The sequence below is a fragment of the Pyrgilauda ruficollis genome, unplaced genomic scaffold (assembly GCF_017590135.1).
Source record: "Pyrgilauda ruficollis isolate IOZ18807 unplaced genomic scaffold, ASM1759013v1 scaffold28, whole genome shotgun sequence".
Lineage (NCBI taxonomy): Eukaryota > Metazoa > Chordata > Aves > Passeriformes > Passeridae > Pyrgilauda > Pyrgilauda ruficollis.
The window spans coordinates 8,867,302-9,117,327 of NW_024524155.1; the positions used below are offsets into that span (position 1 = coordinate 8,867,302).

The 250,026-nt window shown below is 39.2% G+C and overlaps 5 protein-coding genes and 1 pseudogene across 10 annotated transcripts; 2 read left to right on the forward strand and 4 right to left on the reverse strand.

Annotated features, from left to right (window-relative positions):
- Positions 1 to 2,177: 2,177 nt before the first annotated feature.
- RPS6KA5 (ribosomal protein S6 kinase A5) lies at positions 2,178 to 70,763 on the reverse strand. 3 transcript variants are annotated; one of them, XM_041471902.1, is made up of 17 exons: positions 70,223 to 70,762; positions 59,370 to 59,441; positions 48,189 to 48,407; positions 44,556 to 44,671; positions 43,640 to 43,747; positions 32,861 to 32,944; positions 28,866 to 28,969; positions 20,186 to 20,336; positions 18,841 to 19,002; positions 17,500 to 17,625; positions 16,619 to 16,752; positions 13,452 to 13,545; positions 11,069 to 11,239; positions 7,529 to 7,720; positions 6,794 to 6,953; positions 5,622 to 5,785; positions 2,178 to 4,673 (listed from the first exon to the last, which is right to left on the reverse strand). In XM_041471902.1, the coding sequence occupies exons 1-17, from the start codon at positions 70,284 to 70,286 to the stop codon at positions 4,434 to 4,436; spliced, it is 2,361 nt and encodes a 786-aa protein (XP_041327836.1). In that variant the 5' UTR covers positions 70,287 to 70,762; the 3' UTR covers positions 2,178 to 4,433. The 3 variants fall into 3 exon arrangements, with proteins under 3 accessions (XP_041327836.1, XP_041327837.1, XP_041327838.1); XM_041471903.1 differs by lacking the exon at positions 18,841 to 19,002 and having other exon boundaries at positions 70,223 to 70,763; XM_041471904.1 differs by lacking the exons at positions 44,556 to 44,671; positions 48,189 to 48,407; positions 59,370 to 59,441; positions 70,223 to 70,762 and adding an exon at positions 33,622 to 33,749 and having other exon boundaries at positions 43,640 to 43,736.
- On the reverse strand, positions 30,343 to 30,874 carry LOC121355995 (annotated as a pseudogene).
- Positions 70,764 to 70,908: 145 nt separating the features above from the next.
- Positions 70,909 to 122,768, forward strand: DGLUCY (D-glutamate cyclase). Its single transcript, XM_041471985.1, is given in 17 exon segments — positions 70,909 to 70,995; positions 86,168 to 87,085; positions 90,363 to 90,436; positions 93,286 to 93,397; positions 96,178 to 96,331; positions 97,016 to 97,214; positions 98,835 to 98,985; positions 100,420 to 100,542; positions 102,710 to 102,901; positions 104,910 to 105,044; positions 105,047 to 105,175; positions 105,650 to 105,749; positions 107,368 to 107,516; positions 112,351 to 112,470; positions 117,763 to 119,052; positions 121,841 to 121,930; positions 122,632 to 122,768. Coding segments are annotated over 12 exon segments (1,671 nt in total). The 5' UTR covers positions 70,909 to 70,995; positions 86,168 to 87,085; positions 90,363 to 90,436; positions 93,286 to 93,294; the 3' UTR covers positions 117,879 to 119,052; positions 121,841 to 121,930; positions 122,632 to 122,768.
- LOC121355991 (translation initiation factor IF-2-like) lies at positions 71,139 to 73,727 on the forward strand. 2 transcript variants are annotated; one of them, XM_041471984.1, is made up of 2 exons: positions 71,139 to 71,616; positions 73,716 to 73,727. In XM_041471984.1, the coding sequence occupies exon 1, from the start codon at positions 71,146 to 71,148 to the stop codon at positions 71,497 to 71,499; it is 354 nt and encodes a 117-aa protein (XP_041327918.1). In that variant the 5' UTR covers positions 71,139 to 71,145; the 3' UTR covers positions 71,500 to 71,616; positions 73,716 to 73,727. The 2 variants fall into 2 exon arrangements, with proteins under 2 accessions (XP_041327918.1, XP_041327917.1); XM_041471983.1 differs by lacking the exon at positions 73,716 to 73,727 and adding an exon at positions 71,882 to 71,995.
- On the reverse strand, positions 121,947 to 143,617 carry GPR68 (G protein-coupled receptor 68). The gene is made up of 4 exons (XM_041471982.1): positions 143,538 to 143,617; positions 137,504 to 137,690; positions 136,618 to 136,721; positions 121,947 to 123,408 (listed from the first exon to the last, which is right to left on the reverse strand). The coding sequence occupies exon 4, from the start codon at positions 123,272 to 123,274 to the stop codon at positions 122,198 to 122,200; it is 1,077 nt and encodes a 358-aa protein (XP_041327916.1). The 5' UTR covers positions 123,275 to 123,408; positions 136,618 to 136,721; positions 137,504 to 137,690; positions 143,538 to 143,617; the 3' UTR covers positions 121,947 to 122,197.
- Positions 143,618 to 147,513: 3,896 nt separating this feature from the next.
- Positions 147,514 to 242,748, reverse strand: CCDC88C (coiled-coil domain containing 88C). 3 transcript variants are annotated; one of them, XM_041471881.1, is made up of 31 exons: positions 242,611 to 242,748; positions 242,408 to 242,508; positions 235,840 to 235,948; positions 205,478 to 205,547; positions 196,281 to 196,339; positions 194,578 to 194,661; positions 193,155 to 193,295; positions 192,266 to 192,450; positions 191,670 to 191,751; positions 191,065 to 191,223; positions 184,660 to 184,806; positions 182,144 to 182,288; positions 179,428 to 179,609; positions 176,256 to 176,393; positions 173,772 to 174,842; positions 171,410 to 171,537; positions 170,218 to 170,359; positions 169,421 to 169,609; positions 168,876 to 169,037; positions 167,448 to 167,725; positions 162,626 to 162,769; positions 161,106 to 161,292; positions 160,734 to 160,879; positions 159,453 to 159,542; positions 158,437 to 158,678; positions 154,382 to 154,564; positions 153,951 to 154,019; positions 153,115 to 153,183; positions 152,024 to 152,325; positions 150,976 to 151,191; positions 147,514 to 149,769 (listed from the first exon to the last, which is right to left on the reverse strand). In XM_041471881.1, the coding sequence occupies exons 1-31, from the start codon at positions 242,668 to 242,670 to the stop codon at positions 148,756 to 148,758; spliced, it is 6,294 nt and encodes a 2,097-aa protein (XP_041327815.1). In that variant the 5' UTR covers positions 242,671 to 242,748; the 3' UTR covers positions 147,514 to 148,755. The 3 variants fall into 3 exon arrangements, with proteins under 3 accessions (XP_041327815.1, XP_041327816.1, XP_041327817.1); XM_041471882.1 differs by lacking the exon at positions 193,155 to 193,295; XM_041471883.1 differs by lacking the exon at positions 150,976 to 151,191.
- Between the last annotated feature and the right edge of the window lie 7,278 nt (positions 242,749 to 250,026).

The window sequence follows — 250,026 nt, forward strand, 5'->3', positions numbered from 1 at the left end:
CACAGCTGAAATACCCATGTTATATTCTGCTCTCTCAATCCAGAATATTCAGTCAACTATCTCAGCTGAAGGAAGGCAATATTATGTTTTCCCATGTAAAAACTGGATTTTGAAAAAGACTGTCACTTATGGGGGAAGGAATAAAAACCACTAATTTAGTAAAAACACCTGGAATGATACCTGAGACTTAACAAATAATTTCAAAATGATGAATTAAATGTTATAAAGCTACACACATGCATACTCGGGGACCTGCAGAGGTAGAAATATGTTTATGTTGGACAACTGGCAAGAAAGCTTGCAATTCATTATCAGTGAATAATACATGCACATGGAGATAGGCAGGGGAAAAATTACCCCTGAAAATACCTGCCCAGAAGCTTCTCATCTCTGACTTCCTATAACCTTCTCCCTCTTCTGTGGCTGCCTTATCTAGTCCTCCAAATCTGTGTGAACCCAGAACCCATTTTTAAAATACAAGTTCTCTTCATCAAGGCCTATTACTTTAAATGGAGATCTAGGCATGCAATACAGCATGTACCTACATGCATGCAGACAACACATGCACAAATTATAGGATGCTTGTGCAACATTTCATTATAACCAATAAACACATTTTCTGCTGAGAATTAATCTGTTCTCAGATGACTGAGAAGGGATACATCTGTGTAGGAATTGTTATTTTGTTCAGAAAAGCAGCCATGGAAAAGGGCTGAGAAAATACACCCATCAACAGAGCCAATTTGAAGCCTCGACCCATTCTGTGACACAATACATGGTCCCCCTCAACCTCAGCTGCTTAGTGAAGTACTTAATAGGGTTGTTTTTCATAGCAGTAAACGATATATATGCCAAATGCACTGATTCTTTCCCTTAAAGTACAGAAATTTCACTAAGTCAGAGGAAATGTATGTTATGTTCTTTTCTTTGTACTTCTCTAAATCCTTTAGCAGAATTACCTGCTAATACTAGTATTTGTGTTTCTAAAAGTATTACAAAGAAATGGCTTTACCAGATGCTGAGTACTTTGAAGATTAGATTAAAATCCACACTAACTGAAATCTCTACTCATAAGAAACTTGACTTTTCACACTAATCTGCCTACAACATCACTGACAGCTCTGTATTTCTGACAGCAGACAGATATCGTTACTAGACATTAAAGCTAACTGAGGCATAGCAGCACTGTGAAGAAAACTTAATCCAAGCACACACACAAGTCACAGTGTAACATCCCTTCACCAAGACAATAAAAAGTATTTATAGTACTAACGAAGATTAACTTGTACACTTCAAATTTGAAACAGTGGTCTGAGTATGAAAAACATGGCCCACGGTCTTTATATGACCTTGAATTCCAGGCTGGTCAACAGATTAAAACACTGTTCTGCCAAGAGTAAATACTCTCCTGCAGGGACATCAGAACAAGAAGTAAAATTATTCTTGAGCTGCCTAGTTTGCAACTCAAGTTTCAATGTATCAATGTGTATGTACATCAACAGTTGCTTATGTCAAGATGCTAATCTAAAAATTCAGACAGCTTAGTGTCATATCCACTTCCTCAAGAGCTGTTACCTGGAGGCAGCAAGCAGTCATAAACTTTTCAGCTACCCTGGGTAACAGGTGCAAAGCAAATACAAGCTGACACCTAAATGCACTTAGCCCTGCCCAAAAGAAATACCCTGGGTTTAAATTTTTATTAAACAACTACTGTGAGAGCACAAAGAGGACACAGAAATATTCAGCTATAAAATTTGTCTTTGATACAATTGATGTATTCTAATAACTTTAGTCTCACAACAGTCTCTCAAAACCTGTGTAGAAAAAGAGATTGACAATACAGCCATTATCTCTAGCATTTAGTATCTTGTGCAAGCATTCTTGTTTCATCAATTTGTCAAGAAACAGTTTAAATTTTCCAACTGAGAAGCAGTATTTCCTAACATCCCGTGTTCCTAACATTTAAGTTCTTTCAGCTGGGTCACAATATTCCAAATCCACCTGGTATCCAAAAGTTTCTTACACTTACATGAAATCAGACTGAAATTGCTTTTTGATGTCCTCATCCTGAAGACAAGTTCCACGAACTCCTCAAAGTGCAAACTTCATAAGCAACCTGTTCTCCAATCTCCCAATTCACTTATACTGTCTGCATAACAAGTATTAATGGTGGATTGTTTGTATTTACAGCAAGTTTATTTGGGAGAGGAAAAGTATTCTTTTACAAATGAGCCATGTTCACTATTGAGATTACTTCCAAAGAGAGCATTCAGAAAGCAAACCTGAATATATTACACTGACAATTATTTTTCAATACTTTAACATAGGCCACTTAAAATTGGTTGTTATTAGCACATAGACTGATCTTTAAATATACTACTTCTACATAAACAGTGCAAATCTCAATATTCACATCAACCTGAAATTAATGCTGCAATTACTGTTGACATTCACATCAAGAAAGTAGTAAACTATTTCACATGAGCAATTCCAAAACCTCAGAATGCCATTATTAATATTAAAGAAACACAGAACAAACATGTTGGGCTTCAAAGCCTTGTTTTGATACACACAATCCCTGTAAACATGGATTTATTGTATTTGTCAATACTGATATCTGATATAATTCTATAAATAAAACCACTGATATAAACAATTTCTATAACCTTTTTTTTTTTTTTTTTTTGCATAGGGTTTGGATTAAGGTTACTTTAGGATAGAGACAGCTGTTAACAAAATCCTCTAATCAATTAGTCTTCCATCACACAAATTTAGGCATATGACAAGGAGCCTCTCTGACTTCAGTGGAAACTTACACATGTAAGCATTTGCAAAACTGGAGTCATTTTTAGCACTTAAATTACCCCTAGTCATTGAGAATACAAGCTATAAAAGAGCTCTCCATAAATTTATAAAATATACTGATTTAAAAGTTTATGCTGATGTTTCTCTAAGTCACATTTATGATTCCAAACAGTTATGTACATACTATACTATCACAGTAGGAAATACTTCACTGTAGAACACCACAGTGAACAAGTCGTGAAGCACAGTGTTCAATATCATTTCCCTTTAGTATTCCCAGTGCATAAGTTGTTAACATCTACACTACACAAGGTGCCCAGGTCTAGTATTTGTTATATACAATGTAAAAGCAAGATAGAAAGAACTTTGCATTTTACAGTAAGGAATGAAAACAGTGGGTAATATACAGGGATTCACTCCTGCAAAGTACAGAATTCTCCTTCACTAAGACCACAACCACCAAATACGGTGGATTTCAGGTAGGTCATTCAGCCCAGTAAAACAGTGCTCAGCACCTTGTAGGAAGAGAGATCTGAGTGCACTTTATTCTAAAACATCTCCTTTGGATGTTATAAAGTGCAAAAAATAAAACATATATTCTAATATTTTACAGTCACTATTAGACTGCCATATTTGCACAATTCAAATAACTTGGTATGCATTTTTATGGACCCTATAATAACAAATGTTGAAACTGGAGTTTTCTCATCTTTAAAAAAATCTTAGTATTTTATAATTATTGTGTTACTATAAAAAGAAAATATAAATTATAATTAAATCTTGAAATAGGTATTTTTAACATGTGGCCATTTTCCAAAGCATCAAATATGAAAATTAATTTTCTCTTATAGCATTACATTTTAGAATCTGTAAAATCTTTTAGAAGTTAATAACTTCAAAAAATAAAAATTATTGTATCACAGTATTAGACATCTCAGCTTATCAGATATCTTTTACCCTAGAAGTGTTTAAAAAAAATAAATAAATTTTTAAAAAATCTAAGACTTCTATTCTCAGTTGTTTAGAACAAGATACGTGGAGTTATTTTTTAAACAAAGTAAGAGTTCCATAGTGCTTCATTTTGATCTTAAAATTCAAATAAATGGGACAGAATATAACCATAAATTTAAAAGGCTTTAGAGTACTATACTGCTTTGGTGCATTGTACCAATGATTGTTTACATGCATGAAGAATCAAATTCTACAATATTCTTCACAGAGCTGGGTAAGAGCAGAAGATCCCGAAGTTCTACATATGTTACAGAGCTTTCCTTTCTTTGAGCAGTGGGGAAGGAAGATTGTGACACTGAGGAACAGTCTTCTTCCAAGCGGTACCATGAGCAGCACAGCTACTTACCTGGAGCTTGGCTGCACACCAGTAATTTAGCCCTCAGAGAATACAATGTTGGTTGTATAACAGTATTATACTATATCCAGTGATACCAAACAGCTACAAGGAAATGTATGGAAATACAGAGCTAAGAAGGTATGACTAAAATACATTTCTAAAGCAACAGAAGTCTTCCTGTAGCAGCCTGTAAGCCACAGGGAGGAAGGGCAGGAGAAGACAATACAGGTACTGCCAAGTCTATAACCACTGAACTCCTCGAGACAGGATATTCTGCTGCTCAGTCGGAGAACTGGAAGATGGTTTCTGGGTTATTGCTGTCTGTAGGGTTTGTGGGTTGCAATGTCTTTGTGGGTGTAGTTTTACCATGAGAATGAGAGGAAGAAGAATGGGAACTTTCACTGGAGCTGCTACGTGTCTCTGTGCTTGTGCTTGTTTTTTTCATTTTCCTTCTTTTTGCAAGAGGTGCCTTGTCCACATTCTGGAGACAAAATCCTTCCCTTTTGTACTTATTAAAGGCCTGTTTCAAAATAAAAGGTAATTCTAAGTTATCCAAGATATTTAACACGTTATCACTTATTGTGAATGGTCTATGGTACTTCACAAGATAAAATGTAATTTCTTGTCTAATTCCTATTGTAGCTGTAACAACGACTCTACCAGCCTTTACAGGTGCATAAGAGCCAATACATACCATTATTGATTGACATCTTCCTCTCCTTTTTAGTTTAGAAGTATTTTTTACTTAGCCTTAACCTATTTAATACTACATTTTCAGAGAGGACACTGCTAAATTACAGCTTTTCTTTCAGCCCAAATTATGTTGCATTGTCAGGATCTCTCCAAGAAACAATTACTTTGTTCTTCTCTCCTTCCTAAAAAGCACCCACAAGCATTTCAGCATAGATCAGCTCAATTTTGATTCTTTCTCTGTAGAGGGTATCATGAGAATCAACACTATGTTTGTAAAATACAGTTGAAGTTCAAATTATTTTAATAAATATACAATAGTAGACAAGCAAGTCCACTAAAAAAGCACCCATGATATAAAACACATGAACTATATATATTCCAGAAATTCTACTTCAGTTTAGTAACCATAAGGACAAAAAGTCAAACAGTTACTTAAGTTAAAGTTTTGGTTTTTTAAAATAAAAGTTTGAAGATCTTTTAATAGATTTCTCTAAGAAATAGAATACTTTTAATTGCTGTTTCCAGAACAGCACTCAATACCCAAATCCTCATGAAAATAAATATCTCCAAGAAATTTATGCTTGCTTCATCATTCATATTTTCATGTACTCCAACAGAGATGTTATGAGAAAATGTTATTGAGGATAAAAATCCAGATATAAGCATATACTAAATTATAAGGACAGATATGGGTAGCTTTTAAGAGAAAACATACACAAATCTAGATGACACATTACAAAACATAGCACATGACAAGAAAATTCTCAGAACTTACATGGAAAGTGGCTTTGACATATGTGTGCACTGCAGCTCCTGAAGAGCCTAAGTTATCAGGTGTCATTAGAGGGTTAGATGAGAGCTGGCTGCCGTCCTGAAGCCACTCGTTGTATCTCAGGCTGGACATTTTAATCCTTTTGTTTGGATCCACTGTGAGAAGTCCTAATAGAAACACATTACATTCTTTAAAACTGTCAGCTATTTATCTTTGGTCAACAGAAAATGCAAATATTTCTTAATAAAATCTCATGCATTGCTTTGATAAGTAACTAATGTCAATATTTATCCTAGGTATGCCAATATTTATCTTAGATAAGGCTCACAGAATGTTATACTATCATCCTCTCCAGAAGAATCTTAAAAGCAAAAAAATTTAACTGTTTGATAACTCACATCTCTCTTCACACAAACTCAGAACTATCAAATTATTTCTTCACTTAAAACCCGTCTAGGATACTAAAGTTCAAAAGAGTAAGCCTCAGATTCCCTGCACAATTCACTCAAGTCTGAATCTGGAACTCAAGTCTGAATCTGGAAATACCTATATTTTTGGCAGAAAAATTCCTTACAAATCTGCTTCTGCAGAAATTCAGAATTCCATCTAAGTAGCACAAAGGTAGGTGTCTAGCTCATGATGAAAACATAATTAGATGCTCAAAAGCTTAAGGGAACCAAAGCACAGCAAGTGTCAATGAAGTAGCTCAGAAATACAGTAAGTAGTCTTTGTACAGGAATTAAAAAATAGCCAATGGAAAAGAAATAGTAATAAATTCATTCTCTACAAAAGCTCATCCTTTAAGGCATTTATCTCATAAGCTGTTTTGGTTTTTTTAGAAAAGCAAAAATAACATAATAGAAAAACTCTGCTTTCAAATATGTTATATGAGTAAGTTCACTTTTTCTGAAGCTTTTCAGTTCCTTTTAACCCCACTAACCTTAACAGCATCTTACCACATTAGAAAATTCTGATAGGTGTACAACCAATTGGTAACTCATTCTGATGTGTCCATAGCTACTCATTGCTTGTATTAGAGGTCAGCACATAGCTCAAGCTGTGCATATTGCTCTGTCAGGTTAGACACTTTGGAGCATCCAGATATTGTATGATTCTCCAAATTCTATATTTTAAAATAAAAACATAATGTATATTAAATACTTATAAATACATACCTCGAATTAGCTCTTTAGCCTCTTCAGAAACATTTTTCCAAGCCTCTCCTTCAAAGGAAAATTCTCCCTTTTTTATTTTCTTCATAATTTCCAATGCACTGGTACATGTTAAACTTCTGTCTTGAGACTGAAATGGTACCTGTCCTGATAGCATCGTGTACTGTCACAAGAACAAAGGCAGCCTTAGGAAACACAGCGTATTTACAGACAACTCTGCTGTTAAATATGAAGGGCTGTTGTTTGCATCACCAATGCTATGCAATAAAACTTGGCCTAACATAACTTTAAGGCTATAGAATATTTATAATACAGAAGACTTTCTCTGGAGTCCTTGTTAGAAAAAACATTCATCTATTCCAGGAAGCTATGAACAAAATTTATTTCTACCCCATTTATGTCTAATGAAACTAATTTTCTGTAGAACAAAATATAGGTTGATTCCCTCTCTGAATTGAAACTGTCAAAAGATTATATGGATGCCTGTAAAATTCCCTAACAAGCATATATCTTTTTGAGAAGTTGACTGTATCAAGTAATTTTTGCATTCCCAAAAATGTTAAATTTTATTTCCTACTTGCTAAAAAAAAATTCTGCTCCTGGAACCTGTATTTGGAACATGTTATTTGTGCAGCAGTATGTACCCAATTTATGTCTGAAATCATCTCAAGTCCCTTGCATTTTAACAAAAAGTAAATACATGCAATAAAATTATAGTTAAAAACCTCAATCACTCACCAAAATGACCCCCAAACTCCACAGATCACAAGACTCATCATAACCATTGTGATTCAAGAGCTCTGGGGCAGCATAATGAAGAGTAAAACACGGAGTCTTAAGAGGCTGATTATCAGGTGGTTTTAAACGAGCAAAGCCAAAATCAATTATTTTTATTTCTGAATTATCAGTTTCATCTGTAAATAGTAAATTCTGAAAAACAAAGACAAAAATCAATATTTGCAGTGGGTACAAAATTGGTTATAATTACTTTGCTACATCTATCACTACAGAAAATTCTCCATTATCTAGAGGAAAGGTGAACTGCAAGACACTGAGGGAAGAGAAAAACAGAAATAACAATACTCTGGGTTGTAAGAAATGTGACATTTTTACCTGCCCCTGCATATCTGCAAGTCAGGACAGTTCTGAGATTACTAATGAAAATGAATACGTGGCACAGAACAGTAAAGAATTCTGGGAACTTTGACAAGAAGAAAACCTAAGACATCAGCATGTTTGGAGATGGCAGAATTGCCTTCTTCCTCAAACAAAATCAAATTTTCTTAAGCTTCCACTTCCTTCTGGCATGGTGTGAACAACAGCTTTCTTGTGTGGGGGATTCCCACTGCTCCTTCTGTCTTGTGACTGAATGGTCTTTGGCTGTTGAGTGGTACCACAGTACTGCCATGAGGACAATAATGCACAAGTCATTTGAAAGCAAAGGATGGTGATAAGAAGGTGCACCTTTGCATGACGTGGTGTTAAGAAGTGCACCAATAGCTCAGAGGTTTCACTGAGAGCTGTCTGGCATGGGTGGCAAAGCCAGCACTGATATGTGCTCTGAAAGAAACGTGGGACCAACAGCATTCAAGCACTGAAGGTCACATAACAGTCCCACCACAAACCTACTCCTTACACCAAGGCAGAGACATTGGTGCAGTAGTCCCTGAGAATTCCAGCTTTACACACTGGAATGTGGCACTTTGGACTTGAAGACAGACAAGTTGTTATCAGTTTGGAAAATATCAGGCAATCTGCTTCTTTTTTCTTCCCTGAGTATTTTTATTTCCAAGAAAGATACAAGAGGAAGGCTTGCCACAGAAAGCTTCTGTGTCACAGAAAAACTGTCTGAGGCCAAGATGAATTGTAAGCTAATTCTACTCTTCCCTTCAGCTTCTGAGAGAAGAGCATCATTTTACTACTGCCTTTACTGCTCAATTTATGAATGCTAGAAAAAAATCTCAATATCAGAAATCCTATAGCTCTATCTAACCTTGTAATACAAAAGGTGAATGACTCACACAAAGTAATTAATTTGAAATTCATTAACAAGGGTAAAAAATGATTGCTAGACTGCCATCAGATCAATAAGGAGAACCTGAGACCATTCATTATGGACAAAAGAAAATAGCTGCTACAAAGCAGTATTTTTGCTTTCTGTACTGCTGATATAGCTTAATGCACATTGAGAGAAGTCAGTTTTTAATTGTTGTGTAAATGGATCTACAGGAAGCCTAATTTCAGCAAAAATATTCATACAAGGATAAGTGATTAATATAATAGTCTTTTGTATGATGATGTTATATACTCCACAAGTAAATAAAGAATGAATAACATTCGTTTAAAAAGACCTTTCTTATGATAAAAATTAAATTGTTTATGCATGGATAGAAAGGTACAGTCCAAGTATCCTCCACCGGGTTCAGGTATTTCTGTTAATGAGGCAAATAAAGCGTGTTTCAGAACTCTCCCATCCCCCAAATATTTACAGCTATATTCCACATATTTTAGGATATATAAACAACATTCTCGCACACTTGTTATGTTTTGTTGTAATACCTTTAGAACCCAGTTCACAGATTAATGATCACAGAAACAGTCCTCAAATCCTCTACTGAGAAGCTCCAAATATGATCACATATGCTTCACAAACTCTTTATTCCTACAAATTCCCTATTTTCTATCCAGTACTTTTCCTCTGTTTTATAGAACAACATATGTGATCTAATTACTACTGATAAACAGAAGTCTTCCAGTCCATGAAATTCAGTCTCACTCTTAGTTACCTTTAACCAGCCAGACTTTTAAAAAAAATTATCAGTAGCACATTCGATTGCAAAGTTGAGCATCAAAAAAAATCTGACTGGAATTCTTAGAAAAGCAACAGAATTTCCTATATATCTTTTTACAGAGAAATGCACTAACCATATCTATATTGGGAACCCTGCATATCCTATACTAAGTTCATGTCAGAACCTAAAATAGTAACTTTCAAAACAAGCAGGAAGGAGACAAGCAGGTTAAGTCCAGCTTTGTGGAGGCAATGGATTCTGCAAGCTGTTTGCTAACCCTTCATTACTTGACTTCCCAGACTTCTGTTCTTGAACATAATGTAGAATTGAAGACTGCCTAATTTACCTTACAGATGAAGCTCTGCTTTACTGTGCCTTTACATTCAAAATGGCAGTAAGACTGAGATGGTAAGAAGAGAGAAAGAGGGGTTGGTTTAATCCTTTTAATAATTACTTGTTTCAAAAATGGTTTTCTTACCCTGATGATGCAACTCTTGGAAAAAGTTTCCCTGATGACTTTTTCAACTCACACACTAGAATTTCAAAATAGTCCCTCTATAACTGTTTACTTACAATAGGAGCCCAGGACAGAGATTCTTTCAAACTCATATTTTGGATTGGTTTTCAAAAACAACTAGCAACACCTAGAAGACTTCTTTACCAGTTGAATTTGAATTACTATAAAATACCAAGTCTTTCATATCACAGAAAGTATGTTACAATAAGATAAAACATCAGTAGGAATGATAGATTATTTTTTAACTCCAGCTACAAAAGGAACAGCTATTTCCTGGGGTATGATGGCTGTCATCACCCTGCAATAAACATCCTCACTGGATGAATCATTAATCTACACCATTTTCAGGCTTGAGAAAATGTACATCCCAACCCATTGCTGGCAAAAGCACCCATGAAAAAACTGGCTCTAGGAAGCAGAACAAAGCCAGTGGTCAATCTTATAATAGTAAACTGACTGGTCTAGAAGGCATGATGTTGCTGAACAACAAAAATATCAGAAAAGCAATTACTGAAAAACAGATATTAATTTGAAATTGTTTCTTTTGGGAAACTACTGAACTCACTGAACTCAAACCACACATCTCTTAGTGCTCACTTTGTACTTAACTGGAAAAGAAGTCCTACTAAAGAAATTATGATCAAACGAAAGATGGAAATGTACAGGCAAAATACCCAAGCAACCTAGCTCTGCTTATGAACTGTTTCACACTATAAATACATGCTAGTGAAAAATGTCCCCAAAGAGGCAAAGAACGTTTTTGAACAAGTTCAGAGTAGAGATTGCTTACAGTTACTTTTACCTATGAACAGAAAAATATCTACAGAATTTGCTAAGTAAAAGTGGTAACATCTAATTAAAAACACAGAAGCAGAAAACTCTGTAACAAAGGCTGGAGAAAGAGAGATACATCATATTCCAAACATTTAATAACTTATTGTCTAAACATATATATACAAGTCACTATACCTCAGGTTTCAGATCTCTGTGGACTACTCCTACATCATGCATATGGCTCACTGCCGAAACAAGTCTGCGCATAATGTGACTGGCTTCAGTCTCACTGAAATGTTTCTTTTTCTGAATACGTTCAAGCAATTCTCCTCCCTTCAGCAATTCCATGACTAGGAACGTGTGAAGCTGAAACAATAAAATAGCATGTCAGAAATTTAACATTACAAACCAACATTCACTCAGGAGTTAGGTGCTATTCTGACAGGTTCTCAATGCTTGAAGAAATAGCACTGCTGCTTGTAGTAATTTGGAAGACCAAAAAAAAGCACCAAATCTCAGATGGCATTTTTCCCATCAGTCTTGTTGAGACTGAAGAATAACATCTTCCTCATGTGCCCCCATATTTATTAACCAAAATGCAATGCCACCACCTAAATGTATAAATTTGTAGGAAGATGAAAAGGCTTTACTTAGGTTAAAAATTAAAGCTGGAAAAAGCGAAACTTTTGCTGCTTAAGCCTGCTCTGATATAAGGATATGTATCTATTAATATGCATAAGGACTTAACACTTAAATGTTACAAAATCCTTTAAAAGCACCCTGAAACTTAACCTCTGAAATTAAAAATTATCTAGAACTTGTGATTTTATTCCCTACAGAGTAGTAGCCAAAACTACTCCATCATTACAATTACAATATATGTATTCCCAAAAATTAAAGAGCATTTTTTAAAATTAAAACAGCAATGAGTTTTCAGAGGATTGCTCTCTTCAAGGCAATAAATAAAAAGCGGCTTAGACAGCATTGGCACACGGTCAACTGCAATTTGAATGTCTTGCCATTAAACAAACAGTAGACTTCTCAGAACAAGGAAGTAAATTCAGCATTCTCAAAAGGCAATGGACGTAGGCATGCCATGGCTTCTAGCCCTTCCCTTCCCTGAATGACAGAAACAAAAGGAGTATTTGCAAGCAGAGCAAAAAAGTTCTGGGAAGTGGCCAAAAAATGAACTTCAAAGCAATATTCAGAAGATGCACACTTTATATACCCATGAACAGAAGCAGAGCTATGTGGACAGAAAACAGTAACACTTCTTAGAACAACCAAGGTGTCTAGTAGTGTTTGAATGGTATCCTCTCCTGCTAATTTTCTTTATGCCTTGGGAATATCTGACAGGGTAGTTAAAAAGGGTAAAAAGATTTTTTTCCCTAGAAAACTTCTGACTCACCAAGAGACTGCAATGCAATATTGTATGGCTGGAATACTAATGTGGAATTTGAACAGACTGATATCAGAGCAAGTTAAAAACTGGAACTTCTTTTTATTAAGACAAACTGCAGAACGTTCAAAACTAGGAAATTCCCATCAGTTTCGGTCTTCAGAGTATTGTGTGCACGTAATCTGAAAGGTAACACCTGAGAGCTACCAGAAGTAGCTAAAAATACAGTGGGCTGATTGGCTGAGAGCAGCCTATTCAGTGGCACACCGGTCTGGAGAACCATTTTTTTAGATTTAGCATATTCATTTTACTCAAAGGAAAAAGAAATGTCCTGTTCCACACATGTGCATATATGTAAAAAAAGGGTTTTCTTGTCATTAAAAATTACAGTTCAGACACTGTATCCTCTCAGTGAAATTTGCTCTACATGAGCTCTCTGCTGGTCCCAGCACAAACAGCATGAGGGGGACAGACTGGGATATGTGCAGAGGTAAGAGACCCCTTGTTCCATTACAACATCTATAGACCAACACAGAACAACAAAGTAGTCTAGGCTGGAAGGCAGCTGTACAGGACATCCGGCCTAGCTCAAACCAGGGCCAACTTCCAATTCAGATCAAATTATTGTTCATTCCATGCTGTGGAGTCTGTATTACATTAAAGGAAAAAGACAGTTAAGGTATCTGAGCAAACTGATCTTAATAGATTTTCAAACAGACGCTCTACTTTCATGTTTGGTAAGCTATTTGGTTATCTCCATTAAGTTACTAATGTGTAGGAAAAGATACTAGTTATATAATCTTCATGTGCAACATTTCTAAATTAATTCACAAATATGTTTTAAGATCTATAATTATTCTGGGGGAAAGGTGATAACACAATTCAGTATCATAGATACTGAAATTGGGCCATGAACACATTGTATGATGGTAAACAAAGACAAAACAGAACAATGAACAGAATTCAAGCCTTAAATTTTTTTGCATACTGTTTTGATTTGCTAGAGTAACTGCAAGATTGCTAGAATGCACAATTTCTGCTTCATTTTCTACACTGACTAGACAAACGCCCTAGGAAAAAAATTGCCTCCACAGTTACAGAATGCTTAAGTCCAAAAAGTTCTTGGGAAAACACATGGCAATATGTTTGGTAGGTGCTGATTACAGTTTCTTCAAATACCTGGTCATGAAAAACTTCATGTAACTTCACTACATTTGGATGTCCTTCGCAGAGTCTCAGAGCTGTTATTTCTCTCTGGGTGTTGGCTTCCATTCTGGAAAAATTGAGCAGTCATTTTGTACCAATTTTACTGAGCAAATTGCACATTCCAAGTGTTATTTATTAACTGTTTGCAATCCATATTTTTTTACTATTACAACCACATGAACACAATTAAATGTATATTAAAATTAAGTGGAGAAAAACTCTCCTCATAACCCTGCAATTTAGTCCATTAAAAAACCCACACCCAATTCAAACAATGTTTTTAATGCAACTGCAACTTCCTAGAGCAAAAGCTGACGTGATACAGAATAGTTTCAACTTAAAACAAATCATGCCCTTAGTCCAGAGCAATTTGACTACACCTCTGTAACTACCAATATTTGTTAGTTCACCTCTATCTTCACCCAATCTTTTTCCATTCTTAATGGGGGCAAATATGTCCAAAATGATATGGAAACTATGAACCCTACTAGAAAAAGAGTAACATCATCTCTATATGAAATGTGTTATACAGATGAATCCCTAAACAGAGCATTGTAAAAATCTGAAATGGAAGAGATAAGATACTATTTCCAGAGAAAAAAATCACTGCATAAATTCTATCTCAAGTACTCAAATCTATAGTAATAAAAAGTGAAAATGGTGAGTGTTATAAAAACTACATGAATGGTGACAGAGCAGAACATTTTTTTTCCCACTAGTTAGATATACTGATTTACTTGTGGCAAATAATGCCTGAAAATTTCTGCCAAAACTCTCTCTGAGAAAGGCTAACCCTGTACTGATTTAGAGAATGGCTTTACAGGCAACAGATACAATCGCTCACCACACATTTTCTTAATTTTTGCTTGCTTTTTTTTTCTTAATTAGGATGAGAACCACAATGAGAATTCTGTGCAAGAGAATTCGGTCTTTCTGTAGGCTTCATAAAATCAACAAGTAAACTAAGCTGCTCTATCTGCATCTCTGCTGCTGCAATTTTTAAACTGACAGTGACTTCTGGTCCTTAAGGAATTAAAAAACCTGACTTACAGACTCTTTCCCCCTAAACTACTATCAGAAGGAAGCAGACCATGGAAACAGATGAAAAATGTTCAGTATCATGAGCACGAATCTTTGAAATTTTTATGGGGGCTTTTCTGAATATTTCCCATCAGTAAATAGTTACCATCTCAGATTTTAAGCAACCTTGAGAGAAACAAATGTGCTAAACAGTAACTCAAACAGGTTTACATTGTTTCAGTGGTTATCAGACATACAGAATAACCTAAAAATGTTGGCTGGGGGCAGGTCCAGCATTACTAAAAAAGCAATACCACGGAGGAACTTTCACCTCATGTATCACAAAAAGGTTTCCCTAGATGCAAGATTCCCTTTTTGGGCACATTTGCCTGGTAGCAGTGAAAGACTGACTTTGAGACAAAGAAGTTACTAGAAACTTATACTTTTCCTTTTAGCAAGATTTAGTGGTGTGATCCTCAGAGCAATATTACTTACAGATTCTAATTCAAGTTGGGTTTTGGCCAACTGCTCAGAGTGTGGGTTTACTGCTAACTCTAAATACTGTACAAACATGCTGAGTCTGCTCACACTCTGCAATCCTAAAAAAAAATTCAAAAATCTCTGTGTACAGATCACTTCTTACCTTCATTTAGCCTGAGCCACCAAGATGAAGGAGAAAGAGCAAAAGAACCCAAGAGTAATATAATTCAGGGACAATTTCTAGAAGTTAAGTTCTAGGGGAAAAAGTCAATACTGGTCTGCTCACTTATCCAGAAACGAAATGCACATTATGTTAAGATGAGGTGGGAGCACTAACCTACAGCTCTGCTGGTACCACAGAAAAAACTTCTGGGTTTTTGAAAGAGAAATGAAAGAGATCTCCACATTAAAAGACCCAATGTAGGTGTCTGTCACACACCACTTAAGGTCTCATTATAATGAGTGAAATTCCATGAATCTATCTTATAGGGTGAAGTAGCTCACTGTAACATACATACCTAGAGTAGGATTCAGTGGCCTAAGCATAGGAAGGAAGAGCCTGGAAGATGACATCAGCCATGAAGACATCTACAAAAAGGTAGCAGTCACAAGACTGATGGGAATCAGAGGACAGAGAAGACACCAACAGATGCTAAAATGGCCCTACGTAGATGTCTATGTTTAAGTTACTGAATCCCACTTCTAGTGCAAGACAGTTTTAGGCAGGCTTCCATTAATTTAGCAGACCTCAGAAAACTAACTCAGACACCTACACTTCAGCTTCTTGTTCTTGAGCCTGTCCTATTCAAAAAGCACATGACGAAATGACAGACACTTAGGTCTGGCAGACAGCTTCTTCTAGAATCTGGAAAAACAGAGGTACAGCCAAATGTCTTGGGCAAGAGATAACTGAACTATCATTCTGACAGCAGAACATTTCTACTCTCCTGCCAGCATTCTGCAACACACTAGGGGTGTAATGAACTCTGTAAAATGAAGGCAAAAATCCATCTGCTACTCAAAGAATCCCTTATCTTTACTCTTCCCTGAGCAGAAACTCACAGAGAAATCCATTCTGGAAGAGAACCAGATGGTACCCGTGTAGAAAGCAAGTCAGTTGCTTCCATTGTGGTGTTCTCTTCAGAACGTCCAGGAAGCAAGATACAACTTACAATTCCATAGTCTAATTCCATTTTATACACACACATACAGTTAGATCTGAGGCAACCCACACTGCAGACCATTCCTAAAAGCAGTATCCTAGGCAATCAATAGGGCTGCTTAAGAAAGGGAGCTAGCTTAAGCTTACATTCAGTTCACCAAAGTGTCAAGATGAAAGAACCTTATACCTTTACTTTGTTAGGAAAAAAACTAGGGGAAATAATGGTAAAATACAACTAGGAACCAAAAAGTACTCTTTAGGTTTCTCCTTGTGTCCCAACTAGAATAAAATTTTATTTCAAAAGACTCTCAGAATCTTTTAATGGTCATAAGGTTACAATAAGTTTATGTAGACTCATACAACAAGAAATAATTTTAAAGCTATTTTTCCACTTTCATAAATGTAGTGAACATTATTCTACTCCATGGGTGACAGTAAGCAAAGAAAATATTTTTATTGTCTTATAGAATATTTATACCTTTTGCTAATTATTTTTACTGCATACTCTTGGCTAGTTTTCTTGTGTAAGCACTTTCGACAAATGGAAAAACTTCCTTCTCCCAATGGTTTCTCTTTCAGATCCAGTTCATAATGATGATAAAATGGAGAGTCCTGTTAGGAAACTGTCTGTATTTAGTTTTGCAGAATACTTTTAGTATACACAGTCAAAGACAAAGAGTAAAATTTCATAAGAATTTTTCATCTACATTTAAAACTGTAAAAGAGCTCTCTTTTTATTAAAATATAATCTTAAATTTTACTGAATAAAATGCATAAACATTATTCTAGCAATCAAAGAGTAAAGCTTACATTACATTAAACAAACAATCACTAAATAAATCATTACTACTACAACAATTGAAGATACAAAATATTCAGACAAACAGGATCAAAGATGGTCATACATACATTTATCCACAAAACTATGTGCTCATTTGAGGACATCACAATAGCATGTGTTCTTATAAGGCTTCACACAACTATATGCTCTTTTGGGTAAATACAACATAGATGAAATTATTATATAATAAAGTAGCTTCAGAAATATCTACAGTGTTTGGCTGAATAAGAACTATCAGGAGTCTCATTATTAGAATTATTGCTACTATACTTCAGTCTTCTGGAAAACTAGACAATCATCTCATTTTTCAGATTAAACTTCAACCATTTCTTAATAGTATCACATGCAAGATGTGATGGATCATCAGATGCTTGAATCATCTGAGGAGCCATTACAGAGAATTGATAAATGAATGATAACTATTTTGTAATCCATAGCCTAGCTTATGATTGCTGCTTGGGAAGTTATACACAGTTTTAATTTAGCCAAATTAATTTAAGGCTTGATATTATTATTACCTTCAACATAGCACTTCTGGCAATAGTTGTCGTTCCAGGTCGCTCATCCCCCACATAAAACTGGAAAGGATCTACTGTAGCTGCATTACGTTTAAACAAAATGGAAGGTGCAACGAAAGAATAACCCTACAAAATTAAAACATCAGAAAAGTTTGATACTGTTGTACATAGACTACCATAATACATATGAAACAACAGAAGTTTCAGAAGAATTTTTCAATAAATCAGAATTTTTGTACCATAATAGAGAAATTGTAACTTGCTCTGTTCAATATGAATAGGTATCTCCTGGAATTAGTTATATGATCCTCCACAGTTAGAGACAAAGCAATAATACTACAAGAATTCTAATAAATGCTAATCTGGCTCAGCTACAATTGCTTTACAATAGTGATAAAGGCTTGTACTTCAAACTAGCCAGCTTCCCAGGACACCTTAAAGTTAAGGCATGAAATAGTTTGTATGTTGTGATGTAAGCATCAAACAATTTTAAATGGATAAACTTGATATCAATGTGTGTGGGCAACGATGTGTCCAGTTTGAGTATCATAACAGCTGTGACTACTGCTGCAGGCTGAATCAGATGTTATTAAGACACGCATAACCTGCTTGCTACAGTCACTGTGAATCTAACAAGTTCCAAAATATGACACTACATTCCTCTACCCTGAGGATTAAGCTGCTCAAAAACAGACAATAAAAAACAACAAAGCACAACAATGGAGGAAGAGAAAGCAATCCAAACTGCTGTTCACCTCTGCAGTTTTGGTACCAAGTTGGTTGCACATGAGCTGGTTTTGCCCATTTGACATCCAGACTCTGCAGTCTAAGAAGGGATTGTTTTTTAATAGCATGGAAGGAACAGTAAGGAAAGCTTTGTTACTCATCTGGAAACATCAGCTGAGTAACTAGAATGCTCCTACAAAAGGGGGAGTTTCAGCTCCCACTTTCCAAAGCATTACTTCAACTAGCACATAATGTGGAAATGGGTGAACTAAATTGCTCTTGTTGAAGCTGGCAGCCCAGGCTGATGGAGTCAAGATGACAAGACTCATAAGGTACAAAAAAAAAAAATCAATAAAGAACAGACTGACTTTAGTCCAACCAGTAGGACATTCAGCTGGGAATGGAGAAACAAGGAAGTTCATATTTGCAGTAGGACTGTTTCCACCTTTCTCATTTTGCAATTATTGAACAAAAAGCCCCAGGAACTGGGACTAGAAGATACACATTTAATTCCAAAAACTTAATAGGCAGGAGGTGAAAAAAAAAAGTTATCTATATATTAGGAACTGTTCAAAAATAATTTCTTTAAAAAATTAATTTGAGTTGTTAAAATACCTGAAATATTCTTTCGGAAGTCTGAGGGGTTGCTGCAGGAGAGTATGTTGGATCCATTTCTGTAAACTCTTCTGCAAAATTACTGACATCCAATTCATCTCTGATTACTGGTTTAAATGGAGCTGGTATTTTTTTGGCAGCTAAGTCCTCCCAATTCATATTCTAAACAAAAAATAGGAAAATAAATTGAATTAAATGAAAATTTTACAGAAAGATATGGGAAAGCGAGTCTTGTCCTGACACAGTCCTAACTCCCTTTGCCATTTTCCACAGGCAGATGAAAAATAATCAAATTATGCTCTACTAATTTCCTTAGTTAAAGCCAAGCAGTATCATACTTATTTGTATGTAGACAGAATCCAAAAAGAAATATAACATAATTTAACAGTGGAGATGTGCCAAACAATTAACTTGATGGTCCTTTAATTTCTTCCTCTATTTCAAAATAAGCAATATTTATATTTTTGTAATACATGCATGCACTGTGGCTTATCTTCAACTTTTCATTGCTAATTTCTATGCTTAATTACTGACGTCAGCTTTCAGAGCCCTGAGAGCATAAACCTCCAAATTCTTACTTGCAGGCATGACTAGAAAGAGGAAGCATAGAAATAGCAGATATGAGAAAACTGCCCTGTTACTGTAAAGGAGTGGAACTGAAATTAAGTGAAGAATAGAAAGTGTTATATGATGGCAAAATGCACCTCCCAAAACAAACAGTGAATTAAGGAAGCTTAACTCTGTTTAACTCTATTTAACTTCAGAAGCACCATAAATACATAATTTGTTTTTTCAAAGAAAGCACACAATTTTAACCACAGTGGACAGAACACTACAGATATTGTATGCAAATCTAATCTTCATCATCGTTTGAAAGCAAATGTTAATACACTGAAATCTGAACAAAATTAAAATTTACTGAACAAGACTAAAGATTTAATGAGGCCAAGGAAAATAAAGGAGTTTGGTGAATTTTATCAATATTCAAATTTTACTAATAATGCTAGTGGCAATCTTTAAAAAATCATTTCAAACAAAAACCCAACAGACAATACAACACAATTTCAGTGTTTTACATTTAACCTTCTGATTTAAGCATTGTGTCTTTTGGCTTCAAGTAATTGATAGATACAGACTGAAGATATTAAAAACCTAGCATGCCCTTCTAATACACACAAAACCCAAACAATACAAATACATGGATATTTTCACTAACTTCAATGCAATTATTCATGCAAGTAACAGGACTCTAAGTTAAGAAAACAACAGAATTTCCTTAAACTTTGATTTCACAGGCACTAATGCAGAATAAGTGGGATCTGGTGAGTTTTGTTGTTTGCTTTACCTGGAAAAAGGGATGCTGTTTGATTTCATCAGCATCAGTGGGACCACAACCTAGCCTCTTCTTAGGGTCTTTCATTAGAAGACGCTGAATTATATCCTTAGACAGAGCACTCATTTCTTGTGGATAAGGTGGCTCACTTTTTAATATTCTCCTTTAAAACAAACAAAATAACAATGTGGAAGTTACTTAAAATGTTGAGATTTAAAGAGTTACCATGCTAATGGAAGCATTAACATTTCATTTAAACTTCTATTGTACCCAAAAGCAGGAGGAAGACAAATATGAAACCAACCTTTTTTAAATAAAGGAAGGTTTAAGGAATTGCGGACATGAAACAGAACATGTGAAGAGATAAATTATATACCTCAATCCACAAAAGGAGCACAATCCTCGTTTCACATACTGAGTTTACTCTTTAAAAGAAATCTCATAGTTGAAACAGATAGCTCCACAAAGAAACCAACTTGATGCCTAAGAGCAGTCAAACCAAAAATAATTCCGACATTAAAATGTATTAGAAAATAAAAGGAAAAAAACCCCTTATATTTGGGGCACTGGAGGATTGCCTTCACCCTCTGTGTTGTGTTCAGTGCTCATGCCAGTGTCTCAAATAAAGGCACTATAACTGGAAAAGTTTTAGAGAACAGTACTAAGACTAATCAGACACAGAATGTGTTTGATAGAAAGTTTTATAAAAAGGCTAGGACTATCCAGCTTACTGAAAAGATGACTCAAGAGAGCTGGGCAGTGTTTCCCTCAAAACAGTAAAGAGAAAGTAAACACAGACCTCACCACTTTTTCAATATAAGAACTAGAAACCATCATGTTGTGCCAGTGGAAGTCAAAACCTTGGAAGCCTAAGTAGAATCACATTTCAATACCTATCTTTTATATCTGCAGTTCCCATAGCTCTATGTAAACAAGTAGGCAAGTTTTCCTTCAGTTACTCTAAATCTAAATACTGAAACTAAGGACTCTAAAGGAAAGTAACACATCCAAAGACACATGAACAGGTTTAAAACAGAGACACAATAAACCTGCCAGCATACAGAATCACAGAAGAGTTGTGGTTGGCATGGATCTCTGGAGGCCATCTGGTCCAACTCCCCCTGCTCAAACAGTTACCTAAAGCCAGTTGCTCACCACCATGTTCAGAAACCCTTTGAATACCCCCAAGGAGAGAGACTTCACCATCTCCTTTGGGAAGCCTGTGTCAGTACTCAGTCACACTTGCAGTAAAAAGATATTTCCTAGTGCTTGGAGGGAACCTCCTGTTTCAATTTGTGGCCCGTATCTCTGGTCCTGTTACCAAACACCACTGAAAGAGCCCGGTTCCTCCTTCTTTGCGCACTCTCTTCAGGCATTTATGCACATTGATGAGGTGTTCCTAAGCCTTTCCTTCTCCAGGTGCAAGAGTGACAGCCTTCTCAGCCTATCCTCATATTGTCATCAGCCCTTTGCTGGACTCTCTCCAATATACCATTTTCTGGCACTGGAGAGACCAGAAGTGGAACCAGTACTCCAGATGTGGCCTCTTTGGCAGTGCTGAGTAAAGAGGAAGAATCATATCCCTAACCTGATGATAATTTGTGTAATGCAGCCCAGGATACTATTTGCTGCCTTTGCCACAAGGCCACATTGCTGGCTCATGTACAGCTTGGTATCTACACAGCCTGATGCATACTCTCACTGTGGTGACTTCACAGTAGGGCTTACAGTGCCTCCACTAAACACAAACTGAAAGATTTGAAGCCATGAGAGACTGAGGCTGAAATGACATGAATTTGTGGCAATACTAAGATCTCAACTATTATATGTTTCTGCCAGAGCTTAAGTTGATCGCTGCAGGACATTCCTAAATTTTGTTCAGAGTTACTGCATGACACATCCTTAGAGTCAGTTATCCCATGAGAAAATTTTTATCTTGAAATCTCTAGCTTCTTGGATTAGTCCAAAAATAGATGCAAACAGATTGCTTCCTAAATAATCCTGTTCTGGCAGTGTGGAAGAACAAAACCAAGTTCAAAATGTGCACATCCCAGGGGTAGCTTCTACAGACATAGTATCCAATTTCAAGCAAACCAAAAGACAAAGCAAGCTAACCTCTTGGTTTAAGTAATGCTGAAAGGAGTTAGGAAAACACAGTCTGAGTTTTAAGATGGTGTAGAGTCCAGGATTATTTTTTTAATGATATATATCTGCCAGTAAGGCTATGATTTAGACCCTTTCTACCAGCAGAAGTAACAGCAACCATAAGAATTCTCTTCACCTTCTGGACACATTTCACATTACAGAACAGGAGAAGAAAGCACAATATTATCAAGTGATCTTTTAATTAAGTATGTTAATACCAAATTTAAACACCACTAAACAAGAGTATTCTTACACTGCAGGAGTGGTGGAGAAGAAAAGATTCAGTCTCTTCTGAAATGACCCAGTTTTAGAAAGGGGAAGCAGGTAACTCGTAAAGACAGAAGACAGGACACCTTGATAGAAAAATTACTTTATTTACGGGAGGGACAATGAAATCTACAATGTTTTCATAGCTTGAAAATCACTGCAGTTAGGTAAGTCTGAAGAAGCCTCTTTATCAACCTTTCTGATAAAAGAATCAGAAAGGTATGTAACAAAGATTTTGGAAAACAACAAGTTCTCTTTGGGCTCTCAGAAGAGAGGAAAACCCCTCCAATCAGTATTTTTTCAAAGTGATTTCTAAAGCAATGAGATTGAAACTCTGGGATGTCCTTAGTAATCAAAAGGGAAATTCTAGAGCAAGCTCTCTTCCACACACTCTAGGAACCTCCTAAACTGTTTCTTCTCTGCTGTACTGTATTTCCAGCAGATGTACAGTAAGATTTATATTGAGAAATATCTTCTATCTCTTGACCATCCTAGAACCCACTGCAGAAATGGCAGCATTTTGCCATGTTCCATTACAAGGAGATTCACATAAGTTGCCAGTGGCTTTAATTCAAAAATACTTCTGAGGTTGACTGATACTGGAAAACACTGATGATGCTCTGGATTGGTTCACAGAACCGTATTACAGAGGTAATGAAGACCAAAGCAACCTTCTTTAGAAGTTCCAGGAACCACATAAAATTATCTTGGAATTGAAGTATGTGAAGCTGCAATCACATTAATTAGGATGGAAATCAAGCTGTCAGAAAAGAAAGACCAGATTGGATCAACATGTGAGAGAGCAGAAATTTGTGAAGCAGCTTGATCAAGTGAAGAGAGTCTGGTTTCACTAGTTCAGCATTACTGAAGCGCTGTACTGAAGGTTACTCAAGGCTCTAACAGTAGCCCATACAGTGTTCAGAGGAAGGAAGCTTCATGTATCAAAATCCTTTTTGGGATGTGTGTGCTCCTGTAAAGAAGCTATGGTCTTTAGCATTAATAACCCTTTCCTTTTCTCAATCACCATCATCCTTAATACTCTTCATGTTTATGGGGCTGTCCACATTGGTTATGGCAGTGATCCAGTAACAGTGACAGACAAAAGCAGGAAGAATTAAGTATCCCAAGTGGCAATTGGGAAAACTGAAGGAATACTCTGCTGTATTTATTGCTTTTCCTGGCCTGCAATCTGAGATTACCCTGCTAATGAGAGAACTCTGGCTGTACTGAACACTCAGACAAACCACACCTTGCACATGTCAAAAAGTTTAACACTTTGCATGAATCATTTCCATCTTATCCTTCTCTATGGCAGACTGTGCAGAACTAGGAGCAGCCCCACTGGTATTGTTTTTCAGGAACATGGGCTCTGATGACTTTTCCCCACAAAAACTACAGACCAAGAATACATATGATAATGCAAAGGACACACGAATGGATGATAAGGAAGAAAAGGGGATGCCCAACCTAATTCTACAGTGCCTTGAGAATTGTGTGTCTTATGATGACAGTCGATTTCCTGACCCTCTGCTTTATGCCCAAAAATGGGTGCTGTATCTTTAAAGTAGGGGTCAGGGTGGGGGGTTGAACCTTAGGCTCCTTGGCAGATTTTTTTCAAAGCCTCACTCCCCAGGTGACCAGGGTGCCAAGGGGGTGTGGTTTTTTGGTTGGCTAGCTTGATTTTTTTGTTAGCCCAAGCAGGAAGTTTTTTTTCCTTTTCTTGGCCTTGCAGGAGCTGCAGCAGCAATCCTTTGGCAACTTTTCCGAGGTAAACTGGACAGTTTGTTTAATTCTGAGACAAGAGAAAAAGGGACCTGTGAGACAGGAGTTGGTCAGGACCAGCAGGAGTAGAGGGGCTGCATTGCCTTGGCCCCATGCCTCAGAAAAGCTGAGCTGGTGAGAGAAAGCACACCAGCCCCACCTGCTTCATCTGCTGTGAACAAGGGACCAACAGCACAGAGTCAGGTTCTCACCTATTTGCCCAAAATGCTGTTTGAATCTCCTTTCAGTTTTCTGGGGTTTTTCCCCTGAGAGAGGAGCCACTATCTTCTACCTACCATGTGGTGAGCTGGTGGGTTTTTGGTTTTGTTTTTTCTTTGCTTTCCCTGGCATTCTGGGTTTTTGCTCCATTGCATGGGGGAGAGGGGATAAGGCCTGACAGTTTAATCTCTAGCATTTATTTACCTTTTTCCTGTGCCTTGTGGGCATTCTGTTTGTCAATTAACCATTGGAAAAGGCTTTTTTGCTTTTATCCACCAGTAATCTTTTCCTACTGGTGGAAGGGGATTGTTGAAACTCTTTTTAGGGGATGCTACTCATTCCAAAGTATTTTCTCCTAAACTTGTCTCTAAACTGAGACATTGTGTTATAAGCACCATCAAAAACATACATATACATCTGGATGTACAGGGAATAAGAGAAAGCAACTCCAAGCTGTAACCCTGTTAAAGGGCAAATGTACAAGACTTCCAAAGCAGAGTTTTTACCCTCATACTTGAGAATGACCCTGTCACCTCTTGTTCTGAGCTGAACTCTCTTATTCTTTTGTTCCATCTTGGAGCAGTCAGGTACATATGCACACCCCTGGTTCTACACAGGTCAGAAACTGTGCTACAATACCTAAAACTTGCCTTAAACCATCTGCTTTAATGAATGGCTGAACAGATCTATAGGTAGACTCACTCACGCACTCTGATGTGCATCTAAACATAAAAATGCTGTATATTATAGATAGGCAGCTAAAAGCCCTAGGACAAAATACCTAGAAGAAATCATGCAAATTAGAAGTTGGATTTAATGACTGTTCCATCCTTTAAAAGATCTAGCAATCACTAGAGTAAGTCACTGATTTAAGAAGGAAATCAATAAAGAAGGGCATCCCAGTACACAGCTGTTATGCATCTTCCCAACAGCTCTGTGAAGAAAAGGTTTCTTGCAGGATCATAGATGAAGTATCTCCACAGCATCTAACAGACTGTCAGATTTCAGCTGTCCTCCATGAAGTTTAAATAAAGTCTAACCAATTATGTCAAATAAAGACCACTGGCTGCTACCAGAGTTAGTATGCTAATATGGCATCATATGCTTCTATAGATTATTTTATAGATGCATATATGCATTTTTTTAAAAGTTTCTATCTATTCATAACCCTAAAGCTGGTAAGACTTTTTAAACTGCTGCACAGTTGCAAACTAGTACTCAAAAACCTTCCTGCTCATTTTATATCCTATACATGACAGGGCCCTCAAAAGTCAGACCCCTAAAATGGATTTGTCAGTCTTTCAATTCAGCACTACAAATTACTCGTAGTCAAAGTGAAAATACTGGCTATGCAGTCGGTCCCAGCCTTGCCTATGCTTTTGCAGGATGGCTCTTATCCCTGGTTCTGCAGCAATAAAAGATCAGAATTCTCAAAAATGAAAGGAAAATCTGGAAACAAGGGAAAAGAAAGGGGAGAGGGCACACTAGAAAACGAGAGATATTGGAGTAGTTATGCGACTTTTTTTTATTTAATTGAGTTTAATAACCCATACACAAAGCATGTGAACGAGCTTTCAGAGACAGTGATAAAAGGCAACATTTGCACTTACTTAACTTGCATTTTCCATGAAAGAGGTCTACAGTGTTGCCAAAAAGATTATGATAGAAGAACAACATCACTTCTCACCAGAAAGAGAAAAAAAAATAGAAACTACACACTGTTTCCAACACAAGAATAGACCTCTCCCTTGGAGAGATATTTTAGAACAAAGTTTCATTCTCAAATTTAACACCAGACAACCATTATGCCACACAAGGGAGTAAAATTATCTAAAAATATCTAAGATTACTTCCTACCTAGGTAAAATAAAAGAAGGACCTGGATCCATTTAAAAGATGACTTTTTTTTCCCCTAAACTCAGAAAAATAAAACCCTGCCTTCAACAGCTTGTGAGCAAGTGAAAAAACTGCATTCTCTAAGTCTGCTGCAATTGGCAAGTTTAAGCACATTAAGTTAACCCATGTAATTTCTGGTTAGAACAACCTTGCTATTAAGAAAGAAGTTTGTACCAACTCATATCTCTGTGCCAGTAATTTCATTATCAGGGCAACTGTCACTCTTTTGTTTCTGTTTGCCTGCTCTATGCTACCCTCAGGAAAAGCTCCTGTTCTCCCAAAGGCAGCAGTCACCATTCCCCAGAAGGTTCCACACGACTCGGCGCAGCAGCCAGGGCAGCAGCAATGCTCTCCTATGTTCTTAAAAGGATCCTAACATTCATGACATAATCTTCAGACACATAACACTGAAACGATCCAACAAAGAAATTGCTATCTGTGGGAAGGATTTAGAAACCACTGGGTCTTATGAGTATAGGAGTAACACAAGAGAGATGAAATCTAATCTGAAATGCAATCATATAACTGGGAGTAAGAAGATTTCAGCTATATATAGCTGGGAGGAAGAACTACAAACCAGAGAGTCATCAGTTGAAAGTAACAGAAGAAGGAAAGGAATCAGATCTATCAGACCAGCACTGGCATCAACAAGAGGAATCCAAGAAAAAGGAAGAAGTATTTTTTTGTTCAGATGGTAAATTATTCCTTCCATTAACCAAGATCTTCTTGAAACATTAACAAGAATAAATTGTCCATATGTAAGAAAGAACAACAGAAGCTAAGTTAAGAAAAGGCTTTTTCAGGAAACAGGAAGACTGGGGAACATCTTCAATATAGGAAACTGTAAGAATTTAACTTCTAAATTTATCAAAATAAAAACTGAAATACCATAGGACTGCTGTCTATAAAATGCACAGCATTAACATCCACCACAATATAAACAGACTGAACAGCAACACAGTAAACTTGCCACAACTAAAGAAAGTTATTGGCTGTCAGAGCACAAATGTTAACAACCTTGTTGTTCAAATTATCAGAAATATTATCTTAAAAAAGCACCGAAGGGCCTACCAAAAGAATGTCAAGTCCTGTGGAATACAGAACTAAAAAGTTTCCCATTTTTTGGGAAACAAGATCTGTAAAGTTCAGTTCAAAGTTCTTTCTAAAAAAAAATAAAATAATAATTGTTACTCCTTCAGAGTCCCATCTAGTAAATCTCGGGAATCAAAATTACCAAATTCAGCCATGGCATAAGTAACCAGTCAACCAAACCTCTAACCTTAAATAGGGCAGAAAGAAATAACTGAATTTTCTAACTGCAATATTACAACCAAGCAGGTGAAGTCCTGATTTTTCTTTCATTAACAGACTCTCTCTCTCGTATGTTTTCCTGTTTGCTGTGGTAGAGAAGTAAAAACCAATAAACAGGCGTTAATATCCCAAGAAATTGCCTGAACTTATAAGTAAAATAAATTCTCTAAACAACAGTATATTCCACCATCCATTACAACCTTAAATATCAAGTGATTTCAGGTGAGGGTCAGAACCAAGACAATACCTTCCAACAGAAGCAAGACTATTCTTAGTTTGGGGACTGGACTTACAAGCTCATTTTGACACCAGTTAGTAATTTGAGCAATATAAGACCTCAACTTCCTGCTCCGAAAGAAATCCAGTAAAAGGAAATTTTTGTTTTGGGGGAGATTTCAGTAATGTGTTTTGGAGAAGCTTATTGCTTTGTCTTTTAAAAATGCTCCAGTGCTTTTACACAGGTACTGAAAACAAACCTTTAAAGTGTGGAGATTACTGAATGTAACAAAAAGTTTATATGTAAAAGATAAGAATGGGATAGTTTATTTCATTTCTGTAAGTATCATATTCATTTCTTCTCAGATATGCAAATGGGCTAGACAAAATCTTTGTTTCATGCTATACACTAATAAAATAAACATTATTTGTAAGAAAAAGGTGGGAGTAGGGTACATTCTGGCACTTTAAATCTTTAGTCTGACAACAACCTAGCAAGAGCTGATAAAAAAGTATCTCTAGCTAAAGATATCTCTAATGTATTAAGATTTGGAATGTGATAATTCTATTTACATATACTTTGGTATTTCATTTGAGTTCCTTTTCAACAGTAAACATGCAACAGAGCTTAGTATCTACAAGGCTGTGGCTCCACTGTAGTTTAAACAAAACAGGCCTTTTGTGAAGTCAGTTCTACTAGCTAATAAAAGCTATCTACTATCCAATATCATTCTATTGAACAGAACTGGAGCACATAAAATGTTACCATGGCAGCACTTTCTTCCTAAATTTTAAATTAACAAACTCTCACAAAACATATTATGGCATAAGGATCATCTGTTAGCAAGCACATATACTTCACTGCTTTGAATCTTACCTAGAAATCTCTGCTTGGGAATTCTTCTCTCCGTCGACTGTAAATGGTGATGCTCCAGTTAATAATTCATACATAAGAACACCAACACTCCACCAATCAACAGCCTACAGAACAACAGTAATTATGTATGTTATGATACACTGAAGTAAAATTGTTAACAAAAGAAGGAATAGAACAATCCACATAGAAAACAACTAGCATAGGAAGAACCTACCTATATACAAATACAAAGGCAGAATGGGATACAATGAAACATAAACAACTGTGGTACTGACTGAAGGTATTTTCTGTGATAAATTAATTTTAATCTGAAATCTCTCCATTTAGCTTCTTCAACTAATTTCTAAAGTTGAACTTTTTCTACAGACTACTAAATTTCCTTTTTTCTTTCCCAACAGAATTAATTTTGATTTTTACCATTGTGATGTGGTATGAATTCTAATACACACTCAAAATAACAGAGGAACCTAAGGCTTGCTAAGAAGTAGTGGAACTTGAAGTTTTATGAGCTTGAGAACAAAATTAAGGAATGTTCAAAAAGCAGAATTTAAGATCACAGCCCGCAGTTAATCCAGGTATCTGAAAATGCTATGAAACCATAGAACAGTTTGGATTGGAAAGGACCTAAAATACCATCTTGTTCCAACCCCCTGCCATGGAGGACAAGGACACCTTTCACTAGATAAGGTTGCTCAGAGCCCCATTCCACCTGGCCTTGGACATTTCCAGGTACAGAGCATTTACAACTTCTCTGGGCAACCTGTTCCAGTACCTCATCAGCCTCACAGTAAAGAATTTCATCCTAACACCTAATCTAAATCTCTCCTCTTTTAGTTTAAAGCCATTCCCCCTTGTCCTGTCACTACATGCCCTTGTGAAAAGTCTGTCTCCATCTTCTTGTAGGCTCCCTTCAGGTACTGGAAAGTCACAGTGAGGCCTCCTCCCGGCTGAACTCCATTCTCTCAGCCTTTCCTCACAGAAGAGGTGCCCCATCCCTCTAATCACCTTGGTGCCCCCTCTCCTTCAGACTTGTTCCAACAGGTCCCTGTCCTTCCTGTGCTGGGACCCCAGAGCTGGATGCAGCACTCCAGTGGGGTCTCAACAGAGCAGAATGGAAGGGCAGAATCCCCTCCCTCACCCCACTGCCCACATTGCTTTGGATGCAGCCCAGGACACATTGGCTCTGGGCTGTGAGTGCCCATGGCTGGATCATGTCCAGCCTCTCATCCACCAGCACCCCCAAGTCCTTCTCAGCAGGGCTGCCCTGACCTGTTCATGCCCACCCTGTGTTGACACTGGGGTTTGCCCTGACCCAGGTACAGCACCTTGCACTTGGTCTTCTTAAAACTCATGAGATGAGTTTGCATGCCCAGTTCTTGAACTTACCCAGATCCCTCTGGATGGCATCCCATCCTTCAGTTTTCGGTTGTTGTTGTTAATAACACCAATACCAACAACAACAACAACTTTTTAATGTTTAAATATTTGGATCACTAGTTGTCTATTTAAGTTCTTGAAATTTTTCACTTATGTAGTATCTGCTTCTGTCAGATACTCCAAACCTGACAGATTTTCAAGGAATCTGCTTAAAAGCACAGTTCCTTCCTTTTATTAGATCTATGACATTTCCAACCTTGAACACAAATTCAGCCAGTTCATGTTTCACCTGTTAGCTGTTTCACACAGGCAAAGCTTTCAGGAAAACCAAGTCTCCAACATCCTACTGCTGCAATAGATCATGGGTAGAACAGTGTTTTGCTTGTTAAAGAACTTTAGTAAGGATCTAGCACAAGCCTTGTTATGCCCACTTTGAGTGTTTACTGCATTTGGGTTCCTGTTACTTTGCCTGCTATCCATTTTGCACGGACAGCTCCACACGGCACAAGCACTGTTCAGTTATGGCCATCCAGTGCCACGGCTGCACCTCAGGGGCCTTAGAGAGATGGACTGTGGTAACACATGGGATACTTGGCTTCCCATATACTAATCATATTATTCATACCTCCCATAACTTCCAAAATACTTTTTTCTTTCTAAAGGAAGTATGCTACTATGAATAATAAAGGAAGCAGTTTAGTCCTTTCAACAAAACTAATTACAGGTGTTTGAACTTCTCAGGTTTACAGCCATGAAATCTGAAAATCAATGAAACTTCTGCTTTACTTATGTTGGCAATATTAACACAATACAGGAAGACAACTAGTGAAATCCCAACAACTTGTCCACATATTTTACTTAGATTTGCTTCAAAATACACAGAATCTGATGTCTCATATATTCACCCAAGAGTATCTAGAAGAACTACCTGATGAAGTCTCTGTACTGTTACTAATTATCTCTGCAAATAAATAATCCTCAGAGAAAATACCAAAGAATTTCTTCTTGGCATGTGTTTTTCCAAAAGAAAAGGAGGATCTGCAGAATCAGAAATCCAACTTTAAAAAAATAAATACTAAAATACTAGAGCAAGTCCTTAAGACAAACACTGCAATCATCTAGAAGAGATTATAGATGATAAATATTGACTAATGAGAGCACAGCATACTAAAGCAATCTTGTTTTCTCTTTTTGTAAGGTCTTTGAGTTGTTAGATAGGCACTAAGTATGAAATACATTAAAAATCTTCTAAAATTACCATACATGACATTGTCAATGGTAAGGTAGTGAGCATGTGGTGTAAACAACTTACATAACATACATAACTGCAAAATCTCCCCATTGATCAACTAACAGTCCCTATCAAACTGAAAAGTTACTCCTTATAGAATACTGTATGACTCTGCATGACATCTGATGAAAATATCAGACAGAACCAAAGAGCACAGAGATTCCTCTTTAAGTTAGCGATAAGGCTGAATTTTTAAGCTCTGAGAATCCAGAATCATAATTCAAGGTGACTGAGAAATTGGAAGGATGCTCTGGAGGTGGCATGACTAAACTAAGAGAGTGCAGGAAAGAGCTTCAATTCGTACGTTTTTTAAATTCCATTTTTAATAGCAACTGGGAAAGCAGTACAGTAGAAAAAGATGAAGAGGTTATAGTGGAATTCAAGGTAGGTGTGAGACAATGACTAAGTGAAAAGAAAAAGCACACACTATTTTATGTGTAGTAGAATAATCAGGGAGGTCATTCTGCTCTACTTCAAACTGCCATAACCCAGCTATACCCACTACAGTGCTCCCTAACTGAAGGTAAACTCAGACCAAAAGAGACACAGAATGCATAGAGAAGGAAAAGAAAGAACTTTCTCAGGTAAAAGTCAGACTCTTCCAGTTCTTACACAGGCTGCTATAAAAGGAACCACAATCAACTACATTCCATGATCCACAACAAAGACAATTCAACTCAGTCTACAGCAAAAAAATTACACAGATCAAATAGTCTCCAAAACTTCCAATTATAGTGAGCAATCAGAATAAGTTACCTAGGAGTACTGCAGAATTATTTTGGAGAGTAGGGTTTTTTGCTTATTTCAAAAATCATCTGTTAATTATTGTTGTCTTGATCATTTCTATCACTGACACTTTATAGTGCAATAAAACTTGAGTCACAAGTCAAACAATTTTACAATATGAGAACGCTTATAACATTAATGACCTATCCCATACCTCAATAAAGATAACTGATTTCTAGGATGTCCAGTTTAAAATGTATATCAGAATTAGCCACAAACCATTTTCTACTCTGAGCTAGTTTTTTATGCAAAGGCAAATAAGTGCTAACTAAGTTTATTGTTCCACAACATATTTAGAACAAATTTTGAACAGAACACAAATAAGCCTCAATACCTTTATAAATATGCCTTTTACTTCAGATCAGAAGAGGAAAATACATCAATATACAACTGAAGACACAAGAAACAATGTATCTTAGGACAACCTTAAAGAACACATACTTAAATAAGATAACATGTCATATTTTAAAAAAACCCCTCAAGATGAGCAATATGTTGACTGAAGAATTAGTTTATTTTCAGTAATAAACTTAGAACATACCTTATCATGTCCTGTGTCTCCCCCTCTAACAATATCTGGAGCCATATATTCTATTGTTCCACAGAAGGAATATGCTCTCTCATTCTAGGAAAAAAAGAATTACATCAAACAATTATATTATACAAATAATACGGGACAGGTATGGCTAACAGTTCCGAGACGCTGGCAGCAATTCTTCTCCAAATAGCTCAGAACTGCTAACTAAATAATATTCCATCATACGTAGTGACATATCACATAATGCTACAGAATATTTAGTCTTCTATGAAAAAATAAAATGTCATAAGTTCGTGTTGCAGTCTAAGATAAGCACACAAAAATTAATCTACTAATATTTAGAAAAACTCTCCCATAAGCCTAAATGATCTATATATTTCAGAACTTCGCAAGATTCCCCAGTTAACACAGACATACATTTTGAAGGCTGCAATACCAATACTCTAGATAACAAATGAAACTTTTCATTAAAAAGGGAATTACTTGTAAGATGTACAATTTGACTAAATTGGATATAAGATCCTTTGAGTTCCCCATATTTAGGAATCCATTATGACCTCTAGAAAAGTTGTTTTCTTTCGCAACAAACACATATATAAGAAACAACATTATCTCAAGAAGAGACTTGGAGAGGGACAAGACAGAGAAGGGGAAAGGCAGACAGTGTTGTAAATTTAATTTTATTCTACACACTGAATTATTCTCTTGTTCAAAACTAAGCTGCTTTCACAGGCATGTATAATTGTTCCCTGGTAGCGATTTACCTTTGAGGTCAACATGAGGTCATGCTGTACCTTGCTAATGACGAAAGCACATGTGTTTGGGCCATGCAACATTGTTCCTCCCTTATCCTTCATGCTTCTAGCATTTTGGGGAGAGATCCTGATAGGTCCTTTAAAGAAGAGTGTTCAAAAAAGCAAATATTTCAAAAGTCAGGTTTTACATTTGTAGATTCAGGTTTGGAGTTTAAAACAGGTGCTATATAAGAGACTACACTAATGAGAAGAAGCTTCAAAAAGTAGAAATAGTGCTCTGTGCTACCCTAAGGCATAAAAATTAAACAGTCCAGCAGCATATTATTAAACTGTATTTCTTAAAATACATATACTGTGACTGGTTTTTTGGGGTAAAATTCTGAGTTCAGAATAGTTAAAAGGCCTGATTTTGTTTAAATGTTAACTTGAAATATTAACTTCTGAGACAAAACCATATAATAATGAGCTTTTCATGATTCCACTTTCTTTTGACACAACTATTGTTTCTCTTTGATAATCTTTTCTAGAACCTGCTATATTAAAGAAATATAGTGTGATAGAAAGTACAAACAAAGAAAAATGTCAGAAACTCCTAGCCCTCCATCAGAGAATCTAAACCTTCAATCTCTAGTCTTTTTTCCTTCAGCTGGGAGGGTAGGAGGGAGAGAGGGATGAAAAAGGGTGAAAAGGAAAAGGAAGGGGAGTGGAAAACACAGAAACTGCTCTTCACTTGCTACCTCTCCAAAGAGTAAAGATAATGCAGCCAAAGTCAGATATCAAGACAACTGTCTGAAAGCAAAGCACTCTGACTTCAGCTACAGATTGACACAGACTTGCCTTCATAAGATGCTGTAGAATGTTCTGACTTCAAAACAGCTGAAGTAATAAAATCCAGATACTTCTTTGTTAGAAACCTTTGCTTATGCTGTGGTTTATTAAGTTACAAGCTTCACCAATTACATCTAGCTGTTACTTAAAAAACACAGGTTTCAGAGTACGAAGTTTCATTAGGAATACTTAGGTAAATTTGTCACTGTTAAATATGCCTCTTCCAGCAAGTCACAAATAGTTTCTGCTGTTATGCACTACATGTGGGTTTAAAACCATTTTCAAAGAAGGTTATCTCCAATAACAGTTTTATTTTCTGTTATTTTCTGGTCTCCTGGGTACGTGAGAGACATGGATATAGTGGAGAGCGTCCAGCAAAGAACCATAAATATGATTAAGGGAACCTGTGAGAAAAGGCTGATAAGGCTGGGACTGTTTCACCTAAAGAGGTGAACCTGACAGTTCAGGGAGATCGCATCAATGTACAAAAATGCCTGAAGCAAGCATGCAAAAAAAGAGGGAGCAGGGCTCTTTTCAGCGGTGCCCAGTGACAGGATCAGAGGAGGAAACACTTTTTTACTGTGAGGGTGACTGAGCACATGCACAGGCTTGCCATCAAGGTTGTGGAGTATCCCTCCTTGGAGATATTCAAAAGGCTTCTTGTGGGCAACCAGCCCTAGGTGACTGTATTTGTACAAAGTGTTGGGCAAGATGACATTCAGCAATCCCTTCCACTCTGTGATTCTGTCACAAAATGCCAACATAAGCTGTATTTCAACATTCATTTAGAAACCCCCTTATTTTGTACCCTCTCCAAATTTACATTTCATTTAACTGTATAACATAAATCCAAACTCCAAAAGCCACATTATTAACACTTCTATGTTATGAGATGTAAGACAAGAAAGGATGTTCTTAAAAAAAAAACTGAACTTGAATTAGCTACAGGTGAATGCTCACTGAACATGCACATCTTGCAAATACTTAAGCTTAACAGTTTTTTTGTCTTTGAAACTACCTGAAAATGTAGGAAGCATTTCTCCTCAAAGACAGAGAGGTCTTATGCTTTCAGAGTTATCTAATGATCTCCTTCAACAAATAAAAAAAAGCACATTCACAGCAACAAAAAAAGCAAAAGGATCAAACTCCATTTTGCTGCAGAGACTAGTCAACATTCATCACATCTACAGGAAAGACCTGACTGATAGAGAAACAGTCACTACTGCCATAGAAGGACGTGTCTTTAGAGCATACATCCTAGCCCACAATAATACAAATTCAGTTTCATGTTTTTTACAACATATACAAGGGTAGCTCTGGCAGATATTAAGTCTTGCAACTGCTCAAAGTCGCCTTTCTTCCTTTGTTAAAGGTACTTCAAATTCCAGGCTGCATCAATTAGACCCTCTCTGGGCTCTATCAGTAGTATTTCGAATAGCACCCATTAGAAATGAAAAGAGATACCAAAATTTCTAGAATACAGAAATCAGTATCATCATTGCTCCTATTTTGTACAGGTGTGAGTGTAAGTAATCAGAATCCTGAAAGTCATAACTTACAGCTTCGCTACAAGCATAAATAGTGAAAACTTTCCCAGGACACCAATGTCAGGGCCCTGAGCTTATCAACAGGCTCCATAACCTCTTTCACTAATCTTAGGAGTTAAGGCATCTCTGCTTAAGACCAATTCTGACAAAATGCAGCTGAGTAACCTGTGCAGAAGCTTGTCGAGGGCCTCCTCCACTTTGAGCTGGGAGCTGCAGTTCAGGCTCATGCTCCTGCACCAGCTGTGCTGTAGGTATGTCTGTACTTGACTGGGTATCTCGCTGATACTGATCCATCAAATTCAAATCCTGACTTGTCCTCAAGCCTCTCTCCTCACAACAAACTTTTCTGATAACCACTGGACTGTTGCCCAAGCCTCTTTTTCTGGCACTAGAGACTCTCTGATCTTCTTGCATCACTGGTCAGTGAGAACATAGATCCATACTTGCTGCGGTCATCCTTAGCTCACACTAATGCAGGGAGCAGTCTCCCATTTCCCCATCCCCCTGCTGCTTTCAGACAAACTAGCCCAGATCCACAGTTCCTCCAGGAACAGCTTAGAGGACCGAAGAATTTAGTAGTTATAGAGTTCAGCGGTATCACACAGAATATCTCATATATTAGCTAGCAACAAACTGGCTGCAAACTACTGATAAAGTATTAGAGTTCCCTTGGTAAGCTTAAAAAGAAAACCAGGACCATAGGATCAATCAAAAGCACGCTATCGTAACTGAAAATTTACTTGTAATATGTAAAGGCCACATAGCAGAGGTTGCTCTAACAAGCTGCCCTGCTGAATAGATTTTGCATTTCAGGAAAATCACAAGTAAAGACTGAAAAGCCTAAATTCTTGGCAGAAATAGGACCTGTACATTCAGCAAGCCTTAGGGGTCATCCTATCATAGATATTTACCTCAAAAATAAAAAGGCACCAAGGAAAATACCCATTTCCATAGAAATTATACCTCTGACATCCTTTGCTGTCGTTTTAATAACCCAGAATAACATTAATTACAATCTTAATTTAGGACGACATAGGAAAATTGACAGAAAGACCTGTCACAGTTCAAAGATGTGATATAGGTTTAAAATGGGAGGAAAAAATCTTGCTTTAACAAGGTCCTTGCTATACTGACTGGTTTCTTCTTTTTATTCACTTTTTTAAAGTTTCAATTATTTTGGGAAAATTATTGGTGATAATATCCAGACTTGACACTGAATAATTAAGCTGTCCATACCAGAAAGTATAAGTTCAACCAAAAGGTCTCTCAGCTGAAGAGGTCTCTGTAGCTGTAGACTTCTATTCACAACCAAACTATGACCTTTGCAGGAGACAAATGAGGAATAACAAAGACAGGCAAAAAAAAGTTCAGTGGTACACTAGTTAGATTGCTCTGCTGCATATGACAAAATCACAATGAAGACTGTAATATAAAAAAGAAAGTTTAGACTAGAGCAAGAACAGTTGTAATAGGGCAGATCAAGGTCCCCTAGCTTGCAATGTCATCATATGAAGAATTTTTTTAAAAGGATAGGATCATGTGAAATTAACTGAATATCCTATTCTAGTGGCTCTTCCAATGTGAAGCAGCCAGCTAAATCAAAATACCATATTGGTTACTATGCCTCTTGCCATAGCTAGACTAATGATTTCTGCTTCCAAAACACACATGGAACAATGCTACTGAATTTTTCAAGCAAGAATGAGATTTGCCTGCCAGCAGATGCCATCAGAACAGGCAATTAAAGGGGACAGCAAGGGCAGCTAAACGTTGAACTGCGTTAAGCAAGAAATCTGTGACCTCTACCTCTGTGACCCCAGAACAAAGCCAGTGGAAGGCCTCGGATCTAATGTCAAGTGCAGATTCAAGAACCCTTTTCACAGACTTTTACAATACCTGCGTTTGCTTTCATGGTGCAATGGAAGCAATTGCAAATTGCAATTCTACACGCCATTATTTAAACCAGTTCCTGATAATGGATTTTAAAGCAAACAACTAAGAGTAAAGAAAACAAAAGTTTCATTTCTGCAGACAAAAAAAAAATAAATCCAGAAACAACGTATTATTGTCTGGGAAGAATACAAGTATGTACTCTCTAAAACACTGTCTTTTTGAGAAGAGAGAGGCAGTAGTACCAAGAAAGAACAGCATACAACACAAAACATGAAAAACTCATATTTCTTCAAAAATAAGCAAAATTATAAGGCATGGATGACTACTAATTCTGGGAAGAATTCTGCTAGCTGTTATTACAAGCCTTCAACAGTTATCATTTCCTTCATCAAAAGAAAAAATATAGAACATGTCACATATTTATAGTTTCAGAGAGATCCAGAGATAAAAGGTAAAGAAGTAGGAGTGGACAATTCTGCTCAAATGCAATCCATCTGGTTCTAAATTAATTTACATTTGGTTGTGAATCTCTGGTCACTTAAGTTTTTCACCTGGCTGACCAAGTTTCATGGAAGCAAGGTATTCACAGTTATTCAAAAGAAGAAAAATCTGTGAGAAGAACGGATTAATGACAATGGGAGCATTTGCCCTCAAAGTTACTTGTTTTCCCTTCGAAATCAGAATTTTTCTGAGCTGTCTAGCAACCTAATATCCAACAGAAGATTGGATAATAGACTACTTAACACAGATTGGTGTTTCTCCTCAAAACAGCATTTTTAAAAATTGCATATTAAAACAGGAAAAGAGCGTCTTTAAACCAGTCATTGTAAGAAATTATGATCTGTCTTGCAAAAAATCTTAAACAGCACTTCAATATTTTGACATCAAAATCTGGAGAGAAACTATTTTATGATCTGGTCTTCTGCATTACTGGTCCATGCTGGAAAAGCACAATCTCCTTTGTGATAAGCACTGAAAAGGGAAACCTCTTGAGCAAAGGTTCACACAGTCAACTGATCACTGATGACCTGGTTTTGCAATTAAATTAGTCCAGCTCAGTGATGTGCCTTTAGAGTGTTTGGTATGTTCTTAATATTCAATTTCAGGACAGTTAAAACTGAGCCAACTGAAGTACATCAAACAAAGCAAAAAAAGTTTTTGCCATTGTTTCATTTCTTTTTCCAAAACTAATTATCCAGACAGGTCTATAAGAGATGTTAACTTCTGTGGACTAATTTCACTATTCAGTTTACTCTGACTTCTTTCTCTTTGAAGAAATGTAAATCTACTTCTCATAATTGTTTGTTATGTCTACATCACTGAACAATCCTTTAATTAAAACACAAGCATATGTAGCAAGTCATCTGAAGTATAGATAATTTTACTCATTTTTGCAAGAGAATGCTCAAGGTTGGAGGATGCACTGTCTAAATGCAATGATAAGACATTATCACTTTAATTGGACAATTACAAAGGGTCTTTTAAAGTTAAATGCATAGCTAATCTACTAGGTCACTCACGTTAGATGACTGTTCCTAAAGCACTAAATGAGTCAAGTTGTAGTCACTTCCTTCTGTTCTGGACTACCTTTAAACTGCACTAAGAATGTGTACAAATCTCTTCCCAGTTTACCTACCAAAACCCCTAGTGGACTAGCCTCCATTTAATCACTTTTCCTCCAACAGAATGTGCTTTAAAATATTTTAAAAATACATACCACTTTTCTTTCCAGAACAGAATGTTCACTCTATTATCAAATAAATGAAAACTAATAATTCAACAGTGAAAAGCATTTGAGCTATATCTAAATTTCCAGCTCTCATCAAGAGACTTTCAGATGAAGAAACAACAATGTATAGGAACTATTCATTCTACACATCAGATAGAAGTACACAGACATCCACCCAACTGTCTTAGGCTTCAATTCAATCATCCCTCATACTGAATACCCATTTTTATATTATTTATTACTAAGGCATTTGGATGCTCACAGACACACTGTGTGAAGACTGGCAACATTCAATATTTACTATCTAATTTTTTAAACTTCATTAAGCAAACACAAAAGGTTCAGAAAAAAACTTAAGCTAATGCAGAAGATGTGTACCAATGCAGAAGAACTGAGCACTTCGCTACACTCTGGAAGAAAGTGTACTTTATTGGATTTAATTAAGAAGAAAAATATTAATTATTATGCATGATCAAACAGACCATTTTTACAGTAATTCAATGCATGTGTTCATATTATTTTGCTTAAGAAAAAGATCTCCATGTATAGTAAAACAAGATTTTTTTGTCTAGTTATAGAACTAAAGGCAATATGAGGGGAAAGAAGGATTTTTAAAAATGAAGTAGCACTTTAGCAATACACATCAAAATTAAGACCAGACCTGATGACTAGGTTAAACTGACATTGACCAAATCAAAACAAGTCCAGTGTAGAAGTGGAGCTATTAATGAGTTAAAAAGATATAAGCTACAAGTCCACAAGATAACACACAAGAAGTATGATGGAAAAAGACCCCAAAACAGTAACTTAGGAGTTCTTGGGTTTTTAAAGATAAATGTATTACAAGACTTGAGAAAAAAACCAAAAAAAAAACCAAAAAACCAACCAAACAAAAAAATCCCACTGAAGTGATTTCACTTGTGCAATGAACAAAATAGTACGGCAGAAGTTTCAATTTCCACCAATTCTCTGTGTCCCCAATAACAACTTATATTAGTGTCATTGGCAAATGTACTTTGAAACCCAGTTACACAAACACTAGACTGAGATGCATGAAAACATCAGGACAAAATTGTCTTTTTTACCCCAATTTTGTTTGCAATTCAGTTGGGATGTAAAAATCATTTACACTAGCCTTAAATTCACCATGGAGTTAAGAATACAAATACCATAAAAAGCAATACTGAATCTCTTTCAATCTCTTAATCTCATACCTAATCCCATTATTTGGTCAGGCTAGTAAAACTGGAGGTCTTCATGAGCTTTTAAATAAAGTTTGCATCAAAAGTACTTTCATACTTAAATACCTTGTGATATTGACCTACCCTATGTGAAAATTCCTTTTTATTGAACTACTTTATTCCAGTCAGGTTATTTCTTCTTCTTGCATGTAAGTAAAAGCATATTGCTTCATTTTAAAGAAAACAAAGGCAACACCACTGTTGATTCAGTTGTAAAAGAGAAATTTCATGTTTTAGCAAAGCAATACCATAAAATACTTTAAAGCTCTTAAAGCTGCACTGCTTTAACTTGGATGTTTAATTCATGCATGCTATTTTCACCTCATAATTAGAACAGAGAGAATACTTGACAATGCACTCTTCACACATGCTTCAGTAGCTGCATGGCAGAAATCAACAGGTTTCTGTTTTCCTACAAGTCACAGGCATTTGCTTCCTTTCACTCAAGCAGTGCTTAAGGAAAAGCAGCTTCCCACCTCTTCACTGTAGAACAGTCAATCTGCTGTAATTATTGTAGTCCTGTTTGATTCATTACATGCCCAGGTACATGGAAATCTTTAACAGTCATCAGATTACAGCAGAGATAATGAAAATACTGAATCATTATGTTTTCTAGCAAGCATCACTAACTACAAAACTACCCAAAATTCATAAATACATGGTGAAGTATTTCTCCCTAATAAGAACTTTAAATATAGTACATATCTCTACTATGATAATTTTTATCCTTTTTGAATAACCTAAATAAAACTTGTTTCAGACAATCACTCCAAAGAGAGGGTTACTAGAATAAATTCCACTTGCTTAAGAACGCATTTCTAATGGGAAAACTCTTGCAAGAAGCAGGTGGACCACGAAAGACACATCAAGAAAGGGAGAGAAATGAAAGTACACTGCTCTGACTAAATTGCAAATACTACACCTTTATCTGACTTACACAGTTGTGCAATTTTATTTAAAAGTGTTACCCTAGTGAGCAGGAAAACACTATACAGGCAAATTCTACCTGCTGTAAGTACATTGGTTCAGAAGTGTAGGTATCTATTGTAAACAATTTTTAGTGCTCTAGTAGTAGCTTCATTATCTACAAAAAATAAGACAAATATGAAATGTCAATTTCTATGTGTAAATAGGTCATTTTAATAATGTTTAAATTCAGCAGCTAAATTACAATAGCACACATGAAAACTTAAGCCAAATGCAGACCATTTCTTAGATTTTGAAAGCAAACAACACAGTCGCAATTACTTTTCTTCTTAAAAGAAACATGAAAAACTGTTGAGATTTTTTACAGGGAAGACAAATATAAAATGTGAAAGAGAATAAAAGAAAAAATATAGTTAAATGAACACATTTATAAGGTATATACTGAAAACAGAACGGATTAGAGTCAGAAGAGCCAACATTAAATTTCCAAGGAGCAAGATGGCTTTATTTAATGACTGGAGAAAGAAGAATCCAATTCAGAATGTGGATAAAGCAAACAGATATCTCAGATGCCTATCCAAGTCCTCCCCTTTCCTTGCACTGCTTGTAAATGATGTGCCAAAGGTGAGCACAGATGAGATGTGCTTCTTAAAAAAAACCTGGTTTGAGACTTTAAGGTTCTGATTCATTATAACATTCTTAACACAGTGAAGATTTAGGCTTCATTCAGCTTTGGATCACAGGCTGGGGTACTGTTCCTTTTCTCACCCCTCAGGGCAGTAATGCCAGTACTTGGCTTTATCTCTTGTGCCTAGCACAGTTCTCACAGCTCTAACAGGTCCCACTCTCCCTAGCCACACCTTTCACTATCATTCCTTCCTGATGGAAACTGCATCTCCCTGCACTTACTCTCTGCCACTGGTGTGGCAATCTGCTGCTAATCCCTTCTCACACCAGTGGAATCTCCCCTTGGTTTCATGCTGTAACTTAGAAGGAATATACTGACATTATCTCTACTACTTCCCTACTTCAGAAAGTAAAATTTAATATCTTTTAAAATGGTCCCTCCAAAATCCTACCACACTCCATTTGAAATGCAAATATTCTAGAGGAAACTACCAGCTATCTATTTTTAGAAAATCCTTCTGCTGCTTCTAACAAAGACTTTTAGATCTGCAGTCCCAGATTACAATACCTAATGAAAGCCAAAAGACATCCATTTTAAAATTTTCTCAGAAGTAAAATCCTGCACACTTTTGACTCTCTAAAGTCTAAAAAGCCTATTTGGAGATAGAACTGTACCTCACAAATAATTAACAGCTAACATCAATAGTCAGAGATCGCTGTGTTAGGTACTATGTACTTACTTAGCAAGAGATAAGCTTTTATCCTAAAAGCTTGCAATTAAGCTTATTAAAAGTGACACAAAGACATGAGAAAAAGACAAGATAATAATACATTAATTATTATTAGCATAAAGAAGAGTCATAGCATACCATTTGCCTAGTCATTCCAATGAATTAGCACAGTCAAGCTTTTTTTTTTAAAAAGCATCTGAAAATGAAAACGAAAGCGACTTCTGAGACTTATGCAGGTCTTTCCCTTTTCATGTCAAGGGCAGCAGAAGAAAGTATGAAAGCTTTTCAGGGAAAACTAGAACAAAGATGTATGACAACAGCGGCAGGCCTAAACCCAATAAACTGAAAGCTCAAAACCAGTAACAGAGACAACTAGATTTTGTTCTATGCTGTAGGAGTCTGGAATGCAGGATTTCCATCCTTTTTAAAAGTGCTTGGTATTTCAATGAGACTTTGTCATGTTGCTCAATTCTGTCCACACTTACTGGAGAGCCAAATACTCACCTCATCAGTAAGAAACTCCTTACTTAGACCAAAGTCTGTCAGCACCACATGGCCATCAGAATCAAGGAGAATATTCTCAAGTTTTATATCCCGATATATAATTCCCAACTGCAAACAGAATATAAGAAAAAGTATTTCCAAACAGTGTAACCTCATCAAGAAACTGCTGCTGAATGCTTTTAAAAATAAAGCCACCGGAATTCACATTATTAAGGTATTTTGACAAATGAAAGTTGCACCTCAAAAGACAATTTTTTAAAGCCTTTGAAGAAATAACTAAAATTACATTAAAAAATCTTAGAAATTACACTGCACATTAATGTCTTAAAATTTCAAGGACATACTGTATATCTCTTGAATGTAAAAATGACCAAATACTTGCTGTTGAGTGCGAAACTCAGCTCTCCTTTCATTAAGAAAGAAAATGGATGCTTCTGTTATACAGTCTAGACATAGACCATACTCACATGCATGCTTCATAATAGTCTACAAATCTACTTATTACTTCTCAGAACTGTAACACTTGTCATGTCTACAGCTGTGCTAGAACCCTACTACTCAGTTGTGTAGAAACAAGGATAACTGAACATTGCAACCCAAAAATGTTCATGTTCACTAGAGATTAGTTTTAGTGACATACACCGGTTCACAAGAATTACTAAAAATGAACAAATCATTTGTCAATAACACTACTCTTCACCCTGCAGGCAAAAAATTGTGGCCTTAATCTGGTGCACAAGGAGGGACACTTCAGTGGGGGTTATTTCTAATTATACAATTAATGTCCCATTACTAGATAAAGTTACTTCCAATTTAAAACAATCTAAAACAATAGTTCGCCTTATTAACTTTATATGATACAAAAAGAACACAGCTGTAAATCCTCAAAATCAGCACCACAGTAAAGTTATTTTACCTTGTGGAGATGTTCAAGTGCCAAAACGATTTCTCCGATGTAAATTTGCACCTCATTTTCTGAGAATTTCTCTCTGTGTGAAAGATGAGTAAACAGTTCTCCTCCATTTATATAGTCTAAAAAATAGAACACAGAACCTTATAATTTCACTTTCTGACAATTTTATTTTCTTATTGGAATATTATTAGGTACTTTGTAAGCTATTTAGTAACACATTCTACTATCAGATGCTTTTCCTTAATTGTAATTCACTAATATTTCACCACAATATTCAATTTCTTTCTTAGAGAACTGAAGAAAGAACAAGACCCACTTCTGAATAACCATCAGAACCATAAAAAAGCCTCAACTATTCCTAAATTATAAATATGTTTTTATCATAAAATCAGTCTTTTAATTATTTAGGAATATGAAAAGAAAGAAGCACAAATCATACCTACTAACAGAACCCTTGTAGAATCTTATGAAATAATCTGATGAGCAACAAGGCAGACTAACACAAAGAAAAGCAATTCAAAAAACAGGTATTAGGGGAAACAATCAGCTATGGACAACTACAAAATTTTCCCTTCACAAGGGAAACCTTGATAGCAAAACTTACTGCAGGAGGTTATTTCCACATACACTCCCTCATGGAAACCACAGTTTCATTCTTTGCAGGCTATGACACAAGGATTTTCCCACAGTAAAGGAGAGGGAAAAAAAATATTACAACAGAGCTCCACTGTAACACAAACATATTTTAGAGGTAGAGCTGTTTATGATAGCAGTGTACATTACAGCCATTAATTTGCAATCTCACATACCCCATTATTGTATTTGACATCCACGTATACAGAGCAGGGAACGTGCACCAAAAAAATCTTACTCGGTATTTTCTTGAATATTGTTTCTATAGATTTGTTGGTATGAAACACAAATCCATAAAAGGGGTCTGATCCTATTTTAAATTAATAGTTTGAAGGACAAAGCACATAAACAAATTACACTTATTCTGATCTCTCTCTACTCTTCAGATCTCCAGTTCTCTCTTTGAAAAGGAATATTAGTGGAATCAAACAACGTGAGAAGCATTATTAATCTAGACCAGCAAGCAGATTAAAAAGATTTAATGGAGTATAAATAACCCACATTTTACAATTGTTTCCTTCTTTAAAAAAACTTTAACAGGTAGAAAAAGGTAACAGAAAAAATTTTTAAAATATTTCTAGCCAGAACGACTAATCTAGAAGGGAAGCACTGAATTGCCATGGAATCACTGAATTGTTCTAAGGACTGTGACAGACCCAAACCAAAGCTGCCACAAGGAGCAGCACAACAAGCTTAATTATATCCAGGTTGTAACACTAACCACAGCCCAACGAAACAAACAGCCTTCAAATTCTTGGTGCAAGATCAAATGCATCAATGGCACAATGGAAAAAAATGGTTACTTCAGGATAAACTCCACCTGACAGTTCAGATTATTTAGCTATTTTTTAAAGTATTAGACATTTAACCTTGTGTGCCAAGTTCTGTATAGAATTGATGGTACTCACATGGATACAACACTTGGTTTGTTCCATATAGTTCAAAGCCAACATAAAAATTGGAATCAAATCCCAACTCTGTTTTCTGGAAATGTGGCAGAAATGCAGCTGCATGTCTGTACTTGATTCAGTCTAAATTCATACAGCTATGCAATCTGACAGCATGAAGAACTGTACTAAATATTGCACTGAGGCTCCAATTCTAAGACCTCTAAAAACTAAAATGGCAGGTAGCTCACACACCAAATTCAGCCAAGTACAAAAACAAGACAAATACTGTTTTCCTCCCAAAATCCAGAAGCCTCTGAAACACTTAAATTCCAAAACTAAAGTGATTTACACAGACGTATATAATTAGACACGAAAAACTTGTAACAAACAGTTTGGACCTTTTCCCCTCGGGGAGGGTGTGAAGCCCAGTTGATTTATAAAGTAGCTTTACATAACGTTAAGGAGGAAAAAATTTCACTGTCACAGAAAGTTATTAAAAGATATTTTTAAACTAATTATTCCTACTTTCTGCTGAAAATGGAGGAAAAAAAATTACCTTTTTGGCCCAAACAGATATGCTGAGGATGGATGAAAAAGAAAAACCAAAACAAAAGGCTGTAATTTTATCTTAGCTATGAACTTCTTGCTTGAAACATCACCTCAACATTGCATTATGGTGGACACATGCCCTGTCTGCACTACCTGCTGCTACTCAGCATTCTTCAGAACTACTGGGCTTGCTCCTTTTTGACTCTTACGAGAATATAATATAAAGCTTTTAACTTTCTTTCATACAAGAGGCTTTTACAGCCTTCTAAGTATGCTTATCACCTAAACTTCCCCTCTACCATGTATTTATTTTTAGGCAACTACATCTGTCTCAGGATTTTTTTTGTTTGGGTTTCCCCACTGCCTTTTTTTTTTTTTTTAATGGGATTTAAGGTGCATTTTAGCAAGAAAATACCTAGACTTAAAGAATGGTTCCATAATATTTATAATAAATGTTCACATTTTCTCTCATTTAATATTTCGATTTTTTTCCCAAACTGTTAGTCAATAAGTTTAAATAAAGTATAAATTTCAAAACCTTAATTATTATAACAGATACCATCAAGGAATCACAAAGATATCAATATATTTCTAACTATTTGTTTGTGACAAACTTTTATGTATTTCTTTAATGTCCTAGACAGAGGAATATAGAAGAAATTATATTACAATTTTCAACTCTCATTTTTGAAAGGAGTTTAGTGAACACTCCACTTCAGTTCTACATATTTATTATTTCACTGTAATATATGAAACTAAGGTATGTGCATAGAAGACCTTCCTAAGAATTGACAGCTAGAGGTGCAGATTCATTTAACATGAATAAAATTTTGCTAATTTGATGTAAATCAGACTGTTAATAAAAGTTAAAAAAATTGAAGTTACAGATAAAAAGGAATACAAAACTTGCTCTTCAATTAGAAGACAGTTTACTTCCTCAAACATTTCACTAGAGAAGCATATTATGAAACCAAGCCTTAAATTAATAATTCATTTTACAATTCTTTTAAAATACTCTATGTAAGAAGGTTTTAAGAATTGCTGGCAATTTTCTTACAAATACATCTCATACCCCAAACACTAAAATTTGCTGCTAATCTGAAAGGTAGAAATATTTCTAAAATTAGCATAGTACCGAACCTTGTGAACAAGCTCCACTTTCAGCACAGAAATGTGTGATTTTTGACTGTCTCTTAGCACCCAAAAATTTAAACATGCAGGTATCTCAATATTCAAAGATCAAATTATCTCATAACAAAACGATTAACAAAGCAAATGCTTCCAGGTCATTGATGAATATAATATACTTTTTTTGCTGCACACAAGTCACAGATAACCACTATCCTCTCCAAGTCAAAGTAGCACACTCAAGCTCAAACAGGAAAACCACAAACACAGACACTGTTGAAGATTAACAGTATTTTACTTCCTATGCTTTCTCATGCAATCTCCAAACACACTAGACTTTAGACCACATTAAAAAACCCTTACAAAACATTGAGATAAAAGGGCCCCCTTTTTTTTTTTTTTTTTTTCATAGAACTTGATTCTGAAGAGTACTCACCTAAAATGAGATGAAGCTTTGTATCTGTCTGGAAGGCATAATGTAACGTGACCAAAAACGGTGATTGCCTAATGTGCTCCAAGACTTGTCGTTCTGTCCTTGTGTGCTCAGTTGTTTTGGCTTTTTGAACTATTGTTGCTTTCTTCAATACTTTCATGGCATACAGTTTTCCAGCATCGTGGCCGCTTACTTTCCTCACTAGGAATACTTTTCCGTAGGCTTAAAAATTGGGGAGAAAAAAAATCCCAAAAACAAAGAAAAGAAAGAAAAAAAGAGACAAAAACCACAAGTTACCTACTTGTACTACAGATCTGGCTGATGCCATTATTACTTTCAGTTACTCATTGTTATAGCGGACAGTAATCACTCAGGCTAAAAATCTACTAAAACACTTTTCCTCTTTCACATTGACCTCATCTGAGCAAAATTTCAAACAAATGAGCTTCATAAGTGAACACTGCAAGAGTGGTAAAAGCAATTAACTTCTTCAGTATTTAAAAACAATTTTAAAAGCTGATGATTTCATCCTTTGTAATAACTTAAAACATCCATACCTAGAATTAAGCAAGAGTTCTGAGTAAGAGATGCTATTTTTTGTTCTCAAAATAGTCTGCTCATATTTGCACAACTCATATACTTTCATTACTGGTTTTATAACACTGAAGTTACAAAAACCTGTAGAAAAACCAATGACTTCTTCCCATCAGCATTTCATACATAGGAGTTTTCTGAGGCTCTCATACTGGACTTAAAAGGACTCCTGAGAATGCTACATAAATAAATTTTTTATCTTTACCAGGCAAACCTGTAGAAACAGTAAAGGTTAGAATTAGTGTGCAGTTGCTGGGCCAAGATCTCACTGCAATTACAGAGATATGGTGGGGTATCTTGCATAACTGGAATACTGTCATGGATGGCTACATACTTTTTAGGAAAGAGGCCAGAAAGGCAAGGTGGTGGAGTTCTCTTTATGCAAGACAGCAACCAAAATGTATCAAGCTTTGCCTAGGGGTGGACGAAGGAGCCAAGAGCTTATGGATAACAATTCAGGGATAGGCTAAAATGGGTGTTACTGTTATGGGTGTTTACTACAGGCCAGCTGATTAGTAGGAAGTAGATGAGGCCTTCCACAGACAGCAGGAAGAAGCTGTCACCAGCACAGGCCCACAGTTCTCATAACCACCCCTACAGCTACTGGAAAGGCATCATAGCTTGGCACATCGGAGCCCAGGAGGTTCCTGCAGAGCACTGATAACTTTGACATAGATGGTGGGGAAGCCCACTAGGAGAGATGTATTGCTGGACCTTGTATTAAGAAAACAAAAAAGGACTGGTTGGGGATGTGATGGCTGGAGGCAGCTTTGACTGCAGTGTCCAGGAGATGGTGGAGTTCAGGATTCTGCATGGAAGAAGTACGGCAGTAAGTAGGATTATAGCCCTGGACTTCAGGAAAAATAACTCTGGCACCAATCTTCAAGGGCCTACTTGGAGGAATCTCATAGGTTAGGTGTCTAGAAGGTAGGATGGGTCCAGGAGAGATGGTGAATATTCAAGTAGCACTTCCCTCTATGCTTAGGATCAGGACATCCCTGTGAATAAGACATTAAGCAAAGGGGGGCTGGAAACCTGAAAGGATGGGCAAGGCACTTCTGGCAAAAATCAGACAGAATAAGGAAGTTTACAGAATGTGGAAAAAGGGTCAGGCCACTTAGGAAGAATACAGGAATATTGTCAGAGTATGGCAGCTACGTGTCAAGGAAAGCAAAGGTCCACTTGGAATTAAATCTGTCAAGGGATATCAAGGACAAGAGGGGCTTCTTCAAGGATGTCAGTAGCAAAAGGAAGACTTAGGCAAATGTGGGCTCACTGCCCAATGAAGTAGGTGCCCTGGTGACAAAAGGTACAGAGAAAGCTGAGTTACCAAACACCTTTTCTTCTTACTCACTGCTAAGGCTGGCCCTCAGGAATCCCAGGCCCTGGGGGCTTTCCCTTGGTTGAAGATAGGGTTAGACAAACCTGACACCCACAAATTCATGAGCCCTGGAGGGATTCACCCATGAGTGCTGAGGGATTTAGCAGATGTTAGTGCTAGACCACTCTCTATCGTCTTCGAAGGGTCATGGAGAACAGGAAAGGCTCCTGAGGACTGAAGAAAAGCCAATACCACACCAGTCTTCAAAAAGCGTAAGAAAGAAGACCCAGGAAACCATAGGCCAAGCAGCCTCACCTTCATCCTTGGAAAGGTGATGGAACACCTATATATGCATGTGGAGGAAAAGAAGGTTATCAGGAATAGCAAACATGGATGCACCAAGGGGAAATCATGCTTGAACAATCTGGCATCCTTCTATGAAGAATGAGATATAAACATGATTACAGAACTGCAGTACTTCTTCTGTGAAATAAGACGAAGCCTATTTCTTCTCCTCTTTAACATGGAGAAGACTGAGAGGGGATCTCATCAATGCATACAAATATTTTATAGACAGATGTCAAGAGGATGGGGTCACACTCCTTTCAATAGTGCTCAGCAACAGGGTAAGAGGCAACCCACACAAACTGGAAAACATGAAGTTCCATAAGAATATGAGGATAAACCTCTTTGAGTGTGACAGAACACTGGAACAGGCTACCTGGAAAGGCTGTGGAGTCTCCAACTCTGGAGCTATTCAAAACCCACTTGCACACAATTCCATGCAACATGTTCTGGGTTAACCTGCTTTAGCAGAGGGGTTGGACTAAGTGGCCTCCAGTGGTCCCTTCCAACCCCAACCATCCTGTGATTCTGTAGTAGACACAACAGGACATTATGTGAAGAAACAACTAGTGTTACTTTTGTAGATGGCAATAGTCATTGCTCAAAGAATCAGGAGAAAGGAACTATGAAATGGCTGACTGATTTAGATCAAGGTACTTAACAAGTTCTCTTACAGAAAAGGTCTTTAAAACACTAAAAGGTTACGAGTGCAAAGGGAGGGAATCCTCTCAAAAACTGAGAGCTATTAGAAGACAAAAAACTAAAAGGTTAAAAACAAACATTCAGACTTTTCAGAGACAGCAAGTCACCACAAGAATTCATCCTGCCTGATTCAGTCATATATGAACAAGTGAGGAAAAAAATTTGCTTGTTTTAATAAATTATCCAATGCAACAGAAATTGAAGCTGACTGCTAAAAACTCTACCACAGTATCAAAATGCTAAGTAGAAGAAAAAATGAAATGACAGAGAAAATTTAAAATAGTAAACATGTAATCCATGTGACGTACCATAATAGCACATAGTGTTAGAACTGAGGAGAGAAAAACACCTGAAGTTACAAAAGACCACCCCAAATAGAATGATAGAAACTTCAAGGAAAGTAACGAAGAAATGACACAAGTGTACCCACACCTTGAACACAAACCCAGAAAACCCTTAGGCTGTGGTAGAAATCTTTCTGTGCTCCTGTCTTGAATGAAGCACACTGTTTTGGTACCTTCTCTGTTCTGTCCCCAAGTACCCTGCTCCCATCAGAAAAAAGAAAGTATAAAACACTAGGAAAGTATAAAAGAACTCCTCTAAACATGAATGGTACTAAACATACTGCCATGTTTTATTTTGCCTGAGGAAGTAGAGTACTTAAGAAGATTCTTACAGAGAATTAAAGAAGAAAAAAATCAAAAACTCTAAGAAGGTCAGTAAAGAACAAATTTTCATTTTTTTCAGAAACAAAATAACTAAGACAACAAATTAAAACATTAGGTATCAGCATTAAAAACTATACAAAGCACACAAACAAATATGCATTTAAGCTGTGGAACTACTGTTACATGATACTGCAGCTGTCAAAAATGCAGATGAATTAGAAAAGATTACATAAATCCCTGAAGGAGAGGAAAGCACAGCAAGTGTTGCCAAACTTTAAAGAGAATCTCTGGCTCAGACAGACCCCAAAGTGTAGGCTGCTACAAGCTCACTAAGGAAACCATCATTGCAAGCCTCTCCTTAAGCCATCATGAGACAGAAAAACTAACCAGCTTATTGTTTTGTCCAACCCTTGTAATTACCTTCACACTACTTTCTCAAAGAGAAATATCTCAAAACTGAAAATACACTGGACAAGTGTATACAGTCCTGAGGTGAGACATTCAAATTTAGTTGGCCTTTAAGAAAGCTATAGCATACAGAGCTCCCAATAAGCATCACGTGTAACTGCAGATTTCTTTCTGGATTTTTTCCAGATGGGTAATTTAGAGTTTTTAACTACCAAATGAAATGTGAGCTTTTTTCCTAGATCTGAGTTCTACTTCAGTGAGTATACAGAACTGACACTGCTCATATACTGAACAATTCTTCCTAAGGAGTTCTTTACCTAACTCGTTGTACCCTAAGGAATCATGCTTCCCTTCTTTACAGAACTCATTATCTGCAAAAAGAGCTTTCATAAAATCTCTTCATAAAATATCTCTCAAGAATGTCAAATAGAGTCAGAAGAGGTGACATCTTTCCATTTTGTGAGATATGCAGGACAGTCTTTTTCAAGATTTTGCATTTTGTGTTGCATTCTCCAACTTTGCAGTTACGAGATCTCAAGCATACATAAGCCAGACTGAATGGTCATCAGCTACTCATCACCAGGGAACGAGAATTTTATCAGAAATGTGGGAGAACATGAAGTTCAATCAAAATGAACAAAAGCCTCATGACTGTAAGTCGGCTACCTGTATCTTTAATCACATTTTATAAAAACATAATAACGCATCTTAGGTGAGAGAATGCAGTACCTACTACAGCTTTTCATGTAGTATCAGAGAAAATTATCTGGTTAGAGTAACAGCTGCAAGAATCTCTAGAAACTATACTTCTGTTGCCATAAAAGACTTTGCAACACAAAACTTTGCCATGGTACAAATTGTTTCTTCAGGAATCTGAAAAGGACTGACAGAATGATGACGATTCTCAGCATTTTTATGAGAATAAATCTTAAGTAGCACTATTTTAATCAAATGACTCATAATATATCCAACACCAGAATCTCTGATAAAACCACAAGAAATTTACTTAAAAGACAACACTGCAAAAGCGATTTATTTGAGTGGCAGCAAGGAGAGAGTACATAAGCTAATTGCAACACTCTCACCTGAAAACTGTACTTTAGTAAAGCCTTTTTAATTTCTCAAAGAGCAACATTTTCATGTTCATTCTCATAAAATCTCATGTACATCTCATCTACTGCCCAGGCAGAAATATTCAGCCAGCAATATATGCCCCATAATGAAACAAACAATCACCAAATACTCACTCCCCAAATTAATTGAAAATACATTGAGTGATGATAGAAAAACTACATACACAGACACAAACTTTGTTAGACTGATCTGACAGCTTAAGAGAAATAAAATAAAAATTTAAAGAATGGTTATCAGCTGTTATGATGACTAAGAGATTTCACACCAGCAATTTATACCAAATTTGCACTCAATTAGTGAGATAGAAAAATATAATTGGGTGCCAAAACTTCCCTTTTACTACTGCCCTTTCCATGAATACAAATTCATAGTAATATATCATAAGTATATATAAGCATACATATAAGTATAGTTAAACATAATTATATATATATAAATATTTATATTCATAGTAATACATATCATTCTAAGTAACAATTCAGCAGGTCATCAGAACAGTCTAAAATACACACCTGCTGAAAGACAATGAGTTAAAACTATGAAGTGTTCTTTGCTTCTTTCTTCTTTCTGTACAAATGCAAGCACATTAAGGCATTGCATCACACCAGCTGATTCTTACAGAGAAAAAGGAGCACCATTCTATTGTTTATAGCACGCTGGATGGTTCCTGTGGACTCCTAAATTCATCAAAACTTTACACTTGCATCCATAATTTTTTAATTAATCTTTTCAAGTGCTTATATAAACAACACCTCTTTATTAAAACACTTTTTTTATTGTCAGTGTAAGAATAATCATGAGACTACAAAGGAAAAGGCTCAGAGGTACAAAATATTTAAGGATTTGAATAAATTTCATTGTATTTTTGCACGACATATACCTAATGACATCTTTGCTCTGCAACTTGGATTTAAGGAATTTGGAGGCAGAACTCTTACTAGTATCAGTCCATATGAATTAAAAATTGGGATATGACAAAGTTACAACAGCATATAGCTCTAGCAGATAAAAATGGGGGGTAAAGCAAACAGAAACCGTAACAAACCTCAAATAACAGCATTCTAAATATTTCCAATTTATTGTCTATGAGCAATCTGTTAAAAACAAGGCATTCTCTGTCATCTTTCCTTAGATCTCAGATAGGCAAGAATCATTAATGGAATTTTTTCAACATTATTATTTACTCCTAGAATAAATTCTCTCTCCCATTAAACAAGTGAGTGATGATTAATATGAAAGGCAAAAAGTGACAGGAGAGGGTAAGTTGCATCTTAAAATGTACTTTATGTCAGCATTTTACTTTTGGGGTTTTTTTTAAGGTAAATTTATTACAGTAAATAGTTAAGGTAGACAATACATGCCTAATTTTTTTTTGTTGTTAATTTTTAAAGGATGTCAGTTTTTAGAAGGGAGCTCTCAAATGCAAGACAATCTACCACTGGATATTGATACCCATTAGTTTTTAGTTATTAAAAAAATTAAGGTAATTCATTTTCTTCAAAAAATTTTTAAAGGTACTGCACACCACTAAAGTTTGATGAAGTCAGAACAACCAAGAACTGCCTGGGATCATGATCTTACTTTCTCCTTTCCTTCTTAAACGTAAGGCTTTTTTTGCTATTTTCTCTGGCATTAGTTCCAATAAGAATCTTTGCTATTGATCTCCAATTTAATGTACAGATTTTTTCAGAATTCTCTGGTGTGTGAAAGGGAAAAATTTGTCCAGGCTCTTGGATTGAACACAGCCCCCTCTTTTCAGTCTGTTCTTCATGCAGAAAACCAATTTTTTCATTTCCAAACCCTGTCTCCAATTAGCCATCCCACCTACCATTCAGTATACATTCTAGCTGTCCTCAGCAGAAACTGAAGTAAAATATTTAATTGCAGTTTGGAATTATTTTTAGACACTCACTAATTCTGTTTCACTCTGCTGAGCACAGTATCCCCATTTCTTTCTTTTTCCTCCTTTTATGAGAGAATATATTTTCTTCAATATGCTTTGAAGGAACTAACTTCATTTCACAGCCTTAACCTTCTCAAAATACTTTCTGACCTCTTAGATGAAACTTCCCTATATCTTCTTGTATAACAAGACTTTTGAGATGGTTATTTAAATCTGACATTCATCCCACTAATTTTGTTCCCTTCATACAAATAAATCCTTCAGCTACTAAGGATCTTCTACATATAAGGTGAATATCCTTCCCACATAAGCACTTAAATCCAGAAGAGCACATATAAAACATTCTCTCATATATGGTAGATAGATTCTTGTTTCTCATTATTGTTAGTCTTCATTAGTGGATTGTAGTTCCAAAGGTAGAATGGATTATAAGTGCACATGCTCAAGAACCAATTGTATTGTCTCTTTTTAACCACAGTTGAAAGAGTGAACTAAAGTGGCATTTATTAAAGTTCAGTATAAAAAAGGAATAATCCATTGGTAGGAAAATGTATGAACCAGAATGCACTCTACAGTGTTTTTCTTGTTTTAAAAACACATTTTCAAAGAATGAAGCAAATAAGCCAAGTGGTTAAAAAACATTTTCAAAGAATGAAGCAAATAAGCCAAGTGGGCGTGCATAAATCAACACAGCCACCTTCTCCTGTTGTTCCTTTCCTGGCTTTGGGAAGCAATTAGATTACTTTGCTGAAAAGTAACCTTCTTCTACAGAATAGACTCTAGTTTTCTTTGTCACAGGGAAAAAAGCTTTAACTAAGTAGGAGGGACAAGCTGGATGCACAAACATGGACAAGAAATCTGAAAATTCCTTATTAGCAAGGCTATAACAGTAACAGAAAGAGAAAAGGATTTACCCAATTTTCAATATACTACGCAGGATACTGACTAGAACATGGGCCAGTCAGAAGTCAAGCCAGTAACAGTTTGTTCCCAAAGCAACAAGTACACTATTGATACCTTCATTAACAGTGTCATGTCTTTCATTTTACTGATGTAAAGTGCTACTCATTTCTTCAATTAATGAGTTTATTCTATTACTACCCCCTTAATGCAACATAAAAGGACCCAACTCAGACTTTTGCTTTCTTGTCTTCGCACTGAGACTCAGGTCAAAAGAAGAAAGCATATAGTATGATATAATTTTATACCAAAAAGCAAAATATAACAAGCATGCTTCCAATTGAGTGTATATATTAGAAGAAAACAGACAAAAGAATGTAAGAAAGCAATTCAAATAAAGAAAATAGTAAGTATGAAATTATGCTTAGCCATAGCATGAAAAAAGTTATAACAAAAAATGGCTTCCACAGGAGAAAAATCAGCACACACAGATACTATTTCTAATAATCTTAAATGTTTGTATTTTTAAAACGTAAAGCATAAAAATGAAGATTTAAATAAACCTTCACTGCTGTTACCTGAAAAGAATCACCGCTGAGTCTGTAAGAAACTATCACAATTACATATCCTTAAGCAAGGTGTCATTTAATTTAACATGTTTTAAGTATCTTCTGTGGTTGTTCCAGTTGCTTCATTGTAGAATATTGTATTTAAAATATTGTAATTAGTTTCAACAGCATCTACAGTCATCACTTAATGTAACTGCGAGGTTTCAACACATTCTCCTTGCATTAGATCGATTAAGTATTGGTTTGAAAACACTGCATGCTGCGTAACTCCACAGTAAAGCATTTTAAAACAGCATCACATTCTTATTGAGCATTAGTTACAGCTCACACGAGGATAAAGCTTTCACTGCCAGAGTAAAGGTGGCTTTTCTCTATTTGCTTATAGCAATGACCAGAATGTTTCTCAAGTTAGGAAATTAAACTTCATCAGCAAGAACATCTTAGGAAGGTTGCAGAATCTCTGCTACTGGAGGCTTTTAAGAATGAATCACCACCAGGGGTGATGCATGTATAACTGACTGTGTCTTGGGCCAAGCAATTAAGGGACCTCTTTCAGGTCCAACCTCCTCAGAATCCTGTTTTCAGCAACTCTGCGTGGCAGCAAACATTGCCAGCGGACAGACGGTCACTTACCAAAGCAAAGAGAACTACTCCATTCTGATCAGGTCACTGGCATTTAATGCCATCTAGTAATTAGCAAGCAGCAACCTCTGACATATCTAGTGCATGAGTCTTAGCTATCATAGGCTTGAGACTGAACAAAGCTTCTTGACTGCCCTCATGGTCTAGATTTCTGAAGCAAAAACCGCAGGCTATGAGCAAAACTGCACATCAAAAAAAGTGGGAAAAAAACAAAAAACCAAACAACACAACAAATGCCAACTACTCCTCCTACAAATGCCATTCCAGGATACCCAAGGAATCCTTGGAATCCTAAAGCTTGAGGAATCTTTTATATTAGACAAAGAGTAGATTATCTTAGACAAAAGACATTTCTGGAGCAGCAAGACTACTAGAACAGGATGAAGTCAGACAGGCATGCTTACTCGACTTCTTTTTTTTACTTCACACACACAGGATCAACCCCACTGTCAACCCACTGAAGCAGCCTTTTCTGAAGGGGGTCCCTCAAAAATTATCCTGTTAACTTGAGTGAATAGAATAGCTTCGCACTGCAAGACTAACAAATACCTGCTATGGTTAAGAGTATTCCAGGCCAAGAAAAATTTGGCCAATCTGTTCATGAAGAAAAGAAGGCATGGGAAGTAGCAATGAATGACTGACAATAGCTAAACAGTAAGACAGGCTATTTCAGAGGTACTGCCTAAAGACAAGAGAAGGTCAGGCTACTACTAGTCTGAACTTGTGAACTCACCAATTTACTTTGTACCCCAAATGCAGTAGTTGTAATACTAGTGTGATCTCAGACCAATGGCAAAGGTAACAGAGACAAAATTCAAAAAATTTACAAATCCAGCCAATGTTTCCATCAGCAGGAGAGAAAGACACCCTCACATAAATGTATAATTGTTTATAATTTCATTTTTGTCAACCCCACTCAGATTCACACTGACTATTTCAGAAAATCATGATTGCTTCTACCTAGGAATATGCAACATTTATTTATGAATATTAAAGCTTCCTTGTATCTACCTCTAACTATTTAAATTTAACAGCAAGGTTTCAATTTTTTAGCATGTTAAATTTAAACTTCAAAAACCTTACTTCAGAAACAGAAAAATATCCTCTCAGGTGATTTAACAGCTTAATTAATTTCTAAAAGAATCTATATGAATTACAGCCTCACTGCCAGCTATTAAAGGCTGATAACACCCAAAATTTTAATATCATTTAACTAGCATAAAACTGCTGGAGACCTTGATGATAGTCCACACTCATGATTACCCCAATCTACTCAACAATGCATCTGACTTAGTACTGACCAAAGAATAAAAAAGCATAAACACCCTAAAAAGAATAAAAGTCATTACTTTTGTCTGCATATGGGGCTGTGTGTCCCTTTAGCAAAGGAGAAACAAAGGTTTCTTGTTCAAGACCATCAGTAATCCTACAACATGCTAAAAATCCCTAACATTGTACTGAAACCCACAATACAGCAATGAACATTATCAGTCTTAAAAAATACTGGGATCTGACTAGGACAGAGTTATGGAGCCAACGGCAACCCTAAAATGGATTAGTTAAAAAATGGAGCATCTTATTAAATAATGTATTAAAATTACTGTTTTTTTTCCCAAACACACTCTGAAAACTTAACATAATTATCAAGATGATGTCTTAACACAGACTAGGTTTTTCACAAACTATATTAAATTGTCACAAATTTTCAACCATATGTTTTCTTTTTTCCAAAAAAACTGCATCTTCAAAAGTGCTGTGCTACAACATGTGACCTCCATAACATGTGACCTCCATAACATAAAATTATATGGTCACATGCTACAACATGTGACCATATAATTTTGCATATCTATTAAAAAAATTGAAAAAAATATGCTATGCAATACGAAAGTGCTATCTTCCTAAAGAATGTTCCAATTACCAAAACCTCAGCAAGAAAACAAAATTATATATAAGACTAATGCTTCCAACATTTAACTTAAAATTAGTGCATCTTACCCCCTGTTCCAAGAACTTTCAGGAGCTCAAAGTTTTCAATGCCAACTTTCTCTGCATGGCCTGTCAGATTTGCTGAAAAGAAAAAAAAAATCACATCAGATATGTAGTACACCAAAACACCACTCTAACATCTTACTACCGCCCCAGTAAAACCAAGCTAGCAGTTGAATTAAATAAGCAGTGCTAAGAAGACATCCCAATTTCACACTGTATTCAACTTGAAAAGCAAGGGAAAGCAATTTTCTTGCTGCTGTCAGTGTACCCAAAGGTATAAAATCACACTAACTGAAGCCCATCTAGTCTGTATACACCATCTTCCAGTGTATCACTGGGCACCTCTGAAAAGAGTCCAGTTCCACCTTGTCTGTAATCTCCAATCACATAGTTACAGACAGCAATCAGGCCATCTCTTAGCCCTAGCACCCTGAATACTCTTTTTTTTTTTGGATTATATAGTGTGTGGGATGACAGAGCTCCAACAGTTGTTCATGCATTTAACACAGGATTGTAAAAGACTCTCCATTAGTACCAAGTAGAAATTACCTTAAGGCTGCGTAACTCACAAGTATGGAAAAATCTAAGCTGCTACAAAGTTGTGTCATTTGTTGCACAGTCTGGAAGCAGGAGATTCTATGTTTATACAAATCTATACCACTTTGGGTACTTATTTTGTCTAACACACATTTTTCTAAGCAGAGATGTAAAGACCTCTGCTTGAAAAAAAGGGACTATGCAGGGTTGGTTTACTGCCTTTTTTTTTTTTTTTTCCTTTCCTGAATTCCTATAAGAAAGCCTCAAGCAGTTGCCATTTTTTTTCCATCTTTGATTCCTGTCATACTATTATGCATCCATTTGCATCAACATGACTACAAACCATTCAGCAAAAGCCCCCACTGAAATGATCCAGGCTAAAAAGCAGCAAGACAAAAAAGTAACTAAGCTTGATAATTCACATAAAAGTTCAGTTCCCTGATCCACTTTACTGAGCAGCTTCATAAGCACCATTAAGGATGCAGCATCAAGTAGCAAGTGAGTCAATCTGCACCACAGGAGCTGAACTGAAGCTTGCTGTACTGCTTCTGATTGCAAACAGAACAAATACTCCTGCTAGAGCTACACCACCGTCACTGCTTAAGACAGCAGTAAGGAAGTCACACTCATGTGCTAATAAGGGAGTTATAGCAAGTAAGGCAAACCTAGACTGAGTTAGTGTCTATACAATTAGGGTATGTTCTGTCACAGAAAGTAAACTGTCTCCAAGCAATTTAATATTACATATTACTCTTCTTAACAAGTACTGAAAATGGTACTCAATATACACAGTTTTAAAACATTGTCTTTCCTGCCAGGGACATCAGAAGTCACAGACTATTCTAAAGAGACCAGGGCTAGAGTATCCATTTTTTAATGAAGGAGCGGACATCACTGAAGAAATTCAGGACACAGAACTTCTTTGGATACCAGCTAAGTGCTGAACCTGGGGTGGGAAGAAAGTTTTCACTTCAAAATCCACCAATTTGGATCTTCCACAATGGACTACTCCAGAAAGGTTTTACTACCTCATATCCTTTAAGAGGGTCACCAGGAGGCTTTTCAATTGAACACCCTTCTAGAAAGTAAAACAGTCACTTAATCCTACCATATTCTTGGAACTGAATAGGAAGAGTGGAACCCAGAGAAATGCTGCATCTCCAGTAACATGCTGAAGATTTGCAGTGCTGGCTGCAATCCTAAAAAGAGATCCAGTCTTAAAACTCAATCCATTAATCTAAACTGCACCATAAACTCACATTCAATAACATTAGTAAAACCTTCTCCACTTTCATGAAGCTACACAATAAAAAGCTGAGTGCTATCTAATTTGAATTATTATGTACTTGTTTCAATGTAAGCTGTAATTTTGCACTCTCCCCTTAATTTGATTTTTGCTTCCACTCAGGATGCTTAATGGCCTTATCCTAAAAAAAAAAAAAAAAGAAAAAAAAAAGTCTTGAAGGTTACTTTAATATTATTTTCATAATAAAAGGAGAAAATTACACCACAAATAAGCATATGATAACTGCAAAACAAAACCCACTTCATTCTTTTTACATTATACTGAGGAAAAAAGCCGTCCCACAAGACAGCTAAAGGATGCTGCATAACACACACAAGTATGACAGGACACTTGAGACAAACTTTCTCACAATTACTCCCTATAAAGCAAGAAGTAAAGTTATCCTTCATTAAAAAATAGGAATAACAAATCTTCAAAGCTGTAAGAAAAGATGAACAGTTCCCAGAAAGTGCTCCTCCCAATGTTGCCACATGGCAATGGTTTTGCTCCAAGAGGTTCAGTTGCAGTGCTCAGTCCATCTCTGAAGTCATACTGCAAGAAAAACAAGCTGAAGAGCCTGTTTCTGCCCTTTTCTACTAACACCCCTAGAGCAGGTCCTTTATCTGCTGAAAGCAGGTGTAGTGCTTTGACATTCTAGCAGAGATGAAGTGCAGTTTCTCCAGGATAAAAGTTGTCATTCCAACACTTCTTTCAAACTGCTTTCGGAAGCATGAATCTCAAAAGATCAATTATTCTACTGACCACTCACTCCCAGGAACCTAAATGACCGTTTCTTGAGGACCTTTCCAGGGATGCTCTCTGCAGTTATAAAACTGTTTCAAAAGTGAGGTTTTTTAAAGGATTGCAATGAGACCACTACTACTACTATGACTGACAGACCAGTGAAAGGCTTCTCACACCTCACCGAAATCACTGTGCTGGAAATGGTATCAGAACCCAACCCAGCAATTGCCTGTGCAGAATGCACAGCCTATCTGTAAAGACTGCAATGGGATGTACATTGGTGAACAGAAAGCAGTTTCAGAAACAGAAAATTTACTTCTCCGTGCACTTTTTCCTTCAAGTGTCTGGACACATCAGCTGAAGAAGTGCACCAAGGAATGGAAAAAAGTTTGGATAGCAAGAGAAGCAGTGCCCAAGTCAACAAGATGAGAGTTTCTCCACAAATAATATGAAGCTACACATGACACTAAAAGGGGATGGTTGTACATAATGGGGGAAAAAAAAGCTAACAAATCCCCTTGGAGATTAGCTCACTGCATACTGGCACAATTGTAAGAATCCTGCATTTACTAATATTCTACTGTAGTCTACATCAATCAGCATTGAACCAACATGGTTAAAGAGAGTATGCAGCTGAGGGCAACAGCAAGAGATAATACATCAAATCAGAAACAAATAGCAAGGCCAGGACATCACAGCATCCATAAAAATAAAGAGGAAACAGAGATACTAGTCACCATCATCACCTCTGAAGACAGGAAGAAAGGAAATATCCAGAAATACTACCACTGCAAAGACAAGCCTCCCTCTACACGCAGGAACACCAGTGCACAAAGACCAGTGCTGTCATTTTCAGTCCCCTGGAACAGGGCAGTCTGTCTATCCAGACTACCAGTTCTCCTTGATGGAAGATCTCCAGATGACGTAAGAGACATGACTGTCATCTGCACTACACCTGAACTTTGAGAAGGCCAAGACTGAACTAAGAACTGTGCAAACTGGTACTGTGCAATGATTCTGTAAGCTTTTAATTGCACTTCTATGATCTTGAGAAATAACATTTCAACAGCACTTGTTTTCAAGTTAACATGTGCTCTGTCCTCTGCTTCTGGACTCTACTGTATACAGGTCTTGAAGCAGACAAACAAAGCTAGAGCTTCAGCTACTGAGCTAGACTGAGCTCTGTCTGAAAGTCGAAACTTGTCTCTGCAACACAAGACAAATTCTTCAGTTTCATTGAGCAGAACAATGAACCCCAGGCAATTTTAAGAACAGAGAAAACAAGAAAGAAAACTAAACAGAAGATATTCTGCAATACTTCAAATATTAGGTTGCAATATCTAGTATCAGTATCAATTTGATCTTAAACATCTACTCCAGAGAATGGCCCATCCCACTCACCTAACAGATCTACTGGAGTCACAGCATCAAAGAACAGATGCTGTTTTATAACTTGTATGTTTATGCCTTACTCAGAGCAGAGAGGGTGCACAACTCCTTTTGGGCGGGAAAAAACCCCCAACACCATGCAACAGAAACTATGCAACTATTATTTAATAGACACTGAAGAAAATGCATATGTTATACTGTTTATCTGCTATATAGAGTTATTCTATGTTACTGGTTACAGCAACTAGAACTATTTCTGAAGGAAGTAAAAGTATCCTGAAGTCCTTGTAATCTGAGAGACCATTGCCACCGAGTAAGTGTCAGGTCATTGAACAAGAGCACCATTTAATCAGCTCAGGGTACTATCTTACAAGCTTAAAGTGGAATTTAAAAACCATAACTTCTTAAGAATATTTTTCTTAGGCAAAAGAAAGAACGTAAAGCAAAAGTAAAACACACACAGAGTTATCAAAGAAAAGAATACGCAGTTCATGTTGCTCTGAACTCCAGGGTATCAGCTGAGGTAACTGGGCTGGCAACTGCTGTTTCTCTAGAATATTAGATGCTTAAGCGTAAGACCAGCTAAGCTGAGAAAAAAAATTTTAAAACTTGAAAAAAATTTGGAAAAAATTCAAGCTCTCACAAAGCTGCTGATCCCATTCTAGAAGGCTTGGAAGCCAAACTTTACACAGCCAAAGATGACAAAGACCTCTGAAGTACTAGGTAACATAGTAGATATCCATGTATGTATGTACATGTATGTATAACAGCACACATGTGTACTGTTGGAATGTGGAATTTCAGAAGCATAAAATGCTGTGGAAATTCAGAAGCATAAAATGCTGTGGAAAACATAGTAAGAAACTGTCATTATCATCACGAAAATAGAAGATAGAAGACTATCCCACCAAAGATATTACTTGCATCTAGAAAGCTGAATTAAATATAAGTCCAAACATCTGAGATTAATGACCCAAGCTCGGTAGTCTGAACTGGAAAAAGCTCCATGTTAAGATCCATTTGCATTCATCAGCAGCCCTTTTTCTCTTACAGAGGTGACTTCATGAGGTTTATCATTACTGTGAGCTGAATCACTATGAGGTCACCAAGACTGAACCCTGAGGCACCTCCGTGGTCACCTAGAAACTTAATGTGTAGCAACACTCTACATCACCATAATTGCAAAAAAAAAAAAAAAAAAAAAAAAAAAAAAAAAAAAAACCCAAACAAAATGTAATTAGACAAGATGCTAATGAATACAATTGCTACAGATAATCTATCGCTGAACAGAGCTGAAAAAATCAGATATCTGAAGATTGCGCATATGTTCGCAAACAAAAAATTATATCTAAGTACAAGACATGAATCAACTTTACTTTTCTCTATCATTAGTAATGAATTAAATAGAATTAAATAATTTATAAAAATTCAGTCACAGGCACCTTGGACACAGCATGAAAAGTAACACAGAATACAAATTAATTTATCAACAAAAAAAGAGCAACTGATAACTTACATGTTGATGGAAGGTATTTACATATTTGGTTATGCAGACATTAACAAGGAAACTTAAGAATTATCCTCTCCTAAGTAAAGCTTTTATAACCATCTATCCAAGACAGTATAAAATATTTACAAGTGTCCAGAAAAATGAGAAGAGGAAACAGTCACAATAGAACCCAAAACAAAACAGAAACCTAAATAAACTGACTGCATGTAACGTGAGTCCTTCACAAACCAGTCTGCCTATCTACAGACTGAGTCAGAAGCAAAGAAATCTCAGTAGAACCTGCAACCTCATTGTTGGGATTCTGTAGGGGGGAGGAGAGCATGTTTACCGTAAGATACCAAATTATGCAATGATGGGGATACAACAGAAATATGTACATGAAAAATATATTGGGGAAACATCCTCAGATACCCAGGCCTTGTCATATGATTGAGGAATTCCAGCAAGAGTTCTTTGAACTGCCTTCTGAATAAAATTCTAAGATGCATTAACATGGCATGTAAGACTCCTAATTCTTTTGTGGAATCAAGCAGGAGCGTTTCAACCATCACATTTAGAATACACCGGATCAGAGCTAATAAACAGGATGACAATGAAGACTGCATCTATTAGTCCTCATTTGTATTAGATATTTTACAGAACAACACTGAAACAATGACAGCAAAATGATCAGTTGTACCAGACCCTTGTACAGATCATTTTAGCCAGGTTTGTTAGATTCCAAAGCCTGGAGGGAGAAAAGCAAACAAACAAAAAAACCAAAAAAACCACAACCCAAGAAAGATCAATAGCTGTCCTTCATAATCAAGGCTACCAGAAGATAAATAACAATGAATTCCTAGACTACAAAGAATTTTTAGAAAATATTGATTGTGTAAAGAGTAAAATCCAGAGATTTAAGTGGTATTGAAGATGATTAATAAACTTAAAATACTACTCTTTGTAGTTTCCACAACCCAAGAAAAACATATACATTAGTGCTCCAAGAGAAAAGTAGAAGCAAAAGCAATCCAAGCTTTGAAACAGCCAACTATTAGTACCTCTTGATCCCTAAACAATATACAAAATTATTGCTAATATTAACATATTAGATATTATTTTATTATATATAATATATTGTTTATTATGTAATATTATAATATATTAGCATATTATACCTGCATCTTGTAAGTAAATAAAAACAAAAAAAAATTGGTCTTAAAAAATACTTTTAAAATTAAATTTTCTGTAAGTCTCATAAAGTTTCCTTTTAAAAACAGGAAAAATAAAGTACTCTACAGGTGCCAGATGTACCTCCACAGTGAAGGCTGAATTCACTATTCAGTGCATGATCCACCATGTTTTTTAGTCACAGGAATTTTCACAGTTCCCCAGAACGTCACATGAACATTCTAACTGGAGATCCCATTCAAGAAGGTATTACTAAGAATTTGCAATATTAAACCCTATAGATAATCCACCTACGTATTTTCTGAAGCCTTTTATAGTTTCATACTGAATTATAAGTTTGACTCAAGTGGAAGTTCCAAATTCTTGTGCCTTTGGAGTTCTGCAGGCTATCGCTACATTAACTTCTGGGCTATACACACCTTTTCTGATACATGTCTGGCAAACCGCAAACTAAAGCAAGTTCTTTAACCCAAAGATTGTGGTAACATTAAAACAAATCCAGTATCCTCTTCAAAACAGACTTGCTAAAAGGAAAAGAACAACATTTTGCTTTTGTAAAGCAAAACAATGTATATAGAGCCCACTGCCCATACATTCACGGAATGTCGCAAGCTCCCTTCAAGATCCCAGATTTGGTAATCTCTGCCTCTCCCTGGGCAAAGCAGGGAGTTCACTTGCATGCCACAAGATGGGCAACCTCCTACCAGTCACTCATACACACTTAAGGATCCTTTGATCCTTTTTTCCAGAAAAAGGAGGAGGTGGGGAAGAAATCTCACTCTTAACAGTTCTGTTTCCTTCTTATCTTCTGACATCACAAACCTTTTCTTCTCTTTCCATATCCTTCTCTATCACGTAAAATGTTTCCTCTGATAGGCTTTATGTTTGCCATTGTTCAGCTCTGAAGCATTACCAAGCAACAGAAATGTTAAGATGCAGCAATGTTCTTTTTTCAGTGTAAACAATATGCATTTTCTAAGGTCTGCAAAAAGATTAAAAGTTGCATTAACTCTGAAAGTTAGCCTTCAAAAAATAAAACCTTTCCCTTTACAAGATTCCAGAAATAAATACTAAAGAAAACGTCATTTTCTTATTATTTTCACTGGAGAGTTTCAGTCAGAATCAGAGACAGCCAACACTTCCTACTATTTCAACTTTGGCATATTTTTGCTTCTACTTCCTGAAAAGAGATTCCACTTTCCCCAAAGACTCACTTTCCTTCCCAAAGAGAGAGAAGAAAGACAGTAACTATTCTGAAGTGGCTGAATTGTGAGCCTTCTATTAAGAACAAAAACGGTTTGGTGTTAGGAAAAGAAAAAAAACTTGATAAATACAATTAGAAGAATGTCATTATTAAATGACACGTGTCCTGAAAGTCACTGCTCTGTCTTATCCGCAAAACATCATATATATATACACACAGAGCAGTGCCCAGTATTTGTAACAGAGCACATCACATGCTATCACAGAGGCACTCAAGTGTTCCTTCCCTATCACAGACCCAATCTACATGCCTATCAAGTGATGTTTTTCCAGCAATTACTTTTTGGTTGTACAACAGAGGAACTTCAGGGCTCTAAGACTATGAGATATAAAGCTAAAATTAAACCTGACCCTACATATCAAAGCCAGCATTGTAATTTCAAAGTTTAAAAGAAGCCAAGCTGTGGTATGATAGGGTTAACAATCAGCTGGTCTATGTAGCAACAGCACTACATATGCTCTAACTTTTTGCCTTTTCATATGCCTCCATACTTGCTTGGAGCTAACAACAATCATCTGTTTTGTTCTTTAAGATCCTCATTTCATCTTAAATTCAGATTCTAAAGTATGTTCACTTACTCATCTGACCATAAGAAATGCCTGTCCCTAACTCATTTAATACTTTTAAAGCAATCCAAGACCAAGTAATTGCAAATGCAAAGTGTAACTGTGGGTTTACCTGCATTCAGTTGATTTGAATTAGTCAGCTTGTTACCATGGGGTTCAAGTAACAGCTTCCAAAATATGAAAAGATACTCCCTTCTCAAAGAAGCCACTATTTCTACTACAATAGTAAATTCTTTCATAGCACTCTGGAGACTGACCTCTTTTTCATCTGCCAACTGACAGCTACTTTCAATCTGAATTCTAAATTGTTAAATTAGTCACAGAGCTAACAGCATCAAAGAAAGAACACAGAGATGAGGGAAACACTGGAATCTAAACAAATTGCACAATAAAAGATATTCATGATATAGAACATATTTAGGAACAATAAAGATCCGCTGGCTCCAAATTCTAGTTCTTGTCTGTCCTCTCACTCTCTTCCCAAAATGAAGCAAAATTAAATAATCATGCTGTATATGCTTTAAAGATGTGGTGGGTTGACCCTAGTCAGCAGCTAAGCATCCACACAACAAGACTCAGTACAAAAAAACCCTTGAACATCCAAAGGATCCTATACCTTTATATATTTCTGAATCAACAGAAGCTGGCTGCAACTTTTCTCCTCAAATTATTGTATCTCTGTGCATTGTATAGACAAGTTCTGAACCAGTATCTCCATACGTCTTGCATAGCAATGACACTATTGACACCTTCAGGAGTAGGAGTCTCCCAGGAGTACATGACAGAGCAGCTCCCTCCTCCACCCTAGTGCTCCAGAAATAGACAAGTCATTGCTAGAAAGCATTTTTCAGAAAGCAGAGTTTTCTAAACACTGAATATGGAGAAGAGAACAAGGAGGGGAGAAGCAACTTATTCCTACTAAATTGAATTTCAGAAGCTTAAAAGACAAACAAGGTTGAGAATTTTTTTACTAAAAGAGAGAATTGGTACTTCATACAGCTATATATATATGATCAGGATTAAAATCAAAGTTGCTTATTATGCTACATCGTTTATTCCTCAAACTATCTTTAAATTATGACCCCTCAGGGATATGTGTTCTCAACCCTTATAATAGAAATATGGAAAAAAAGAGACATAATTATGTAAATATATTGAATAAATGTGTCTCATTTCCTTTCCCCTTACCTTTTCTTCTTCCACACTTAAATGTAGCAACACCTATCGAGACAACTATGTTTTCCAACAGCTCTTTTGCTTCTTCTTGAAAGAAGGAAACTACAGTCCCTTCGGTTTCTGTAGCTATCAAGAGACGGCCTTTTTTTTTTTTTTTTTTCTTCCCTCCTCCTCCTCCGCCCGCCAACACGGTGGAAGCCGTGTTCCTCCGGGGCAGCTCCCAGCACCGAGGGACAGCGGGGCGGGAGGCAGAACAACACCGAGGAGACCCAGCACCACCACCTGCCTTTCACACCGGCCCATTCGAGAATGTCAACTACATTAACCCGGCCAGCAGCCCTCCCAAACTTTTGCAGTGAACGGCATCATATGCTTACTCTCACTTCATCATGGAGAAAAAGATGATGACAGAAAAGGAATGAAGGACATGGGTTAACAGCACCTTCATTGTTAATCAATACAGAGAATACACATTCTGATTATGTTTTATACGCTCTTCTAAACTGACATTAAAATTTAGATTTACTGCAGTGTTCAAGCTGCCTGGAAACTTCCGAGAAGCACAGAATCCCTACTAAAAAGAAATAAAGCTCTTCCCCAACACAACAACCGACAATGGAGGATTTCTGTTGTATCTTTAAAGGTCATACATATTTCACATGTTGAACTACTTCTCCAGAGGGTCGTCAAGTAACTACCGAGCTACAAGAAGATTCATGGACTGAAAACCCAGATAACTCTGTGGTTACGTGTTGGCACATTCCCCTCCCTACAATTCCAGCATTTCACCGAGGTCACAGAAAAGCTGTCACATAAAACGACTTCATTTAGGACTGGAACAAACCAGGCCCCCCAGTACAGCCATAGAAGTCGATCAAACACACAACTCACAAAAAAAATAATGTTTATAAGAGAACCTGGCTACCCTTTACGTCCTTCAAAAGCGTCAAATACCACCAGGAAGTGGGACAGGGGAGCCAGGCATGGAGCAGAAGTCGAAGTGAACTACTTTTTTCAGAAATAAGAGAAGGCTCCCTCCCCGCCCTCATCGTACGCGCTCCTGCCCTTATATTCCAGCTCATCCTCTTTGCCCCCGCCACTGAGATTTCCCTATCGCTCCCAGCCAACTCTCGGAGCTCCCTGCTCAGCCGTGTTTTCCTCAGCCCGGGCCGCCCGTGCCCCTCCACCCCCGCGCGACCCCCGGGCCCGCCCGCTTACCGTTCCTCAGCTCGTGCTTCACCGTGAGGAGCGGCAGCTCCGCTTCCCCCGAGGGTCCCTCCATGTCCTCACGGGCGGCTCCCCCGCCCTGCCGCTCCCGTGAGTGTGAGCGCGGCGGCGGGGGGATGTCACCTGGCCCGAGACGGGTTCTATTTTCCAGGGGCGCTCCGGGGCAGAGGAGCCATGCAGGCGCGCTGGGGTCTGCCGCTCCCCCCTCCGCCTTGTAGGAAAACGGGGTGGAGGGGTGGGGGGGTGGGGGGAGGTGAGAAAACCCCAAACCTACACCACCCAACAACAAACAGTTATTAAAATCTAGGGAGGCACACGCACGACGGCTTCCCTCCCCCGGCGCTCAGAACCAACCCATGTCCTTGCGCCTCCCCTCCCCCGGGCTCCGGCCGCCCTCCCCGCCCGACAGCGGAGAGCGGCCGGGATAGGCTGAGCGGCACGGGGGGAGGAGGCGGCAGCGCCGCGGGGAGCGGCTCCGACTCAGGCGCTCGCGCCCCCTCCCTCCCTGGGCCGGGCGCTCATTGGCCGTGCGCGCCCGCGAGCCCAGGCGGCCGTCGGGCAGAGAACGTTCCCCGCGCGCCGCCCCCGCCCTTCCGCCGAGCGCCGCGCGCCCCCATTGGCTCGGCGGCTGCGCCAACCGCCGGCTCCGCCCCCCGTCTTCCCCCCGGCCCCTCTACTCCCCGATCTTGTTTGTAAACATTCCCGCCCGCCTCTCCCGCTGACCCCCGACCCCCGCGGGAGGGCGGGCGCTGGGCTGCCCAGAGGTAAGGGAAGGCGCTGATTGACCACTGGAGCTGGCAATCACCTGAGGGAGGGGCCATGGCGCCCTTCCTCGCGTTACGGGCTCGTTCCATCGCACTCGAAGGGGGGAGCGTCCGTGGGCTGACCCACTCGCAGCGACGGGAAGCGGGGGGATGCCGCGGGGCAGGGAGCAGCGGGGCACAGCCGGGGACGGGAGGATTCCCGCAGGGCCCCGGCGCTCGGCCGCTGAGCCCCCGCCTCCCCGCACTGGAGGCGCGGGCGGTGCGTGCGGACTCGCGGCGGCGGCGCGGCCGGGCTGGAGAGCCGCGGCACATCGCTGTGGCCGCCTGCAGCCCGCGGGTCACCGCGCTCAGGGACCCCAGACCACGGGGCGCGGCTGGCGCGGCTCCCGGTGCACGCAGGGGCGCCGGGTCGCGTCTGGTGCCGCCTTCGCCCTTGGCCGGGGCCGTGGAGGGGGCGGCGAACGTAGTCGGCTCTTGGGAGGTCGAAGAGGCCGCGTGTACTGAAGTTAAACCAGCCTTGGTGGTCGCTGGAAAGGCGCACGGCCTGCAGGGTTATCGCGGCTCAGGAGGTGCCTGGCAAGGGCTTGCTTGTCGTGAGGCGGGAGTGGGCGAGGGTGCTGGGTAGGTACATCCATGTGCCCAGTTCACCTTGCCTTGCCTAGGGCGCGTTCATCTGCTCCCTTTAGCTGCGGGGAGACACTGTCCTCGCAGGGGGCTTTGGTAGCGTTGTTGGGGGAGGTGCGGTTCAAAACACATCCGATGTGTTCATCTCAGCTAAGCCGCTCAGTCTGTTACGTTTGGGTGGCAATCTGTTATTTCAAAAGCTGTCCTCATTTCCTTGCAACAGATAACTCAGATGGCTTTTCTCTCCGTTTCTTATTTACAGTAATTTCTGACTCGTTGCTCTTGAATGCCACTGCTTCTGTCCTTACACATCAGTTGCTAATTCACAATGCCATGTCTCAGCAGCAGTGTTCACACAGAGTCTAATTAAGTTACATCAAAGATCAATGAAATAAAATGTCTTATGTTAATCCATTATTCGCATTCCAGTATGAAATATTTGTGTGTTTGTACACATGTATGTAAAAAATGCATGTACATGTGTACGTTTCTACAGTTTCCTGTGGAGAGATTGAGTTTGGCTATTTAAAGTCCGTGAGAGTTTCTGGTTTGTAATTGTTTATACACCAGACCTCAGGTTTAGGGTGCCTTTGCAGTTGTCATCCTAGAAATTAATAATACTACCTAAGGGTTTCATAGCATTTTTGGTAAAACTTTTGAAGGTGTTTCCCACCAAGCACTGCAGCTGTTCCATTGAGGTATCTCCCTGTGGCATATGGTACACACATAACTCCTCCAAAAATGTCCATCCAGTTACTGCCTTTCCCCCTGTATTATATCAAGACTATAAAAATAGAAAGTCTGACCATGGGAGATGTTTTCAAAATACTTGATTCCCTAACTTTTGTTACTTGTTTGTAGAAGCATCACTATTGCAGGAAAAGTAAATATTATATCCGTATAATATTAAACTATAAAAGGGAAAATGGAAATACTAAACCTCTTAAATTATTTATTAATTAACTTATGAAATTATTAAGTTTTTGCATCTTTGTAACTAATAGCTGCTAGGTACATCTGGGGGAACTGTGAGATCTACTTCTTCATTACGAGGTGTAACAACCACTTCTGATTATTCCATGTCCCAGATACTAGCTTTTAAAGAACCTGGTGCTATATTTCATCCAGTGGCTCTACTAGCCTACCCTTGGACTAACTGTCCCTGGCAGCGTCAGAGGAGAGAAGCTGAAATATGACTCCATTTACCAGTGCTCAGTGTGAAGGGTGCTGGCACTGAATCCAGTAGTTGTTAATAGTCTTGGTTTCAGATGTTCATAGCTTGACAGGCTGTATCTGCTAATTTGCCCCAGGCTGAAAATTTCTCCTTTCAAATTTCAGCTAAAACAGCTTTAAAAAAATGAGGCAACCCTAAAATACCAAACCAAAAATAGTGATCTATGCTGACGATGCATATAATAAAACACAGTGATTACTGTTTATAATTCAGTTTAAGATGTGACTGGCCTTGCAAAGTACTACTCCATGAACTAAAAGTTCTTTATTATCACTGAGGGATCCCCTGAAACATGTACATGAAACATGGTCATTCCATTAAAAAAAAAAAAAAAAAAGATTTTTTACATAACAGTTTCTCTAGTGTTAAAATGTTTTTGCATTGGGATTCTTGTGTCATATCCAGAAACAGCAAAGCAGCCCTGCTGAATGCTTGGAAAGAATCCCACCTTTTGACAGGCAAAAAGAGCTATACTTGCAGTGAAATCCTAAGCCTCCTGTCAGTAGTCCATGAGTACAAGACTGTGCTCAAGTTTTCCTTTCAGCTGAACTTTGGGAGCAGTGGAGGGTTAGACTTGGTTGTGTAGTTGACACGAGAGTAGATCTACCTTCAGCAGAATGGTCCAGGCGTAGTGGGCTGGTGATGTTGCCTCCATCATACAGCAGTATCACGTGGCTTTGTGGGTAGCTGTTAAAGGACAGAGTTCTGTCAGCCTTAAGGATAGATTGGAATTACAGATAAGTGGAAATATACAGGCTACATATATACCAGAAAATAAAACTGATTAGGACTCATTCTGTAGGTGTCAGGGAAGTTGCATGACATAGCATGGTGCAGCTAAATTCTTTCCCCTTCAAAACAGTGGCCTCTTTTTGCACTGCCTCCTGGATTTGTCAAGACAGCATACCATTACTGAGCTGTGCTAGCCTCCAGCTTGGATGTACAAAGACATTGCCTGGAAGAATACTGGCCAGGGACCCAACCATTCCTGGAAGCACGCCGGCAGTCAGAAGCATGGATAATCAGGTGCCAGCACTGATTGGGCCTGTGTCCTGTTTAAATCACAGACTGTCACAGAGTCAGATGAGGGAGGAAATTTGGCTCAAGCCTGCAGCCAAAGCAGCATGAGAAAGTCCAGGAAGAGTGATGGGCTTACAGGCAGAGGGAGTACAGACTGGTCTGTAAGAGATTTCTTGTTAGTTTGGAGAAGTAAAACCACCCTTGGTATGTAAACTGCTTTTAGAAGTGCAGTTTAACTGACTGAAAGTGTTACTTGCATTTAAATACATTTGTGTGTATGCTACAATACTGAAAAAAACGCTACTGTTTGTATGATGTGCATACAATAAATTACCCCTCTGGTATAAAAGGAAAAATATTTGATGTTTAAATGATTAAAAGCTATGGGGCAGTGCAGAGCTACTCACACTCCACAGTGTAAATGGTTTTTGTTTTTTAAGCAGCATTTTCATATTCATGTGCACAACCCAACAGGTCAGTCAGCCAACAGTTCAGTGTTTGGGCTGAGCATGTGCTGCAAGTTTGGGAATATGGAGTAACACTGTTCTAAAGATAGATGTCCCTTCTCTACCCCACAACACAACTGTTAAAAAATATGTGTATTTACTTGCCATTCCTAATTGTGAAAAGAGGGAGGAAAAAAATGCTGTGGGAAATTCCCACATGGAAGGATATTATTACAGAAAAAAGTGTCACAACATTTTCTTTTTGGTTCTAAAAGAGGCCAGGCTGGTTTGAGGGCTGAGGTGAAATTGAAATGCTCAGTGTACAGACGCCTGAGAGGAAATGAGAGAGAAAAAGAAGAACATGAGTGCTAGAGCTGCATATTTGCAGGGTGCCAGGGCCTCAGAGTTTTGAGGTATTTGATTTACTTTCTTTCTGAAGGGGAGCTACTTATGGAAACTATGCTTGTAGTTTCTATGGAGCTAAAGTTGAAGGTGTTTGGTGCTTTCTTATGGTCATTGAATTGTTACAGAAATAGGTGTTATTTTCAAAGGACAAATTTTGGAAGGCTAGATGATACAAAATGTTCCTCTTAATCACTCCACAGAGAACATTTGCACAGCAGAAGAAAAAAAGGATCAAGTTTTGGAAACCATAAAATGAATTTAGGGAAGGACTCACTGTGAAAGACAAACATGACATGAAACAGCTTTTGAGAGAAATTTTAGTATAGTATGAGTTCTAGTTTTTAGTTTGCATATCTTCTCTGTGATTTTTATCTTTTGTTTAATCTGAACCTTTAATTGAACACTCTGTGCTTGATAACTGTCAGAAAAGTAGTCTGGGTAGGTATATTTGCTGTTAAAAGTATTTTTTATGAAACTGCTCTGGGCAACAGTTTTATCTCTCTAAAACCACTTAATGTTTTTACCATGAAAGGAGAAGTTATGCTAAGCATCCAAGTCTAATAATTCTCTTAACGGAAGTGGTACAGCTCTGTCAGGAAGTGGAACATTTCTTGAAAGAGTGCATTTAAGCATTACTGCTTCTAGGGTCCCGTTTCAGTTAGTATTAATTTCTTCACTGAAAAGTGATTTATTTTTTTCTTCAGTCACTGTACAGTTGCAACTACCATTATTATAGGCAGCACTTTCAAAAGTTTAATTACTAAAAGTCTACATGGTTATAAAAGTGGGGAAAAGAAATTGTCATGTCTCTCGGTTTCTGATGATGAAGAGGAAAATGAATGAATGCTCTCCATAGGGGAAAGAAAGCAGCCCTAGCCATTGAAACAGAAATAAGGGTTTATTTCACTTTTTGAACTGCTAAAGTTTCTTAAGGTAGGCAGAAATGGAATTTCTGTTTAATAAAAATAATTTACTTTTGAATCCTAATCCTCACTCACAATAGTTTGATTTTTTTTTCAGATTTGTTGGGGGGAACATGAAGGACTGTGCTACATAATGTTGAGTAAACTCAAAGTCCTTTTCAAAAGACCTGCATGTGAATTCTCACTATTTTGAAAATTTACTGTCAACGTTGGAGAAGGTGACTTTAGAAAGGAGAAGTTAATCAAGGTGATCTGAAAGCCAGTGATAATGAAATTAAAACTTCATGAAGACTGTGAGTGCATTCTGATAGTTGCAGAAGTTATGGTTCTGTTTTCCTACCCCAGAGAAGGAAGCATAAACATGAGAAAAAAAATGTTTAAATGGCACAACTTAAAGTTGTGCTTTGTAGTTCTTAAAGAGAGCCTGCAGAAAAAGAGTGTAAAGAAGTGCCACATAAAATGAAGGAGGAAGAAGAATTTTTGAAAAGCATAAATGAAAAATAATAAATTAATTTCCACAAGTTTTCTTCTAATGATGTATTTAAAGGAATTGCATCTGTTAAATTACCAGAGAGCAAAAAGAGATGTAATGAAGTGAACAATTATTACAGAGGTTCCTTTCCCTGTATCTTGAGAAAAGTTATCTGATTATTGATTTTGAGCCTATTCTTTGAAATTTAAAAAGATATCTCCATGAATTGAAAAAACAGAAAAGAAAATCTGGAAACAAATGGATAAATTAAGTTAATATGTTTCAAACTCAGTTGCTGTATCTCCTGGAGTTTGAAAGGAACTTAGAGCTCCTCAGAAAAAAATACAAAAACTCCTTTTATTTTCAAGTACTCTATTAGGTGACTGGAAGGCACTGCTTAACATGGAGTATTATAATATTTTCTAATATAATACAATATGATTAATTATAAGCATCATTACAACTAAAAACACCATTAAAAGGACCAGGAAAATGTTTTGATGAAAGATTTGAAAGATTACTTTTAGTTTTAAAGAACAAAAAGAAACTAAAATGTATGAGAAACCCAGTAGATAAATGTGTTTCCATTAACATGGCCTAAATGTAAAATACTGTTGTGAAAAATCAAGTAGCAAAAACTATGAGAGTGAATTACAAATTTTCAATACATCCAAAAAGATGGGGATTTTTAACTTTACCTGCATAATTGACTCTGGCACTGTAAATTGTGTGACTTGGGACTAGAGCTAACAGGTAATTGGTATTGAAGCAATTCTATAATTTCATTACTATTTTTCATCCCATACTGATTTACTTAGATGTAGGATGCAAACTAGGGTATCTCTAGCTCAGCAGTGCTGTCTCCAGCACTGACCAGGAGCAGCTGCATAGTGTTGTGAGAGTCTGTGGTTTAACAATGCAGTTCCTGGATAAAGACCTCCATTTGTTTGCTTTGACTTTGCCATTTGCTAATTTTATCTGATGACCCATAATGATTTAGTTACAAAAGAGTGTGAAGAATTGTTACCTTTTATTTCTTCCATGATTTTGTTGGATCTGTCCCTATTTCATAGGCAAACCCAGAATATGAAGCAGTAACTTCGCCACCTAAAAGTATCCAGTAAAATATTTACTGTAGATGATCTGCTGTAGAGGTTATACACCAGGCACTTGGAGTTCTTTGAGCTTTCAATAATCCATGCACAGCCTCATTTCTTTCATTTTTCTTAAGTAGAGGACTTCTAGGGGAAACCTAGATTATTTCAATGTTGGAACACTCAGTTTTAATACATCTTTTTTCTTTTTTAATGTAAAGTGTTTGCTGTGACAGTCTTTGAAGAGGATGTCAAACTCCAGTTGGTCAGAAGGCATTTTACACTCCTTTTGTAAAATTCCTTGGGATTTACATTTTCTCTGAAGTGTTAAAGACTTCTGTGCAAATAAGTGCCCCATTAAGCAATTTTCCTTTGGCTGTCATTTATTAAGCCTGGCTAAGAGTGATGTTTGGCATCCTCCTTCTTACAACGTGTCATATTCAAGCTTACTTTTCTGACTGCTTCTTAATGTATTGATGGGGAGCATAACAGCAATGCAGATTATTGACATTGTAAATAACTCCATTAAGTCTGGGGTATTTCAACTCCCTCACCCCTGAGCACTTTTGAGCTTTAATTATACTAGTAACACATCTCTCTCCATTTTTAAAAGAACACATTCCTATTCAACCAGATTTTATTCCAGACCCAACACTGATTACAGAAACTGTTGTTAATTATTTGCTTCCCATTTAACTCAGTGTAGCCTTCCTGCAGCTCTAGTGAGATGCATCTTCAAATTGGAAGTCAGATGAGGCAAATGCCACAGATTCTTAGAATTACTTGTAATATGCAGAGAAGTTAGTGTATGACTTTGATTAAATCGCTTCTCTGAGTAACCATCTTGCATTAATCCCAGCCAAGCACAACCACCTGCTCACTCACTGCTCCACCAGCAGGTTCAGGGAGAGAATTGAAAAAGTAAAAGCTGGAAAACTCATGGTTTGAGATAAAGGCAGTTTAATAGAGAAAGCAGAAGCCAAACACAGGAGCAAAGCAAAACAAGGAATTAATTCACTGCCTCCCATGGGCAGGCAGGTGTTCAGCCATCTCCAGGAGAGCAGACCCCCATCACAAGTATTGGTGACTTGGGAAGATGAAATCTGTCATTCCAAATGTGTCCCCACTTTCTCCTTCTTTCACCCACTTTATATACTGAACATGATGCCATATGGTGTGGGATATCCCTTTATTCACTTTGTGTCACTTGTCCTGTCTGTGTCTCCCCCCAGCACACGCACTTCTCATTTCCTTGCCAGGGTGACAGTAGGAAGAGCAAAAAAGGCCTTTGCTTTGTGCAAGCCCTGCTCAGCAATAACAAAAACATCTCTGTTTTCACCACTGTGTTCAGTCAAATCCAAAACACAGCCCATACCAGCCACTGTGAAGAAAATTAACTCTACCCCAGCCAAATCCCATTGTAAGGCCCCAAACAACTCTCTTGATGAGACTTTTAACAGTGCTTACAGCTGTTCATGTACTTTGAGTTAGATTCATGGGAGAAATACTGACAAGATAGTCTCAAGAGATCAACAAAGAAAACTTTACTGGCAACTCTAGAAAATCAAAGAACTTTGACAAAAGGTTTATAACAACATTCAGTCAACATAAATCATTTGTCAAAGCATTAATTTTACCCATTCAACTTAGCAAACTCAAAGCCCATTCAATTTTAAGTTACTCAGAATTAACAAGAGGGAATCAGAAGAAAGAGAGAAAATATACTGAAAAGAACAAATATAGCTACCAACTCCTGGGTTCCAGCAGCATTCAACTAATAGAAATTGCAAGAGGAAGAAGGTCAAGACATTCTTGTCTCATGTTTGGCCTTAAATACCCCTTGGCCTTCCTGGGCCCTTTCCCCAGGTGGGACGTGGGTCGTTTGGCCAGTCAGGAGCTGGGCTGGGAGCTCCAGGGGCAGCGGTGGAGCGTTGTCTCCAGTGTGTTGGGGATTGGTGGCTGCTGCAGGGCTGGGATACAGGCCCAGGGGGGTGTGTGGGGCAGGGCACTGCCTCCGCAGGGAAAGGCCTGACCTGCCTCTTCCACACACAAGTGAAGGGTTTTGAGCCAGCAACACTTCTAGTCTCTCACAATGGCACAGAAACATGTATCTGTAATGTGGTGTGGCCCAGAATTTGGTTTTGGCAGTAGTGAGTTGTGAGATGCTTGCCATTATTTTCCTGCTTCTTTAGATAACAAGTTGATTAAACTGTTCCGCTGTATGCCAGTATTTTTCTTTAGAAAACTGTGATTAGTGGAGGTACTGATTTGGTTTATGCATAAGATAAAATAATTACTTTTGGATAACAAGTACCAAAACAACAGAACTATAAATCATTTGAGTTTGGACTGGAACCCACTGCAGGTCCTGAACACTATCCTTTGATGGATATATAAGGATGAGATGGAGAGGATTTCTGAGGAAATCATCAGAGCCTCACTGCTTTGACAAACAGCAAGTGTTAATCCCTTATTTAATCTTGTGTCTCAAGGCAGACCATACCCATGTTTTCTGTAGCCTTTTATGTACCCTTTCAGACTTCGGATATGCCATGTAAAAGTAATCATGCCTCCTCTAATAAAGCAGTTGCCTAATCTTTCCAGTGCCTCTCTTTGTCTGCAGAAGTAAATGCCTTCACACCACCCACACACCCCAGGAGAGCAGCAGCCTTTCCCCCACTCTCTGCCTCTGCTACGGTAGCAGTGACATCCATATACCTTCAGTTACAGAGTTAAGGATGTTGTTGTCACAGCTGAAGGTGACGTTAAGTGTCTCTCACATCATCACTTGTCTCTTCCTATTGCTTTTACCCCTCTATGTTGAAGCTTCACAGTGCATCCTCTTAGGTAGTTGAAGCTTTGGACTACAATTTAATCTGGCCTTATGGATTTGGTTGTTCTATTTGGTTTAGTAGACTTTATTCCTGTTGGAATTCTTAAATGTGACTAATACAGAAGTCATATACTCTTATTAAACTAGAGCCTTTTCTAGAATAACCACAAAACCAAAAGATTTAAAGAAAGTCTGCCTATCCATTTTATTAATAATCATACCATCCTTTGTTTGTAGAATATTCATTGCTAATCCTCATCTATTTACTTTGGAGAAACTTATCTCTTGTCCTTCCTGATTATTTGCTTGTCTTACATCTACCTATTAACTCAACATATTCATGCAATAAATATTCCAGCCATCAAATTACCCCAATATTCATAAGTTGTTTCAAAGTAGCAATGAATGTATTCTAATTTATTATAAAAAGATCTAATGAATTGATTCTAAATGTTATTTTATAGGTGGTATCAAGACTATTTTCAGCAAAAGTTTCAATCTCTGCTTGAAAACTTACAGCTTTACCAACAGGACAAGTGTTCAGTGCAGATAAGAGATTACATCACCATGCAGTAATACTGAAGAGCCCTTGCTATAGCTGGGCAAGATACAGACTTCATGCTCAGCAAGATGCAGACTCAGAATAAACAGCTGCCCCCCAAAATTTCTTATTAATGTGCTATGATGAAAGCCCTTAGAAGACAACTGTAAACTGGGAAAATGACTTTTTCACTGAAGCTGATAAATAATATAAAGGTCAAAAACTAGCTGTCCATCAGAAGTATGTGTCCATCGGGTACAAAATCAGCCATCTATAAGTGTGATATCTTCTCTATTCTTGCTTATTTTTAAGAAAGACATTTGAGGTGCTTGACTTCTGCAGAGCTCTTGAATCCAAGGTCACTGAAGTTAGACGCATTTCTGTTAATATTCTTAGCTATTTTTAATATACATAGTTTATATCCTAAACAATGTCCACTTAATGCACTTTATTTCACATATTTTCTTTTGTACACTTAGTAATGGAAAAGTCACATACTGATCATTCTGTTCTTTGAATTATAGGTTACGCATTTTGGACTTTTATTCTGTTAAATTATTCAGTCTTGAAATAAATGCTTAATTGGGAACAGTTTGCTTTATGTGACCAACCATGGAATGAATATGTATATTCATATATAATGCATCTATATTTTTTATAAACATATATATATATACATATACTTTTTTTTTCTGCCTAGATTTTGCAACCAAGTAGAGATCACAATATTGTGTAATATTATCCAAACTGAAGCTGGATCTACTCAGAATATTTGCTTTTTAAACTTTCCACTAAATGAGGGAGGGGTGGGGAGAGAACCGTGTTTGTTGTTTGATGCCAGGACACCAATTTGTTTATTTTTATATATGGTTTCATATTCTTTTATATGCCTGCTGGTAAACTTCTGGTATCTTTGGTGTCTAGCAAGAAAGTCTCACTTTGTTCCAGTCTTATAATCTAATGCTTCAGTGAGCTTGCATTACTTCTGACAATTTTCCCATGGACACAATGATTGTATATCTCATATATCTGCAGTTTGAAGTGCTTAATAGATTTAAAATCAGCCTTATATAGCAAGCTTTCTATGTCAAACTCAGCTAATTTATAAAGACGAGTATTATGAGAATAGAAAAGAAATTTCCATTAGGGAAATCTGTCAGTAGAGAATGGAGTTTGAAAGTCATTAGGTACCATCATCTCTTCAAATGTTTTAGTAGTAGTAACTATTTTTTTTAATAGCAGTCTCCTACTGCTACATCAGTGTGACTGGAAATCACAGCAGTTGCTAGTAACTGATGCCTGTTCGTCTTCCTTTTGACTGATTAAAATCTTCTCTTTTCAGTCTGTAATGAGAAACACCTTGGTCCTGTATTCAAATCATAATGTTCTTCTATCTTTTCATATTAAAAATACTTCCTGGTATTAGGATACAGCAATATATGATAAAATACACCTTGCTCTATATGATTTTGGTTTGGTTATATTTCCAAGTAGCTGAACAATTATCCATTCTGTAGGTTTATTTTTTTCTCTCCAGAAATGCTGTTCCTGTATATACTCCATCTTCAAAATTCCAGGTGGTCCCAAAAATGTGTCTTTATACTAAATATGTTAAAAAAGAAGCTACCTAAATAAGTCTAGGCTTGAACCAAACTCATTGCTCCCTTTCCCCCACAATCAAAATCACACACATTTGACTAATCTTTTGGAGACAAACCCCACAGCTTTTCAGAGTTGTTTTTCAAATGTGAATGCTTTATTTTAATTGTACATTTAGACTTGGAGGACGTTAATGCAAGCTGCTGGGTGCTTTTAATTTGTCTTGTCTTTTGTCACTGCATATACTGTGTTGTCTGACCCTCCTTTGGGAGGAGATACTGCTGAAAATTGCTGGAAGACTCATGTATGATTCTTGTCGCAAGAAGAAATATATTTATGGAATTAGGATCAAAGGGATGCCTGTGTTTGTAGATTGCATTCTAATACAAAGACAGTTTTGTTACTTTTAAATATATTGGCTTTGAAAGTGGAATCCTAATGAAATCGTCCATGCAAAATTCTTAGCAGTTGCATCTAGTTTTCCAAGTACAGTAATTTAGGAGGTAGCTGGTGAAATCCATATGAAATGCTGCAAGCTGCAGTTATATGGGATAAAGTCCACTTGGATATCAGATTTTATATTAACTTCTACAAACAAAGAAGTGTCCCTTAGGTCCAAAGTTTCTGAACCAGAGGTCATGAAGTGCTGGAAGGATAAACCAGCTAAGTTTATGAATGTTTGCTCTGCTTTTGAGCTCTTCCTTAGGGTATGAGTTATTGATCACTATCAAAGTCAGGATACTGGGCTAGATGTAGCTTTAATTCTATCTTCTGAAGAATATTGTCTTAATAATATTTTGAATTATCTGGTCTTTATATATAAATTAACTGTACCTTGAAACTATTCAGTCTCTATGATGTAATGCCAATTGAAAATCCATTTCAGAGGAGGAGGAAGATTCAACCAGATCAAAAACTAATGCTCAAACAAGCCAAGAGTCTTTTCTCATTTAAAAATAAAATAAACCAAACTTAGCACACTCCCCATAGTTAGGATATATAATAAATATGTGAAAAAATGTCCAAGAACAAAACTGGACTCTTTAAAAGAGCCTCTTAAATAGGAATATCAGAGAATGGTTTGGGTTGGAAGGGACCTGGAAAATCATCTAGTTCCAATCCCTCTTCCATGGGCAGGGACACCTTCCACTAGACCAAGTTTCTCAAAGTCCCTTTCAAACTGACCTTGAGCACTTCCAGAGATGGGCAGCCTGGGTCAGTACTTCACCACCCTCTCAGGAAATAATTTCTTCTCAATATCTAACCTAACCCTACTTTCTTTCAGTTCAAAGATAAAACCCTTTGTCCTATCAAATTCCAAATGTGGGATATGGAATTTAAGGTATGTTATTACAATTTCCTATCTGCATGTATACAGAAACCAGGAAAAAGGATCAATTGTTGCTAAGCAGACAAAAACAGAGCTAAACCTTATTTCTGAACTGGTTCATAAGTACTAGTTATAACTTATATCAAGGTTGTTGGCTTGTTTCATGTAAGTGTTTATAAAAAGCAAGTGTATTGCATATATATTTTTCTGTATGCTTACTTTTCTGTCATGTCTTTATGTAGCTCTGCATATAGGATATGGCTTGTATGGAAACATGTATGCAGCTGAAGTACAATACAGCAAATGTTTAACACTTCTTCTGTCCATGGGCTCAACAGGACTAATTATCTGCTTACTTATGTTCATAGTAGTACTAGAGGTTTGAGTCCTTAAGCTATAAGCTCTGTGGTAAGGTTTTAGGCATATTTACATCTACCATATCTGGGAACAAAACTCTAAAAGAAAATAACAGTAGTAAAAGCTTAAACTTCTGTGCTGCTTCTGTACAAAATATAGGCTCAATTTTTGAATTAGAGCACACCAAGATACCAATCAGCAATAGCTGATTTATATATTTAAAATATAAAATGAGGTGATAGAAGTGTAAAACATTTTCAGCCCTTACCTTCATATTCTTTGGTAATGAAAATCAAAATTATGACATCAGCATCCCTTTTAAGCCAGCTAACTGATGCTGCAGCATTATGAGTCATCTCTTTTGACACCAAACTGCTTTTTTAAAAAAAAAAATTAATGGTGAGAAAAGGTTTGAGGGTGATATGTGTACAGATCTGACTCTATTCATGGAACATAGTAAAAGCAGTAAAAGTTCAGGATTAACTCTATGAGCTAGAAAGGTAGCTGCATTTTTTCAGCTTATTGAGCTCTTTGCTGATACTGCTCATGAACACAGTGGTTTGAGATGTTCAGTCTGCCTGCTGTAACTGCGCTGGACACAGTGGTGGATTGTACATAATTATGTAAGGCACTGAATAGCTACAGAGTGAGAGCATTTAGTCAACCGATACCTGATCTAATCTGTCACCAGGAACTTAGATGTGAAGTTCTTCACGTGGCCTGTGCTGGGACCAGCAGCCGAGCAGAGCTCCTGAGCTGCTCCCTTGTTGCATTTGTCACTGTAGCTGTCACACTCTCTTGCACTTGCTGCACAACCATGGTGCTGCTGCCGCCAATGGTGATGTCCCCAAGGGTGCCATGACAGAGTGACTGCATCAGGACCACCCAATGCTGTGGGGTCAGGCTGCCCAGGACAGTTCCTTAAGGGCCTGTATCCTTTCAGGCCCTTAAAAGTAAGGTAGTTGGGAATTTTCTTTTCAGAACACAATACTTCAGTTCAAGCCCACCTTTCTGCTATGCAGTAGGCACTATGGCAGTCTCTAGCTATGGCATAACATTCTCTGCTTTGCCAAGGGTTGCTGTGGCGGATGAGGACAGTTGCCCAGTGTAGTTACATCGAATACTGGTCTTGAATGACTGTTTTGAGTTCAAAAATGGTGAGGGCAACACTCTTCAGCGCCAATGCACTGCTTGCAGAAGGTCTCTTCTCATGGTCATCATGGTTGCCACTTGCCTATAAAATTAGTTAATTCCTGGTTCCTGAGGATGACTGGACAATCAGGTCGGTGTAGCTTGATTGAACTGCCACATCATCCAGGTCTTCCATCAGTCACATTACTGCACAGCTGAGGTCTTCAAAGGTTCACATGCTGTAGAGTTTCATACTTTCTCTGTATAGGCAGGGGAAGAAGAGTTAGGAATGATGTCAAGATCTTCATTTGGGCCCACCACAAGGAGCTTTGACTGTTCAGGATTATAACTCATTCATTCTACACGTTCTTGTTCACAAGTTCAGGGATGGTGACGATTATCATTGATTATTTATGGAGTCTGTGATGAAGTCTACCAAATAAGTACGTACCATCTGTGGTTTTCAGAGCTTGGGCATCTTCACTAGTGACAAGGCAGCACTCTCTTCTCCAAAAGGACTGTGGTATTGTCAGCCTTAGCATATATGTCTAATTACTAATAGCACTGCTTGTTGCTATTCCTTCTCATTGTCCTGCTGTACAAAGTGTTGGTGAAACACACCCTGAGCTCTTGCAGATAGAGAACAGATGTATCTGCAGGTGCCTGGCTGCACCAAACAGACCACTGAGAGCAGTTTCCCAATCATCATGACAACTATAGTCACAACATAATGCCACAGTTGTCAGGTATGCATTAATGAAGGCATAGTAATGCAGCCATAATTTGTCTGTAACTTGGAATCCTTCAGGTTAGAATGGATGCTGCAGAACAGACCTGCCCAGGTATCCTTGATGCAAATTAACATTTATTATGGGTGTGCAGTGTGGGTGCTCCAAGACAAAATAGCAGTCCAAATGCATACCATTTACTATCACATAGTACAGTTGCTAACAGCAATTTATCTATACTTACTCCTGAAAGTTGCAGTGCAATATTCTTGGAGATCCTGCCACAGACTCATCTGATCATTCATATAGCACTACTTAAGCTTGGAGGTTCATCAGGGAAATGACACTGTCCTTTTGAGCTGTTCCCAGGTACTTCTTGGTCTAGGAGTTGAAGGAAGCAGTGGAACAATGAAAGTTAATATCTCTTCATCACAGGTATATGTGGAGATGGAGATATTTGTTCTTGGAAGTTTGGAGAGGTACAATTCACTGGAAGTTCCCCACACACAGCCTGCAGAGACATCCACATCTCAAGGACACTAACTTTGTATAAACACAATGGCTGGAATAATTTTAGTGACCATTGCTGAGGAGATTTGCTTGGTGAGCAGTGGTGGGTGCAGTGACAGCACCTGCTGTCAGACGTGAACAAAAAAGGAATGGCATAATCCTGGAGGAAGCCTGAAAGACCTGGCAGCAAGAGCATGGCGTGTTTTTTGAGAGCATGGTTCTATTTTTATGATGTGTAGGCAGCAGAACATCACTTGCCTGCTTACCTTCAGATGGAATTCCTTGGTAGGAATGAGCACCCCATCAGCCCTGTGACCATGCATGATGTGACTGGGTGTAACTAGGTGGTGACATGTTCTTATCAAAACAAGCACCTGTGGCTGCTGCCTTGCCAACAAAGCAGTACAAGTCGTTGTACTTTGTCCTATGGACTTCCACTTTCTTTCCTTCTGAATAAGACTGGAAAGAAAAATTTCCCTCACTTTAGGAGTTTTTGTCCAGCCAATGCCCATCACCTTTGCTGTGTGCAGTGTTAACTGGCCAGGGCTGCCACAGGGGCTTGGGAGAGGCTGGCACTGGTGGTCTGCAGCAAGGTCCCCCTGCATTCTTGTGCTGTCTTGGTGCCAGAAGAAGCCAAGATAGAGAAATAGTATCTGGACCCAGCCCAAAGAATTGTGGAGCAACTCTTAAAATCTGTAGCTCAGCATAGATTGGGAAGCAGTATTTAAATACCATCCTCGTGCCCTCATGGTTTTTTCATTTCTTGAAGTCGAATAAGCAACTCTTGTCATCTTATATGAAGACAAACTTTGGTGGATCATTTGCAGTCTCTTCTTGCTACTGGTGAGTATTCCTGTCAGCAAAGTCCAAGGCATGAATGTATCAGTTTTAAATCTTGATGAATTTCTTTGTCTCCTCTTAGGTGTATACAGCATCTGCCAAAGGTGCATGTAAGTGAGGTGGCTGTTCTAAAACTTGTTGGTCATGTGTATTTATAAGGTGATGAGGCAGGAATGTGGGTATTAGGATATGACCCAAGGGGTTGGAAGGGTGTGTAAAGTCACAAGGGCTCATCCTTTGCAGGATAAAAAAGCCCGAACAACTGGGATCTTGCATGGGTTGTGCCCATGCAAGGGCAGGGCCTGATGTGAACTATTCTCTAGTCTCTGCCCATATTTCTCCACCTGAGAAACAATATGTTTTGTCCCAGAGCAGAAGTTGAGTGTAAAGTTATACCATTGTAGTGGTTGCAGCAGCATACGGTGCTGTCTGAAATGGCTGCTTTGAAACTGGTAATTGCTTTCTGTTACTTGTTCTTAATACACTGAGAGAAACTAGATGTTGTGTACCTTTTTTGCAAATAAACAAGATTGCATCAAAGACATATTGATCCTATCAATTTCTCGTCCTGACATAATCTGCAGGATCTCAAGTATAGGCTGGCTGCTTTAAGTAGCAGATAGAACACTAATGGAAGCTAATTTAAATTTCTATTTGCAGCCCTCATTTAGAGGTGCATAACCTTCAAACATATACCCTATATTTCAAATGTAAAGTTAAATAATAATTTGCTGGATGAACTACTGTCTGAAAATACACAACACACTCCCCTTTTGGAATGATGCACAAAGATCTTCTGTGCTTTGAAATGATTCATAGCAGATGGGAAATAAAAGGATCATTAATTGATTCTTCAAATAAAAGATCACAAGTGTAACTGAGAGATCCTGTTGGAAAATCAAATGGACTAAATTTTCAGAGAAGCTTGTTCTTTTCACAGAAGTCTGCTGGCAGAATTTCAAATCAGCTTGATGATTAAACAGCAGGTCATTTAAAGTGTGTTTATGTTAACAAGCCTCTGTAACCATATTCATACTAGGGCAAGGCAAAGTACACAAAGTGTTTGTTAGATTATAATTAGATTAGATTACTTTCCATTATGTATTGGTAAAGGCAGCCCATGTGCTGGCTCATGTTTCAGGTTACTCTGCTGTTCCTGTTCGTGCAGCAGTAGCTCTGGGTAAGGTATCTGCATGGCAATATCTAAAAGCCCTGCCCAGCAGTTTTAAGTAGTGACCCTTGCACTTTTTTGGCCCATGATCCCGTACATGCCACCACCCATTCTTATTATCAAACTTTAAACTGAAAATAGGACAAAAGTGATATGAGCAATGCAAGGTTATATTTCATAAGAGTCTTTGGGCTCCTTGCAAGCAAGTCTCTAGATTATGCTGCATTAAACTATATTCTTATTAGTCTATCAGTGTCACTGAAGAAACAGACCTGTAATTCATAACACCAGAAATTGGTGTTAACTACTTTGCAGTGCTCAAACCTGTTTATTACCCTTACCACCCATACTTTTTGCAGGCTGTGTATTCTCATGTGTTCCATTTCTGAAACCCCAGAAATGCTATTTTTTTACTTCTATTTCATTAATTCACTTGATATGTGTGAAGGGAAAGTAGTCACACTGACACTTCTGAAGAATGTTTTAATCCTTTGTTATTACATAATTTCTTGATTTGTTTTTATATGCTGTGGTTTAGCACAGCAGTATGGACCCACCCACTGCATCTCTCTGTACTTAAATCTCTCTAATCTCTCTGACACTTATATGACATTTTTCCATTTTCTTGGATAATGAATAATTTACAGTGTGGGCCTGTAAAGAATCTGTGTTCGTATTTAAATATCTGCAAAATTTACAGATTCACTTTTTCATTTTGAAAGCTCTAAGGTAATAGAAAATGTTTCATGTACCGGTCTTCCTTCTTTTTCCATAAAGAGCTTTTGTTCTGCAGATTGCAAAAACACTTTATAAACTGTAACTTGTAAGATATATGACTTTTTAAGGTGGTTGGTTGTTCCACTGTCAGAAATTAAGAATGAAATAGAAAAACTATGCTTAAGCCAAGCCTGTGTGTAATATTAAAAGGGATATATGGATATATATTCACCTATGAGTATAGGTGGGGTCAGAGGAATCTAAATCTTACAAGTCTGGGAAAACATTTTTGAATTTACTGTGTATTATGAGTTCTGATGTTAAACTGTTTTGTCCCACACTAGGAACAGGAAAAGCTCTTTTAAGATTAAAAATTGAGGTGTCAAGGTACAACTGAGAGATACATCAACTATATGAATTTTAAAGATCCAGTGAGAGGAGAGAAGGCATTTAAACTCCCATATTGCCAGAGGATGCAGTCAGACAAACCAAGGAAGCAAGTGCTACAAAGGTCAGCCCAGCTTGGAGTTACAGAGATTGGGGTCTGAGCTCAGGGAGGAAAAGATGCAGAGATAAAGGCACACTGTAGGCAAAGAGGAAGAAAACAAGGAATAGCCTGGAAGATGCAAAGAGGCTACTCTGTCCATCATGCAAGTAATGTGAAACACAGGCAATCTCTTTTTAAAATCTTGTCTGGAACTACATTTTTCTTGCTTCATGTCTTCCTCTCAACATGCTTTTTTCCTTGCATGAGTTGTGGAGTTTGGGGGAAGTAGAGCATATTCTTTACAATCTGTTACAAATATGAAGCTTAGAACCAGTCCCATTCCAGTCATCTCAGGAAAGATCAGCACAGCATTGCAGTCAGTCACCTGAATTCAAGTAGTGTTCTGAGAACAGCACGTAGAAATGGTTAATGACTTAGAGCTTCATATGGCAACCAGGGATCAATATTTACCATCCAAATACGGCTTTCTTGGAAATTGTTATTGTCTTGGTAATGAGATATTTTGAAAATCATCTGGGCTAAATTAATCAGATAGTGGTAACTGCTTAATTCCACTGAAGTGGTACTGCACGAGTATTTACTGAATGAAGATGTCAACTAACAATTTTATATTACTTATTAAAGCCAGACCCACGATCTGTTTAGAACTTTTACCAAAATTGTACTGTACTTTTGCCAAACTGTACTTCGTGACTGCCACTATGATGCAAAGAGAAGGTTTTTTTCTTGAATATTTATATGTATCTTTATAATATAATGTAATTTCAATACAATATTGTTTCTTACAAATTGATTCATTGTTCTGAACTACTGATCTGGTATAAGCTAAGCTGTTATCGCTGCCTGATCACACAGCTCCCTACATCATTTTGATCTCTTTCCAGCTTTGAAGTTTCATCTTCCTTGTCGAGATCTGGAAGTGCAGCTCAGGATGTTTGTGCCCACAAATGAATAGTAGGTAAGTGCCATCTTAATGTCTCAGAGAGCAATGTATTTTAATACTTATCCATTTAAATTCAGTGTGTAAAACTCAAGCTACACACAAGATACATTGAACCTTCATGAAAACTCTAAAAGGCAAATTGTTTATTGTGCTTCTAAGGTGGAAGCAGATGTTTAAGAAAATGTTCCTCAAGAACAAACTTGATGCTTCAGTGCTGTGAAGCTTTACTATATTGGTTGTTGGTGTTGAAAGTCAGGAAGTCTGATGTGAGCAGCATGACTTAGAACAAGGTCTTTTTTCAGACTGGGTGCTTTAAGTATGAAATTTGTCATTATGTAGCCAGTCAATTACCTGATTTTCAAATGCTGTTTACACAGGATTCTATCTGGTCTGCTTTAGGTGTTCATTCCATTAAAGACACACTGGAAAGCCAGACCTTAGAAGCTCTTTGGGGGCACAACACATAGGATGCCTTCAGGCACAGCATCTTACAAGCTCTGTCAGCCTCTTAAGGCCTTTTTAACACCCTGCATGTTGTCTTGTGTCATGATCCAACATACCCCCATGAGATAACTGATACTATATTTATCTGAAACTATCTCAGAACAAAGTAAAGGAATTAAGAAACCTCTGCCAAGGCACAGATCCTGCTAACTGATTAACCACTGTCTCAAACTGTTTACTTAGAGTGCTGCTTGAGACCCCTATGAAGTCAGTCTATACACTTTATTAGGCATCCTGATGGAAAAAAAAAAGGAAAAGATGCTTTAAGGTTCTAATTACCTCCATACTTTTCCCCAGTCATTCCAAACATGCCATGGTCATGATAGCTGCAAGAATTTTTCAGGAAGTTCTAGAAATAGTTGGGGAATTTAAACCTCACTATGCCTCTTAGCTTAGAGAAATAGCATCCTGCATTTCCAACTATTTGTGGGCAAGTCATGTAGCAAAAGCTGGGTTTTACTGTGAGCATCTCACTGGTTTTATTGCCTATCCAAATTTAGTAATTAATAAAAAAAATAAAAGCACAATCTATTACAGATATTGTACAGCAAATACAGTGATTTAAAGTTAAAACTCAGAACATTAATCAAATTGAATTTTTCCTGTTACTGTAGCAAATCTCCACAGGAAGGTGAGTCTTGTCTCACTGTGCTTATACAAAGTTAATGTGTAAATTATTCACTTTCTAATCAGTTGTCATCAATAGTATATGTTTATTCACAAGTAGGAGCAAGAGGCCCAAGTGCTTCTGTATGGGATCTACAGCTGACATTCCAGCATTACTGATATTCATAGTCCTGTAGCTTGTTAGCCACTTGCTGTCATGTGAACCAAAAACTTTTAGGGACCTAAATGTTTGCTGACCAAATCTCCTAGGTACTTTCATTTCTGCTGCTGGGCACACGATTTATGAGAGGACGATCAGGCTTTCCCAACATCAGAACAGGGCATTTGTGACAAAATACTTAGCTAAAGACAGGTTTTCTTCCAGACTAATTTTCTGAACTTCAGACTGTCTTTCTAGTCCAAGTAAACTAGTAGTTCATTAGTAGCAGGCCATCAATCCTACAGATGATTTAGATGGTTTTAAAGATCCTCGGAAATACAGAAAAATTATCTGAAAGAATCTAATAAACACATCTGGAATATTTTATTAGGATCATTGTATTTAGTTTGAAATCTCTTGAATTAATCATTCCAGACTGGTGTTAGAAATTCTCTTTACAGTAAGAATAGGGTATGTTAAGTTGATACTTATAGGCCTGAATTAGTGATCAGCGGCATCTCTATATCCAACTTCTTGTTATCTCTTAAGCGTGTTTTTGGAATTGTTCATGATTTTGTAATGAAGACTATTTTTGTACAGCATACAGAGTGATAATGTAAAAGCAGCAAAGAAGAGCCAGAAAGTAGTAAGTTGGAGTTCAGAAATAGACTGTTTTCTTTTGGCTGACAATGTTATATAAAGATTTCAGAATTAAGAATAGAGACAAAGTTTACTTTAAATTTCAGTGCACCCAACTTAACCTTTCAGAGCTCTGCAAATTCTGGGAAACATTTTGGACAGACTAGGATAAAAGTAACATTTCAGTCACAATATATCATTGCTCTTCAGGTTAATTACAAAATGATTGGTCACAGGTATAAATTTTCTCACTATTCCACTCCACTCTCCAGTCGTGAGAGTGAAACTTTGTACTATCATAGTTACAGAATAAAAACTGCCGACCTTTAACAGAAAAGTTAACTTTTGCTAGAAGTAACATCTCATTATATATTAATTTAGTAACTATTAATTTAGTAACTCTTTTAATACTTCAACTCAGTGGAAGAATAGCCACAGGAATAGTCACTTCTGCATAATTTCTATTTGAAAACCATAATACTTGTGAAATGTATTACAGTGGCACTTTCTGAATATAGGTCTCTCTTTACCGTAAGGTTGCCTTGCTAATGACTTTGCTTACAATGCTTACAAATGCTTACAATTTGCCTTGCTTACAATGACTTTGGAAAACTGAATACTCTAGAAAATTAATATTTATCAGGGAGGAAATAAATGTTTCTTACATTATAGGGCAGTAAAATTTTGTGGTTTATCCCAAATATTAAAGTTCATGTCTCCAGCTATTTTGTTGAAAGATTCAGTTTGCATATAGTCATAGAATGTCAGTAAAATAACCCTTTGAATTTGATCTCCCTTTTGAACTACAACTTAGAATTTCCCAGTGATAATAACTTTGGTGGAACACAAGGAGGAAATGTAAGCTAAGTTCTCCTGAAAATCAGAATTTCAAATGGGAGAGGTGGGGGGGGAGAAGGCACTTTGTGTTTGAATTTATAATTATCTTTCTATTAAGGATGAAAAGATGCTTTTGACAGGAGGGTTGAAATCTCTCCTTCCCCATGTGCTAAGAAGAATAATTCGATGCAACAGACTCAGTATTAGTAATATTTCTGGAATGGCAGAAGGTAAGTAAACCTAACAGCTCTCTGTGCAAAGTGATTCTATTTTAGATTCATAACTATGTGGTTTTTGTTTGTAAAGGATTGAAGAAATATCAAAAGCACCAAAGTAAAACAGAAGAAAATGTTATGTTCTTTGGTGTTTTTGAAATCATATTATAAGCACCTTACTCTGTTTTGTAAATCATAAAGATCTATCAGAGGAAATACATCATCCTACCTGAGTAATGCACATGGACTTTGTTTTCAGTGTTTACAAAGCATCCCTCAGCTTCCAATTGAGAATTGATGGATGTAGAAAATATTTTTTAGATCTTTAACCAAATCTGTGTTTTCTTGCATGTTATTATCACATTTGTAAGATGTTCTTCACTATATTCTTCACAGAGACCTTGCTTTACTTAGCACATTAGATATGCTCTGGGGAAGAATTAGAGACATATTGTTACAGGAGTGGTTTTCTGCTTCATTTGTTGCAGAAGGTGAAGATTATTGGGTCAGCAAGGCTGGGAATTATAAGGGAGAGGGAAAAATTAGTTTTATACTCAGATAACTGATTGCATTCTGGAAAATTGATTTCTGTCTTGCCTTTCATAGCTAAACTTTTACAGAAGCAGAGAAGTCTGCCATTGTTCTGATCAACTTTAAAAAATAACGTAAACAAAAATACAATGGCAAATAGCTGATTAACAAAGCTGTGTGTACAATAGTAGCACTACTATAAAATATGTTAAAAGTCATATTTTAGAACTGTAGTGAGCCTTGAAATTGTGGGGTTTTTTTCTATCAGTTCCTAAGTTGAAAAATACTAATGGAAGACATTTTATAATGTTAATAATTTGCAGTTTGCCCCAGCCAAATTTTTGAAATTAATTTATTGCTGCAGTAGTTTTAAATGTATTAATTCTAACATTTTTAGAAGTATTGTTGACATATAAAACAAGTTGATGAACAAACAGTTTCATTATACAAAAAGAACCATTGTAACAAATTGTCTTATGTTGTTGTTAACCAATTCTTTCTTACTGTCCTCATTGTCATTCACCATAGAAGTTAAAAGTTCTTTCTAAACTTCTCTGAACTCAGACATGAGTGTGTTGAATTACTGCCTGGGTTGGTCAACACATCCAGCTCCACTACATTGCTTGTGAATACATTCCTAATGATGGCTCCATAATGCAAGTGAATCCATCAGGAGATATGAATTGTATACAAAAAGAAAAGTTAGCTATCAGGAGGAGCAATAAAGTTCTCAAAGTGTTATAATGAAGCTTCCTGAGTTTATCGAGTATTTGCCTGGAAATTCAGCCTCTCATCTATAACTAGTATATGAAATTCACTGTTGTCAGTTGAATGCCCTGACTAAACCCATAATTTTAAGAACGCATTAGTATAACCAGTAAAGCAGAAAGTGGATTTCTCATGGATAGCAGGGAATGAAATTGAGGGGTAACCGAACTTAATGTTTTATTCAGTGGTTAATGTAGTATGTTTATTTAGCAAAAATATTTTTCTGTATTTAGCAAGAATCTCATTCTGTATTTAGTAACTTTTGCTAGTAATAAAATGAATTTTTGTGCTGACTACTCCCAAGAGAGCAGTTTGTGGACAAATTCAGTATGCAAATGCATGATTACCTCAGCCTTTGCTTTGCATTTTTCCATCAGGAATAGAATTCTCTTTGGATTTCTTTGTTAGCTTTAGTCAAGAGTAAGATCTGGCTTATTTTCTACAGCCTTTGAAGGCAGCTCATTGGTTTCAACTAAATTATTGCCTCTTTGATGACAGACTACTGCAGTATTTAAGAAAGTGAGTGCTTCTGTGCAGCCTCCTACTCGCCTGCCTGATATCAGACAGTAATAACTCTTCAAGAGAGAATCAGTACAGCATTTAGGGATTATTAATTGCTGGGTTTATACACCCCAGACCAGCTGTACTCCAGATTTCCCCCCATTATTTGAACAGTTGATATTTCCATGCAGGAAAGTTTAAATGGCATTGGTATTAACTGCTACTGTTAAGAAAATAAATTTTTTGCTCAATGGGACCTTTCTTCAGTGGTATTCATTGCAGAAATCTTAATGTTTTTAGAAGCTATTTCATAGTAGTAGTCAAGAACCTTTTAAATCAAAGTTGTTTCCAAGTGAAGAAAGTGTAGCAGTTCTGTTTTAGTTTGGTTTTTTTCTAAGCAGAAGTTAAATCAGAACTTTAATTAGAAATTACTGAGATTCAGTGGACAGTCAAAAGTTTATTCCTGAGCTGTAATCATATCTCTTTAATTGCAGCCCATATTAAAATTCCCTAGCCAAGAAATTTTAAAGAATGTGCTATGAACATCAAGATACCAGGAGTTTACTTTTGGATTGATTTATATCTTGGTGTGGTGAAAAATTATTGTGAAAGTGTGGTGTGATAGCATTTCTTTGTCTCTGTGTTAACATTTGCAAATAAAGCATATTCCTATATGCTAATGTCCCCAGTTAGAAAGGAAATTATGTTTATATATAAATGAATAGAAATGTTTCTTAATTATGGTGTCTTCATGTTCTGCTATTACCCATGTCTGCCAACTGTTTTAGCTGTGAATGACTTCACATATAGAAGTAGGCCTAGCTATGATTTTTAAAGCATTTCAAGAACTTTGGTCTAATTACAGAGTTCTGAATCAAAATTTTCCTTGAGGAAATTCTTATAAACCATCTAAAGAAATTAATACAGAAAAGTTATTGTTTCACAAACAAAAAGCTGAATTAATAACCAGCCATTCCTACCTTCCACAATTTAAGGTTATAAACAGGCCAATGTTGTGATTTTGCACAAGTCCCTGGCTGATGACTTTGAGAAGTTCTGCCATGCAAACAATGGACCCCTGCCACTGCTGTACAGAAGTCAACCAGGTGACTGGAAATGTCCTTCCCTGAGTAGTGATTCTGATATCAGGTAACTACAGACCAACTCTGCTGACCAATATTCTGAAGTGAATGCTGGTGGTGATTAGGAGAATTTGAGGAAACAGCCTGGAAGATTTTGAACAATGTTCTTTTCTTGGAGTTATACCTTTGAGTGAAAGCCATGTGTTAAACATAAACAGCCTGATTATCTTGTTCTTGAGCCACATGTTATGATAATTGTCAGTATTACAAGTTATTTCTCTAATCCAAAGGTGAAATTTTGTGTAATTTTTAAATATTTTGCAGTCTGAACCTGCAGAATTCAATAATAGGGTTTTATATTTGTTTTATTTACTAAACATGGCCATTGTGTCTGCATGATACTTGTAGAGTCTCTGAAATTTGAAATATGTACTCCTATGGTAAACACTAAAAACAAGGTTTAAACCAGCTCCCTAATTTTTGAAAGCCTGAGACAAGATATGCATGAGGGGCCTTTACCTATAAAACCTAAAAAATCTCAAACTCTAACATTCTGTCTGCCGGCTTGGTTTTGTGCAGAATAAGATGTTCTGTGGGTTTTGCCTGTGTTTGTTTCGTTATTAGTCAGAAAGAACAAAATGGATAAAGCAGGCTGCCTCGTGTGGTTTCACACTGGGTTTATGTCAATTCAACCAATTCACCTTGTTTTTAAAAAATGTGACAAAGCTGTGATAACTTCTTATTTCACTAGAACTGACTGCCTACAGTACAGAAAATATGAGCATGGAGCTTGTACTGGATCACTGAAAAGCCTTAAGGAGTATTCTGAACAACTCAAGGACATGGTGACTTTTTATTTAGGCTGCAGCTTCTCTTTTGAAAAAGCAGTCCAAAAATCTGGCATTCCTATCAGAAACGTCGAGCAAAAATGTAATGTAAGCATGTACAAAGTAAGTATGTGCATACACACATAATCTTTGTTGTAATTTTGCCTGTGACTTTTGTCCATATTCAGATTAGGTGCATATGCTAATTGTTCAAATCAGAACTTTTTTTCTCTACCTACACAGTAACTTAAGGCATATGCTACTGCTGAGCACATGAAAATATTAGGGTAAAATAGGGTAAAATATTCCCAGCCTCAGGTCAGTGTAAGGCCAATCTCCTTTTTTATTCCTTTTTCATGACAAAGCTTTCCCCGTTTCCTGTGGCAGCCATTTCTTGTGGGCTCTGTCCTGGTTTGCCCTCTCTGTTTCACCCAGTGATCCATGCACTGTTCTGATCGTGTCTTTACGTGTGTCCTGCTCTTCATACCACCTCCTGTGTGCAGCTGGTGTATTCCTTTTATAAACCATGACAATAGTGGCTTCTTCTGCATGACAGCCATGTTGTGGATTTTTCCTGTGGCAGTAGAGCCTTTGAACTGCACTTTTACTGCAAACCCAGGCCTCTGAGCCAGAAGATGTTCCCAAAGACTTGAGGTGTCTACCATAGCACTGAAAATTATGACTGTGCTCAAAAAGTTTGTGGTGTACATTTTGATGATAACAGAGCCTTAGAATAATTCTGGCTCCAGTAAATAACCCCCTTAATACTAAGAACATTGAAGTATGCATCTGCATGCCTATTTCATTTAGTTCAGATGCTGTGCTACTGGAGAAAGGTTATTGTTGTTTTCAGTGTTATTGTTACACAATCTGTGCTATGCTCCTGGTCAAAATGAAGGTGCAAGCATATCTCAAACGTGAGTCCTTCTACAAAGCTTAAAGAAAAAAAATACAACTATGTATCTGCTTCTAGAATTTCAGGATTAGGAAAATTTTATAGTTTATAGCACATTAATGCTGTGAAGAACTGCACAGTGTGTTTCTTCAGTGACAGGTGTGATTATTATTATCATTATAAAGGCTTTAAATGAACGTTTTCTTGACAGCTCTAGCTCTCTGGATGTCTTGTTTATGTTCAACTGCAACTCAGAAATCTGACATTTTTTCCTAAAAAGCTGACCTGCTTTCTTTCTAAATAGAAAAGGTGCCTTAGCCTCCCAGTTGGTGAGGATGATGAATTCCATAGAGCCTTTGTAGAGGCATGAACTATTTGTATGTATGGAAGTGTCATACAGCTTCTGTACAAGAGGACACTGCCATCAGCAGTTGCTGACCCTGGCATGTTGCAGGGCACTGTATTCAACTACAGCGGGTAGAGTCAGTCTAAGTAGATTTGTAGGTGTGCCATAATTTTCTATTAGCTTTTTCACCTTGTGTAAGGAGAACACACCATTGTTTTTTAGACAATATTCAGCATACTGAGCTCATCTTGCTGTGTGCACCAAAACAAGGAATGCATTAAGTTAAAAATTTTAGTGATCTATATGATGGAGCTGAATTATGGAATCTTAAAGGAAAAAATACAGGATCCCAAGAATTTTTTTCAAAAGGATTTAAAATAAGTGTTAGAATGCAGCCTTTCTAAATTCAAGTGCAGCACAAAGATTTAGTTTTTATTTATTCTGACATTTTAGAAGTATTGTTCAATATTCCTGCTAACACTGGATTCTTTTGAACTGCCAGACATCTGTGCCTTGCTACAGCATTTCTATGTTTCACTGCAACTTAGTAGTCACAATGAGACCTATTCCTGAAAGCAAGCTGGGAGCAGCTGTGGTAGCAACGTCTGAATTAAAAGAAGCCCATGGAGCACCAATTCACATCGGTGACCCTGGTCAGTGCTTCTCATTTCTCATTCTGCGTGCACCTGACTGTGTATACAACTGAAGGGGGAAAGCATGGGAGGTGGTAGGACAGAAATACCTGCACCACTCAATCTCTTTTAATTCTTTCTAATGGTCACAAACCTGAATATAAAAGGAAAAAGGAAGGAAGAAAAAAAAAAAGAAAAAAAAAGAAGGTTTTGAGTGAGCTGAACACACAGATTTCTTAGATAAAAGATAGCTGTCGGATATAGATAAGTTATCTGGCGGGGTGGTTTTGGTAAAAAGTGTAATCACATTTTTCTGAAATGTGTGCAGTTTCATTTATGTGAGTACTTTCTTGCTGTCAGAGATTCCAGTGACAGGATAGCAATGACTGACAGCATGGGGAGAAGTATATGTGGAGGCATTTTGTGCCTTAGTGGTTGAATGTGAAAGTAAATACTGCATTATTTAAAAAAACACTGAAATAGCATACAATGAGCACAACACTTAAGACAAAATGAATAGAAATATGACAATATTTTGTTTTACATCTAGTTTGAACAAAAATGAAAAAAAAAATAGAGGAGGTTGTTTGAAAAAGAACAAAACCAAACAAACACCTGTAATATGAAGATAGATTGCAATAATTTCCCCCCTGCTGTCATAAGTTTGGTAATCATGGGCTACATACACAGAAGGATCACATTGCAGGGCATGGAAGAAGATGTCATTGGTGAACACAACATTCCAGTAATGCACTTGGGTAACATATCTGAGTACTTAAGCCTGACAAACTAGTAATAAGTCTTTACAAAAAAGCAAATTAACATATATACAGATTATATAAACTAATTTCAGAAAAGAGAGTGGTATATTAAAGCATCTGAAGAATTTAAAACCAAAGGAAGATAGCAAGTGCTTAGAATGACCCAGATTATTACAAGTAGGTGTTAAAATAAAGCAAAAGACAATTTAATGAAAGGCAGCTAAGAGTGAGATGTATTTATCTAAGACAGAGTGGAAAAGAGAGATTGATCATTTCTCTAGCTAAAGAATGTAGGAAGTTAACACAGTAGAAAATGTGTTCTAGAAAGAACTCATTTTGCATTGCAATCATTTATTCTTGTTTGCCAGTGCCATGAATAGAATTCTTCTGTTGATCCAGAAGATTTATGTTATCTTGGAAACTCAGCATAGATGTCTAAACTGCATTTTGTTGCAGGAATAAGGTAAATACATTTTTACTGGTGTTATTGAGTACAAAAAAAGGGAAATCAAGTCAGTTCAGGCTCTGAGGATGTGCACTCAAAGGCAAACTAAATGTTCCACTTTAGGGGGACTTGACACTCTTGAACTCTTAACTCAGTGTCATTGAATGATGTTTGGGGTCTGCACCCCCAGCTTTGCAGTATTACTGCTTAATCAGAATAGCTCATGATTTCAATTTTGATCTATTCTAGGTCTGCTGGGAATACAAGATCTTTCTAAACCAGACTATGGAGATCCAGTTCACTTTCACCCTGGTGACATTCCAGTGTTTTGGGCCTCAGGAGTAACAGGAGTAGAAGCAATTATCAACTGCCGTATGTGCTGCTTAGAGACTCTCTTTAAATTATCCCTCAATCTCTTTTCTCTCTCTCTCTCTGTTTTATTTTACTTTTTTTTTAAAAGATACTGAATTGGCTGATTAGCAGGCTTGATTTTAGGGGAAGATAAAAAACACCAAACACCCCAAACAACAAAAAGACTTTGGCAGGAGAATTTTTGTTGTGAAATACAGGTCTACTTTAAAGAAAATTCTTACTGAAATTTCACCACTTTTGTGTATTTTAAATGTTTAAATCTACAGCTCTGGCAACATCAAAACATCTTTTTTAGCATTATAAAAAACAAGAAGTTTAAAGGCGTTAATTTTTAAGCTCCTTCCTTTTAAAACATTATTTTGTACTACATTGAAGTAAAGCAATAATAAAGGCAAAATAAGGAAAAAAAAAAAGGAATAAAAAGAGAGAAGCCAGAAATCTTTCCAAAATGTTGTCAAGAGCTAGCAAATTGATTGACATGGAAAAGGGTTCTGAAGTGTCTCATGGAGAATGTTGAGCTTTTAGTTTTCTCCAAAATTAAGTAAATGTGACACACTTTACATAAGTGAAACTTTTTCTTCTGTACAGTTTTTCTGCACTGTGTGAAGTCATTTATATACTTCTCTAGGTCACTAGTGTGAAATGAAATAGTGTATTTTCATTCTTACTGAAAAAGAATCCTAAAAATCATAGGCAATATATTTGGGAGACCCCTGGGAGGTTGTGTGCTTTATCCTTCTCTCCTTGCAGGCTCCTTGTGGTTTCTTATAGATGTTTATCTGAACTTCTCTCAACACCTGCTCTAATATGTTCAGCTCTAAGAGTCTTCTTGCTTTCTTACACAGATTCTGTTTTCTCCGGTCCCAAATCCATGCTGAAAATCCTACTCTTTGCTGGGTTCTTCAGCAAACCTATTTTCATCTTCCTCATGCATCCTTGTTGTAGGGAAAAGAGAGGGAAAATTTGCCAATGTTCTCCAATCTGTTGCACAAGTGGCTGTCTATCCTGCTCTTGCCTGGAAGACTTTCACTTTTGTTTATTTCTACATTTTTTATATTAAAACCAGTAGTCATTAGTACATTCCAGGAAGTTTTTGGATAGTTTTTATTTTGCTGTGCTACTTTCTCAACTAAGACATTTAAAATCTGCCACACCACCAGTACTCATGCTTTAGATGAACCTGCTAGCTTGTCACAAAAAAAACCTGTCTGCTCACAGGGTTTGGTGAGGTAGTAAAACCTCAACAACCATGATCACCAGGTGCTTTAAAGAGTCCCAACAGCTGTAGCTCAAACCAAGCAAATATGTACTTAGTAAAGAATCATCTTCTCTATTGTCAGCCTCCTAACAAAGAAAGTTTTGCTTGTTTAAGTATACCAGTTATGATTTACCTAACAATGTACCAATTTTGCCAAATCAAGTGTTACCTGGATTCAGACTTTTGGAGTCAATATAAAGACAGGAAATATTTTCAGCTTAGGAGACTACTGTGCTGTTTGGTCTAAAGAAGCTTATTTTTCTCCAGGGTTTTACTCGTATTTCCTTTGCTAATGTTTACTGGTCCACTTCTGTCATTACTCCTTTGAAATTAAATTGCCAGTTTATATTGCCATGGTTTAACCCCAGCCAGCAGGATCAGGGAGAGAATTGGAAGAGTAAAAACTGGAAAACTCGTGCATTGAGATAAAGACAGTTTTGTAGGAAAAGCAAAAGTCATGCATGCAAGCAGAGCAAAATAGGGAATTAATTCACTGCTTCCCATGGGCAGGCAGGTGTTCAGCCATCTCCAGGAGACCAGGGCCCCATCACAGATCATGATGACTTGGGAAGACATATGCCATCACAACAGACCTTTTGGAAGGGTACCAGAGTTCCATTTTTAGGTTGCCTCAAGTTTAGACCAAAGAGGACAATTGTGGAAAAAACTGATCTCAACTACCCACATGAGCTTTTTAAAAGTGAAAAAATTTTCAGATGTACATGTGTACATTTCTTTCTCAAAATGTGTTAATTGTTCCAATGTAACTTAAAATATCACCTGTTTTTGTAAGTGTCATCAGGCAGGGACTCTGTTGTTATATTAAGCAGCTTTTTGAAATTTTATTATCCTTATAATTTGTTACATTGCAATAATGACATTTAACTGAAGTATTTTCATTCATTTTAGGAGCTCCGTTAGCTTTTACTCATTCTCCTGACTGCACATTCATTACCGACCTAGAGAAAGGTAATGTCAGAGCCTCAGGAGGAGTCCCACAGGTCCACTGCATCTCTCAAGATCCTCTGCATTTCAGCATTGTGTCAGCAGAAGCAGCCCAAAAGATAAAGACTCTAGAGACCCTCATTGGAATAGATCCAGATATAAACAAAAACTGTCTCACTTTAATGGATTTTTTGTGGGGTAGATACCAGCTATCTGCCTTTTTAGATATTTTAAATTCAAGAGCACAGTAAGACTCTAAAGGGGATTTTAAGAATTCTTTATAGAATACAGTGAGTTTATATAACTACGTCTTATATTTTCTGTTACTGTAGTTAATATCAGAGTCTGGGCAAAGTCATTCATTGTGGACAATGGAATGTCTGATCTTGATGACTATATGGTCCCAAAGTACACAGAAGCAGACTGGAGAGCCCACAGGGAATAAGAACTGTTACTGAGTAAAACTGAAATTGGAATGTAGTACAGGGTACCTCAGTTTGCTGGTAACAGCTACATGGGTATTCACTATGGAGTAAATAGCACATTTCTTTACATATATTCATGACTACTGTGGTCCTACCAGAGAATTCCAGTAGCTGCATGTGTTTTTCAAACACCGCTCTCTGACGGGTAGAATTATATTAATTTCTGCTGACATATCCATCACTGAGGTGTTATATGATGGACCAAAGTGACCAGGTCACCACAGAAGATTGAATGGTGAGGCTGCCTGTGTGTGCAAGGAAGAGAGGGAAGTAAAGGCACACTGAGTAGTGCAACCATTCCTAAAATACACACTGAGTTAGTCCCCTCTGGCTGCTGTAAAGTCTGAGCTCAGTGTGCCATAAATTTTCTGAAATCCTCTGTAGGCAGTAGTGGAAAACAGCTTACGCCCAGCACTCCCAAGCTCTGGGTTTGGGCTGTGTGCATACATTTGGGTCTGTTTATTTTTACTCACAAGGCCTCTCCTTTCCCACTCTCTGGAGCTGGCTTGGCATGATGCCATGCTCTGCAGAAGTACAGGACCTAACTTAAAAGTTAGCTCATTTTATTGCTAAAGGAGAGTACAGTACTTTGTCTCAGTTAATATACCCTACTTCTCAGAGACCTGTATTCTGCTTATGTTAACTTTAAGTTTTCTGAACTTTTTTCTCTGACCGTTATCTGTGTATTGCCTGTGTATTATTTAGGAAGAACAGAGGGAGAAATGCCAAAGGGGAAATTGAGAACAAAAAGAGGAAAATGTGGGGGTCAGGGGAGCAAGAAGGATGAATCTATGAGGAGACTGGAAAACACCGGTGAAGACTTACCTCTGTAAGCCCATCATGCTGGTACTCATGGTTTTCTTGAGTACTAGCAAATCGAAACAAGTGAGCTGTGAAGTTTTTGCCAAGTGACAGGGAAGGAACATGGGATAGGAAGTGTTTGAACAATGGAAGCCATACCCAGATAATAGTGTTGCCTATTTAGGGACTGACCCATGAGAAGAGACTTCTGTTAATATTCACCTGTTTCTCAAGGTCTGATAACGTGGTTCTCTGCTACATGAAGTGTTACAAGAACTTCTGGTAGTCACCTGGATACCACTGTATTAACTGAGTTTATGAAGTCCCCAGGAAACTTACAATGTCTCTGAAACCTCACTTCTGAGGCTGATAATTTAATTAAGTGAAATTTATTTGGGAATTAGCTCTTCCCGAAGGGGATGGAGTTAAATAGAGACAAAGGATCAGTTTATACATCTGAAGTCTGCATCAAAACTTCTGTAAGGTCTGGGATGCTTGAGTTGCAGTCTAGCTTCAGTAGCTAAACATGGTCTAGCAGGACTGTCAAAGCAAAACAGAGGGCCTGAGGAAAGGAAACAATATGCAGTAAGCTCTCAGAAAAAGCTATTTACACTTATACCTAGAAATGCTAGATATAATAATTTTCAAAAGCTGACATTCTTAACCTGGAAGCACAGCTCATTATCTTAATTACTCATATCCTAGATCTTCTTAGGTTTCCTGAGGAAATTACCCCGTTCCTGCCTTGACAACAGGTTTTTCTCTCTTTTGTTTTTAACTCATTTTATGTCACTAAAGTATGTACTTTCACCCAGATGGAAACTTCAGAAGGAGAGCGATCCATTGAAGCGCACTGCTCTCTTTAAAACCTCTTGTCTGGGAGAGCGGCATAAGGCACCCGCAGCGCCAGGGTGAGCTGCTGGGGCCCTGCCTGGCCCTGTCCCACGCGGGCTCCGTGCCCATCACCACGGGATTTCCCACCCACTGGAGCCACCAGCCGCCCGAGGAGAACGACGGCCCCCGGGAGCCCTCGCCATCGCCATCGCAGCCATGCTGCAGGCCTTGGGGAAACGGGTTGCCATGGTTACAGACCAGAGAGCCATGGATCTGAATAAAAAGATTATTGAAGAAGCTGTTCAACTGGGTAAGAGACATGGGTTTTTCAGTTTTTTATCTTGCTAATTTGAGCCAAGGTTTGCTTCAATTTTAGTCTGTCACTTAGTACGGGACATTTTTTTTTCCAGCGAATGAATCAGAATTCATCCTCTAAGCTCTGCTCATCATTGTTGCAATGACATTTTGTTAACCTAGCTGGCAACAAGTTAATGTGTACATATCTGGGTACCAATTCTGGTACCCAGAATACCAATTCTGGCTTGTGATAAATTCTTGATGTCTGTTCTTATTCTTGTAGACCTGTTTTCTACTTCAAGGTCCCATTTAACAGCGTTTACATCTAAACAAGTATAGGGATATAGGGAGCTCATCAAGAACTGTGTAAAGACTTTGAATTCTTACTGTTCTAGCAATTTTACTTTTTTTTTTTTTTAAGTTACTCAAAGATACATTATTAAAACAAAAAAAAGTAGTATCTGAATTTCATTTTGCTTTCCCGTAGGAATCCTGAAGAAGCCCATCCCTCTATTGAGCTATCAAAGGGAAAGTGCCAATTCAGCTTTAATGTTATTGTGTGAGAATGGGAATCCTGGAAGACCTAGGTATGTGTATTCCGTTTTTGAGAATGGGTCACACCTCCACTGTGCAAAATTATAATAAAAATAAGGACCTTGGTCTAAGAAGGCACAATGGCTGCAAGTAAATCCTTAAGACTCTGAATGCACAGAACAAACGTTAAAGCCAAACACTGTTATTGGAGCACACACAGAGTACAGAATTCCGCATTACTCTGCAATTATGTAATTCTGGAGTACAAAAAAGAAACAATTCTTAATATGTCAATAGTCCTTTTCCTTCAAAAAGTTTCTAAAATATTTTCAGCTGTTATTGTATAAATATATATATGCACACACTATATATTATTTTACCAATTTTTAAATCAGTGAGAAGATCAAAAATTATCATATCAAAGTCAGTGACAGAGCTAAGAAAAGTGTGCTGTGTAAAGTGTGTATTTTCTAGAGCTTTAGCTCTAGTCTGACAGCTAGGGAATCTGATCTGACTTAATAAAATGTCATGTGTTTGTAATGGTGTGATTAGGGTAAACACACTGGAGAATTTGCTAAGTATCTGTATACTCATTTCGTTACTTAGCATGCAACTTATATTTCCTTGAAGTAGGCATACATTGCTCATTTTTATTGATCTTTCCTTGTATTTTAATATAGTTGCCCTTAGTTTGCATTCTTTAATAAAAAGGTCTTCCACCTTGGTATTTGCTTCATTAACTTATTGAATTCCCATTTCTTTCCGCAGGTTAGGGTGTACAGTAATATTATGCATGATACTGTCTTCATTTTTTATGTGTTGTTTTAAAAATGTCTTTTATAGCTATGCTTAATTAAAGTACAGGCAGATTATATTTAAATTGGTCCCTTAGTCCCAAAAGGCTGAAGTAAGCATTTTTTTAAAGTAGACAACTAACCTGCTAAAGGTCTCTGGAATCACTGTAGATACCCACCCACAAGAACATTAAGTAATTCAGCAAAATTAGTAACCTCTTAACATTAAAATCAGAGAAATAGAAGCAAAATCACTTAATTCTAACCTACAGTGGCAGAACTGAGTACTATAGTTCTCCTTAAAATGTAGGACAGCTGCAGTACATCTGTCTACTTTCATAACCAGCAAAACAGCCATGGACTTTAAAATAAATCCTTCAAATCTAAAGACCCAAACATTGCCTAACTGGAAACAGATGAATATTTGCCAAACAATGTACTTTAAGCAGAGAATATATTTGCACTAACAAGGATTTAGATGATCATTAATTTTCCACTTTTTTGCTTTCTTTGAATGCACTTACAGAGACTAATATTTTACAAGATACTGTCTGCTTTAATGTGAAACAGAGCCAGGCCAGATGGCTGACCCAAAGGATTGCTGGCTAGGAGGATTGCAGGAACTTCTCCATTTCTTGGTAGCAAATGTGATTTGGGGGAGCTGCACTAAAGCTATTAAAAAACAACTAAGCTAACCTTTGGAAAAAAACCCCATAGACAACTACACTGAGAAATAACAAAACAGTGTCCAAGTTGTACCTTGAATCCCAAATGGTCAAAAAGTAGAACCAAGCACAAGCAGCCAACAGAAGTACTTTTCATGTGAAAATCACAGCTTTGACTTCTTCCCTCTGTCTTTTCACTCACCTCTAATCAGATTTGATCACCTGGTAGCAATAGAGCGTGCTGGGATGGCTGCTGATGGCAATTACTACAATGCCAGGAAAGTGAACATTAAACATCTCGTGGATCCCATAGATGAACTATTTTTAGCTGCACAAACCATTCCAGGAATCACAACAACAGGTAAATGTGAGTTTGTGTGTTGTTCTCAGAAGCAAGAGAAGCACAGAGCAGGAACTCTTACTGGTAGTGAAGGGGAGCAGGAGGCAGGTGCTGAGTGGCTGCTTTCAGGCTACAGCTGTTTGTTGGGATTTGAAGACATGATTGCTGGAGAAAAATTACAGGTTGCTATTGAAGGATTCTCACAGCCAAAAAAAAAAATATTTCAAAGTTATTTAAGGACAAAAAAACAAAAAAAGCAAGCCCAGATGTATTACCTGTGCATAAATCTATGTACATACACTCTAAGTGCAGTTTTTGATAGTGACTTTATTCTGTATTTTTTGTGTTGAGGGCAACATAGAACATAAATGGTTGTTGGATGGTAACATTCCTTTTTAAAGTATTGGTTTTATGATTGTTATACCAGTTACATAAGTTAAAACAGCAGTCTGGATAGAATATTTGTTTATATTGTCCTTAGCAGTACATTCCTTTAGGCAGGGATTACATATTTGCATCTGTTAAACTCCTGCCTTCCCCAACAAAATCTGTGTGTACAGTAAGAACCTTGAGAGGAATGCCTTGTCCTTCCCACCAAAACAACACTGGCCTTTGCTAATACTTCAAATGAGAATGCTTTTGTCAACTTGCTGCTCCTCTCTTTAGGCAACAAACTTTTTTTTCTTGAAAATTTATTTATATCTGTTCAGAAAAAATATGCCATAGACCATTGTACAATATCCTTGTACAATCAAATGGTTTCTGCTATCATGTGTGGCCCAAATGAGAGTTTTGGAGATATATAATCTCTATAAATATTAAAATCAAATTAGAAATAAGTACCCATGCCAGACTGATTTCTGTCACTTCAGAACACATCTGCTGATTTAGCTTTTTTTCTTCTTATAGTGGACTCACTCCTGTGTATTACCAAAAGAATGGGAACTTTGGCTGCTCAGTTTTGTTGTTTTTCAAATGTTTCCAGAGCATTTAGAGAGCTTCTGCAGAGATAACTCATGGTCTGATTTCACTCTATTGGTATCATTTAAAAGCTGTGTAGCAGAGGACTTCACTGATATGAGTTATTATTGTAAAATCTAAAATACTTTGTATTTAGATCTAATTTGGGGTTTTTTTTCTAGTCATGTGATGTACCTTCCAACATTCAAAAGGAAGCACTCTAGATGGCACTGTCTTGGCAATCTCAACAGAGGACTAAGATTGACTGAATAAATATTATATAGGAAAAGCTCTGTTTTGTAAAGATGTCTAGCAAATGCCTCAGAGCTTCATCTGCTGCTGTTAGTTTCAACTCCTATCCCTGATTTTAGGTTGTTTTTACAAGAATTTGATCTCTCCAGCTACTGACATAACACCACAACCTGATTCTTTTAGTAAAAATACCCTAATCTCTTCAAATATCTCCCAAAGCAGCTCAAAGTATATTATTCATTTGCTGGAGTTTGGAATGTTCTGCCAGCTGAGAATTTGAATCTATTCAGCAGAATGTAGTTTGTTTCAAACATTCTCTAAATATTCAAATATACTATGAAATGTCATTAATAAAAAATACCACAGGCTTGTGAAAAAGAAGAAAAGCAAGTTATTCAGATTGTGAATAACTGCTGTGAACTTTATCTGAAGAGATTTCTGCATAGGAAATGGTTTAACAAGTCAGAGGCTTTAAAGGACAGTGAAGGGATCTGCTCTGTTCTCCCATGGCATTTGTGTAAGTGGATATTCTGCTCTGGAGAACTAACTGGGTGTCTATAAGAAAGCAATGCAATTGTTTCTTACATTGTCTGTTGCCTAGTTAACATTTCTTGTATAGTTTATCACATTAATTTTTTCTGTCTGTTATTTTAATTGGGTAGCAATTTTTTGGGTTGGATGTTGGGTTTTTCAATATGTTTCTGCCAAGAGTAGTTTAACTTGGCCACTGTGGCCTTTGTGTTTGTCTCTCATTACTGATAGCAATGTGTTGCTACTGATGAGGATAATTTTTTTTCTGGTGGGGCTGTCTTCAACTTTCTTTATGGTCAGTAGGAATTTGGAAGCATATGACTAGTTCCAGAATAAATGAAAATATTGCACGGAATTAGGGTGGACTACCTGAATAACCTTATAGGCTAGAATACCAGAAAGATCAAGTTTTCAGCCTACAGAAATTCTTTATATAGTGTGCTCCGTGGCAAGAAGCACTGTGTCAGTAGGTGGAGAGGGGAAATGTTAGAACATTTGTTACATGCTGATTAATTGCTGTCAAGTGTTGCATTTAAAACAAGATCTGTGTTTTTAAAAAAAATCTGGTCTGGTAGTTTGACCACAGACAAAGCATGAGCAATGCCTGCAATTGCATGGGTATTGACATCGTAAAAACTCAGGGAGTGAGGAGCAACCTTGAGGAATTCACAGAGTAAGAAGACATGAAAGGCTGAGTTTGGAAGGGACTCATTTTCCACATAATCTGAAATAAAAGATTAAGAAATGTTACTGGAACCACATATTATTTTTTTCAGCTGTCATACAATTGACATAGCTATATGCTATTTATATAGGAGCTAATTAAAAGCTTTCCAAAGTACTGCATGAAAAAATGGGGTCACACATTTTCCTTTCATACAGAAGATTTTTAGCACAGAAGACTGACATCTCCTGCATATTTCATGAATGTAGTTTCAGAAAACAATGTAGTCGGTGGGAACTTGCATGAAATATCCAGCAGAACTATTTTTCCTTTGCCTGGAAAGAAATTGGGCCTTTAGAAGAGGATTCATCTTGCCTATTTTCAGACATCTATATTTGAGATGTCTGCCTTGGGGTGAGATGAACTGAATGTGTGAAGGGAGTGTTTCTTTCTGCTGACTTTAAAAGCAGCATAACTGGCTGGCTCATGGACGGATGGCTGCGTGTGCACAGGTGAATTTCACTCTGGAGATCTACAGTAAAATACAGTTCTCCTGCAGTGTGTGGAGGAAGAAGAAACAGATGGGAGAGGAGACTTTTCAGTGGGGTGTTCTTTTCCTCCCAGTGTCACACAAATGGGATCCATCTACAGCAATAGATCTACCCATTGTGCAGCCATCCTGGTGACAGGACTCCCACAAAGACAGGAAAAGCAAAGCAGGGCAGATAGAAAAATCCCTGAGCAATGGATATATTTCAGTTAAAGAAACTGTTAGTTATTTTCATGGGACAAGAATTCATCTCAGCCCTGTTAAAGAATGTTAAGAGCAAAAATTTTCATTTTGAGTATAAGAAAAAGAAGAACATTGTGTGTGATTCTTACAAAGCAGTAGAACTTGCATATTTATATAGAAGGATAGAAGCACCTGGATTGCATCAATACCTGTTTGAAAAGTACTATCAATAAAGAGATTTTTGAATCCATAAATTAACTCCCAATGGTGAAATAAATGTGAGCAGATTATTAAAGCAGACAAAAAAGAGTAGCTATTCCATGGCAAATCCTTTTATGTAAGCTGTGTGTCACTCAGTTACAGCCTACTTGACTGGATAGACTTAAGGAATCAAATAAAAATGGCTGCTAAGAAATAACTTTCCATTTCACTTAAAGAAGAAATTTGCTACAGACACATGAGATATTTATGCAGTTACTAAAAGTGTTAAATTTACCAGTTTTCAGGCCTTGAAGTGTAAATTATAAATATTGTAATTTCTCCTCTGTAACACATACTATGCATTAGAGCACAGTCACATTTCAAATTAGAATCTGGTACATCCCAGTGAGGACTTGGAGCTCTTCGCTCTTCTGTTTCACAGACATGGTCAGAAATTTTTAAATTTAAATTTAAAATCTTCAAATTGAAAAAGATGCCATTCAGACTAACAGATGAAAGAGACATTCTAATTTCCCACTAAGTAGCAATAATATTTGATTAATAATGATAAATAATAAATTAATTCAATATTTTTAAATCTATTGGTAAGAGACTTGAGGTACTATCCAGCTTTTATGTAGGCTGCTAGTTTATATGTTACCCTCATCTCCAGGTATCTAAATGACTTCTGACAATTTATGTCCTAAATACCAGGTTGCCTAGCATTTTCCTGAAATTGCATAGATCCCACTGATTTCACTAAAAGCACTAAGACAAGCACACAGTACTTGTGCAAAAAGTCCCGCATCCAGTATATAAGAAAATTAAAATGAATAAAGACTGGCTATTTTTTTGGTAAGTGACTGTGAAAAATGAGAACAGTAATAGTATATGGGGCTGGGCTCTTTGTGTACTGCAGCACGTTAGTGATCTGTGTCAAACAGATGGGCAGTGCAGTCAGGCCTGCTTCTGCCCAAATCCTTATCTATACTTTTGCTTGTCTTTCTGCAAAAATTGTTCTTTCTATTCTGATTTTAAATTAAAGCTTGTAACATGCCAAATTTTTCTATGCTTTCTTTATCATAGGATTGTTGGCTGATTTCTCAGGTTGATTTGGGTTTAATTTTCTATCTTCTTTCTTTATTTGTGCTGATGTACTTGTGATAACACATTATATAGACCACTCAAGTAAGGCCTTCCATAAGCAAAGTTCACTGTCTTGATTCTGTCTGCAGTTCACAATCACTTGATAACTTTGATTTCTTTTGCGTGCACGCAGTGTACAGTGTACATTGCATAATAAACTTAGAGGTTGGCATGCAATAGGTGATGCTTTCAACTATTTCATTCACAGTCTCCTGTTCCTAGGTGCTGTGGATGAAAAATGATAAACCATCTCATATGCAGCTATCAACTATCACAACAACTGTGGGGAAGACATGGGATGCTTTCTAAAGGAATTGTCTGTTATTTGCTGTGCTCATACTCATTTTGTCTTTTTCCCTTTTATAAAGGTGTTGGAGATGGAGGAAATGAACTAGGAATGGGCAAAGTAAAAGATGCTGTAAAGAAGCACATAAAAAATGGAGATGTTATAGCTTGTGATGTTGAAGCTGATTTTACTGTTGTAGCTGGTAAGGGATTTTTGGTGGGGTGGGACAGTAGCTGATGTTTGAGAATAGAACTGACAAGGAAACATTTGTCTTTCCAAGTAATTTATCGGTCCTTTCCAAGTCATCCTCAGCAAACTGACTATCTCTGTATTATGTACATTTTCTGAAGAGTTAAGCACATGTTGCTTCGGAAGAACTGACTGAAAATTGAGAATGTTCCATGAACAAAGTGCACTTAATTGGAAATAGTTGGGAAAATCCTGAGTATTTTTGAAAGATCACATATTATATAAAATCACAGAACCATGGAATCCTAGAATGGTTTGGGTTGGAAGGGACCTTGAAGATCATCTAGTTCCTACTCCCCCTCCCATGGGCAGGAAGCCTTTCACTAGACCAGGTTACTCAATAGCAAATGTTACTAAGACTGCAGAAGTGATCTGTGTGGGAATTAAAATGTCTGTGCACATACAAATTTTCAGTATAATTGATAAACTTCTCTTTAGAGTGTGCCCCATCAGGTATAAATTAGTCATATTGCCCCTTTACAAAGAGATAAGTTCTTTCAATAATCACTCAGGGGCAAACGTATGTTCTTAATGTTCTCGATGTTCAACAAAAGTTGAATGTTATAGTTAAAATTCTGTTTTACACCAGCATGAAATAAAATTCACAGCGAGAGAGAGCTGTTCAGCACGGACCCGCTCATGAGCGGGATGGCCTGCATTGTGCTGGGGCTCGGGTTTCTGTTCTGCCCCGGTGTGTGACGCGCTCCGGCGCTCACGGCGCGCCCTGCGCAAGGTAACGGGACGGAGCGGCCAGCGAGTGCTGCCCGGCCGCTTCCATCCCTCACCCTCGCCAGGTCTGCGGGCACTTCTGGGGGTTCCTGGTGAAGGAGCAGCGCACTGTCCTTAGACTGCTTCCACAAAGGATTCGAGACAGAGTGCAAATAAAAATCCTGCAGTATAAATGTTTCATGTCTTGTAGCTTTAAGCAGAAGACAGTGCTACAGTTTTATGGGCAATGAAAGAAATTCTTGGATTGAGATACAGTGATTAAAATTCCTGTTTGCTTCCTTAGTATCATTCATGATTTGATAACCCTCTGTTGTGTGTCCTTTAGATGTCTGCTTCCAAAATCAAAAGTCACGGTTCTCATGCAGTAGCCACTCCATACTTCTGATCTTTGTACCTTACTTCTGATCTTCCCCCTTTTCTAGTTTGCTAGAGTCTTTCTACAATTAGTTTTGAATGTTTCTAAATTAAAGTTGGAGAAAAACTTGTACATGAATATTTTTAAATGTGTTTTGACTAATGCAGCTCTGTACAGTGTGATATTCTGGGAATGCAAAGGTTTCAGACTGAGAAAAAGGAAAATAAGTGAGAGGGGTGAGAAATGACTCTGATCTGTGCTCATCCTGCTGAGCACGTGCCTCTATTTTTAACTTGACAGTGGTTAAAAAAAAATCTGTCTACACACACACACACACACCCACCCACACACACCCTAATGATTAAGTTAATGATTAAGTAAGATTTGTTCCACAACTTTACAATAAATAAGGAGCTTCAAGATTTCAAGATTCAGCTTTTTTAGCAGAGGTTTGGACAAACCCATTAAGTGTGTGACATCCAAGAATGCTAAGCAAAATGCAATCCATCTACCTTAGCTACTGTCCAAAACAAAGAAGTTTTTCTCCTGAGATGATGGGACATTCTGCATGAAATTCCAACAAAGCACCTTTACGTATTTTAGAGTACATCTCACTAATTTTTTTTTTTAATTCTTTCTATCTTAGTTTTTCATCTAAAGGTCATAAAACTGAAACTGATCCAAACACATGGCATAGCCATATAGCTTAACAAAGCTTATATGGCCCTTTTCAACACAGTCTTTTTTATAAAACAGGTTAATTATTTTTCAGTTTTCAGTGTTTTTTCCAGTTGCATCTACTGGTTTTTGACCTTTAAATTAATGCATCCTAAAATGACTATGATCAAAATTCCTGGTAATGAGATACTGTAATTAAATGTTATATTGTGTACAGGAAAACCTTGTTTTTGTTTTACTAAGCTATACAGCTGGGAATATTAATGATTCAATAATGGGCTACTGAAAGTGCAATGCTAAAATCTGCTGAGATAAAATTAATGGAAACAGTTTTGTGGAGGAGAGAAAATGACAGAATGTCTGACAAGAAAATATGATATCTTTAATTATAAATCACACAACAATGAACAGTGCAGAAGATTGAATACATTAGTATTCACATAGTCCATTAGTATAAAAAAATCAGACCATTTATGTTTATATGGCTACTTTCTGCAAAATTCATCTTCATTTAATGCTATAATAATTACCCTAGTGAGATAAAGAGCAACACCACACAGATCCATCTCGGTGTTTATATTTGTGATTGTAATTGGAAAGAGGACATTTGAAGGAGTCCCTCAGCACCAGACAGCTTTCTTATAATGTGTTTTATTTTTCTTCAAAAAATGGCACTTCCATGAATGCTGCAGGTCGTAATTACTAAGTGAAGACTTCCCCTCCAACACCAACATTATTTCCCTTCAGGCTGGTGTTCAAGCAGTGTCAGGATTGCACTGCCAAACCCCAGGACTGCAGAGTTCTCCCTTCCCACTGAACAGCAAACTAAGATTGCTCTGAGTTCATGTGTGAGCCTTTCCACACAATGAGAGATGCTGCAAAGCATTTGTTCTGTGCTGAGAGCTGTGGGAACAGGAAACAACTGGACCTAAACAATCTCTTTGCCTTTATCTTTGCTTACCTAATCATTTGATTATGGTATTGGCTTGGTTTTTCAGATGTTCATAGTACTTTTACACCAAAGTGACTGTAATGAAATGAATTCATTCATACATATCCGAATGTAGCTTGTGCTAAACGTACTACAGTCAACTCTGCATTTTATTGCATCTCACAAATAGGTTAATATATAAAGCATTTCTTCTTTTACTGAAGTCTTTATTAATGGCAACATATTAGCTGTATAGTGTTTTTTTAAATTATGAACTATAAGAATATTAATTATATTATGAATATATAGGTGTGACATTTTTTGTGTGCTTTACTAGTTTTGTCATTCATAAAGAAGCTTTCCCCCTTGAATAAAGCACAAACTAACAAGATATTTTTCTATTAATATGATTATTTTTTTCCAGTTACCCACTCCCAACATAATTATTTACTAAAGAGAACGCTGTGGTCAAATTGCAGCACTGTAAAGCTAAGGCAGCGTGCTGTGCTGTACGTTGTGTTTGCTTATTACAAATGGAAGCTGTAGCATTTTATGGCAGGCTATGGTTTCTCAGGCATAGTTATGTGGTATTAAGCAAGCAAACTTTACCTCATATAAGCAGAGCAGAGAGCTCTACCATGTAAATATGTAGCACAAAACTATAATGTATTAGAGATTACATTTTGTGTATCCAGTTTAGGTGTCTCCTTTGTGACAGGAGAGAACTCCTTTGCCCTTTTGCATTTAGATACACTCAGTGCTAAGAGAAACCTCTGTTGTGCAGAAAGATCAGTTGTATATATTTGCATTTATGTATATGATCAATCATATGATATAAACTGATGTGCATGTATAATTTTATTAATTATAAAGTAGCAAATTTTAAGCTACTAGTGTATCCAGATAATTTCCTTAAATAGCTGTGTCACTGCTGACACCATGTAACTATGCATATTTTTCCTTTAGTAGAAAACCAGAGCCTCATTTAATTTTGTTACAGTTAAGAATTAGGATGATTTAGAAGGAAATAAAAGACAGATCTTTAGAAAGTCCATTCACAGAGCAGGTTACAAAATTAAACTGAATTGATCACGCAGGGCATGCTTTGCTTCATTCAGAAATTATTATATTTTGGCCATTTTACCATTAGGTAAAATACAACCATATTGTGTTTCAATTCAGATCCTCAGCTACTGTATTCTTTGTGGTTTAGAAGTGTTCCTAGAAAAAATGCTAACATTTGATAAGAGAAAATTAGATATTTTAACATTACTTTTTTTTTTTTTTTCATCGTTCATGTGTCCAGGAGATAAAGAACTTCTGCTAGGTTGTTGTGTGGTAATGTCAAATATGAAGTGTTAAAACCTAGAGGGCTCTTTGTCAAGGACACTGGTAGGATTGTGGCAGTAGCAATTTGCATGGAAATGGAAATGGAAATGGCACAGTAGACCAAGCCCAGAAAGGGCTTTCCTAGTAAAGAAAGAGAGGAAAAAATAGATAGATGAGTGTTTCAAGGTCTTACATAACCTATCACAGGATTGGCATAGGGAAACCTAACAAGTGACCAGGTTTTTAGTTTTCCTAGACTTTCATTAACAGAATTCAAGGAATAAATTCTCACTATAGTAAATGCTAAAAAATAGGAAGTTTTACTGTGTACATTTCATGGCAAATTAAAAGCAGTACAGTTTGTGCCAGACATACATTCACTTGAAAGCAGATCTTCAAATTTCACTGTTCCCTGTGGTTTTTTTCAGAGCTCATTTTATCCCATCTTTTCATCTCACAATGCTAACTGGCCCATAGCTCACAAAAATGATTTTGTTCCCTCTGTGTAATTTTACAGCTGAACTTGGAACACACTTTGTTATCTGCTTATATTAGTTAAGCAAGAACATAACTGTAGTTCTAAACAAAGCATATGCTAGTTCAGAGCTTGCCAAGGAAGCACAATTTCCGAGGCTGTTTTTTCCCCACTCCTTCCCTAAGCAACCAGAATTCTCATAAAATCAATCATGAAAAGGGAAGAGAGGGCCAAAGGCACAGAGAGATCAGAGAAGCTGCAGGAAAGGATAGTGAGTGTGCAGCCCATCCAGGTGCTCTCTGTAACCTTTTTTCCTGGTGCACCCTCCTTCTCTTCTGTCTTTTTCTATAAAATTGCAGCTGCAGCCAGCTGCCTGGCTGGAGAAACCACAGATGGATGTTTGAGATACTTTGAGTGGAGGTTCCTCTGATTCTGATTTGTGCAATATAGGAACTTGAAACCAAGCAAAAAATGATTTTTTCTGAATTGACACTAATGTTCTGTTGGAGGCAGTGTGGAAAAAAATAATATTCAGTGATTAAATAGCAGTCAAGATTTTAAACCATCTGACACTCCCTGCACTCCAGCTGCTAAACATATTCTTTGGGACAAGATAGTACTTGCAAGTTGATGGCAAAATAAATATGAAGGATATGTGCAGTCTCTCCCAGAATTAAAACAAAGATCTTGATGACTGCCCTTGTCTGATTCAGGAATTTAATTATACTCTGTTTCTTTGTTTTTCAAGGAAGAAAAGCTTCTGAAAAGACTTGTGCAGCTCGGGGTCCGCAGTGGCAAAACTGCCAGTGTGGAGATGGAAGTGGCTGGGCTGCCCTTCTACAGCACCCATTCACTTATGATTGAACAGCTGCTGCAGGAAGCACAGCAGTGACTGCTCCTAATGACTTCTACATGAAGAGTTGCTCCCATATCATTCCCTTATTTTTGAGGCTCTCTCAAGGCGTAAAAAATCAGGAAAAGATGACTTTTCATCTCTGGTGTCTTGACCACACACAGCCTTTCATTGTTTTCCGTACAACATCTCTGTGAAACAAGAAGAGGATATGATCCACTTGGTTTACCTTTCTTTTCTGTAATTTTATAATGGAAAATGGAATTTTGTAATTTTATAATTTTATAATGGAAAATGAATATTAAATGATATTATATAATAAGAGGTGATCTGGCTTTTACAAAAAAAGCATGAAATTACAATGAGATATGATTGCACTGCTGTTCTTGTTTTACTAACCTCATAACTGCAACAGGAAGTAACTCTCATAGCAACTTGGATTTAAAAATACTTGTGGTGAGGAAAACAGCTACAGTAGAGAGGAAGATTCAAAACAAAACCTTCCTGTAGCCCCCCTCTAACACTGTGTTCTTATGGATAGTTTGTGGAAGTGTGAGGAGAGAAGGAGAAAATTTTAACTGAGCTAATGAAAATAAGGGCAGCATTCCACATCTTCTGTGTAAAGGGTTGGCTGTGCCATTACCCCCTGTCATATTAGTAATTTGCCACTTATGTATTTTGCCACTTTATGGATAACAAAGTTGTAGACATTTCAGAGTATCCTGTTGTTACAAAGAAATTAATTGAATACAAAATAATTATTAAAAATTAATGATTAGAAATTAAAGTATGATTAGAAAGGAATAAACATTTGCATTCAGTATGAAATAACATTATGTAAATAAACCTTTACATGAATTCCTGCCGTAGAAGTTCAGGTCCTGACAGGACCAAGTGAAGTAACATTGAATTTTATCCCATAGGATTACTAACTCTGAAGCAGTACATGACAAGTGGTTGTGAACTGTGTCCAGCTTTTGTCATTCAAAGCTGTAATTTTACCTTAACTGCAGGTGAGTGGCAGCACTACAGTTCTGCTGGATGTCAGCCCTCGAACAGAGAGTGGAGGGTACATTTGACACCACCCCTGGAACACTGGTGCTTTACCTGTCATAAAATGGAAGTTGCCTTTAGTTGGACTTCCAGCAGCGAGCAACACTTTATATCTCTTTTCCTTCCTGGCAGGTGGGTTTTATTTTCCTTCTTTGACATAAGACAAACAACTTTTTCCAAATGAGAAAAATAATTTCATATCATGAACACCAGCATATTTTGAACATTAATCTCCTGAAGTCCCTGAGGATACAGATCCTTTAAAGATGTAAAATAGTTGAACACGTCAGAAAAAAATCTTAATGCCAGACTTCTGCTAGACATTTAGGTTCATCAAAGATTCCAATCTTTATTTTCTAGATAGATCAGTCTTTTTTTTAGATTCATTTTATCTAAAACTTTTGCAAATGATGATCTAGAAAAGTATCTTGGAAGTTTAACAGTTAGAAATATCTCCTTCAGAAGTCTCCAAACTATAATTATTAAGTAAAATACTTCATATGAATTATTGAACTTTTTTTCCAAAGCCAGTAACCCTGCAGGATGGCATATGTTCACTGCTGCACAGAACTCACAGAATTAAATTGGCATCATTTTAAAAGCAACTGATTTTATTCTCTCTGTGCTACTGACATGTTACATTAACAGGTGCAATGTATATTTCCAAGCACTAACTTTTGTTAGAAAATTTAATTTAGTAAGCTTTTGCTCTTTTTTCGCCCTAAAATACAAGTCTTAACAGTCAGTTTTCATTAAGAAATACAAAATAGAATCATTTATTTCTCTTTTACTCCGGTGTGTGCTTTTAAAATGCCTTCTTGTGTGCAGTCCCAAGCACAGCATTTACTTCAACAGCATGTGTAGCATGTCTCTAGCAAGACATGCTTGAGACCTTAGCAGGCCCCTTGGGTGAATGTGTTTTGACTGAGATGGAAGGAAAGGCTCTGAGTGGGACTTACCTTCCTGCTGTATTGGTTACAGTTTGCAGCCTAAGCCAAACAGTCACAATACAGACAGAATTGATAAAATATTGGCCTCAAGAAAAAAAAGGGGAAAAGAAGAAGAAAATCCCTCCTTTCTGTTCTGGGTTAGCAGGTTAAGTGCTGGGAACTGGAGCAGAATGCTGCACTGTGTTACACAAGTTTCCATCTGATTTTAAACTACAGCAGCTGACCAAAGCTGACCACATCAAAGTTCCAACTCCAACGAGCCTTAATCCCTCAGATGAAAATTCCATGTAGTACAGCATGCTCTGCATTCCAGTTGTCTAATTTAAACAGCATGGGGAACTATAAAGAAGCAACACATAAACACAACAACAAATATTTAATCCTAGAACAAACCATGTGTGTCTTGCAGCCTGACAGGTCCTGGGGGTCCCAGGGGTTGGTGCTTAACAATGTACAAGCTCAGCACTCCAGGGAGGGAGTCCCTGCCTTACAACCCCCTTGGAATACACTGCAGATGAGTTGAAAGATTAGGAGAAAATAAAGCTAAACAGTGCTAAGAGTCAGGAGAAAAAAAATGCAGATGTAAGGTAATTAATCCAGCTGAGTGGTCAAAGTATAAAGAAATGTAAAATAATTAAACAAACCAAATGTTAACCTAAGCAAACCTAATCCTCTCTTGGGACTGGGGACACGAATCTTTTCTGCAAAAGGAGGGAGGAGAGGATGTGTAGTCTTCCAAACAGGAACTGTGTGCCAAAACTAAAGATAGTTATTTCAAATATGGTGTGAAAAAATATAAAAAGCAAATTATAAAAACATTCTTTATTAAACACATCCACTAACTATATCCAATATTGCACTCTCAAGGTGGTTTCCAGAAAACTGTTAGAATATATTCCTTTTGGAATCTGATGACAAGCAAGGCTGTGTTACAATGACATATTCAGATAGCAGGAGTAGACCATCTGTCTAGACAATCTTTTGACTCAAAAGCAAACCAAAGAAACAAAACTGATTGTACTGCTGTAAGTTATCAGCTCTGGGTTGCAGAGAGGAGTTTCAAGGAAACACCAGAGAATTGAAAGGACAAGGCAATATTCACGGTGTAACAGCTACAGGTAAAAGGAGGTGTGATAAGCAGATTGCAAAGAAGAATCACACAGGATTCATTAGCGCAACAAAAAACCCTAAGAAACCTAGAGAGGAGGTGGTGGTAGAGACAATACTGTGGAGCACAACTCCCAGGTCTTTAAAAGCCATTATTCTCCACTTCTATATTTTGTGTCTAAACCAGGACACAGATTATTCATACATCATATTTCTGATACTGTATTTACTGAACAATGACCAAACCCTAAACTGTATTATCTGTGGGCAAAAACACGGTTTAAACAGAATTCATTCAACAGTTTCCCTGACAAATGCATTGTTATTTAATTGCCTGCGTGGTCTATGCTGCACAAGATACACAACTTGCAAAGGACACAATCAAAACCTTAGCAAGGTGTAGTAAAATTTAGATGTAAATACACGTTCTTGAACATAGGGACTCGGAGAAGCACATGGCATCAAAGTGCCTCACTTACTACCAACCTCTTGTTCTCTTCGGAGTCAACAAACCAAGTTATTGACACCCACTGGAGCCCAGTCTCCTACTTCCAGAAGTCTCTAGGATCCTTACCATGAGGTCTAACAGTCTGAGGCTCAACAGTGAAATAGCAGCCTGAAGGTCTCAGCAGGTGCTGAGTTCCTTGTGCATGTTCTCCCATGACATGATAATGTCTCGCACTATCAGACTGATTGTTTTAGGAATCTGGTTCTGGTGTGGTCTCGGCAGGCTTTGAAACTTGCAGAAGGAGAAGTTATTTCAGAGAGTTACACAGATATTGCACAAGTGTTTGTTGGGCTTTTTTTTTTTTTAAGTATATATGGGAATATTAATTTTTTTTTGTCTCTGACCTTTTCAACAGATGATAACAGCTTGTAGAGAATTACTTTCTCTAGATGCTACAGGGGCAAACAGAAAGCAGCTAAAGATGAGTTCACCAGAACTACACACTGTGAGTACTGGCTTATTCCAGTCAGTGAAGTCATCAAGACAAACAGGTCTTAAGTGGCAGCACAGATATGTGATTATAACTGAACTGACTTAGCACAAACTTTCCTCACTATTGCCAGCGTCCAAGCACCTCTAGAAACAGCTTCACTGCACAGCATTGCTCATAAGCCTTTGGGAGGTCACACTGTTGTAATACATGAAAAATTCAGACAGATACACAAACACGGCCGTAGCTGCAGGTGTAGGATTATGGTCCTTTTGATTAATGCTATAGGCTGTCTGCATTAGTTGTGAAGCAGTCCTTCATTCCAGCACCATCAAGTGGTATTTGTAATAAGCCTGGTTGTTGTTCATGCTGTTTTCTGTTGGGAGTTTCAGTTGTGTTTAGTGGATAGGATTCCTTCGTCTCAGTACTCAGATGGCCTAAGCATGTTAGACAAGAGTCTCTCATCTTGACAAAGTTCTGGTAAGTGCTTTCACTGGAAAAACAGTACAATACTGGGTCAGCAACACAGTTGAAAGTAGTTAACAGGAGAGAAATATGGTAAACATTAAATATTTTCTCAGCAAATGAGCAGTTGTTCTCCAACAAGCTACGAACTACAAGTAGGATGTGGTATGGTCCAAAGCAGACTAAAAATATGAAAACAGTGCTTGATACCAGTCTTTTAATTTGTATTTTCTTCTTCTTTTGGGTGCCAGGACTCTTGTGGACAACTCGTAAAATCCCACAGTAGGAGAAGACCAGCAGAAAGAAGGGGAAAAGGAAGCCAGCAGAGAAGCGATAGTAATTGACATTGTGCTCCCATTTCTTGATGGGGTAATGCTCAAAGCACACCAAGTGGCTCTCAGCATCCATACTGATCTCCCCGTGTGTGAAGACAAGGCAGCATGTGATAATTTCTTTGGCCCAGATGATGATGCTCACAATGGCAGCAGCCTTCATGGTCCGAAAGCGCTGGAACCGAAAGGGGTGCACCACGGCCAGGTAGCGGTCGATGGAGATGCAGCACAGGAAGCCCACGCTGATGTAGATGTTCTCATACAGGATGATGCCACAGACTTTGCACAGCAGCTCATCGTAGGTCCAGTTGTCATGCTGTAAAGCATACTGGAGCCAAAAAGGCAAAGAAAATATGTACAGCAGGTCTGCTATTGTCAAATTGCAAAGGTAAATACCTAATTCATTTTTAGCTTTGATCTGTAAATACCCATAGTACAGTGACAGGCAGTTAGCTGGCAAGCCTAATATAAACACAAATATGTACACCACAGGGGATAATGTCTCGTGGATATCATGATTAATATTGCATTTCTCAGTCGCATTCTCTGTGAAATTCACCATCTTCTACTTCTCCCTGTGTATCACTCATCAGGGTCCTCAATGTAAGACTTAATTACATTCAGTTTTCATGTAGAGTTTATTTCTTCCACAAACCCTTAGGCTGAAGTGATGACTTGCTGCAGAGTGTTAATAACCTGAAGATAAACACAAAGAAATATTTAGAAGGGATACAATTCTTAAATATAGAGTACACTTTTCAGAAAGCTGCCTTTTCCTAGCTCTAAGTCTTTGATAAAGATAAAGCCTCTCTGGGAAATCAAGGTTCACATAACTCCTAGTACGTAACAGAAAAGTGCCAGAAAATTATGTAATCCAGAATCACAAAAAAGTTACAAATGTTTGTTGTTTTAGCTTTGGAGGTATCTAAAATATGAAGAAGTATCATCTCTGGTTTACAGATGGGGCAGAAAAGCAGTAATCAGATTTGTCTACAATGAAAAAGGTGTCTCTGATAAAGCAGCAGCCCACACAGATTTCCTTAGAGGGTGTAGGGTGCACAAAACTCTTGATTATTAATTTCTATTTCTTAAATTTCCTTTTATATACAAGATACCATGTAATATGCAGTTCAATTCAGCAGGACGAAAAACAAAGGGAATTTTTAGCACTCTGTCTTACAGTTACTTATAAAAACAATCCAGAAAACAAGTTATCTTCCTCTGTTGGAAGGACATGGTGAAACTCTGGTACAATGCATCTCCATAGTCTCAGTTCTACAGGATGTGCTACTAAATATTCCTTATTTGCCATCAACTCCAAAACCCACACATTTATGACTTACACATTTTTATCTTTCCCTTTCATCTTCACTGAATATGACTGTAATTGTTTTCACCTGAAGAATCTGGTATAGTCCAAACACATACCCATAGAAGCCATTGCTATGGTATGCTCTACTGAGCTATACTGTAACTGTTTAATACACAAAAACCGCTGCTGACGCTGGATTAGCACTCAGTGCTGCTAGGTCAAACCTGGACCCAGCTCACAGTGGTGAAACCCTCAACTAAACAAGGAAATACCCCATCCAGCATTTTGTCACTGCATGGTACATTCACGTGGGCACAGATGCTCAGCACTGGAGGACAGCAGGGCAAACTGTGCCTGGTCTGAAGGGAAGGAATGCTTGTTTAACCTGGTGGTGCAGAACAGCAAGACTGTATTTCTTTCAATCTCTCCGCAGAAGATTCAGGGATGTTGGGTGTACCTTTGTAAGGTAATAATGGTACTCCTGTGTACTCTTTCACAGCTTCAGATACTATGGATTCAAAAGAAGCACTATCCAAAGATAAGGCCTTGCTGCTTTTTCCTGTTTGCTATGCTAATTTGCATTTTTGTCATCATCTTCTGTCCCATCTAGGAACATAAAATTTCTTCCAAGGCAATGCTTACAAAAACATGACCATGCTACAGTAAAATTACTGTCAGCTTTAGCATTTGAAGATGTTACTGTCAAATTATTTTTTTAATACTTTTTTTAATAGGGATAGATAGGCTTTACTCCTGTAGAAACTGAAAAAAAATCACTTGCTTTAAGCCAGAAAATATTTGCCTGGCTGAAATAAGTGATAAAACCTGCAAAGAATTTAATTTTTTAGCTTCAATCAGCATAATTCCACAGAATTCACAGCAAGCACATACAAATAAAAATTGGGATGTGGTTTTCATCCCTTTACTTTTACTTTTGCTTTCCAACAGAGGGAATGTCATCCCTGGTTTTGGTAGAAATATCCTTGGGAGCTCAGAAACTTTCAGTCATGAAACAACTGGCCAAGGTAAGTTCATCTCCCTCAAAACTTTTAACTCCACTGTCCAATGCAATTTGTGTGAAAGACTGCTCAAGTCTGGCACTCTGCTGTCCTCCACCTCTCAGTCTCAACAGCTCCTTTGGGGTTTAAGAGACTCATGCTCTCCACTGTGGCTGTCAGAACAGTTATAGTTCATTTATCAAGCTCAGCAGGAGAAATGCTGAGGGGACCCAGTCACAGGTACCTGTGGTTCAGTTTGAAGTTTGCTCTAGGAGCTTGCCATAAACTTCCCATGGAATAAATATGATAATGTTAGCAGTGCTGACATGTACAGCAGAAATCAATCACTAAAGTTATGTACAAAATTTCCCAAACACTGATACCTAGGGGCCATCAGCTCCTCTGTAACACTATGCAGTCTCTCCAAGGGTTCATAACCACCACATATCTCTTCCATCTGCAGACAAGGGCAGTGCACAGTATCTGTGCTGAGGCAGGTTTGATAACCTTCTTACCCCAACCCACCTTTTTAATCCAGAGCTCCAGGACTGAGTTTGTATTTCTGCATTTTCAGCATTTCTGTATAATGATTTTGTGACTTTTACATGTAAGGGTTTGCCTGAACAGGATGATTGGCACACCTTAGTTATTCTCTAAAATACCTAAAATCTGAGACCTGTCATCATATCTACCAGCACAATGCCCAGCCAGTGTCCAGCTCCTATTTGGTCAACAGGGCCAAATAGTAATCCAAAAGCTGTAGACAGTTTTGAAAATTCAGAGCTGTCTTTATATGTCTAGAACTGAGTTTCATTCAGTGTTACCCACTGAGTCATTATGGATCACATTTATGAGGAAAAGCAAATGTACTCTACAGCTGCAGTGTTTTTGAAAATGTTTCTTTTCCTCTAAGAACTCTAAATGTTTTTTATCAAATTATGTTTTCATACAGAGAATATAATTCTCTGTAATAAGTAAAATCATTTCTACTTAGTTTAAAAGTCTTGCCAGAATGCAGAATGTGAAGGAGGCAGCAAAAGTCTTATTGATACAATATTATGGTAATATAATATACACTTATGATTACAGCAACATTTCCTGCTCCTGGAGGAAATGCTGGATTGGGGTGTTCGAAGGGGCAATAAGAGAAGGTTGGCTGTAACAAATCTCTTTGCCTTGTGCTAAAAATCCCTCCCCAGTTTCAAAGATGGGGATGAAAAAGAAAGATCCAGATTCTTGTGCAATAGCTGTCTTATACTGCTGTTCTGGACAGTGGCAAGAGTGAGCCAGGAAATCCTTCCCTTGTTTCAGCCTCCTCAGTGTGTGGGCTCTGGGATGCCTTTGTACCCTTTGACCACTCATGCCTGGCTAAGGACAGACTCAGCAGCCACATGGAAATACAGAGGCAGTTCAACTTTTCCCAGCACCATGCACACTAAATATAGCTCTGCACCAGCCAGGGAGTGAAACTGTAGGATTTTTTCAACAAACCTGGTATCAAAGGACTGCACCAGCAGGTTTAAACAAATGAGTGTGGAAGAGCCCACTCTGTTGTTAAGAACATGTGATACAATACTTTACAAGCTGTCTGAAAAAGTGGAACATGAAGGAAAGGTGATGCAGGGTATAGAAGAGAAAAGATAAATAGCTCCCTCATTACTTATTGGCTACTTCTGTAAAGAGAGACGAGAAAAATTTTTTAAGTTTCTCTATGAAAAACATCTGGGGTGCAGACAACCATAATGCTGAAAGCAGATATGAACAGGAACACACAGGCATTTCTTTTAGAGAGCTTTAATATGGATATAGTGCAGCTGTGCGACTTCTTATTTTTTTATCATAGTTTATGTAACACCTTCAGTATCACGAATTTGCAGTCATTTCCAGGCAATATTTCTCTCTCCTATATGCCCACATTTTTTAGATGATACCCATCTAAGCCTAAGTCTTGGCAATATATTAAAAGACTCTCTTCACCTACATGAGCTCCAAACAATTCTCTTGTTCCTGGATTAAAAACAAAGGCAAGGATCCCAGAGCTTCAGAAAGCCTCACTTTTTCATGGTTTAAGCAAGCCAACTTTAATACTCACTGGAGAGTTCAACAACAGTTCTTTTCTTTCCCAACTCCTGTGTGCCTTAGCTGTTAACAAACACATGACTTGCCCCTGCACCATGAACCATGGGCAGCTCATGTGTTAAGTGCTGCCTGCTGGCAATGGCACAGGAAGCAGCCAGAGCCACTGGCAGCAACAGCCTCTTCACCTTGGACCAAGTAGTAGCATGGAGCCCAGGGGGACCTTTTCAGTTTCAGTGACACTGCTACAATTTTCATTGTAAGAAACCTGTCTGCAACTAGGCCTACATTTTTTGGCAGAGACAAACGGGACTGAACCAAAGAATTTCCTTGCTGGAATTTGCAACCGTTGTGCACTCAGCTTGTCTCATCCACACAGCATCCCACCTCCATTAACAGGGAGTGTAGCAGGCTTGTGTGCCTGCACGGTCTCTTGCTATTTAATCTGTCCTTGCACCTGTCATACAGTGCAGACAGGCCTGAGTCACTTGGCTGTCATTGCAGGACTTCAACTGTCCTGCAAATCTTGGAATCAGAAACCCAGGGTGGTTTCAGTTTAGGATTTGGTGCAGGTCATTATCGACACAAACACCAGCCCTAAAATTCACATGCTAAGCTTCCTTCAACACTTGCAGGTTTGTCAGATTATTTGATCCTGTTTCACAAAGCCTGGAAGCATAAGGTCAGATAAGAAGGCAGGGAAGTGATGAGCAGCAGAAGAGACATGGGACTGGTCAAACAACATAAAATAAGAAGGAAAGGCAGAGTAAGTTTGAGGGAAAGAAGTAGAAGAAAGCAGAAATTTGGGTGAACCACCAAGTATGAAGAAAGAGCACAATGATATTTGGGTTTAATCAGAAGAATTATGATGTAAAAGATGGATCTGTTGGAGCACAGAAACAAGACAAGAAGGGTGGAGCACTTCTACAAGGAAAGGATGAGAAAGTTGGAGTAGTTCAGCCTGGAGAGGAGAAGGCTTTGGGAGGACCTTGTTGCAGCCTTTCAGTACCTAAAGGGGACTTACAGAAAGATGGGGACAGACTTGTTAATCAGGATTTGTACCAACAAGACAAGGGGCAATGGTTTTATACCACAAGAGGGTAGAGTCAGACTACATACAAGGATGAATATTATTATGATGAGAGTGATAAAACACTAGCCCAGGTTACCCAGAGAGCTGATGGATGCCCCAACCCTGAAAACATTCAGGGTCAGGTTTGATGGGGCTCTGAGCAACCAGGTCTAGTTGAAGATGTCCCTGCTCATTGCAGGAGAGTTGGACTAGATGGCCTCTAAAGGCCCCTTCCAAACCAGACCATTCTGATTCTAGAAGGGTATCAAGTAGAAAGAGCCATTAAAGGCAATGAAAGATATTTCTAGTAACACAAAGTAAGTAAAGGAAGAGAAAGACAAATACATATGAAGCACAAACATATATTATTTTTATAATATAGAATTTAGATAATATAAATAATGTATAATAATTGTATCTATATTATGTATTATATAATCTATAACATATATATGTTATATATATTTATATAATATATAATATATAGTTTATGTGGTATATAAGTATATTTATATTAAGATAGCTGAAATATTTGCTGTTGCTTTTTATTCCAATCTTATTCCAGAATTCTTAACCAGTGTCTAACAAAATTATTTTTAACAATAGGATGGGGAATAGAGAATAGATCAGCAAAGGCTAACAGATATTTTAAAAAACTATGTGCACTCCAGAGGATTTAGTTACAGCAATTTGTGATTTATTGCTGGTAATGTTTCAGAAATTATGACAAATTGGGGTAAAACAGACATAACACTTTCTTTTGTGAAAAAGAGGAGTCAAACTGAGCTTCTGAACCAAAGTAATTTACATCTGTACAAAATCCATTCAGTGTTTGTAACTTGCAAGTGGATTTTTCTAATGTGAACATCTGATTACAATAATTATTACTCTGTATATCTGTTTCAGGTGAAGGGAACTGTAAAAATGTTCTGTATATTACAAATTACTTTTGTCATTATCAGATGACTTGTCTTATAAACCTATTGTCAAAGAAGGAAGTCAGCGACATTTTTTTCAGAAGCCACATAAACAAAAGACTAATTAGTCATCAATGTCCAATTTTTCCTAACACAGACATGCAATTTTTTACAGTCTAGAGAAAATCATTCCATTTTCTCCCTCTTTTGATATTTTGAGAATTCCATGTTCTGTTTCTATACCTTTCCATGTCAGGTTTTTATGACTTTGGACTTCTTTGTTTATGCCTGCACTTATAAAGGACAACTTGAGATGAAGGGCAAGGGAAACAGGTAGGATAATTAGTACAGTTAGTCCAATATCATAGAATCATAGAATAGTTTGGGGTGGAAGTGACCTTAAAAATTACCTAGTTCCAACCATGGGCAGGAACAGCTTCCACTAGACCAGGTTGCTCAAAGCCCTGTCCAGCTTGGCCTTGAACACTTAGGGATGGGGGCATCCACAGCTTATCAGGGAAACCTCTTTCAGTGCCGTACCACCCTTTACCTCTCACAGTAAAGAGCTTCTTCTTCCTACTATCCAATCTAAACCTAGTCTCTTTTAGCTTGAAGCCATTCCCTCTTGTCCTGTCACCACATGCCCTTGTAAAATGTCTTCCACCATCGTTCTTTTAGGCCTAGGAGGGTCTGTTCTGTGATCCTCCCCAGGCACAGAGGTGATGCTAACAGCTGGGTGGTACCCCAAGTCTGCCATTCTAGCCTTTTAAAAGATGGGTACAATGTTTCTGTTTTTCCAGTCACGTGGGACTTCTGACTGCCACAACTTCTCAGGTATCACAGACAGTACCTTGGCAAACACGTGCCTGTTCCCTCAGACTACTCACTCTATCTACACTACCACTTATTCTTTATCTAGTATTAGGGCCTTTTTGCCTCATGTGAGGTCTAAACAGCTGGTTGAGCACAAGAAAGTGCTGAAAAAAAATCTTTGGAAAATCCCTATTTATGGTAATAAGTTCATGCAATGTGTAATTTCAGGCAAACAGTCCAAGTAGTATCAGGGAGGTGAATCACAGCTGAAATTAGTCATGCTATAGCTGCCTCAAAGCTTTAAAAAATGACCCTCATTTGCCCCCCACTTCCTGCTGTAAAAGATCAACCAAGTGGACAACATGACCCTCCAAGTATTTCACTGCTGAGTTACTGTGACTATATCCTACCCACAGGGCACACGTTGAAGCTTTGTGTAGGACTTGCTCATGGCCCTGGAGCCAATGAGTGTATTGAGTACAGAACAGTGGGTGGAGGAAAACACATCATACCACTTCCTGCAGACATCTTAAATCACTCTATTACTCAGAGAAAAAACTCCAAATCTTCCTTTCCCGTCAAATAAAACTTCAACCAAGTCAGTGTCTCTCCCTTTCCCTCACAATCCTTCTTGACACAAAAGCCAAAAAAACATCCCATCTCTGTTGGAGAAGCAGCAGGCAAGTAATAATCAGTCACAGACAACAGAACTGCTTATAATTCCAAACGTGTACACTGATCCTCATTGAAAAGGACAATGCAAGAAAAGCCAAGATTACACAGGTCTTATTAGAAACCACAAAAGTCATGATCAACATACAATATTAGTAAGGAGCAAGAACTAGAACAACTGTTGTACCCTAGGACTGAGATATAGGAACTTCACCCTTCTGAGTTAAATGAGCTCTGATTCATTTTACCATTTACAGCCTTGGGGAAAATCATCCTTCTGATTCATTTTCCTAAACTGTATTATTGCCTCTTTTGATGCTGCAGCCTGCTCTGACAACAGCACAGTGCTACATCAGGCAATGATATCTTGCACTGAAGTCAGTGACTTCAGCTTGAATTCATATCTGTATTGCATTTCAATGACTTTTGCCTTTCTTGGATTGCCAGTGTGTCCCTGTAGCGCCAGGACTGCCACATAGCCCCTGTTTCACAGAGTGGCTACCCACAGGGAGCCATGGGAGTCACCCACAGATGTCTCTGCAGCCTGAGTATGAGCCATCCATTCACATACCATGGGCCATAGCACACTGCCAGCACCCTGTCCTGGCCAGTGCACCCCATCCTGGGCAGAGCACCCCATCCTGGGCAGCACAGACCAAGGCTGAGCAAAGAACTGGCTGTCAGCCTCTACCTTTGGCCAGGTGCTCATGCCCTGGAGCCAGTGAGTGTATTGAGAACAACTTGCTCTGTACCCACATGCTCACGCAGAAAGGGAATGGAATGCCAGCAACATGCATGGCAGTCCTTTCTGTCAAGCTTCCCCAGCTTCACTCAAGGGAAAACTTGTTCAAAAACTGACAAATTAGAGAATGAAGCGGGGACCAGATTATCTTTCTGCTTGCATCTTTTGTAATGCCACTCTGAACCCAAGGACCAGCACATCATACCCTCCAAACAAAACTATCTGAGTAACTAAAAGTCATTTGGAAAGCAGCCAAACACCCATCTATGCAATTTTTTTCTCCTTGTTTACTGATAATTCAATAGACAGGACTTATTGCACAGTGCTGCTGACAAGCTTGGGACATCCATAATCAATGCTTGACTAATAACACTTGACAACCAGCAAAGGCTGCCTGATAGAAAAATTTTGCTTGCTAGGTCTAACTGAAATGTGGTTGAAACTCTGGCATGTCTAAAGAGATTGAGCAGATCTCCCATTTAAGGAGAATGTTAGCATTTTCGTTATTTCATGCATCAGCAAATAATGATACATTCAATAAAGTAATTTCTTTTTAAAATGCCATCTTCTGCATATATGATTCAGTATGTGATTCATTTTGTACTGTAGAAGTTTTAAGACATGGTAAAATGAAAAGCTGCTTACAATATTTGAAGACGTTTCCCTTCCACTCCTCATTTTTCTTTGACTTAATTATTTTTCTTCTGTTTGGATTTATCTTAATCAAAGAGAATAAATTCATCATGGGATAGGAGCCCGTTTAACTGGAGCATCTAACACTGTGTGCACTGTTGCCATGTAAAAAACAAAAATCATTCTTTTGTGCCTTTGTACTATTTGTGTTTCCAGCTTACACTGCTCACCATTGTGCACTTCAGACATGTTTCTGTTCTAGATCTAATTCTTCTTAGTCTAGCACACCATCCGCCCTTCCACGCACTCCTGTTTAGCTATGCTCATTTCCTTTTAGGCTCAATTGAGTCTTTTTTTGGCTCTTGTTCTGTATTTCTGTATTTCTTCCTTAGATACAGAATTGGAGGGGTGGTGTGTGGAGTGCATTATGCATATGTATTTGTGCATGTCTTCAAATATTTCCCATCTAGTTGGTAGAAACATAACTCTACTAAACTATCCCTTATTGCTATCTTTAATTAAATTTCTTCTCTTTTTTTCAGTTTCCCTTCTGGAGTTTACCCAAGTTTCCTGTAGAACTGACTCAATATTCACATGGAAGACATGTTCCTCCATTGTTATTTCTCTGTGTTCTCACGAGAAGCAGTGTGCGTTGCAGAAGGTTTTCCTCTGGCCTCTTTCCCTCGTTGCTGTTCTTGCTCCCTAGATGACTATTGAAAATGTCAGTCCTTTTTTTTTTCCACTTGAGGGTACAGGACTCCAATAACCTAGTTCCCAGTGGATTAATCACTTTGAATAAAGCGCTGGAGTCTGTGTCTGCAGGTTTGCTTACATTACCATTTCCTGATTTTCCATTTCTGGATAAAAGGTTCAACACGAAAACTGAGAAAAATAGTGGGAGAGGCATGACCTCATAGAAATGCAAACCCCCCACCCCCCTTCTTTAACAGTATCAAAGAAGCAATTCACAGCAAAAGCAACAACCTTGCTGTAAACCATTCACACTTCCAAACATGCTTCTGACCAGAGAAAAGGAAGAGAATCAAATGCTTGTTACAGGGGAGTTCTGATGAACTCATGAGGAGATGGAAAAGCTGGCACAGGAGATGTGAGATTCCAAATTGAAAGCTGTTCAGAAATCCAGGTCCTGCTTTGGGATGGAGGTGTAAAACCAGCTCTGAAATTTGGACATATGTTCAAATTCCAAATAATGATGTTCTGACATGATAGTCTCAGGGATTTTAGTTTGAGCCACTTGTAAATTTAAGAGACAATTGCTATTTTAAAAGCTATGTCTGAACAGTTCTTAAACATGGAGGATAAACCAGATACACCCTCTAATTAGATATGAGTAGACACTAAATCATTATCCATCACAGAGTATAAGCTCTCCTTCCTTGGCAGAAGGAAGATGAAATGTTTCCAGGTATAAAATGAAAACATTCTAATGGTTACTAAAATACTGAGTTAAAAGCAAGCCAAACCAAGAGATCTCTGAAATATTTCCATTCTTCCCTACTGATATTTTAGCATTTTATTCAGGTGTCATTAAAATGACTGAACGTTGACAGTTCAATTACATTTGCTTTTGTAATTAATTCGTTATTATCTCCCCTTCCTCTGTTGGCAACTCAACCTCTCTTCAAACCTTTGTGTCTTTACTGCTGGCCCATAGGACACAACAAGAGAAAGGAAGCTTGAGACCTTGCTGAATAAAGCAACAATGTTCAGAAAGGAAAGTCCAGGCTCATCCTAGCAGCAATGGCTCTCTGTAGCAATACCTGAGTGGAGAATGTCAGGAGGACAGCTCCTGTGGAGCAACAGGAACAGCAGCAGAGTGCCCTCTCTGTTACATGTAGGTCAGATCAGTTTTGCATTTTTATTTGATTCTGTCATGGTGACAGATCTGAGCCTAAGCAATCCCAGATCAAACTCCAAAGAGCTGCCTGGAGTCCTGCATCTCTCATTCAGGCTCTTACACAAGACAACCCAGCTAGAAGGAATTTTGTTGCCACAGAAACAATTTCTGGCAAGAGGGCTCCATGGAGAGGAACAGAGCATGTACTTTCAGGTGAGCCTGTTTCTCACTCTCCCTCTAACAGGGTTTTAAACCTATTGTTTTCACTTTTTCAGAAAAATTAGCTACAGCTTCCAGACAAAGTGCCTAAAAAGCTCTTGTTTTTCTACCCTATTAGCAGAGTTCAGAATGGTGTTTCTAGTGGAGAAAAAGTGTTACAGTGGATGTATCCCTTAGAGAATAAACTGTAATGTTTTTCTTAGCTGCTGTTGCTTACTAATACATTTAGTTAAAATTATTGGTCAGTTTCTTCTAAACATTAAAGCTGTTCTGTGTCTTTTCAAAAACAATTGCCACCAGCTGTCAGGGTCAGCAGCTCTGCAAATGCTTCAGCTGGCAGAATAACTCATAACAAGCAATAAAAGCACTCAGAATAAGCTTTATAGGAAAACTAAACATATTAGAGGAGACAAACAGCTAGTTATAAGGTAATGAGCCTCACAAGGCTGCCATGTCTGGAGTTCTCTTTCCACAGTTCTTCCCTTACAAATAATTACCAAGTTGTGTAAATGTCCTTGTGAGTGGACATAACTTCCTTTAGTTACCACCAAACTGGCACAATACAGCCATCAGCAGTGAAGCCCCAGGGCACCAAGAATGCACCCTCAGGTCAGGACTAGAAAAACTGGAAGGGAAGAAATTTTCTTCTCCATGCACTGTTCACTGGGATGCCATGAAAACTCACATTTAGAGCATCAGCTGGTTAACCTGAGTGACACCATCCACAAGGCTGGTAAGGTGAGGAAAATTTACTTTAATGCCCTCAACTTTGAACACCTGGTCCTGTGCAGCTGTGCTCAGCCACAGGTAAGAGGCTTCCTGTCTGTCTGAGCTCACAAGCAGCCTCAGGCTCACCCTAGTCAATGATATCTAGTACAATGACACCTGTGTACACCTAGCTCTGCAGAGACTCACTTCCTTCCCTTCTCTTCCCTTTCCCAAAATCCTCTCACTCAAGGTGTCAAGCGAAACAATTTTTTAATGAGATATTGGAACCACCAAATCTTTCTTCATTTAAAACTGTGATATTCAAATCACAGTGCTGTGATGTAAACATTGTCACCTCTGCTGTCACAGAACAACATACTTGTCTGATCCTATAAACCCAACATTTTTTTACAGGAAGTATTCTTCCTAGACCCTGTAAAGACTTCTAAAACTTTGGGGATGTACTTTCCATGTTATCATCTCTCCTACAGTTGTATAGCACTGAATGTTAAATAAACTGGAAATGGCATTCTTCTGCCTCTTTGCTCATGTAACAGAAAGGCTTTACAAGTGCCTGTGCAGGAGCAGCCTGCTATGGGGGAACAACAACACAGCAGCAGCAAGACGGGGAGGCAGAAAGAATAGGGGCAAGGACAGTAGAAAATTTTGTTTCTTCAAAGAAGAAATGAAAGAGTGGGTGTTAAATACACATGATTGACTACCTTTCACTGGCTTCTTGATTAAAGAAAACTTAAAAGAGGAAGTGGTTAGACACTCTGCTCTTCTGGGACTAGTGTGAATGCAGGGTGCTAGTGTGGAAAAAGTCACAGTGGGTACTGACTAAGATACTGCTCAGAAAGTCCCATAATGCTCACAGTGACACTATCACATCTTATGAGCCAACATGTAGCCATTTTTACTTACTTTACTGTTAAGTTCCCTTATATTTTTATTAATAAATATCTGCATGTGTTTTGAACAGGACAGGACAAGGTGTTACATTCTTCTAAACTCTCTATTTCTTAGCTTTCCTCCCCATGCAACACACAAAAGAAGAAAGCATCAGTCAGTGAATTGCTTTTTTTGTTTCTTTAAAAAGACTTACAAGCACATGAAAAATGTTCTCATAACAAGGACAAGCTACAATAACGAACAAGTTATTTATCCTACTGAAAAAAAAGATTACTTTCTCACCTGATGGATTTCACTTCTCTAAACAAGCCCTCACATTTCAAGTTTTCCAAGCCGGATTCTGAACAGCAGGAAGAAAAGTGGCTTGGTGTTTGGAAAATATAGTAATGACATACATTTGAGTTACAAAGACAAAACTATATAGGTGTACACAGAGCACCCACACATCAAGGTATGTGGTTTAACAGTTTCATGTTAGGTGTAACTTTTGGCTTGTGTTCTCAGGAGAAATAAAGTCACTTGCTAGTCCTTCAAAATATCTTGTATCTACTCAGCTTATACAGTACTAGTAAATGCTCTGAAAATTACTCCAGGAACTTATCTACAGGCTACTGCTCTGATTGCTTGCTGCAAACAACAAACAGTTTCTCAGTTTATCTTAACAATTTCCTTTCATCAATACAACTTGAACATTCAGCTTTCCTTGTTGGAAACTCAATTGGAACTCAAGAATTTTTTTTGGGGAAAACCTTTATTCAAAGTTCCTGTTAGTAAGAACTTTGCCAAGGAAATTAATTTTGAAGTTGTGAATTTTTTTGGACATGTTGCTTTGGTTGAGTCCTTGGAGTACCTCGTTGTTTTGCTTTAACAACTCAGCTAGAAAACTGTCTCACCACCTCTCCAGGGGTGAGACCCGCTCAGTGATGGAAAATTAACTTGCTTTCAAGAATGAATAGATAAAAATGAAACTCACCTGTTAGCAGAGTCTATGCAAAGTGAAGAGCACAAAACTTCCCTTCTCCTCACTCCTGCTCAGGCTGCTGGTGAAGCTTGTCCTCCTCCCAGCTGTGAGCAAGCCTGTCCGTGAAACAGCGCAGGAAAGGAGGAGGAGATTGTGTTTCAGCTCCTGTGCTCTTTATGGTTCATCTGTGAAGGAGTCAGCCCAGCCCAGCCCTCTCCTCCCTCACCCATTCATTCATAAGAGAGAGAGATGAGAGTGCCAAAAGCAGGCACTGAATACAGAGATTGCAAAGTACACGGGGCGGTGTTCCCAGCCGTCCCCACCGGCACACACACTGACCCGCAGAGAACTGCACTGTGATCACAGCAGCTGGTGCAGAGGCCAAATCCAGCTGCTTCCAGCTTATCTAAACACACACAGATGTTGCCTCATGCAGGCACATTGAAAAGTATACAGAGTGTTAGTGTTGTTATTAGTATCATTTACAGTAAATTGTTTCTAGAGCTCGAGGAGGTCAGACCATTACATCCAAACACAGCAGAAGGTGATCACTGCACAAGGAAGCATCTTCCCTCGCTGTGAAAGAGCAAGGACTGTGAGGGGGGGCAGTGCCTTCCCCTCTTGTCTATGCAGCCAGACAGACTGCAAAGGCATAAACAGATTGAAGGGCTTGCCCAAGGCCATCCAGGAAGGGTGTAGCAGATGAAAAAGCTGACCTCCTGCTAACTCACACCCCTACTCCCACAGGAGTGAAAGCTGCACTGTGGGATACGTTTAAATTGTCTCACTCAAATTGAAACACACTACTTTTAAAAACACAGATAAATACAAATTACACCATTGAAGCTGGAAATAAAAGCTGTTACCAGCTCGGGCTCTAAATTGGTGTGTAACTTACCTGATGCAGTGGTCTGCCATGCAGCTGTAGGGACACCAGTGGCACTGCATGGTCAGAGCAGCACCAAACCAGAGCTCTCTTCTGCTCACTGCAATGGGCAACAGTGCTCTGAGGACAGCCAGACACAGTGAGTCTGGAAACAGGAATCTTGTGCAGGGAACTCCAAGATGTCTTGTTCGTTTCCAACCTAGTGGAAAGCAGAGTGACATAAGCACAGAAAAAAATTAGAAAAAAATTAACCAAAACAGGGAGAAGACACAAGAATATTTAGAAAACTTGGAAATACTCCAGGAGTACCCATGGCTAACACCAGAAACAGTATCAAAAATAACTCTGCATTCCAAACACAGGCAAAGGGCTCTTCAGGTACAACAGGCGACCAAACAGCAGAACCCTTCCTCTGGCAGGGCTTCTGGCAGATCAGAGATCTAAAATTATCTGCAGGGTTAAGAAACGTCTCTGAGTTTCTGAGGAGGGAAGCAACAAAAGAAAATAGGAAGTTCTTTGACACGGTCATGAAAGGCTGCAACAAGCAGAGAACTGTCCTTTGCAGGCTCACCGTGCTGCTTGGAGGATGTCAGAGGTCAGGCAGCACACCTGGCTGAACAGGCAAGGCACAGTCTCCTGGAAGCACAGCCAGAGGCTGAACACCCCCTGCAGTATTAAGAAATATGAATGGTTGGTGTCAAATTTATTAGGACTACTGGGAATACTTCCTCTTCTGATTATTTATTGCTGTTGTTCGTGGTTTAATTTTTTTTTTTTTTTTACTCATTTAATCTTTATTATTTATTTTGAAATACATATACAACATTTATTAAGAAAACCACCCAGACTGGAACCTTTCAGGAAGTGAAATAAAACATTCGTTTCAACACTTCTTAATCCAAAGTTATGTACCCTTGGATACTGCAACACTTTTATTGAAGAATTTATAAAAGATGGTATTAAGAAAAAGAAATGCAGTAACTTCCTTAGAAGTATGTGCACTGTTCCTCAGTAAAAAGCAACAGGGCATTATACTGGGCTGTTGCCTTCCCTGAGAGCCTGTCTAGGGCAGAGACCATGTGGTAGCCAGTTCTCACTGGGGCTGCAGGGAAAGAATCCCACCTTCTGCAGGGTCTAGGCTGCAGGTAGGGAAGAAGCCCTGAGAAGACCCACAGATAGTGATTACCCTTTGGGTGACAGGGAAAGCAGAGGTACTGGCAGAGGTAACACTGTGGGCAGTATCTCTTTCCTGGTTCCCACCTTGGCTGCAGTTGTCCTGTCAGGCTGATGTGTGCACATGCTCAAAGATGTGTTACACCAATGCTGGATACAGGTGGGCGGAATATCCAGAAAGCACTGCCTGGACCTTGCTCATCAGACACAATACAGGTCTATCAGAGCAGGCTAAAAGGCAGCACTGACCCATGCAGCTGGTAGATTACACTTTGCAAGTGGAGCAGAAACAATGACTTCCACAAACCTCCCTCTCAGAAAATTCAGAGGAAAATAAACTCCAGAAAAATCCTGGGTTTGTTTCTTTTTCATCCAGACATTCTATTTTCTTTGTCTCAGCATGCAGATGCTGTAAAGCAAGTAACTAAAATAATGGGATTTAGGGGCTTGGGCCATCTGCCCTCATAACTTCCAAGGATGCAGAGCCATGTGTTGCAACATCGATCACACACAGTCACTGTGTGCTGGCAATATTTAAAACTCTCAAAATGAAAAGAAATAACATTTTTTGTAGCCTTTTCTGTCCATGAATTATACAGTAGTTTTGAAAGCTGACAAACAGCTATTACTCACTGCAAGCAGCAATTCTAGCTTTTCACTCGCTTTGGTCAAATCATTTTAATGTGTGTGATGATTAAGTAACACTGTTGAATTGAATTGCTCCTGGCTTGTGTATGTCAAAACCAGAAGAAGCTAGATTAAAAAAGAATGGAGCTTAACTGGTGTAATAAATGTCACAGATGCCATGGAAATGCAGCAGGAAGGAGGTAACCTAGACCATTTCCTTACCCATTGAGGAAAGCTAGACTAGCTCCTCTAGAGCTTCAGATTCTCTTAAATTGCCATTAAGGAAGAGTCTGCCTCACCTCTTACAATGTCTCCATACCATGGTTAGGGCTGTTCTTAAGAAGCTTGCACTAATATAAAAATCTTTACTTTCCATGTTTCCAATTAATTTATCTCGTTATTGCCCTTCTGTGAATGTACATGAAAAACAGACTGTTGCTACCTTTCTCAGTACCAATCATTTAAATGTCTGAGGATTAATCATGCTGTCCCTCTTAGATTTTTGCAGATTAAGCAACCTCACTTTTCCAGTGTTTTTTGTAGATAATGTTTTCCAGGCCTCTGCTCACCCACACTGGTCTCATTTCCAGTCATCAGCATCTCTCCTTAAGCACATTCCAGCAGAGGCCCTTTCTGGCAATGTTGGCATTAATTCCAAGTACCTGATCTATGCCTTGCCTGTGAGGGTCAACTTTCTGATGAAATTTGATTTAAATCCTTTCAAGCACCCATTTTGGTGAGGAAAAGAGGAAGACAAGTAAGTTCTCTCTTTTGCAGACAAGCCACAGAGACATTCCCATTTTGTACAGCTGAGTAACAAGAACTTGCTAATGCTCTTCCTGCTGCCACCCTAGAATCCCTGCCAGGCCAGCTCTTACACTGCCTGGTGGAGTGGCTGTGCAACAGAACACTTCACTTGTTCCAGAGGTTTCACTGCAGCCAGGCATCTTGCTTTATCCAGCTGCTCTCCTCCTATTTTCCTTTGCTTCTGCTCCTGTTCCCATCTGCACCATGTGGTATTTTTAACCTTTCCCACAAGTTAGAAGGGCAACAGGTTGTTCACAGGAACATGTGAACTTCCAGCAGGAAGTTTTCTCTGTCCTCGCTGGTGGTGTTTTCCAAGCTCCTTCAAAATTTAAAATCAAAAGCACTCAAAATGTCGTACTTTTGCTCACCTCAGTGGAGGCAGGAACCTGGAAGAGCAGCAAGGACTCAATAAGCTAGGCAGCGACAGCAAACCATCCCCACAGAGTTGGGTTTTTTTGCCAGATAACATATGCCTCTCTAACTCTTTCCTGAGGCAGAAAACATGTTTAATTTACACTGAAAATGCAATTTAACAATCTTTTGCACCTAGACGGCAAATGTCCAACAAAGAGACTCCATTTTGCACGCTAGAAATGGGCTTCATAGGGGTGAACTTGGCAACCAAGTAATACCAAGTGTGGTGGCTACATGTGGATTACCAGCCATCACCTGCAGAGGGTTAAGGACCTGTAGAGGATCAGCTGGCCTGTCCTAGAGTGCTCTGTGGTACAGCTGCAAGCACCCAGTTCTTCCCTTTGCATATAAAGGCAGAAAGGCCTCACTCTTACAGAGGAGTGAAGAGTGAGGTGGTATGAGCATCACACAGCTATCCAGGAGCTTTGCCCATTTCTGTTGACAACACTGAACAGTGCAGACACAAAAGAAGTGGAGAATGTAGAAATTTCTATGCCAAGATTATCAGAATTAATAAGAAAGTTTTTTCAAAATCTCGACGTCAAGGGCAGTGAAATTATCAGTAGCCATTACAGCTACTCTAGAATCCAGGCTAAAATACCACTGCTCTTGTTATCTGCAGAATAGACTGAATTAATTCTTCCCAATTATGATGCCCCTAGAGACACTGGCTTTGTTTACAAGGACCCATGGATGATTGTGGATGTGTTGATACACTATAAATGTATGCATGAACTTCCTTCCATTCAGCTATGGAAAAGAAGGCTGGTCACAGGTAAGTGGAGTCCATCAAGAGGGACAGCCATGTGGACTTGATCTCTTGTGCTGCTCCTCTTCCCCCTGTTAACAGGGATTTGGGAATTTTAGCTTGACAAGAACTGTAGTCATAAGGTAGTCCATACACCAGTGCCCCAGTGTGGTGAGGAAGATGGGCCTAAATGCCCTTGAACCAATACTTCAAGGACAAATAGTCCCCAATCTTCTATCAAAGTATGAATGTTCACAGTTCCTCAGATAATGGTGTTTGCCATAAAATACTGCTACAGACATCATGCTAAAAACAATAGACAGGGGTCACTGAGTTCACTTTTTGCTTTCCTTCTCACATTCAGTTTTAGATTCCCTTCTAAGTATATTGTCCTTTTCCAGATAAACCCCATGAAACAGATATAACCTGAGTTTAACATGTGAAGGGAACATTTCTTCTGATTTTACTTATAAAAATTCATGTGGATGAAATTTGATACAATAAAGTCTTGTTGGTATCTGTGTTCATTGATTTGCCTGATTACATAAGGAGAGAACAAGCACATGTTCGTATAGGGCAGGGTGGGAATTCAGGATCTGCCAAATGGGACTCTGTTACCATTGATATGGCTGCTTAAATAAACAAGGAAAAGGATCTGTGTTCACGGGAGCTAAATGTAGGTAATAGAACTGGGCTTCAGGAATTCCAAGTTTTTTTCAATTAAAGAAGCCAAAATAAGCAAGGAAGGAAATTCTAAAACAATGAAAATGATGTGGAAACTTGTACTGTTAAAAATACTGAAGACTAAATAGAAACAATATTGCCTCAATATGCAAACAGTGACATGGATCTTCTTAAATGCATCATCCTATGAGTAGTTTTAAGTGTTAGCTAGTTCCCACAAAGAATAAAGATAATACTCTGGGGTGAAGAACAGAAAGATGTCTAGTGCTGGGAAGGAGAAGTCACAAAGGAAGGAAATTTGCTGGAAATGAAATAGGCTTGGCCAGACTGTAGCTGGTTGCACTGTCTGAGCTGTAGGACAGGATCTAGCAAGAAGGCTCCTTCAAACACTTCATGCAAAGAATTTTCTACCAACACACCACATGGTTGCTGTTGGAAGAAGTAGTTTTAAGAGCACACCAAAACACTAAAAATATACTGCTCCACATCAAACATACATAACCCCACCTCCTTTAAGCCTCAGCTACCCAGGAGCAAGATGCCACTGTGTGGAAACACAAGACAAAACAGCAATAGCAGAGGGATCCTCCTGCCAGTGGAGGTACCAGAGCTGTGCTCTGGAGTGCACACAATGGTTCCCTCACTGGATGCTGCTTTAAACCTTTTGTGCTCTAACTGATCTAAAGCTACTCTGCATGGAGAAGGAACAACTGTCTCAGAAACCTGGGAGGCATGATGGAAACAGAGTACATAAACTGTACAGTGCTGATTACACCATGCTGTTAATGCAGCTTCCTAAAAAATTCTACCCTTTTACAGCGTTTACTGAAGGACCAAAAATGCTGTGAGCAAGCTCAAGAGACTGAACTAATTGAAAGTTACCAACTTCAGCTTAATTTTAGTTAAACCCCAACTAAATTGACAAAAGGTCTGTCCCATACAGTTTGTGCCTGCCTGTTTTCTCCATCTGCCTTTTCACAGAATCACAGAATATACTGGATTGGAAGAGACTCATAAGGAATTGAGTCCAATTCCCTGCTCCTTGCAGGACTATCTAACACTCAGTCACATGACTAAGAGCATCATCCGGATGCTCCTTGAACTCTAACAGGCTTTTACACTCCAGTGAGCAAGCAGTCCTTGTTCAGAAGATTGCAGGTGTAAGAAAAAGGTCCAAAGATTTTTTCTTCACATAAATTTCCCTGATTTGCATGATTTCTTCTACTTTCACTTATAGCCATGAAGGTCCTACAGGGGCACTGAAACTGATTGGGAGTTTTGCATCTTGTAGAAGGCTGAGATACTGCAGCTGAACACCCCCAGCAGCTCTAAAACACACTTATCTGTGGATTAGGTATTTTGTAGGCTCACAGTGCACAAAAATGCAAGTCCAAGTTTTGCATAAAAACTTGAGAACTAGAGGAAAAAAAAATTGTCTTGCAAAGGTGTAAGGAAGAAATGTTTCATGGGTTTAACAAGAACGGGATAATTTTTATTAGAGATAAGGGAACATAGGCTTCCAAATCACATAACCTTCAAAATACCCTGCCAAATGGTAAAACAATCACAGTAGTAGCCCTGTGCAACACTCACCTCAGCTCTTCAGACATACTTTTCCACTTCTTGCAGAAAACTCCCTCTTCCCTCCAATGCAAGTCTCTAGAGATGCCTCAGCAGTCCACTGGCAAGTTGTGCTTCTCCATCTGGAATAGCCTTCTCAAACTCTCATGTTCTTCCTTAGCAGCATGTTCCCAAACAAAAACTGTGCTTTTCTTGCCATTAGTGCATCTTGCACTTCCAGACCGCTCAACAACTGCAAAAGTGAGGTGATCTTTGACTTGTAAATTTCAGGGTTTTTTACATGGAGAGGATGCTTTCTGTTCCAAGTGTGGAATCAAAAGGCAGCCAGCACGTGATATTGGAGAGGAAGCAGGAGGATTTTATACTTTTATCTGATGATGTTTTCTTAAAGCAGAGGCCGTTAAGCTCTCCCATTAACCCTCTTATATCATAAATCAAAACCATTATAACACTATGGTATTCTATTAATCTGTTTCATTTCATTAGAGCTTGGTGCAATGAGTCTCACCAACAGCTTTTTTCCCTTTCCTAAGCACTCTCTCCTTCAGCAGAGTTTCAGATCACACCATAGGGTGTCACTGCAGAGGGAGCTGGGCTGCTTTTGTTTTCCCTCATGCAACACCACGGGCTGGTGTCGGTGCTCAGATCTGCTGCTCTTTTTCATTCTGGTATGCAACACACACATCACACACTGGCATGGTTTCACCATCAGAGCTCCATAATCCTCAGTTATGATAATCTTTGGATAAAAATGTTCAAGTATTTTAACTAGAACTGATTAGAACATCTGGGAATGATGAGCTGACAGTTTCCATGGCATCCTGTGTTATGTTTTGGACGTGTTTTACATTCCCAGTTTCTGTGGAATAACCACATTTTCATCATCCTGTTCCCAGGAGAAAACCAGTTTTGCTTCCCTACCGTGACATCCTAACCCCCACAAGAGTCAATAAATAAACTGTCTCTTCCACGTTTCAGCTGAGAGAAGCACAAGCACTCTTCCACTGGGCTCCTTACTCATCCATGTTACCCTTTAATGGGATTCTTCACAACCCTTCAAACCTGCACTAACCTCAGCTTTCTGCCACACTTCACCAAGCCACATTTCTGTCTTTAGGACACAGGTTAGCCTTTCAAGAACTTTGCTATTTGAGAAGCTATCGAACAGCAGCCCTTTATTTTCTAGTGCTCTCTTCAAGCTTTTGAAAAATTCCCTGTAACTGGAAAAACACCATTTACTTTTGCAAAGCTTGCCATAGCTTCTCCCAGTAACTTTAAACTCCTGTCAGTACTTTAATAAATCATAAATTTTTCATTCTTTTCCATCTGATGCCATTCTCTCCCAGTTCATATGGCAGCCTCTAGCATCAGCCTTCAAGAAAGACCTTCACGGCCCAGTGTAATTATCCAGTCTAGCAGCCCTTCAAAACAATAACTTCATTTCTTATTTCCAGTAACTGAATTATTTCACTCTGCACTGTTACATCAGATTAATTCTGCCTGGTACTGGTGATTTGTAAAAATATTCACAAATTTTCCACCTTGTCTTGAACATTTCCAGTGCTGTTTGGATCCGATATTCCATGATTCTGATGGGCAGGAAAGCAAATTTTAGGACAAATTTTTTTTGTGAAATCTACAACTGATTCCACACTCCACTTCCCCCTTCATGTAAAAATGCAAAACTATAATCAAATGCTTTCTGGACAGCTGTGTTCATGTTCAACCAGAAAAAGAAATGGAATTGTGTTGTTCTTTGTACATCAATTTAATATTCAAGCTGTAATCCTTTCACACGAGCCAACAATTTTTGTGTGTCTTCCATGTTCTGTCTTAAAAGTCATTTACCTGTAGCTGAGCTAGTATGTCCCTAAATGTCTGGACAATCAGAAATAATTTCTGACCACATGCTGATGCATGGTTTTCCTAAGCTAAGCACTAGGTTTTTTTTACAATATCCTTAGCACTTAGAACTTCCCTCCTTATAGAAAGCAAAAAGTAAATTCTCTTTTTTCAAATTCTTCTTCTGGTAGTTTTAACTTCTGAACTCAATTAACTGAAATCAGAAAAGGTCTGCTCACTTCACAATCAGGCCCCAAGTCCGAGAACGGCGGAAGAAATCTAAGGGGGAAAAGGTTTCCGTGACACGCTGCCGCTGTGAACGAGCTCAGATTTCTGGCTGCGGATATTCCCGGTCACTGCAGAGCACGCACCCCCCGCACCCATTCCCACAGCAGCCATTTATCCCACTTCAAACACACACCATCGTTTGTTTCCTTGAGTCAGACAGCCTCACTGCCTCCAGTCTGAGCGCACTGCAGGGAGCGGGTGCTGCCCAAGTCACAGCCCTTCTGCTTTCGTGGAAAACTGCTGCCAACTCAGCCGCCTCCTCGGGACGGATCCCCCTCAAAAACCCCACCTTTAGTAAAAACTCCATCTCGAGAATTATTGAGCCAATGAACGGTTTGAAGCGTTGAATCCAGCACCATTCGCAGCGCCACTTAGCACACAATTAGCAACCTTCAGGGAGCACACCCTTCCCTCCTGTCAGGAAGTATCAGCATCCTACAGCCCAAGCAGAGCTGGGAAAAGCCAGTGTGCCGAAGCCTGTGGCGCCGGGAGATCCCTTTTCCCCGGTGTCCAAGGGCAGGTCGCTGTGCCCCTCCCGCAGGCGGGCCCGGCCGCACAAGCCGCCGATTGGAACAGCTGCAATTTCATCTTCACTTCTTGGAAGGCATCAAGCAAGGGACGGGCAGGTCCATCCCTTACCCTCCCAGGAACCTCTCCCCACAGTTCCCGCCACCTCACGCAGGCTGGTGCCTCACGGCACCTCCACCTGCACAAATCCGGGGCGATTTGCCGACCTGTGTCTCTCTAAACACAATCGTTCTCGCCCTCAGGCACCAAAGCGCGTTTGCAGCTACCGCTGGCTCTGGGCGCCCGAGGAGGCCGAAGCGCAGCCGCCCCGGAGCTGAGGGCAGGCCCGGGAGCCGCCGCCACAGGCGAGCACGGAGGCACCGAGCAGCTCGCGCAATTGCCGCACCGGCCGCGGCACGGCGGGCGCCTCCCCAAAACCGCCCTCAGCACTGCCAGGCTGGCCCGAGGAGCACGGACAGCACGGTGTGCTTCAACCGCTGTTCCACGGTACAACCTCTGTATTTAGAATTAAATACCCCACATCTGAATGGCACTGCAAATGTATTTAGTGCTTTTTAATTCAAGCTCACTAGAACTGAGAAGATAAATAATTGTAAATAACTCAGAAACTGTCAACTAAGGTGCGCCACTAGGCAGGTATTTATAGCAAAAGCAGATCTACAGTACTAAAAAGCCAGAGATCACTTCCTCAGCCCAGCCTGCACGTGTCCTCAAAAAGGAGCTGAAATAAGGGAGAAACACCAGTCTCGAACCTTTAGTGGTCTGCCCAAGAATCCATTTTGAGATAAATTTTATGGAAGAAGAATTTCAGTTAACTAGGAACATTCACAATGTTCTAAAATTGCCATGTAGCACACACTAATTTTAAATTTGTTGCAAAACTACAGTTTGCAATTAAAATAGTAAAGAAGGCAGAAATGCCATTCTGTTCATGTTGAAAAATGAGTAATTTCTCACTTTCACAAGGCATCCTGAGAGTTAAGTACAAAACAGACTATACAAGATGCAAGCTTGGTCAAAATTGACAGCATGTTTGCCCCTGTCTGAAGTAGCTGGAGAAGCATAAAAATCTGACTGTCTAATTATAGAATGAATTGTAAGTCACTTATTTTGGCATGTGCAACCCTCCTGTAGTCTTCAGTAAGAAGGTTACAGTTAAACAAAAAGACTCCTGGTACACCTGCTATGTTACAAAAACAAATACACCTTCACCACATAGACAGGAAAATCAATACTAAGGCTTGTGAAGAGCTGTTGCAGACAGATATCCAACACTGTGAATGACTTTTGGGGTTTTTTATTATTCCAAGGACAAAAAGTAGAACATCAATCTATTTTAATCTTTATTATAAACAATTTTGTAGTTTTCAGAATGGGATTGCTACATGTTAGATAACAAAAGCATCAAATGAATCGGTTTTATCTTTTACTAAATTAAATCAGAACCAGCAAAACAAGTATTTTTTTAAAAGGATTTAGTCTATTGCAAGAAGAACAGCTTTACAAACATGGAATTAAAGATACACATATGATCATATATACATAAGCAGCTGATGACACTCTGGACAGAAACATACAAAGAACTTCTTTGCACATAAATAGATTTTTTAAAGTATATTTCTTTCACATGTGTACAAAATTATTTTGTTTTCTATAGTGAGAAAAGTTCTTGGAGACAAACAAGGACTTCTAAGAAACAAAAGCCCACATAAGATGTGGGCTGTCATGCACACAAAAATGTAATAATACAATTTACACAGCATTCTTATACAGTACTTGAGCTTCTTATATACATACTTACAAGACACTTTTGTACACGAGATGCCACCTTTGCAAATGAAATGGCACCTCCCCTGAAAGGCTGCATTAGTTCCAGTGTTGTATAAAAGAGATAAAACAAGTTTCAAAAGGCAGCACCACTCTGCAGAGTCAAGGATCCACTGAGCTGCAGCTATAGTGAAGGCAGTGGGGTAATTATGCTGGCTTCTGTGTTTACACAGCCCAAGTGGGAAAGGTTGAGATATGACCCTTGAAGTCTATACAATACCTTCTACAAGATGTGTCTGTGGCTAGAAAAACAGATTTTACCAGATCCATGGCTAAAGCCACACACTTTTGCTCTTCATCTCTCTGCTACTTAAGTCAAGCATTTGCTTCTGTCTTTGGGGGAGAAGTCTGGCTTTTGTACGACCTTTTTAGTATGGTTATTTACCAATGGTGGGGCTGAGTTTAGCACACACAGGACCTGTGAAACTTTTCTTTAATGCATGCAGAAAGGGGACCCTGCTAAGCTTCTGCTGGACATGGGAATGCTCATAACCTGTGAGAATCAGGTGCCAAGTTTGCTGTGAGATTAGGTCAGGCTTCCACTTTGTTTTAGGCACAACAGTGACAGAAGGACTGGGGCTTTGCTTCTTGATTCTCTTTATCACACTTTGTCCAACTAGGAAACAGTACCCAGAGAATACTCAGAGCAACCTACAGGTGATGCCTTTTAAGACCTGACAGTGTCTAGATAAATGGTACCTGGACATCAGCCATACCAAACACATATTACAGCTACAGCTGTGGCTCACACACAGCCATACTCATACCACACTGTCTGCTGATCCCCCTGGGGGTCAGGAGACCCAGGAGTGCTGTTGGAACCATTTCCTCTCACAGGCTCCTCTACAGCCCCAGAGCTGCTTTCCAACAGCTTACCCTGGCACTTGGTAAGTAGGGCATCACCCTGGCCTTGTCCTGGGGAAGTATTTGCCTCAGTGCTGCAGCAAACAGCTCTGGCAGGGGTCACTGTGGCCACCTCCTCAGTACGAGGTGCCGACTTGGGTTTGACTTTTGAGGGAGTATGGCATGCAGATGAGTAGTGTTGCCCGGAGTTCACACGCTCTTGCTGCTGGACATTCAGACTGCTGGTGGATGCAGTAGGTGAGGCAGAGAACTGATGGAAGGAGAGTGGCCTCTCATCTTTTGGAGGGACCAGGGAAAGGCTCCTCGCATCAAGCTGCCGACAGCGGGAATCGACACCTTGCGCGGAACCTGCCACCTTCGCGGACTGCGGCCTCTCTCTTAAGGGTGCCTGGGAACTTGTTGGCACAGAAGCCCTGCTGCTCTGACAGACAGAGTCCTTGCCCCCATGCAGCTCTGCTCCTGACTTCTGAGGGCTCTCCTGCCTGTAGGCCTGTGGGCCAGCAGCCCTGAGCAGGTCTGCAGAGGCCAAGCTGAATGCCCTGCTCAGTGAGGTACTCCTCCTGCTCACGGTTCCAGGCTGCTGAGGCTGTGCCATCTGCCTCACCCCACTGGCAGACTGGTGCTGTGCTGGGTGAGGAAGCTTAAGGGACCCTTGGGGGTTTGCCACAGCATCAGGTTCAACTTGTCTGAGGTTTGGTTTCATGTAACTGTCAGGCTTAGCCGTTCTTCCTTCTTCACCAGCCACGGCCATCTTCACAGTTGGAGCAACAAGACTAGTGGGCATCTTAGCAGCCTCCTTTCTGGATGGCTGAACCAGCAAGTTTCCAGTAGCTGAAGGCTCATTTGCTTTCCTAAAATAATCGCCGAGCAAGTCATCTCTGTTTGTGGAGGTGTCCTGGTGTGAGAAAATATGCATGTCACATTAAAGACAACACATTTTGTTTAAAGAATCATGCAGAACTCTGTATTCACAAAATCTTCCTTCCCACTTAATTTAAACCAAATACAATCATAGATTTTATATAGTGGAAACAGAAGAGATGAATGTTTAAAATGGGTATAAATCCAACTCAAGGAATAACGTGCTTATTGTAATTAGATTGTGACAACCTTGTTTGCCAGGTTAATTGTCATAATTTCTAAACAATTTTTGTTGCAACCTGGACAGCAGCTCTTTTGCTTCCTTTCACATCAGCCACTGTTACTTTAACATCAATATCATATTGATGACATTAGCCATTGACATCAGCAGATATCAATTATGTCTGTCATATTCCAGAATACAGTTCATCTGGATAACTGTCCCCTGTAACTTCAAGAATGTAACAGAAGTCAATACCTTGGGGAGATGTGCTAGCATTATAAAAAAATTTAATTCCTTCTTCATTGATTCCCTTCACCTGTCCCATTCAATATACTATGTATGTTAAGAGCTGTATGTACAATACAATGAATGTACAAAAAAAATTAGAAAAATTGTTGCCTAAAATGAACTTGCAAATTTCAAGTCAGACAATTAACCTGGCAGTAAAAGAAAATATACAATGAGTATTTCATGGGGATGGTCCATGCAATCCAAAAATGGTGATGTTTGATCAGCTGACGTTGTACTATTAGCAAAAGACATGCTCAGAACAGTTAAGGGACATGCTGTCATTACAAACAACAATGCTGAACAAGCTCACGAAATTTAATTTACTCTTCTCTAGGGAGCATGCTTTAAAGCTTAATACACTTATTTCACTAGTGTTCCAAATATTTCTTCCAGTCAAAAAACTTGTTTTCCATAAGCAAACACCATCAATGGCAATAGTGCAGTGTGAGAATTTGTAAGCTCAACTAAGCGTTATGGTGTTAAGGTTATTTTTAACTTTATTTAAACAGCTGTTACGGACATTAGCATTACAGAACGAGGAGTCCTCCGAAAACACGCATGTGTACGAACAAACGCTGCAAATACTTCATCAGCAATTAATGCAAGTGATCTGTAGCCTTTAAAGTAACACCTAGGAGTTACAGTATGCTTCTATTGGTATTAATATGCTAGCAAAAGCTGTGGTAAGTCAGGAGCTGTTGCCTTCATAATAAGAACAATGGATACCCTGGGGATATAGAATGAAGCAGATCTCCTATTTCCCCTGCCTGTTCTGTGCCTCATGCTGTCAGGATATGAAACACTGAGGACCGATTCGAGTGACTGCGAATGTTCCTGATGAATGGAAGGACATGGGGTGTAGCAAGAGGGATACAGTGCATCAACTTCTAACAGAAATTGGTGTAATGAAATCATTTCACTCTCATTTAAACTGCGCCGATGCTGAAAAGGAACAGGATGACAGAAAGAATGAAAATGGACATGGTCAGGTAGTTACAGACACACAAAAGTAATAATTTTAAACATCTCTAAAAGCTAAGAATTGTACTTAGGGTAATGAGGGAGTAGGAGGCATATTTCGATATTACTGTGAAAATTCAAGGACCAGAATTTACTGATGCCACGAAATGGCACAGCTCTGCTGATTTCAACACTTTTATGAAGGCATTCATAAAACAGAAATTTCTGTTCACTTACACTATCAATTAACAGTTTTTAAGATATTAACCTGTTCAATAACCTGCCTCACTATTGTACAGCATGTCTGAGCAGTGAAAGACAAATGGCACGTTGAAAACATTTAGTTCCTGAAAAAAGCACATCAATGAGCAACATGTTCTTGTAGTCATTGAACCAACAGGGCAGTATCAGTCAATACACAAACATGGTGGAAGTATCAAAAACTTCCTTCTGCAAGAAAAAAAGCCGTTCTTAAACGCACTGTTTTTTTCAGATTATAAGATGGTTTTAAAAACTGAATATTTTGCACTTTAGCTGAAAACTATTCTAGGTTTCATTCCTAATTATAGATTCAGCAGCTGAAAATTACACAGAAAACATACCAGTTTATAAATAAAGATACCTGGAGCTGAGAACTGATGATACAAAACCTGGACTACAATTACTTGCTAGCAAAAAGCCCCAGCAGTCCAATACACAGTATTTGCAGTGAATTATCTGACTTGCCATAGCTGATAAACAAAAATAAATTAGCAGAGTGCTAATTTATGTTTTTTTGACATGTGAAATGGGCTATCTAGCTCTATTTACTTACACTAGGTAGAGACAGCCTGTTGCTCTCTTCCAAGAACTCTTCCAAAGTTACCATCTCACTGCCAGGAGAGGCACATCGCTGCCTGCCTGCGTGAGACTGGGATGGATTGCTCCTCTGAGGTATATCACAGGACATCAAACCATTCCTGTGGGAGGAGGACTCATGCCTGCTGCCAGGGCTTAAGAAAGCAGCGGCAGACTGAAGGGAATACGTATCTCGGAGCAAGACTGGTGCCTCTCTGCTTGGCACCATATCTTCACTGCTGAGGCTCTCAGTTCTACCATGGATATGGTCTAAGGAACCTGAGGAGAAGCATAAATACCATTAATGACACTGCTCTGACATAATTTCAGATTTCACACTCAGGTAGGAACTTATAATCCAGGGCTGTTTCCACACAGACTGGGTGGCATTTTCTACCTTCATTTTTTCTCCTACAGAGCTCAAAGCAATCAGAGCTTTGAAAAATCAGGACTATTAAATATCTTACAGCACCTTAAACAAACAAAATTACTTCACCAAAGAATAAAAATAGCACTGGGGGCTAATAAGCCTTATATTAGCAAGATAATATTGGGGTGCCTCTTTACAACCTGTGTGTCATTGAACGATCTCTCAGTCTTGGCCATGTGATCTGAGAGTTAGAACCTGACAGTGGAAAAGCAGAAAGCGGATTTTTCCACAGTATCAGGAGATGCAATTGTGCATCTCCTTCAAGGATGCACAATTTGCAAAAGGCAAATCTCCAGAGCACACTGATTCCATACACAAGCTGTGTGCAGAGTAAGAACCACAGAGATCTCTTGTTGGAGAGAGTCTAAGAGTGGCCTGGTATTTCCCACAATACGATGCCAGTCAGACTGAAGCAAAACTTGACTGTCTGCCTTAAAAGCCACCCCTTGCCAGAATCAATCTTAGAAAAGCACTTCTTGCCAGCAGTTTTGATTCCCAAGACAGCCATGTCCAGATTGCATAATCACTACCATTTCAAAACAAGTCTTCAAAATTAGTTGGAAGGAAAATGGCATTTTACACACAGTTTCATGGAATTTCACTTCCTGTTTGTCACAACTCAGATGTAAAAGCTTTACCTTTCAAATTGAGAGGTGAGCTACTGCTGGAAGCATTCCTACTGCTCTCTAAACTGTTTGGCCTGGACACTGAAAAACATAAATCAAGCATTGAACAAACAGATCTTAAGTTCCCCTGATTCTCTAAAAGACTTGGCCACAGTCTCCCTTCTGAAAATAGGACCTGTGCAACTAAGTCACTTTGAAAACATTAACAACATAATACACACAGGATGCCAAAATCTAGACAGAGTAGAAAACATCATTTTCCAAGTTGTTTAGGACCCATCTTGTTTATCTCATTTTTTGCACAAAGAAATATGTTCTGGGTTTTTACAGTAACTATAGAGTAATGCATATACTAAAAAAGTTCAACAAGTTGCTGTCTCTTTTTCAGTTTTCTTTGGAAGGAGCTGGTGGCCAGCTTGCAAATTCAGTTTTCCGCAGTCTCTAAGCAGGCAGTGCTGCTGCTTCAACAGCATTCCCACTGTGCATCCACAAGCCCCACACCAAATTTCTCTTATTGCTGATTCACTCCCTTAAGGAAGGAATTAAACATTCTCCAGAAAAATCAGCAAGTAATCTGTAGGACATGCATTAAAAGGTCTGTTGGTGGGGGAAGGCAGCTTGCCTCAACGTTAGCATTGTTTTGAAAATTCATTTTGGCAAAACATCCATTAAAAGCCTCAATAGAAAACCAGAAGCAGTTAGAATCCCAATCCCAAAATGGTGCTGAATTACTACACCTCCTTCTGTAATATAAATGCAACTAAACCACTCCAAGACAGCTCATGTGGATGCAATGAAACAAGTCTTAATGCAGATGTTTAGAGCACTCACACATGCTAGAAGCTTACCGTGCCGTCTGGTGCTTGCAAACTCCACCTCTGGGGACTGTTCACACAGATTATCTTCTGAATTGTAGCCTGGAAAAGCACATAAAACTTAAAAGGCCAATTGAACACAGAAAGGTTCACCCTTCAGGTCTGTCTCCAACACATTCTAGCAGTGCAGAAGACTGAGGTGATCAAGAGGTTTTTATAGACCCGTCTTCTAAACATTGGGCAGCGAACCACTGAAAAACTGACACTCAAATATGCTCTGCCAAGTTGATGACATTACAAGAGTGAATAAACCCCACAGCTCATCAGTTAAACCATGCAGCAGATGAAGCAGGAGTGAAAATATTATTTCTCTGGTTTTGTACTTGAATGCCACTAGTAGCCTTGCAGGAACTATGAAGCTGCCTGCCTGGCACTACCAGCTGCTGTATCAAATGCACACACACCTTTGGGCCTGCTCTGGAGCCGGGAGATGGGGGTGGAAGTGTGCACGTGAATGGCTGAGGCTGAGTAAGTCCTGGGACCCATTTCCACACAGCTGGGTTTCGTTGCAGAGTCTGCTGAGATTTCAGCATTATCACTGCTGCCTCCGTAATGGGAATTCCTTTTTTGCTTTAGGTCCATTAGCACTGGTGGGAGAGAGGTAAATGAATAAGACTCAATGAAAAACAGGGGATTTGTATTTATCTGCCCATACAAACATGACAAACAGGCACAAAGAAACTGCACAAGAGGCGCTAGTTTGGCAAGCTTCTCCATAAACAGTGCAATAGTGGATAGGAAATTTCTGCCGCCAGCTTGTCAATCATGTGTGCTCTCTGTAAAGTGTGGGAGTGACAAGGGCTGCTTAGTGCCAGTGGGAGGGTTGATATTATACATGCAACAATTACTGTGAAAGGAGGAAGAAAAGGAGCAAAGACATGAATCCAGAAAAGATAAACGAGGTGTGAAATTCCCATAGCATTCCTTGTAGGTGCATTTTTAAAGAACTTACTTCACTAATAAAATAGAATATGGAAAGAGTGACAGTAGTCATGCTCTTACTCAAATTAAAATAATGCTCATTTGAAAATTATCTATCATGATATACAGTAACTTAGTTATCACTAAGCTAACTGCTTTCAGGTTTATGTCTTTGCTGTGGATAAGAGCTCAGTCTTTACAAGGTTGAAACTCTGCTGTTATGATGTCCTGGTGCAATGATTTTTAAGTGGAGTTCCTGGGATCTTAGCAGTAGAACAACAAAAACTGCCTGCTAGAATATTATTTAGATTAAGAATCTGAAAATTTCTTTTCTACTGATGAAGCAGGTTAATTAATTTCTTCTAATGTCAATGTAATGCTTTAAGGCACACATAGAACAAAATTGAAACTATTTACTGCAGAAAACACACCTAATGAGATGCAAGATTCTAGATTTTATATATTTCTATGGAATACTTCATTAAGTAAGAGAAACTAGATGTTGAAAATGCAGCAGAGTGCAGCAGTCTAAATGAACAACTTGCAGAGACAATGGACAGACAGTTCAAAGCACAGAGCGGCTGTGATGTTGTATTAGAGAAATGGACCAATGTGCTGTCATCTTAGGTGGCCCCTAGAAGCTGACTTCATTCAAGAACAGTATTTTCTCCCTAGGTCTGCATGGGCTCCACAGACTGGGCCAGCACTTGCTCTCAGAATTGAAACATATGCCGTGCCTGCAGGGGCAACTACTGGCTAAAGCTCCATACGCAAATCTGTATTTCTAATTGACTTCGTAGATACACTTAACACCTTCCATGGACGCCAAAAATATTAATTGCCCTGGAGACTAACATTCTCCACAAATCCCCATATGGGCAACAAAAACCAGGCTGTTCTGTCAGAGTCCCTGGTTGTGCCACTTGGGACAGTTCTCAGAGCGAGAAGGGAAACAAGATCGCCTGGCTTCTCTGCTGAGCCCCCAGTAGCACACTGCCTGTGCTGCATCCAATTCTCTAACAGGGACTGGACCTGCACATTCATTTCAGAAGCCACCAGACCATTAATATTAGGCAACAAGAATTCTGGGCAATGGATTAACAGAGGTTATTCACACCCTTAAGAGAGAAAAATCTACATTCTTCTTCCAAAAAAATCCATTGAAACTGAAGCAGAAGAAACTGAAATGTCAGCTCAATTCAAGATGAATTTTCTTAATTAGAAGTACAAAACCTTGCTAAATATCAGGTCTGAATGTGAGAATCAAGACACTTGACTGAGAATAATTTTTCCAGTAGCTTCCATTCTATATTCAAAGCTAGACTACTTAAAAGCAGAAAAAGGTGTCATAAAACCTTCCTTTTTGAAATCATTTAGTAGCACAGACTATTGAAAAAACCTCTGGAGCTTGAGACTATTTTTATTTTGGTAGGACTACCACACTGTAGAAAGCATAGCAACAGCAAATCAGTTCAACACTTTAACTGGACACAATGCAAGTACATGACTGCAAGAAAATATTGAAGCGAATAGCAACTTCACTTACTGACAACATGCACCACAGCCAATATACATACGCAAACTGTATGCCATGAGGTCCCCTAAAGTGTGCTGCATTGAAGAAATGATCCACAGTGTGCAATAGTGATTCATCTTCTACAGGAAAAATTAAGTCCATGTTCACTAATCTTTGCTTGTATTTAGAGTATTGTATAGGCATGCTGAGTGTCAATGTGCGTGTTCTTTCAAGGCATGTGGGATTTTTTTTTATTTTTTTTTTTTTTTAGTATTTGTCAGAAATAAATGAAGATAAATGCTACAGAGAAGGTGTTAGAAAACTCCCAGTTCCGGGAAAGAAAGAATTTCATTAGGAGAGGATGGGATGTCGGAAGAAGACCAGAACCGGAGCCGATTAGAGAAAGACTGATGATTCGATGGAGACTTAGGAGACTTTTCTTTATCCTTGCTTTTGCTTCTCAAAAAGGCAATCTTTTTGCGCTGTGCAGCTAAATTGTTATCACCCAGGTATCCCAAAAAGAAGAAGAAAAAAAAAAGGAAAAAAAAAGCCTTATAAATAAAACTTAAAATGTCTTAACACACATTAAAGACTACACAATCAGTAAAAAGGCTAAAACAATGACCAACACCTATAATGGAGGACTGGTGAATGCATAGCTAAACATATGTAATCTGACTCAGATTAAGGCATAGATTAACACATACACACAATATTTAAGCAAGTCCACTAAGAAATTACTATTAGATCATTCAAAATGTCTTTACACTCAAATTTCCTAGATGTCTCCTAGGCTTTAGTACTGGTGAGCCTCATCTCCACTTAAGTGTGCTTCACGTAACATCAAAATGAATAAAGCCCCAGAGACCTTCTGTTGTCTCTGGCACTCTGCAAAGGCCTTGTTCTGTGGTAACCCAAACCCAACTTCTCATGCTGAACTTAGGATGCATGTTAAACACCTGGAATCATATGGATGATCATATTCCATAAAACACCTCTTTTTACTTTAAGTGAAGAAATGACCTCAAAGAATTAGAGCAGAGAAAGGGTTTTACCCAAAACAAAACCTTCAGACAGAAAGGTACTTGCAGTAGGTTTTTAGAAGAGTTCTTTACTCAGCTACTCCCCTTCTGTTTCCCACCCCGCCCCCAACAGCTGGAAGACAGGAATTATTATTCAAATACCAATTTCAAAATTGCTTCCTGGAAAGTATTCCTGGAGTATAACTATCTACATATAGAAGCTGACAGAAATTATATCAATAGAATAAACAGAGCTTGGGACATATATATTACTTTTAATAAGGATGAAGAGTATTGATTTTGAGAAACTTTATTTTAAATTTCCCATAATTAGGAACTACCTGAGTTACTGCAGAAACTAACTTAACAGAAAATCATTCCATCTTCCTTACATATTCCTTAAGTGTTTAAAAAAAAAAACCACCATTTTACATGAAAAAATTCCTAGTTCAATTCTAAATCAAAACATGGTATTGTCTCCAAAATCACCACATTATGATAAATTGCTTATTTACAATAAATGGGTTATTTGCTCTGCACGTGCACCATCTGCTGGCAGTGGCTGTCAGCCAGCTCATACCCCTCTCAAAGAGCCTGAACCACACACTATTCCATAATCCAGCTTCAAATGCTGCTTTGCTACAAAACCCAAGTAAATGAAGTATTAGTACCAACTTATTCAGTAACAATGTATTATGCAATACATCTGGGCAAACAGAGGCTGAAGGGAGAAGTAGTAGATAAAAGGAAGAAAGCAAACTAAAACAAAACCAAACCTATTATTTTCTAGAGTTTACTCAAATTTCTAGTTTAGGGTTTCTATTGTACTAAAAAAAAAACCCAAACAAACCCAAAACCAACCAAACAAAAAAAACACAAAAAACTCTAAAACAAACAAAAAAGGACATAAAATAGAATGTGATTGGGCATTAACATATCCTATATATTAATTTTTTTTTTTTAAATGTCAGCTCATCAATTTAGGCTGGGCATTCCTTACCTTTGTTTGAAGAACACCCAGGGCTCTCTCTCTCTTCCACAGGGTTTGACCCTTGAGAGGTATTATCCTGAGCCTCGTGTTGATGTTTCAGTTTTTGGGAGGCAGATGGAGAGTTTACCATCTCTGGGGATTCAGAATGCCATGGGGAGCTTTCTGCTGCTGGTTTCAACCGCTCCCTTGGGGTCTCCTTCTTTGGCTTGATAAATTTGACTAAGGCTCTGGCTCCAATCCAGGGGTTTTTCCTGATAAAGCAGGTTTTGTGAATGGAATTCAGAAAATGCTACAAGAAATACTCCCCAAAGAAGTTTACAGCTGTGCTAAAGCCATCAAGCCATCCTATATTTTTTGTTTACTGTCATGAATTGGTTAAAAAAATGCACCATAAATTTCACAGCACTTGAGATCCATTTCTCTACTGAAGTCAAAATTACTTTTACAGAAATATTTCTTCAGCATGAGAAATGTGAGAAAGACAACTGTTCCCTCTGCTAGAAACCTAAACTACACATATGGACCACATAAGACATTCTTACAGTGTGACAAACTCCACTACAGGAACAGACTGAGGAGGTAAAATGAAGGCTGCTTTGAAGCCTCTTTGCTAAGATTATCAGTCAGAACTATGTACAGTGGAATTAATTTGGCTCATTTTTGTTGTTTTTAGTATAATTTTAAGTCCCTTCTCTCCAACAGACTGGTTATCCCTTGCTTTGAAAGAGCAGCTCTGAAAGCTCCTAGTGCTGCTTAGTCACCATACTGGGAGCAAAGTGGTTCTTTCCCAATTATTTTGGGAATTTCAGACTCTTGTATTAATACAGAGGGCCCCACATGAGGCCCTGTACTCTACATTAACACAGCCTGCTGCTTCAGAAATATCTTGCAGAGTGAAAGAGAAGAGACAAGGGGAGATGACACCATCCTTACTTCAGATGAAGTTTCTGTTATCCCCAGCTACGGAAAGCCCTTTCTTGTCCTCACTGATTTGTACAGCAGAACTGAATCCATGTGGAACTTACTTTTTTGGAGCAGGATCATAGAACTTGTACTGGTCCATTATTTTCTCTTCAAGTTTTTCCTTATGTCTTCTTAAGGCATTCAATTTATCACTGTGAGGGTGGAAAGCATATTCTGAGTCATCTGTATGAAATTAAGCATAATCAAAAAACTGAAGACCAAAAGCCACCAAGAGAAGAAAGAGACTGAAATATCTTCCTATCCTGAACATTCAGGATTCACAGTCTGTTTGGAGAGGGCAAATGCAAAAGCTTACCAACCATGGTGATGGGTGATTTTTGTGCAATAAAGCATGAAAGGTGAAAGAACAACGGTAGATGGTGGTGCAAGATTACTAATATCTCAGGCAGATAGATTTGTTTGCTGGGTGTTAAGGATAACTGTGGTTTTTATTCATTATTTTGTTAACCTGCACAGGGAAGTTGGGAAATCTTATTTTCATTCAAGTAGTAAGGCAAATGTACCTCCATCACAGAACAGTCAGACACGAGGATAAACAGGTCAGAGAACATCTGAACTGTATTCAACCTATTTCAGCAAACAATTTCTAACACTTCAACCACATAAGCCAGTACTGCTATAAAACTCAACTCAGTAACTTCCACATCATCCTGATGTGCTTCAACTAAAATTCTTGGGATTAAGAACATTTTTCTTCCTTCTTTCATACCTATAAGAGAAATTCACTGCAGTGAAAACAGGATTCTTGTGAACACACAGTATCTTTAAACAGGGTATCTCATGTCAACATGTCAACCTGGGCATGAAGGACACAGCAACGTATGTTGATGTCTGTATCCTTAAAAACATCAAAGCAGGTATTTCTTGAAATGCAAATGGAAAAAGCAAGAGGAGTATGAATATTTGCTATTCTTCAGGAACCTAAATACAAAATGACTCTCATAAGACTGTATTTTTGTTGCAACTTGGCTGTTTTCCAAAATCTTAAAACTCTTTCCCAGTCTCCTCTTCTTTGAGAGGTACCACTAGGTTTAGCATTCCATCTTTTCTAACTGCATTTTCCACACAGGTTCATCTGTATTATTTGAAAAGAGCTGTGTTTGCCCAAGTGTTTTGTGAACAACCCTTTGCAGTAAGGCAATGTGGAAACATTTTGTGCTTTCTGCCATTACACTTCTCTCCTACCAAACATCCCCTTTTCCAACAGATATCAAGAAGATCTAACATTCCACTGCCTGCTCTTCTAGTCCTGATAGATGATTTGTATACTATATTTGTCTAGATTACTTAAGGTTTCACAATTCCAATCTCTTTTTCCTTACATGTACTGTTTCTGTTCTTCATGATACTGCTCCTTGCTCTCCATGTTCTGCTCCAGTAACATCTGATTCTGCTGGCTCAGCATCTGAATCTGACTCAGGAGATGATGGTTTTCTTCTTCCAGATTTCCCTTTAGACGGGACAGGAGCTATTAAACAAGACAAATTAATCTTTCCTCTTCATCTGGATTCCCTGGAGTGAGTGCACCATAATCAAGCACGGCAACCCAAGATAAAAACCTATACACTTCCAACTATATGGGGGTGCTGTTTCATAGTTTAACCTTCTACATACAGCATGTCCAAGGAGTCACACCATGTATGGGAGCTCTCTAACCCAAAAGCAGCAGCAGCTGTGTATTTACAGCTACTCACCTCACAGTGGTTATCCAGCTTGGTCAGAGAGATATCCATGGATTGGTGCTGTTCTTTCAGCTCATCATAGCGAGCCTGCCAACGATTCAACTCCAGCTGAGAGTTGTTCAGGGAAGTTTTCAGCTCTTTAGTGTGTGAATGGAGCCCTTCATACTCTGCCTTTAGTTGGTTGTGCAAGAAATTCACCCTAAACACGAAAAAGACAGCAGGCTTATGAAGGACACTTCACAGGAATGACCTCACATTCAAGAACCACACCATCAGTGAGCAGCTCTCACTAAATCAAACATAGTCCCAAAGAGTACCTCCTACAGACATTTTTATTCTAAGCAATTCATAAAATTTTAGAAGTAGTGGTAACATTATAAAAAATTTCAAATTTACAAAAGAACTGAAAGGAAAATACATGACAAGTTAAACTGCCATTTCTTCAATATGTAAGAAATACACCACAAATTTCTGAGGCACAATGTATTTCAGAGCACTGGGATATAAAGGCAGCTCTATTTGGCACAAATAAAGAAAACTCACATGTTATTTCTTTTATCCTGATGCATGAAATATGAACATCTAAGTGTCCTGAAGTGAGAAACACTGTGGTGTTGTAAGAAGATACTGTGGCATTCTTTTACACTTTTAGGTAAATCTAAAGATGTCTACAAATCATGAAGGTATAACATTAAATAACTGAATGAACAGATTAAGTTCTGTATCTGTTGACAGATAAGCCTGGCCCTCTGCCAGCCCTGCAATCAACATTATGCAACATCTTTGTCCCTAAGAAAACTAATTAGGAACAGCAAACTTGAGAAAACCTCTCAAGAGCTCTGTTCTAAAGTACACTTGTACAATTGTAACTCAACTTAAAATGTGATTTTTAAATATGATTCAATCTGACATTGCCTCAACTGTGGTCTTGGCCCCTTATTTGTACCAACAAGATTCTCAGAACGCCTCTGTAGTATGAACAAGGCTACAGGGAGGTTTTTGGGTGTGGATCTTAAAAGGGCTCTGACATAAGTTAACAGCTACCCACTGATCAAGAGTCTGTAAGACTGCTTTTAATAACAGGAATGGCAGTTTTCTCTGGGCAGCAGGAAATAAACAATGGTAACTCCTAGAGCTAAAATCGCACTGTGTAAAAACCACAAGCCAGTGCTCCTCAAGGGGAAAAAACCCAGTATAATTTGGGGGCTTAGGCATTTGCATTTCTGCCTAAAGGCAAGTGCTTGGAAACAATTCATTGCAGAAAATGCTTTTGAACTGAACCAACTACATGTGGAAGCTTGTTTTGTATCAGCAAATGTCCCAGGTCCGAAGCACCAAATAACAGTATCGGTTGATAGCATTCATGAAGCTGACAATCTTTAACAAGTAAAAGTTACCAAATTAACAATACCAAAATAGAGAAAAAAGAACAGACGCGTTATATGAAGGTACTTCAGAGCTAAAGCAATCCATGTTTTGCATAATTGACTTTTAATTGATATATATATAACAATTTAGCGAAGGAACCATACCTGTCCAGTTCCTCCCTCAGCTTCTGATTTTCCCCAGTGGTTATTGCATTTGATCTTCTCTCTTGTTGCAAAACCTCTCTCTCAGTTTTTAAAACTAATTCCAACTCTTCCAATTCTGCCTTGTGTTTCGTTAAACTGTTGTATCTGCAAAAGGAGGAATGACATGCCCTCAGCTTTCATTCTTTCATTTTTCTTCCCAGAGGAAGAAAACATTTTTCTTCCTCTGGGTTAATATTTTTAATAGGTAATACCACAATGATTAGAAAGCGTCTTTTTTTCTCCAGCTTTATTTATTTCATCCACATTTATGTGGTTAAACTTCTACCAAAGCTGAAGAATTCAACACTATGCATGAAAATTCAGCTTCGTATACAATTCAGCAGAGAAGACTTTAGGAAAAAAAAAACAAGAAAAAGAAACACCTTTTTTAAGGAAACTGGAACACAATTGCCAGAATCTTATTTCAGTTTCAGATTCTGGTCATTTAGTAAAAGCATGAGATTCTGCAAAGTGAGTGGAAACTGTACCACTAAACCAGAATCCCAGTCACAAATAACTGACAGTGGCAAGAGTCAAAAACCTGAGTAGAAAGTAGCTCCCAAAAAGCAACAGGAACACAGTGCAATGAGAAGAAGTTTGTTAGATAGCCACCTAATCCATATTAGGTTATATGCATAGGTAATAGCATCCTGCACATCTACTAATCTGCATATTCCAGACAGATGAGGTATCAGTGAGGTGACAGCAAAACACCTGTAAGCAGAGGCTGACTCACCTGCTTGAGTTGCTCTATTTGCTCATTAGTGAAAAAACCAAGAGCAAAACCAGTGTTCACATCCAGGCTTCCACTATTATTTGGTTTATGTAGCTTGTGCATGAGCCATTCAGGGCAGGGAGATGGGGAGAGACGGAGGGCTGATGGCATCAGCCCTCTCTTTAATTTTGATCTCTGTAATGCTAAAGTAACCAAGGTGTGGAACAACTTCCCTGATATTTGGCACAAGCATGGATTAGGCAGGCTCAGCCTCCCTGAGGTGCTACATCACCTGCATCCAGAAAACTCTGAGAAGAACAGGGTGGACTGAAATTACTTCACGAGGCAGCAAGCTGTTCCAAGATCTTTTTTCCCTCTGGTGGCTTCTGTCAGAATCTGTGCCCATACACACCAGCAGAGGCCACTGGGGCCATTGGTGCAGTCAATGTCAAAAGTCATCAGCACAATTTTTGGTCACTGTAATAAAAGGGTATTGCCCCAAACTATCATCAGGTATATCTGTGTCAAAAATGGAGAAATACACTTCCAAGCACTTTTAAAACAGACTCTAGGCTGAAGATGCAGCGTTGCTTAAAAAGCTAAAGAGAACAAGCATCTTTCTGTGACTCTCATGCCAGCAGAGATGAATGCAGAGCACAGTTACTCCGCAGTCATGAAAACTTCAAAACAAAACCAAAACCAGCAGACAGCACCAAACACACTGACTCCTGCCAACTTGTTTTTCTTTCAGACTACCATTCCATTCATCCCAGGGTCAAATTACAGCCTGTCCCAAATTCCAGTCCATTGAAGGGCCACACAGGAAAGTACCTGTCTCCCAGACAAAAGCTGCTTTATGCTACTCATTCCCAGTAACAGCAGTAGAGTTTAATTAACCTTATTTATTTGTTTTCTCACTCCATTCAGCTCTGGGACATTTCAAATCAATTCCATACAACAAATGGAAGAACCTGAAAGCAGAGGAAGGTTTCACATCCAGCTCCAAGAAGCATTTTAGACAGTGTGCCAATGCAGACTCTGAGAAGACAAACCCCAGTCAGTCCCTTGGCAGAGATTACTATGGCTGTCTCTGCAGAAATTGCACTGTAAATTCTTTTGCTGTCTCTGTATGATAGGGCTACTCTGTTCATTTTTATCCAAGCCCTCTATGTTTTAAAGAGGGCTCCTCAGAGAGAAGCAGAATACTGGTCCAGCGTTACCAGCCATGCCCAGCACCACAGGCTGCCACATTGAGCCTCAGGTAGACCACAGCTGCTCCCCTAGTTGTTAGGTGAAAGGTAAGAAAGAGGAGAGAGACTGTCTGCAAAAATGGAAATGATTGTCCGGGTCCGGAGCCCTAACGTAATCCTCAGGCAAAATCTTCTTGTAGTAGAGATTGTAGCCTGGAGTCTACAATTGAAGCACAATCTGTACAACCTGACAAGCTCTACCACCAGGGACCAGGTTATCCTTCCTGTAGACTATTCAACATTCATGTTTATTTCACTTTTTAAAGCATCAGTCTCTTAGAGGAGTTTCAAAAAGGCTTTCAAAAAGACAGAATTCATTTTGGCTCTGACACAATCCATTCCTAGGACTGAGGAAATGCAGTCCTCTTTACCCTTTTTGGCTTTTATTCTTTCTGCTGCTTTTTGAGGAGAAATACTCTGGGTAGATATTAGTGACTGAGATAACTTTGAAAATGCTCAGCTATGATAAAAAGTGTGACAAAAGGAACCCAGAAAAAAAACTACCAGGCAGCACTGGTAACATGATAATACAACTCCCTGCAATATGTAACCCCACAAAGCAGGGATTCTTTTCCCAGTTCTCTGCAGGATTAGACTTCTTCAGACTAAGCCACAAAGAAATGCTCAGGGATCTGTTAATCATCTGTAGCTACAAAATTATTACCTTCCCTTAGTAACATGCAACATGTAAAGTAATTTCAAAAATGCAGAAGAAGCCAAGCCTTTCTGTGTTCACTGAGACTGTCAGACAGACACCTCCAAGTCAAAAAACTGCTATTAATGGTAAATGACCCTAACACACTAACTCTCCTCTTCTTGCTAAGCCAAAAGCCAAACCTACACATCTGTGGTTTGCTGGGCTATGACAGGACATTTCACTGCAGCTACAAACAACCCATTATTAAATCCCCACTGCAGTGTTAATATGTGCAGACAGAACCAAAAGAGGTTTAAAGAAGTTTGCTCAGGTGCAGAAAATATTCAGTGGTTAGAAAGCATCAGAGTGAACTACACAAACCTTTGGGACCTTGGCTGTACATGTTGTTGGACATGCACAAGCTAACTCAAGTTGTGGCTCTTCCTAGACAAGCTGCAGTCATAGGTTTGTGTGGAGGTGTAATCCTGCCTTAAGCAATAGAACTCTGATTACAGTGCTGTCACCAGCTGAGGAAAACCAATCACCTTGGAGCTGTGACATGCAAAACCCATCTCCTCAACAGCACACAAGAAAACTTCTTGGTTGTACTAAGCTGCTGTGGGGAAAATTTAGAAGGTGGTGCATTCTAGCTGAACTTGAAAGCGAAATATTCCATCTTAGCAGTCAAATACCTTAGATAAAAAGAAAAGATGTAAGAAAACTTTTGCTACTCTTTCTCCCTTCTGCGCCCTCAGCAGCACATGATGGAGAAAACATGCACTAAAAAAGTAGCTTGTGGCTTTTTTCCTGACAGCCAAATGGAGTCCTTGGACAAATCACCTTGATAAGTATCTTTTAAGACTGATAGGCTGAGGAGGATACTGCACACTTAGTCCTGCCAAACTCAACTTGTTTTGAATATAGAGAAGGCCACCATCTGCTCCCCTGCAACACCTCTCACAAGAAGTCACAAACCAGAGAGTCCAAACTGTTAATGATTACATTGGTGACCCAAGCACCTACCTCTATAGATAACCTGTTCTTTGAAAAACACTTTTTCCTTAGGCTAGGGCTGCTTAGTGCTTGGTACTCATCACGCAAAGAACACAGCAAATTGCCTTAACACACTGCAGTGTAGTAATCTCAAGCAAAGCCTGAATCAATGAGAACCATTAATCAGTCTGAGAAAGACTTGGTAAGCAGGAGCAGCGTCTGTGTAATCACTTACAGCTCATTTAGTTGACAGCCGAGCAGCTGTCCTGTCACACAGCCCCAGTGGATATTTTAATCACAATAGTTTACTTCTGTACTTTAAAAAAATCTACCACACATTCTATTTGCCAGCTCCTTAGTCTTTTGGGAAGAAAAGTTTAGCACCAGTTTTCAGTCCACCATCAAGGATGACCACTAAGCTGCTCTGAACCCAACTCATGATCTTGCACAGAAATTAAACCTAAATAAAAGTGTTTTGTGGAAGATCACTGAAAAATATAAGAGACCTTTGAGAGGTAGGCAGAGCAGCATTTTTGTAGTAATACATTATGTATATTGTTCAATCCATGCACAATTGTCAGAAAATGACAGTGACTAGAGACAAAACAATTAACAGTTTACTGATTTCCTAATTCAACTGAAGGGCCTGAAGCAAAAGCTTTAGATTATGAGAACTACAAGAAAATTTATAATCCATCATTATCTCATAGTTAGCTAATATAGCTTCCTTCAGAGAGCCTCCTTTGATATGATACAGATGCCACAAGGTTCAATGATTGAAATTTCTCAAGATACACACTACTCACATATACGTGACCTGCAGACTTTATGGTTAGAAGAGAAACTCCATACAGTAGAACTGGAGAATGTTTTTAAGGCTGTTATGTTATATCACAAATCCTTAAATGTAGTAGAAGCATTAAGTTACTTCTGACAAAGCATCTGAGACCCAAGTCTATGTTTGCTGAGTATCATCAGAGTCACCTCTGTTCTGCCACTTTTAGAGATCTAAAATTTAGAGCTTTGCAAATATTTTAATCTAATGTCCCAATAACAATAGGAATGACTAGGCACTTTTTCAGAGCAACAACTTAGTAGTTTCTGTTTGTAACTGGAGACAACATTTAAGGCTAAAATTGTAACATAGGCACATTCTCACTACACTATACCCCTGAGCGGTGAGCGTACCTCTCACGCAGACCTTTGTGCTCCAGATCCAGGGTTTTGTGTAATGTTTTCAGGCAGCTGTGCTGATTTATCAGCCTTTCATACTCGGCAGACTGCCGTTCATGCAGTGAAGCAAGGTGTTCATGGTCCTGAAGCAATGACTCATACTCAGCTTTCAGCTGCTCCTTCTGTTTCAGTAGATTTTCATTCTCGTTCTCCTTGGCTGTCTGCTGATTTTGCAGTAAAGCATTCTGGGCTGTCAGTGAAGCACTCTGGGAGCTGAGAGTTGAATTTTCTACCTAAAGTTTTGCAAGTAAAAAGTAAGTATTACTTATTCACATCTACTGGTACATACAACAAACATTTTGTAGCAGCTTACATCCATATAGAGTTAGTCAAGAATGCCTACACTGCCTTGTCAACTTAAGACATCTATGTACAATTTGGCATCATTTTGGTATTACTGTTGGCAGTATGCACCACATAAAGCTATGCTGTCTGTAGTGTGAAAATTATCACAATAACCTCTAAACTGAAAATACACTGTTTTACCGGAAGCTCTTGAGCCCAAGATAATCTGGAATACTCACAACTCAGCTGAATCTCTGAAAATCATGATCAGAGTCAAAAGTTACCCTGTATTAGTGTACAAGTAATAAAATTCAAGTTCACCCAAACTCAGAAATATTAACTGTACCACTGTGTATGTGGCAACACTCCTAACACTGTGTATGTGAGCAGTACTCCTAACAAGTCTGGTTTCAGTAGAGCGATGGTGCACTGATTTTATATAAGTCAATTACAGATGGGAAACAATTAACGAGAACAAAAACCCTCCCCATCTCTCCACCTCTGAACATGCAGGAGGAAAAGTTTGAAAAGTCAAAGTCATGCAAGAGAAATAGAGTTAATCCAATGTTGTCCTTTGAAACTGGTCTTTTTCTCAAAGTAAGTTTATTTTTTTTAAGTCAAGTAATTTTTAAGAGTATTTTTTCACTGGCAACTTTGACATTTTGTCTGAAAGTCTTATAACTGTCACTGGAGCTCATTGCTACAATGCCTGTGGGGAGCTGACTTGTGTCCTCTTTCCATTTCTGCGGTGCTCTTTCACAGGCATAGCATTAATACAAAAAAGCAAAGCTTTTTTTTTTATTTCAGAAGTGTAGCTTCTGGAATAACACATCTGGATTTTGCTGTATTAATTTTAATTTACTCTCTCTAAATAACCACCTTCTTGCTGAAGGTAGCTACCAGACATTAGGTACAGACCCAATTTCCCTTCTAGCTTGGAGAAGTTCAGATCTCAAACTAAGCTCCACCTCCTGGGCTTCATCTTTCCATCATTACATCAGCCTACCAACACCAACATTTCATTATTAGCTGTCATCTCCTCCACACTACCGTAAACAAATCCAACCTCCTGGCACAGAGGCACAAGGATGTTCTGACCTGGAGTTTGGCTGTCTGTGTCTGCAGGGCAGTGTTATGCTCTTGAAGGAAGACATTTTGCTTCTGTAGTGTCAGGATCTGATTGTTGAAGGAGACATTCTGTGTTTCCAAATGCTTTAGCTGTTCCTTAAGCAGCTGTTTCTCAGTATGCAGGGCTGCATTCTGAAAGAAAGATGGTATTGGAGGGGTGACAGAAAGAAAAGAAACAGCTGTCCTGATTATCTGGAGTCCTTTCAAAGATGAGAACCAATTAATGATGATCATTCTGCAACAAAGGCATAAAAAACCTTCTTTACAGCATTAAACGAAGGTAGGACAGATGTTAACACACAGGATTACTCCTTGCAAAGACGGGACAAGATGGACACAAGACACATGAAGCACTTAAGTCCCATGCAGACCTAAGAGACACCCAAGGAATCTGGTAACTTGTGTGCTCCAGAAAACCCACCAGATTCCTTTAAGCTCAACAATCCAGTTTCCACCAACCCACTCAAGAGCACAAGAGAAGTCTACGAACTAAGAGAAAATAGGAGAAGGCTTACATTCCTTTCCAGTTCAATGGCCCTGTCCTTCAGTTTCAGCAGCTCTGTGGTGGCCTCTTGGTGCCCTGTTTCCAATTTCTCATTCATTTGCTGGTTGGCAATGAGCTTCTCTGCTGAATTCCTCAGTGACTTCTGAGCACACTGCCCATCCTGCTGAGTCTGCTTAAGTGCATCAAAGTCCTTCTTCACCTACACAGTCAACAAGCAACAACCTTCACCACTGAGGGAACTGCAATAATGCATTAATAATGATGGCATATGTCACTCCTCTCTTGCACTGTACAGACTTTCAGAGATTCAACAACCATTACCCCACTTCACAGGGAGGGAAGCTGAGACACAGACAGGGGGAAGAATCCATGTCTCTGGGCCTCCAGACTCAAGCTCACTATCACCTAACAAACAGACTGTTCTTAGGGGAGATGCTTCAACTGCAGTCTTCCTTAGCCCATGTTTCCACTAAACAAGGCAGAAAAACACAGCCATGCCAATGAAAAAAAAAAAAACCATGGGAAAACAGATCTACAAAGAGCAGTTATCCAAGAAAACCCCTCCTGATGTGCCCCTAGCCCAACATTTTTTTATTAATTTTGTGTCATTACATAGAAAGGGACAAAAAAAAGGCAGTCCAGTGAAAAAAGGGTTCTTGGGAAGGATGTGTATAGGGAGGGGCGAAGAGAAGAAAAAACCTGTCCTTCAAAAAAAAAAACAAAAAACCAAACCAAAAAATCCCCAAACATGTGAATGTGCAGAACTGCAATGCAATGTCAAAAATTAAAATTCACTTAAGCTCTTACCATATTTAGATCATTCTGTAACTGCTGGTTCAAGTTCAGAAAGTCTTTCACTTGGGCTTCCAGCATTGCAATCTTCTCCTCTTTCACAGCTAGAGTTGATTTTAGTGCTGATTCAGTTTTGCTTTCCAGAACCTTGTATTTTCTGAAAAATATGGTAACAGCTTTTCAATGTCTGCTGCTAGGATATGAGCCACCATCTAAACAGCAGACTTCACCTTCACCCGTTCCCAGTCTCACTGCATGTTAAATTATACATGCTTGCTTCTTCAGGAAAATTATTTCCTCTACTGCTGCAGATTGCTACTGTTATATTATAGCTGGGGAAAATGGAAAATCCAATCAATTTTAATAGAGATCAATGCCAGCATGGTTCTACAGAAATATCAAAGAGTTACATTACTTGAAAGAAAGTTTCTCTTTTTTCCCTTAATTGCAGTACAGAAAACTCTTCTTATGGCCCTTTTGTAGATTCTTAAGAAGGAAGATCCACAGTTTAAAGATTCCTACAAGATGGCTATGCTTCTCTAGGTAGATCCTACCAAGAAGTCATGGTTCTACAGAAATATCAAAGAGTTACATTACTTGAAAGAAAACAAGTTTCTCTTTTTTCCCTTAATTGAAGTACAGAAAACTGTTCTTATGGTCCTTTTGTAGATTCTTAAGAAGGAGGAAGATCCACAGTTTAAAGATTCCTGCAAAATGGCTATGCTTCTCTAGGTAGGTCCTACCAAGAAGCCAATATACACACAGGTTGTTGGGATTTTCTTTTCATTACTAAAGAACTTACAAAGGAATTCCTAGCCATCAGATATTTCTTAGGCAACATCTATATTTATATTAATAGATATCTAAATCAATTACATGAAGTAATGACAGATACTGTTTAACAGACACCATTCTACATGAAGAGAAATACACACTGAAACAGGTACCCAGCTACTCTGCTGGGGAGTACAGAGGAACTGTAGTGGTTCCTAGCTAGCATGGAGAGAGAAAGGGGCATTTCTTCCTTCCACCCAAGAAAATGTTTTGCAAAACTTACAGTATGCTGCCAAGTTTGCCTCAGAAAAATGTGGTTTATGTCCAAAACTGTTAAGGGTAATGGCAAGGAGGCAACAGAACCAAAAAGAAAGGCAAAGGGCTTCAGTTAGGCTGAGTCAAAAGAATGACTAGAAGAGCTCAGTTTCCTTACCTGTCATCGTTGCCATTATCATCCTCCAGCAGCAGCTCTTTGTTCAATCCCATCTTCTCCAGTTCCTGGCTCAGTTTGTCCAGCTCACTAGATAACTTTTGACTCTTCAGCTTCTCCAGAACCAAATCCTGAAACAGCATAAACACAATTAGTTGCTATGCAAAGGGTGGTGGTAATTATCCAGCACTATACATTTTTTTTAAGAGTACTGAAAAATTTATTGGATAAAATCCTAGTTTCAAGTAGGTCAGCTAAAATTCTTCATCAGTGACAGCTGAGTGCAAACTGATTGGTTTTATTTATAGGTCACTTGAAATAAATCTGCAGAATGCTTCTTTTGGCCTTTGTTTCACTCACTGTACTGAACTACTTCTGCCAACACTGGCTTTGTGCCTGCCTGCTGAAGGAGGGAATGTGTGGGCCAGGAGGCACCACGCCATCTCTGTGCCACACAAGGATGTGTGCAGGGTAGGGAACACCAGCAGAGGGAGTTTCCACTTCTCAGCTAGGACAAAAAGCCCTGCCAGCACTGGTACACACACACAGGAGCAACAGGACTTCGGTATGGAAGTTTCCTGAGGTATTGTGTCTATGGTGTTATTACCAAGGGATTTGGTAACAGGGTCAGCAGTGAATAATGCACTGAGTTTCTCACATATGGTAAATTACTGCCCAAAAAGTCTAACTACACTGCAGAGTAAGAGACAGGACAGCTCTGGACAGGAGAGCTTGGTCACTTATTCTGGTATCTACAGATGCAGCCTGGTTTCATTTAGGTTTCTTTGGGAAGAAACTAAAGCAGAACCCAGCAAGGAAGTCATACAAGGAGAAGACTTGGTGGTGCTGTACCAGAAGGGATATTGGGACAATGCTGTCATGCCAGTAAAGTGGTCTGTGTGGAAATGGCCTCGAGAGACATTGCCAGTGTCAGCCTGCATTTCTAAAAAGGACAGATTATTTTTGGTGCATAGCTAAGTGTGAAGATCCCTACCATTCAAAATTCTCTGAAATACAAATGCACCACATTAATGTAAGAGATCTACATTGCTTGTGTTTCTGCTAAAAGTTTTCTTAAACAACACAAGAAAAAAAGAACAGAAAAGCTACAGAAGAACTTGAAATTAAAAAAAATATCCTGAATACCAAATAGAATCAAGAACAAAATTTTACAAAAATAGTTTGTTAAACTGTAGGTGTTCAATAGCCCTCTGACATCAAAAATTTAGCCATGAATTCATTCACATGGCAAGGTAAAAAACAGGGTTAAAGCCAGTGCTAGTCCAGTGATCTGTGAAGAGGTCCCTTCAACATCCATGAACTCTTTCTGCAGGATATATAGAAAGTAACTAAGAAAAAGAAGACAGGCTACTACACGGGTCTGCACCACTGGAAATTTGCAAAATTCTGAGAATGGAAAGATTATAGAGGAGCCTTATCAGAAATTATATTGTTTTAATAATTTTAAAGGAAAGTTGGATAGAAACATAAGTTGGGACTGTGCCAAATGTTTCCGACAGACTGTATTTCTCCTCCTCAAAATTACACTAATCCTTCAAAAACTGAAATAAAACTAAACCTTGAAGTAAGCAATTGCTTACTGTATTAATCTTGCTATACTTATCTATTTCACTGAGCTAATGCAGCACAACCGTTTTTCCTTTTAATAGTCCTTCACAGGAAATCTGGTCCTGGCAGGACAACAGCAGCCAGGACAGGCAATAAGAGCAAGTTGCAGTAATCTGAGTCTGCTCATAGGCCACTTATAAGAGTGTCAGGCTCTAGCACACATATCCTCAGATTGCCAGTTCCTAATGCTTGGTGCAGGGAGAGATCACTGCTGCTTAGCATGCTCTCTTCCAGCAGGGAAGCATTTGGGGAAAGATGCTGTAAGGTAGCTGTAAAGCAAAATCTTGGTGCAGCTGGTTTAGGTTGGTCATTTGAGATGGTTTTGTCTCTTTCAGAACAGGGGTGTCTATGTGTCCTCAGCAAGTGCCAGAAATTTCTAGACCTGAGAGTCAATCTCCCCTGCTGGAAATCTCAAGTTAGCAAACAATTTTGTAGTCATAGTAAGAGAAAGTATCAGAGTCTTTGGTTAACAGGCACCACATAAAAGCTGTTGCAAAATTTTATTCTGCATGAAAAAAAGATGTAATTTTGAGACTGTATGGTGGACACAAAGTGGATACTCCACAACTGCACCAAGTGCAGTTCTTGGCATGTTCTGCTTTCCAAGGCAACTCTTTCAAGTGACTTGTTAAGGCTGTGAAGATCTCCTGTGGGACAGATGTATGTATCCCTTAAGTACTTCACTGAGCTGGAAAAAAAATAGCAGCATAGAACCCAGCAGAATTGTCTTGCTTACCTCTCTCAGTGTAGCTAGTGTTCTCTTATCAATTGTAACTTGCTTTAAGAGGTCTTTATTGTCCTTTTCAAACTCTTTCAGTTTACAAGATGACTCTCTGAATCGAGCAATTTCCTTTTCTAGTGTCTTGTTTTCCTTCTCAGCGACTGCTAGCTTTACTGTACTGTCATCCAAAATAGCATCTTTCAGCTCCACTTGCTGCCAAAGCCGTTTCGTTTCTTTCTCTAGCATTTTTTTGTCTTTTTCTAGCTGAGACATGCCTTGTTCTAGGGCTTTGTTTTCCTTTTCTAAGCTCTCTAGCCGTTTGGCAGAAACCTTTAGCTCTTCAAGGTTCCTCTGAAGGACCTGATTTTCACTCTCCATTCCTTGAACTTCTTTTTCTAATTCCTGGATCTTTTTACTGCTGTTCTCCACAATTTGCTGAAGTCTCTGGTTTTCAGAATTGATACTCTGATAGCTTAGCTCCAGCCTCTCTGATTTCTTGTTCATTGCTTTCAACATTTCCACATTCTTTCTTAAGTCCTCTTTCTCCCTCTCCAAATCCTTATTTTCTGCTTCTATTTGTGCCATTTTTGTGCTAGTAAATCTCATGGTCTCTACCACTCTTCTAAGCTCCAGATTTTCTTCATCCAATTGCTTGTTGTCCCTTTCCAGGTCACCAAGACGGATAGAAATATTTTGCAATGTGTCCAAGGATTTTCTTAGTTTCCTATTTTCCACTTCCAGATCACCATTCTCTTGCTCAAGAACTTCCACTTTTTCTATCACTATTTTCATCACTGCTGCCTTTTTTGTGAGCTGTTCATTCTCCCTCTCCAGTCGGTGGAGCTCTTTTTCCATTTCTTCCACTCTTTCCACTTTTTCTCTAACCTGGTCAAAATCCTTTTGCAATTGTTTCTTCTCAAATTCCAGTTTGCTCAGTTTGCTACTCGTCTCGGTCACTGTTTCATGAAGGATTTTGTTCTCTTTTTCAATATCCTTCACTCTTGCCTCGCTGCTCACTTGTGATCTTTGTCTCAGGGATAAGACAACTTGATTAAGGTGATCATTTTCTTGTTTAAGGTCCTTTATCTACATAAACAGTTGTGCAAATGTTATTCATCTACTTACAAGTATACTACAAATTAGTCCTAAAGCAGAGAGATGACTGTTAACAAAATCATATCGATTTAATCCAAGACAAATTTCTCAGCAAATTATTGACTTGCTAATCAAGAAACCAAACTATTAAAAAAATTTATTTTAATACATTAGAAACTGTGCTACATTGCTGCTATCATTCAAGAAGGCTGGGGCAGAAGGAGAAAGCAGATAGAGGACCTTCAGAGAACACCTTGGAGAAGATGCTTTGTTACAAATCATTCTTAATAGAGGGTATCTTTCAATCTAGGTTTACCTTCATCTTGGGGACCTGAAGACTGAAATTATATCTAGTAAGGTGCCAGGAACCTCAGAATACTTGAAAATGTAGAGCAGTTACAGATGTCATTAAAGACACACTTCCTGTAAGGACAGTACACTTACCCCACTAGTCAAATTTCAGCTGATGCAATTGTAATTCAGACTGCAATTTGCATTTGATTCTTATACTAGACAACATCCATACAAATCAAAAGGGCCTAGACCTGAAAAAATCACAAACTACTATTTTTAACAACTGGGAATATGTCTAGTTTTACTTCCTGCCCTAACTTCAAACCATCTATTAATTCCTGCCACAAAGAATCTGTATGTGTTCTAATTTAAATATAAGACTTTGTTGGTAAAGTGCAGTTTCCCAGAGAGAAATATGGGTAAAAATCCTTCAAGATGAAAAGAAGTACACAAATAAGACATTTTGCTATTTAATTTTCACCTCACAAAAACTTAAGAGTAGATTTTAATACAGGCTGAGAATATTCACACCAGTTTCTAAAGATCTGTGTCTGTATTTTTTTCATTTGTCAAATCAGTACAGATGATACTTGCACAAACCTGTAATGAGAGTTTTCAGGCACTGCACATGAACTGCAGCACAGTGGTAAAAGCTGAAGGGCAATTAAAATGTCAATCCAGAAGACATAAGCACTTTCTCAGCATCTCTTTTAAATAGAGCAAAAAGGCTGGGTGGCTAAAGAACCTTAACCAAACCAATCATGCCATACAGGTGGTGGAAGACCAACCTTCAGCAACAAAATGGGGATTTATTTGCACATCTTAAAACCAGTTGGTATTCCATTTAGTAAAATCCAAAGACTTTTTTCCCTCAAGGGGGAATGTCTGTTCAAATAATAGCCTGAAGATCCCCTTATGGTAACAAGAGCAGGAATCAGTGAAACATGCTGGGCTTTTACACTTGAAGATTTTAACCTAGATTTGAACAAGTTCAACCTTAATAGCTCTCAAATTGCCTTATCTCCTTGAGAGAACCAGATGCTGTAAATGGCATCACTGAATTACCATTACTGAGCGCATGTTGTTACATTACATTTGAGAAATTTGCACCTGTCTGTCTTTGTCGGCTTTTAGAGTCTCCATGACAACTTGTAGCTGCTCTTTATCTTTTATCAGCTCCTCACTCAAGGTTTCCAAATCTTGATTGCTTTGCTTCTCTTTTTCAATTTGATTTTGCAACTTCTCAATCTGTGTGAAGAGAACACACCAAAACACATCAACCACAGCTGGACACAAGGACTGTCTGCACTTTAAGTAATTTTGTAGACCAGAGAGAAATGAGATGGGGACTGTGGCTGAAAGATGAAATCCCTCTCTCCTGCAGCTACCAGTCTCAGAGAAGGAAATGGACTATGTTGTTTTTCTCACAGTGCTAAGGATCTTCTTCATCTGAATAATCCCGTTTCTTCATGCCTTTTAAGATCAGAGACTATAAGGCACAGCAGTAAGAAATGCTTAGTTCACCTGCCTGCTGAATGCCCTGTTGTGCTCCTGTCAACAGGGATTAAGTTTCTGGTTCCCCTGAGGAACTTGCCTCCTCCTAGTCTCTCCATCACTGACGGTCCTACTCTACCAGTGAATGCAGGCAGTTATTAAGACAATTCAGTGAAAAACAATACTAAAAGACCAAAACACCAACCTAAAACAGTAACAGAGGAAAAATACTAAAGCACTGGAGTGATCCAGTTCATGCTCCCACTCTCTGTGTTCTGCTGGCCCTCTTTTCCCCAGCAGGTGACAATACTACATTTGAAAGATTTGTGAATAATGCTCCAGTCCTACAACAAACATTTCTTACTTATTCATTTTGAAAGCTGTACTTGTAATGCATGAGGAACAGAAAAGCAGTAGCTCTTCAGTACTTAGAACCAAGAGGTTCTGGGAACTATACTCCCCAAGTCAGGAAATAATTCCTTTTTAAACTTGCAAAGTACTGTGAGCATCTACAGCTCTGCACAAGTATCAGCTCATTTTTGCTTTGGTATTATCAACTCTGCCAGCAGTGAAAATGTCAATGAAAGGGGTATTAAACATAATTCTTACAAGTGGGAAATAGCTGGAGGCTGGGCTCTGCCTATGTCAACATGCCCCCATTACAGGAAGTGTTTAAACAAGCAGGGCTGCCTAGATTGGAGATAAGGAGGGCTCAGCAGCCAGAAATGTAACCATGTGGAGGTTCACTGGTCTCAAAGGAGCTGTTCAGAGAAAGCTGCAACAAACTCAGTAGCTCAGCAATAGTTGATCTTCATCTGCACTTCCCAGAAAACTGGAGACAAGACATTACTATTTACAGCTCTTTTCAGTAAGTCAGAAAGGCAGAGACAACAGACAGGTACTTGGGCTGCTACTACTTGAGTGTGCCTGAAAGGAGGGTTTTCTACTACTAGCTCCTCTGAAAGTCTTGTAAAAAAGGAAAAAAAAATGTACATAACTTTTTCTTTATAGCATCTCTTGTACTACCTCAATAATCCCGTTTCAGCTACATGATCCCACCAACCACTAGATCAGCAGATAAACAAGCATATTCAAACAACAATTTTTGAAAGTCTCAGAGAGCGGATGAAATCTCAGCTCAGTTAAACAACTTTAGGGAGACACGATTTTACTACAGATATCACAGGAAAGTTACCAAAAGAACCCAAAAGACATAGAACATTTGAGAAAAGTACTTTATCTCTTGTCCTCTGACTCACATGTGCTTGACTTTAACACTCCTCCAGAGCTCTTGCACTCTCCCCTGCCCACTGTAGCAAACATTTTGTAACAAATCAGAGACTTTCCCTATTATTTCCCTGGCACATCTTATTGTATTCTAATTGAGGGGAATCACAACTGTTGGCACCAATACAGTGCCATAACAGGAGGTGCCCACAGGAATCTGCCTGGGGCAAAGCCAGAGGTTGATCACAGTTGTTCAAATTATTTAAATTGCAGTACACCACAAGTATCTGCTGAGTGCTTTCTATGCCTCCATCTCCAGTTTTAGGCATGTAAATTAGAGATGGATTGAATTACTTATACACAAGAGGTCATAAATGGAAGTATGGAAGGAAAATTAGAGTGAATTGAATCTTTGCAGTTTTCCTTTTCACAAAAGAAAGAAAAAAAAGCAGAACTGATCTCAACTTAGCAAATGAATCTCTGCAGAAGATAGAATGATCCAGTGCTGGATACTGCTCTCCCTAGCAGAGAAATGGGCTTGCTACAATCTAACAATTCACAAGCATATTTTATATGTAGGTTCTTTCTCCCCTCGTCCTTTAGGGGATTCAGCTAGCTCACAGGCAAGCCAAACAGAACTGAAATCAATGCATCAATGTCTCACACACACAGGTGTAAGTAATGGGAAAAGGAGAAATGAGCCTTATAGTCTGGATAATTTATGAATGGTGGGAATGTGGAAAAATCCAACATGAAAATGTTTTATAATTTAGAGTAGGAAGGATCCTTTTTCCCCAGCAGCATTTGGCTCAATTAAACAGAACTGAGGAATGAAGTAACTAGTCAGACAAAAGTAAGGCTGGTAGTTGGAGGTGAAATGAGCAGTGTGTTTCACAAGGACAAGCACTGAGCTGGCATTTCAGCTAAATGTAATCAAAGTTAATAACAGAGTGCAACACATGTACGTGTAAGTACATTTACAAAGTGATGACCTACATGTTTGTTACAAAGATGGAAAGAGATGAGATCTTTGCAGAGAGAGAGAAAAACTAGAGAAGTTATAACAGCTAAGAGGACAAGAAAAAGAAAAGGCAATTCCAGGACTCTGGAGGGCAAGAAAGACATTTAGAATATACTAACCTGAATTCACCTGTGTAATTTATTTGACTTACATGTAAAAATTATTTAACTTTCAAAAACAAAAATAGTTCAATGTGACCATGGCTTCCTTTCTGTGAGACAACAGAGAGGGACACAATCAACAGTACAATCTGACAGGGGAAACAGGCACTGAAAACCAACTTTTATTTAACAGGAACAGTCACTTTTTCTTACAACGATGCATGTAAGCAGGTAGTGAAGTAGAAGGCATTAAATAAAATTATTAGAATTTAATTGCATTAGACTGCAATTAAATAGACAGGACCAAAATCATGGTCAGTCTTATGGGGACCATGGGTGAACTCCCTGAAAACTCACATAATTCAGGAATGCTTCACAGCCCTTACTTTCTTTAAACACAGTGCACAAAGAGCTCCATTTGCTCCTGTGAGCAAATTACCTTTTTGCTAAGCTGCTGATTTTCCTTTTCCAGTTCCACAAACTTTAGGCTGCTCTCCCTGGAGGTCAAGGAGGCATCTCTCAGCTCTTGGATTGTGTTCTGCAAGCTCTGATTATCCTTCTCCAGCTTCAGTATTCGACTCGAAGCACATTCATTCAACTCAAACACAAAGGACTTTCTGGCTGTTGAAACATGAGAAGCAGAAGGTGGCACTAATCAATTCAGCAACATCTCTTTCTGAGGTGCACAAGATCCACTTGGATGAAGGTTATTGCTGTCAGTCTTACAATTTCAGCTTGACTGCGAAGTAAATACTTGGTTAAAAACAGAACCAATTTTCACAGACAACCATTAATACCATTAATAAATAGGGTACTATCTGAACAGCCAGCCATCTAAAAAGTTGCTTACTTTCTTAATTCATCCTACATTTGCTTTAGTCATGTTGGGAGCATGTCTAGCGTTGGTAACAAAATATACTGTGATACCATCTCATACTTTCATCATAGGAAATAAATTGAGGCAGAAAGTAAACCTCTGCTAAGTTTTTGCTAAAACAACAAGGTGGTGCACTTCCAAGAGCTAGTGAAAACTCAGGTATTCAATCACATTCAGTTATAGAAAAAAATTCTTACAAAAGAGTATTCCAGTGCTTATACTACCACTTCTTCATCAAGAGTATGCTGAAGCACAGAGAATAATTTACTGCTAGGTATCCAGGCACAGGACACCCATCAGAATGCTGTATCCAAAGTTGAAATTTCAGAACTAACAAAATTTATTCAAGTTTTACAACAGAGATGCTGTTTTACTCAATGTTTGTAGATCAAAAGTCTCACTACTTCTCAGCCTCAAAATCGATCACCTGAGCCTCACTGCTCTGGTAATTTCTCTGCCCAGCATCTGAATAATTGCAAGAGCAACCTTCATTTACACATGAAATAATTGCTACCCATCATCTCAAAACCACATTTCATATGAAATGGACTTGAACACTGTCTTTAAATCAAAGAAAATTAATAACTCCTTCTAAATAAGCACTACAGCACACTGAGTACTTTAAGCTGGCAACTTTCTGAGATTGGTAAAATTCTGTTTGTCTCTTTTACAGAGCATCACCTGGAAAGCTTTGGTGAAGTGAAGACTCAAATACTTATCATTTACTAACTAAATACTCTAGTTGAGTTCTGTTCTGCAGTCCACCTAAATTACTTTTTCCCATGCTTATTTTTTTAATTATTTTAAATAAAAAATACCAAACTAGCTGGTAAAATCTTCCATCTGCCACCCTTGCAGACTCAACTTGATATCCAGGAATGGGAGATTTTCCAGAAGAGTTTTGCAGTCTGACTCTATTTGTACAAACAAGCTGCATTCAGAACAGCAACACAGATTGAAATAAAACTTCTTTCAGAGAGTTACTGTAAAATCAGAATAGCACTTCCATGAACTACAAGTCCAAAGCGCTAAAATGCTAAACATCAGTGCAGTGATAAATCACTCAAGCAAATTTTGAAAGTTATGTTTGATGAAAATTAGTAAATAAGAGGTAACTAGCATTCTTCCTTCTATTACATCAATAGTGAAAGCAAATCAGGAAGGGAACAAAACTTGGTATTTTAAACCGGCCATAAAATTAAGGTATTTTTACATTTTCCTGAAATACTCTTGGTCAAAATTTTTAAGTTTTGAGAGAACTGTGTTTTCCCCCCACTAACACAATGAGCAATATCCTTGATTACAAAGAAGGAGTAATAGAGTGACATTCATTTCTCAGGCTAACATAACCTGATTTGCAAGATTATTATTTATAAGTAACAATTAACTCGCCATTAATCTTAGTGAAGAGAACTCAGATCCTAGACAGCTAGAAGATTCCAGAATTGGTGTCAGCCACACACACAGCTGTTTTACAAAACAAAGCTATTCCAGGCAGTTTCACTGAAAACTTAACATCTGCTTACTCTAATTTATGCCTTTGTCTTCAAGTTCAACTGTTCCTGGCTCACAAAGCCAAACATGCAAGTCTTAGCAAAATAAGGTGAATACTCAATACTCAAAGCTGCATGTTGAATTAGAGGAAATAGCTTGTATTTCCCAAGTTCGACTTAGAATTGTTATTTTGGCTGGAGTAACAGACAGAATAAATGCTAAACACAGAAACTAATGCTAAAACCTGTCCAGTGAAGAAAGAATAAGCTATCTTTATCATAGCTACGGAAATCAAATCAACCACTCAAAGAAAAAAAATCAGACAGTTATTTTAACTGCACACGTTTTTCAGTATCTAGTAAAAATAAATGACTTCAGCATACATTACTTCCTGGGACTTAAAGACCACATAACTGTCTGTATTAACTGTACTAAAGAATACTAAAGATCACAGACTCCACCCAACCATTCAGTTAGAAATATTCAATGTGACATTTCTGCTGTGTCATTTACAAAGCTTTATTTTTTAATTTTTATTAAAGTGTAATACTTAGAAGTCATTCTCTCAGTGATGAACAAAAGCAAAGCATTTTGATGCTTTCAAAAGAGAGTGAAAGGAAGAGGAATACATTTTAGAAGTTCAAAAAAAATGAAGGTCAAAGTCAAATGGCTGAATGAGGGAAGCTTTCCAATCTTGGATTCAACTTCTGTTCCCATCTCAGTCAACCAATCTGTTTATTCTGAAACAGACCACAAACACCACAGCTATCCCAGTGGTACTCACTATCTGCAAGATCAGTGCTTTTAGACAGCTGTTCTAGTTCCCAGCCTAGGTGTGCAGACTCGTTCATGCTCTGTTTCTGTGCAATCTCCAAGACCATGTTCTCCTCCAGCAGCTCTTCAATTCTCTTCTTGTCTGTGTCCCGGTCCTGTGCAAGACACAAGTGAATGAAAGTGTGTTCAGCTCATCTCTATGTCTGCAGGCCAAGCTGCTACAAGCACGGTGCATGTTGAGGGTAGAAGAATCTCCTTAAAAGCTGGGGTTTTATAATGAAATACATCTTCAGCATTAAATGTTTGCTGTGGGCTACCTATATGAGCCACAGGAAGCAAAGCCCAACTGGCCCTGTTGAGCACCAGCTCTGGTCCACAACACACTTGGAGAAAGGGGAATGGCAGTGAGCACTTACTGGGTGATGACAGGGCCACTACAAGCCAGGACTAGTATGGCAGACTGGATTCAAGATGTCTCCAGAGCTAAGCTCTTCAAAAACATGCTGCATCATGCTCTGACAAACTGGAACTTCTTCAGATAGAACATAGAATTCTGCAGAGCTTCAACTCATCACATCAAACTTGGACACAGTCGTATGGATCAGCAAGTAACACCTGCCTCATCATTTGAATTCTAACTCCTGAAAACAGACCTGGAGAACTAATCTATTGCTGCTTCTTGTGACTATCTGGGACATTTGCTTTTGTGGGAACTGAAAGGTTGCCTCAGTGGTTCTCAGCTTTTCAGAAACCATAACTCAAAGATTCATCAAGTCACCAGAAAATCTCCAGCAACTTTGGAGAAGCTAAGCATGACATGACCTTTATAATATCCTGAATCATAGAGTCATAAAATGGTTTGGGATGGAAGGGACACTAAAGATTATGCAGTTCTTGCCAAGGGAAGGGACACTTCCCACTAGACCACATTGCCCTGTCCAATCTAGCCTTTAACACTTCCAGAGATGAGGCATCCACAGCTTATCAGGGAAACCTCTTTCAGTGCCGTACCACCCTTTACCTCTCACAGTAAAGAGCTTCTTCTTCCTACTATCCAATCTAAACCTACTCTCTTGTAGTTTGAAGCCATTCCCTCTTGTCCTATCACCACATGCCCTTGTAAAATGTCCTTCACTACCTGTTCTTTCCCTCCAAATACTGCAAGCCAGCAATTAGGTCACCCTGGAGCCCCCTCTTCTCCAGGCTGGGAAATCCCAATTCTCTCAGCCTTTCCTCACAGGAAAGGTGCCCCACCCCTCTGATCATCTTGGAGACCCTCCTCTGGACTTGGTCCAATAGGTTCACATACTTCCTGTGCTGGGACCCCAGAGCTGGATGCAGCACTCCAGTGGGGTCTCAACAGAGCAGAGTGGAAGGGCAGAATCCCCTCCCTCGCCCTGCTGCCCACACTGCTTTGGAGCAGCCCAGGACACATTTGGCTCTCTGGGCTGTGAGTGCCCATGGCTGGATCATGTCCAGCCTCTCATCCACCAGCACCCCCAAGTCCTTCTCAGCAGGGCTGCTCTGACCTGTTCATGCCCACCCTGTGTTGATACCAGGCTTGCCCTGACCCAAGTGCAGCACCTTGAACTAGATCTTGCTCCACCACATGAGATTCCCATGGGCCCACTGCTTGAGCTTGTCCAGGTCCCTCTGGATGGCATCCCATCCTTCAGGTGTGTCAATCACACTACTCTGCTTGGTGTCACTTGCAAATCCACTGACAGTGCACTTGACCCCTTTGACAATGTCATAAATGACAAAGATATTAAGTAACACTGGTCCCAATATGGATCCCAGGGGACATCCCTTGTCACTGACTTACACTGAGATTGAGTTATCCCATACAGCATCCTCCACATTTTTATTTCCAACAGAACCTGCTGAAAATCCTCTACAGATAAACCCACAAGAATTCAAATCATGGTGGGATAAGAGGAGGACTGTTAAGTAAAATACAAGAGATAAAAGAGTATTTATTATTTCTAGTGGGTTTATGAAGTCCAGTGTTGGTTTTTGTTTGTAGACAGTAGTCTCCCACTTATTACCTTACCTTATTTGTGAAACAATAAAACATACCTCTTATTTACACATAAAGAAATTCTGGATTTTTGTGTCTTTTACAGTGGTACTGGATTCTTAAAGACACTGCAATGGCCGGGGATTTTGTTTCCAACAAGAAAGCCTATTTACTAGAGCAGATTTAATTTCCTAACCTAAGAGATTTCTACTTAAACAGATTTTAGTATCTCTATTAACAAAATGTATGAAAGCAGACTGTATTTTAAAATTGTTATATACCTTCCGCATAAAAAAACCCTCAGTCTCATACAACGTAGCATTGGCAATAACTACACTGTTAACATTACACTATTTCAAGAATTCATGTAGTTCAACCTAAAAACCTATTCAAAAGCACTACTGATTTATTTGCCTGTCTCTACCAGTTTCTGTGACTTGATTTTGTAATGTAAAGATGAAAACAGAAGTTAAAAAAATTAGCATAATGAAAATGAAAGCACATACCAGCTCTACATCATGAAGTTTGGATTTCAACTGCAAATTTTCTTTCTCTAATTCATGCAGCTTATCACCACGAGCTCTTGCCATGGTTAGCTGTTCTTCTAGCATGGCTTTTGTTTCAATTAATACAATGTTGTCTTCTCTTAATTCCTAGAGGAAAAAAGTAACATTGTTAATTTCTTACTAACTTTTCATAAACCAAGTGATTTTAATAAAGTGACATTGCAAAAAACAAGAAGGAAATCTGAAATGTCTTTTTTCACAGAAAGACTTTTACTTAATATTTTAATGAGAGATGATAGTATTTTTTTATTACCTTTGAGTCACTATGCAAGTAAATCTACTATTTCTTAGGGTTTTTCCCTCAATTTTACAAGTTTAACAAAGTTTCTTTTGCTTTATATGAGGCTAGATCAAGAGGTGCACACAAAAGAGCAACTGTTCAATTCTACTGTTATACTTCCTTTGCCAATTCATCATAGTTCCTTGTTTTCCCAGCTTCAAAATAGATTATTTACTTACAAGGGATGGGGAATGGCATCAATCAATACATTCAAAATACACATTCCTGTTTCAGTACACTCATGTGCAAACGTCTGTTTAATAAAGTTTCTCTCTCTCCCTCTCATGAATAGAATTTTAATGCACTTAACAGCAGAAGTTGTTTTATACTTACCACTTAACATTCCCTGCCACTTCCCCACTAAACACATGAGTGTGAACTGCACAAGCCACCTCACTTACTCATTAGAGCTTTTGGATCTGGTTTTATTGAGTAGAAGTTTAATTTATTACTTTGTTGCAGCCACAGCATTAGAAACAGGTGAATTATACTGCACTGCAACTGTTCCTTGCAAATGACAAATCAAATGAAACTCTGGTCATTCAAGTATCTTATTCTGGAAACAGGAAACATCCACAGCATGAAATCTGGCCATGAAATGTTGGTCATGTTTTAAACAGATTTATCAAAAATGTCTCATTTTAAACTGTAATACCTCACTGCTAGCTTTTACTTTAGTTGATCCTCAGATAAGTCTTGAGTCCAAAACAAATGTTCTATGGCAGGAATACATCAGCATTTCAAAGATTAAATGGATACAGTAAGGAATTTTCCCCAGACGAGTTACAACTGGGCAAGAAACAGACTGATTCTCTACAGAAACTTCATCATTCTCTCCCCATCCACTCTCTTGTTCCAATGAAATATACAAAACCAGAAAATGTGCAACAGAACAAAATGCTAGACAAGTTTATTCCTGGATAACTGACTTGAAATGTGATGTCTCTGCTGACACAGTGTTCACATCTGGTCTCTCAGACCACAAACATCCAAACCAAGTAGATTCCTGAAAGATCACCACACATGAGCAAATCACTTTCACAACTTAATCAGTAACTACCTTCTCATTTTTTGGGGTGTAATCAGACTTAAGAAGCCTTATATAAACTCATTTATTTAAAAAGCAAACAAAAAAGAAAAAAAAAAGAAGAAAAATAAGTAAAATAGATGTAAAGAATGAGTTAAGAGTGTCTGATGACAGCCACTCCCCCTGCCTTTTGGTACTACAGGGGGCCATCATTTAAAAGCCTTTCATAATCATAGTTGTTTGTTGCAGCTTAACTGTATATGGCATAATATGGAAAGTCTACCCTATGCAGTACCATACGGCCCTTGATCTCTCAGTGGGTCAGCTACCAACTTGCAAATCATGAGAGAAACAAATTCCCTACTATAGTAGCATTAAAAGGACAAGTATGTCAGTGTTTGTGATGATTTGTGAAGAGATTCATCTTCAATTAAAATGTCTGAGTATGAGCCTGCATTTTGGGCCAAGTCTGATCTAACAGGGTCACTTCATGGTGGGCAGACTTAAAAGGCTGACACTGAACAGATGACAGACCAGAAGAAGTACATGGCACAAAAACTGCTGGGTGTTATGGAAGCTGCCAGAATATCTGTAATGAAACAGCAATGTGCCAAGAGTTTACTTTGCTAGATCACCACACTTAATCTGGACCACAGCCCTAAGAACTAAAGTGGTGTCTGACCTCAAAGACATGACCTCATAACTATCCTTAAAAATGCCTACCAAGCAAGAACTAGTTATTTTAGTGTCTCATCAAGAGCCAAATTATGTGCCAAGTACATACACATATGCAGGCTCTGGTACAAACCACAAACCAGTGGGAGCTGCAGTATATGGAAAACTGAAGCACTTTCCATTGAGCACCCAGGATGGGCAGTCATGCCAGTTCAAAGTAGTTCTGATGAAATATTAAATTAATAACCAGGTGGAAATGCCTGCTGTGACAAGGTAAACATGGTTCACTCTCAGATCTGAGGTTGTCTTAATATTGAAAAGTTCATATAATTTAAATAATTAGTCCATGGGAGCTTTGTAGAGTTACATCTCAAGGCCTGGGAAGAAAAGCTGTCCTAACTAAAACATGCCAGCACTAACATCTCCCAGAAGTTGCTGGAATAACACAGCTGACCTAAAAATCTAACTGGCTACAAATCACTCTTGTTAGACAGTCAGCAGGTGGTGGTCATACGGTGGTGCTGCTTCCACTGGAATTACAGTTCAGTTTTAATCAAATTAACAAATTCAAATATAAAAATAACCAAATATATAATTCAAATACAAAAAACAACTAACATTATTTTATAACTATAAGGTTATTTTTAAATCAGCAACAAAAACAGTTGGCTGTGGGGATTTTTTGTCTAATATACTGAGTATAACTCAGCTTTTGCACTTTCTAAAAGAATTACATATCGTGGTTTGATGCCCTATCAACTGTAACTTGAAATAGCTTTAACAATGTGCTCTGTGCATTCAGATGGTTACAATTAACTCTGGGTATAAGTGGTTACACAATCAGAGTGTGTTGCCACTGGGAAACATTTTCAGAAACTAAAGTAGCAATGAGACTGTTTAAATCTGAAAAAAAAAAAAAAAATTCACATGCAACTGGACCCAATTCAAGCCCTTGCCTTCAGGCAGTTCAGCAGCTGTTGATACTGAGCCATAACACAGTAAACATCTTGTGACAATCAAACACTGAACACTCATATGACAATGACATGCTTTTGCTTTTGGTTTAATTGACAAGAGACTCCTCCCATCATTCTGCTTAGAAATTTGATTATGATGGGAAGGAGAAAAATTGGGCAAGGCATTCTCCTTGGCCTTAGAAAATAATCTCATTTCATGGAAGAACAAAAGGTTCAGTGGAGATGATCCTGGAAGGGAGCTTTGCACTGCAGAGAAGAGCCTCCATGGAGGAAGCCCTGCACTGAGCTGCTCCTTTACATTCACAGTTGTGACCTCAACAAGCAACCCCAGCAGGAAGGTTCCAGAGGACATTCATGCTCCTTGAACGATGGTTCAATTAAAATGTCACTCTTGAGCCATTTGCCAAGACAGAGAGAAGGGAAACACCACCCAAGCCTTAAATGTGTTACGCTGACATACAGATTTCAGCCTTTTGCATTCCTCCTGCAATATCAGGAAGGAAAATATTTTAAGGGCTCATTTAATAGCTTTCTGCATTAATGCACAACATTAAATCCTCTTTTTCTTCTCACCTACCAATCTGGCACTGCTTATTAACAACCCTGTCAAGACCATACAACACCTATGAGCCCTAAGGTATCACATTACCACAGAAAAGTGGCTGATGCAGAACACACCTACATTTTCACTGCATGCTCTGGATGATTTGTTCAGGTCTTAAGGGTTAGAGCTTAGCAAGCCATTGGCAACCAGTAAATGCCGTGAAATGAATAATCACTGTACTGTCTAGAGGTAAAAATCTCTGCCATGTTACATCCCTAAACAAATCTAAGCAGAGACTATACTGACCCCAGACATTAATTCTTCTTTCAGAGGGGCAGAGGACTCGAGTCAGATTTGACAGAAAACTGAGGACCCATGGAAAACTGGACGCTGGCTAGTATGCACAGTCTTTGTGCTACTCTATGACCATGAAAACACAGAATAGGGCCCTGTGGAATCCTCTGAATGCACCAGCCTGAGACCAACGGAGTTTGCCTGCTGTTCAATGCTGTCAGTCCATGGCTGAGTCAAAACTTGATCAATGATGGAAGAGGGAGTGGTGAGAATGTGAAGCTCGCTGTCTATTCTAAACCACACAGCACTCTGCACACAGCTGTGCAATCCTGCTGCCCGTTAGAAGAGCTCAGCTCCTACAAAAAGTGACTTTTGCTAAAGGCCACACTGTGTCTCCAAATTAGACATGTGCCTGATTGATGGGAAATATTCCTGGTCCCACTACTGTATTTGTGCTGGTTTTGGCTGGGGTAGGCCAAATGGCTGGTATGGGGCTGTGTTTTACATTTGGCTGAACACAGTGTTAATACAGAGATGTTTTTGTTATTGCAGACTAGGGCTCACACAGAGCAAAGGCCTTTTTGTGCTTTCTGTGCTGCCATGATGGCAAGGAAGCTGGGGATGCATGGGAAACTGGGAGGAGACACAGCCAGGACAGGTGACTCAAACTGACCGAAGGGATATTCCAGACCATATGGCATCATGCTCAGTATATAAAGTGGGAAGAAGAAGGAGGAATGGAAGGACATTTGGAGTGATTGGATTTCACCTCCCAAGTCACCATTACATGTGATGGGGCTCTGCTCCTGTGGAGATGGCTGAACACCTGCCTGCCCATGGGAAGCAGTGAATTAATTCCTTGGTGTGCTTTGCCTGTGTGTGTGGCTTTTGCGTTCCCTATTAAACAGTCTTTAGATAAACCCATTAGTTTTCCAGCATTTACCCTTCCAATTCACCCTTTAATCTCACTGGTGGAGAGTGAGTGGCTGTGAGGGGCTTGGCTGCTGGATGGGGTTAAACCATGACAGTATTGCAGGGAGGTATCCCTGGAGAGCCAGCACTTATCTCTGACACTCTCCAGTACCACCAAAAACTGACAGGATGGAAGAGAGAGCACAGAGAGTTAGAAGAAATTTGAAACTAACATGAAGGTCTCTTAACTGAACACTATGCTAAGCAAGATTAGCAGTGCAGGAAACTGCTGGCTCTGAGACAATCAAGAAGGCTACTCCCTTGATTTCAAACGAAGGGGACACAAAACCTCCTCTCTGAGCTCCAGGTAAATTATCTGAGCAACAGGTAAAGCTAAGCACCTGCAGTGCACAGCCAGAAGGGGAACATCAGGATTGCTCACTGACAGCCAGTGTGCCAGGGTAGAGCATGACTGATTTGCCAGCTTGAAGGATGAAAACAGAGAGAGGCAGAGCTTCATTCCTCCTAATACAAACTAGGAATTACCGAGAGGGCAAGACAGGCTTTTGTAGTCTACTACTACATTTAATAACCATCCATTTTAGTGAACCTATTCATAAGAAGCAGCAGCTAGCTACCCCCTTAGGTTAAAGAAGGGGGAAAAAAATAACTTACAAAGTAGAGTTTATAGAGCAGAAAAATAAGGTCTGTGTTCTCAGCCAGAGGCCTGGCAACATCATTCTTCTACCTCAGACTTGGAATTTTATCTAATTATAGTGAGGCTGTCAATTACCGAACCTCCATTTGGTTCAGCAGTCTGGATATTTATTTGACCTTGGCTGAAGTGTTATGTATGTGGATTATTGGGAGTTTTGGTATGAATTCCTCAAAGAACTGAAAGAACAGAAAGAGCAGTCCTACCTAAATTCAACATCAGCCATGCTGAGCCAATGAGTTTGGCCAAACGATCTCTAAGGCCTTTTGCAACCCAATTCAATTAATAATTCCAGGATGGGCATAGCTGCAGGTGACTAAGCACCTGACATTACTACTGGAACCAAGCCACACACTTCTCATTGACATACCCCACTCATGACACTAGGGAGGATCCAAATTTTTTCTCCTTTCTACTACAAGTAACAGCTGCAAAAAGGGGTGGCTAGAATTTGTAATCTGAAGTCCTCCTTAAAAATGCTATTTTAACAACAGTTGCATCTGTTACAAAACCCTACGGAAAAACACCCAGACATTCACTTAACTAATTTATAAATGCTACTTAAAATGTTTGTCCAAGGAACAACTTTGGAACAGAGGGAATTTACCTAAAGCTAAACTAAAGGTCTGGACTCTAGAAAAAGCGTCCAGAAAAGGTCTGTCCTGTTTAGCCACATAATGCTGAACTAAGCAGAGTTCTTTAAAACTAATGGGCATTTATTTTGTGTGCACCAAGTACTTCCTCTACTGAAAGAAGTTTTAAGATGCTCAGTCAATAGCTATGATGTATGTTATGAAACTTCTACTTGCTCTGATGTTCTGCTATGGTCAGCTCAATGACAAATGACACATGAACCAGCTATACAACAAAAACCAAGCATGAAGGATTACTCAGCAAATCTTTCTCCTCATTTCCACTTGCCTCCATGCGAGCTTTGTAGAACTCCACATCGTGAAGTTTCTCTTTGCAGCGCACCAGCTCCATCTCGAGCCTCTCCACGCGGTTTGCCCTCTCCCTCAGAGAGTCCAGCTCATCTCTGTAGGCTCGGGCAGAGCGAGCATCTGAGGCAAGGTGCATGTTCTGCGAGGGATAAGCAGGGAGAAAAACCTAACTTAATACTTTTAAGCATGTACTTTAAACTTGATTTTTTTGTATTTACTTACTGGTTGTAAGCATAAACAAAGAGTATTCATCTGGTTAAGGAGTAAGAATTCTACTAGTAGCCAGTAAATTCTCTGCAAGACAGAGGTTCATTAGCCTGTTGGACCTCTGACATAACTAATGCCTGATGCTGCATAAGCTTCAGGTACTACTAGGTTATATGCAAGGTGAACAGATGAGACTGCTCTCAACAGATACATGGGAAGCAAAGCACTGCTATGCTACAACCATAATCTTTAAACAGCTTGCTGGACTAAGCTGATTTCGTCATTATAAACAGACATAGTAGTAATTTTAGCTTCACACTGAAACAGGATTTTTTTTAAAATGCAGAAGATTGTCACAGTAAAATGAGCCCATCTCACCTCTTGCTTTATTTTTTGCAGCTCTAGGGTGAGCTGCTCAACTTCATGTTTAGAATCTGCAAGCTGCTCAGACTTCTCTTCCCTGAAAAGGATTAGAAGAATCTTAGTAATTTTTTTCTTTCCTAAAACAATATTGATTATATGGACACTGCCAGGAATCTGTAAACAAAGAGAAAAATCTTCCAGCATATTCTTAATTATGACAGCTTCATCATTTTCTCATGATACTATACACATATCATGAATCCAAGTTTGCAACTCTATTTTTATACTAAGTTCCTGTGTTCAAATCTCACTGGTGCACCGATCATAGATAGCTTCCACTTCAAGTTAAAAAGCAGAGCTAGCAGCTGGTATTTTGAAGGAAGGAAAAGAGAGATAAGACACAAAAAGAAGAATGGAAGTAGCCATCACTCCATATTTGAAGGCCAATTATGAAAGAGAAAAGATGGAACACAATACTAGCCTCCTACTGCTCTGATTTGAAAGGTGCGATCCTGAGGGCTCCTATGGAAGCCAGTGTATTGGAGCCAACAGGTTCCTGTACTTTCAGGATGTACAAGTCTCCCTAGAAGCACAAAACAATGGTGACTTACAGTTCCTGACGGATTCTTCTCAATTTAGCCTTTGTGTCTGCCAGCTCAACTGCAAGGTGCTGCTTTTCTTCATTTGAAAGAGGGTTTGCAGGGTTTGGTGAAGAATCTGGACTTGGTACTTTCAGAGGGCTTGGTGGTTGCTGAGACTGCAGATAATCTCTCTCTTGAGTGAGATCTACAATGACCTGGAAATACAGAAGACTATGTAGTGCCAAGAGATAAATTGTGTATTTAAACATTGTTTTAAAAATACCTAAAAATTGTTTTTAGATTTAGGAAATTATTAGTATGGCACGATACAGAATTCAAGTGACAGCCAGGAGTGAAGGTTACACAGAAGAGGAAAGGAATCTCCACTATGTTCCAGCCACTAAAACATTCCCCTTCCAATACTCAAAATAAGCAGTCTGTTTTCCTTGAAGAATTCATAAAAACATGTAACAACTGACAGTTTTAACTAACACAATTGCAGTCAAAAGCATGACAGAAGATTAACAAGCTAAAGAAGAGGAGAAGGCTTCTCCAGAGAACTGAAGGGAAAGGAATTGATAAATCAGAAAAACTAGAGAAGACAATGGAGCGCAATGGCTAGATGCCAACAGAGAGACTAGCAAGCACTGCCTGAATGACTGGACAGACACGCAGAGACATTTGGTCTCCACTTCATGGAGAGACTGCTCAACTCCTCTTTACCAATCATTTCACCACATCTTAGTGCTTAAACAAGAATCAATGGAAAAGTCAAAATCTTTCTACAGATTTTCAGAGGTGTAGTAGAAAGGTCCAGAAGAAATAGAAACCTAGTGCACAAAAAAGACACAAGAGAAGGAATGGAGCCCATATCTGCTGCTTCTCATGAGCTCTGTATGGGAGAGATATGTCCTCATACTTCTGTGCATTCATCTCTCTCATCAATGAGCCTCCTGAGGTGGAAAACCATATTCCTGGAGAGAGACTCTAGTTCTTCTGGGGCCATATCTGGGAGCTCCAGCCACTGCAAGTCAAAGACATTCTCCTGATTGTGAGTCACCTAGGAACAGGAACAAAAAAGTATGTCTTTCCACTGGCTGAGTTGAAAATTTGTTCACTGTATATGCAGCATCCCCCCATTTCTTCTACCCATAAATTTAAAAACATTTCCATTTTACCAAATACGGGCTGCAAATAATAAATTTGCAACTACTTTAACTATAACACTACCCAGAAATTTTTGGCATTTGCATTTTTTATAATTATTATGACTGATTTTTAAAAGTGATCAGATAAATATTATGATCAATAGCATGGGCACTCGCATATTAGAAGTGTGCAGCTGACTTACTGACCCAGAGGTGATTTCCACACAGAAGGGACTAATTCAACACTGAACATTACTAAGAAGAATCCCTGATATCCCTGAATTTGCAATTTGCAGCTGGTACAGCTGAGAGAAGCTGTATCAGCTGCAGAAATACCTCTGGTTCCTGCTAGCAGTGTATCTTTCAACCTAAGGTTACCCGACCTAAATTGATTAACTCTGAGTGATTTACCAGAAACATCAGGCAAGTCTCTCAAGCTCAGTTAATGACTGTTCCAGCTTTTGTTGCAACCATATGCTTGGCTCATCATGATTTTTCTTTCCTAAAGAATGAACTATTTTTTAAATGTTAAGAAAAAAGTTCCTGTCTTAAGACTTTCCCTATTTGTTCCTCAAATTTGAGTGTATCAGGCTTTCTACACCTGCATGCACTAACACCTGGGAACAGTCAGCACACATTCCCAGTGAGGGGCACTTCCACTTGGGTCACCAAAGTAAGAGACTTTCTGTATTCTTTGGTAAGCCTATCTATATTCATTCCTTCTGAAACCTCAGAAATCCAAGAATGCTTGTCATTGTATCAAACACCTTTTTAAACAGAGCCTATGTCCAATTTCAGCTCTTCAAGACCATCTGGCTCAGAGGCCACTGTCTGAAGCAAGTCACTGGGCAGGCTGTGTCACCTCCCACAGGGCTTGGGGAATGTGCAGCTTCTAAGATACACATACATTTTGTCACTATTGCACATGGATCCTTGCAACAATCCTCCTGCATAAGCAGCAAGCAAGGCATTTACCACGTCATCTCTTTAAAAGACCACTGAGCCAAGTAATGACCCCAACACTAATTATTTTCATCTTATAGTTTGAATGCAGCAGCATATTCATTTTCTTCTTTGTGAAGTTTATGAACCCATCATGAAACTCTAAGCATAAACATTTTATAGCAAAAAAATCCTGTTGAGTCAAGGAATGGAGAGATATAACACCAAAACAGACAACACTAAGAACCCTACCTCCTGAATGTGTGACACAATGGCAGCTTGGGTTTCAATATCCAGTTGTTTTATTCTGTCAATAAACTCTTCTTTTCTTTCACACTGTTAAAAGAAAGCACACCCTGAAACAGTGCTTCATACCCTAAAACTTACTGCTTCATTTTTGATTTTAATTTTTTAAAAAACCAAATTCAAACAACCTAATAAAAAACCTGCTAATAAAAAACCCTTCAAGATCTACACTTTGTCACACTAGAAGGTACAACAGTTCACTGCTCCATATGGAACACAAACCAAATTATGCATTAAATTATTTAAAATTTTTAGTCAGTACAATCAAGGCTAAGTTAAATGGCTGATTTTGCTCTTAAAAACAAGTTCAACATGCAATGTGATCAAGAGGTGGGGAAACAGCCAGAGGAAATCATCACAGCTTCATTAATGGAGCTACACAAATGTAAACCTTCATTTACACTGCATCATTTAACCTGTCTGCCTTGCTGTTTGCATTTTGTTTGGTTTTGGCAATTAAAAGAGATGCATCACTTTGAATACTATTTACATCAACACTCAATGCTGTTTGTTGGAATAAATGAACATATGTTTTAGATAAAAAACGGGAAACGTTCTGGATAAAAATGAGTGACACTTCAGACAAACAGATTTTAGCAAATCTTTTCCTTAAGGCTTTAGAAGAGGCAGACATCTGCTATCTGTATATCTCTGTGCACAAGGAACGTTATTGCCTTCTTGTAACAACACTGCACAGTGAAGAACTTAAGCAGTATTTAAAAGGGTGTTTTTAAACTCATTTATAGTGTCCTTCTGGGGTCTGGTTCTGAGACTCAACCATTTATTTCCTTGGGAAGAACCTCAGAGCAGCAAATGAGGACTGAGGATGCTCAGCAGCCAAAACAATTCTTTGTGCTGCAATACAACACTAACATAGTTCAGAGCAGCGACACATAGACAGCTTTACCCTGACATAATTGAGCTGACATAGCTGAGCAGGGTAAGTGTCCCAAGGCATGGCAAAAGCACAAGGCAGACCTACAAACAAGATCAATTATCAGCAAAGGCCCGCCTGCAACGAGGCCATTGTTTACTGCCTCAGAGGTTTGGTGGGCAGAACACTGATTTCTTTATCTGGTAACTGCTGTGCATTTCTCCAGAGCTTCCCATACACATTGTCTCTCTATTTATTTAAACAAATGTCACATCAAGATCCCCACACTAATATACAAAATATCTATTAATCTGGTATTTTTGACACATAATATGAAATCAAAATATTGTGGAAATAAAATTATGATTCATTAAACAAATGTTTAGACTTGTTAAACTATTTGTTTGGCATTAACATGTACTGTTCCACTTTGTATTTTAAAACAGTAAGAAAACAAACCAACAACAATCTTGATATCAAGAACACTGTTCAAAACTTATCTCATCCCACTGTGTTATGGAAGTTAAAAAGTACACATCCTGTGTCTGATTAAGCACTGGCAACAAATTGAGGCCACTGCCATCACACAATGTGCTTCCTCTCCCCCTGCATTTCTTTCCTTCACATACTGTGTTTCTCACAATTTAGCTCACGAGCTGTCTTGAGCTCAAGATTTGTTCATACAACATTGATTTTTGGGTAGATTGTCTCATTACAGAAAAAAAAAAAAAAAAAAGATTAAAAAAAAAATCTTATTTTCCATTAATTATATCACCTGCACAGCACATCCCAGAACCAACAACAGCAGCTTCTTGATTTCATCCATACTTTTACCTGGAGAGGAAGAAAAGTCATCAGTACATATGTATAATAGATCAGTTAAATAAGTTTGTGCCTAAAACAAAAAGACCTTTGAACAAGTGCCTGAACAATATCTATATGCCTGTTATAAAGTTACCACATTTTCTATGTACCAATGCAGTTCTTACGGATTCGTTTAAAATCCCAAATCCAGCAAGACATTTTTCACTTGATGTGCTATCCTCACCCATAATTTTCTAAGGCTTTTCTGATCAGTATATCACAAAACAAAAAAAATCCTTTAAATAGTTCAGTGCATATGACCAGTGCTCGTCTCTTGTGTTGTGATTAACAAGGGTGCAAAAAAGCCCAACAAACCACCAACAGCTCTCCCCCCTCAAAAAAACCCCATCAAAATAAAACAAAAACACCATGGGTGAGGCAAAGGAGGGTTACTCACAAAGAACTTGCCCTAAATTCTTCTGTAAAACAGTTGCCACTCAGACTTCCCGAAGCTGAATACCATTCTGTGCATATAAATTCTCTCTGAGAGATAGATGTTTCAGCAAATAAGTTCTGCCTGTTCTGCATCAAAGCCTGTTCACACTTTGAAGCTAAACCCCATGTGGTAAGAGGGCAGAGAATGAGGGATGGCTGAGGGATACTGGCCATATGCTGGGAGCCCTGGGGAGAGGAGACACAGCCGTGCTGCTGCAGGGAATCCTGCTATGAGCAGCAGCCCTGCCGGCCGCTGCTGCCCACGGTCAGGAGAGGGAAAGCCTCACCTTCCTCACGGGGAACTGGGGCAGCTTAGAACCAGCTTGTTTCAACAAAATTTATGTGGATTGTTGGATGGTAAAGGAAATTATCTATGTGAAGGTTAGACAAAGGGCAAGACTAAGAAGGCAAAAGGAAGGCAAGGAGTTGCAATGAGAAAATAAAACATCTTTACAGAGCTAGGTTCAGGAAAAGCCTGTCCTCACCCACACTGGGGGAAGATGAGGAAAGAGAAACAAAGAAGCAAAACAGGCCACATACAGATTTCTCTAATCCCTACGTATTTGCATTCTTCCTGAATGTGTAATTGTGGGATAACGCTTTCATTTTATACCCTGATTTAATTGGGTGCTCAAATTGCTCCTATCACTAAACAGATACTAATTTCTGAGTGCAACTGTGCTCCTCCACCAGCACCATGCCCTTGTGAGGCTGCCCTGGCAGGCAGTCAGAGGCATGTGCAGGAGCCAAGGCCAGGGAAGGGGAGTCAATCTGACTCATCAATAAGCTGCCACAGCCCCACAGCTGCACAAAGGCACTGACCTGAATCACCACAGGGGCTCCTGCCGTCCCCACAACCTCGCAAGCCAGCACAGCCACGTGCAGGCAGCTTAGCAAGTAACTTGTTTCCTGATTTCTGGGCACACAAACGTCCTAAACCAGTCTTTAAACATACCTACAAAATTTTCAACAATTTTTAGGTACGTTCATCTTTATAACAACTCACGAATGCCCTACAAAAATCAGCAGACTGTATGAACGAACACTACAATTCTCAATATCCAGGTCCTGCATTAGTAACCATTAAGATTTTGCAAGCAGAAATTCTTCTCTTCAACAGAACAGACATCTTAAAGACATACTAGTTCACACTTCACCCTGCAAATACAAGCTCATACCCCTGCAGAATATTTAAAAACTGGTTTTGAAAGACATACAAACACTCTTCTCCCTGTGTGCAGCAGTACACAAAGTTTCCTCTTTCCTGGAAAGTTACAGTTTCATATACAAATTCCATTTCAGTCTGTGAAAGTCGGATTGTTCTGTAGAAATCTCAGTAACACAATCTTAAGCATAGACAATGACACAAAATTCTTCACCAACAGCCAAAAAAAAAAAAAAAAAATCTGTTACTTCATGAGCAGTTCCTTTGAGGGCCCTACTGGGGGACTATTAGTTTGGTCAGAAGGTATTTTTTCCAGAAACTGAATTCTCAGTAGTTTCAGCACTGGGTTTCATTCTACATCAGCTTCGAAGCAATACAGACCAGGTACTAAATGCAGAACATGCCGTGGGACAAAAAAGCAGGTCATTAAGTCATGGAGACCAAGTGACGTGAGCGTGTCTCTCATTGACCTAAACTTACTCAGGCAGAACATCTCCATGGAGAGACTGAAGGAGTCAGACTCCTTGCTATGGATCACGCTAGACACAAGATCTAACCCTTGTGTGCTCTGGGCACCTTCATCTGTCAACCATAAATTCCAATCTGTGCGCCATAGCATCCCAATTCTCCTCGGGGTGAGCACAGTGACATGAAATCACTCATTTTAGAAAACACCATGGCAGCTTCCCAACTGTGACAGCACCTATACCATCCTAAAGACATGTGAGCTACTTAAAGCCATTCAAACCACACCCTACCTCTCTGCACCAAGGCTCTGCTATTTTCTCAGTGAGGTAACAGATGGGCACTGGTGCTGCTGCATGACCCTGTGAGGTGAAACACCTTTGGCTATTACAGCAAAGTAACTTACCAAGGTCAACCCTGGTCTCTCAACAGGGACTGACCTTGCCTGGAAAAAGCCCTTTGAGTGAGACCTTACCCCACTCCAGTCCTCTCAGGAGGAACTGAAGTGGAGGCAGACATGGCAATCCATAGCAGGGATGGACAATCTAGAAAGCTTGGACAAGCTCTTTTCTATAAAAGAGTGAGAAATTAAGACTACAGATAATAATCAATTATTAGTTTCTTAGTGTTTTAAACACAGCATTTGGCAGTCTGCTCTCTCCCCTGGCAGCTTGCAGTGAAAATTTAGCTGTCAGGGTTATTCCAAGGTTTCCATTTCAATAAAATTTTCTGTTCTTGCAGACAAGCTACATCATGTAATAAAAGTGAGACTGTGCTACCCACTAGAAGCACTTCTAAGGCTTAAAGGTCCACTGAGCAGATACACCAGCCACACAAGTATTTGAAGATCATGTGTGATTAAAAGTTCCATTGCTTGGGCTTTCATTCAGAAGTTGTTTCCCATAGGGAGGAGACAGTTTGTTGACATAAAGGCACTCCCAGATCACTCATTCTCAAGCTGGGATTGAAAAACATTTTAAAGCCTTGTAGAATAACACTATTTACAGAAGATTTTTAGCAAAAATAGGGTATGAGTATGAAAAACCTCTCTACCAATCTAAAGTGCTTTAGAGAGAGTTTTCAATTAAACTTCAAAACAAGCCAGGAAGGGATTAATCACCCCTCTACCCTTTCATCTCACCCACAGGAGAACTGAGCTACCACACACTTCAGTGGAAAGCCCAGGTTGGCAAAGTGAGTCAGAAGCACTTCTAGGAGTATTAGAGAGTGCTGGAGTGAAGATCTACATTCCAGACAGTGCCTGTCCTGTACTGCATGCTGAAGAAAAGCAAGTGACCTTCATCCCCAATTCAATCATGCCTTCTGAACAGTTCTCATGTTTTTCAAAAAGCTTGATTTGTGCTCATTTATAAGATGGTAAAGTTCCTTGTGCAACCTCCTAAGCAGGAATGTACTGTCTCCCCCATGGTGGCTCACTGGGACGACACAAATCCTTCCCAGACAGCTGGGAAGAAAGTCTGCTGAGTCTACTCATGCTTATTAGCTGATCTTACCAAGACACTGTCCTCCTGCAACCTAGGACGCAAACATTTCAGTCTAGGCTAGCTCCTTGCAGAGAGCTACAGACAGCTACCCACAAGAAAAATGGACAGGAGTCAAACTATCTCTTAAACAGAAAAGTGCTAATTAAGAAATAAACACTTCTCTTTTATTCCTTTTCTTAAAATTCCAGGGCAGTTGCTCTCAGGCCCAGTGTTTGTGCTACACAGGAGCCAGCCAGCCACCTGGAGCATTTGCAGAAAGCCCATCTGCTCCCAGCCATCAGAGAGGGCCAGCAGGTTTCCCGGAAAATAAAGGAAGGGAAAGCCCAGACACCACTTGTGCAGCCTGGGAGCCTCTCTGTGCCAGAGCCAGAAGATCCCTCTGCTCTCATGGGGCTGGAGGCTGGGAAACAGATGGCAGGACTCAGGGAGAAGGCGGGCACAGGGATTAGGAGATGCAACAACAAAAAAAGGAGGATCAAGGTACAGAGAGAACACAAACAATGATAAAAATGAGGGGGGGATGGGAAGATATCAGAGGAAATGGGAAAAAGAGGGTCCAAGTAAATGCAATTTTGGGTATGTGCTGCCTGTTTCTCCATACTTCTGCTCTGATGTTACTCCATCCAGTGCAGGAGAAGGAGTGCCACACGCGGCAGCTGGAGGGCGTGCACAGAATGTGGGGAGGGTGAAACATGCAAGCGCTTTTCCCAGCTCCAGCAAGATCCTCAGTGAGAAAAGCTTGAATGTTAAATTTACACTATTGAGGCAGTGTTTTGTTATAAACTTGGTATTTTATGAACTGTGAGCCTCTGGAGGACTGTGAAACAAAATGAGGAAGGAAACCATACATAAAACATACCCAAGTGAGAGCAGACTTTTACAATTTTAATAAAAACTAGATTTCTACAGGCACTTGTTAGCAGGGACTTTGGGGTCCTCTCATTCACAAACTTAACATGTGATTTGAAAAGAGTATATAAATAGCAAAGTGCTTTGAAGCGACAGAAATGAGCCTGTTTTAGGCAAGTAAAACCTCATTTCCATCCTTGATCTAAAACAAGCCAAAATCTCTCCCCCCTCATGATTATGACTGTTCTAAAAGATTAACTGCCATACATTTCCAAGTACACTCACTAGCTGGGTGAAACTAAGAATGTCTAGAAATGGAGAAAATTTAAAATGCATCTAAATGAAGGTTGCCAATAATTACTGGTATTCCCCATGTGGCCACATGAATGAGTGGCCATTTATAAGGCATGCTAAAACCAGACATAATATGAAAAAGTGATTACAGCAATGTCTTAGATAAGTAGGCTGATGATTCTCTTATTGAACACAGGGGGATTTGTGGTGCAGTAATGAATTGAAAAAACTGTTCAGCAAGAAAAAGAACTGAGAAGAGACAGAAATTAAGAGGAAATTTAATGGTAGTAGCTGTCTGCCACACAGCAATGAAGAGAATAAATCCTCTGACATGAGCTGCGTCATTCTGCAAGTCAAATTCCTGGAAAATTTTTTTAAATCCTTTAATTAAACTGTCAAGTTTATTTTTAGCTCCCTATATTCTAGAAAAGAGTCAAGCCTTCATCTTCTAACAAATATTTCGACTATTTTTATGCCCTTAGACAAATAAAGTAGGCAAATTTGCTATGACCTGGAACCAAACTGTTTAGAGGACATGAAAGCAAATAAAAAAAGCTCATGAACCCAGCAGACATGTGTCTTTTCCTATGCAAAAGCCCAAGTCCTACTGCATTTTTTGTGATGGTAGTTCTGTTTTTCCAATAATCTCATGTTCAAAGCAGAGCTGCAGAAGCCCTCAGCAGTCTCGACTGTTGAGTGCCAGATGGAAGCTAAATAGCAAGAACAGCACTCACAGCCTCAGTGCTGTTCAGTTTATCATTTAATGCCTGTAACACCCTTTTTGGCTGTGTTTTAGAAGGCAAAAGTAAAATTCCTGAAAAGCATGCATAGCAAAACATCACATGGGCTTGTTACAAGAAATAAGTCACTGAAATTGTACACAGTGTATCACATCTAATGGCTCTCTGGTCTTGGACCTGTGGAGACAATACAGTCATTAAGAGCCTTTCCAGCTCAAACAGTACAAAGCAATACTGGATTTGTTCCAGGAATGTGACCGTGGGATTGGTGGTTCTTCCTCTGATCAAGAGGAACCTTTCAGTGAGATAACTTAGCTACAGGATGGGGAAGACAAAACTGGGGTTTCATCACTGCCTCACTAAGAGAGAGAGAACATCTTTGTTTTGCTTGTTTTTCCCCTCCCAAGTGTTCCTGCCTTCCTGACTCCTCTCTGCACAGACAGTAACAAAGACATCACCACCTGGTCATCACTCACGCTGCTCATCACGGCCGATTCCTTCCTTCAGCTTTCTGCATCAGCTTTACTACCTTTGCCTCAGCCATCTCATTCCTGTTCCCTTTTCCGAGCTTCCCATTCGCTCTCAGCCAGGTTCTTCTTCCTGAGGGAAGTTCTAGTTCTCCACTTCTCTAACCATTTCTCCTGCACATCTTACCAGTGAATGCCTACCCAACAGTTAGATAGAGATGAGCTTCTCAGACACTCTCCTCCTTAAGTACATTCCTTAAAGCAAATACATCTGGAGTCTTCCTTTGCTCACCACCTAGTCTGTTGTGTCTAAGCTGGGATTGGTTCTCCACAATTGTTATATAATATGGCTAAATGAGAAATTTGGAGTTTTTTTGTACAAATACCCCACCAGTTTTAGACATTACAATCCAGAAGTTACATTTTTGCATTTTTTATCCTTTCTTCTCATGTTCTGTCCAAATAATGCCAGTGATGGGGAAAAGAAATTTTAAAAGATCACATAAAAACAAACAAACGAAATAAGCAAACAAACAAAACCAAAACGCCAAACCACCACATTTTAAAAGATCTCAGAAAGAGAAGAAAGTTTTCTGGTTGTAATTAAAGGATCTAGATGACAGCAACACATGTATGACCAGTGTCTTTCCTATAGCAGACACAGGTACTTTCCTCAAAGAGAGATCTGAGGTGCTGACAAAAGCCAGCAGGCCGATGATAGCAAATGATAGCTGGATACAGGACAGCTTTCAAATGTGCATTTTCCCAGGAACCAAAACTGTATTTACCACATTACGAGTCTCCTGCCAGCTGTCACTCAGGAATGGCTGTGACAAGAAACCAGCCAGCCTTTCCCACTGACGCTTAGCCAGCAGAGATACTGCCTTGCTGGCCCAGACACTTCTATTCAGAAGCACTCCTGATGCTAAGGAGCCCATTGTATGACTGACAAGAACAACAGCTCTTGTCTTTTGACTTTCTTCCTTGTCCATAACAGCAGCCTGTAGAGCCCAATTAAGACTCACAGACTTTATTCTGCTTGCTGAAGAAGTGGATTTCTTACTCTCAGTTTGATTTTAACACAGAAGTGCTAAGACCATGAGATTCAGTGATTTAACACTGGCTAAAATTGTTTTCTGACAAATGCTTTTTTTGTACATATGCATTCTACAGTTCCTAAGAGCAGCAAAATAGAATCTTCTGCCAAGGTTTCTACCATTTGTTTATTCTGGAGATGCTGACTAGCATGTCATTCCCCATCACTGCTGACAGGATTCATTCAGTTTACCTTCTTTGGTAAAAACAAATACAATGTCCTTGGCACTAGCACTGGGCTTAGGCAGAGATAGAATGGGCATGAAAAAAGAAAAAAAAAAAAAGTAAGAAACACAGCAACAAAACTTTCCATTTCAGATATGTGTTTCAAAGAAGTCAACTCAATTTTCAGGCTAAACAGCTTTCTTTTGTCTCACCAAAAGCACTGGACTCTGGACATGAGCTTATTGGCTTCCACCTTACTTCTGATATGATACTTCGTGCAACAGATATCACTGTCTATAAACAACATGGTCAGACAAATGTTTTTCTTTTTGTCCATTCTCTTCCTCACTTTTTCCTGGTTTTTGGATATACACATTTTTCTCTCCATCCTCATTTATATTTCTTCTCACATTTCATTTGCAATGGTTTCTTCACACCTTATGGCAATTCTGCAAGACTCTGGTGTGTACATATAGCAAGAACTAAACTCATTATACAGGCACACAGAACACCTGGAGGACAACACATCTTTGTCCTAAGGCAGACTACATCCTGGGTCACTTGAAGTAAGGTGTGAAGAGACACAACTTTCAAACAAACTAACAGCTGCTCTTCTGGCTTTGGCAAGAACTCACTCATCAGACATACATATGCATCACACGCAAACACACATGTACATTTATATGTACAGGTATATAAATATATCAGTGTTACATTCTAGATACAAAGTTGTGAGATTCAGAGACGCTCAAATATTTGTGCCTACAAATACATACAGTTTATTAAAAATAATGTTTGTATTATGGCCTGTTTAGGAGACTGGTTGCCAGAGTTCCTTAGGAGCAACTCTCAGTCCAGTTAAATCCAGCTGATGGCCAGTCACAACTGGGGTTCCCCAGTGCCCAGTATTGAGGCCAGCACTGTTTAATGTCTTTATCTATGATCTGCACAAGGGGATCAAGGGCACCATCAGTCAGTTTGCAGATGACAACAAATTGGGTGGGAGTGTGGATCTGCTGGAGGGCAGGAAGGCTCTGCAGAGGGATCTGGACAGGCTGGATCAATGGGCTGAAGCCAGAGATAAGAGGTTCCAAGGAGTAAAGGTCCTGCCCTTGAATCAACAACAATCCCAGGCTACAGGGATTGGGGGACAGAGTAGTTAGAAAGTGGCCCTGTGCAAAAGGACCTGGGGGTGCCATCTGACAGCAGCTGAACATGAGCCAGCAGTGCCCAGGTGGCCAAGAAGGCCAATGGCATCCTGGCCTCTGTCAGCAGTAGTGTGGCCAGCAGGAGTGGGGCACAGATCTTCCCTCTGTACTTGTACACCACCTTAGCCCTGCTGAGGTCACACCTCAAATCCTGTGTTCAGTTCCGGGCCCCACACCACAGGAAAGACATTGAGGTGGTGAAGTGTGTCCAGAGAAGAACAATGGAGCTGGGGAAGGGTCTGGAGCTCAAGTCTGACAAGAAGCTGCTGAAGGAGATGGGGGTGGGTGTTTAGCCTGGAGAAAAGGAAGCTCTGGGGGACTTTATTGCTCTCTACAACTACCTGAAAGGATGTTGTAGCAAGGTGGGGTTGGTTTCTTCTCCCAAATAACAAGCAATAGGTCAAGAGGAAATGGCCTCAAGTTGCACCAAGGGAGGCTTAAGAATACTCTTATGGATTCTAGGAAAACAGTGGTCAAGGACTGGAACAGGATGCCTGGGGAAGTGGTTGAGTCACCATCACTGGAAGTATTTGAAAGACATAGATGTGGTGCTTAGGGCCAGTTTAGTGTTAAGGGCTGGACTCTAAATTTAAAGTGTTTTCCAACCTAAATTAGAATGGAATTACAGAATCGTTTAAGAAAACAAAAAAAAAAAAAAAAAATACAAACTTTATTTAGTATTACAGAGGAGACAGATTAAGAACCCAGTGAACTACTCACCAGAAAGAGGATCTTTGCCAATCATTAAAACATTTGGTAAATTCATTACAATCAGCTGCTGAAGGACCTCCTAAACAAAAGACAACAACAGACAAAGTTCAGTGTGAAGGAATTCAAATCAATCCCACCACAAAGAATACAAAGCTCCACAGTTACAAAGCTTTTAACATACTGGTAGATCAGAGGTCACAAAAGGAAGCCCCACTTGAGAGAGAAATCACTATTTGAAGATAGCATCAGGTTGCACGGCTAACACACACTCATCTCCTCCTTTAACAATGGCTAATGTGGAACTTAAAGGGTCCCATGGCACTAATCAGGATAAATGCATGACCATGCCAGGCACACCAATCACTCATGCCTTTACCCCAGGCATGACCTGTATTCATCTGATGTGCAACATGCAGCTGCTGCCATGTTTCAGGGCATATAAATGCAGCTGGTTCAAACATACCTAAGCCACTCTGTGAAGTCTAAGTAACTCAAATAATTGGTCAAATTATTTCATGGGGCTGAAAATTTAAGGATGGGCTGGAGAAGTGGGTGTGGGGAAAAGCACTTAACCAGGTATCTGGCACTGCCCAGAGAAACTGGATATAAAGTTCTAATTTATTTGCATTGTTTTCAATCAGGAGTAAAACAGAATTAAATTATGTTCATTACATACTTTAGGGTCATTTTATTTTGGGGGAGATGGCATAAGGGAGATGTACATCAGGTTCAACATCTGAATGAACATCTGTCTGAAGCTGCTCTGAAATCACAGAATGGTTTAAGGGGGAAGAAAGGCTACAAGCCCTGGGGCAGGCAAAGTGTTTGAAGTTGTTCAAATAAATACATTGCAAAGGGGATTCTGTACAGTAATACAATCAGCCATGCACCCCAGAAACAAAGAGTAAAGCAATACAGTTGTTAGCTTTGATTTGCAGTTACCAGCACCCCCACTTGTGATGAGCTGGATAAAACACTGCAGGCGGGTTTTTATTTCACATTTATTTCACATTTATTTCCACCCAGGGAGGAAAACAGCTGTATGACTGAAACGCTGTGCTGAGATTCAGGAAACAAGAGTTCACAGATACAACTCAACCAAATGTTTGGCAGGTGCCTTTTTCCGGCTTGTCTCCACTTCTCAGACCACCCCTAGGCCACTGGAAGGGCACATGCATTGATACTTGCAAAGCATTCAGACCAGGGAAAAAAGCACCACAGCGCAGCAAGGAAACAGACTTCCTGAAACAATCACCCATTCACCCAGACACTTCCCCTCCCAGCTACCCATTGTTATTCCTCTGCTTTTAAAGTTATACCACAGGAGGAAAATTAAGCCTGATTGAAGGAGGAAATAATTCAGAGAGCCTGCAGCCTTTGATAAGCAATCAGAGTGCATATTTAAAAACAAATTGTTTGGACAGAACACATTTCATTTTTTTCTTCTAAAACACACTCCTTGTTGGATAAAGTAGAAATATCTGTGTCACAGCTAATAGGATTTCTGGAGCTGTTAAGGAAAAAGATTCTGTAGTCCTTTATGTTATGTGAAGCTTGGCTAACAGACCAAACATTCGCTGACTCATTAGCCAAAAGCATTTTCTATTTTGGGCATCTGAGACACATTAAACAAAGTTTGTTTACTGTAACAGGTGCAAAATCTATTGGATGTAAGAGCACACGGCTGGACAGCAACATGTGCTATGACAACACAGCATGGCACTGAGGCTTTAAACAACAACAAAAAAAAAAAATCAGACTTTGCATATACTGAAGTATTGAGCTTTAACCAGCAATTTCCATGGCAAAAAAGAGGAGAAAGAATTCTGCTTCCAGTCACCCAGCACGTGGAGCAGCACCGAGACAGGAATGCATAAGGAATTTGCGTAGTCTTTGTGTAACCATCACATCGTTAGCTTTTTAACTGGCAGACACAAAAGACATTACTTCTAACTTTTATGCTGTTAACATTCCCATGAGCTTCTCCTGCAAAATTATTTGAATATACCACCCAATACAACCATGACTGAACTGCCTCATAATTGTTTGAGCTCAGTATCTTCTGGCAAGAATCTCACAGTCACTGAATAGAAGCTGAAATGTCCCCAAGCCTGGAAGTGTGATTTGTTAATTCATATTGAAAGATTCTGATTGTTGCAAGAGGTGATACTCTGATCCGCTTATTTTTAAAGTAAAATATTTAAACAGATAACTATCTGTATTATTCTAAAAGCTTTTGCCTTCAGATTAGTGCTTGTGATGATAACACCTGACCTAGGAAGTGCAGCTCACCAGTAGAGCTCACCACTTTATAAAGGAAGGTCAATGCCACTGCTCTCCATCTTCAAGCTCAGGAAAGCAATTCAGAGAAACAGAGTTACTTCAGTTTAATAAACTGTCATCTGTGAACCAATGTACTAGTGAACCATCCACTCGCACAACCACAAGCATGAGATAACACATGTCAAGGGAAAGCTCCCACACTGATGAATTTAGCTCAGATTTTGTCCAGACTGAAACCCCGGAAAGTTAGTGAAGCTCAGTTGACACTCAGTGACTGATGGGGATAATGTGACCATGTGTCAGACTGATTGCCCAAAATCCTAAATCTGGAAATAGAACTAACATCCCCCTCACCTAAGAGCAAATCGGGAATTCTTCTATAATTTTTCAATGTTTTCTTGTTTTCCTTCTCTGATGCAGCAATAACACAGATTATCTCACAATAAAAACATTTTACACAAGTAAAACGCTGTGCCTCAGCCTGGCCCCTCAGCTCCCCTCAGATCTTTATAATTCCTCCTTGAAGACCCCATGAAGCCAAACTTCAGCTTCAGGCAGGGAACTGGGCTGTTTCCAGCCTGTGAACTGGCACTGAGGATCAAAGGGCCCCATGGACCCAACCACCTCCCAGGGTACAGTTACTCTGGACATTGGGTTAACCTGGACAAAAAAAGAAATAGTAGATAAAATGACCCATTTCCCCACAGGGGCAGCAAGCTGCATTACTGTATTACATATAAATGCTATGCTTGAAATCAAACACAGCTGCAAGGCAGCAGAGGCAGAGATGGTGTGTGCATGTCCTTCTGCCTCAGGCAACCAGCATGGCTAGGGGCAACACATGCAGGAAGGAGCTGCTGGAGAGGGAAGCAGGGTTTTCAAACATTTTAAATAGCCCACAGCAACCCAGAGTACCCTGGAGAGCAACTGTACAAGCAAAAAGTCTAATTGCTCCCGTGAGAAGCCTTTTAATCATTTTTACAGCACACCTAAAGCTTGGTTAAAACAGTAAAGGTTACAAAAACAACACATGGTAAAAATTTCCCACATTATTAGAAACTGAGTTGCCAGATTTACAGCTTAAACTCAGAAGCCAGCCACTGCAAGTCAGCAACCACCTCCCTCAGACTATGGTTTGTGAAAAAATAGTGCTGGTATCAGAAGTGTTATTTAAGGAATCAAAACAAAGCCCTGTCAGTGCTCAGTGCAGTGCCTGTAGGTTGCTGAAATGCTCCTCACCCAAAGATCAGGACATTTTAAGTTTGAGGAGATTTGTCCAATGTCTTCTGACAGCAGCAACGGCTGCAAGAACGGATACTTCTATATAGTACATCCAACACCACGATCACAAAATATAAGGATCAGCTGCCAAGTCTTACACTCCTTAAGCCAGGCACCCAAACTCAGTAGATAAAGCCCACAAAGGTTTGAGCAAGCAGTTACATGACCCTGTCTCAACAGGGAGGCTTTTCAAGAGAAGGTCACACTGGGTGTTGAGACGTCGACTGCTGTGCTTGCTCACACAGCCATAGAGCCTGAAGCCTGGGACAATTGTGGTGCCCCAGCAACAAGAGGGATACTGCCTAAGCCAGAGGTAAGCTTTGCTGAAAACACCTAGGCACTCCAGTACTAGTATACCAAGAAACATCAGTGAGTTACCTAGAAATCCTATGGTTAAGCATAAATATAACTGCTCTGTTTCTCGCAGCAGCCTTCTGGTGTCTAAGCCCCTGCTATGAACTTGCTTGACATTTGCAAGCTCTTTGCAATCACTTTTTTAAAAAGAAGCTTAAGACAAAATAAAGCCAAAATTTCCCCACATTGATTCTAACAGTCAAGGGCCTTAGGAAAAATCAAGACATACAAGATTAAGGATAAAATTCTAAGCACCAAATTAAGCATTTAAGATTACTAAACGCATGAATAAACACATTCACTCCCTCCATCTGAAAGTTTCTAATCATTCCTGAAGAGCTGAGGCATATTCTACATCCTCTTTTTATCCCTCCAAGTTCACACACAGCGGATGTTTGCTCTTTGCCTTAGATCCTCAGCAGAGATGCAGCGGAAGCTCTCCCTCTCAAGCCTGCATGGTCACATATTAACATTCTGTTTACCTGTAACAGGGTACGTGGGGCTCCTGCAATTTTGTAGGAACAAACTCTCCTTGGTCCAGACTACACTTCAACACATATTTGCTTCTTAAAAATACACACACAACAACAGCATGGAATAAAATGGTCTTAAAGGTATTATTCTTGGATGCACTTTTTTAGTCCAAATTTAAGTGTGCCAACAGCTCTTCCAATGAATGAATTGCTAGGAAAGGAGTAGGTAAAATTGTCCTTTCCATGGCTGAGAGACCAGCAAATACAAGCTTTACACAAAAACCTTCCCCTGCATTACCATATAGCACAGCATTAATGTAGAGTAACTACTAGTTTCTCATGCAGAATTAAATTAAACTCTGCCTGAATCCTAAACAAGAAGGGAGTACTAAATAAATTATGTAAGGAGAGAGGCAGTCTAGCAGTCATTGTAATTCAATGCTCAAGCCAAGCAATTCCATTTAAGTATATTGCTTAGCTATAAAATGCTAATTGCCCAGCTGACTGGAAGCCAAATGGTGCTTTCCTACTTAAAATGCCCATGAGGAAAAACCATCATCAGCTTTATTAATACCAGCAAAAGCAAACAGTACCCAGCCAGGAAATTTGGCTTACACATTATCTTCAGCTCAGGCCAACAGAGGAGGAAAGCTCAGATGAGTCCTGCCTGTACAGCACAGCCAACACTTGACTCTGATAACCTCAGTATGGATCTGATATCACCAACATCCTTGGAGTGAGAAACATTTGGTGAAACACTGAATCCTTAGAGAAGGTCTCAGCGGGAGTCAGTGGCCATCTGCACCAGCCCAACACCTCCCAGCAGCAGGATGGGGTGGCAGCTTTGCCCCTACACACTTAAAGGGCCCTTTGGATGCTGCCACAAAGACAGGCTGGAAGCTGCATTTCCCAGGCAAAGTGCACTCCAAGGGACAATCAAACCTAACTTTTTCTGGAATCAGAATTCTAAGGAAGAGCAAACGCGCTAATGAACAAGCTTTAAAATAAAACACGTTTCAAACAGCAATTTGTGACAGAAGGGTTGTTTTTTTTAATTATTTTTTCCAAAGTTCCCAGTTCTGTATTAAAATAATAATGAAAAGCTATTTTGCAGCTTACAAAGAGGTTATATTTTAGACAAAAAATATATTTGTCTTCCAATAGATATAAACTTCATAAAGGTTGGGGGGGTTACTGTAGTTATCTGAGGAGTTACTAATGGTGTCAGAGAAATCATAGCAAGATTCTGTGAGCTGTATGGCAGGGTCTTACAGAAGATTAGACAAGATGAAACAAGTTGTTGCCAGAAATTACAAGGAAGTGAAACAAATGTTTTATTGACATGTTTTTCATGTACATCTTACCATGCAAGCACGCCTGATGACACCATGTATGTGACTCAGTACTGTTTCCCTGCCAACACATTATATACATGACAAAATTTGATTAAGAACTTTGCTCATCTCTGCAACAATTGTACTCGTTATGTGATGGACTAGAGGATTAGCTTCTTTAAATGGATTTTTTTTTCTTCTGAAAACCAGCAAATTACAAAGCACATTTCTAAAGACCCTTCAAGTGGAAACCCAAAAGCCACTAAAATAACTGTGGCCTCATCTGCTGAAAATAATCAGTTCTGACAATTGTAGACTGGAATCTCAGTGGGAGGGAATGCGAAGGAATCATACCTAGTCTTAATTGTGCTCAGTCTGTGCAGTGTGCAGACATCCAACTAAATCACAAAACTGTAATCAGTGTGTAAATACACCATGTAAGATCAGATTTTATTTTAAAAAATTACACATATGAGATTTGGATGGCATGTAATAGACTACAATAAAAAACCTCTCAAAGTTCCTAGAAGGACCCAGGCATAACCATCCACCCAATTCATTGCTATTGCTCAGGTTTTGTTATTTGTATTCAAGTAGTGCAGAGGTCCCATCCAGGAGCAAAATCTCATCCACTGGAGCTGTACAAACAGTGAGACATCTCTGGAACAAAGAACTTGTTATATATACCCAAGTATCAGTAAGCCAGTAACAAGGGGGGGGGGGGAAGAAAATAATAAGTAACGGAGGAAGGAAATGAAAATAAGATTCTGTGGCTATAATATGATCCATCCTGTACATTCTCACTGCTTTATGAACTGGTTTAATCAACTTATTCAGGCTGGAGAGAACTACATCTCTCCAAATACCAGAGGGCATGGGAACAGAACAAGTCCTGATAAACACATTTTGCTTTAAGATGAATTTGTTCACAATGCATATTGTTCACATCATACCAAAAAAATCTGTGTATTTAAATAAAGGTACTTTTATATATGCAAAAAGCATTTCAGGACACAGTTTTACTTCTAGTTCAGTGGAATAAATAATGGAGAAGCTGACATACATCAGTCACACAAATTTTATTTTTTAATCAAAGTACAAAAGCGTACATTTACTTCTGAGCAATGAAATGTATAGCAGCGGATTTTTTTATCCTACTTTCACTAACTCCAGGTTGAATCATCTGTGTTAATAAAACATACAGCTCTATGGTTGTGGCTAGTGGCAATATTGATTTGACCCAGAGAGTAGAAAATCCAATTGTGGAGCGCTGTGTTTTCCTGCTTTTATTGCCAGCAGCACCTTTGACTAATTTATCTACTTTTGCTGCAAATAAACAGCCCATTTGATCTATCCTCAACTTCTCTTTTCAAATCATGTCACTACACATGTTTGTAATAGAGTCCTGACAAATTACTCTTGACTTCTATTTTATTTCATCTCAGATTTGTCCTGCGGTGGTTTATGCAGTAACAGGGAGTATACAATGTTCTGTGTTAAAGACTTGTCACTTGACATTACAACTCTAACCAGTTAAAATGCAATCCATCTGTTGAACACACTCCCAGCTAATCTACACTGGTCTCTAAGGACCGAATTCACCTTAACACAGTAAAAAAACACCACAGGCCATCAGAATAGACTTAAAACCACTGAATTCCCTGAAACTCGGCACCAAGCACACTCCCTTGTTTTAAAAGGAAGTCAGTTTTTCTCATACACTGGGCATATTTTATTGGGATAATAAAAATTACACAAACTCTGAAACTGCGCAACTATATTTATGCTTAACACGGAAGCCTGATACCAAAACACATTAGCCATGCAGAGCTCTGAGGTACAAACTCTGCTCCACTGCCCTTGATCACTGGAGTGAAAACAATTATATTAAAATACAGCTTGTTATCAAGCAACAAACACCAACACAATAAAAGCTTCTCTAAGGAAGACTATGTGTAAGATCTGGCTTTTGCCATTTCTCCTATTACAAGCATTCCTAGAACTTGGGGGGCTTATGTGTTTACATGAAACATACACAGCAAACACCTAACTGGGCACATGATATCAGTTCACATAAAATACACTGAGTTTCTTAACATATGCCATGAAAAAGACTAAACTTAATTAACCCAAGGCATGTATATGGCAAGTTGTGAGGCTTACTTAGAGAGGTTCAGAACTAAAGATTTGTATTGCAACTTCAACACTGCAGTGGGGATCCAGGCTCTAAAAAAGTGCCGAGACTCTAAAGAAGCGAGTGACCACTAGACTGACAATTATGACAATTCCTGAAAAAGCAGCAGCCAAAAGCAGAGGAAAAAAGGAGTCAAAGATGGGAAGATGTAGGAATACCAGTTACACATTACAGCAATACTACTTTCCCAAAGATGAATAATGAGCAGGAGCTAGGTAGCACAAACATACTTTTTGCATTTTTGACAGTATCAAGTAATTTATTAGAACAAAACATATTGCTTGAAAAATAATAATGTGTTTTCTTGGGGAAAACTCCAAAACAAACTGTTTGTCCTGTGAGGGCACAGCAGCAAGTGAAACAGGAATAATTTTGATGTTTCTCCAGTACAAATATTGAAAAGCCAAATCAAAGCTGACGTTTAAATATGAAAACAAATCTGTCAAACTAGAAAAAATTAATAAAGCAGAGAGGGAACAAAAAATGGGATAATTTCATGATTTCTAGTATTATGAGAAATATTTTAGCAGCAAACAGAAGGCCAAACAGATGCAAACAACTTTAATGTGGACGTATGAGTCAAATTTCATCAGTGACTAAGGGTAATAGAGTAAAACAAACATCAAAGTTGACTGTTACCAATCTGATACTCTTATGCCCTGTTTGAAGCAGGAACTCATGAAAAACCTTTGATCTTCCTCTCAGTCACCAAAGGAACCAAGCTGCTTTACCCTGCCACTCTTACTAACACTGAGTAACATCCTTCTGTCTCAGCCATCTTGACTGCCATGGGGTCAGAGCTCACAGAGAAAAATATTTCTCGTTAGCAAAAGGCTCCATGCTTTGCCTTCACTACATCCAAACATCCTCAGAGCTGCTCAAATATAAGGTAGTTAAAGGCTCAGAAGCAAGCACAAACATGCTTGGTCTTTCCAGGATAATACTCCCTGAACAAACAAGATTTAATTAACGTTACACTGGTAAACCATTTGCAGAAACCCGAATGGGTAGCACTGGAGAAACACAGAAAATGACACCTAGAAACTGTAAACACATGGAGAGTATTCAAGCAGTGATGACCAACAGCAGTTTTATGGGATAAACATTTAGGTTATTGTTAAGCTCGCTTTGAAATGCATGAAAATCTTTGTCTCTAACTCAGGAAAAACAGTATTTCCAGACCTTTTTTCTTCCAGTGAAGAAAACGGTTGTGACAGTGCTTGAGGAATACCTGTTAGAGTACTGAGCAACTGGTGCATCAACCCTTGTCCTACTTTTTCCACCTAGTATGTTTATAAATATGAAGGGAAAAAAATAAATTAAATTTAAATTAAACCAAATAATTTCCAAATGCTAATTTACAGATTTTTAACCATGAGTCTCCACACAAGCTTGAAACTTGTGTTTGGCCAGCTTACATGTAACCTAGTATTGGACAACAAATGAATGTTTCAGGAAGCATGCACACAGTCCCTATGCCATCAGCTTATTATCTAAGATAATAGATAATGAGAATGCAGCCTGGGCAAGAGAGGTCCTTGAGGCATTTGCAAATGACCATGCAAAAACCCATGCTGGATTTACAAAAGAGGGAAGTCTTCAGCTGGTCTGAAGAGGAGAGGGTACAGGGAACAAGCTGTTCCACCCTACAAGGATGCCTGATCAAACAGTATGGTGCTATGGGACAAATGAGGTGATTGGGGAAGTTTTTATTGGTAAGGTCTGTAGGTTGAAACAAAACCAAAAGAGTCCGTACTTGTTAAATTATTTGATTATGTTAGGTGCTTTCTGCTACAACCTCCTGATGGTTCTCTTGTAGGCAAACTCCCATTACCAACCAGTTACCCAGGGCACTAAAAACTTAAATACAATTAGTGCAGAGAGAGAGAGTCCTTGCAGTTCAGGCATGCCCCTCTCAAATACTCCTAAAAAACCTCTAACAGGTATTATTGCAGGTTAATGTTATAAGCTTTCCAACTACTCTGAAGCAGAATTTATATCCAACACATCATTACTTCAATGTATCACTGCATTACCATTATCATCTAATTTAACAATAGTAACAAGTCCAACAAACACTCACGCATCCCCAGCCAGGTGCTTTGACACTGCAGCAACAGCGTCAATTTTTTTCTTAAGTTAAGGGAGAAGCTTCAAGGCAGATCAGATGGGTCTCCCATGCACAAACGTACAGTGGTGTTTCTCTTTATAGCTAGCAGATTGCCCCAGGCAGGGAACACGCAGGGAATTTTCAAGACCGTCAACACTTCTTGCACTGTACATGTGGAGAAGCTGCAATAAATTTCACGTGACTTTCTCAAGGCAACCCAAGCACCCTTTGGAACGAACACTCCCAGCGTTTACTGTGATAATCATCATTTACCATTAGCACTGAGTTGCAGCACAATAGCAGAAATAAAGGAGAAAAAGAAATGTGACCACGGAATCTAGCAGTGAATAAAATGAGAGGGAAGGAAAAGGAAGCCATGCCCTCAAAACAGCCTCTGGGCTCTCATCGTTTCCTTTCTAGATTTTCTACGTTCATTTGTTTTCAAAGGCAAACAACCTTTCCATCTGGAAAGTGACTGTGTCGCCCCCGGAGGGGGGTACGGGCACCTACGGAGAGGAGACACAGTTATTCGCAGTTGACACCGGGCTATTCACAGAGCTCACCGCCAGTAATTTGCACCTCGGCAAAGCCCGGGCAGGCGCAAACCACGGGCAATTACCGGGTCAGGCTGCCAAGCACAGCCTCCCTGATTTGCCCAACTTGTTGCCAGCGGGGAGGTGACAGAGGATCTCGTCCTCAGTCCCACCCCACGGAGACCCCTCACTGGCATCTGATCCCTTTGTAAACTGCCAGCCTGGAGCTGCCGGGACAAAAAGCGATGGTGCTGCACGATGCTGAGCACCCGAAGCAAGCACCCACCCGAAGCAAGCGGGTCCAAGAGGGGACCTGGGGCAGCCCCAGGACATCCTCCATTCCCAGGACACTCCGGATTTGTCCTCTCCTATGCCATCCCCATCTCACATAAGTTCGCTTGCTGCCCCTGCCTTCTAGGCATCCCATAGTAACAGAAATACTGTCCTCTAACAAGAAATGGCTATACATATACGTATCTGTATACATGTACACATACTGAGTTTTGTGTATATTTGTTTCTGCTATTTCTCCCGCCTATTACTCTGGGATTATTATAACTGCTCAGATCTGTAACAGGCAAAATCCTCCTGGAAGCCCCATCTGATTTGCTATATGCAAGACTGGCATCCACATTCAATCATCTGGAGTACTCACGGCTCAACAGCGAGAGCATCAGGAGTCTACCCCACACAACACAGCAGCAACAAGGTGGCTTCCGAAACACACAACACTAAAAAGACTGCTAAAAGGCTGAAAAAACCCCTGTGACACATTGTATAATTGATAAAATTTAACGTTAGTCTTTCAGGGTCAGGTCAGTTATCCAACTTACCTCAAGTCTGAGAATTTACACCAAAAAATAGTTGCTGTAACACTTGCTGCAAAAAAATGAGAACACACAAACATTTTGAACAATAGGGAAAAACATAGCACAAGGTGCTGTGGTACATCAGGACTTTATATCTGCAATTATCAAATTCTTCTTTATGATGAATTCACCCTCTACACGCTTAAAAACTCCACTCACCTTCCACATTCTATTTCACAGATGTGCAAGAGAAAGCCATTAAAAATGAATGCCGAAAAGCCACGAAGCCACACTGAGTCCACAATTCAAAAAGCAGTTAATATCACAGGATAACAAAGATCTCCTTACTGCACAGCAGGGGAAATATTTCACAAAAAGAGAGTTATGACCAAAAATAGATAAAAGGAAAAAGTCCCTTCCAACAGCTGCTACAATTTCACCTATACACAGAACAGGAAATAGCCAATATCCCTGTGTGCTAGCTGCTAGGCAAAATTTACTTATCAATGGTAATCCAGGCTATGCATTCACACACATGCATACGTGCTCATGCAAACACTCTCTCAAGAAGAACTTTCAGTCTTGCCAGCGCTTAACAGTGCTCCTTTAAGTATCTGAAAGGACTGATTAACCCTGCTTAATACAATCTGTGTAATCTACTGTGAATCTTGCAGATAACTCATAACTGTTAATATTAATTAACTCAGCAGAGCTTTACCCTTCTTGCTCCCCCACCAGCCTCATATCACAGAGCTCAATTTAAGCGTTCTTTCACTACAGCCCCAGCAGACAGCTTCCACAGTTAAGCAGCAATGGTGAGCTTCTGATACAGAAAACTCAGTTAAGTAATGACACTGTTTTAAGAGAAGACTTTTCCCATCATTTTATACTTCTCTTCATCAGCACTGATCAGCAATTACAGCACACACTCAAAGCATACAACACCGTGGAAATACCCATGGTAAGAGAAAAAATGTGAAGGATGCTGCTGCATCCTAGAAAATCCTTTATGCTATCTGTGAGAGAAACAGACATAAATTGTGTCACTATATTATTAATAACATTTCAGAGTAATTAACTTCTAATACTACTATGCCAGTTTTTAGGCTTCTGACCACTGGGTTTTTTATATCAACAAAATACAGTTTCCTTCTAAGCTGTGATGTTTAGCATTTTCCTGAGAGAGGATATCAATCCATCATATGTTCATACAAAAGCCTCATTTATAGCTGAAAGAAAAAGCAACTTTCAAGACCTTGTATTTACAGAGGAAAACCTTTGAGTCACAAAAGACTCAAAGTCAGCAAGGGCCCCCAAACACAAGGAGCTGCCTTGGCTACAGGTAGAAAAAGCAGAACTATGCATACTACCAACCCCCTTCTTTAATACAAGTGCAATTTTTAAATCACACTACTTATTTTTCGGTGTCCTTGAAGGGCACACAAAGGTGGCAGGCATGTATGGTTCTCAGCAATTTCCAAGCTGCCTCACACGTGGCTCATATCCCTTACCTCCACCAGCAGAGCTCAGGTTTATTATTTAAGCAACATAATGGAGGGAAACCCAATATGAAGTATCAAGTGACTTGGAGCTCCCTATCAACCAGATCACAAAACAGCAGCAGCACAACCTTATGAGCTGGAAGCAAAGGAGGGGAGGATAACCCCCCCTCAAAAAAACTGCTCCAGGCAAGAGAAATTCAAGCCTCAGGCTGCAAAGAACAGCAACACCTCCCATCCAGCACATCTGGGCTGCACTGCTCTGTAGAAATAAAGATTATTAGTATTTCAGAAGATAAGGGTTATAAAAAAGTTTATATTGTTGTTGTATCTAGTAAGTACCAGAGCTAAGCCTAGCAGCACTCAAAGCATGCTGAACCCTCCCTCCTCAGTGGTCTGCAAGAAGTCTGATTCCTAGAAGCACCTTCCAATGAAATTTTAAGGGACATGACAATCAGGAAAATGTAGCACAAGCAGTATTTTGTCTACAAAGACAGCGTTTGCACCCTTCATCTCAGTAAAGTACAAAACCTTGGCAAGGAATTCCACTATAAAACGTGAAAAGGAGCCATGCAAGCTCCACTGCAAGCTCTGGAATGACAGTGATGTTAAATGCTGGAGAAAGAACTATCTTATTCTGGTTTAGTAGCAGCTTTTCACAAAACTTATTAAAATGGCTCTGCATCATTGTTTAAACATACTTCGGTGGAGGCATCGAATTACTCTGACAAACCTGTTTGTCTCAGAGTACCATGAATTAGCTGAGTGATGAATGGCCGATCAGAAACTGGAGCCCTATGGGAACTGGCGCAGTCACTCATCAAAAGAATGTTACAGTAAAACAAATTGTGCTCTTCAAACCTATAGTAACAGTCTGCATTCTGAAGCTGAGCATCCAAACTAATGGTCTTACTTCACAATGCTCAGAAAACATGCAGCCCCCACAAATTATAAAGGGAGACATAGATGCTTACTACCTGAAGGAAGCAAATCAGAGCAACCCAGCAGTTATCATACAGTACCTTAACACAAGTCTAGGCACTCTGGCACCTCAGTTGCAGTACCCAAATCCACTATTACTCTATATTTCAGAAAACGCAAAGTTTGTGTTTTTACAGCATTAAGATACACAGTAAATATAGGGCACTAAAATCAGGCATTTTAGTTTGAACCTCCAAACGAAGCAATTTCTTTTGACAGCGGAAATATGCAGATGATCTGCTAAGTTGAAGAGTAACACACAGTAGTAAACACCAGAATTTCCCCCAAACTAAATCTGTATTCACTTTCTAAGCAGCAAAACAAAAACAGGCACAACTGAAACTAAAAAGAGTATTTGCTGTATTTCAGACTAGTAGATACATGATTCCTTGTGAATTTTGACTGGAAGTCATTCTCACGAGGTAGAGGCAACAGGCCCTTTGAAATTGGCTCAGCACAATGCAGGCAGGAACTAAGCAAACTTCTTCAAACAGCTCTGCCAACACCATTCAGCTCCAAGCTGCAAAACTCCTGCTGTTTCAAACTTAGGGCCTCCTGTGAGCAGACTGCTGATTACACCAGGTTGTATGGCAGGTTTTTGATATGTGCTCAGGACAGAAGAATAAGAATGAAACCTGCCCACTAGTCACGTTAAATACAAGATTTCACACCAGACCGACAGAAAAGGACACTTGGCCATCTATTCATTCCTTTGCCCTCCATTAAAAGGAAAATGTACTGTAGTACACTGTACACATGCCCTGTTCAGAGTGCATAACTCATGCAAGCATTACCAGACACACTGCTATCACAAAGGAGACAGCACCATGCCAACATCTTATCTCCAAGCAGAAGAGATATGCACAGTCAATAAAGCCAGAGTGCTGAAATGCAGGGCTGTGGCACATTGAAAGGGGTTCTTTATCCCCAGTCATGCTTGTACATTACAGAACATTTGGAGCAGAAAATTAAAACAATTCCACAGCACCTTGCATATTGGTTTTTATGACGCCACTCCAGAGGAATCAAACTTTTACATGTTTCTGTGAAATTCTGCCAGGGGAGACTCTTGGGTATCACCCCAGGTAAGGAAAGAGCAAAGGCTACCACAGCAAGCAGCAGGCAGGTCATTGCACACCTCACTGCACACACCCACCCCTCCCAGCATGTGCCTGGTGCCACGGGGAAACAGCAAGGGAAGAGGAGGACACAGGATCTGTAGAAAGCTCTCCCTTGTTCCCATAATACTTGTTTTTTATTTATGAATTTGAGCAAAGAGGCCTTTTCTGTCTAATCAAGTGCAACCCCCTTGGTGCCTTGCAGTATCACAGCTGTGAATCTCCTAATTGCATCTTTAGCATGCAAAAGGTAAGAAATGTTCATGAAAAGATGACAGGAAAGGCTTCGCTGGTTGGTCACAAGCATGGACACGAGGGTTTTTCCTTAGGGAATGGCTAGTACAGAAATCAGATGTTCAGAATACATTTCTGGCCATATGGTTCAAAGTGATGAATAATATGCTTTGGAAAAGAAGGATGACAAAAATAATACAGCGTTGCAATAAAGCACCAAATTAAACAAATAACAGGTGGTGACTAAAAGTGCATTTTTAATGAGCACTTATTTATGAATGCACACAATGCAAAGTGCTTTCCACTGTCTTGTAACACACCACTCCTCATTATGGATTAAAAATATCTCAGTTATATCGAGCCAGATGTGTAACCTCTTGCTCTTTGGACCTCTCATATAATTTATTTTTGTGAGATTTGGCAGCCAAGCAACAAGAACTTTAAATTCTGAACTCTTAATACTCACAAATTCTTTAATTAACACTAACTTTTTCCACTAGGCATTTTTTTTATTAAATGTTGATGTGTGTTTTAATAAACTTTGATGTGTTTCCAGTGCATCTGCCTCATCAAGTGTTCTGCTCTTCACATATATATAATTGAGGAAGACAGCAGTCCAGTGGTTAATACAGAAGACAGTGTTTGAATTCCTGAGTCCAGACAGACATGGAACACAGATCCACAGCAGTTCTTCAAAGTGAATTATTGTGTTCCCAAGGTCCTCCCAAACCAGTCTGCATGAAATCCAGAGGCCAAGAATGAGACACTACTCCATACCAGGAGGTACTGCTATACCATGGGGTATTAAAACAGCTTAAGAAACAGAGTTATTTATCCAATTGAGAGAAAGCTAGAGAAATCATTACAAAGACCAGTTACCCAAGAAAGCAAGACTAGTTTAAATGGCCTATTTCTGCAATGGAGACAGTCTCAGAAAGAATGCCAGGCAGTTAATGCAGTCAGGAAATGAGAGTTTGTGGTGTTAGAGCTACAATGTAATGAAGTACATTCAGCTAAATCTGAAGCCTGCTTTGTCTCACCAGAAGCGCAATATTATCTCAAGGATTGTGGCAGCAGTCTAAGTTGTTACTCGAGCCTGAATCTTTCTGCATGAAGGAAGGTCAGTGTTACAGAACATGAAAACAAATGTGCTCCTCCTCTCAAGTGCAGCTGTCTTGTTAATCTCAAAGATGACATATTCCTCATGTATCAGTCACCACCTTAAAGCCCCGATTCATACAGAGAGACTTAGGAGCACATGGCAGGTTACTATTTCAGCAGGTTGCTTAAATCTGCAATGCATAATACTCCTTGTAATTCTTAATTGCTTTACTCCTCAAGGGCATACAGCCTATGTTTTGGGAACTGGAACAGACTTGCTCTGAATATCAAAGAAAAATTAATGATTTGTCATTAAAAAGGTGAGAGGTAGTAGTTAAACTCTACTCTCTTCTAGCTGGCTCCTTGGAAGGACAATACTTTTTAAAAATTATTATTTTTCCCTTTTAAACAGTTGTTTTGATGATATGCTAAAAAAATTAAAAAGGCTTGCCCCACTCTGCAAACAGGAATTATTTTAGGTGCCTGTGTATTTAATATTGTATTACATTAGTCAGTATGGTTGCTCTGTTAAACACAAACTTTGATGGCTAACCAAGTGCCAGGAAACCAGTTCACTTCATTCATAATTTCTGATACAGCAACAGTGTGTGCCAAATATGTGGAACTCAAAAGAGCCTGTATAACACAGAGATAATGATGATTAAACAAACTGGAAGTGCTTAAACTGACTAACAGTGCAAAAACCTTCCTCTTACTCCCCCCAGTAAGAGCAGTGATCTGATCTAACACTAAGAGCCAAATTCTAACTTTTTATGAACACACAGCTTCCCTAAGGCCTTACGACTTGCATCACAGCTTACAAAAATTGTTTAATCCTTTCCTAATTTAAGACTAGCAGAAGGAGTGCAGAATATCCTTCTAGGAGACTCCTTGGAACACCAAGCAAAAAGCACTGCACTTCCATCATGACACTTGAATGCTGCTTCACATGCAGAGGGAGTAATTAAATGACACACCTTATGCCAGTCAGCTAGATACCACAGGGACAGTTGATTCTGAGATAAATAAACTCAGAGGCTCATCAGTGGATGTGGGGAGGAGATGCCTTGTTGAAGCAGCTGTCCATGGCTGCAATTCTCAACCATTTTACTTGGGGGAGGAAAATCTATTCAGTGAGAACTTCCTTTTGTATTGCAAGATGGCCAAGCTGTGGTTTCTAGGGGCAGGTGGGTGTCAGCACTCCAAGGGAACACACACAAACTGTACCTCACCGGGGTCTCTGCTTCCAGGCACGGTCCCTATGCCTGAGGTTTGGTGCCCTACCCCACACGAACCAGCTGGAAAGGCTTTCTGTCCACCACAGTCACAACACACTCAACAGACAGAAAACCAGTCCTTAGAACATGGCATTTATCTGACAGAAGTCTTGTGCTGCAAGGTCTCAGAATCTGGGAAGCTGCACCTTTCAGTTTGTACAGATTCGTGCTTTAAGGAAGTCAAAGTCATCATCAACACTAGCACATCTACCTGGCAATAAAGCAAAGATTTCAAAGTTCAAATCCAGCAAATGGCACTGTACCTCAGATGTCTCCCAGGTAAATCTATCAATATCTAGAGTGCAGATATTCTGGGGTCTTTTCCTCTGACCACAGTTCCATCTAATTTATTTCATGTTCTTAACTATCTCACCCGAGTCACACAGATGTAATTTAGTATCACTTTTTCTCATTTTGTGAAACAACCTCTTTTTTACAAGTGGCCTGAAATCTTTAGTTTGGGGCAAGTTAAACTTTCATCTGATGGCTAAGAAAGTAGGAAAGGGTTTTTTTAAAAAAAAACAGAACCCTAGTCCTAGTTGAAAGTGGAGTAAGACAAAAATGAAAACAAAGTTATTACACTGCATAAAAAGTTTCAAAATCCACCCTATGTACTTATACATAATTTTTGTTGCTGTGGAATCAAACAGATGTTTGAAATACTGAACAAGTGTTACATTTAACACCTCAAACACAACTGAACTGACCTGTATGAAATATTGAGTAGTACATTTTTGCAGTTTAATCGCTCTTTCTTTACACTCAAGCACCCTTCCTTGTAACTCTCAGACTAACTTGACAGTACCAGAAAATTCCATTTCTGGAGAGTAAAGAGTTCCAGGTATGTATCTTCAGACCTGTACACTTGTCCCTTTCACAATTTGTTGGTACTGGGTTGGGCAGGACCCATTCCTTATCTCAGCAAAGAAGAGACAATGGTTGTACACATCCCAACAAAAGAACACTGTGGCAGTCAAACACTCCCCACCACAAGCACCAAAGAGGATAACAGGGAACCAACTGCAAGGTCACAGCACATACCAGTAGAGAGCATTTACTCTTTCTTAAGAGGAAAAAAACCAACCACTCCAAAAACTAGACACACAAATGCAGTGAAACCCACAGTTCAGAAAGCTAGTCTTTGTTACAAATTTATGGGCAGGGAGGATCGTGTGTGTGAGAGAGAGATTTTATTTTTTATTTCTTTTTATTTTATATGGCTTTGTTTTGGGGATGAAAAACAAGGATTGAGCATTTCCCAGCCTCTGCCTATGCAGATATATCTTTCAGCACCTCTTTACCAGTTACACAAACTACTCAAACTGCAACGCTATATATTAAAAACAAAACAAATAGACACACATCCCACACAGAACAAAAACAAAAAGCCCACATACAGAACAGAAAATCCCCACAACTATAATGACTTAAATCTAGTGTTGACCTGATAACCCCCTTTGGCACACTGGTCAGACAGCTGCTTTAAAATCCCAGATTCACTGATTCAAAATTATCACACATAGAAAAGCTCATTTAAAACAAATGTGCTGAAGGCCAATCCGCTTCTACCTCCTTTGCATATTAAATATAGTTGGTGGAAGCAACTGAAGTATTTTACTTGAGTTACTGCTGAAGTTTTGAGCCGGGAATTATATGCTACCTATTACAGAAAAAGCAGCTGTTCAGGAACTTGTCTGTGTTTTAAGCACCATTCAGAGGCATTTAACCAACTAAAAATAAATCACTCTTCACCATTAACTTTCTTAACTTATAAAACACTTACAGGAATTAAGATTAATGCACCCTGAAGGGAGAGACTTGCATGAGTATTACTAAGATCAAAGTGGCTTGTGAGTTTGGGTTTTTCTTGTTGTTGAAGTTTTTTATGTATTTGGTATTTAAGATTATTCCTTTAGAGTCTCAAGAGTTATTACCAATAACTCTATATCTACTTAGTTATATGTTCTACTTGTTTAAAAGCCTACTGAAAAGAAGCTTTTAATGAGTTGTCCTTTACAAATGGGTGACAGTACAAGCGGGACTGCAAAGTCTGTGTGCTAGAAGAGCCCAGCAATTTACAGGGTTATAAAAACAGCTGCTTTTTACTCTCTGATGCCAACTCAGCTCTCCCATCTCAGTGTCTCTCTTACTGCAGGTTTGGCAGAGCATTCAAAGCCTCCAAAATTAGGTGCCCTGCTAAGCTCAAGATTGGGAAAGCAAGCCAGTGTATCTTCTGCAGATACTCAAGCAGCTGCCATAAAGACTGCAAAACCTCTAAGTGCTGATCAAGTGTGATACATATCTCAACACTGGTAAAAGCTGCAATATGCTAGCAATGTGTCAAGAAGAACCAAAACAAATTGTGATCTGGCAGACAGCTCTGGTCTCACAATATCCAAGGGTTTCAAAGCAAAACTGTTTGAAGACCCTGCTATGCAAGATGCTCAGCACCTCTAGTCCATCAAGTCAGTGTCACTTAAAATCAGGTTCTATGCCATACAAAGAAAGGACAATTGCAAGTCAACTGAAATGCTTTAGGAAACAAAAGGCCAAACTACAGCTGCATCTAAGGGAAGACAAATCTTCAAGCAACAACAAATTATTTGAAATCTGAATCCCTCAATTGCACAAAATTTGGACCTAGCAATTCACAGAAAGAGAATGGGCTAAGTGAAAAAGGGGGGACGAAAATCACCTCTCCAATCAAGATTTTGGCTCAGGCTACAAAGGAAATGCATACTGGAAGAAATGTGAGACAGCTCTACCAAGTCTGAGAATTAGAGCACTCTGGTTTAGTTTCTTCTGCATGACTGGAAGCTGGGAGCTAGCTTAAGTGCCAGAGCACTGAAGTGTAAGCAAGGCTTCTAATAATGGCAGCTTTTGTGATCCTCTACTACAGAATCATTCCTTCTGCATGTAAAACTGTAAAGATACATCCATACGCTGTTCAGAGAAGCATTTGCCACAAACTCTGAAAACAAAGAGAAAGCTTTCCATACTGACACACAGCTTTTGCATATTCAGGAAAACACAGAACAAACACACAGAGTGGAGCTTTTCTGGTTTGGCTGTTGGGGGTTTCTTTCACTTTTTTAAATATCAGCATTGAAGAACTGCCCTTGAGACACTTATTACCTTAAAGGGGCAACTCGTTGTAGATGAATTGGTGCTCTGCTTTGAAGTAACTACTTCTAGTAACTATTAACAGTCTTGAGAGACTCCAAGTAACTCAAACAGGTTACTAGTCAAATTAGAAGGGCTTTGACTGTAGGGTTTTTTTGGTAAATACAATTTTTGATGGATTTTTTTGTTGTTGTTGTTGTTTTTGCTTGGGGTTCTTTATAATTTTTGATTATTTTTAATGCTTGGCTGGTTTTGTTTAAGTGAAGTGTATTTCACTTTTAGAGTAACTGCTTCTTGGGACTGATGCTGTTTCCTCAGAAACTTCATCCTGACAAATGACCATTTTAACAGACTTAGTAGTTCTGCCCATAGTATCAAAAAATTCTAGAAGAAATTCACCTCCTTCCAGTTTCTACCAGTTAATGCTCATGCCTCCCTTGGGACCCCAGTCATTTAGCTTTACTGTAACACAGCTGCTCCAAAATGAACCAGGCATTAAACTCAGCACCAACCTCCCCTCCCCTACAACACACACTGCACACCTAACAGGTCTTTCTGTGATATAAATTTGATGCTCCACTCCCTTGCAAATATTTTTCCAGTGGATATATTACAAAGAGGAGCACCATAAAAAAAAAAAAAAAAAAACAAAAAAAAAACCAAGAACTCTACAGTTCCACAGGGAACTTGTCTGCTTTTGCCTCTTCAACATACAACAAGCAACTTGGACATTTTTGAAGTCAGTTCTTTAATGTAAGGTAAATAAAGGCGAGTTTTTCAGAGAAAGAGCATCACCTACTGTAGTTTAAAAATATTAATAACCCACTAAATAAATATCTTCCTGTCCTGTGAAAATGATTAAACGGAACTCATACATTTTCCTTTCCTGTGCCAAGACAAATCTTTCCTACCAGCTCCCAAAGGAGCAGATGTCTATCACTGTTATCTCGATCACCTAACACACACAAATGATGTTAATTTTAAGCCTAAAAAACAAATTAAATAAACATCTAGAGACTTTTAATAATGCTAATTATGAAAGAAAACAGACAGTGGCAGCTCCACAGGGGCCATTTCTGTCTGCTGAGCAGATTTTTATTTAGGCACTTTTACTGGCCATATGAGGATCCAGCAGTATTTAAACACTTAACTTCTCCTTCAACTCCATCTCTTAATCATAATGGAAAACAGAGAGGCACAAGCTTACGCAACTTATATTCAAACAGCCCATCTGAACAGCTATTTCAAAAAGTCATTCTGCTTACTCAAAGTACAATGTGCACACACTTGAATTTAATGCTTTATTTGCTCCTTCGAGCTTGCTCATTTTATAAATCCTTCTCTTCAAAAACCAACGTGTGTAAATGGGAGACGCTTGCATGAGGAAGTGATAGCATTTCAATTTCTGTGCATTCATGAGCAGATGCCTTTCTTAATTTGCATTGGTGTAAAGTCCATACACCATGTAAAGTAGGAAATAGCTCACAGGAAGGGTATATCTTTAGCAAGGAAACTAGCACACTAAAATTCCCTCCTGTCCCCAGGTTTGTGACTTTCTCTGGTCCAGTGACCTGCTCAGCAGGATAAATCCCATCATTCTTAAGGGATTAAGCAGGATAGGTGTCGCCACAACTTTCACACCCATTTCTTGGCCCAAGAGCACTCACATTTGCCAAAAGTACTGGAGGTCAACAAACTCAAGCAGACCTCTACAACACAAACCACAAAAGCTTTCACAAGTACACACAACTCTGCATTAGATCCACGATCTCCCACACAGTTCTGAAACCCTTCAAAAGGGCAGCGAAGCATGCTTTAAAAGACATCTCAAATACCTGTCTGAGATGAAAATGCACTGTGGAAGAACTACTTACAAGTCTAATAAGCCACTTAAAAGAGCAGTGTACAAAAAGGTGGAAGTTCATTGGAGAGCTTTGTATCAACAGCTGAACTAGGATACTGTTGAGTGGAAAGCCAAGGCCAGCTGAGTTACAGGCACAAAGAGACACCTTTGCTTGCTCCACACATCACTGCCTGGAACAAGCCTGGACACCAAACCTTAATCTGGAGTCAGAGTTGCATGAAATCAAAGCTGTGGACTGAACCCTGTGTATCACAACACAGAATGTGACAATAACCTCAGTGAAAGTGACACTGGATTAAATAACACTTTTACGAGCACAACATGCCAATAAAATTAGAATATAAATCACTTTCCTTTACTACCTGCCATTAAAAAGCAGAAGTTATTTGCTTTGGGAACTGGTATGCAATTAGGGGGCTGTTTGGCAATCATTCTTTATACATTTGTGGAATTCATCTTCTCTCTTTAAAGACTTTTTAATGAAAAGTACTAAATTACATGGAACTCATTACAGAAACACAGGCAATAAAGCAATCTTTAGCTTTCATTTTTTATTATCTTTCAGCAAAAAAAAAAATAACCTCAAAGCTATTTTCAGCTGTAAGTAGCATGCAGGCTGTTTTCTAACTTACCCAAAATTGGTAGGCTCTACAAAACTTAATTCACCCCTTTGCAAAAATTTCAGCTAACAAAAATAGAACACTTGCCCAAAATCGAGGCAGCAGGAGTGAACATGGCTGTCTGAACAGCGACTTACATCTCAAACCTAATATCCAAAAATACATACACAGTAGAGGACTGAAATACTCTGTGGCTTTAGCATTGGTAATAACAGCAACAGTCAAGGAGATTAACATCAGGCCTTGGCTTTCCTTAAGGAAAGTCACACACACTGTCACATTGCTCTTTTTTAAGCCATAAGAAGGACACTGTGCGTGCACTCTGCAGTTCAGACATCCCAAGAATTGCTCTCAATTAACATGTCAGAGGTTAAGTAAATGCTGCTGTGTGGGAACCACACAGCTATTCCATACTGTAAAAATTTACTGGTCTCCTCCATCTGCCACTGTATGTTAGGACACTGCTCCTTGCTTTCCTTAGCTCGATTTCATTTGTCTGCACAATATATTCACACCCCTCTAGGCTATTAGGCAAAACAAAGACAAGACTGCAGACATATGTCAGGCTACTCTGCCCTTTCCCATATTCTAGCTCCAGGAGAAAAGTAGTTTAAAAGTCAACTCATTCTCTTCCATCTGTTTGAGGTCACTATTTCATCCTGCATTAAAATGCACATAGAGCCTCAAGGAAAAAAACAGGTCTCTAAAATCAGTCCTCCCTTGAACTTCCAGATAGAACTCAATCTATCAGCCAAAATGCATCCTGGAATCAAAGCCAATCAATCTCAATCAGGTGTCCAAAGCATGCTACTAAGTCACTTGGAATGGTAACTTTCATCAGTCTGGGAACGCTTTTAAAACTGACCTCTGCAGAAACTTTATTTCAACTCTGAAGCAGAAATGTTTGTTTAGCTCTTCTGGAAATGATCAAGACCATTTTCACTAACAAAGCATCAGACAGTCTGGCTGCTAGTGATGAGTCACTGGTCTGTCTCTTTCCCACTGAAATACCTGATAACAGGACCTATACAAAATTATCATGGATTTTGTGATTCTTGTGTTTGTTCCACTGCAGCAGAGTGGTACCCATTTTCAGCTGAAGAACTAAATCATAGACTAACATCAACATCACTGGTTCAGCATTTCCCAGAATGGCAGCACCAAGGTCAGTCATTCCTGTGCCCTGCACACAGCACTACAGTAAGCGAATGTCTTCACAATTCACTGTGTACAATACCAGTCTTACATGCAACCTTCATGTCTCATGATCATGCTTCCTGCAGAAGAGAAAGCCTAACCCAAAATATTTTTATCACTGCAGAACCAAGAAAGCTTCATTAAGCTAAGTACTGCATAAATACATATAGACAGTCTGTGCCTATAGCAAGTTTAAACTAACCAAATCAAATGAAGAACAGAAGCAGAGGCAAATACACAGCTAATGAGGTTTTACTCCAGGTCGTGCCAGTGGCAGAATCTCAAGTTCTGAAAGGCCCACTGCATCACTGAAACACAGACCATCCCTACAACAGTGCCTTACAAACAACTTACTTGTCTGCTTTATTTACTGTAGACTTGTGAAAAACAGAGGCTTCATGGCTGCTCACTGTTGTTGCTTTGTGCAGCTGTAACTTCAAGGCACAAGAACATACACACTACCTCTGGTAGGTGCAACAGCACAACTGCCAATGCAGAAAATTTTGGAGACTTCATGAACACAGCACACTCAAATCTACAGAAAAGGGAGAGAACTGCACTTATGAGTGCATGACATCAGCAAAGCATTTGGATTAAAACGTTTCTGTTGAAGCTTTGGATACCTTTGTATGGATATCTTTGATCATGAGAAAGTTGACAGCCTCAGTTAATAATTGTGGAATTTAAAGCTCAAGATGAAGAAAGGTTGTCCCTAAGCCAAAACTGCACCCTAGGGAACAGGAGTCAAAGGAAAGCAGTCACTCAGGCACAGTATAGCTTAACCCATCAAACTGACAAAGCTAGCAAAAAAAGTTCAGTTTTACCTAATTTCAGCAGGTTATTGTAGGTACAAAATTTCCCCCTAAGAACAGAAAAATACTTTTTTGACTTCAGGGTGTGTGCTTTTATGTGCATTTCTAGCACTTTGCTGTTTACTTTGCTAAGGACTAGATTACTAGCCCACTAGAAGTAGCCTGCCTAGGGGGGAAAGATTCCAGCTCAGAAATGTGGACACTGCTACTTCCAGAACTTTATTTATAGCTTGAGTACAGTTGCCAGACCCTAAGCTGTGCCCAAATCTGGAGCTCCAAGTTGAAATTTCTCTTTGCAGTTCAGTTAAGAGCTCTAAATCTGACTCAGTGCTTCAACTACAGAAGTGGGAGTCGTTTACTGAGCTGGAAGCTACTGGTATTGCAAGACTTTCACTGATCCACAGGGAAAAACAGCATTTGCCTCAGCCTAAAAACAAACTCCATTCCAAAAGTTAGAAACAGCCTCAGCAACTCATGGGCATCTAACATCCTTCAACATACCTGATAAAAACTCTGAAACTCTGCTGCTTGTACTTGTTTTACACAAGTATAGAGCAGTGAAGCAAAAGGAGGACACAGGTCTGAAGAAGTATGCCTTAAAAGTAAGGCATCCTCATCCTCCATGATCTCTAGGCCCAGCTAAGTGATTTAGGTGGGGACAGTAGGATTTGTGGTAATATATTCTCTAAAAATTCAGTGAATTGCTTCCCTTTACCCACCCCCCTTACTTCAATGAGAACACTAATGGTTTTTATGAGTTTCTTACTGAAGTTGCACATCCACACAGTCACAACTCTTATCAGAACTGTGCCTCAGTACAACTTATTTTTTTAATTAAGAGATATTTCCAACCTTTTAGAAACATGAGGTAATCCACTAGGTATTTAGTAGCCACAAGTGCAGGGAATAGGGGCAACAAAAATACAGCCATGACCACAGTGTAGCATTTCTTCCAACACCATTTCTCTTCCACATACTCCAGATGTGACCATAATACCCATCCAGGCACAGCCAAGGGATGATTACATTCTTTTCTTTGTCAGCTTCAAGTTTTTCATGTAAATGCAAGGAATTTGTACTTGAGAGTGCATTATATATTGCTGGAGTGATTACAGACATTTTTGAAGGTTAGGAACTAGCTGTTTTCAAAACAGACCCTTTCATAAAACTCCTTTTTAATTTACTGGTATCAACATGATTTTTTTGTTCCTTAGAAAAAATATTAAATCCAAAGACTGACAGATGAGCAGAGGAAGCTCAATAAAGCCAGTTCAAGCTACCCCTGCCAGCCTGCCTTAGGTTTCTTTCAAAACTCTACAGCTATGAGCGTATTATCCAAGCACTGCAGACATCAGGTGCTGCTCTTACATGGAATCTTCAAGTAGCAGCACCTACAGCATTTAAATATTCTCTACAACACAGCAAAGGGAGAAGCTAACACCCTTCAGATTTTCTAGCATTCTTCCATCATCTTTCAGTTTAAAGACAGAGAAGCATTAGAATTCAGATCAAGAAGAGTCACAAACTTCATACTACGAGCAAACTTTCTGCTGTGTTCAGCCCTTTCCAAGATATGGCACCAATTCCAGAAGTTTTATGATCAGCCATTTCTCCAGTGAACCAGTAGTGTAACTGTTATTAAATGCAATTAATGACATTATCTTGAACGCTCATAAAATCCCACAGCGAAATGAGTCATGTGCTTGGTTTCAAAAGAGGGGCCCTCTCAAGTCAATAAAACCTGGGAAGGTACAAATGTTGAGAGCTGGAAATGCAAAGATGTTGCATGGTAACACATATTACACAGCCAACAAATAAATTAAAGAATCACCAAAGCTAGCCACAACTAGTGTTGTCCTCCGTTTTAAGAGTCCTGACACTTTTTCTTAGTAGCCACCAACAATAAAGTCTCACGCAGTTGAAAGTTGCACGACAGCAACTCTTCAGAAAATTGCAAACAAAAAAATTCAGTTAGCAAATTTCTAAAATAAGAGAGGTTATTCAAACAGACAAAAGGCCTCTTCATTGCACTAACCCCTCCCAAGTTACATCTGGTGAAGCACATATAGGAGCTGATCATTAAAGCTTAAATCAAACTCCAATTCCACCAATAACCTGGCTTGCCCATACGTATCTCCAGCAGAAACCCTCAGTTTATGAGATCAGGAAAGTGCCAACACTGTAATACTTGGAATTGTGCTTCTGGATCAGACCTGACCTTGTTTTCTGAAGTAGCATTATCTGTATTAATGAGAATTTTGCTTTAATGAAGAGATCAGTGATATAGCTATACGAGCAATCTGATATTAGACACAGACTAGACAATTACATGATCTGAAATGTCAACTACCTTGTGAATATCAGCCTTAATTTTAGTAGGCACTTATGTCACCTTCCTCAGATACTGTTTACAGTACCATGAATTTATGTCACACTCTTGATTGCTCCTGCCCAGTGCAGAGAAGGGCAAGTATTCTTTCACACCTACCAACGTCCTTCAAAAAAGGGGAGGAAACTGCCACTTCATTCTAGACAATCTGGTCTTCCAAACTCAGCAATTATGCCGTAAACTTGACTTTGGTCTATTAAGCGAAGATGAATGTAAAATGTCAAGGCCAATATCATATTTCTAGGAGCTTTTGTTTCTCTTGAGCAAGCAGAAAATTTGTGTTCCTATTGTTTGTCAGGAACTTCTCCTTCACAGTCTGCAAACATGTTTTCAGTCAGTAAGACACCACCCTCACTTTAACTTTGGCTAATGTATTTATACTGCTTCATTAAACAATGCCCATAACTTCAGCCTATTTAAAAAATCTCTACTATTCAGGAGAGAAGCAGCGTAACAACATTTAATTATTACGAATATTTAATATCCCAAAGCATCTATGTGGTTGCATGCTAAAAACAATCCTAGTAAAACCTACTTAAGTCATATACTAAACAACAAGAAAACCTCCAAACATCTAACAGAGACATGAGTACAGATGCAACATTATACTCCACATCAATCTCACACAGAGAGGTCGATTACAGCATAGATGGCCTCAACTACCCCCAGACTATGGAGAGTTGCAGGCTGCACACAACACATGAAAAGGGAATCTCAGATTAGCATCAAGACCTTGGATATGCCCTGAAGATATGATTGTGTCAAGGAAAAATAAGTTTCTTATATAATCTTATTACCACAAAAAAAAAAAAAAAAAAAAATTTAAACTTTACTGCAATTACATTTCAGGACCAAACAAAAAGACTAATGAACTCTCTCACACGACTGCTTTGTTTACATACTATATATATAGTCCTCAGGCAGCAAGATTCACAGTATTTAATTTCTGGACTACAATAGGAACATCACTGTTAGAGCTGCTACTGCAAGCCTCAGCTACTATTTCCCATTGAAAATTCTGTGTCAACCTATTTTACTTGTTGCTAGCTTTATTGGATTAGCTCAACAGCTAGGTCAACAAGCAACACAACACATGACTCTGAATCACTTTTCTTCTTTCCTGACTCTGATTTTGCTCCAGGTACTTTTAAAAGAGGTCAGTATCAGCTTCAAGAAAGAAGGAAAAAAAAATAAAAATGGAAAAAGAAAAAAAAGCTCATGAGTGAAAGTTTCAACATCTGAAGCACCAGACTCTCAGACAGTAAATCTTGAGGAAGCAAGGAGAAAGACTAGTCCTAACCTTCTTTCTTGTAGACTCCATACATTTAAACTATTTACTGAATTACAGAAACAAACAGCAACAACAAGACAAAACAAAAAACTAACCCACTAAACCCAAAACTTCAGCCTCTAGTTATGACCAAGTGGAATTTCCCCTCAGAAGTCACAAGTCTCAGGAATGACATCACATTGCACCAGCATCTCCAGAACTCAACAAGAGACATGGATCAGTTATCTTCAGAAATACATGACACCCTCCCCTACACCATCTCAAACCTGAGTTACTTGGTTTTCCTAGCAGGCTGCTGGAACTTGCACAGATGAGTCACACAGCCCATCTGACTTTGTCATTTTTCACAAGTGCCTCTCCTTCAGACTTTCCTAGGCAAGTCCAGGAGCAGAGCTGTGGCAATCGCATGGAAGACCAGTAGGCAAACTTTGGAACAGAATGGAATGAAAAGGCACTATACATATCTTCTGTATTTTGAAGACAAAACCAATACACAGTCTCTTCTATATATACAGAAAAGATGAAGTGTCCAGGGTAAACACTGGCATCAACTCCTACAGTTTAGCTGGCTTGTTCATTATATGATTGAGACACACAGAAGCATTTTAACAATCCTAAATGGTTTCATTCTGGTTTATATACTGCACAGCAATCAAATCTGGCAAAAGACATGTAGAAGGAAACAGTAGAACAGTTACCTCCTCAATAAGAAGTCCAAATATACACAACAGTGTGCATACAGAAGTTCTATTTAGAGTAACAGAGTTCACGTTCTGGCTCTCCAGCAGCAGCCAACATGCTCGTAACTCTGCAAAAGTGCTCAGCTGTCACCACCCTGGTTTTAGGGGAGCACTGTTACAGTAGAGGAACACTGACAGTTCAAGAACGACACCCAACAAGTGCAGTGTGAGACTCTGCAGTCATTCCTGCACTTTGCTCTTAGAGGAGTTCTGAGCAAACAACAGCTTGAACATCAAAATAGAGTGTAAGAAGTCTACCTTCAAGCTAAGCACAGACTTATTTTTCCTATCAATTCAAGACTTATATTCTAGTGTTAAAAACATTTCTTGATCAATATTTTATTTTCTAGCACTCCCTTTAAGAAAAGATTTTCTGTTTTAAAAAAGAGTCTTATACCTAGAAACACTACTTCCATTTCAGCAAACCCCTTCACATACACCACATACACAGCCCTACCACAAAACAGCCCTTTTAGTACATACATTTCCGAATGCTGACAGTCTTTGAGGACAACAACTTCTTCAAAGAAAGAAAAAAAGAGGAAGGCAAGGAAGCAGCCTCTGGCCATGAGGAATAGACAAAGATAACCGTATTGTCATTTTCAGAAGAAAAAGCATGGCTGAAAGCACTTTTACACAAACACAATTTCCTTTCCATTTCCTGTAGCAAGCTTCCTTGAGTCCCCAGCCCCTACATTAGCTAAAACAGTACAGCAGTCACCACAGATTAATGAGCAGAGAGCAGAAATCTCACCTGATAATAAGTCTTAATGCTTCTGATCAAGATGGTCAGGTTTTGAACCCGAAGATAGGTATCATTATTTACATGCTTGTTGACACGTTGGTTAGTTGGTCGAGGATCTCTATCAAAAAGGAAGAAAATAAAATATTACTAATTAAACTGGTGTTAAGACTTAACACCTCAATAGCACATTTATGAATTAAATACACTGACAATTATACAGAGTACATAAGCATTAATTCCTGATAGAATAAGCTCATTATCTCTGCACCAATGTGTAAGTTGAAAATATTTCCTGCGTGTCACTAAGTACCTTACTGCAACCCACACAGTACTTCAGGTCAGCTTCCTTTCTTACCCATATTTCCCTGAAAAAAGGGCATATCTAGTTTGTGCAAGCTAGATCAAAGCAGTCTCTGATAATATGGGGTTTTCCTTATCCAAATGAAGGCAAGTCTAGGAAATGCTATCATGCCTTCCTCAGCTTTGGAGTTTTATAACAAGAAAAGGGTATTAATACTTGATTGGTGATCACTGTAAAAACTTCAAGGACCAGTTGTATCCTAAACTGAAGTGAAAAAAAGAAGTAGCAGCACTTATTACCCCTATATCATCTTACTAGATCTCTCACATACATGGTACGTTTTTGTTTGATTTTAAAAACAAATCAAAATTGTACCCAAAGCAATTTTATTTCTAAAATAAAAAAAATAAGAGAGAAAAAAAGCTACAAACCACTTCATACAAATGTACACCTTTGGATCATCTCCATACACTCAAAAAACAGAACCCGAAAATCTTTATCTGCCAATAGCACAGATGAAAGATTTGTGTTTGTCCTCTAATAATGACTCTTATCAGCAGACTCCTACACAATCCGAACACCTGCCTCCCAGAGCTCTGCTCTGGCTGTTAATTAAGCCATTCACAGCTCTTCCAGGGCCAACTACTGAACTCAAGCGTTGACAAGGAAATAAAAGAGGAACTGATCCAATATTTATTTTTAAAATATATCTGCCAATAGTTACGTAAGTACATCAAAGAGTTTACATAAATATGTCTACTTTTTTAAAATGCACAACCAGTCCAGAGTACCTCTTGAGTGAAAGCAGTGCTATGAGAATAAGTATGAAAAAACACAGATATTCCAGAGATGAGAGAAAACTGCCTTGACAGCAGGTAATATAAGATACAGTGTTTATGTACATGCATTTAAGCAGATATCCAACACTGGCATAAACTAGCAAGACACTACACAGCCTTTCCAGTAGCAAAGGACTTTGTATACATATTTATACTATAATAAATTATGAACGAAAGCACAAAAAGAGGCAATTGCAACAAGCTTTTAAAGTGAAATCTGTAGTAAGTATTCCATGTTACTGCTGCTCGGATACAGGAGTGCAGAAGCCATACTTGTAACAGTTTGACAGAGTGGGCCCTTGTTGAGGGAGAAGAAGAAATGCAACCTAGGCTTGAGCTCAGACAGCACCCTGCCTTCAGTACACTCTGAGGAGACACTGTACCTCAAAGGAAGCTGGACACAGCTTTTTTAGGCAAGGCCATGACAGCAAAGTGGGAAGCTAAAAGGGAAGAAACATTCAGTAAAGAGAAGCTGGCTAAACAGAAGGGTCAGCCTACAGTTCTCATTTCCACATGAAAGCTCACACAGGCAGGACACTGCCACACCACTGGTTTGTGGCCAGGAATTGACATCTTGGACTGGCTAGCAGTCACTACTCCACAATCCTTCCCAGAACTGCACAAAATGGGGCAAAAATCTACAAAACACCAGCCACAGGAAAGAAGAGGCTATTTCTTCAACAGCTGCAGCAGTGGAACTGTGGGGCTTGGATGACATTTTTAAAGGCACACAAGACACAGAACAACTACTTCCTAGACAAGGTCTGCTCATTCTTGCACAGTGGAGACTGTGTTACAAGAACATAAGCACTAGCAGGACCAGGCCCTCAGGAGCAATTCCAGAGCTTTTATCCTATCATCTTCGTTAAGGGTAATTGATTGCTCCAAGAGCCCTTAATGCCACTGACCTCAGGGTCCTCTTAACCTCCAGCCAAGCTGCAGCACAGCATAGCTCTGGCACTCCTGCCACTTCTCCATCACAAAAAAGTTAAAAGCTTTTCTGAAAATAGAATGTAGCTCAAAAAACGTGTTTTCTGAACACACTGTGTAACCAGCTTCACACAGCACCCCAGCTCACTTCAGAGAGGACCCTCTGAACAAGACGTGGAAGTGCAGCGCAGCCTACACTTCAAACTGCCACAGAGCTTATTGTCTGCACAGGAAAATGGAACAATGCCTCCTCAACAAGCAAGATCCCGTTTCTTCTTTCTGTGCCCAAAGACAATCCTACCCTACAGAAGACAGAGCTGGTGGTACTTCATTTTGAACATTATAACCCTTGCCTGTATGGTGAAATTTGTTCAGCATGAATTTTTTAGAAAGAAACTCTAAGGACCACACTGAAAATTAAAGAGAGGGTTTTTTGGGCTGGTTTTTGTTTTTGGCAACACTAACCAGGTAATCCAAACAAATTAATGTCTGGATTTATCTGAAAAATCCCTGAACACCACCTCAGATGCCTTTTCAGTCCTTTGATGTTTGGTCTTTACCTAACACACAAAAATAATGAAAACTACTTTTTTTTTTTTTTTTTAACCGCCTACTTCTCAAGATCAAAAAAGCTACCTAAATAAAACTGAGACAGCATGGCTGAGGTGTGACTTAGGGAAGCACTCCACAAACCAGTAAAAACCCACCCAAGCCAAATAAACAGAAAGTCTCAAACCTCACTATATACCTGAACATTTTAAAGAAGCCTGGTTCTTCCATGCTCAAGTCTTCTAGGAACAGAGAGGAAAGAAAGGGTCAGGAGACACAGATCAAGTGACAAGTTCAAGTTCAGCAGGCATGGGGCCACCAACACAAGTGCATGGTGATGCAATCCCTCAAGTCATAAAAGTAACCATAAAAAAAAAACCATTTAAATTCTAAAATCCAAAATGACAATCCCATTCTTACAATTTCTGACAAGCCATTTTGATGAGCAAGGGGAAAGCCCTCAAGCCAGGCCCAAGGGTTATGAGATGCCAGAAGGAACTGGCCCAGCATCCTGCGGCACTTCACTCTGCAGGCAAGGCACTAACCAAAAATACACCACGCTGGGGCTAGTCTAACTCCTTCCTCTACAAATGACATGATGCTACTAAGGCTGGCAGATTCCTAAATTGCCTAGAAAATGGTGGGAACATGCACCTCTACACAGCATTCTAAAATTTTAAATTAAGCAGATGCACATCCCTAACACATCTTCTGGTATTTGTGGCATTTGCTACAAACCACGAGGAGCGGGCACTCACAACGTGGCTGTTCCTGTCACATGGTCTAAATCAAAAACAGCAGATCAACGGTTCCACAAACTATGACAGCAACTGAAATGGGGAAACCTATTAATTGTGCATTGGTCTAACAGGATTTTAACACAAATAGCATTATCAGCAGTATTCCTAACACACATTCCTGTTTGCTAAATGTTTTGACAGGAGAGCAGTCTATTTTCAATTAGAATAATTAGAACAAGCCAACGGGAAAACACTTATGTGCCTGCATAAACCTCCACGTAATTTCTTACAGGAAATTTTATTAGGGAAGTTAAATGAGGCAAATATTTGCTTATGCTTGTAGATATTATGCCACAGCTGCAACTGTAACACTGAAGGCAGTCATTGCAGTGCCACCATGTGCTAATTTCATACCAGGAAGTGACACACAGCCATCTGAAAAAAGTTCTTTCAAGTACGTCTGCAGAGAATATCATTAACCTGATACACACAAATCCATCAGCAACACAAGCTTGAAACACAGCATTTCCACTTTGAAGATCAACATTTATGTAAGCAGAGCATTCAGCCAGTACTGCAAGTCTGCAAAAATCAACCTCGTCCTTCATGCACAATCAGGTTGGGATGTACACTTGAGTAGGACACAGGCAAAGGAAACCATTCATTTACAACAGAATTATTTGAATAACTTGTCTTGTTTTAAAAATCTAAAAAATTTGGGGAAACCAAACACTGCTGTCTGAGTCTTTGCTACTAAATTTACTCATTTAACACCAGGTGCCTCTACTGAGAATCAAACAATGCTCAGCTTTCTTAGAAACAGTCTGGCTTGTTTTAGAGACCACTAGTAAGCAAAGGGATCACCAGCAAAGCCCAACAGCTGGTGTCCTACAGACTACAGTCTGCCTAAACCCAGGCCAGGTTCCCCTCCTCTGCCCTTGTGCCATGGCTGCATTTGGCAAGCCTGAGCAAACCACACTTTATTCTGGGCTGGCATTCCCAGGGGCAGTTCATTTCTGAAGAGGATGAAGTTAAGGCACAGCCCTATTTTCACCTCCTGTCACAAAGCCAGCAGGGAGCTGGCAGGCTGCAAAAGCAGTAGATAGCTGTCACATATCTCTCTGGTGACACAGCTGCCTTGCTGAGATGAACCCACCACCCAAAAAACGGTCACACTGCAACACAAAGCAGCAGGGACCTTCTCCACCCAAGGCTGCCAGACAGCATTTTGGGAAAACCCAAAGTATTACAACAGAAATTAGGGGCTGACAGAACTCCAACAGCCCCCCCACGACTCAAGCAGCTAAAGCCTTACTTTTACTCAGCAATCTCCACTCAACAGGTGTATCTGGATTTCTCCACAGATCCACCTGTCTTTTTCGTCTCCTGAATTAAAATCTGCTTCGCTGCAGGGCAGAAATGTATTTTTAGTAATGAATTTCCCAAGAATCTGGCTTTCAAAATCTTCACTGAAAGAAACAGCTTGATTTGCAGCAAAGTACTGCATCACACCTGGTGTTTAGATGCAAGCTCACATGCCCCTGTTATTCTTGTTCCAGTAATCAGGCAAGCAGGAAAAAAAAAATTCAAAGTGAAATAACACACAAGTGATGAGGAAGCTGCCCACATGAGGAGCCCAGCTCTTTCACCCTGCCACCCCCTACTCTCTACATGTGTGTGCATGCCTGCATCTGTGCTTTCAAGCAGTCCACACTACCACGGCATGGCAAATTCAATTCCAGATTTATCAAAGGCCCTCATTAATAGGCTTTTAGCAGGAAGAAATCTCCAGCCAAGCACTGACAGCCATCTTCAGGAACCAGGACTTACACTGATGAGAAAGAATTTTTAAAAAACACTTTTTTTTTTTTTCTCTGAAAGCCTTGTGGGGCAGAAACATTGCAAGGCAAGCCTTGCAAGACTTGCCTGACTTACATGTAAGCAGTAACTGCATTGCAATTTCAAAAGTTAAAATCAGGGAAAAGTAAAGGTCAGTCAGCACCTCTCCTGAGTGCCTTGCTAGGTCAGGATACACTGACTTAAATAAAACTGCAATCTTTCCTATATTAAACAATCTTGGGATCTCAGTACAAAGCTTTTGGTTTCAAGCTCTTTAGTCACCATTAGAAGCACTGCTAAAGCTGCCTAAAAGAGGGGGAGGAAAGGCCTGGTTGTGCATAATGGGACAGTTTCCTACTCCACAGCGCTCATGCCTCCAACACTTGGCTTTCTGCGACACCACTGCCAGTAACATCAAATCAGAGGAAAATTTTATTACCTTCTCACGTAGAGCAGGCAGGTACCAGAAGATAACAAAATTTGACAATCTGAGTGGGTGAGGCATTGATTGTCAGATTTAATGTTATTTCACAAGATTTTAAAGGATTCTAACATGAATTCTTCATTTAAATGCTTGGACTAACACTGCAAACCACTGGCCGAGCTTCAATTGATTTCAGTCACTTAAAAGAGCACACTGCCAAAACTGAGTGACTTCCAAACTCTCCTCCCCCGAAAGCCAGACACTTGTCCCTACAAACTCTCTCCAAGATGAATTTCAGAATGTTTAAAATAAAAAACAGAGAAAAGAGAAAAAAATCAGGCTCTGCATGTAGCACAGTAGCTCAGCAACAGGAAAGGATGTGGTTAAAGACACAGCACAAGTCCCAACGACAATTCAATTCGATGCCAGGGTATTTTCAGCACTCCACCTCTTAATCAGTTTCTAAGTTCCCTCAACACATGGCCTTACAGTGCCGCCGGAAAGAGGTAGCACTAACAGGTTTTTCCAAATTATGGATTTAGTATCGAAGTTTACGCAAGAGCAGACAAAGTTCAGATGAAATCCTCCCAATAAAGCTTTATTTGATACTGTACTTTCATTTCCTTCTTTGTACTGCAACACACCTTCCACTGTAACCCTGACTAAGATAACTGGGAGGAAAAAAAGGAAAAAAAAAAGAAAAAAGAAAACCACACACATACCACGCAAAAAAAAAAAAAAATTAGAAAAACAAGCTAAAGAACACCGGACCGGGATTAGTCCGGAGCTTTTTCCTCCCCACTGTTTTGTGTTCATTTCGAAGAGCAGCCACAATGAGAACCGCTCCGGCCCCAGGCCGCCCCCGCCCGAGGGAAGCTCCGGGCCGGAGCCGCGACACCCGCGGGAGGGGCACGGCGCTTCCCCCTCACGTCTGCTGCCCTCCGACCCCACTCACATTTGCAACATGATTTTGTTCAGGACGACGCCATCAACCAGGTCCATGTAGACGCCGAGGTTGTCCTGGTCCCCGCTCCCCAGGTCCCCGAAGGTTTTCACCTGCCGGAGGAAGGACAGCAGGGTTGGGGATGGCGGTCGGAGCCAGCCACCCCCGGCAGGACAGGGCTGCCCCCTCGCTCCCCGCCGCCCCGCTCTGCTCACCCATGTCACTAAGGGGCTCTGCAGGAAGAGCTCCAGGAGCTCGGAGACGGTCACGTCCATGTCGCCGGGGCTCGGGCGGCGGCGGGAGGCTGCGGGCGCGGGGCTGGCTCACTCGGGAGACAAAGGCGCGGAGCCCATGGCCCGCCGCCCCGCTGCCCGCCGGGCGCTGCCTACAGGGCAAACAATGCGCGGCTCATCGCTCCCCCGCCCCGCGCCGGGGGCACACGCGGGGCCGCTCGCAGCCGTCCGTCCTCCCGACGGCAACAGGCCGGTCTACCCCGCCGAGCTCGCTCCGCGGCTGCAAAAGAGGTTCCCCAGGCAAGAGCGAGCTACGCCGAGAGAGGAGAGGAGAGAGAGAGAGAGAGAGAGAGAGAGAGTTCAGCCGCCACGGCGAATGCCCGGGGACCGGGAGCAAAAGCGCGGACCTCCGCCGGGACAGCTCCGAAGGGCCCGGCAGCCGCTCCGCTCCGGCCAGCCCGGTACCTGTGGCGGGGCGCGCCCGAGCCCCGGCAATTAGACCCGGGCGGTGGCGGCGGCGTGACGGGCAGCGGCCGCGGCCAATGGGAGGGGCGGAGGGGCCCAGGGCCGGCCAATGGGCTGCTGCCCCGGGCGGCCGCGAGGGCGGGCCGCGGTGTGGGGTCGGGGCATCGCCCGCACGCGGCCGCGGTCTCTGCCCGCCCGGCGGGGGCGGCCGCGCCGCATTGCCGCTGTAACCGAGGTGATGCGCGGCCTCGCCAGCAAACTCGCCCGCGGGGCCGCGCCGGGGGAGGCTGTACCTGCCGGGAGCCGCCCGGCGCCGCGCCCTCCTCCGCTGGGAACGGCGCCAGCGCTGAGCGGGAACGCGCGGGTCCGAAGTTTCCGCTTTAAAAAGCACTAAATTCCCCACCAAGTACTTCTCAGGGGCGCTTCCAGACGTGCCGCGTAAACCCCTTGGTGCCGCTCAAAGAAGTAAGAGGGAAAACTCGGAGCAAGGCGAGCGGCACGGAAGGAGCCGGCAGCAGGTGCCCGTGGGCCCGGTGATCCCGGTGATGCCGGCCGCAGCCCGCCCCTCCGCCCACCGGCTGCCAGCGTTTTCCTGCGGGGCAGAATTTAACCCGTCTTTAGTTAGGGAAATAAGTAATGCCAGGTAATCTGGGTGATTGCTGGTTTATTTATCGCAGGCTCAGAACTTGAAGAGAAATAATTTAGCCATGAAGCTGAACGGTGTAATGCACAGTGTCACATAGTGGGGCTTGGTTGTGGCAAGGTTTCTGTTTGACAGTTTGCTCTGCTTTTCACGGATGTAATCGTTTGTCTCTGCTATTTATCAGTCTCTGCATCAGCCACTTCTTAGTGCATTCTGCCTATTTCTTTTTCGATCATACTGAACTCACAAAATAAATTTTGGATCTTGCACACTCAGATGAGACATCTGAAATTCTGGTTATTATTAACCACCTACCTTTGATACGTGTTTTTGGTAGGGGGTTGGGTATATGTGTTCTTGTGCATCGGCTGAGGGAGAGACATCTGTTGTTGTGCCTGAGGGACCAGAGCAGTTTGCAAGCAAACTATTACTAAGTGATGGACACTGGTGTTCATTGCAGAGGCCTGTTTGTCCCACTAAAGATCGGGTTTCATGATCTGCTTCATGCGGATCCTCATTTTAGGCAGCCCTGTAGACAAGGATGGATAACTCCCGCTGGTGTGAATTGCAACTTGCTTTCAGTTTCTTGAGAGGATGTACCAGGAGGACACAAGTGGTTAAATTAACCCTTTACTATATGAGTCATGTACTCCAGTCGTTTCAGGACCTGAAAAGAAGTAAGCTTTGCAAGCAAAACAACTGTTGTAGTTGGCTGGAGAAATAAGTATGCTTTTGAGTGTAACAGCCATGGAGAGAAAAGGAATGGTTAATAGTTTCTTGACACTCCAGAGAGATGGACTGCCATAGTTTGATTTCTTGAAACCTTATGATTTCCTGTCTTGTGGAAAGATTTCATTAAATACATTTTCAAAGCATTTATTGCAGTGCTTACAACAGATGTGAGTGTTAATCAACAGAATCAAAAGCAAAATACCTTATTATTTTTAAACTATATAGACCTATTCACAGAAAGCAGAAAACAGATGCAAGTATGCTCCCCCACTTTTCACAACTTGGATGCAACTCCTTTGCAGGACAGACTCCTGAAAAGAAGCAACAGTTGCACTGTCCGATCCAGGTGTTGTCAGCAGTCAGACAATTGAAAGGGAGGGCTCATCATGGAGCACGGTTATAAAAACCAAATTTCTTATCCAGGAAACGTTCCTGGGGATGCTGTTACTCGAGGTGACTGCCCGTGTTACAGGAAACATTTGGCCCCGGGCAGTATGGAGGCAGGTGCTGGCGGTGCAGCCGCAGCAGCAGGACGGGCAGGGGTCGGGGATGGGATCGGGAACGGGATCGGGAAGGCGGGTGCCGCCGGCTCGGCCGCGGCGGGCGGGGGCCGGGCGCCCTCTGGCGGCCCCGCGGGGAGCGGCTGCGCGCTCTGGTCGGATGGCGAAAGCAAAGCAGCAATGAGCAACAACCCTTTGCTTGCTTTGAAATCCCTTTGCTGGGAGCGCTGATGTAGTCTGGAAAATACTGATAAACTGCTTCAACACGCATGGGACAAGGGGGCTGCGCTGTTGCGGAGGGCTGCAGGCCGCGGGGACGCACGCTGGGGAATGCGGAGCAGCTGCGAGTCTCCGCAGCCCCCGAGCCGCACGGCGCGGCCGGCGGAGCGCGGCTGCCCCGGGCGCGGACAAGCCCAGGCTTGCCCGGAGCTCCGCCGGGAGCAGCCCTGGACGCGGGGCTGCGGAGGGCAGGCTGCCCGCCTGGGCAAAACGCATACCCCGGCTACGAGCCCCCAGAATGCGTGCGGAGGGGTTTCCCCTCGGTAATTCTGTGCCATAGCTGTCAGCCCCAGCTGGGTGTGCGCTTCCTCCACGTCCTCTCCAAACTGTGCCTTAGAATTTATAGTGGGAGCGCTTTTATTCACCCGAAGATGTATCGTGTAAAACCTCACCTACCTACTACAGGTGAAGTTCTCATTTCTGATGGTGCCTTAAGCTGCCACCTTCCCAGAGCAGATAAAATAAAAACAAATACCAACGAATATATCCAAGAAAGTTCAGATCCAGACATGTACAAGCAATTGCATTTAGAAATCATGCTTCTTACAGTACAGCAATGATGAAAATCTGTAGTATTTAAGTTTAATGTGACTTGCAATAATTTTGATTTGATACCATTTCACATGGTCAGCTTTTAACTAAGAACATAATTCTCAAACAACTAAAAAGCACCAGAACTGTGATTTAAGATACCTACACAGGTACAAGCTACTAAAGACACCAGTATGTTTAATGCCTTCGTTATCATCATGTCTATTTCTAAAGCAGTTTTTACAGCCACAAAGCACTCGATTTCCAACGACAGACTAGAGGGAACTTTCTAAGCACAAACATTTCCAAATGTTCCTTTAGGCTGACTGTAAATGGCATGATTCACCCCCCTCAGACTGTCCCCTAGCAACGAGTACAACCATCAACAAAGCTCCACCATTCATCTGCTGTCTGAAGTGTAAGTTGCTGAGGGATGGGAATAACAGAATTCATGAGGTTACAATACAAGAGTTAAACTCATGGTAATGAGGAAAGAGCTTTTTCTCCTCCTTTGCTTGGGACTGTCGTTAAGCAGCTTTCTTGTAAATATGACTTGACTGTTCATCAACCAGCTTCTCAGCTATGGAGCAAGTTTGCTTTAAGTAGACTCTGGAGTTGTAAACAATGTGTGCCAGGAGAAAAAGAAGGTGGTCGAAGATAGCTTTGGTCCTTGCAATATTCGATTCTGAAATGCTGTTTTCAATATTGTTTGGTTTGTTTAGACAAAAGTGGTAAAGAAATTTGGATGAGAGTAAAAAGAAACAAACCTGTATGTGTTACCAAAACACAAACAAAACCCTAGAAGCATTTGCTAATGCGTCTTGGATCAATCTGAATGCGGGGGCGGGGGAGCGGGATGCCGGTGATTTACAGTCTATGGCTGGTATCTGAAGCATTCAGAGAGAAACTCCCAGAAAAAAAACCTAGAATTAACCTTCGGCACATGTTTGTTCAGTGCTGAAATGTATGCCAGCTGCTTAGGCTCCTGAAGAGACTAACATAATACAGAATCTAAAATACAAAGAGAGAGAGTTTGGGCAGAATAAATATCTCATAAACCTCTGAGTCCATAGAAAATAAATAGAGTCAAATACACAAGGCAAACAATAAAGCTAATACAAGCAAAAGATATGGAGAGGAGATGAAGGGGCACCAGTGGTTTATGGCTCTTTGCATGAACTTCAAAGCAAGGTAGGAGTACTCAACATCCCAGGCAAACACAAAATGGTGACATAACCTCCTTGACTTGAACCCTTCAGAGAGGCAATGAGTGTCACAGCAAGTGGCGGAATGCCCATGGGCCTGCAAGAAGAGAGAATAAATTAATTTTAGTTAGATTCACCACCTAAAGAGGTGCTAGAAGCAAAGGCTGATCCTGGTGATCTAATGCAGTGAGCTCAGGAGACACAGCAAGGTGGAAACTTCATGTCCAGCAAACCAGGAAAAATGTCCTCAGAAGCAGCAGCAGCAGCAAGGGGAAGGTGTCTTGCAGGCTTTAAAGACACAATAGGTCCTGGTCTGTTGAGAAGGTGATTACTGAAGAGAATAATGGTGTAAACGCTTGGGCACCTTACCCAAAAACCTGGTGTTCTCATCAGGGCAGGGAACATACCCCAGGCAGAAGATTGCCATGTGTGTTTCTCAGTTTCTTTTGCTTTGAAGAAAAGAACTACACCAGCAGCACTAACTGGGAATCATGAGACAAGGAAAAGAACCAGTAGGACCATACTAGGAACTGATGTTGACTGCTTTAGAGGAAAAATAGGGAAGCATAGAAAACAGAACAAACTAAAATGTACTAAATAGAACATATTTTGATTATGTTTTATTAATATGAAAAATATTTGAAATCATAAGTATCAATTCTTATCAATCATAACTAGCAAATGTCCTTATAAAAACAGAATGTGATTTTGAAGGTTCAGCACTTCTGGAAATTTTAGGTTTTCAGACTGCTGTTTTGCCACTTTAGTTTACAAGAGTGTATCAATATCTATATTGATGACACTGGGGGTGAGGTAAAAATAATAGGCAAGCACAGCCAAAAGTTTTATAAGCAGCTTTGGGAAATACTTAGGCTGGCTAGAGTTGAAGGAAAGTGTAAATTGACATGGAAGGAAAACACTCCAGGGAGAAGTTAACAAAGCCTCAGCAGGGAGGTAGATGGCAGCAGGGCTGGGACCACCACCTCTGATACCTACTAAGGGCAGAGCCATTTCTTGTAACAGTGAACAATATGGCAATGAGGAAATTTGAGTCCATGCTACCTGCTCAAATAGCATCCCAAATTCACTTTTGTGTGCAAGAGTCACAGATATGGGAAGAATTTGAGGAACTAATGAAAGACTCCAGTTTTGAGGGGTTGTGACAGAAGGCACAAAACTAAGGTTGTCCAGTAATAGAGTCAGTTATAGTTGTTTGAAAAGATTATGGTAAAAATTGGTGGTCAGTACTTTATGTATCATGTGCACTGACTTAATGTGCAGAACACAGAAGGTGGCTTTAATTGTAGCTGAATTATATAAAAATTTAATATTATTTAGAGAAGGTCAGTGTGGACAGAAACTGACTTTAAATCACATGGACTTGACTTATTCACTTAGAAGTGAGACTTCTTTAATTACAGATGCTTTATTATTTGCATTATAACGCTTTCACAGATGCTGGAGTGAGTGACTGCAGACTCACTGCAGAGCACACAAGGACTCTCCTGTGGTGACAATACTGTTCAAACCCCATTTTTTAACTTGGCTATTCACATCTACCTGTTTTTATACTGATGCAAGACCTGTAGGCAGATTACCAATTAGCATAACTCAGTTCTATCACTATTTGATGTATAGCAGCTGGGGTACCCAAAAAGCACAGAGAGAATCAGACTCTTTGCAGTGGTACAGCCTCTCTTCCTGACCTACATCAGCCCCATGCCATACTCTGCTATGTATTTTACAAAGGTCAGTAGGTCATTTTTGATCTGTAAAAGGACAAAGGTCATTTTACAAAGGTGCCAGACAAAAGAGAAAGTATTAGCCTTGTCTAAAAATTTGGGAGTATGGGCTCTGGGATGTGTGTACTTCCAGAAGGAATGCTAACCCACACTGGGAGATGTGGCCAGGGAATGTTGCTGAGCCCTCTCAGGCCGGCAGCCTACCTACAGTATCTTTATGCACTTGCTTACAAGATCAGTGCTATTCAGCCCAAATTATCCTCCTTCTGGATTACAGATGTACATTTCACAAGCATAGTTCCACCCTGTGCCAGAGAATTTCAGGATCTCAACCTAAACCACTAACACTAATGTTCCCATGGAGCCATTTCAGAGTCCTGAGACAGACAGATACTATACATCCCTGGGACACTCTACAGTGCACAGCAAGGCCAAGGGTATAGATCTGTGCTCACTGTAAATCAGTGGCTATTTCAATAATTTGCCAGTAGCATTCTGCTTTTTTAACATTACCTACTGGTTTATACATTATTTTTGCATTGTTCCTAAATACAACTGGCACACAAGATGGCATCTTCCCCCTCCCTTTCTTAATTGCCTTTTTTTTCCCCAGCATTCCACAGGGGTTCATTTAAGCTTTCAATTGTTCTATTAATTTATATTAAACCTTCACAAGATTGATACTCCAGTGAATGTGGTTGCAACTAGAGCAATATCAAATCAAACCTACAAGCTCATCAGGTAGCCAGGCACTGATGAAAATCATAGGAGAGAACCATAGAACAGAACCACAGAATATCACAGGCTGGAAGGGACCCACAAGAGTTGAATCCTGGCTCTGTACAAGACAAACCTAAAATACATAAGTTATGTCTCCCTCACATGAATTAAGACATTCAATTATGGCTGCAATTGAAGGTGGGCATTACAGGCCCTCCCATAGGAGGTTTTCCTGTATCTGCAGCATGCCCACATGCCTTGCCTCCTTTCTGAACTGAACTATGAGCTGTATATTCCTTCACTTCTTCTGGACTCCAAAAAGTGAAAGTAGCAGAGAACATGGACACATGGACAACTTCCCTCTCTTCAGTTATGGCAACTTCTCTTTGAATGCTTGCTCAGTTTTACACGCAGGCTATGGGTGACCCATCTCGTCTCCTGCTTTCACAGCTCACCTGGAATGGGAGTTGATGTCCTCAAGGCAGGGGAACTGCAGTGCTGCTCTGGCATGCACAGCACTGCTCCACGATGCCTCTGCAGCTGTAGAACAGTTGAGAGGGGCATGGCTGAACTTTGGTGGC

Bases quoted from the DNA above. Each gene is read 5' to 3' on its own strand.
- RPS6KA5 (XM_041471902.1), bottom strand. From the start codon at position 70,286: ATGGAGGGACCCTCGGGGGAAGCGGAGCTGCCGCTCCTCACGGTGAAG. The intron at 59,442-70,222 runs GTAAGCGGGCGG...TTTTCTTTTCAG, and splicing joins GAAGCACGAGCTGAGGAACG to CAAATCTGACAGGCCATGCA. The intron at 32,945-43,639 runs GTGAGTATTTGG...TTTTTTTCCTAG, and splicing joins AGGAGTTTCTTACTGATGAG to AATGAGAGAGCATATTCCTT.
- LOC121355991 (XM_041471984.1), top strand. From the start codon at position 71,146: ATGCCGCGGGGCAGGGAGCAGCGGGGCACAGCCGGGGACGGGAGGATT.
- GPR68 (XM_041471982.1), bottom strand. From the start codon at position 123,274: ATGGTGAATTTCACAGAGAATGCGACTGAGAAATGCAATATTAATCAT.
- CCDC88C (XM_041471881.1), bottom strand. From the start codon at position 242,670: ATGGACGTGACCGTCTCCGAGCTCCTGGAGCTCTTCCTGCAGAGCCCC. The intron at 242,509-242,610 runs GTGAGCAGAGCG...TTCCTCCGGCAG, and splicing joins AGAGCCCCTTAGTGACATGG to GTGAAAACCTTCGGGGACCT. The intron at 191,224-191,669 runs GTGAGATGGGCT...TATCCCTCGCAG, and splicing joins TGCAAAAAATAAAGCAAGAG to AACATGCACCTTGCCTCAGA.